The sequence below is a fragment of the Puma concolor genome, chromosome B4, assembly GCF_028749965.1.
Source record: "Puma concolor isolate L17-30 chromosome B4, mPumCon1.1.hap2, whole genome shotgun sequence".
In the NCBI taxonomy this organism is placed as follows: Eukaryota; Metazoa; Chordata; class Mammalia; order Carnivora; family Felidae; genus Puma; species Puma concolor.
The window spans coordinates 7111904-7343007 of record NC_141673.1 but is presented as its reverse complement, the minus strand read 5'-3'; the positions used below and the strand labels follow the sequence as shown (position 1 = coordinate 7343007).

General features: G+C 48.7%; 8 protein-coding genes, 2 long non-coding RNA genes and 1 pseudogene across 17 annotated transcripts; 6 read left to right on the top strand and 5 right to left on the bottom strand.

Annotated features, from left to right (window-relative positions):
• Positions 1–1305: 1305 nt before the first annotated feature.
• SNU13 (small nuclear ribonucleoprotein 13) lies at positions 1306–9959 on the bottom strand. Its single transcript, XM_025926653.2, has 3 exons — positions 9720–9959; positions 3332–3452; positions 1306–2523 (listed from the first exon to the last, which is right to left on the bottom strand). The coding sequence occupies exons 1-3, from the start codon at positions 9720–9722 to the stop codon at positions 2261–2263; spliced, it is 387 nt and encodes a 128-aa protein (XP_025782438.1). The 5' UTR covers positions 9723–9959; the 3' UTR covers positions 1306–2260.
• Positions 9960–14133: 4174 nt separating this feature from the next.
• Positions 14134–21147, top strand: LOC147578864 (uncharacterized). Its single transcript, XM_086712152.1, has 2 exons — positions 14134–14424; positions 16455–21147. The coding sequence occupies exons 1-2, from the start codon at positions 14209–14211 to the stop codon at positions 21054–21056; spliced, it is 4818 nt and encodes a 1605-aa protein (XP_086568278.1). The 5' UTR covers positions 14134–14208; the 3' UTR covers positions 21057–21147.
• A 4294-nt stretch (positions 21148–25441) lies between these two features.
• On the top strand, positions 25442–104854 carry MEI1 (meiotic double-stranded break formation protein 1). 2 transcript variants are annotated; one of them, XM_086712147.1, is made up of 31 exons: positions 25442–25637; positions 28171–28294; positions 29051–29101; positions 31189–31262; positions 32857–32962; positions 33482–33685; positions 35737–35867; positions 42596–42710; positions 43513–43629; positions 44809–44908; positions 45018–45152; positions 51302–51416; positions 52446–52537; positions 53455–53596; positions 55503–55614; positions 59436–59496; positions 60456–60553; positions 63375–63543; positions 68899–69046; positions 77437–77712; positions 83208–83373; positions 84773–84877; positions 86623–86733; positions 87050–87210; positions 90178–90259; positions 90447–90622; positions 101216–101297; positions 101764–101870; positions 103402–103533; positions 103723–103832; positions 104662–104854. In XM_086712147.1, the coding sequence occupies exons 1-31, from the start codon at positions 25467–25469 to the stop codon at positions 104705–104707; spliced, it is 3819 nt and encodes a 1272-aa protein (XP_086568273.1). In that variant the 5' UTR covers positions 25442–25466; the 3' UTR covers positions 104708–104854. The 2 variants fall into 2 exon arrangements, with proteins under 2 accessions (XP_086568273.1, XP_086568274.1); XM_086712148.1 differs by lacking the exons at positions 52446–52537; positions 53455–53596.
• LOC112863573 (chromobox protein homolog 3 pseudogene) lies at positions 72476–74368 on the top strand (annotated as a pseudogene).
• On the bottom strand, positions 102958–105977 carry LOC147578863 (uncharacterized). 2 transcript variants are annotated; one of them, XR_015253269.1, is made up of 3 exons: positions 104854–105977; positions 104504–104748; positions 102958–103343 (listed from the first exon to the last, which is right to left on the bottom strand). It is a non-coding gene; the product is annotated as an uncharacterized LOC147578863 (long non-coding RNA). The 2 variants fall into 2 exon arrangements; XR_015253268.1 differs by having other exon boundaries at positions 104896–105975.
• Positions 105978–106017: 40 nt separating this feature from the next.
• On the top strand, positions 106018–124216 carry CCDC134 (coiled-coil domain containing 134). Of its 2 annotated transcripts, none has more exons than XM_025926999.2 (7): positions 106018–106175; positions 108013–108131; positions 108998–109119; positions 109306–109390; positions 111589–111770; positions 112064–112135; positions 120188–124216. In XM_025926999.2, the coding sequence occupies exons 2-7, from the start codon at positions 108029–108031 to the stop codon at positions 120311–120313; spliced, it is 690 nt and encodes a 229-aa protein (XP_025782784.1). In that variant the 5' UTR covers positions 106018–106175; positions 108013–108028; the 3' UTR covers positions 120314–124216. The 2 variants fall into 2 exon arrangements, with proteins under 2 accessions (XP_025782784.1, XP_086568277.1); XM_086712151.1 differs by lacking the exon at positions 106018–106175 and adding an exon at positions 106215–106489.
• A 1200-nt stretch (positions 124217–125416) lies between these two features.
• On the top strand, positions 125417–183744 carry SREBF2 (sterol regulatory element binding transcription factor 2). Its single transcript, XM_025926788.2, has 19 exons — positions 125417–125669; positions 149764–150195; positions 151223–151404; positions 152076–152222; positions 153607–153828; positions 155113–155227; positions 155414–155595; positions 157092–157284; positions 157872–158053; positions 160668–160944; positions 162655–162824; positions 170714–170882; positions 172415–172532; positions 173370–173479; positions 174641–174773; positions 177239–177407; positions 179783–179968; positions 181458–181569; positions 181985–183744. The coding sequence occupies exons 1-19, from the start codon at positions 125582–125584 to the stop codon at positions 182203–182205; spliced, it is 3408 nt and encodes a 1135-aa protein (XP_025782573.2). The 5' UTR covers positions 125417–125581; the 3' UTR covers positions 182206–183744.
• Positions 126396–131301, top strand: LOC147578862 (uncharacterized). The gene is made up of 2 exons (XR_015253270.1): positions 126396–126745; positions 126993–131301. It is a non-coding gene; the product is annotated as an uncharacterized LOC147578862 (long non-coding RNA).
• Positions 183745–185980: 2236 nt separating the features above from the next.
• On the bottom strand, positions 185981–191960 carry SHISA8 (shisa family member 8). 2 transcript variants are annotated; one of them, XM_086712149.1, is made up of 4 exons: positions 190978–191960; positions 188139–188344; positions 187110–187256; positions 185981–186691 (listed from the first exon to the last, which is right to left on the bottom strand). In XM_086712149.1, the coding sequence occupies exons 1-4, from the start codon at positions 191496–191498 to the stop codon at positions 186297–186299; spliced, it is 1269 nt and encodes a 422-aa protein (XP_086568275.1). In that variant the 5' UTR covers positions 191499–191960; the 3' UTR covers positions 185981–186296. The 2 variants fall into 2 exon arrangements, with proteins under 2 accessions (XP_086568275.1, XP_086568276.1); XM_086712150.1 differs by having other exon boundaries at positions 188214–188344; positions 190978–191954.
• Positions 191961–198512: 6552 nt separating this feature from the next.
• Positions 198513–203434, bottom strand: TNFRSF13C (TNF receptor superfamily member 13C). 2 transcript variants are annotated; one of them, XM_025927031.2, is made up of 4 exons: positions 202496–203434; positions 201964–202391; positions 201361–201612; positions 198513–200967 (listed from the first exon to the last, which is right to left on the bottom strand). In XM_025927031.2, exons 2-4 carry the CDS (start codon positions 202277–202279, stop codon positions 200786–200788), a joined length of 750 nt encoding a protein of 249 aa, XP_025782816.2. In that variant the 5' UTR covers positions 202280–202391; positions 202496–203434; the 3' UTR covers positions 198513–200785. The 2 variants fall into 2 exon arrangements, with proteins under 2 accessions (XP_025782816.2, XP_086568270.1); XM_086712144.1 differs by having other exon boundaries at positions 201361–201609.
• A 2-nt stretch (positions 203435–203436) lies between these two features.
• Positions 203437–221132, bottom strand: CENPM (centromere protein M). 3 transcript variants are annotated; one of them, XM_086712145.1, is made up of 6 exons: positions 220997–221132; positions 220371–220450; positions 218985–219077; positions 216754–216833; positions 215466–215557; positions 203437–204624 (listed from the first exon to the last, which is right to left on the bottom strand). In XM_086712145.1, exons 1-6 carry the CDS (start codon positions 221051–221053, stop codon positions 204574–204576), a joined length of 453 nt encoding a protein of 150 aa, XP_086568271.1. In that variant the 5' UTR covers positions 221054–221132; the 3' UTR covers positions 203437–204573. The 3 variants fall into 3 exon arrangements, with proteins under 3 accessions (XP_086568271.1, XP_025782623.1, XP_086568272.1); XM_025926838.2 differs by lacking the exon at positions 203437–204624 and adding an exon at positions 210534–211368; XM_086712146.1 differs by lacking the exons at positions 203437–204624; positions 220997–221132 and adding exons at positions 210534–211368; positions 220718–220738.
• Positions 221133–231104: the final 9972 nt, after the last annotated feature.

Genomic DNA, 231104 nt, shown 5'->3' with positions numbered 1-231104 from the left:
TAACACTCCAGAGTAAAGTGGGTACTAGGGGTGTAGATCCCAGGAGCCCCTGCCCCACCTCACTTCCTAAAGCTCTAGTGGATAAGGCTGAGTTTCCAACCAAGTGGAGGTTGAACTTGATCTTCCTCCACCCAAATTATTTTGTTCTTTTAAAGTATGATTATAAATGTACATATAGAACAAAACATAGTAAGCAACCTGAACCCCACCACCTACAAATATAAAGCTGCTTGGGTTGGCGGGGTCGGGGTGGGGAGATGGGGGTATCTAAACATTGGAGTCACCTGGAGGAAATGACTAGCCCAGTAGGCACACAACACTTTAGCAGGATAGGGTGGTTTCTGGATTTCCTACATATGCTTCTTACTGAAATGTGCACACTGGCCCAAGCTGGCCAAGACAACACTAAATATAACCTGCACTAATTTGACCATTATGGTATTCAGTTATCTATACCCTGGAAGAAAACTTCTCTTGCTGAGATACAAGGATCTCACAGTGCTTTCCCTCAGGTTAATAAGTGGCTTCAGTCATCACCTCCCCACCACAACCCCTAACTCTCTAGCATGTGGCAAAGGCTACTAGGAGCCCTAATTCTGCAACAGTTCTCAGCTAGGGGTGACTTTGCCACCGGAACACCTGGCAGTGTCTTCGGGGAGGGAGACGATTGCTACTGACATCTAGTGGGTAAAGGCCAGAGATGCTGCTAAACATTCTACAGCATACAGGGCCCCCCTCTCCCATAAAGAATCGGTCAGCCTGCTCCTAGAACTATTACTACACTATATGTAAACTAACTTGGATTTAAAAAATTTTTTTTTTAACGTTTATTTTTGAGACAGAGAGAGACAAAGCATGAACGGGGTGGGGGGGGGGGGGGTCAGAGAGAGGGAGACACAGAATCTGAAACAGGCTCCAGGCTCTGAGCTGTCAGCACAGAGCCCGACACGGGGCTCGAACTCATGGACCGCAAGATCATGACCTGGGCTGAAGTCGGCCGCTTAACCGACTGAGCCACCCAGGCGCCCCTAAATTTTAAAAAGTTAAAAAATAAAAAATCTTCCAGCCCAAAACATCCTTAGTGCTGAGGCGGGGAAACCCTCTGTAGAGTGAGAGCAACACCTCAATGATCATGTCAGTACAAGACACTTTGAGCTGCTAGAAAACCACCAGAGGTAATGGCTTTTTCACAGCCTCTTGGTGGAAAGTTTGAGAAGCTATCACTGTTCTAAGAATGCGAAACAGTTCTTCATTTCAGGTATTAGCTGGATACCTATCAAGAACCACACTTTCTTTAAACTGGAATATGAATATATCTCTTTATTAGAATGCTCACGAGAATGGCACACGAGCACTGTCCTTCTGATGTGATGAAGAATACACCTGCCCCACACTGTGGCAGGGAACAGGGGTCATGGCTTTCAGAGCTGGTACCAACTGTCCACTGAAGACCTTTGTATTCACCAGAGAGGATGTTTCCTGCACTCTAGCATCTCTGCTGTAGCTTCCAGTCAGGCCTCCGGGACTCATGAGACTTCTTCATTTCAGCATCAGTTGATTCTCTTTTCTCTTGCCACTCTGGACTCCTTCAAGACCTAGGTCAACTACCCCATGTCTAACTTGCTCAGGCAGCTTCTGGAATTCTGCAGCACATCTTTGCTATGCTGCTGCCCTGCTGCCCTCAGGGGCATGGTTAGGAGTTGGGGGAGAGGGGGAACAATACCACATTACCGAAGCAAACGGCAGGGGCAGATTAGCACACGACACTTGGACATACACCTAATAACCTCACAGGATACATGCTTTCTCCCCAAATGCTACATAATCTCCATACAGAGCAAACGTTTATGGAATGATTTTGTACACCAGGCACGAGGGATACAAAGTGAATGGTGTTTACATCCATGAGGTCCTGCACACAAGGGGAAGTCAGCGCCTGAAAGCTGGAACGAGATCTCTATCCTGGCTCTTCCCTGCCTTTGAATGGTATCACCATTCTGTCTCTGCCTGTTCTTCGCGTTAGTTCATTTTTCAAAAGGGAGGATAAGATGGCAGAGAAGAATGGGAGACTGGGCTGGGTGGAGGATTAATATATGGATAACACCCCGTAAAACAAAAATAATACAAAAATGCAAAACCCGGATTTAGTACTGTGATATAACAAGAGAACGTGGCCGGAGGTACTACATGCTAACACAGACAATATGATACACAACCCCAAGGGGAGGACTCAGTGAGGAGTGGGGCACAGGCCGCCGGTTTAGACTAAGAGCCTTTCAATGGACTGCTGAATGGACTGGATCTGCTGCTTCAGCTGTGAGCCTTCTTTGATGGTGACAGAACAGGCGATGACAGGCCTGGAGACCCCGCAGGCCCGCCCCAGGGCCTGCTTAGAGCGCACAAACACGTAGGGCACGTTCTTATCCTCACATAGCAGCGGAAGGTGAAGGATGATCTCCAGCGGCTCAGCGTCTGCAGCCATCACGATGAACTCAGAGATGCCTCTGTTGAGGGTTTTGGTGGCTGAAGAGAGAAGGACACGAGGCCCAATAAGTGACTGGGATGGGGGTGGAGCTTGGGCATGGAAGCCACAAAAAAGCAATTTCCAAGGGAAAGAAACAAGTGCTTTCTGAGCAAAAATCCCCAGGCACAAGCAATCCTCTGTCTTACAGTGTGGCCTTGGTGATATGGGATTTAATCACCAATTAGCCACCCTCAATGCCTTTCTCCAACCCTCCATCAAACCATGAGCTCTGTCACAACACATCCTGAAACAGACCGCTTCTTTCTTCTTCTCTGCTACCACACTTGTCCAAGTCACTACCACCTCTTGCCTGGTTGACTGGAACAGCGTTCACACGGGCTTTGCAGTACAGCATTTCTCAAACTCTGTGATCAAGGATCAGGGTTTTACCATCCCAGTCTGTCACAAGCAGTATTTCTGGAAGGCTCACACCACATGCAACTTAGAAGAAAAATCAGCACCCCATATCACTGTTTAAACACTTACTCCTGATGGCTTACATCTCTGTGGCCCAGTGCTAGTCCCCAGACCACACTCTGTTAATGCTGGAGTATGAACAAGAGCACGGACTGTGGAGCCACACTGCCCAAGTTCAAATCCCGACCTCATCCTCCTCACAAGATAGATGTGAATAACTGGGTCTAAAAGAATTCCTACACCGTTAACCTTTAGCAGCTACTGCCAAAATGCTGCTCTTAAGTCCTCCCACTGGTCCCAATCAAGTGTCCAGCCCTCTTTCCAAGTTGGACATCTAAACCAGAGCCAGTGCCTGATCACTCTACCTGAAGCACCCTCTGGCTGCCTTACCTTCATTAGCTCCTTTCCGAAGCTGCTTGTAGTTACATGACTGCTGAACAAGGTCCAGTAGTTTCTTGGTGAGGTGGGCGTCTGCGAGGGGGTAGGCCTTCGGATTTACATCAGCCTCAGTCTATGGGGCGGGAAGTGGGGGAAGTCATCAAACCATCAGTCAAACTGAACCAGAAGTTGTTCCGGACAAATCACAAAATACTTTATAATCAACAACCCAGAGAGATAGTGATCCCTGTTCCTCTGCCCCCAGAAAGACACTTAGTAACTGACACTGGCTGCCTATTCCCAACTCAGAAAAACGGAAATATATTAGAATAAAAGAATTTTAGCAATTACATAGTTCAATGATGTACACTAAAGCCGATATACTTTTATTTGCCTCTCTTGCTTGGTAATATTGTAGCAAATGGATTATTAATAGGTTCTCATGGCTCAGTATCCACTTGAGTCACATGGGGATAGTTTTTAAATTTGGGATTTCCACACTCCACCCCAAATTTACTGAAATAAAAATTAAGGCATTTATAGAAATGTAGCACAGAGTTCTCTCTCCATTTCCCATTCAATATTCAAATCTTCCTCTGTCCTCGGTAAGAATCCATCAAAATATTTTCTCATTCATCTGACCCTACAATACATACAAAATGGTCGGTACCAACAAAATGGTTGGTACCTCTACCAACAAGCTCACCAAGGTCAAAATTTCCTTTTGTTCTTACAATATATCCAACTGAGGCCACCCAGTCAGAGTACGATATTCAAGTTATTCAAATTAATATTTCCCTGTGGTTTATCAGTTTGATATACAATTAGGGTTCCTTTGTATTCAGCTTGTTAAAAAAAATTAAGATTTTACTTTTCAAATATGTAACACATCTACATGGTTCTACAGTCAAAGCTGTTAGTGAACTAAAACTGTTTTGAAAACTGGCAAACAGTAGAGCATTTATCCTGCCTTTCCCATACAGACTGTATCACTACTCCACCTACTAAAGGAATGAGTCAATCAAATCCCACCATCTTGCAACCCATATTCATCAATTAATCCAGACACAGATTAATGGATCCAGACATTAACAGCTACCAATATCATAAAAGATACCATGTGATCACTGCCCCTCTTGAGGAACAAAAACATCTATGACCAAGTATTCTTGGGGAAAAACAAAAGGAAAGTAGAAAAATCTGATCAAGCCTTTGATTCTGATATTAGATACTTGATACTAAGGAATTATTAAATTTTGGGGTATTATAATGGCACTGCAGTTGCTAAAAATCCTGATTTTACAGATACATACTTTATCACCTATGAATAAAATGCTACGTCACTGGCTTTGCTTCAAAATAAACCATTTAGGGAACAAATTGGGAGGGGCCTGCTTAAACCATTCCTTCTTCCTCATCCCTACCTCTCGAGTTCAAGCATTTTCATTAATTTCTCATTTGTTTTCCCTGTGATTCTTTTTACAAATATATGTATTTATACATAAAACTTGGATGCACCCCACGTTACCATCGCGAGCAACGCGTGGTTCGCCCGCTGCGGCCCGCTCTAACCCCGGTTTTGGAGGCTGGACCGCGGCACGCAGCGCGCGGCACCCCAGTCCTAAGTGGTGACCCGTGGGTGACGCCCCGGTGGGAGCACTCACCATCGCGTCTGCCTTGGTGGTCTCCTGCCCAGCACCGCAAGGACACGAAAATGACCCACCCGCAAGGAAGCAGGAAGTGACGCAGTGGTGACGTCAGCGGAAGTGACATCGAGCGTGAGCTTGCACCAAACGCCTGGTCCCTGAAACTGCAGTGGTTCCAGGGTGATGTAAGTGAGGGCTAGAGTTCCCTGAAGAAGTGGGAAAAAGGTCTCCCCATTATTGGTCTGCTCTTCTCCTTACATTCTAGAATCAGCTTTTCAAGGCCCACAAAAATGTGCTGGGATAATCTGATACGTAGATTTACAATCCCAATTTGGGTAAAGGACCTTTAGTATGCAGAATCTGTCAATTTAAACATATATGCTTAACTCGGTACTTCTCAGTAAGGCTTTACAATTTTTACAAAAGGCTTAATATCTTTTAGATTTACTCCTAGATATTTCAGGCTAAGAAATTCACTGTTTCCTACTGTATTAAGAATTTCTTGGGCTCCCGGGTGGCTCAGTCGGTTAGGCATCCGACTCTAGCTCAGGTCATAATCTCATGGTTTGTAAATTTTTCGAGCCCCATGTCAGGCTCTATGCTGACCGGGTGGAGCCTGCTTTGGATTCTGTGTGTGTGTCTCTCTCTGTCCCTCCCCCATGCGTGGTCTGTGTCTCAAAAATAAACAAACATTAAAAAATTTTTTTCTTAAAAATTTTTTTTCTTTAATGCTTATTTTTTTGAGAGAGACAGTGAGAGCCAGGGAGGGGCAGAGAGAAAGACAGAGGGAAACACAGAATGAGAAGCAGGCTCCAGGCTCTGAGCTGTGAGCACAGAGCCTGATGTGGGGCTCAAACTCACAAACCGTGAGATCATGACCTGAGCTGAAGTCGGACACTTAACCGACCGAGACACCCAAGCGCCCCAAAAAAGAATTTCTTCTTAAACAGATTGATGTTGAATTCGATCAGATTTTGTGCTGACTCAGATGAAAAATATTTTCCTTTAATTTTTTACGGTTCTTCTAATGTTAAAACGAAGTTTGCATTCCTGAGATAAAACCAACTAAGTAGGGTTTTAATTTTATATCCATTAGCTAATGGACATAAGGTTTCTTGGGGGGAAGAGATGATAAAAATGTTCTAAAATTCTATAGCAATGGTTGCACAGCTCTGTAAATATATGAAATACCACTGAATTATACACTTCACACAGGTGAACTTCTTATAATACATAAATTATTGCAATAAAGCTATTTTAAAAACTAGGTATAGGGTTTTTTTCAGGTCAAAAAAAATTTTAATGTTTATTTATTTTGAGAGAGAGAAGAGAGTGAGAGAGAGAGCTCGCAGTGAAGGGGAAGAAAGCATCCCAAGCAAGCTCCACACTGCCAGCTCAGGAACTGTGGGGCTCAATCTCATACCATGAGATCATGACTCCAGCCGAAATCAAGAGTTGCACACTTAACAGACTGAGCCATCCATCCACCCCTCCTGTTAAAATTTTTTTTAAATTTCTTTATTCATTTTAAATTCCTACTTAAATTGGTTTTGATACACTTTTTTTCAGGCATTTGTTCACCTCATCTCAGTTTCTGTATTTATAGCTATCAAATTGTTCTAATATCCTTTCTAATATCTGAAGATTATAACTTCTTCATGTTTGTTACTCCTCACTTTCATCTCTTTTGCTTATTTTCCTGATTAATCTCGCTGGAGGGGACTGAAAAGCTTCTGATTCTGTCCATCCTATAAGTCAGATCTGTTTGCTATTTCAGTAATTTCTGCTTTTCTTTGGTGTTTTGTCTTTTCATTCTTTTCCTACCTTTTTATAGCTCCTTTCCCTCCAACATAAGCATTTTAAGATCCAGGTAATACTTTAGCTGTTGTGTGTGGTATTCTCACTACTGTTTAGTTCTGTTTTCAAATTTCCATAATTTTGTTCACTAGATTCACTATGACCAGATCAAATTTATTGATGGTGTTGTTCAAATCCTCTTTCCACACTGATGTTCTGGATTCACCAACTATCATTTATACACTTAAATGCTATATAATTGCATATTTGTACATTTCTTCTTATAATTGTATCATTTTTATTTTATTCATACCTTATTTAAAAATTTGTTTTTAATCTTTATTTTTGAGAGAGAGAGAGAGAGCGTGAACGGGAGAGGGTTAGAGAGAGAAGGAGACACAGACCCTGAAGCAGGCTCCAGGACTCTGAGCTGTCAGCACAGAGCCCTACATGGAGCTCGAACTTACAAACCGTGAGATCATGACCTGAGCTGAAGTCAGACGATTAACCAACTGAGCCACCCAGGCGCCCCTTAAAAAAATTTTTTTTTAATGTTTATTTATTTTTTGAGAGAGAGGGAGACACCGAATCTGAAGCACATACCTTTTTTTAGCCACTATCTTCAGATGCCTTTCACCTTAAAACTTACTTCTTTTTGATGTTTATATATAGGCTACATCACACCTTTTAACTTGGTATACATTTACCATTCTTTCTACTTTAATCTGTTTTAACGGAAGCACTTAGTCTCCTATATTTATTTAAGTACTGATAACATTAAGTTCAAATCTTCCTTCTTCTGTGCCTTCTATTTGTCCTGATATGTTTCATTTTCTTTCTTTCCTTCCTCTGGGTTTATTATTTTTCCACTCTACTATTCCCTCTACTGGCTTGGAATTATGTATCTTTATTCTTTTGGTGGCTACCTCAGAGACCACAACACATGTCCTTGACTTATCAAAATCTAATGCTCATCCACACTGGTGCCCTCCTCCTAAACATAAAAGGGCTCAACAACACTTTAATCCCAATCACTCCTCAAAAGTCTACTTTATTTTTTTTTTTTAATTTTTTAAAATGTTTATTTATTTTAGAGACAGAGAGAGACAGCATGAACGGGGGAGAGTCAGGGAGAGAGGGAGACACAGAATCCGAAACAGGCTCCAGGCTCTGAGCCATCAGCACAGAGCCTGACGCAGGGCTTGAACTCACGAATCGTAAGATCATGACCTGAGCCGAAGTCGGACGCTTAACCGACTGAGCCACCCAGGCGCCCCTCAAAAGTCTACTTTAAATTGCAGCTCCAACAGCAACTCTCTGGAACTTAGGATTCTCAATCTCAACAAAACATTAAATGCACAAAAAGGGAAGACTTCAGGAGCCCAAACAACTAAAGAGGCCTCACCTTATTGTTTCAGTATCAGTCAACAATAAAAAGTTGGCTCAACTTTAAAACAAACTACCTAGCTCAAAAATAGTAACTGAAATTTTGCTTTGTATTTATTCCTTTTAAGTTTTTCAAGGGTTATTTATATGAGTGAACGAATGAAATAATACTGCTAGCTAACTTTGATCCCTAGCTTGATCTATTTGGTCTCCCTGTACACCAGACAAACAAAACCCAGCAAGGTTTGGATTTAACAAGGCGTGCTCATTAACACCGTACCAAGTATTAGGATTAGGTGCTTAACATGCATTCTCATTTAAATCTTTCCAACACTCTCATTCATCTTTTATCCCCATTTTACAGTTGAGGAAAATTTCTCTCTTTTTTAAAAAATTTTAATGTTTATTTTTGAGAGACAGAGACAGAGTGCGAGCCAAGGAGGGGCAGACCGACTGAAGGAGACATAGAATCTGAAGCAGCTCCAGACTCTGAGCTGTCAGCACAGAGCCCAACCTAGAGATCGAACTCAGGAAAGGTGAGATCATGACCTGAGCTGAAGTTGGGTGCCTACCCGACCGAGCCACTCATGGACCCCGAGGAAAATTTCTGTTAAGTTTAACTCGAGACCATCCTATTCCAAAACTTTCCGTAGAATTCCGTAAAATGAGCACTGGTTTAGAAGCTTCAAGTTCAAGGCTCAGCCACATACTAACTTCAAATTAGGGGGTAGGGGGAAGGAAAGGGGAAAGCTGCCCAACGGGATCCACGCTCCGTTGTAAGGATTAAACCTCACTATGTTAGTGGAAGTGCTTTGTAAACTCTTCTTTCCTTACCAAGTACCAAACAAAACTAGCTACCAAGCTACAGGAGTTGATTAAAGGTTGCAGATCACCAACAGCTTAGAGAAGCCGCACGTGGTGCTACCGAGGCCTCTGATTTGAGACTGCCACCTCGCAGCAACCATTCCTGAACCCAAGCCGGGGTTCGGAATCACTCCACATTTACCACAGCCGCCAAAGGCCCTCAAACGCCAAGTCCCCGGCACGTGTAACTCGGGGTTGGGCACTAAGGCTCAGACCCATGGAGATCTAGATCTCCCTCTCCTGAACATCGACAAATGGGCAAGTGGGGTAGGCTGATTTGAGTTCAGGGTTCCCCACCATCCTCTAGCGATTCCCAACAAGAGAAATAAAAAAGACGGAGCCTAGTTTTCTCATCCAACTTTCTACTCTCTCCCACGTGGGTTGGTCTGTTTCCTCCCACGCTGGGCCGGGACTCCTTCACTCCCCGGAGGCTTCCAGCCACGCGCACGGAGTAGCTGCAAAGTACCCACGACAGCCTGTTGGGACCCTGAGGCTTTCCGAGTTCTAACCTCGAGCGGAGCTGTTGGGGCCCCGCGGCGGTCCGAATTCTAACTCGGGGGAGGAGGCTGGGACTCCGCGGCCGCTGGAGCTCTAACCCCGGGCCGGGCGATCGAGACAGCGTACGTTCTAAGCCCCGGCAGCCTAATGAGTGAACCAGTCCCAGAGTCTCGAGCTTCCCAGCCCTTCCACCACGCGCACGCACTCACCATAGTTGCGACTCCGCGGTCTCGCCACCCGTCTGGGAGCGCAGCTGACGTCAGAGCGGGAGCGCGCGCCTCGGCCGGAAGGTCGCGCTGGAGGAGTGGAAATGGCCGCGCGCGGCAGGAAACGGAAGTGACGCCATTGCAGGCGGACGGACCTCGTTTTTCAAGGGCGCCCGCAGGGGAACCAAGTCGTTTCTTGGCGACGGACGGTAATTTGCTGTTTTTGTTATCATCATACCACACATTTCTGGCAGGGAGAATAAATGAAACATTCATACATACACACACGGACAAACACCCAGAACGAAAGGTTTCAATGATGTCATCATTCCATTGCCTATTTATCTTTAAGCATATTCTTGAGCTTTCAAAATCATCTTTTTTTTTTTACCCTACACTGGTGAGGGAACGGTATGGAGATAATGATGGGGAATTCTAAATGTTTTCCTCCATATTTAGATATCCTTGTGAAAATTTGGTGGGAAGTGTGGAGTCCACCAGAAATGGAATCCTTTGAGTAGGGAATTAAGGAAGAAGAACAGGTTTGGGGGTGAGGGTTGAGTTTCTGTCAGGTTGAGTTTGAAGATGTCATAGGACAAGCAGTTTCTTTTGGCCAGCACACTGCTCTTTTCTCTAGGCTGCTCCAAATCTCCATTATTCAAAGCTAGACTCATGCCTCACCACCTCCAAGAAGTCCTTCCTGATTGTTATGGCCCTCACTCTTTTCTCTCCAACATGATACCAGGCACATCTCGGGACCACTGGGATCAGCCCAAACTAGACCATTATATGCTAGTTCCAGTTAACTATTTCGGAAACCTAGTAGAGACCTGGAAGGACCCTTAGGAATCATGCAGCAATCTCTTCATTTTACAGATACTAAGGCCCAGAGAAGGGAAGCTCCTTGCCCAAAGTCACAGAGTGAGGCAGTGGCTGAACCAGAACTGGACCTTGGGATTTTGGCTATTGGCCTGGGTTGCTTCCACTCCATCTGGTTGCTATGCTTGAAACCGGTTGTGGTATGGGGCAACGTGATGGGTTTGAACTGGCTCCAGGATGGAACATTCATTACACCAAAAATTCCTCCATCAAACTTCACCTCATGCAAATCATTTTGTTAAGTTTATTTATTTTGAGAGTGTGTGTGCATGAGCAGGGGAGGGGCAGAGAGAGAGAGAGAGAGAGAGAGGGAGAGAGAATCCTAAGCCGGCTCTGCACTGTCAGTGCAGAGCCCAACGTGGGGCTCAATATCAGGAACCATGAGATCATGCCCTGAGCCGAAATCAAGAGTCATATGCTTAACTGACTGAGCCACCCAGGCACCCCACCTCACGTACGACTTGTTGAAGAACAAAATTTGTCTCCGAATTGAGAAATACCCACAGATGCTTCCTGTTTAAGAGTAGCTCCTGTGACAGGGCACCTGAGTGGTTCAGTTGATAAAGTGTCCGACTCTTGATTTCAGCTCAGGTCGTGATCTCAGGCTCTTGAGATCAAGCCCTGTATCAGCCTCCATGCTGCCTGATTTAAGATTCTCTCCCTCTCCCTCTGCCCCTTCCCCCACCCTCTAAAAAAAAAAAGTAGAACCTGTGGTTTGGATACTGCTGTTCACCTCTCAGATCCTGTTTCATGTTTCCATATTAGTTAGATATATAAGCCACCATTGTTGGGGAATTAAACCTTATTCAATTTACAGTCATAGACATGTCCTTATCATTTGCTTTTTTGATGTCCTTTTTACTTTTTTTATATATTTAAAAATGTTTTTTAATGTTTATTTATTTTTGAGAGAGAGAGTGAGACAGAGCATGAGCAGGGGAGGGCCAGAAAGAGAGGAAGACAAAGAATCTGAAGCAGGCTCCAGGCTCTGAGCTGTCAGCACAGAGCCTAATGTGGGGCTTGAACTCACAGACTGTGAGATCGTGACCCGAGCTGAAGTCAGACACCCAACTGAGTGGGCCACCCAGGTGCCCCTGATGTCCTTTTTAAAAAATGCTTTTTATCACTTATTTTTGAGAGAGAAAGTACTTACTTTGAGAGAGAGGGGTAGAGAGAGAAGGGGAGAGAGAGAATCCCAAGCAAGCTCCACACTGTTAGCACAGAGCCCAACGGGGCTCGATCCCATGAACTGTGAGATCATGACCTGAGCCAAAATCAAGAGTTGGACGCTCAACCAACTGAGCCACCCAGGCATCCTAGCTTTTTTGATGTCCTTTATAACAATTTCCCGTTGTTGTTTGGCCTACCTGGCATATTGGACCATCATATCCCAGGTCTCTTCAGTGAAGACTGATGGGGCTTGATGTTTTTATTTCCATGAGTAAGGAGACAGTACACTTCACCTAATTAATCTGCTTCCCAATTATATAACTCAATTTCCAAATTCTCTTAGAGCTAGCTCCCCCTTTTGTATTTTGTTGTTTCCCTTGCTAGTAAGTTAGTATGTTGACATATGCTCAAGATCAATTTGTCTTAGAAATTTGTTTTTTATACACTTCTGTGCTTAAAACTCTAAATCCTTGCCATGGCTTACTAGGACCCACTCCACCAGTCCTCACCCCCATCTCCATAATACAGCTCTACCCACTTTCTTTTTCTCCCCTGAGCACACCCCAATTTTTCCAACCCCATCTATCACCCTTTCTTGTGTGCACTGTGCTCCACTGTTTTGCTTAGCTAGCTCCTGCTCATCACCTCTTCAGTGAAGCCTCCCTGATCATCCAGACCAGGTAACTGCCCCTGCTGGATAGACCCACAAACCCCCTGTATTTGCCCTTTATGGCACTTGTCAAACTTATTCAGTGTCCACCTTTGAACTACACTGAGAGCTCTATGAGAGCAGGGTTTGTAGATGCCTTGGGTACTTTGGATACCTATCTTCTAGCACTACGACTGGCCCAAAGGAGGTACCTGCTCCACTTACGGATTTTTGCTAGCAAGCAATCAAAATGGAGTTTAGGAAAAAACTCTGTCATGGAGCCCACAGATTCCAGGGGAGCTGGTTGTGAGAGCAGAACCAGTCCCACAGTCTCACTCCACTGTTAGTGCCCTCCAGCCAAGGACTACTGGGAACACACCCAAAGTGTTAATACTTACTGCATCAAGGGAGAATGCACACCATGGGAAATGATAAGTCTTCTCAATAAGAGGGTGTTTGAAAGGATTTACTGTAGGATTGGGGTTCTATTAGGTGATTTGGGGGAGGGTTCAAGGAACCGGGGTCTGCTCTGATTAGATGTCATCAGGAAATGTGAATAGTTCTATGATTGGGCATCTTAATGATCTTATCGACATGGTGGAAGGAATCAAGTGGGGCTAATGCTGTAAGTGGTAAAGAAATAGCAGTCGCTCATTTTAGACAGGATAAGGGGGATTTGGTGATTTTTGTGGTTTCAATAATGTTCATGTTTTTGTCTCTGTTCAAACATAATTAAAGAATGACATTGTTCTTGTCTTGATTATCGCAGAATGGTTTTCTCTGTTGTTGATGTTCTATGAAATCGTTTATGTTGAACAGAAGAATACTGAGGCCCAGCTGTGAGTGTCAGGCCAGCTCCTAGCAACACCGAGTCTTAACTGATAGAACTGGGTCAGTTCCTAGCTGTCATGGGCTCCTTTTCTTTGCCTTTTTCTCACCAGCTTCCTATTCCCACCTTGAATCTCTGTTCTGTGGGAGAGTATCAGGTATAAGCTGGGGTGATTCAGTCAGGATACATCGTGTGGCATATTGGGTTCTTAATATAGAGAAGTACATCACAGCTGGTTGGTAAGTAGGTGATGCCCCTCTCCTGGGGTGCTCAGTAACACTTAAAATGCTGTGATTAAAGGGTCAAGGCCTGGCCCCTCTGATTGACTGATGTCCCTTCCTGTTCCATTATTTAAAATTTTGAGTATAACCTTCGGGTGAAAGGCAATCTTCAGGGTGGCATTTATCCTCCTACCAACACAGATCCTGAGATGGCAAAAGTAATCCCCGACAGAAAACCAAAATACTGTGAGCAAAGAGGAAGGGATGCGTGGTGATCAAACAAGGATACACGTGTTCAATACAGTGTTCGTTAAGTGTCTGGTGTTGGATAGACAGATGGACACGTGGACGAAAGCACTGAATAGGAAGAAAGAAATCACACAGACCGCAGCTACGTCACCCCATCACACATGGGGGGAATATAATGTCTTCGTTCCAGAAGGTGGGATATTTAAAATGAATTCTTCTAAAAAAGAAATAAAAATAAATAAAATGAATTCTTCTACCTCTTCCTTCCTTTTGGGCAGTCCCCCAGTGCTGTCCTTGCCTGCACTGAGGACATGTTAGCCAGCTCTGGTGCCAGGTTCAGGAGCTGGAACTAGCTTAGCTGTGGCTCCTTTGTGAGGTAGCCTCAGTGACAGGGGCACTATGTGGCGGGGATTACCACACCCCAGACTGGCTGGGTCACCCATTGCAGTCCTGCCCTCCATCTCCCTGACACCACCTGCTCACTGAAGCTTTGTCATGTTGCTGCCACTGCTGGGCGCCTGTGCTGTGGTGGGACCGTTCCAGGGCCCTGAGTGGGAGCCAGTGCAGGGCCTACTTTCTGAGGATCGCAGCTGCAGGGACCCTCGGTGCTGTGGCAACCTGCTTGTGCTCTGCCTCTTTCTGATCTGGCAGGTCCAGAGCTGTTGGCACCGGGTCACCAGGACTCACCCCAGCACGAGGAAGGTCACCAAGGTGAGGGCGCCCCCACACACCTCCTTCCCTCGGGCACCACGATTGGCTCATTCACTTGTTATGAGGACCCTGTTCTCTGCCCTGTGTGGGAACGGGGGAACTTAGACTGGTCAGGGGGAGCATCGCCAGGCCCCAAACCCAGCAGTCACTTTAGTCTCTCTCCCTCCCTCCCTCCCTCACTCACTCTGCCTCTACAAGTCCTATGGGCTCTACTTGCTAGCCATACCTCAAATCTGATCACTTCTCGAAACCTCCCCACAGTCCCTTGGGCAAAGGCTCCCTCATGTCTCACCTACACTGTAGCACTGCCTTCTGCCTGGTTCCTGCAGTCTCTCTCAGCCAAGTACAATGTTCTATGCAGCCAACAAAATTATCTTTCTTTCTTTCTTTCTTTCTTTCTTTCTTTCTTTCTTTCTTTCTTTCTCTTTCTTTTTCTTTCTTTCTCTCTCTTTCTTTCTTTCTTTCTTTCTTTCTTTCTTTCTTTCTTTCTTTCTCTCCTTCCTTCCTTCCTTCCTTCCTTCCTTCCTTCCTTCCTTCCTTCTCGTTCTCTTTTAAAAGTTTAATCCAAGGATAATACATGTACATAGATTATAGTGTATAGACCGGTGACTTTTCACAAACTGAATACATCCACGTGTGGCATCCAGATTAAGAATCAGACCATGATTGCAGCCCAGAAGTTTGCAGTCATAACTATGCTGATTCCTAATAACATAGACTAGTTTGAGCATGGTAGGTCTTCTTTTGCACCTGGCTTAGGCCTTACATTATGCTTGTGAGCAAGAACCAATGTTTTTCTTATTATTATGAAATTTATTGTCAAATTGGTTTCCATACAACACCCAGTGCTCATCCCCAACAGGTGCCCCCCTAAATACCAATTTTTTAATTAAAATTTTTGTAATGTTTATTTGAAAGAGAGAGAGAGAGAGAGAGAGAACGAGTTGGGGAGGGGCAGAGAGAGAGGGAGACACAGAATGTCAGCACGGAGCCCGACACGGCTTGAACTCACAGACTATGAGATCATGACCTGAGCAGAAGTCAGATGCTTAACTGACAACCATCCAGGTATCCCAAGAACCAATTTTTAAAAAGGAATCATAGGGGCACCTGGGTGGCTCAGTTGGTTAGGCGACCGACTTTGGCTCAGGTCATGATCTCATGGTTTGTGAGTTCGAGCCCCACATCAGGCTCTGTGCTGACAGCTCGGAGCCTGGAGCCTGCTTCAGATTATGTGTCTCCCCGTCTCTCTGCCCCTCCCCTGCTCATATTCTCTGTCTCTCAATGATAAATAAATGTTAAAAAAATTAAAAAAAAAAAAGAAAAAAAGGGATCATAGAATTTTGCCCCTCGAAGCCCTGAAACAGCTCTTACAGGTACACTCCCTGTCAAACTCAGAATAAAACACCAACTCCTAACCATAAGTCCAAGGCCCCGCATGATTTGTCCTACATTTCTCTCTGACCTCATCTCCCATGGCTCTCTTCATCACTTGTTTCATTCTGGGCATAGGGACTCTTTGATGTTCTTATGCACGTGGCCTTGTTCTGACCTCAGGGCCTTTGCACTAATGTCTCCTCTGCCTTCAGTGCTCTTTCTTCAGATGTCACTTAGTTGCCCATTGTTTCACTCAGGTCTCCAGTCAAATGTCACCTCCTCTGAGAATGAGAGGCCTTCTGTGACCAGCCTTTCTAAAGAGGTTAACCCCATCGCCATTCCACTTTTATTTCCACCCGAACACTTTTCATACCTAACATGTTGTATACTTGGTTATTATGTCTTCCATATCTGGAAGATAGCTCCCAAGAAGGACTTTGTCTTGTTCATGCTGGTAACCCCAGCATCTAGAATAGTGCCTGGCCTGGAGTAAACTCTTTTTTGGTCTTGAATGAATACCCTAAAAGAAATGATTCCCTCTTTTCTAAGCCCCAGAACCCCCATCTGGATAATGGGGATTGTAATTCTAATCTGTGAGAATTAGATGAGACAGTGTGTGGGCAAGGATTTCATTTCTCCATTCTCAGCTACAGATGCCACCGCAGAAGTGGGCGGTGCCCTCCACGAGACATGACACTTGTTTGAGGCTGACCCCTGAATTCTTCTTCAGTCCTGGAGATTTCCATGGCCTGGATGCTCATGTCCAACAACGGGCACAAAAGAAGATGTATGAACACCGGAGGAGCCTCCAGGAATCATGGACCCGATACCTGGTCTCTTGGCAGCACCCGTGTCAGGACCCACCTTGGGATTTCCACACTCCTTCTGATCCCATCTTTTGCACCACCTCTTTTTCAAGCACCTGTATGCTCCCTCAGAACAGTGCTCGGGAAGCATGGCCGGTACCCTGGTGTCTCAGTGAAGAGCAGTCTCACCTGATTTGCAGGCCACCATCCCCTTCCCTGGACATGTACCAAAGGATGGAGCAGCTGTTTGTCCACTCCCAGGAAGAACTGGTGCCACTGGAGCTTGTTGTTAGCATGAGGTCCCACCTCACACCCATGACGTTAGCCACCTCTCTCTCAAACCTCCTTTCATCTCAGAGGGTGCATTTCTGCTCCGGAGAGTTCCTGCCGGGTCCTTCCAACCAAGTGGGAGTGTCCCCCTGGAAGTCCTGGGGCTGCCCACAAGAGGCCTGGGCACTAGGGACAGAAAACCAGGTGCTAGGCAGAGAGGATAGTAGAGAGACCCAGGCTGTAGGGTGGGGGAACTGGACAGAGAGCAGTAGGGAGGATGTTCGGGAGATCCAGGCAATTGGAAGGCAGCTCCCAGTGAACTCTGAGATGGAGGATGATGCAGAGACCAAGGTCCTGGAGTGGAGAAGCCAGAGACTAGTAATAAGTAAGACTGATGGAGATATCCTGACACCAGGGCCAAAGAGCCAGGACCAGATGGGAATTGAGAATAGAGCTAAAATTCAGGAACTAGAGAATAGAAACAAGAGGGAGGCTGAGGGTGAGAATCCTCCTGAAACCCAAGCACATACGGCAGAGAACCAGGAACATTTAAGATGTAAAGCTGATGCAGAGACTCAAACACCAAAGTGGGGGAACCAGGATAAGAATAGAAATGAGGATGCTGTAGAGACCCAGGCATTTGAGAAAAACAAGAAAGAGGCCAGAGGAGAGGATGAAGGAGGGACCCACACCCAAGGATTGGGGAAGCAGGGCCAGACTAGAAGTGAGAATGGTAAAGAGGCCCAGGTTTCAGGGTGGGGAAAGCAAGACAAGATTAAAGATGACACTGGTATAGAAATTCAGGCACAAGAGAGGAGAAACAAGGCCCAGATTGGAGGTGAGAATACTGTGCGAACCCAGGTATCTGGGAGGGAGAACCTGGGAGAAGTAAAAAGAGAGGAGGGTGTGGAGACCCAGGCCCTGGGGTGGAGAAAACAGGAATGCATTGGAAGTGAGAATGTTACAGAGATCCAGACCCTAGGGCGGGAGAAGCAGGATCAAGGTGGAAGTGAGAAAGCTGGGAAGAACCAAGCATGTAGGGGAGAGATTTGGAAACAACTAAAACATGAACTTCTAGTGGGGTGGAGAAACCAAGGCCTGAGAAGGGGGAAGGATGCTGGGGAAACCCAGGTATCTAGAAGGAAGAACCTTAGGGAGATAAAAGTGGAGGATTGGGTCGTGATCCCGGCACCATGGTGGGGAGACCAGAGACAAGCAGTAAGTGAAATTGACAGAGAATGTGAGATGCCATGTTGGGGGGATCAGGACCAGAGTGGAAGTGAAATTGACAGAGAATTTGCCACACCCTGTTGGGGGAATCAGGATCAGATTAGAGGTGAACACAGAGCAGAAACTCAGGCAACAGAGAAGAGAGAGCAGAGAAAAGATGGAGATGAGGACAGTAGAAATACCCTGGCTCCTGAGGCAGAGAACCAGGGACAAGTAAGACATGAAACTCATGTAGACACCCATCCATCAGAGAGGAGGAACCAGGAGAAGTTTGGAGATGAGAATAATATAGGTGTTCATGCACTAGGGATGAGAAATCCGAGAGGGGTTAAAGATGAAGATAGCAAAGAGGCCCTGGAACTTGGGGAAGAAAACCAAGGTCAGTTAAGCAGTAAAATTAATGGCAAGATTCATACACCCAAGTGGAAGAATCAGGAATACATTAGAGGCAAGGATGGTGCCAACACAGAGGCATCTGAGGCTGAAGACAGGGGAGAATTAACTAGTAAAATTAATGGAGAAACCCATTCAGTAGAATGGAAGAAAGAGGAGCAGGTTGGAGATGAGAATGGTGCAGAGATTCAAGCTCCAGAGAAGACAAGTCAGACAGAAGCTGGAGGTGAGGATGATACAGAGACCTGGGAAGCTGGAGAAGAAAACCAGAGCCAGTTAAAAGGTGTTATTGATAGAGAGACCCATTTATCAGAGTGGAAGAACCAGCAGCAGACAGGAGGTGAGAATGGAACCGAACTTCAGGCTCCAGAGAAGAGAAACCAGAGAGAAGCTGAAAGTGAAGATGTTGTAGAGACCCAGAGGCCTGAGAGAGAGAACCAGGGACAGTTAGATAATGAAACTGGAGAGAGCCACTCTGCAGGGAGGAGCAATTGGGAGCGGACTAGAGGAAAGAAGGAGGAAAATCAGACATTGGGGAAGAGAAGCCAGAGACAGGCCGGAAGTGAGGATGGTGGAAAGCCCCAGGGACTTAGGGGAGGGTCCCAGGGACTGATAAATAGCAAAGTTAATGAAAAGAGCTGTTCATCAGAGTGGAAGAACCAGGAGCAGAGGGGACGTGAGCATGGTGCAGACACTCACACACAACAGAAGACAAACCTGAGAGGGACCGCAGGTGATGACGGTACAGACACCCAGTCTCCTGGGGGAGATTGCCAGGGATTGTTAAGAAGTGAAATTGATGGAGAGATCCAGATACAAGGGCAAGGGAACCAGAGCAAGGCTGGAGATGAGGCTGCTGAAATCCAGGCTGTGGGGAGCCTGAGAAAGTGCAGAGCTGAGGAGGCCGGAGGTCCTCACGTTCCAAGAGGAGGAGACAAGGAGCAGGTCAGAGGAAAGGATGCTGCTGAAGGCAGTCTCCCAGCTGACTCTTCTGGGGGCGGGGGGCCCCCAGCCCTCACAGGCTGTGGATACAGGGCCATGGAACAGGAAAAAGCAGTGGCCTCTGCCCCCTGTCAACACTTCCTGTTTGCCAGTGGGGAGGGAGAGCATTTGGTCAGCCAGAGCACGGCCTCTGCCAAGAAACACAGAGAAGAGGTCAGTCTAGCCTCCCAGCAGCCCCCACCTGAAGCCCAGAGAAGCCAACAAAGGGATAAAAAGGAGGATCCAGGAAAGGCTCCTGGCCTGACTCGGCAGCTCCAGACTTTACAGTTTCTGGTTGCTTCCCTCGGCCTTCCCTCAGTCTGCCCCTCCACCTCATGTGGCCAAACCCCCCAAGCTGCCACAGCTCTGGTGGGTGCTCCCATTGTCCTCACTGTCATGCCCAAGTGGCCAGTCCTCAAAAAGAGCCAAAAACTCCTCCTGGAGTCCCTCATGCGACGGAAGATTGCACACCTGAAATGGGGCCTCCCGCAGCGGATCCTGGAGTCCCATTTGCTCTTTAACTTGTTAGGACCTTGCCCACTGCCCCTTGCTGGGGTGAGGCTCCCTGGATTATACACAGCCTGTGAGTTCCAACAACGGCAGGAAAGGCATTGTGAGGCCAAGGGCTTCAGGCCAGACCTTAAGTCAACTGAGAGGTCCCAGAGGGTTCAACCCCCAGAAAGACAAAGCTCAAAACTTCCTACACGGGCCAGAGCTCTGGAGAAATGTGGGCCACACCGGTGCAAGCCCATGGGCATTTCCATCCATTCCAAAAAGCCTGGGAGAGTCAGGCCTCCAGGAGGCGACAGAGAACCACAGGCTGTCCAAGAAGAGGCTCCTCCTAGAGCCAAGCCCACTGCTCATAGGAACCCCAGGCCTGCAGCACAGTCTAGGAGCTGGTGTGGCCAAGAGCCTTCCAGAGAGGCTCACTGTCCCAGTGAGAACAACAGGGACAGGAAAACAGTCAGGCCAGGAGTCTCCCAGATGGCAGAGAGGGCTCCCTGCAGAATGAAGACCTCATACTTCAGGGCAGGCCACGACCACTGGAGAAAGGAGTGCACATCCCGGGAGGTTCCTAAGTCCCCCGGACTTAAATGTCAGCTGCCTCCACATGGGAGGAGAGGGAGGCTGGAGTCTGCAGAGAGTGGAGGGGCTGGGCAGCAGCCTTCCTCCTGTTCCACAAACACCTCCAGCTTCAAAGATAGTCTTCACTCTGCTGCAGCAAGGTGGAGCATGACCCTTTTAAACAAGGTATCCTGGTCTCCACACCTGGCCAAGCCTCAGCACTCAGTCCCCAACCTGAGCCTGAGGGGTCCTGATCCTACCCTGCTTCCCAAAGTGGGTGACCGACATGTGAGGGAGCACAGCCCTGGAGTCCATACTTCTCTGGAGAGGGACCTTCAGCCACCAGGTCACTGCTATGCTGGGGCTGCTCTTCCCAAGGCAGAGCGCTTCCAGGGTCAAGGGGAACCTGAGAACCTAAATGGAGCCCCACATAATCCATCAGCCCCCCAAAAGTTTGGTTTTATGAAGCATTTGAGATGTTTTCTGCTCCAGCATGGTTTTAGAAAGTAGGCCAGAGGCCCAGAGTTCTCAGAACACAGAAGAGAAGGCATGAGAGTGGTCTGCTCACCCTCAAAGTCTCTAATAAAATTGGTTATTTGGGCCTGTGGGGTTCCGACATTTTTGGCATATGTTGTCTGAGTGTCCCCTTTTGGAGGTTGGGATACTTTGTGGGTGGGGTAGAAGCCACTTCTACTCTATGGTACTCAAGATTTGAGGACTGTGGGTCAACCCAATGTCATCTCCTAAACACATTCCTCTTTTCAGTTCCTCACAGTAGGGTTTACTGAGGTTTCTGTTGTGACTCTGTCCTGCCCTAGTCTAAGTTAATTCTGATCGAGGAAGGATGCTCAAACTGAGCCTCAACTGTTTGTGGGGTGGGGTGGTGCTCTGCACCGGACGTTGCATCCACACGACTCCTGAAACAGAATGCTACGGGCACCAGTGACAGTCACAACAAAGTTTATTGCAATGAGAGGCAAGGCAAACTGATTGATCTGGACCGACACTCTTGACCAGAGTGGGTCTCGAACAGCCAGGGTACAGAGTTTTTATAGCCTACCACATCGTCATATTATCACCTGGGAACAGAACAAAGGAATAGTTCCCAGGTGGAAACAGTTCAAACAGGCCCTAGCCCCAATCCAATCAAGCGCTAATCCATCCCTTGATTGATAGGATAAGGCTACAGGTTAGCCCTACCCTTACACCGGACACTATTATTCAAGTCCTTTAGGTCACAAGGAAGGGAGCTGATCACTGGGCATCTGCCCCGCAGGGACTCTGCTGCCCATGAACACACTTCATGGAAAAAACATCCCCAGCTCTTCACTTCTCAAGCACTGCCAACCATAATTACCTGTTGCTTTGCCTGGCCTATCCATGGGACATCTTGGAGCCAATTATTTGTTTAAATTTTACTTGAGAGAGAGAGAGAGAGAGAGAGAGAGAGAGAGAGAGAGAGAGAGAGAGAGAGAGAGGATTCCCAAGCAGGCTCCACACTCAGTGCAGAGCCCAACGTGGGCTCACTTAGTCTTTGAGGAGCTGAATCTTGCCACCAATCATGTGGGTGAGCGTGGATGCAGATCTTTCAGCCCTAGTGAGTCTTGAGAAAACCACAACCTCACGAGAGACTTTCAGCCAGGGTAACTTAGCTAAGCTGTGCCTGGATTCCTGATGCACAGAGACTATGACATAATGTTTCTTTGGGGCATATTCATTTTCTGTGGCTACCATAACAAATGACCACAAGCCTGATGGCTTAAAACAACTTCAGGAGGCCCGAAGTCTGAAATCAAGATGTCAGAAGGCCCTCCGGCTCTAGAGGGCAATCAGTTCCTTGTTCTTTCCAGCCTCTGGTGGTTGCAGGTGTTCGTTGGCTTGTGGCACCGTCCGCACCGTCACTCCAATCGCTGCCTCTTCCTTTACTCTGTGTGTCTCTTCTCAAGACAATTAATTATTGGATTTAGGGCCCACTGTAAACTCCTGGATGATCTCCTCTCAAGATCCTTAGCTTCATCACAACTGCGAAGATCCTCTTCTAAAAAACGTAACATTTACAAATTCTGGGGATTAGGATGTTTTATAAATCTGCTCTGGCTGCTATAACAAAATATTACAGACTGGAAGGCTTGAACAACAGAAATTTATTTTCTCACAGTTCTGGAGGCCAAAAGTCCAAGACCGAGGTTCTGGCTGATTTAGTTTCTGGTAAGAGTTTTCTTCCTGGCTTGTAGATAGTTGCCTTCTCACTATGGCTTTACATGGCCTCTCCTTGGTGCATGTAGATAGAAAGAGAGGTGAGAGATCTTTCTCTCTCCCTCTTTCTTTTATTTGTAAGATTTTTTTTAATTTTTAACTAATCTCTACACCCAATGTGGGGCTTGAACTCACAACCCCGAGATCAAGAGTCTCATGCTCTACTGACTGAGCCAGCCAGACTCCCCTCTCCCTCTTCTTGTAAGGTCACCAATCCTATGGGATTAGAACCCTCCCCCCGCCCCGAACCCGTGACCTCTTTTAACCTTAATTACCTCTTAAAGGCCCTATCTCCAAATAGTCACATTAGGAGTTAGAGCTTCAACGTTTGAATTGGGGGGACACAATTCAGTCCATAGCAGACATGGAGATATATTTTTGAAGGTCACCGTTTCAAACCATCACACGGGGTAAGTTGTTATGCAGCAATAGATAACTAATACGTATATACTCCGTTGTAATAATTTGCTCATCCGTCTCCCTGACTGAACTTGAGGACAAGAAGGTCTTTGCTCACTTTTGAATCCTCTAGGTTCTAGCATGGATTCTGGCTCAAAACTTTGCCAAAATCAATACATTATTTTGTCAACATTTAAAAAATATACAGGATTATATTTAATGACATGGACGATGAGTAACATTTTTCTCTGGGAGAAGCAGTTTACAAACTTTTGCATGTTACTGTTGTAAATATGTATAGACTAAAAGAAAATATACCAGGGGCGCCTGGGTGGCTCGGTCGGTTAAGCGTCCGACTTCTGCCCGGGTCATGATCTCACGGTCTGTGGGTTCGAGCCCCGCGTCGGGCTCTGTGCTGACAGCTCAGAGCCTGGAGCCTGTTTCAGATTCTGTGTCTCCCTCTCTCTGTGACCCTCCCCCTTCATGCTCTGTCTCTCTCTGTCTCAAAAATAAATAAACGTTAAAAAAAAATAAAAAAAAAGAAAATATACCAAAGTATTATCTTTCCTTTGTCTTCACTGAATGTGTATTACTGCTATAATTTGTGTCGAATAAGTGGTTTTTGCTTATTTATTTTACCTACTCGTATATATAATTCTGCATCTTTTGTACACAGTATTTTAATGAGAACTTTTCCATGTTAACACATACTTTTCTCAAACATTACTTCACAATACTACATCGAATAATAAGCCACTATTTTCTAAACTATTTTGACATGGAAGTAATTTTTTGTACTCAGTCACACTTCTTCCGAATGTAGAGAACACCTCCTGAACTTACCTCCTTCACCATTAGCCAGTTGCTGGACACTCTGGTGCTAAATAAATCCTTGTAGATTGATAGATTATTATTGTTAGTAAATATAATGATAAACAATTTCTTCTGCAGGATTTTTTGCACGCTCACAAAGTCTCAAGTGCTGTGCAGATGTCTGTGGGAGGATATATATTTTTTAAATGTTTATTTATTCTTGAGAGAGAGAGAGACAGAGACAGAGCATGAGCAGGGGAGGAGCAGAGAGAGAGAGAGAGAGGAAGACACAGAATCTGAAGCAGGCTCCAGGCTCCGAGCTGTCAGCACAGAGCCAGATGCAGGGCTGGAACCCACCAACCACGAGATCACGACCTGAGACCAAGTCAGATGCTTAACCGACTGAGCCACCCAGGCGCTCCTGTGAGAGGATAGCTTAGAGGAACCATCTTAGGCTCTTCGAGAGGAAAGGGTCACATAAATTTAAAATAATACTAACAGCTTTTAGACCCCTGAGATCATTTAATTTTTTAAAAAATAGATTTTATTGGGGCGCCTGGGTGGCGCAGTCGGTTAAGCGTCCGACTTCAGCCAGGTCACGATCTCGCGGCCCGTGGGTTCGAGCCCCGCATCAGGCTCTGGGCTGATGGCTCAGAGGCTGGAGCCTGTTTCCGATTCTGTGTCTCCCTCTCTCTCTGCCCCTCCCCCGTTCATGCTCTGTCTCTCTCTGTCCCAAAAATAAATAAACGTTGAAAAAAAAAATAGATTTTATTTTTAAGTAATCTCTACACCCAAGGTGGGCCTCGAACTCACAACCCTTATATCAAGAGTCGCATGCTCCACCGACTGAGCCAGTCAAGGGCCCCTATTTAATTTTTTTTTAAGTTCATTTATTTTTGAGAGAAAGCGAGAGAGAGCGAACGAGCACGAGCAGGGGTGGGGCAGAGGAGGGAGCCACAGGATCCCAAGCAGGCTCCAGGCTCTGAGCTGTCAGCACAGAGACCGAAGCAGGGCTCGAACTCACCAGCCGCGAGATCATGACCTGAACCAAAGTCTATCATTTAACCGAGTGCGCCACCCCCAGGCGTTTCCCCCTCTCTCCTATTTCATTTTTTTACTAGTAGGAAGAGATGATTTCCTTTCCTTCCTCAAGGCTAATGACAGCTTCTTTATAAATGCTTTTCAATCCACAGAGTGGTCAAGACGAATTCCTACGGGCTCAAAGAGCAAGTCGCTTTGGTCTCTGTCAGATACCGACTGTCCTCGTGTCCCCCACATGCCCTCAGCGCCCGTCCCTCGACGGAGATCGCGCCTTGGCGTCGCCCTGGGCTTGCGCAGCTGCGTTAGCCCCCACTTCGCCCTCTGGCGTCCGGGGGCGGGGTCTCTTTCAAGTGCGCTTGCGCACAAGCTGCGCGGGACCCCGTGCAGCTGCGGTGAAGTCCAAGCCGAGCGATGGCTGTGAGGGAGGCGGCGGCGGGCCCGCGGGGGCCCGGGAGGGACGAGGAGACGGCGCTGCTCTACGAGAGGGCCCATTCCCGGCATGACCCGTGCTGGCTGCTGCCCGTGCCCCCGCGGCTCTGTCTGGCGTGCGTGCTGGAGCTGCTGCCGGAGCCCTGCGTATCGGTGCGAACTGGGCCCCCGGCATTTCCCTCACCAAGCTGGGCCGCCCCTCGCCAGGCCAACTCCCTTGAACCTGACGCACCTTCCCTGGAACTAAACCGGGCCCACCCTCTTCGTTAAACCTACCCCCTAACCAGGCCTGCGCCCTCGCCAGGCCAGGACGGCCTTCTTTGCTATACTACCTCAGCCTCAGTTTACCCCGCCGGCTGCCCTGCTCCGAGCAGACTATCCCCTTTCCAAACCAGCCCCTGCGCCTGGCCATGCGCCTCAGCTGGGCCTATCCCTGTCCCCACTGAGCCCCCCTCCCCTCCAGGACTCGCTGGCACGCAGGTCCACCTCCCCTTCCCGTCTCAGCAGCTGCCCTGCCGCTTGTTGCCCCCGCCATTCCTCCAGGATCTTAGCCTTGGCTCGGCCCACGGGCCAGGTACACCCGTAGTAGGGGCCCCTCATTCCCTTCGGATTTCTTAGGGCGTCAGTGTGGAGGAGGGGGCTGCCTAGGTCTCTGTGATGGCAGCGAGACGGGAAGAAGTTACAGCCAGGCAGGGTGGGGTGAAGGGGAACCTTTCTAATAGCAGAGCTGGCTGAAAAATGGGCTGCCAGTTCCCTCAATGCCTACGCACCTTTGTAGTGAGTTTTTGGTCCATGGAGCCATCCAAGAAAAGTTTGGGAGATCACTTTTATCTCACATTCATGGGAGGGGAATTCATGCCTTGGGAGGAGGGGCTGGATCAATGGTTCTCAAAATTTTAAATCTCAGAATGCCTTTATACTTTAAAAAAGTGTTGAGGACCCCAAAAAGCTTTTATATGGGTTATATCCACTGATATTTACTGTGTTAGACAAAGAAACCAATTCTTAAATATTAATTAAAAAATGGTAGTAAATCATTACGTGTTAGCATAATTGGTTTTATTGCTGTAAAATATACATGATATAAAGCCTACCATTTTAAGCATGCAGTTCTGTGGCATAAGTAATTTAAATAAAAATGATATTTTCTAAAAGAAAAAAAGATAATGAAAGGAATAGCTTTGTTTTACATTTTTATTTACATCTATTAAACAAGTCTCTTTAATGTCTAGCTTAATAGAAGTCAGCTGGATTCTCAAGTATTTTAGCATTTAATCGGTTTGTATATTACCTGTCATGTAATCTTTGAAAAACTCCACTGTATACTTGTGAGAGAGTAAGAGTGACAGAGACAAATTGCATTTTAGTATCAAAATAATTTTGATCTTTGAACCCTTTCAAAGTTTTGGGTACCCTCAGGGGTTCCCAGGCTACACTCTGAGAACCTCTGGGCTAGCTGATAACATTTGAGCTATCATTGAGGCCAGAAGTTCTGAGGCTGCCATTCTTGGACAGTGAGTCAGAGATACAGAGATAAATACGACAGTAGGGGAGAAAATGAGAATGCTAAAAACTGGGAATTTAGTAGACAGACATATTTGTGGTCAAGTGCTGTTGGGATAAGGAGGGAAATTGGGAAAAGGTTTTGAGAAGAGGATGCATTTGAATTAAGCTTGAGAAGATGGGTGAGCTTTGGACCAGAGGAGAAGTTGGGGGGAGGGTGCTTATACCAGCAGGGCTTATCCCATTAGCAAGAATGAGTTTGGGGAGGTAATCAGAGTGTTTGAAAGGAAATTGAGGGAGGTGAGATTGAAAAGCCAGGTTAAGATAAGTTCCAAGAGTTTGAATCCAGGCTGAAGAGCTTGGATTTAATCTGACAGGTGAAAGAAAGTCATTGAGATTTTTTGAGTAACTCATTTAGATTACTAGCTTAATGTATTATGTAGGAGGAATTGAAGGAAAACATGAGATTTGCAATAACAGGTTAGAGACAATAAGAGATGCAACTTCACTTTTTATTGAATGCACTTTTTTTTTAGCTTAATCTCTCATCAATTGAAAAAGTATAATATAGTCAGTTGTACCCAAGTTCCTGCTCTATCCTCGGTGTATGCTCTCCTTTTTAACCTAACTTTTTCTACTGTCTTGAGCACTTTGCACAGCTACTACCCAGTTCCCTGTACAGGGAGATGAATTGAGTGTGAAGATTTATGTCCGAGTTGAATGGAAGGATGCATTTCTCTACCAGCCTCTTTGAGGCTCATGAAGGGTCTCCAGCATCACTCTCCTGAACTGTTAAGTAGAAAGGACGCTGACCTTAGACAAGACCTGTTTGGAGATAGATTTGAGTCCTTGGGAATGTCTTTGGGCCTCAATTTTCTCATCTGTAAAATGGTGACAATAATTTTTACTTGCTTCACTAAGTTGTTAGACAAAAGAGTGATTTGTGAACACTAAAGTGCTCTGTAAATATAGGGTAGTAGGAACCTTAGCTAATGTATAATCCTCTGTATAAACACATAGATTCCTGTGTGTAAATGTTACTACTTTCAGGGATTATGACCTTACCATAGTTTAGATGAACCTTCCAGTATCATTTTGTAATTGTATTTAGAAATTATAGTTGTTTGGGTTCAGAATGGCTGAGACTTGGTTGCTATTGAATATTTTCTTCATCTGCCCCAAGTTGGTGCGCAAGAAGCATGTGCTCTCCTGTTTCCGAGATGCTCTCTTGAGACATGCCTCCCTGGTCATGCAGCTTGTGGCTCAGGATCAGAGAGTCTGTATCCACTTCATAAGCATGCTTTTCGGTGAGATTAAAAGGGAAATTTGGTATGCATTTTGCATGTATAGCATGTATATTTACTTTGGGGTCTTGGAGAAATGGTCTTGGAAAGATAATTTAGACTTTTTACGATGTAACAGTTTAACTTATTAGCAAATTGTTTTGTCGTAATGATGAAGAAATGGTCCCTTTTCTAAAACACGTGATGCATCGTATGGTAACTAGCTTTACTACAGCCAAAAGTTTAGTAAAAGTGTGAATATGAATATGGGAAATGTGTGATCTTTCAGAGTCCACTCTGGTCTTTGAAGAGGATCAGAGCCAGACTAGAGTCTGTTGACCTGGGTGTGACCCTGATTGAAATACTTTCCCTCTCCTGTGCCTGAGATGAATTAAAAGGTCCCTTCTTTTAATATAGTTATGATGTCCTATGGAAAGAGCCCTTTTCAGGGAGGAGGGGAGCTAACTCATATTGGATATTTTTTCTCTGCTAGTGGCTTTTCAGGCTTTTAACTGCCAAGTCAGTCCTTTAAGGGAGAAAGGATGATTCCCAAGGCTAAGGGAAGTCCTAGCAAAACAACTGGCAGGACAGGAATTTTACCCGAGGTCCGTTACAGACTCCAAAGCACTCAGTTTTTATGCTGTGCCACACTTGGTGTTGAGGATAGCATTTATCTGGGACATTGCTTAAAGCTACTTTTAGTCTAGAATTTTCAATGTGCCTTTGTGAGTTTCTCTTTTAACTACTAACCATTCCCTTCTCTCCTCCCTCTACTCCAAGGGCTGTTATGTAATGTGGAAGATGGAAGTGTAATAGACCTCTGTATTGAAGGTAAGGTGAAACTATGTGTACCTAGCATTTGAAGCTGGGTATATTAGCTGGGTATATTGCAACTCTGGTTATTTGAGACCTTGATGAAATAAATGTTTCATTTTAGAGACAGATCAAGAAAACTCAATTAGCTGTCAGTCATTGATTCTGCGTTTTTTTCTCAGGCACCTCTTCTGTGCCAAGTACTGTATCAGACATTGGGGATACGTAGATGGATAAGACATGGTTCCTGCCCTTTAAGAGTTTACAATTTGGAGGAGGGATTGGATAGTAAATAATGAGAGCTGATAAGTACTGTTACAAAGGCAGCACAAACTGTTTTCATTACTTTCACATTGGTTAGTTGGAAGTTGTCTGCACACAGGTGATTGTTAAGGCTGCAGAAGTGTATCTGTTTACCTATAAAGCACTGAAGGAGTGGGGCACCTGGCTGGCCCAGAAGAGCATGTGACTCTTGATCTTGGGGTGGTGAGTTTGAGCTCTGTGTTGGGTGTAGAGATTACTAAAATAAATAAACTTTAAAAGGCTCAAGGAGAAAGAACACAAGAGCACTGGGATAGGAGGACTCTTGCAGAAAGAGTAAGAATTGTATCAGTGAGGGTGTAGTCAGGCAACAGAAACCACATAAGTTATTTGAACAGGAAAAAACTTTAATATGAAGAATTATTGACTATTTAACTGAAGGCAAAAGAAAACACCGGGTTTTCACAGATGTAGGAATTTCAGAAAGCAGCTTCCACCCACAGGGCTGAGGAAACAAAATGAGGTTGGAATTATTAAAACATAAGTTTTCTCTAAGGAGAGGATGCTGCTTGGCTGCTGCTGGGTCCATGACCATCCAACCACACGCTTAGCAGCTGTGACAGATCATAAGTTAGCATGATTTGTGTATACCTCTGACCATCTCTCAGTCTAGAATGTGGAAAAACAAATGTACCACTTGAAGTTCTGAGCACTGGCAGGAATGGGGAGATTTCCCGTCACCATTATGCCACTCTTGAGTGGGGCTATAATCCTAAGGCTGTCCATTGCTGGTTGGTGCCAGCATAACTTGTAAACCTTCATCAGACCCCAAGAACTTAACTGAGGTGGTGGGCACTAGATAGAGACTGCAGAGCCAGAGAGGGAAGAAGGACTTGCTCCTTCCTCGCTGTTTCCTCTTTGTTGCCTGCCTTCTTCCTGTTTCTGTGACTTTTTCCCAGAATGCTTCTTTACCTTGGAAGTGCCAGAGTCTTCCTGCAGCAGCAGCTGAGTATAGTTTTGTAGCTTTTCCCAGACGTGCAGAGCCAGTCACTTTTTCACTGCTCCTCAAACATACCAGCAGAAGCATCACAAACGATTGTATACAAGGATGAGTTTGGGGTTGAGAGGTAATAGAGGCAATTAAGGCAATTATTGGCACAGGAACTCACCCATAATTCTATTTTCTAGTATATGAAGGAGCAATTGTGAGGCAGGAATAAAGTAGAGATAATATAAAATAATAGTTTTCAACCTTAGCTTCACAATAGACTTACATGGGTAACTTAAAAAACATCCAGATTCTTAGGCTCTTTCTTTAGAGATTATGATTTAATTGATCTAGAGTGGGAGTTGGGCATTAGTATTTTTTTTTTTTTAACTTCCTGGGTGATTCTGATGTGCAGCCAGATTGTGAACTACTGATATAAAACAACGAAGAAGCCAGAAATCCTTTGATTTGGATATGTACACTTAGTTTAATTGGGGAGATAGAAAAGACTATACTGGGGCGCCTGGGTGGCTCAGTAGGTTAAGTGTCCGACTTCAGCTTAGGTCACGATCTCGCGGTCCGTGAGTTCGAGCCCCGCGTCAGGCTCTGGGCTGATGGCTCAGAGCCTGGAGCCTGCTTCCGATTCTGTGTCTCCCTCTCTCTCTGCCCCTCCCCCGTTCATGCTGTGTCTCTCTCTGTCTCAAAAATAAATAAATGTTAAAAAAAAAATTTAAAAAAAAAAAAGAAAAGACTATACTGGTAACGCAAGCAAATGACTTTGAGTAGAAGGGCTATGAAAGGTGAGGTGTGGGCCAGAGGTTGTCTTGTGGTTAGTAACACTACTGTGTCTGCTCAGTCCTTATCCAGCTTACAACTCAGCTGAAGTTAGAGCAGACCGTTCATTGCCTGCTGGATGAGTGCCACAAAGAGGTCAGTAAATAGCTGTGGGTTCTTGAGTACCCCTCAGAATCCTCAGATATCAGAGCTGGGCCCACGCCTTTCTGGATCGGTGGGGAGATTGAAATACAGAGAGGGACAGGGAGCTGCCTGAGGTCACTGAGTCAGTGGCAGAGCCAGAGCCAGAGCTAGGGCCTGCTTGGGTCTTCTGATCCTGCCCCAATACTGTTTGTATCTTCCCTCCTTCCCCTTTCCCCCCCTCTGTGTGGTGAAGTCTCATCTTTCTGACATAATCATCCCATGGCTATTCTCTATATCCCCCTAAGTACAATACAGATTTCCTTGACCAACTTAGCAAGGAAATATATTTACTATGTCTTGGCTTAGTGTTTTTCTTTGGTTTGAATTGTATACAATATTTTATACTGAAGTCATTTGTTTTTGTCAGCATCTAAGGCAAGCACTGAGTGGATATATTTAACCTGCCTTCTTCACAGATAGTCACAGATACCATTCAATAAGCAGCTTTTGCATTGTGTTTAAGATTTAGGAATAATATCAGAATCACTTTTTATTTTATTTTTTTTGCAAAAGGAAGACAAATGGGGGCACCTGGGTGGCTCAGTCAGTTAATAAGTTACTTGATTAACTTGATTCAGTTAATCAAGAGACTCTTGATTTCAGCTCAGGTCATGATCTCAGGTTGAGCCCCCCCATCAGGCTCTGTGCTGACAGCGTGGAGCCTGCTTGGGAATCTGTCTCCCTCTCTCTCTGCCCCTCTCCTGCTAGTGCTCTCTGTCTCTGTCTCTGTCTCTCTCTCTCTCTCTCTCTCTCTCTCTCTCAATAAATAAATAAATAAACATTAAAAAAAAAAGGAAGACAAATGTTCATCTTAACACCAAGAACATTTAATTATGAATTATACTAAATTGTCATATCATTATAATTGCTCTGCATATGATTAATATATCAGATTGAATTTATCATCATATATGTCAATACTTATTAAATGATTCCACTTAACCTTTTTGAGCACTTTCTATATGCTGGGCACTGTGTTAGGTGGTTTATGTGCAGTATCTCACTGAGTCCTCCTAACAACCTTATGAAATTGATACTATTATTATTTCCTACCAGAGGAGTTAAGAGTCTTACTTAAAGTGCTATAGCTGGTCAGTAGAAATGGTGAAATATATACTATTGACTCTACTTGTAAGCCATCAAGCATAGGGTCTGATGAATAGAAGGCTCAGTAATGGCCATGGTAATGATAATAATAGTAATACGTTTTTTTTTTGGCACTAAGCCAGAATTCTGTCTTTATGATGTTTCCAACTTTCACTCTCCCAGTTTCTGGCTCTATAGAAGACACAATATGCTAATGTTAATCCAGTTTAACAGTCATGTACTGAGCTAGGTACTGAGTACTCTGAGAGGAATCTGACTCAGTCCCTTTCCTCAAGGTCTTCCCAGTCCAATAGGGGAGATAGATACTTAGTTAAAGAAGCTGATTACCGGTTGTGGTGAGAGACACATACAGTACAGGCTTTGTGTAGATAGGGCAAGATAAATTTTGTTGGGAGATCTGATCCTAATTCATACAGCGGAGTGTGTTCATTTTCTAAAGCTGTGTAACATGCCCTCCATGCGAGGCAGCCTGGCTACCCTGACCCTTCTCGGCAAGTTGGTGGATGCTATCCCTCCCCTGGCAGACAAGCTTGTAATGGAGCACAGTGAGTAACCTCTGGGGAAGAGATGCTACTACCCTTTTACCAGCTTTGATCACACTTTATATCACCATCTGGGTGGTCCACTCACTATACACACCTGGGAAGTTGTTACTTTCCTATTCTAGGCTTTCAGTTTCCCATCTGCAAAATGTACTCCATGTTGGCCAAGTTGAAAAAATTCTTGACCCTGGTCTTGAGTTATTTCTATTCATTATGTTAATACAAATTAAGTATCTACTTATGGACCTTCCTTTGGATGGAAGGAGGAATTAATTCTGGAATACAGAGTGCTTTTTTCTATCAATAAAATGCAAATAAATATCTCATAGAGGATTTACTCTAGGGTTAATCACTTCTCTAAACCTTGGTTTTCTCTTTTGATTAAGGGTCCAAAAATTGTTTGTTATGGGAGATTATAAAGGATTACCACTATTACTACCCTACGGGGAACAATAGTTTGGAGTTTCATATAGCAGCTGACATTGTGAGGTTTCCCTGGCCCCTTGGTTGTTTTCTGGACAGGTAATCTGATGGAACATCTGTTGAGGGGTTTAGTATACCCCAATGAGGGGGTGCGAGCTTCTGTCTGTTACCTCTATGGGAAGCTGTACTCTTCACCAGTGGCTGCTGAGATGCTTTCAGGCCATTTCCGGGAGAAGCTGTGTCCTCTCTTCCTTTCCACCCTGGATGGCGCCCAGACAAAGGAGCTACAGATCAACTGTTTGGGTAAGATATAGGACTGGAGAGAAAAGAGAGAATGCTTTTGATGTTTTGCTTGAGGACCTGAGATATTGGCTCTCCAGTGGTAGGGAAGTTTGCCTCTTTGAAAAGGGTAGAAGCCATGGGTTTAGGAGAGAAGACGGATAGGCTGGGGGTGCCTGGGTGACTCAGTTGGTTGAGGGTCCAGCTCTTGATTTTGGCTCAGGTCATAATCTCAGGGTCTCAGTGGGATTGAGCCCTGTATTGGGCTCCGTGCTGAGTATGGAGACTGCTCAAGATTTTCTCTCTCTTTCCCTCTGTCCCTTTACCCCTCACTCGTGTGCACGCACGCATTCTCTCTCTCTCTCTCTCTCTCTCAAAAAAAAAAAAAATCTTGAAAAAGAAAAGATGCACAGACTATGATAGATGCCTATCTAAGACCCTTGCCTTTGGGGGCACCTGGGTGACTCAGGATGTTAAGCATTCGACTCTTGATTTCAGCTAAGATCATGATCTCATGGTTCATGGGTTTGAGTGCTGAGTCAGGCTCTTCACTGACAACATGGAGCCTGCTTGGGATTCTCTGTCTCCATTTCTCTCTGCCCCTCCCCCACTTGTGCGTACTCTCTCTTTTAAAAAATTAAAAATAAAAAAATAAACTTGCCTTTGCAAGGAGAAGAAGAAAGTGGGACAACAATTTTTCTGCCTCTGGTTTTTACTGCCTGCCCTGGTGTCTCCTGTTTTTGCTGCCAAGTTAATCTTCACACTGCATAGCTTGCGTTTCCTGTTTCCTATTTGAAAAATCATCTATGGCTCCCTCTGGCCTCCAGGTGATGTGCAGTTTTCCTACTTGTTATTTGAGGCTCCTTATGAGCCCCCGTGTACCCTTTCAGCCTCTTCTTCTGCTGTTTCCTTATGTAGGTACACAAGACCCTTGAAATGCTCCAACTAGAGAGATTTAACATTTTTGAAAAAATTTATTTCATTTATTTTGAGAGAGAGAGAGAGAGAGAGAGAGAGAGAGACTGAGAGAACAGTCAGGGCAGGGGCAGAGAGAGAGGGAGAAAGAGAATACCAAATAAGCTCTGTGCTGTCAGCACAGGGCCCAATGTGGGGCTCGAATCTATACACTGTGAAATTATGACCTGAGCTGAAATCAAGAGTCGGATACTTAACCAACTGAGCCACCCAGGTGCCCCTCACATTTTTTTAAAGTAAACTCCACACCCAGCATGGAGCCCAACATGGGGCTTAAACTCACGACCTGAGATCAAGACCTGAGCTGAGATCAAAACCTGAGCTGAGATCAAGAGTTAGATGCCTAACTGACTGAGCCACCCAGGTGCCCCAGGAGCTTTCACATTTTGAACAGAGGTACTATGATTGGTAACTGGGTGAGGGCCTATTCCAAAGCAGGAGCTACAGGGAGAAGCATTGTCTATGGGTGACAACAGTTTCTTTTCACAGTTTGGGCCAAGAGCTCTGTTATAAACAGTCTGGCCATACATAGTGAGTGTTCATTTTGGGCCAGGACCTGTGTCAGGCTCTGGGGTCATAAAGATGATCAAACCCAAGCTCTATTCTGAGGGAGCTCATAGTCTAGTGTGGAAGAAGGATGTGGACAATTAAAGATTAGTGTGATAAGTGTTGTCCCAGAGGTTGCATACAAGAGCATGGGATTCTATTTAATATAATGTTAGAGGTCCTTGCCATAACAATGAGGCAAGAAAAAGAAATAAAAGACATTAAAATTAGGAAGGAAGAAATAAAATGGTCTCTGCAAATGCTATCATCTTATATATAGAAAACCCTAAAAACTTGACCAAAAAACTGTTAAACCTAACAAATGAATTTAGTAAAGTTGCAGGATATAAAATCAGTTGTTTTTCTATACACTAACAGTGAATTATCTGAAAAATAAAACAATCCCATTTATAATAGCACTAAAAATAACAAAATACTTAGGAATGTCTGTGGTGACATGATGAAATTTCTAGAGGATGTCTGAGGGGCTACCTTAGGCATACTCTGGTGCCTATACTTCTCTCGCCTCACCTCCCAACCCTTTTGTTTTCTAGGTTGGCTGAGACAGCTGCTGAAGTACGATCTCTTTGTGTCCGTAATCATGAATGAGTCTTCACTGGCAGAAAGTACGGAGGGTGTTGAGGGGCCACCAGGAAAGACCTCACTGCCTTTGGTGCTCAAAAAGGTGCTTGTCTCATGATTTCTGGTCTCTAGGTTCAATAACAAGGGAACTGGTATGGCTCCTGGGCCTTGTATCACTCCTATCTAAGATTTCTAAGGTGTTTTCTTACTGGCTCAAACAATATGCTGTTAGAGTACTCAAAGTACAGTTGATCCTTGAACAACATGGGAGCTAGGGGCCCTGATTTCCCCTGCAGTTGAAAATTCACATAGAACTTTTGACTCCCCCCCCCCCCCCAAATTTAACTATTAATAGTCTACTGTTGACCAGAACCCTTACCAATAACATAACCAGTCGATTAACACATATTTTGTATGTTATATGTATTATATTCTGTATTCTTAAAATAAAATAAGCTAGAGAAAGGAAAATGTTACTAAGAAATTCATAAGGAGGTGGCAGACAGCCTCTCCTTTGCTCTCCCTTGTGGTATATTTAATAAACTTCTATCTCCTTTGGAAAAAAAATTCCTAAGGAGGAGAAAATATTTGCAGTACTGTACTGTATTTATCGAAAAAAATCTGCATGTAAGTGGACCTGTGCAGTTCAAACCCACGTTGTTCAAGGTTCAACTGTAGGTTTTATTTCAGTTGTGAATATTTATATACACACCTCCCCCTTAACATCTCGGCTGGCTGATAATGGAGAATACATGCAGCAACAGAAAGTAAGCTATCTCAGGTGTTTTAGTGATAAAACTCAAGCTTCTTAGCTTGGTACCTAGAGTCCTCTTTCTCTGGATCCTCCTTATCCCTTTAGCCTTATTAACCTATCTCTTCCACCCACAATCCAGTGCTCCAGCCATATGTAATTTCTCCCTGGCCCTGCATATGCTAGGACATTCCGTCTTTGTGCCTGTGCATCTGCACTTCTCCTTTACCTTTAAAGCCTTTCCCCTCTCCTTTGTTGGATCCTTCAAGGCCTATAGGGTTCCTTTGTCTTCTTGGCTCCTTTAGGCAGAATGTGCCCTGTGTCATGGCTTCACTATATTGTGGTTGATCTACTGGAAGCTTCTTTAGGGCAGGACCTGAGTCTGGCTGTATCTCTGCAGTGCTCAGCACAGTGCTTGGCAGAGCTACTTGCCCTCATCTGATAGTGGGGATATCATTGATTGACTAGACTGTAGGACTCCTTCTGCAGGAAAGAGGAGGGGCCCTGGTCAGAAGTGGAAAATGGACAGTTGGGGATAGAAAAGGCAGGTATTAAAAAGCCAGGGTAAACTGCTCCTCCTTGTTTCCCTGGGATGCCTCCAGAAAGGTCCATGCAAGGCCTGTGAACTCTGAAGAGCAAGTTCTGTGTCTCTGAATCAGAAAATCTCAGGTTGGGTTCTTTTCTGTGTTCATTTTTTTGCTGCCATCCTGAAGTCCATGGTAACATCTGGTTAGAACATTTGATCCCAGGCGCAGCAGTACACAAGGTCTGTGTCCTCACAGTGCACCAAGGCAGCATAATGGTGGCAGGGACAGAGATTAGACAACACACTTCCCTAGGGGGAGAGATAGGAATCTTCACTTAGGGGCCCTGGCCTCCACTCATATGTGGAGACTGTTCTTCTCTTGGCAACTTTGAATTATCAGTGTGTTATTTTACTACAGCAGCCAGCAAGGTTGGAACTAGGGTGAGATGAGTGAGATATTTGCCTTAGGCGTAAAATAAGGGGGTGCTAAAAACCTCAGCAATCAGGATAGTGTTTTAATGCAATGTGTGTGTGTGTATTTTATTTTTATTTATTTATTAATTAATTTTTTAATTTTTTTAATTTTTTAATTTTTTTATGCGTGTGTGTATTTTCTTTTTTTTTTATTTTTTTATTTTTTTAGAATATCTTTTTTTTTTTTTAAACGTTTATTTATTTTTGAGACAGAGAGAGCCAGAGCATGAATGGGGGAGGGTCAGAGAGAGAGGGAGACACAGAATCTGAAACAGGCTCCAGGCTCCGAGCTGTCAGCACAGAGCCCGACGTGGGGCTCGAACTCATGGACCGAGAGATCATGACCTGAGCCGAAGTCAGCCGCTTAACCGACTGAGCCACCCAGGCGCCCCTATTTTATTTTTTTTAACGTTTATTTATTTTTGAGACAGAGAGAGACAGAGCATGAACAGGGGAGGGGCAGAGAGAGAGGGAGACACAGAATCCGAAGCAGGCTCCAGGCTCTGAGCTGTCAGCACAGAGCCCGATGCGGGGCTCGAACTCATGGACCGTGAGATCATGACCTGAGCTGAAGTCGGATGCTTAACCGACCGAGCCACCCAGGCGCCCCTGTGTGTGTGTATTTTAAATCTGAGAGAGTGTGAGCCCATGAGCCGGGGAGAGGGGCAGAAAAAGAGAAAATCTTAAGCAGGCTCTGTGCTCAGTGCAGAGCCCAATGTGTGGCTTAATCCCATGACCCTGGGATCATGACCTGAGCTGAAATCAGGAGTTGGATGCTCAACCGACTGAGCCACCCAGGCTCAATTTTGTATATATTTATATATTAAAAAAAAAAAAAAAAAAAATATATATATATAGGGTTGCCTGGGTGGCTCAGTCGGTTGAGTGTCCAACTTTGGCTCAGGTCATGATCTCTCGGTTTGTGAGTTTGAGCCCCGCATCAGGCTCTGTGCTGACAGCTCGAAGCCTGGAGCCTGCTTCGGATTCTGTGTCTCGTTCTCTCTCTGCCCCTCCTCTGCTCATGCTCTGTCTCTCTCTGTGTCTCAATAATAAATAAACATTAAAAAATTTTTTTAAATATATATATAATTAAAAATTTTTAATGTTTATTCATTTTTGAGAGGAGACAGAGACAGAGCATTGAGTGGGAGAGAGGCAGACACAGAGAGAGACACAGAACTCAGTGCAGGCTCCAGGCTCCTCGCTGTCAGCACAGAGTCCAAAGTGGGGCTAGAACTCACGAATGGCGAGATCATGAACTGAGCCAAAGTTGGATGCTTAACCTTGACTGAGCCACCCAGGTGCCCTGTATGTATGTATGTGTATATATATATATATATATATATATATTTTTTTTTTTTTTAATGTGTATTTATTTATTTTTTTTGAGAGAGAGAGCATGAGCAGGGGAGGGGCAGAGAGAGAGGGAGAGAGAGGATCCGAAGTGGGCTCTGCACTGAGAGCAACAAGCCTGATATGGGGCTCAAACTCACAAACCATGAGATCATGACCTGAGCTGAAGTCGGACACTCAACTGACTGAGCCACCCAGGTGCCCCTGCAATATTTTTTTTTTTTAATTTTTTTTTTTCCAACGTTTTTATTTATTTTTGGGACAGAGAGAGACAGAGCATGAACGGGGGAGGGACAGAGAGAGAGGGAGACACAGAATCGGAAACAGGCTCCAGGCTCCGAGCCATCAGCCCAGAGCCTGACGCGGGGCTCGAACTCACGGACCGCGAGATCGTGACCTGGCTGAAGTCGGACGCTTAACCGACTGCGCCACCCAGGCGCCCCTGCAATATTTTTTTAAAAATCAAAGTTAATGCAAAAAAAAAAAAAAAAAGTTAATTCATAGTGAACAAAATACCAAAATTTTAAATAAAGATAAGATCAACATATATCCTTTTATCTCTGTTCTGGCATATTTGTCAGAGTCTAATGCTATTCCTTCCTGATTTTGGCTGGTAATCAACTTATTCTCCCTTAATTCAGATCCCTAGGAATATATTGTCAATGTTTGTGTCTCTTCTGTTGCAATGTTGATCCATACATTTAGTCAAATATATACTGAGCACTAATATGAGGTGTTAGTTACTGTGTTAGGCACTGGGAATATCATGGTATGTAAACAGACAAGTTCCTTGCCTTTGCATGGTCTCCTGGGGAAGGCAGGTAATAAACAAGCAAATGAACAAGCAAAGTATTCTAGTTTTGCTATAAAGGAAACAAAGAGGAGATGAGATAGTAGTGAGGAAGGCCAGCTACAGGTTGAGTGGTAGGCAGGGCCTCTCTGAAGGGTTGACACTTGAGCTGATGCTTGAAGATTTAAAGTCAGCCAGTGATCAATTATACCTCAATGAGGCTGAAAATAAGTAAATTAAGTAAGTAAGTAAGCTAGTGATATGAAGAGTGGGCAGAAAAGTATGTCAGGCAGAGGGAACGGCAAATAAAGGCTAGAGGAAGAGAGATGCCTGATGTGTTCTAGGAGCAGATGGAGGCCAATGGGATGGATGGTGGGTGGAATGTGATGTGGCCCAAGATGAATTTACACTTGATATTAGCCAAAAGGCCAAGAAGTGATAGCCTAAGATGAGTCTAGAGATTAAACAGGAAAAATCATGCTAGTCCTGATGGGTCACGGTAAATAACTAGGATCTTTTTAAAGACAGATGTTCATAATTAATTTTGTTTATGATGAAAAATAGGTTTGGAGTGTTTTCTTTCTCAACACAATAAGGAACATGCACTTTAAGCCAAGAATTGTTGTTTTTGCTTAGCAGTTAAATACCATTTTTCTTTTTTTTAAAAATTATTTATTTTTTAATGTTTTTTACCTTTGAGAGAGAGAGAGAGAGAGAGCGAGCGAGAGAGAGAGAGAGAGCATGAATGGGGAAGGGGCAGAGAGACACACACACACACACACACACACACACACACACACACACATAGAATCTGAAGCAGGCTCCAGGCTCTGAGCTGTCAGCTTTGAGATCATGACCTGAGCCGAAGTTGGACGCCTAACTGACTGAACTCCTAATATCATTAGGAACTCCCAGGTGCTCCTAAATATCATTTTTTTTTTTTTTTTTTAATTTTTTTTTTTCAACGTTTATTTATTTTTGGGACAGAGAGAGACAGAGCATGAACGGGGGAGGGGCAGAGAGAGAGGGAGACACAGAATCGGAAACAGGCTCCAGGCTCTGAGCCATCAGCCCAGAGCCTGACGCGGGGCTAGAACTCACGGACGGCGAGATCGTGACCTGGCTGAAGTCGGACGCTTAACCAACTGCGCCACCCAGGCGCCCCTAAATATCATTTTTTTTTAAGATAAGTTTTTTTTTTTTTTTTTTTTTACATTTTAACAGCTCTGAAATTGGGAGACATTTTACCATCAGTGCTGTGTTATAGCTTAATAATAGCTCTTTTACTCTTAGTGGTATATAAAATAATGGTTTACCTTACATCAGTAGCATTTTAAGATACATGTCATTTCCTATATAAAATAGAAGATAAAGGTTAATGCTGTATAGAAACCCTTTTGCATACTAATAGAAAGGCTGATCATGTGTCCATATTCAAGCCTGACATAACTGAGATGGGTTTAAGCTTGCAGTCCTCAGATGCCTCTCTACCAGATATGAATGTGACTTGGTTGTTTTCCTTTGCAACTCTAAAACCAGGCACACCCTCCTTTGTGGCTCATGATATATGTTCTACTCATCATTTTCCCCTAGAATTCCAGTTTCTCCTACACTTAAAATCTGGGAGCACCTGGCTGGCTTAGTCAGAGGAGCATGTGATCTTGATCTCGGGGTCTTGAGTTTGAGCCCCAGGTGGCGTATAGAGACTACTTAATAAATAAAACTTAAAAGAAATATGTAGTTGCAATTAACCCTTTCCTTGATTTCTGAAAGTGCTATAGGACTTCTGATAGCTATGGTGTCCAGTAGGACTTTGGAAATTCATTGAAATGTTTTGAGTAGTGGAATAATCTGATCTAAAATTTGATGGAGGAGGCATCTCTGTTGTAGGAGGATGCCTAAATTTGGATGTGGCTGACATAAGTTTCTGCCTTACCTTTTCCACTTACTAGCTATGTGGCCTGGAATAAGTGACTTAACCTCCATGAGCTTTAATTCCTTCCTCTGTGTGTTGAGAGTCTCCAAGACCACCCCTAGGTTCAATGGTTCACTAGGAGGGCTCACAGGATTCAGTAAATAGTCATACTTATGCCTCTTATTTATTACAGTGAAATAATACAAAGCAAAATTGGCAAAGAGAAAAGCTGTGTGGGGTGAAATCTGGGGGACAACCAGGCACAAGCTTTTAAGAGTCCTCTCTGCGTGGAGTCAGACAAAGATGCACTTTATTCCTTCAGCAATCAACTGTGGCAACACATGTGATATGTTGCCTGGAAGAGAAGCTTATTAGAGTCTCAGTGCCCAAGATTTTTATTGTGGGCAGACTGATCATGTAGGCATCCTCTGCCTAGTACAACCAAAGTTGTACAGACTCCCAGGAGGAAAAGCAGGTATTCAGCATAAACTACATTGTTTGTACAAATAGTTTAGTCACGGAGAGTCAATATTAATGATTCAGGGAGTGGTGGGAGCCCTCCTAAAATCCAACTTCCCAAACCCAGTCAGTGTTCAACCTTATAGACAGGCCTTTCTAAGGATAACAGTCTCAGGCCTGCTATGTTGGTTCCTTTCAGCACACCCTGTAGAGTGAGGCTCATAGTAGAACTTTCCCCTGGTATGTTTCAGGCTTGTTGCAAGCATCAAAACCAGATGAGGGATGTGAAAGTACTTCTGTTAATGAAGGCCCAAACCCTTCCTGGTGACAGTTTTAGTGTTCTTTGAGTGCCATTGTGTTCTTTTGTTCTGTTTCTCACCTACTGTTCTTCAGGCAGACTCCTTTCCATAATCTAGAATTGCTCTCCCTGAGTACCATCCTGATGCCATCTAGTGCAGGAGGGATTCAGAGAGGAATTGGGCTCTTGCCCTGTGGCACTCAGGCTGCTACCCTCTACCTGTCAGTGGTGTGACTGCAGCACTTTTTGCTGCCTGTTTCTCCAGCTTCTCCTCTCTAGAGATGAGACTCTGCAGGTGGCCAGTGCCCACTGTATAACTGCGGTGCTGGTCCACTCTCCAGCGAAGCATGCCCCAGCCTTCATCCATGCCGACATCCCAGGTAGGGAGCTCCATCTAATCTCCTCTGAGGGCCCTGGGGTTCTGACTGGAGACCCTTGAGTCACACAGCGGTAGCTGTGCTACTGGGGTTCTTTGATAATACATTCTGGAGGGATGGGCTGGTGGTAGGCTCAGTTGTACAGGACAGACTCTAGGAAGTAGGCCTCATAAAGTGAATCCTCTTGCTACGCACCTCTTAGATGACCTTGAGCAATTTGTTACTGATCTTTGTCATTTATTTGACCATCTAGGAAAAAGCGCCTAGTGTGAGGTGGTGGAAAGACCTGTGGACAGGAAGGCAAAGGGAACTAATGTTTCTTGAGGGCTTGTCATGACCAGGAAATATGCCCTGAGGTGCACTGTAAGTGCTGCCACGTTCAGGTTCTCATCTTTGCTGTTTTATGGATAAGGAAATTGAGGATCAGAGAAGGGAAATGACTGGTGTAAATTTATAAGGCTAGTCACTGACAGAGAAGGGATCTGAAATCAAGCCTCTCTGGCTTTAAAAACTTTTCTCTGCATCCTGCTATTACCCATCCTGAATTCCAGTCCCACCTCTACCACTAACAGTACCTCCCTCTGGGTCTCAGTTACCTCATCTTTTAAAAAGATGAGGTTAGATCCTAACCCTGAGGTTATTTTCCAGGCTTATCTGTGAATTCATGATCATGTCTCATGGAAAGGGTGTGTAAAGAGATGAAGTAATAGGTGTGAGATGCTGAACGAATCCGTGGCCCTAGCTTTAGTTAATGGATCATGATCACGCAATGGTCATCCATTGTTTTCTCCCCTCTTCCGGCCAGAGTTCCTCTTTGAGCACCTTTCCTCTTCCAGCGAAGTGCTCGTCTGGTTCAGCTATAACTGCTTGATACTTCTGGCGGAAGAGCCCCTCTTCTTTTCCAAGTGCCACACGGTGTATGGTGAGTGATGTGAGTCTTCCACGAGCTCTGGGTAGGGTGGTCAGCACTTTGAAATTGGGTAGTAGTGAAAATGATAGGGGGCTAGCCTATACCTTGGAGGGATGGCTGGGTCTGGTCATCTCTATTAGCCCAAACTCATTACCAGATTCCATATGGAAGCAATGATATCCAGACAGTTCCCCTCACAGATTGACAGAAGTATCTATGTTTGGTGAGAAAAAGGCACTCCTATTAGCTGCCAAATGAATTCCAATTGTACCTTAAGAACAACTTTACTCAGCCTTGGATTCAGTCCTTTTCTGTCCATCTAGTTAATCCCTAAGTTTTGCTGATTCAGCCTTTCAAGTTTTCTTGAAACTGTCCCTTCCTTTTCCTTCTTGGTGATACCTTCTTTGTCAGGGACTTTTTTTTTTTTTTTTTTAATGTGTATTTATTTTTGAGAGACAGAGAGACAGAGAACAAGTTGGGGAGGGGCAGAGAGAGAGAGGGAGAAACAGAATCCGAAGCAGGCTCCAGGCTCTGAGCTGTCAGCACAGAGCCCGACCCGGGACTCGAACCTGTGAAATGTGAAATTATGACCTGAGCGGAAGTTAGACACTTAACCAACTGAGCCACCCAGGCGCCCCTTGTCTGGGACTTTTTATATCCTGTCTGGATTTTTAGGCAGGGCGCATTCAGTCATTCATTTTATATTCTGTGTTCCTGTTCTATTCCAGGCACCAGGCTAGGACCTAGAGATTTAGGGATACATATAATGTGGTCCCTGTCCTCTGGAAGGGGAGAGAGATAAACAAGCTGATTAGGGCTCTGCTAGAGGAAAATACAGGGGACATGGGAGCTCAGTGGAGGCCCACAGCTCTGACTTGACTTTTGAGAAAGAATAGGAGTGTGTCTAGTAGAAAAGGCACAACTTGGTCAGTAGACGTTCACTGAATACCTCGAGTACCAGGGCCTGTGCTATGGCTTGTGCTGGGTTTCAGGGAGACAGAGATGAATCAGATAAGGGCCTGCCCTCAAAGATCTCACAGTCCCATCCCATCAGTTCAACCGTGTCAGGGCCTCTCCATGAGGGGTCACCAGCAAAAATGTGCTACCCAGAACCTCTTACTTCTCCTGGGCAGGCATTGAAGAAACTACCAACTACTGATCCTTGGCCTCTGCCATGTCATTTTGAAATAGGGATTGAGTCAGTGGTGAGGAGCCTACAGGGAAGCCTGCGGATGAACAACACAGAGCTACATAAGGAGGGCCTGCTGCTTTTTGCTGAGATCCTCACTCGGTGAGCAAAGTGATGTGAAATTGACCTGTAGGAGCCAGACTGGAGAAGGAAAGAAGGTGGGGTCAGTGATAGGCATTCACTTACTCATTGCTCATTTATCATTTCTTAGGCAGCCAGAGGAGATCAAACTGTTCACAAGCTCAACCATGTGTAGAGATGCTGGCCATGCCCTCCAAGAGGCAGTAAATAGCCCTGTGCTGGAAGTGGCTGCTGAGGCAGTGAAGGCCATTTCTGCCTTTCTGAGGTGAGAGACCCAGGTGGGCTGAACTTTCTACCTCTGCGTGTCCCGCAGGCCAGGTCAAGTCAGGGAAGCTTCTGGGAGGTACTTGTCCTTTGGGTCAGGGAATCAATCAATCTTCCCTTCCTTCCTTCCTTCCTTCCTTCCTTCCTTCCTTCCTTCCTTCCTTCCTTCCTTCCTTCCTATTTATTTATTTCAATAAAATATATATATATATATATATATATGTTTTTTTTTTTCCAGGAATAGACTTTAGTGATTCATCACTTACATTTAATACCCAGTGCTCTTCCCAACCAATGTCCCCCTTAATGCCCCTGACCCCTTTAGCGCTTCCCCCCACCTAACACCCCACCAGCAACCTTCAGTTTGTTCTCTGTATTTAGGAGTCTGTTATGGTTTGTCTCCCTCTCTGTTTTTATATTATTTTTACTTCCCTTCCTATATATTCATCTATTATGTATCTTAAATCCCACATATGAGTGAAATCATATGATATTTATCTTCTTCTGACTGACTTATTTCACTTAGCATAATACACTCTAGTTCTATCCACGTTGTTGCAAATGGCAAGATTTCATTTTTTTTCATCGCCGAGTAATATTCCATTAAATATATATACCACATCTTTTTTATCCATTCATCAGTTGATGGACATTTGGGCTCTTTCCATACTTTGGCTATTGTTGATAGTGCTGCTATAAACATTGGGGTGCATGTGCCCCTTCGAATCAGCATTTTTGTGTCCTTTGAATAATTATCTAGTAGTGCAGTTGCTGGGTTGTAGGATAGTTCTATTTTTAACTTTTTGAGGAACCTCCATACTTTTTTCCAGTGTGGCTGCACCAGTTTGCATTCCCACAAGCAGTGCAAAAGGGTTCCCCTTTCTCCGCATTCTTGCCAACATCTGTTGTTGCCTGAGTTGTTAATTTTAACCATTCTGACAGGTGTGAGTTGGTATCTCATTGTAGTTTTGATTTGTATTTCCCTGATGATGGATGATGTTGACCATTTTTTCATGTGTCTGTTAGCCTTCTGGATGTCTTCTTTGGAAAAGTATCCATTCATGTCTTTTGCCCATTTCACTAGTTTTTTTTTTTTTTTTTGGGGGGGGGTGTTGAGTTTGATAAGTTCTTTATCTTATATGTCATTTGCAAATATCTTCTCCCATTCCATCGGTTGCCTTTTAGTTTTGCTGATTGTTTCCTTTGCTGTGCAGAAGCTTTTTTTTTTTTTTTTAATTTTTTTTTTTTAATGTTTATTTATTTTTGAGACACAGAGAGACAGAGCATGAACAGGGGAGGGGCAGAGAGAGAGAGGGAGACACAGAATCTGAAACAGGCTCCAGGCTCTGAGCTGTCAGCACAGAGCCCGACGCGGGGCTCGAACTCACGGACCGCGAGATCGTGACCTGGCTGAAGTCGGACGCTTAACCGACTGCACCACCCAGGTGCCCCCAGAAGCTTTTTATCTTGATGAGGTCCCAATAGTTCACTTTTGCTTTTGTTTCCCTTGCCTCCGGAGACATGTCAAGTAAGAAGTTGCTGTGGCCGAGGTCAGAGGTTGTTGCCTGTTCTCTCCTCTAGGATTTTGATGGCTTCCTGTCTTACGTTTAGGTCTTTCATACATCTTGAGTTTATTTTGTGTATGGTGTAAGAAAGTGGTTCCAGGTTCATTCTTTTGCATGTTGCTGTCCAGTTTCCCAGCACCATTTGCTGAAGAGGCTTTTTTCCTTGGATATTCTTTCCTGCTTTGTCAAAGAGTAGTTGGCCATATGTTTGTGGGTCGATTTCTGGGTTCTCTATTCTGTTCCATTGATTTATGTGTCTGTTTTTGTGCCAGTACCATACTGTCTTGATTACAGCTTTGTAGTATAACTTGAAGTCTGGAATTGTGATGCCTCCTGCTTTGGTTTTCTTTTTCAAGATTGCTTTGGCTATTCGGGGTTTTTTCTGGTTCCATACAAATTTTAGGATTGTTTTTTCTAGCTCTGTGAAGAATGCTGGTGTTATTTTGATAGGGATTGCATTGAATATGTAGATTGCTTTGGGTAGTGTTGACATTTTAACAATATTTGTTCTTCCAATCCATGAGCATGGAATGTTTTTCCATTTTTTTGTGTGTCATCTTCAGTTTCTTTAATAAGCTTTCTATAGTTTTTAGTATATATATTTTTCACCTCTTTGGTTAGGTTTATTCCTAGGTATTTTATGGTTTTTGGTGCAAGGGAAATTTTCATGAATTTTTTTCTTTCCAGTACGTTATTTACTCTGTTCTCTCTTTCTGGAACTGCCATTCCAATGTTGGACATTCTGGATGGGTCCTTTAATTTTCTTTGTTTTCTGAAAGCTTTTCTTTTTTTTTTTTTTTTTTCATTATGCACTAGTTTCTGGGAAATTTTATTGACTTTATGTTTCTTGAAATTTTTTTTAATGTTTATTTTTGAAAAAGTGAGAGAAAGCGTGAGCGGGGGAGGAGCAGAGAGAGATGCACACACAGAATCTGAAGCAGGCTCCAGGCTTTAAGCTGTCAGCCCAGAGCCTGATGCAGGGCTCGAACTCACGAGCTGTGAGATCATGACCTGAGCTGAAGTCAGACATTCAACCGACTGAGCCACCCAGGTGCCCCAATTGACTTTATCTTTCAGCCCTTCATTTGTGTGTTTTATTTCTGCTTTCATATTTAATTTGGAAGAGTTCTTTCCAATTCTCTGCATTTTTTTAAATTTTAAAAATGTTTATTTATTTATTTTGAGAGAAAGAGAGCACATGAGTGAGGGAGGGTCAGAGAGAGAGGAAGAGAGAGAGAATCCCAAGCAGACTTCGTGCTGTCAGCACAGAGCCTGATGTGGTGTTTGGACCCACAAACCATGAGGTCATGATCTGAGCTGAAATCAAGATCAGATGCTTAACCAACTGAGCCACCCAGGTACCCCTTAATTTTTTTTTAAGTAAGCTCTATGCCCAATGTGGGGTTTGAACTCATGACCCTGAGATCAAGAATCGCATACTCCACTGAGCCAGCCAGACACCCCATCTGCATGTCTTTACATAGCATTTTATTCTATTTATTTCATGGATGTAATTTTTTAAAACTTTTAGTCAAGATTTTTCTCCTACTTCCTTTCTACTAATTGTTATTTTTGCCTAAAATGTTCTTCCCTAAAATCTTTGCATGAGTGGCTTCTTCCCATTATCATTCAGGTCGCATTCAGAGCATCCTTCCCTAACTAATCCATTAGGCTGTTATATAGCACCTATCAAACACTTGATGTTCTTGTTTATTCTTTTGTTTTGTGTCTCTCCTCATTATAATAATAATCTCCAGAAGATCAGGGACCATGTCAGTTTTTTTTACTACTATAAGCCTCATTTCTGGAAGATAGTATATAAATGAAGGATGTCAAAATAGATGGTAAGACTAAGAGATCTTAGGGTCAGGATGGAAATTATAACTTAGAAAGATGCTGGATATCTTGAAAAAAAAGTAATGGAGGAAACTTGAATAAATTCTGTTTCCATGTTTTCCCTTCTAAAACTCTAACAAAGTAATATATTCAAATAATAAAAAAATAAAATATACAGGTATATAATGGAAAAGAACAGTCTCCTGTCCCCACTTCCTAAAGGAAACTAACTTTAATTCATTTTGGTTTTAATTCTGGTGATTATCTCCCTACATCTAAACAATATGCTTATAATGGTGCTACTTTGTCAATTTAGGACATTATTCATTGAATCACCAGTAAGAAAGACCAAGATTTAGTTCATGTTATTTTGTCTTCTCTACATTTCCTTGGCATTTTTGCCAACATAATATTTTATGTTTTCAAACCTTTAAATAGTATACTTAAAACTTGTATTTCTTGTTCCCTCAACTTGAAGAGCTTTCTCTTGACTCCCCACTTGGTTAGCTGAGTATATTAGCGTACAACTTTTCCTTTCTCCTCTTCTCTCTACCTTCTACTTCTCAATGTCAGCCAGCTATACCTTTAATTTTACATGGTAAAGGTTAATATTTATAGTCTCTTTGTGACTATATTGAAGTCTTTGTGATTTGACTCTAGGTTGGTTCTAAAAATGGAAGCAAAAAATAACATTTATATTACAATGACTTCAGTCTGTCTCTTTTTCCCCTTTGTCCTTTCCTGGATTTGAATCTCTAAATCTGGGGCATGAATCTCAGTGAGGGTGAGATGAGAAACCAACAGAGTAACAAAGGTACAGAATAAGAGCAGTGTCAATTAGAGGTGTTCATGCAGAACTGGAGGTCTCCCAGGAGGCTAGTGTTATAGGGGACTGGTAGCTCCTTTCAGGCAGGAGGTGGATGATGAGAGAGATTTAGATTTGTGGAAGGACCATGTGGGGGGGGAAGTATAGGGATTACTTAGGGTACAGTAGCTAGTCTAGCTAGCAGGTTGTGTGAAGGGAGTAGTGCGTGAAGAAGCTGGGAAAGCTGAGTAGGTCAGAATTGTGGAGAGTGCTAGGTAGGAGGCGGTTATTAATCCTAAGATGATTTTACTTTTCATGTTAGTTTCCTAGAAGGTTTACTGAGGTGTTCCCTCTGAGGGAGAGTGTGGTTCAGTGGGTCTCTGGGAAGCACAACTGGAAGGAGGAATGAGGAGGGAGAATTGCTGAAAAGAATTTAAAGATGGCGGAACTAGGGATTGACAATCAGTGTAGGGTAGAAGCGTAGAGCTCCTAGAAGTGAAGAAAAAAAGGGAAATCAAGCCTTAACTGTATGCAGTGAACTGAGTGCCTGTTAGAAAGCCCAACAGATTACTGTCAGTGTTCAAAAAAGGGCCACGGCTGAAGGTTAACATAGGTTTCTCCTGAGTTACCGTGCTGGTTTGAATAGCACCCCTCTAAAATTCATGCTCACCCATAACCTCTCAATGTGACCTTATTTGGGAATAGGGCCTTTGATTGAATTAAAATGAGGTCACACAGTACGAGCTCCTAAATCCAAAGACTGGTGCCCTTATAAGGAGAGGGAGATTCGGACATATAGTAACAGTCACACACAGAGGGAAGGTACCCATGTGAAGAAGACATAGAAATGTGACTTCGGCTGTGAGCCAAAGGATGACAAAGGTTGCTGGCAACCATCAGCAGCTGAGGGGGCAAGGCAGGATTCTTCCCTGGAGCCCTTAGAGGGAACCGACGCCTTGATTTCGGACTTCTGGTCCCTAGAACTATGAGAGCACAAGTTTCTGTTGTTTTAAGCCATGTAGTTCGTGGCAATTTGTTACAGCATCCCTAGGCAACAAATGCAGCTACCTTATACCCTGTCAAGTAGTCATTCATTCATTTAACATCTTTTTTAAAATTTATCATCAGTTTATAATGCATCTAGCTCTGTTTAGGTAGCTGGACTCTGGCCTCTTAGAGCTTACAATTAGACTAGTCAATGACTCTTGCCTTCCTGAATCTATGGAATATGAAGACTCAAATGGACCCTAAGTGTTACTTTCTATATTTATCACATACTCACAATGATTGAATCTCCCAAAGTAGTTTCTAGTTTTTGCTTATAGTTTCTAAGAATGGGGAGTCACTCCTCCTAGATTTTCCCCTTTACCTCTATAGAGTTTGACTCTTAGAACGTTCTTCCCTATTCTGAAATAAAGTCTGAGTCCTGATAACATTTACCTGTTGATTGTGGTTTTCCTTATCAAGGTAACAGAGCAAATTTGATCTCTCTTCTCCAAAAGAGCTTATCACTAAGTTGAGGACAGTGGCCATATACATCTCTTGATGCACCTTCAGTTCTAGATAATACTTCTTCACCAGGAGGTTCTTCTCTGTGAGAAAACCCTGTCTACTTAATAACAACAATAATAGTCATAGCTGCCATTTATAAGGGCTTACTATCTATTAAGCATCATTCTAAGTGCTTTATCTAATTTGATCCTTAAAATAATTTTATGAGGAAAGTACTATGATCTCTCATTTAATAGATGAGAAAACTGAGGGTTAGGGAGGATGAGGAATTTGCACAAAGTCATGCAGCTAGACAAGTGTTGGAACAAGTATTTTTATCAGATCAAATCCTGGACCCATCACACTGCCCCCCGCCCCCTTGCCTGAGAACCTGAGGGTATCTTGGACTACCTTTACCTTACCCTAAGCCTGCCTTTGTCTCTCTGGCTGCAGGAAGGACCACCAGAGTGCTCTCCCTGTGCAGTATAGGGAACTGCGGGCCTTGCTTGAAGCCATGCTGAACCGGTGTGCAGATTTTTCCCAGACTCCACTGAACAGGAGGCCCCTGGTCAGTACACTGCATGCAGCTTGTTCCTTCTGAAGATCATGCTATAATGTGTTTTAAGAAGATAATTGCCTTACCTTTTTATGACTCTTTGTAGCTTTTTCTCATGCACACATATCTATAATGAGATTTTTTTCCCCTCACTGCAGAGCTTTAAAGCTTAATAACTGCTATCCTCGTTTTTAAAGATTTGGAAACTGAAGCCACAGGATTAAATAATTTTTCTCTAAGGTCCAAAATTAGCAAGTACCTGAATTTAGATAGTAAATCCCAGGGTATTTGTACCCAAACCTACTACACTATACCACTTTGTCTTTTATATCATCCAAGCAGTTATGGTAAACGTGCTCACAAAATTATTTAAGGGTAGATTCACTAGAATCTTAGAAAGAATCTGACTGATATGCAATGTATTACAATTATTGGCTTATATTGGTTCATGGACCGAACATAGCAGAAAGGATACAGTTAATGTGAATGCTGGTTATGTCTTTCAAAATTAACTTTGAAAACTAAGCTTTGCATACGTGATGGGGTGGGAGTTTCATGTGTGTTGGAGCAACTGATATGGGTATTATAGCCAGTTAGACTAATGTCCAACAGCCTGTGACAGCTTATATATATATATAGAATGTGTATATATATATATATATATATTCTATATATATATAAAATATATATATAAATACATATATAATAGAATATATGTATAATAGAATATGTGTGTGTGTGTATGTGTATATATATATATATATATATATATACACATACATACATACATAAAATAGAACAAGAGCCAGTCCTGTGGTTCACAGGGGGACAGATGGTTAATGTTCCCTCTTCTACCATTTTTAAAAGAGCTATTAGGTGACTAGATTTGTGAGGATATAATCAAGATGCCCTGGAAAGTGTTAGGTGTGTGGGAATGCCAGACTCCGGTATGAGAGGAAGAGGTCTATAGTCCTCTAAGCACAGATTGAGACACAGAGTAGGTACTTGACTAACAGTGCCCACCTCTCCTTCTCACCTCAGGGCCATGCCTCCAGTAGAGATTCTAACAAGGCCATTCTGCGAAGGGGAAAGTTCCTCCTGAGCACTCTGGAGGGATTTAGAAATGCCTGCAGGTGAGGGACCCTCTGTGGTCTGAGGCAGTATTATAGAGGGTGGGAGTGGAAAAGAGTCAGATGAAGGATGAAATTCTAGAAGCAACACTTGATTTCTGATGCTTTGCTGCATAGTGAGAGGACTTTGGCTGGGGCAGAGGTTGGAGATGTGTGTATGTGGAGGGGTGTGTAGAGGTGATTTGAGGAAGAGGAGCAGGAGTAGGGGACTTCTAAAGATTCCCTCCTGGTGAAGTTTTTGTTACTATACAATGAGTCTCCTTGTACATGAGACTCATGAATGTGTCTCATTTGGCTTTGTTCTTCTTCCCAAATAACGAAGCCCTATAGGTGTTTGCTGAATGCCGGTTGGACTAATTTAGTTCATATTAACAAAATTTGTCATATCTACTCTATGTCAGGCCTGTGGCTAGACAGTGGGAGTAGAAAGATAAATCAGATTGCCCTCTGCCTACAAGGACCTCACGGTGTCTTGGGGAAGAGGCAGTTTTGCATATATATATATATATATATATATATATATATATATATATATATATATATATATATATATATATATATATATATATATATATATGGAATTCATTAGGTTGTCACAATGTGGGGAAGGCATTCCTGGTAGAGAGAGCAGCATATATAAAGGGAAAGAGATATAAAGCATCAAGTAGCATGGTATGTTCAGGGAAGTACATGTGATAAGGTAGAAGAATCATGTATTATGAGAGAGGGGGTGGGGAGCACAAAACTGGAGAGGCATCCAAGGACCAGGTCCTGCCTCATTGAGTCCTCTTAAATTTTCTCCAGATCTGCTGATGGAGATACTTTCCCTGGACCCTGAGCTCAGGCGTCCCTCTGAGAGGATGCTTCTAACCTTAATGTTGTATAGGTAGTATGGATATGCTCACACATTGATTTCTTAGGTTGGCTATGGAATTCCAGAGCGAGCCTTCGGCCCACGAGAATCCATTCACAGCTCCTGGAGCCGAGAAGGAAGACACTTTGGAGGCCTTCTCAGAATTTCTTCTCAGTGCCTGTGACTCCCTTTGTATCCCCATGGTGATGGTGGGTTCCTCTGGGACACACATAGCATGAAGTTTGTAGAGGAGAATGTGAGGTTGAGCCAAGCCGAGAGACATAAGGCAGCGAGTACTCAACCAGACCTTCGGAGGGTCTCAGTAGTACTGTTCCTCAGCCAGTTTTCCTTTTCTTAAAAAAAAAGAAAACAAAGCGTGGGGCACCTGGCTGTCTCATTTAGTGGAGAGTGTGATTCTTGGTCTTGGGGTTATGGGTTTGAGCCCCCCATTGGGTGTAGTGATTACTTAAAAATTTTTTTTTTAAATCTTAACCGCCCCCCACCAAAAACCCAAGATGTAGTGTTTCATTGTAAACCAACAGATGCCTCTTAAGTAAAAGTATAAAGCAGTAACAATAAAATAAATAGGTAGTGTTTATGGAGTGATAAATGCTTCGTATTCATTACCTAATTTGATCATCCCAATGACTGTGTGAGATGGGTGCTATAATATCCCCAAGTGAAAGATGAGGTTGTCTTGTTACAGAAGTTGCAAAGCAAGTGCACAACAGTGCTGAGATTTGAACCCATGCATTCTTATGATTAGTAAAGAGCAGTGGTGAATGTCTGATTTAGGCCTCACTAAAGAACCCATATGTATTCTGTAAAATGAGATTTGGCCATTCTGAAGAGAGACCTGGTCCTAAAGAGCTTCGTTTTGAGCTGACTTGAGATAGTGGTGGTAGGAAGATCTGGGTCCGGAGCTGCTGACTGCTCTGATGACTTTGGATGAGTCCTCTCCTCTTTGAGGTTTGGTCATCCTGTGAACCTGTGAGAGGTCCCTTTTAGTCAGGGCACCTCCAAATACCTACTGGGAACAGTAGGTGGCAGCAGGGAGGCATCCTCTGGTTCTGGGGACAGAGAACCTCTTTGAAGAAGCCTTTGAGCCAGCATGCCAGGGTCTTCAGGTGGGTAACTGTCAGAAGCCATGGGCTGCGTGCATGCTCTGATTGGTACTCAGGAGCAGTAACACTTGGGCAGTTCACATTGGTTTCCTCATCTGCTCTGCCTTCTTCCTAGACTTAGGAAGCGTCTAGGAAGAGTCAGACCTAGAACTAGAGGATAGAATTATATTATTCTTGCTTTCTACTTTTCCATATTTTACACATTTCTTTAATGAGCATTATTACCTTTCTAATTAAAATTTTTTTTGGTTTAAAAACCAAAGGAAATGAGGCGCCTGAGTGGCTCTGTCAGTTAGGTATCTGACTCTTGATTTCAGCCTAGGTCCTGATCTCATGGTCATAAATTCAAGCCCTGTGTTGGACTCCATGCTGGGCATGAAGCCTACTTAAAAAAAAAAAAATGAAAGATATCTATAAGAATCATGTCTCTGATATCCAAGCTTTTACAGGTAGGGAAATGAGACACCAAGAGGGGAGGGGGTGGCTGACCCACGGGCACACAGCAACTTTGTGTAGAGCTTGGTCTTGAATCCAGGTTTCTCTACTCTTAATCCAGAGCTCTGTCTGCTACATCAGGCTGCCTAATGACTGACTGTTCAAAGATCACATGAAAAATAAATGTGAAGACAGTTTGTAAAGTATATGATTATTACTAAATGGCTATAGTCATAGGAACTTGAGTGTTATTGTGCATTATAGTTTAAAAAGTACTTTTTACACATCAGATCTCATTTGTTTCCAGGAGGTAGGCCATGTTTTATTCTTTTTGGGACAGAGGCCCAGAAAGGTAATATGTCTTACACAACTTATTAAGTGGTGGGTATAACTCTTGGATGCAAGCTTGTGACTTCAGGTTCCCTAGCTCTTCTTGTGCCCTTCAAGTGAAAGGGGTTGGTCTGTTGTTGCTTGATTTGATGCCAGTTTTGCCGATGCTTTCTTCTTCAGAGGCTCAGTCCCGGTGGGCTGTGTTCTCCCTCTTGGTTCTTTGCAGAGGCACTCAGAGCAGGCCACCCAACCAAACTTGATGGAAGTTTTCCTCTCGATTCTACACAGTCTCTTTGTCATCGTTCCCCACATGAAGGAGAAATTCTCCAAGAAGCTCGGTAGGCAAGTATGGAAGTTGGGAGGGAGGCAGGTGCTTATGCTTAAAGAGAGCATAACCTGTGGGCAGGAGGTTTACATAATCACTCAGAATCAATATCTGCACTCTTTCCAGTGTTCAGTGAGAGGGAATACCATTCAGCAATCAAAGGTACTAAAAATTAAGTTTTCAAATTTATTGATACTTCTCTCAGAATATCAAGGAGGTTCCAGTTCAGAGTCCACAACATGCATCTTTCCGCATTGCCCTCATCCTTCACATTCCCTCAGACCTCACAGGATGTTCAGCATCTCTGACTCCTGAGTACTAAATGTCAGAAGTACCCCCAGTTATTGTGACACCTGGAAAACGTCCCCACGTACTTCCACATGCCTTCTGGGGGAGTGGTGGCACTCTGTGAAAGCTGCTGTCTGTGCGCTGAAGTGCCTTCCGGAAACTGAACCCCAGTGGCTATTGACTCCCTTGGCCTTCTCCAGGCCTTCTTGCATCTATTTATTTTCTTCTCTGACTAGCCATTTTGCCTCCTCAAGTGTAAACCTTCCTTTCTCACTTGTCCTGTTGTCACACTATAAATACTTCAACATGTAGAATAAGCCTAGGAGTCAGAGTCAGAGTCTCCTTTATTTTCCTTAGAAAGTAGGAGTGATGGTGAAAATGGGAAGGGGAAAATAGCCAAAAACAGCAAAGGGAGGAGAGAGAAATATAGTAATAACTAATGATAACTAATACTTATGACACTCTTATTATTGTCAGATACTGTTTAAGTGCCTTACATGTATTAATTCATTTAGTTCTCATAAAAACCCTAGGGAGTATGTACTATGATTATCTTCATTCTGTGGAGAAGCATACTGAAGCTCAGAGAGGTTGAATAACTTGCCCAGGGTCACACTGGAAGTGGTGTGCCCAGGATTCAAATTCAGAGAATCTGGCTCTGGAGCCTGATTTCTTTCTGCATCTCGATGGTATGCTTGCCTCTTATCATTGCCATTTAATGTCTTCTTTTATTCCTATCACATAGTAGGCAGTGGAAAATCTACCACAAAGGAGTAGCCAGGACTCAGTCATGCAGGGCTTTGTTGGCCATGTGAGGAATCTGGACTTTATCCTAGGAGTTTTGAGTCTAAAAGAAGGCAAGTGATAGCCTCAGCTTTCTGTTTTAGAAAGATCCTTTTTGGATCAGTGTGGACCATGAGTGAGAGGGAGGCAAGACTACAGACAATAGTTTAACCTCTTGCATTAACTCAGGTTGTGATAGGAACTAAACGAAGTGTTGGGAATGGGTGCAGCAGTTGGATGTGGGGCAGGAGAGAGAGGGAACAGCTCAGGGTAATGCCTTGGGTTTTGGCTGCCATCTAGGTGGATGGTGGTGATTTTTATCAAGAGAAGGCTCACCATAGGAGGATCTGATTTGGAAAGGCAGTAGAGGATGTGATTGGTTTGGGTCAGGATGAGCATGAGATGCCTGTGAGACGTCCCAGCAGAGAGGTTAGGTAGGTGATTGACTGTGTCTGAAGTCAGGGGAAAGATCTGGTCTTTAGATACAGATATGCAAGTATCTAGCCTTTCATTAACTCAACAAATACTGATTGGGCACTTACTTCATGAAAGGCGCCGTCCTGGGGCTGAGGATGCAGCAGTGAACAAAATAGAACCCTGTCCTTGTGGGGCCAATTGTCTAGTGGGAAGCAGCTGAAATCCTTCAAGGGAGTGTGTAAAATGAGATGATTAGAGGGAACCAGGACAGAATCAAGGGCAACATTTTAATGGTCACGAGAAGGAGGAAACACTAAAGGACACTGGTAAGGGACAGTTGGAGAAGTAGGGAGAAAACCAGAAGCGTATGACATTAGAAAAGCCAAGCAAGAGAGTTTTGTAGATTTGGGAGTGGTTGATGTGTCAAGTGCATCCCAGAGGTCAAGGAAGATGAGGACTGAAATATGTTCATTGGATTTGGCATCATGGAGGCTGTTGGTGACCTTGGCCAGAGCAGTTTCTGTGACATAGTTGGGGTGGATGCCAGACTATAGTAAACTGAAGAGTGAGTGCAAGGTGAGGCAGTAGAGACAGGATAGACAGCTCTTTGGGTAAGTTTGGTATGAGAGGAGGTGAGAAATGGGGGTATAATTGGAAGGGAACATGAAATTAGAGGTTTTTTTTACCCTCCAACACTAGAAACACTTATTCTGATTAGTAGCTGATAGAAAGGAGCAATAGAGACCTCCTGCTCCTCAGTAGAGCAAGGTCCTTGGAAAGAAGAAGGGGGCTGGATCCAGAGCTGGGGTGATGAGGGGCATGCCTTTTGCAATTGCCTCACAATTTGATTTGGGATATTGAGGGAGTTTCTGATTAATAGTCTAGGTCATCCTGGGGAGGTCCCTTGTCACAGCTCAGAGGGATCTTTGTTCTGTCCAGGCAAAGAACAGAAGACAGGAAACCCTTAGGAAGCTGAAGCTATTTCTCATAGAAAGTGGAAGTGGGAGCTTCTAGGAGAGAGTGAGAGGCTGTGTGGAAGAGGGGGAAAAAGCAGGACCTCTGTCATTAGCTCTTGTGGGTTGAGATTCTTACCCCCTCCTTTACTTATTTATTGGACAAATTAATTTTTTGTTTCCAGTGTCTTTAGCTAGACATGGTGATAATAGAATTAAATGAGATTATAATATATATATGTCTCCTGAATGATTCTACCTCTTCGTTATTATGACAACTGACCTATACTTCTTTTCTTCCTTCCATCCACTCTTTCTGTCTGCCATACTTCAAGAGCCAAGAAGATCCAGTCTTGGGATGTTGGATGGGTGCAACTTCAGAAGTGTAGATCTCTGGGGGGCAGTGGCAGAGAGGAGGGGGTGTGGAGAATGGTTGTGTACAGGGAGATCTATGCAGATAGAACAGGATTGGGGCCCAACCTGCAAGAGAAAAGAAGGAAGCAGGCAGTGCCAGCCAAGAGGGGGCAGAGGCCCTCAATAGGGGGTGGAGAAACTCTGGGTCCCTGAGATACTGGGCCAAGAGCCCCTTCCAGCAGGAACCCTGTGTGTCCCCTCCCTGGAGGGAGTCATGAGTTGAAGTGTGTCCCAGAAAGTTGCTGTGAAACTCTGAGGGATGAATTTCCTGCCATATGCTTTAGCCCCAGGATAGAACACAGATTGTCCCCAAGTCTGAAGCTGGTGCAGTGGGACCTCTTGATGTTCTTGTCTAGACTCCTGCTTTTATAGGGGCGCAGGATGGGCAGGACAGAAGTCAGATTTGACAGGGAAGCTTGGTGCAGGATGTGGGGAGACTTGGAGGAGGCAGGAAGTGCAGGGGCCTGGGCCAGGGTCATCAACTAACACAGAACCTGTTACCTGACCTCAGGCGTGAGAACCAGTCCTTCCCCATAGGCATTCAGAGATGGGGATAAAGCAGTGACTACCCTTTGTTCTTCCTGAGTCTGAAACTGGGTTATTTTCTACAACGTTGGAAGAAGGGATAGAACAAGCGGATATGTCTTTCCTAGGTCATTGTCAAACGTCCCAGATTATAATGGAAGATGAACATTTATTCAACACCTACTCCACAGTGCAGTGCTAGGCATTTGTTAGATAGTCTATGTACACTTATCTTACTCAGCTTCACAACAACCTGTGAGGTATAGATATTGAAACCGAGTCGCAGAGAAGTTAAATACGTGTTCCAGGATGACCCTAGTAGTATTGTCGGAGCAAATTTTGAACCTAAGTCTACATGACTCCAAAATTAGTACTCTTTGGTACCATTCAACTTTGAGAATTTCTCTAACGAGTCTGGTTTAAATTGCTTTCTGCTTTCTTCCTACTTCTCAAGCTTCCTCATCTTTCATACGATTAACCCTGGAACTGAAGGCCAGGTTCTGCAGCAGCCTAAGGTATGTATGGTTTCAGGCGCCAGTGTCCTTGTCTGGACAAGTGGAAATTTCTGACTGGCGTGGTTTAGTCATAGGACCATGGGGAGGATTGACACCATGTCGGAATTGCTCAGCACCTGGTGGTGTGAGCTGGACATACTCCTGTAGCTTTTATTTCATCTGGTTCTGGTAAGACACTCATTCCATGTGATACTTGGACAGGCACCTGTTACATCAAAACTGGAAGGGCTCTTGGAGATCATTTGTCTAACTCCTCAGTTTACAAATGGGGAGACAGAAGCCCTCAGAGGGTAGTGAAAGCAGTGCCCACAAAGACAGAGCCACGTGCTGGTTGCTGCCAGCCCACCATTTCCAGAGGAAATGTAGAGAGGTTCAAAGTCAAGAGGTGGCTACTTCAGTCTCTGTCTTGTTAAGTTTCTAGAGTAATCTTCTGTTCCTTCCCATTTATGATTTGCCAGCTGTCTCTGCATTTACTTGACAGATTCCACTTGTTATTGCCTACAGCCTGCAAGATGACCACAATATAGTATCTAGCTCTCCTTGCATATCTCTGAGTGGAACGCCCAGCCTTCAGGAAGGAATACCTTGACTACCCATCTTGGGTTCAACAGCTTCCTTTTTTTTTTTTTTTTTCCCCCAGGACTCTCAAGGCCTTTCCTGAACTAGGAGCACCTTTTTTGTTTTATGTTTCATTAAATTGGGGTTTGGTAGCCCTCCCTGATTTATTTTTTCAGTAAAATTTTAGTGAATGCCAGTGTGCCTAAGTTACAGCTGTAGCAGCGGGTTCCATATTTATTATTCACAGCCACCTCCAGAACTCTTCCTCCCGGGCCATGGTTAGAGTTTCACTGGGCTCTGGCACAAGGCAGTGGTGTCCCAGTATATGGCAGGGATAATGCTGTCCCAGCCAAAGTAGCAATGTCTTCTCTCTTGTTCTCTTTTCCTTTCCACCCTCTAAGTCACTCAGATCTAAATCAGGTATGTTCCAGTTTCCTCTACGACATGAGCCTCAACCTCCTGTCAGCTCCAGAGAAGACAGAGCCACCTTCCCAAGAAGGTAAGATGCTGCAGCTTGACCACTTATCAGGCTCATGGTGGTCTCTTACGGTCTGGATGCCTTTGTTGATAGGCTGGGTAGTGAGTCAGAATCATAATTATCTCTTTGCTAGAAGCTGCCCAGAGGAACCATGAAATCATGGAATGATGAGACTATAGGCTGACACCTAGGGAGATAAGATAACCGAATCAGGAAACAATAGAATCCAAGATTCCTGGACCCTTAGACTCTAAGGGTTGAGAAGGACCCCAAAGCTTATCAAGCCCAGGTCCTCACCCTGGCCTTCTCCTCTTAACATCCCTCACACCAGACCTTTCCCTCCCTGCTTGTTACATTCCGAGACTTCTGCTCAAAATACCTTGAATGGTCTGTTCCATTTTTGTTTGTTTGTTTGTTTCTTCGTTCAAGAAATATTTCTTGAACATCTACTGTGTGTCAGACTCTATTTCAGGTTATGGTGACACAGCTCCAATGTCCCGTCCTCATGGAGTGAGAGAGAGAGAGAGAGAGACAATAAACACATATATGCAATGTCATAAATGAGTAGGTGCTATGAAAAAATAAAACTGGGCAGAGGGATAGAGGGTGATGAAGGGAGAAGATAGGTGGTCCAGGAAGGCTTCTGTGAGGAGGTGGCATGTTAGCAGAGGTCTGAATGCAATGAAGGAGGCACATGCAGAATCGAGGCGGGGGAACAGCAGATGGGGGCTGAGAGCTGAAGTCACCCCCCCACCCCCACCCCGGTTGAATATACATAGAGCTTCCCTACATGCCAGGGGAGGCCTGAGTGCTGCTGTGGATACAATGATAATTATGATATGTTCTCTGCCCTAAGGAGTTCCTCTGTCCTAAACCTCTTTTGGTATAACATAAAACAATTTAATCATTGTTCTATTCATTTATTCAACAAATACGACACCTTCTTTGTGGGTAAGACTTGGTACTGGCCATGTTTCTTCTTTTTACATTTACAAAGATGTGTCATCTCCCCCCACTTCCTAAACCTCTCTTCCTTCTTTGTTTTTTCTCCAACGCTGTGCTGAGAGAGACAGAAGCCCAGGCGAGTATTTTCATTCCTTCCCACATGGCTTGGCTCCTAATTCTATGCCAGCCTCTCCTCTCTGCCTGGTACCTGCTCTATGCCTGCCCAGGTGTGGTCTGGCCTGCAGAGAGACTAGCACAACTACTTCTGCCATGATGGTAGCCTAGGACCACGCTGGCAGCCGCTGTACAGCAGCCTCTTGTGCTCACCAGCTCTGGCCCCACTGCTGCTGACAGCTCCCTCTCTTTTGGGGAAAGGAGGAGCCCCACGTATCTGCCTCCCTAGACCCTGAGGCCTTGTCAAGTCTCAGAGTGTTGGGAAGAGCGCGTACATGCAGAGTCCTTCTTTCTTCCATGTATCAGGAGAAAGGGCATGAGGATGCATGGGATATTAGTTTCATTTTTATGATAACGATCATAGCTTAGTGGAAGAGTCACAAAATTTAGAATTAGGAGACGTGCCCTGGCTCTGCTGCCAGACTGCTGTGGGGCATTCTCCATTCTCACCTTCCACTTGGTCCTAAGTCCACTGCACCGGCAGGACAGACTTAACTTGACTTCCAGCATGGCACCCTGCTTTCATTCTTTCATCTTCCAAAGAATCTCTACCCGTTGCTGGAAGGATCTATCTGAAAACCCAAGTCTTATCATCCTAACACCCTTGCCTTCAGCCATAGTCCCCAAACATCAGTCTGTGGGGCACTGTCAGACAGGGATGAAGTTTCCTCTGATCTGTGGTGAAATGTGGAAAATAAGGATAATATAGGGAATTTTCTATAAAGTTTCTATAAAGTCTAAAAGACATCTAAAGCACTGATGTCTTTTCCTCTCATACTCTTTTGGTATTAAAATACTCTTTCTTTTTTTTTTTTTTTAAATGTTTATTTTTTTTTAAGAGCGAGAGAGACAGAGCGTGAGCAGGGGAGGGACAGAGAGAGAGGGAGACACAGAATCTGAAACAGGCTCCAGGCTCCGAGCTGTCAGCACAGAGCCCGGCGTGGGGTTCGAACTCACGGAACATGAGATCGTGACCTGAGCCCAAGTCGGACGCTTAACCGACTGAACCACCCAGGCGCCCCTAAAATACTCTTTCTTTTCTGAAACAGATTTGATAAGAATCTGTCCTCAGGATAAAATTCAAATTCTTTACTCAGCATTCAAGGTTTTTCACACTCTAGCTACTAATTATGTCACACAGTTCTGCAACTCCTGACACTCCACATCTATTCACTGCTGAGTCAGTCAGACTAAACTCATTGCTGCACCTAAAACATGTCCTCTTGTGCCTCTGGGCCTCTGAACACCTTTCTTCCGTGCCCAGGATTCTCTGCTCTCACTTTTCTGCCTGTTTTCTGCTCACCTTCCACAGTTCCCTCCTTTTCAAGCCTGCCCTCCCCACCCCAGGTGGTATGAGTTATACACTCCTCCATACTTGAACATGGTACTTGATCATGTCTCCTATAATTGTCCGTCTCCTTGTCTGTCTTTTCCCAGCTACCAGCTCCTGGAAACAGCCTGTGTGTCACACCTTGGCCTAGAGTAGCCACTCTGAAATTTGTCAATGAATGAAGGAATGTATCCATTCTTTATACATGTTACCTTTAGTTTCTCAGGGCAGGCTGAAAGCTACAGAAAGGAAGAGGAAACTGATTTCCTTTCATCCTGCATGTACCCTGCTACTCTGTGCCCTGTACCCTCTTCATGTAGTAGGTACTCATGTGCTCACTACCTGCTTTCCTGTGTTCTCTGTGTGGTGTTCTCCCGCATGTTCCCTGCCCAGAACTCTCTGCAGTGTCTGCGTTCCTGCAGCATGGGCTGCCCGAGATACGCAGCAGGAGCCCTGAAAGCCTTGCCTTCCTGTCAGATCGCCAGTATGTGGAGGGAATTGCTCGCCAGAGACAGTACTGCATCCTGCTCCTCTTCTACCTGGCCTACATCCATGAGGACAGGTCAGTGTTCGATGCTGGGGGCTGGCAGTGTGTCCTGGGACCCACATCTGCAGCCCAATTCAGTTCAATAAATATTCACAGAGGCATCCACTCCAAGCCTGGCCCTGGGTATTGGGGACACAGATAAGTGAGAAACGGGTTATATTCCTGAGGCGCTCATACACTGGAGAGGGGTTAAGGCAGGAGGGTAGTCACAGTGCTGAGAGCAGAGGCCTAAAATGCGAATGAGAACTTTTTAGTATCCTTAAAAGTATTGTTTGCACACAGAAAAAAATTTTAGTGGTTTACTTTGGTTTTAAGAATTACTTATGCAATTTATTAAAAATTTAAAATCAAAGGAGACTAGTGTAAAAAATAATTAAGTGTAAAAAATAATTTTATTGAGGTTAAATTTACATAACATAAAATTAACCATTAAAATAATTTTTTTAACATTTGTTTATTTTTGAGAGACAGAGTGTGAGTGGGGGAGGGGCAGTGAGAGGGAAGACACAGAATCCAAAGCAGGCTCCAGGCTCTGAGCTGTCAGCACAGAGCCTGACGTGGGGCCCGAACCCATAAACCGTGAGATCATGACCTGAGCCGAAGTCAGACACTCAACTGATTGAGCCAGCCCGGCACCCCTAAAACTAACCATTTTAAAGTGAACAGTTTGATGGCATTTAGTATATTCACAGTATTGTGCAACCACCACCTCTCTCTAGTTCCAAAAGCATTTCCATCACTCCAAAGTAAAATCTCATACCCATTAAGCATTCATTCCCCGTTCCTTCTGCTCAGCTCCTGGCACCAACAATCTGTGTTCTGTCTCTATGGATTTATCTGTTCTGAACATTTCCTATAGATGGATCATTCAATAGATGACCTTTTGTGCCTGGCTTCTTCCACTTAGCATAATGTTTTTGAGATTCATCCAGTTAGCATAATATTTATAGCATGTGTCAGTACTTCATTATTTTTCATGTGGCTTATGCAGATGTTCTAGCATCATGTATTAAAAACACTGTTTTAGGGGTATCTGGGTGGCTCAGTCGGTTGAGCGACCGACTTTGGCTCAGGTCATGATCTCACGGTTTGTGAGTTTGAGCCCCGCATCAGGCTCTGTGCTGACAGCTCAGAGCCTGGAGCCTGCTTCGGATTCTGTGTCTCCCTCTCTTTCAGCCCCTCCCCCACTCATGCTCTATCTCTGTCTCAGAAATAAATAAACATTAAAAAAAAAATTTAAAAAAAAAACGCACTGTTTTTTCCTGTAATGAATTGTCTTGACACCCTCACTGAAAATCACTTGGCCCCTTGTGATTTTTAAAAATTGAGATATAATTGACATGTAGTATATTAATTTCAAATTTTTTTTTAACGTTTATTTATTTTTGAGACAGAGAGAGACAGAGCATGAACCGGGGAGGGCCAGAGAGAGGGAAACACAGAATCTGAAACAGGCTCCAGGCTCTGAGCTGTCAGCACAGAGCCCGACGCGGGGCTCGAACTCACGGACCGTGAGATCATGACCTGAGCCGAAGTCGGCCGCTTAACCAACTGAGCCACCCAGGCACCCCTATAATATATTAATTTCAAATATACAATGTAATGATTGGATATTTATATATATTGCAAAATGATCATCACATTAAGTTTAGTTAATATCCATCACCACATGTAGTTGTAATTTTTTTTCTTATGTTGAGAACTTTTAAGATTTGTTCTCTTAGCAACTTTTATTTATTCATTTTTAATGTTTATTTATTTTTGACAGAGAGAGAGAGTGAGTGAGCGAGCATGAGTGGGGGAGGGGCAGAGAGAGAGGGAGACGCAGAATCCGAAGCAGGCTCCAGGCTCTGAGCTGTCAGCACAGAGCCTGACATGGGCTCGAACTCACAGACCGCAAGATCATGACCTGAGCTGAAGTTGGATGCTCAACCGACTGAGCCACCCAGGCGCCCCTTAGCAACTTTTAAATGTTCAGTGTACTATTAACAACTGTAGTCACCATTCTGTACATTATATCCCCAAGGTCTATTTATTTTGTAACAGGAAGTTTGTACCCTTTGCCCCCCTTTTCCCATTTTGCCCACTCTCAACCCCTCACTTCTGGCAACCACCAATCTGTTCTATGAGTTTGGTTTTTTTGTTTTTGTTTTTTTTTAAGATTCCACATGTAAGTAAAATCATACAGTATTTTTCTTTCTCTATTTGACTTATTTCACTTAACCTAGTGCCTTCAGGGTCAATCCATTTTGTTTGCAAGATTCCTTTCTTTTTTTATGGCTGAACAGTATTCCATTGTGTGTATATACATACCACATTTTCTTTTTTGTATGTTTATTTATTTATTTTGAGAGAGCAAGTGCAGAGGAGGGGCAGAGAGAAGGAGAAAGAGAGAGAGAGAGAGAATCCCAAGCTGTCAGCACAGAGCCTGATGTGGGGCTTGAACCCACAAACCATGAGATCATAACTTGAGCCAAAATCAAGAGTTGGACACTTAACCAACTGAGCCACCCAGGCGCCCCACTTAGGTTTTATCCATGTGTTGACTGTAGTAAATAATGCTGCAGTGAACATGGGAGCGGTACAGATATCTTTTGAGTTTGCATAAATACCCAGAAGTGGAATTGCTGGATCTATTTTTAATATTTTGAGGAAATTCCATTCTCTTTTCCATAGTGGCTGTGGCAATTTACATTCCTACCAATAGTGCACAGATGTTCCCTTTTCTCAACATCCTTGCCAGCACTTGTTTTTTCTTGTCTTTTTGATAATAGCCATTTAACAGGTGTGAGAATGTACCTCATTGTGGTTTTGATTTACATTTCCTTGCTAATCAGTGATGTTGAGCATTTTTTCATGTACCTGTTGGCCATCTGTATGTGTTCTTTGGAAAATGTCTCTTCAGATCCTATGCCCATTTTTAATTGGATTTTTTTTGCTATTGAATTGTGTGAGTTCTTTATTTTGCATATTCATTTTTTTATCAGATATATATATGATTTGCAAAGATTTTTTCCCATTCAGTGGGCTGCCTTTTCATTTTGTTGATGGCTTCCTTTGCTGTACAGAAGCTTTTTAGTTTGAAATAGTCCCATTTGTTTAATTTTACTTTTGGTATAAGATCTAAAAATGTCCTCACCAAGACCGATGTCAAGTAAATTACTGCCTGTGTTTCCTTCTAGAAGTTTTATGGTTTCAGCTGTTAACATTCATGTCTTTAATCCATGTTGAGTCAATTTTTGTGTGTGGTATAAAATAGTGGTCCGCTTTTATTTTTTTGCATGTCACTGTTCAGTTTTCCCAACACCATTTACTGAAACAAACATATGCTGATTTTTTTTCAATATACAGAATGGGATATTATATAAGGTCGTCCACTTGCCTTTTAACCTAACAATATATCTTGGACCTCTTTTCATGTAGTACATGTATTAGTAGATTTACCTCATACTTTTGGTAGCTGTATAGTATTTATATTATGGCTATTATCCATTTTATTTTTATTTTTAATTAAAAATTTTTTCAGTTCATTTTTTGAGAGGGGGGGCGGGGGCAGAGAGAGAGGGAGAGAGAGAATCCCAAGCAGGCTCCACGCTGTCAGCACAGAGCCTGATATAGGGCTTGAACTCAGGAAACTGGGAGATCATGACCTGAGCTGAAACCAAAAGTTGGATGCTTAACTGACTGAGCCACCCGGGTGCCCCTTTTATTTTTTAAATAAAAATTCTATTTTGGAATAATTATAGATTTATAGGAAAGTTGCAAAGAATACAGAGTTTTTCACTAATTTTCTCCTAATGTTAACATAACTATGATAAATTTATCAAACCAAGACACCAACCTTGGTACATTGGTAATTTTTCCATTTTTTTTAATTGTAGTAAAATACACAAACATAAAATTTGCATCTTAACCATTTTTAGTGTACTGTTCATGGGTATTAAGTACATTAATGTTGTTGTACTACCATCACCACCATTCATCTCCAGAACTATTTTCATCTTGCAGAAGCAAAATTCTATACCTCTTGAACAGTAACTCTCCATTTCCCTTTCCCCAGTCCCTGGAAACCACTATTCTACTTTCTGTCCCAGTGATTTAGACTACTCTAAGTACTTCGTCTAAGTGGAATCATGTAGTATGTCTTTTTTGTGACAGGCTTATTTCACTTAACACAATGTCCTTAAGATTCATCCATCCTATAGCATGTCAAAATTTCTTTCCTTTTTTATGCTGAATAATGCTTCATTGTATGTATATACCACATTTTGCTTATGGATTTGTCCGTCAGTGGATACTTGGATTGCTTCCACCTTTTGGCTATTGTGAATAATGCTGCTGTGAACATGGGTGTACAAATATCTCTTTGAGACCCTGTTTTCAATTCTTTTGCGTATATATCTAGATTGTTGGATCATCTGGTAGTTCTGTTTTTAATTTTTTGAGGAAATGCCATTCTCTTTTTCATAGTGGCTATACTATTTTACATTCCCATCAACAGTGCACAAGGGTTCTGATTTTACCTCACAGTTTTGATTTGCGTTTCCCTAATGATTAGTGATGTTGAGCATCCTTCCATCTACTTAATGACCATTTATATATCTTCTTTGGAGAAATGTCTGTTCAAGAAGTCCTTCGCCCATTTTTTATAGCTTTTTCTTTTTAACATTTATTCATTTATTTAGAGAGAGAGAGCATGTGCTCCCATGCAAGGGAGAGCAGGAGGGGCAGAGAGAGAGAAAATCCCAAACAGGCTCTGCTTGGGATTCACAGAGCCTCTGTGTCAGCAGAGAGCCCAACGTGGGGCTTGATCTTATGAACCATGAGATCATGACCCAAGCTGAAATCAAGAGTCAGACGCTTAACTGACTGAGCCACCCAGGCTCCCCTATGCCTTTTATATTTTACAAAAAAAAAGTCAGTCCCCTTCTCATCTCCATCTCCCTTGCATGTACAAACATAGATGTCTCCTTCCCCAGAAAGTAGCCCATTGAACACACAAATGTTCAATGATAAAGAACAGTGGACTGGTTGCCAAAACAGGGACTCCTAAATCCCAGTAGTAGCATCCTTCTCTTTAACAGTACTAGTCCTGGCAGATGCTGCCTAACAGTACTGGCAGATGCTTTGCCTCCTAGGTGTGATTGAGAAGTCTTTGGCCCCTAGACAGCCTTGTACAAAGCATAGAACCATGTGCTGTGCGTATATGACAATGCTTTGTAAGTATATACAGCATGCTCTTTGTGCAAGGTGTCCTGAGGCTGCTAGAGCAGAAGGACAGAAGGCAGAGGGAGAATATGGCAAGACAGGACGTGTCAAGGCAGGACAGCCATTTATTTATTTTTCACTCAGACTCTCCTTGGTTGACAGGTTTGTCTCAGAGGCAGAATTATTTGTGGCCGTGCAAAGCTTCCTCCTGTCTCTGCAGGACCAGGATGAGCGCCCTCCGCTGACGGTCATCAGAGCCTCCATCTATCTGCTTGCAATCTGCCAGGACAAAGACGATGCATTAGATGAGGTATGGACCAAAATGCCTGGGACTCTTCCTCCTCCTGCTGCACCTCTTTACATCATGGCTCCTTGAGACGATGGTGATATATAGAGAGAGAAAGTAGGTGGAAGAGAGAGAGAGAAAGAGGGAGGGAGGGATGGAGGGAGTCTTGGTGGAATGGAACAGGGTAGGGGGTTGACACATTCAGAGCCTATATAATTTAGCTAATTCTCTCAACAGTCCTGAGAGGCAAAGATTATTATTTCCATTTTTTACAGGTAAGAACATCAAGACTTGGGTTAAAGTAACTTTCTCTGAGTCATACAATTAATTGATGGGGATGCCAGGACTCCAATTTAGACTCCCAAGGCTCTTTTATTAGTACCACCTCTGGTTTGAGCAGGACAAGAGAGAGATGTGAGGTATTTCCTTCTGTTAACAGTTTATTAAACAAAGTGGTTTTCTGGGACCCGATCATTGTTAATCAGGCTGACCTTGGATCACTTTGATGGTGGTTGTGTGTATGCAAGTTTTTTCTTTTCAGATTCTTTTTTTTTTTTAATTTTTTTAATTTTTGAAAGAGAAAGAGACAGAGGGTGAGCAGGGGAGGGGCAGAGAGAGAGGAAGACACAGAATCTGAAGCAGTCTTCAGGCTCTGAGCCATCAGCACAGAGCCTGACACGGGGCTTGAGCCCATGAACCACGAGATCATGACCTGAGCCAAGGTTGGATGCTTAACTGACTAAGCCACCCGGGTGCCCCCTGTTTCCAGATTCTTTATAAATTCTTGTGGATCAAGGACTATGTCTAATTGATCGCTAAATCTCTCCCCTCTTTCATTAAACATTGCTTTTACTTGTTAGATATGGACACTTCAGCCTCAACCTAAGGATACCCTTTCTTCACTGACAAGTAATTTTGCCTCTTTTTTGAAGTTTTTTTTTTTTTTTTTAATTTAACTAGTCTCTATATCCAACATGGGGCTCAAACTCATGACCCCAAGATCAAGAGCCACATGTTCCTCTGACAGAGCCAGCCAGATGTTCCATAATTTTGCTTCTTTTTGATTACCTTTGGGATGAACATGATGTAAGAAGACCTGGTTTAATTTGGATAGAAGCAGAAAGTTGTAGTGGAAGTGCATGAGTTTTCAAGTAAGTAGATCTAGAGATACAATATCCCATTGTCTCTTTTATTGTGATATTTGAAGCCATTGGTGATCATTGCCTACAATTAATTCATTAGAGATTGTGAAATAACAATATCCTAATTCTGTCATTCAACCTTTATTTATTTATTTATTTATTTATTTATTTATTTATGTAAAATGTTTATTTATTTTGAGAGAGAGGGAGAGAGTGCGAGTGGGGGAGGGGCAAAGAGAGATGGAGACAGAGTCCCAGGCAGGCTCTGCACTGTGAGCACAGAGTCCAATGAGGTGCTCAATCCCATGAACCATGAGATCATGACTTGAGTCAAAATCAGGAATTGGATGCTTAACTGAGCCACCCAGGCTTCCCTCATCAACTACTCAGTTACTCTGAATAGGAGATTGTATAGGAAGCATAGGTAGAAGGTTTGATTCTTTCCTTTTAATTACAGCTTAAAAAGAGGAATTGGTTGCCTAGTATTCCTCAAAGGTGACCAAAGAGATTTTTTTTAGTGTCATTATGAACTCATGGATTTAAAAATATTTGATGTGTTCAATCCACTGGAGTTATTTATCTTTTGAAGCTCAAATTGTCCTGTCTTTGGTCAGTGGGAGCCTATTCAGGGTAGCTCCTGAGTCCTTTTGATAACCCTAGTAGTCTGTGACAGCATTTGGGTTTTCTACTATGACAAGATGCTTTAGGCTTGTATACACTTCCTGCTCTCCCATATGCTTTTGAACCTGCCCCAGTTAGGTTTTCACCCTTAGCACATCTCTGAAAATGCACTTATCAAAGTCACCAGTAACAGATACATGACTAAAGCCAGTAGTCAGTATTTAGTCATCGCCTTACTTGACCTATCAACAGCATCCTTTCTTTGAACCATTGCCTTTACTTGGCATCTAGAATGCTGTGTACTCCTGATTTTCCTCCTACCTCTCTGGCAGTTCTGTCTCAGTGTCTTTTGCTGATTTTCTCTTTATCTCCCTGATTTCTAAGTGTTGTAGTGCCCCAGGGCTCAGTCTTTGATAGCTTTGCTCTTCTCTCTAAATTTGTTTCTTTGGTGATCTCATATAGTCCCATGGTTTGGTTCATGGCTGAATTAAAAGGGGTGACTCTGGACAATAGACCAAAAGGGTACAAGGTAGAAGTGCAGAAACTAGTTAGGAGGTTACAGCAATAATGTAGACAAGAGATAGTAGAGGAGAAGCAGCAGCTTCTGAATATTTTGAAACAGGAGCCAATAGAATTTCTTGATCGATGGATCAGTGTGAGGTGTAAGAATAAGAGAGAATAAAAGGATGTTTCCTAAGATTTTGTTTCTGATGGGGTTCAAAGAATTGCTATATTGAAGAGGAAGTGAGCTGGAAAGACAGGGGTGGTGGTGGTAAAGTGGGATGCTTGAATTGGGATTATTGAGGAGCGTACAGTTCTTGGTAATGACAAGGCCTAGGGGCATGACTATGGGGATGAATGGTTGAGGCAAATGGAGGAGATTAGAAGGCAGAAAGAGAATTTAGAGGCCATGATTTTGGAACTAGGGAGATGGGAACAAAAATAGCTTCAACTTGAAAGATTGTAGGCAAGGCAGGTTTTTGGATGAGGATCAAAACAACAAGGTGACGGGAATATTCAAGGAAGAGGCACAGGACAAGGAATTTGCTGATAACTGTGAGTTCTAGAGGACACTGTGGAAAGGTTTTGGGAGCTGGGGAAGAGTGAGAGATGGGAACAGAAAAGGGAATGTTTTGAGCCATATAAGATGATCTGGAAATTCTGGGCTTCCTGAGGTGACTAATGTAAACAGGAGAAAAGGACACGATGGGAATAGCCCTGATGGCTTCAAGATTAATACTGGTAGTAATATTAGATTTGTTGGGGGGGGGGGTGGTGTCTCTCTTCACATCTACCAGTGGTGGTGTGGAAACTTAGTAGCTCATGGAACTCCAGGTTTTGCCTCTTAGGTGTGAACCCATAAATGATGTATGACATTGTTTTGCATGTTTAAAAATTTTATATAAATATCTAAATGGCAACATATAATCACAGCTTGGTTTTTAAACTCAATTCTGTTCTTCTATTTTTATGTATTAGGGTTTTTTATTGTGGTAAAATACACAAACAAAATCTATCATCTCAACAATTTTTAGTGTACAGTTCAGTGGCATTAAGTACACTGGCATTGTTGTACAACTACTACCATCAATCATGTCCAGAACTCTTTCATTCTGTAAAGCTGAAACTCCATACTCGTTAAATAATAACTCCCCAATGTGGCTTGACCACTTGATATGTGTCAGGTGCCATGGGGGCTCCTGTCAGGATTGGAGTGAATCAAACGCATCCCTCCTTCAGGAAGCACCAGTTTGGCAGGAGAGACAAAAAGATCCTCTCCAGGTAGGCACTAACAGCAACAAGTGCTCTCCTGGAGCTGGAGGACTGGTCAAGAGCTATAAAAACACACAGAGAAAGAGATTGTATTGGATTATGGCATCAGGAGAGGCTTTATTGAGAGAATTAAGATACAGAAATGGGAAGTTTCCCAGTCTGTCCCTTCAAGGAAGAAAGTCTAGTTTAGCATGCCTTCACTAAGTCATTTAAGAGAGAGTGGAGAGAAGCTGGAAAGGTAGACTCAAGTCTTTAATGACATGCTAAAAAACGAAATTAAGAAAACAATTCCATTTACAATAGCATCAATAAATAAAATACATTGGAATACATTTAGCAAAAGAAGTACACTTCTGGTCACTGAATGTTATAAAGCCTCATTGAAAGAAATTAAAGAAGACCTAAGTAATTAGAAAGACATCCCGTGGGGCACCTGGGTGGCTCAGTTGGTTGAGCGTCTGCCTCTTGATTTCAGCTCAGGTTCTGATCTCATGGTTTGTGAGTTCGAGCCCCACTCTGGGCTCTGTGCTCACAACACGGAGTCGACTTGGGATTCTGTCTCCCTCTTTCTCTGTCCCTGTCCCAGTAGTTCTCTATCTCTCTCTCTCAAAATAAATAAATAAACATAAAAAAAAAAGACATCCCATGTTCATGAATCAGAAGACTTAACAAATAGAAGATAAAAAACTTCTGGGATGTAATGTACAACATACTGACTACAGCTGACAGTTTGTTTTGTATATTTGGAAGTTGCTAGAAGAGTAGAGCTTAAAAATTCTAATCCCAGTGAAAAAGATTTTATAACTATGTGAGGTGACGGAGGTTAGCCAAACTTATGGTGATCATTTCACAATATATACACGTATCTAATCATTATGTCGTATACTGTAAACGTACACAATGTTATGTGGCAGTATATCTCAATAAAACTGGGGAAATAAGAAGACTTAATAGTGTTCAAATGACAGTACTCCCCAAGTTGATCTGTAGTTTCAATACAATCCCAATCAAAATCCCAGTTGCCTCTGCTTCCCTCTCTCCCTCCCTTCTTTCTTGGTGAAATGGACAGGCTAACCCTAAAATTCATATGGAAATTCAAGGGACCCAAAATAACCAAAAACATCTTGAAAAAGACTAAAGGTGGAGGGTTCAGACTTCTGGATTTCAAACTTCCTACAAAACTAGAGCAATCAAAGGAGACGCTGTAGACCCGGGACTGGGTGCAGCTTGGAGGCGATGAATAACAAGTCTTCAGGTCTGCAATAGAAAATGGCCTACGTTGAAAAAAAAAAAAAAGGTAAAGAAACAGAATGGAAAGAGTAAAAAAGTAGAAGAGGCAGAGCCTGAAGAATTTATTGTGGAAAGAGTACAGGAGCAACATGTAGTGAATGGGAAGGTGGAGTATTTCCTGAGGTGGAAGGGGTTCACAGATGTTGACGATACTTGGGAAACTGAAGAAAATTTAGACTCTCCAGAGTTAATTGAAGCAGTTCTTAGTTCTCAAAAGGCTGGTAAAGAAAAAGATGCTACAAAAAGAAAATCTGTATCTGACAGTGGATGTGATGGTAGCAACTCGGAGAAGAAAAGAGATGCTGCGAATAGACCAAGAGGCTTTGCCAGGAGGTCTTGATCCTGAACGAAGAATTGGTGCCACAGACAGCAGTGGAGAATTCATGTTTCTTGTGAAATGGAAAGATAGGCAGACTCGGTGCTGGCAAAACAGGCAAATGTTAAATGTTCTCAAATTGTGATTGCTTTTTATGAAGAGAGAGTAACCTAGAATTCTTGTCCAGAAGCTGAAGCTCAGTAATTGTTTATGTTGCTTTTTGTATATATGTATATAGAATCTAGGCCTTGGTTCTTAGATTTATTAGTGTGAAGAAATAACATTCTAATGAAAATCCAGTCTGGTGTGTTTGTTTTGAAGTAGTATTGGGGGAGTTGTTGGGGTTCTTTGCATGTATAGTACTGGTTACTTTGAACAAATAAAAGCTTTCTGTGGTTACTTCCTTTAGCAGAAAAGTATATTTGAGACCATGGTATATTATTTCCCTGCATTCAAGAATACTTTTTCTAGGGGTTTCTGGGTGGCTCAGTAGGTTAAGCGTCCAGCTTCATCTCAGGTCATGATATCATGGCTTATGGGTTCAAGCCCCACGTTGGGCTCTGTGCTGACAGCTCAGAACCTGGAGCCTGCTTTGGATTCTGTGTCTCCCTCTCTCTCTGCCCCTTCCTCACTCACATTCTGTGTCTCTCTCTCAAAAACAAATAAACTTTAAAATTTTTTGAAGAAATAATACTTTTTCTAAATGTTGGGGGAAATCTTCATGGTGGTTACTCAATTAGAATTTGTGTTTAACTCTCTTATGACTAGGGACAATTCAGAGGTTGTTTTTTTTTTCTTTTTTTTTTTGGTTGGGGTTTTTTGTGTGTATACATAAAAACACATACGTAAATGATTTTCTTCTCTTTCTTTCATTCATTCATTTTTTTTTAACATTTACCAAAACAAAAATAGCATTTCATAACTATGTTTCTGGAATGTCATCATTTTCAGTGAAAGAAATAAGTCACTTAAAGTTAAATTGAAATTTTTCCTGGAGTGCCTGGGTGGCTCAGTAGTTTGGGAGTCAGACTTTGGCTCAGGTCATGATCTCATGGTTCTTGAGTTCAAGCCCCAATTGTGCTGACACCTTGGAGCCTGGAGCCTGCTTCAGATTCTGTGTCTCCCTCTCTCTCTCTCTGCCCCTCCCCTGCTTGTACTCTGTCTCTCTTTCTTTTTCAAAAATAAATACATTTTTTAAAAAATTGAAAATTTCCCTAAAACCTTAACCTTTCAAATTTTGTAATTAATTGGACCGTTTAAATATAATGTAAACAATTTAAATTGGACAATTTAAAAGCAGCCATATCTGGGGTGCCTGGCTGGCTCAGTGGAAGAACACATGACTCTTGATATCAGGGTTGTGAGTTTGAACCCCACATGGGATGTAGAGATTACTTAAAGAAATAAAGCAAAATAAAAAAGTAGCCATATCTATAGTTATATAAATGCAAGTTTATTTGCAAAGTAAAGGAAGGAAAGAAAAGGAAAATTTTATCACTACCAACAACCTCCCCACCCAAATGAGAAAACTAGACAAGTCCTGGTGTGTTTTAATTAGTTAAGCAAAACTTGGTTAAATGGACATTTAAAGGCTCCTTCTAGGGGCACCTGGATGGCTCAGTTGGTTAAACATCTGACTTCAGCCCAGGTCATGATCTCGCGGTTTGTGGGTTCGAGCCTCATGTTGGACTCTGTGCTGACAGTGTGGAGTCTGGAGCCTGCTTCAGATTCTGTATCTCCCTCTCTCTCTAACCCTCCCCCACTCATGCTCTGTCTCTCTCTCTCTATCTCTCAAAAATAAATAAACATTTTGCAAAATTAAAAAAAAAATGCCTCCTTCTAGTGAGCCATTACTTTTCAAGAAGTTGAAATCCTGTGCTGTATTGACAAAAAAGGTCATGGTTCATGGAATGTCTAAGACTTTGTTCATGGAAACTTGATCATAATCAGGTGGTTAGAGATGTTGGCAATTTAGGACCTGCTGAAATAAATGGGTGAACAAACTTCTGTGATCTAAATTCTTGACCTGCATGTTTTTTCTTTCTCCTAACTCATTCCTTACATGTAGGCTCAGTCTTCTCAATATTTGGGTTACTAGATCAGCAGAAGCCAGGAAAAGCAATAACTTTGTAGTAATGAGAATGTTATCCAATTGCATATTGTTTACTTTATTGTAAATACTGGTAAACGGTGGTCAATAAATGGTTTTATATTCCTTTAAAGAAAAAGCTAGAGGGGCGCCTGTGTGGCTCAGTCAGTTAAGCATCCGACTCTTGATCTCAGCTCAAGTCTTGATCCCCGGGTTGTGAGTTCAAGCCCTGCACTGAACCTGCTTTGAAAAAAGAAAAAATAGAAAACTAGAGTAATCAAGACTGTGTTTCTGACGTAAGGATAGGCATGTAATCAATGAAATAGAATTGACAGTCCAAAAATAAACCCATATATTTTTGATAAGGATGCCAAGACAACTCAAAGGGAGAAAGAACAGTCTTTTTAACAAATAGTACTAGGACAACTGAATATCCACATGCAGAAGAATGAAGTTGGACCCTTAGCTCATAGTATACACAAACATTAATTCAAAATAGATGAAAGAGCTAAATGAAACAGCCCACACTATAAACTATAAAACTCTTAGAATAACATATTAAGGATTGAATTTCATTATGTGTGCAATGGGAAGAGAGGTTTTTGAGGGTTAATAAATGATTCAACACACATGCCCCTTGGCCCCTCGGTGCCAGGTCCTATGACAGGTGCACAGATTAATCTGCATCAGTCTGTTTCCCCAAGCAGCTCAAGTTTCGTGTGGGAGGTAGACACGTCTGCTGATAATTACAGCACACCATGGTATCATTATAGAGCTGGGTTTCTCAGCCACAGTACTGTTAACACTTTGCATACCATAATTCTTTTCTGTGGGAGGTTGTCCTGTACATTGTAGGATATTTAGCGGCATCCTTGCTCTCTCCTACTAGATGCCAGTAACACTCCCTAAGTCAAGAAAATAAAAAAAAATGTCTGTACACATTTCCAAAACTGTCCTGGAAAACAAAATCACTCTCAGTTGAGAACCACTGTTACAAAGTAAGCACTGTGGGCTTTCTTCTCGCTGGAGAGCCCTGGTGTGAGCCAATGAAGATGTACTGGAGTACTGAGATGCCAAGTACATTTTTCCCAGTGATGTCTTGGCTATGTTTGTTGGGCTGTATTGAGTCCTCTGCAAGATTTATTTAGTCCCTTTCTTTCATTCTTTCTTTCTTTGTCTCCAGGCTGTGGTCAGTGCCATCAGAAAATTTTTAGAGGGCATCCCGGACCTGCACCTGGTTTATATCCACCATCCCCTCCTGCTCAGGTTTTTCCTGTTGTATCCAGAGCTGATGAGTAGATTTGGGCACCGTGTCCTGGAACTTTGGTTCTCCTGGGAAGAGAGCAGCTATGAGGAGCTGGATGATGTCTCCTCTGCTGGGCAGTCCCCACTTCCTGCCAGCTTAGCAGCCCTGTTCTACATGCTCAGAAGCAGCCCCAGCATCCTGCTCATTTTGCTAGTACGTGACCATTTGCTCCTTTCTGCTTTCAGAGATGGTGGGCCCTTTCTTTCTGGCAGTTGGTTTACTGAAGTCAGGAGGCAGCTGCATGCTTCTACCTGTCTCTGGATTTATGGGTGTTTCCATGGGAGTGGGAGATTCTTTTGCTGGCAGGTGCCTGATTTCTTTAAATCCGTACCCTTTCTAAGTCTGATCAAGGTTTGCTCATTGAGAGACATGTCCCTCTTTACTCTTCAGGGGACAGATCTATGAAATGCTGACTTCAGTCATCATTCCCTCTCACCTCTCTGTCTTCTCTCAAGCAGATTGTGCTAACAAGGACTTAATGTCAAAGGATACCCTTGGGGCATGTAGATGGAGATGTTTGATTATAGAGGGACATGGCCTCTTTTTTGCCATAATTCACAGGATAATGTTACATGTGCAACACACTCCCTCGGGCAAACCCAGAATTGTGAGAAACTCTAGTGCTTTTTCATGAATTAAGACATCCCTATAATTCCTATCAGGTATATCAGATAAGTCAGCTGTCTGTCTTCTGAAGTTTCTAATACACTAGCTTTAGCTCCCTCTATTCTTCTTTCGCTCAAGAAAGCACATTGGAAAATAAATTAATGGGAGTGACATTATTATAGAGGTAACTGCTGTAATTTATTATTTATTTAAAAAAGAAAATCATTTGCACCACTTTGTACTTAGTGAGTGATTTCTAGTGGCAGGTCCAAAACTGACTATAGCACGGCAGCATAGGAGACACTTCATTTAAAACCACTGCCTTCAATTTCAGCTCACCTACTTACCTTTTCCTAGTCCAGGAAGACTGACACAGCCCGTTAGGGAAGAGTGGGGATTCCTTTGATGTTTGTAATCATCAACAAACATGATTTATTGGAGTGTTTTTTATTGGATTGACTTTATTGGGGTGACTGTGGTGGAAATAGCACCTTCATGTTGTACACCTCACTTAGATACGTACATCTGTCCGTATTCACACACGCACGCATGCACACACTCCCCACTCGGAGTTGCACCTTCACCTTCCATCCCTCAGATCTGTCATCTTGTGAGATCACATGTGTTGGCTTGATAGGGGCTGCATTCATGCTTTGGCTGAAATTTTTCCTTGGAAGAAGAAGAAAGGAGAAAGAATGGGTTAAAAATAAAGCATCAGTTCATAGGGGAGGAAAGCAAGAGGCGTTCCAGGGAAAGTAGTAATGGACAGAGCTAAGATACTGGGTTTTCTTTGTGAGATGAAGCATTCAGGGTCGGTTTCTCACATAGACTAGGTATTTATAAATATTTGCTGACCCATTGAATTAAGGGTCTGGACAGATCTAAGTCAGTCTCTCTCTCTCTCTCAAAAAAGCAACTCTTCTGAGAAAGATGTTTATGGTATCTTATTTTTTTTCTTTTTAAATAAATGAAAAAAAGATTTAGAGAGATTTGCCATAGTTCACAAGAGTTGAGATTGAAACCTGGATTTTGACTCCCTATCTGATGTTCTTCGAGTAAACTGAGCAGACTCTCAGAACAAGAGAAAACAACCCTGATCCAGTGTTCCAACTAAAGGGGGAGCTGTTTATCTAAGCAGTGGGGATACAGGGAAGAACCGGACCCAGTGCCTGCTGCACAGGCCAGGGAGAGAATCAGACACAACAGACCACTAATACCTGTTCTAACGCTATGGCAGTAAAGGTCAGGCAGAGTGCTTGGGTTGTAGGGAGGGCAGAAAGGTGTCATAAATGCTGATCTGCAAAGGATTTGACAAGAGAGAGTGCTGAGGGACGACCCTGCCAGGCCAGCCCAGCAGCACGGACGTGCTTACTGTAATTCAGGGCCAGTGGTGAGTGGTCTGGTGTGGTTTCGGAGAATGGACGGTATGTCACAGGAGTTGAGGCTGGAGAAGGATAGGGAGGAGCAGAATTTTAGAGGTCTTGAGTTTAGTTGTTCACTTTTTCTTTTATCATACATTTAAACACATTTCTTTTATCATACATTTTTATCATACATACATTGGTACTTATTAGGCAGTCACGTGCTGGTGAAGGCATTGGGGATACAAAGATAATTCCGATACAGTTGGTCCTTGCCCTTGAGGAAACCACAGATGCTTGTTTCATTCTCTCACCTTACAGGGACTTCCAAAGCATCATTGGAAGGAGAGAATCAAAGAATGGTGAGGCTAGAAAAAATCTCAGATCAGGACAGTGGGCTGTAGGAGTGGTAGGAGAGTCTAAGCCCCTCTAGACTTACTCCTGGTTGCTCTCACTGGTCCCTGCCCTCCCAACCCTTTTCATATTCATGTTTTTCCTTTTACGGCCAACTCCTAGAAGTAGTTTTCTGCTTGCAAAATTGTCACCCTCACTTATTCCTCCGTCTTCTGACTTCTGCCCCCATTGCTACTTGAAACCACTCTTACCAGGATCGTCAACAATATTCTTGTGGCTAATTACAGTGGACTTTTTGGTTCTCCTCTTACATGACCTGTTATTATTTGATGGTTGTCCACTTCCTTTTTATCGACATATGCTTGGTTTTGGAAATACTAGCTCTCTTAATTTTTCTCCTACCTCTCTTGGTGCTTCTCCCAGTCTCTTTTGTTGCTTTCTCTCTGGCTAGTCTTTGAAAATTGATGTTCCTCATGGCTTTGTCCTCAGCTTCCTTTTTACTCAGTGTCATCTTCCTGGGCTGTGCCAATAATTCACATGGCCTCCTACTATATGCTGATGACTCAGATCTCTGCCTCCATCTGTGACCTCTCTCCTGGGCTCCAGACCCATAAAGTTAAGCATCTATTTGACATTTCTGTCTAAAATGGAGCTCATTATCTTCCTCACCCAAGTTTTTTCTCAGTGTGAGTCTTTCTAGGGTGAAGACCCTCCCTAGTTGAAGACTATCCTAGCCCACTAGCTTCAAGAAACATAAGTACTTAAAGGAAGCAAGCTTAAAAGAAAACGAATCTCAAGAGGCCAAATCCTTAGAGAGATGCTGTCTCAGGCAAGCTGGAGCAGGTGCCCCATCCTTTGTTGTTGTGTCTAGTTCTTGTCCTTGAATGTGAACCACCCTCACCACCCCACCTTCCTGGGCAGAGAGGAGCCTTGTGCTTCACCAGGCCTAGAGCTCAACAGGAAAGATCTATCCCTTAGGGCTGGATGATACATACAGATCCAGGAAGGTGAAAGCTTTTCTGAGCTTCAGTTTCCTCATATGTAAAATGGAGATAACATGTGGGGGCACCTGGGGAGCTCAGTTGGTTAAATGTCTGGCTTGGTTTCAGCTCAGGGGATGATCTCACAGTTCTTGAGTTTGAGCCCCACATTAGGCTCTGTGCTGACAGCATGGAGCCTGTTTGGGATTTCTCTCCCTCTCTCTCTGCCCCTCCCCAACTTGCGCTCTCTCTCTCAAAAAATAAATATATATACATAATAAAAAATTTTTTTAATGGAGATAACATGTGGATATATAGGAATAATATGTGGAAAGAATATGTAAAGGCACTCTTGCTATCCTGTACACAGTAGCCTATGATTCCCTGATCATTGACTTACTCTGAATCAGAGAGAGAATGTTAATCTAGAGCAGCTTATTGAATTGCTCAAGGTCATATAACTAGTAAGGGTCATGACTATGGAACCTAAAGTTAATGAGTTTTTCACTAAATTGGATCCTAGAAACATCAGTGGTGAAAAAGAATAGCAAGGAACAACTTTGCTATCTGTTTATATATATAATTCTTACCATTTCTTCCCAGCTTCTAGCCACAGGAGGGAAAAAGAGTCTAAAAATATGTTGTTGGTACCAATTTCTGGTTTTGATATGGGTAATTAGCAGCTGAAAACAAAGCTGCTAATTGCCACTCTTATCAATGGGTGGTCTTTCATGTAGGTTGTTTAAATGTGAAAAACAGTGATATCACAGAAGCTCTGTTTGTTCCCTCCTTGGCCACCTCACCCTGGTTGATCCAGCTCCAGAAAAATCTGGACATCTCTGGGAGGAGAGACTGCAGAGTGGGCCATGTTCCACCCAGAGCCTTCCCACTGACCCCCACAGTGGGGCGCACCCCTTCCCCTGGCATTCTCCACAGCCACTGGAGGCCGAGTAGCCCTCTTCCTTTTGGACTTTAACATTTTAACTCAGGGTTCTGAGAGACCAACTCTCTATTAGGCAGCCACGTGCTGGGGGAGGAGCAGGACCAGGACCAGGATCAGGTTTGGCCTTGGTCCCTGTGACGTTGGGCAAATCACACCCACTCTGGGCTTCAGCCTCATGCCCTGTAAAAATGGGTTGATATAAATGAATTGAGATTCCTTCTTGCCCTCCTATGCTGTGATCCTCTCCTTCCAGAGATGTTTTCTGAGTCCCTACAAGGTGACAAAGATGAAGCCAACCTCATCCCTGTTCTTCATTAACTCAGAGTATAGTAGACTTTATAGAGCCACTGCTGTCTTAATAGGCAAACTATGTAATATGCCTGTTACCTCACTTGAAAAATTAGGTTAACACCTACTTGGAAGAGTTATTATGAAGATACAGATAATATATAAATAAACATACAGCTACAGTTTTAACACATCACAGTACCTGACATTATCAATCCCTAATTGAGCAATTGTTGATTTATAGTTGTTTCTCTGGCAGCTGTGGAAGTTTGTGAAGAGCCAAGCCTAGATGCCCATGTGCCACCCAGTGATTAGCACATCTGGAGTTGTCTGGCTGGGTGCCCTGTAGCCATGTCTCTCTGTGTGTCAGCTGTCCTCCCGAGAAAGAGAGTCTGTGTGTGACCCTGGATTCATAGCACCCAGCATGTTAGCCTGTCCAAAGGAATTGGCTTGTTTGAGCTGGTAGGTGCCAGGAGCTATCAGTAGAGTAGTCTCTGGTGTGGCTTCTGACTGGCTTTGTCTTTATCATATACTCATTAAAATAACTCTGAAAGCAAATAAAAAGCAATGTCCTTTCCCACCTTCTGAACCCAAGGCCTTTATAGCTTGCGGCAGAAATATAGCCAGATGCCATGGCAGAGAAGGGGCCTGACCTGGTCCTCGCTTCCCTTCCTGTATCCTGAATCTGTCCTAACCATATCCTTTCCCTGCCCTGTGACATCTCCATCCCCAACTCTCTTTTCCTCCCTTCACATCCTCTGTACTGAAGTAACCTCTTCTTGACCCTAAAACTTACATGTGTCAGAGACAGGGTTCCTGGAAAGTAGAAAGAGCTTTGGGCTTGGAGGTAGGAGATTAAATCTTAGCTATGCCATTTACTGGCTTATGTGACCTTTGGCACATCCAGTAATTTCTCTGAGTCTCTGTTTCTTCCTATTTAGGATGGACCTATTCAACAGATTGGTACATAATAGGTGCCAAGTAAGTAAATGCTTCCTTCCCCAGGTTTTGTGACACTACCATCCTGGGTCCTTCCTCAGCCCCTGTCTTCTCAACTGTCTGCCTGTCCCCAACTGTGATGTCCTCTGAGCTCTGGATTCCTTCTCTCCTGCCTAGGATCTCATCTATTCCAGCCCAGTGGACACAGCCCGCAAAGTACTGATTGTCCTAAGGACCTTTTTGAGGAGGAATGAGGATGTCCAAGTGGGTGGTCTCATCCGAGGCCACTTCCTGCTGATCCTACAGCATCTACTGGTGGAACATGGGGCCTCTCCCTCAGGAGGTCAGTCTGCAGCTGTGGGGGGCATTTTTTGACCTGAAGCTCAGTTAGGAGTGGGCATCTCTGCCCTGATGAGGTCTGCTCCAGGAGACAGAATCAGAATTTTCTCTGAAAAAGAGAAGTCAGGCCAGTGTGGAATCAAGCTAAACTTTATCTCCTTCCTCTCATCAGAGAGTGAGCGCTCAACATATTTGTTGTGTGTGTGTGTGTGTGTGTGTGTGTGTGTGTGTGTGTGTGTGTGTATGGTGTGAGAGTGTTTATGTTTAATGTTTCTGTGTGTTTAGCATAGGTGGGTGTATATGATGTATGCATGCATGTCCTCACCCTGTGAGTTTGTCATGTGCTCAGAGCTGTTTGTCACAAGAATGGTAGTCCCCAGTTGGGAAGAAGAAAGTGGGAAATATAGGGGAGGCCAGGGAGGCAGTGGGAGCCAGCAGGGGCTGGGAACGGGGTGGATCTCAAATGTGTTAGAAGCTGCCAGTGAAATCCAGGATAGTTTCCAAATCTGGATTAGGACTCCTTGGAGTCAAGGAAGTTCGATGTTTGGTATGCTATGAAGACACTGAAAAGTTGAGATTGGTTTGTCTTTTCCTGTTTTTAAAAAGTTGAATTTTTGGGGCGACTGGGTGGCTCAGTCGGTTGAGCGTCCGACTTCAGCCCAGGTCATGATCTCACGTCCGTGAGTTCAAGCCCCGCGTCGGGCTCTGTGCTGACAGCTCGGAGCCTGGAGCCTGTTTCAGATTCTGTGTCTCCCTCTCTCTCTGACCCTCCCGCATTCATGCTCTGTCTCTCTCTGTCTCAAAAATAAATAAATGTTAAAAAAAAATTTTTTTTTAATAAAGAAAAAAATAAATAAAAAGTTGAATTTTTAAATAAAATTTCCAAGTAAGTAAGAGGAAGTGGGAGGAGAGCTGTGGTTCACTAGATCCAGTGCTGACTGAGGATGGAAGTTTGGAGGTAGATTTAAGGGTATGTGGAAGAACTGAGTCCTTCCTCTTCAGGGAAGGATAAGCCACATCTAACTGATGATAATGCTTAAGAGCCATGAGATTTCATGGAAACATAGTTGAAAAAACGTGGGCACTAAACTCAGGTTTGGGTTCAAGTTCTGACCCTGCCACTAACTGACTGTGGGAGCTTAGAGAAGTTACTCAGCCTCTCTGGCCCTGTTTTTGTAACTGCAAAATAGAAATAACTATCCCTATTTCACAAGGGGGACCAAGTGAAATATTGAATTTCTGGTACCCAACCCAGAGTTGGCACTCAGTATGTCAGTTGCCCCTGTGCCCAAAGAAGGCAGGAAGTAGGGGTGAATCCCAACAAACATTTATAGTAGGGGATGTCTCTCTGACCTTGGGGTGATCTGAGTATCCTGACCAGCCCTCTTCCTTCTTCCTCACAGACTCGGGGAACCTACCGTTGCTACTGAGCCTCCTTTCTTTAGTGCAGCTGAAGAACAAATCAGAGCAAGAACTGGACAGCATGGCCATGAAGCTCCTTCACCAAGGTGCCTGAGGGCCCAGGGCTGGGCCTCCTCCTTCATTCCATCATTCATCTCTTTGAAAGAAGCTAGTGGGTCACTCTGTTCCCGTGGGTTTCTTGCTAGGGGATCTTTTAGATCTTTCTTAGTTACACTCTGGGAGGGTTTAGGAAATGAAACAAAAACAAAACCACAACACTGTGTGAAGGCACAGCCCTGGAGTTGGGAACGCCTGGGTTTGTTCTCAGCCACTAGTTATGCCACCTTAGGTAGTCACCTAGCTTTAGGTTCCTCACAGGTAAAACAGTAGTACTTAGCTGATGTAGGGTTGAGATAAGGGATTGCTACATGTAGAATGCCATGCAATACTTGGCACACAGTAGGCCTCCAGTGGAGACTGTCTGTGGAGATTCACTTTTCCTGGCCCAAGCTCAGTTCTCCACCCCACTCCACAACTGACTCAGGATCGGATGATTCAGTTCACAGTCCTCTAGGCCTCTTCCACCCATACCCAAACTTCATTAGGACTTTTCATTGTTCATTAATGCAGTTGCCACTTCATAAGCACCATCCTTAGAAGGGTTTCTTGTGGAAAGATTGAAATTACTAGGGAAAAAATGGCATTTCTTCAGTACTATGGACTGTCAGGCACTCTGGCCACAGAGGGGTTGATTCTTTCCCTGCCTGGATCCCAGGCCTGATAGACTTAAAAAGGGCCTCTAGGCCCGATCTGATGCTGGTCATCCCAGCCTATCTGTCAGATCAAGGTAACACGCAGTTGGGAGGGAAAACTGCATATGACAAAATCAAACCAGCTGTCAAAGGGCCTTGGGGAGGGGGGGTGAGTAACGACCTGAAACATACATGTGAAATGTAATATACATTTATATATAATCCTTGAGTACTTTAATTTGAGAGCATTGCAGGTAGAGGACAGAGTTGAGGAAGGGGGCTGCTTGTCTGATTGACCATAAGCCAGTTAGAAGTCTGTGTGGCTGTGTGATGTGGATGCCAAAACAGCGAATGGAGACCTAGGTAGGTTTCATATTGAGGCGATAAGGGCAGGGGAGTAGAGTGGTGAATCCTAGGAGGAAAGGGATAATGTTCTATAGATGTCTATTCTACGGTGTAGTAACTGTTCTGATGAGGGCTGGAGGGTCATGAAGAGGCATCTCATCTTGGTTTGAGAAGTTACAGAGGGCTTCATGGAGGAGGTGAACTTTGAGCTGAATCTTGATTGCTGAATAGGTGTTAAGGAGTTAGCCAGATGAGGGCGAAAGAGAGGGTGAAAGAGAATGTGGCAAGTTCAGGGAATTGCATGTTGATGGTGGTGGAGTCCTCTGGGAAAGTGGTGAATGCCCCATTGCTGGAAGATTCCAGAGGCTGGATCTTCTTCCTGCTAGGGGTGGCAAGCTGGCCTAGATGACCTCTGCAGACTCTCATCATGGAGTCTTTGCTGGCATGAATGCTGTTATAGGATGCCTTTTGATCACCTAAATTTGTGCAGTCTGTTCTAACATGCAGCTATGGGCTGCTTGCCTGAATTTTTTTTTCAGATGGAGAGTGTGAACATGCCTTCAGGTTTGTTACTGTGTTTCTTTTCATTGGCTGTTATTACCAGGGACACTTACTTTGTGCTTGGTCCCTAAGACTGACAGACTGACATCTGAAATTAGCCAGTGGAAGGGCATTATCTGTGATAATTGTGAGTGCTGGTGCACATGAAAGCCATGGAGTGCTAGGTGATGGGGTTCCTGGGGACTCTCTTGCAGTGAGCAAGCTATGTGGGAAGTGCAGCCCCGCTGATGTGGATATCCTGCAGCCCTCCTTCAACTTCCTGTATTGGAGCCTTCATCAGACCACACCAAGCAGTCAGAAAAGAGGTACCGGGGCCCAGGCTGAGATAGTGAAGAGGAAGGGTGCTGGGCAGTGTCTGTGGCCATTGCTGCCCTTAGTTTTTTTTTCTCTTATGGAAATATATAGGGGGAGATGTCTGGACCAGATAGCCATAAGATCCTTTCTGGTTCTGATAACCTGTGGTTCTGGAATGAAGTTGAAACCCTTAGAACCTCAAGCTGAGTCTTTTGTTCATTCACCGTGTGTGCATGAGGTCCCCATCATGTGCTAACCATGATGCTGGTGCTGAGCAGGGTCTCCTGTGTAACTCATGTGGCTCTCGCCCTGCCAAACTGTCTATAGCTGCCGCAGTGCTCCTTAGCAGCACGGCTCTGATAGAACTTCTGGAGAAGACTCTGGCTCTCACCTGGACAGAGGTGGACTCTCCCAGGACTGCACTCCTTTGCTCCGCCTGGCTGCTCGCTGCCTCCTTCTCTGCTCAGCAGCACGCTGGCAGTCTGCAGGTTAGTCTCTAAGCCCTGTGGCTTTGGGGCATGGGGCGGCACACAGAGGAGTGACAAAATTCCTGAGTTCTGGTCTCAGCCCTGTGGCTTATTAGCTGAGTGACCTTGCTAAGGTATTTAACTGAGTAACCTTGGCAAGGTATTTAAATCTCTGAGCTTCAGTTTCCTTGCCTGCAAAATGGGGAAAAAACCAGGGTTTTCAGGTTGGTTTACATTAATTTATCACACATGGATCACCTACCTGCCAGGCTGTGTTCTAGGCACAGAGGAATAGGACGTAAATACAGCATGTACCCCACACTTCGGAAACTTATATTGTACTCTTTAAGCAAAGCCTTGAAAAGAAAGTACAACTGTACCAGGCAAAGATAGCGGGGAAAGGCATTCAAGGTAAAGAGAGCAGTATGAGCAAAGACGGGAAGCCGCACAAATTTAGGACATAGTGTACATGTTTGGAGAGTGGTGAGTGACTGTGTGATTAGAATGTAGATGGGGCGCCTGGGTGGCGCAGTCGGTTAAGTGTCCGACTTCAGCCAGGTCACGATCTCGCGGTCCGTGAGTTCGAGCCCCGCGTCAGGCTCTGGGCTGATGGCTCGGAGCCTGGAGCCTGTTTGCGATTCTGTGTCTGCCCCTCCCCTGTTCATGCTCTGTCTCTCTCTATCCCAAAAATAAATAAAAAAATGTTGAAAAAAAACTTTTTTTAAAAAAGAATGTAGAGACTGACTGTCAGATCGGACAGGAAGGCAGAAGCCAGCCTGTGGATGGTAAGCTGTGAAATGCCAGACATGTATAAGCTGTTGTTGTGATTTTTGGAGAAGGTAATGCAGGGAACAGGGGAGCAGTGGACACACCAACAGATCACCTCCCTTCCTCTCAGTCCCTACCTGCCCCCCCATATAGGACCTTGTCATCATAGTGCCCTGAATGAGCTCCTTTGAGGGCTGCTCCACATTCTGGTGTCTCCTCTCTAAGCCTGGCTGCTCCTTATGGGTAGAAACATCTTCTAGCCTTGATGTATCTTCTCACTGTGCCTAGCCCTGTGCCAGTCTAGTGCCAGGCACACACTCATTTGTGAAGCCATTTTTATTTTTATTTTTTTTTAATTTTTTAATGTTTATTTGTTTTGAGAGAGAGACAGAGAGAGAGAGAAAGCAAACAGGGAAAGGACAGAGAGATAGGGAGGCTGAATTCCAAGCAGGCTCTGCACTGTCAGCATGGAGCACCATACAGGGCTTGAACTCATGAACCATGAGATCATGATCTGGGCTGAAATCAAGAGTCAGACGCTTAACTGACTGAGCCACCCAGGAGCCCCTGAAGCCATTTTTAAAGTTTGGCCTCTAAGGTAGCAGCAAGCTCTGATAGATCTATTCTATAACTGGTCTTCTGGTTGTTGTCCATGGCGTTGAGTTAGGACAGGAACCTTTTCTCCCTTTCTTGGGCCCACCCTTACCCCTGCAGTCACTTCCCTGGGTGGTAGCCTACACCGTGTGCCTGACTCTGCCCTGGTCCTCAGCTCACACCCAGCCAATTACCTACTAACCACCGCCTCTCTAAGTCCTTCCCACTGCCTTAGCTCAGGCCTGATGGTTTGTCCTTACCACTAATGTGGCCTCTTCAGTCTCCTGGCCCCTGGCCTGCCCCTCCTCCATATCTTCTGTCCCTGCAGCCAGTCTGTCTGCCCTCCAGAGCCCACACTCCTCCAGCAGCCTTTCTGTTCTCCACATGGCCACTGAGACCTTGCTCACCTGGCCCCTCGGCAGCCTAACTTACTGCCATTCCACCCTCCTTTTCTGTCCTTTGACCAACTGTTGACTCTTCTCCAGATCAGCTCTGCTTTTTCACATCCTCATACCATTGATAGTTTGTTTCTGATTGATTGATTCATTGTTAATAGCCTTTATTTCTAAGAGTTTTAGGTGTACTGAAAAATAGATAGCACAGAGTTCCCAAATAACTCCCACACAGTTTCCTCTATTACATTTTCCATTGGTATGTTATTCCAATACCTTTGTACAAGTTGGTTCTTCTGCCCAGAACCTGCTGATCCAGCAGCCAACAAGCATTTTTGAGGAACTGCTTTGTGTCAAACTGTGATGCATCCAAATAGAGAAGTAATTCCTGCCTCAAAGCAGCATGTGTGATGGGTGAGGAGAGCAGAGCCAGACTCAGCTTTGAACCTACCATTCCAGCTAACCCGTCAGTTTGGACGTTGCTTTAATTTTAAAGAGCACCTTCGGGGCGCCTGGGTGGCGCAGTCGGTTAAGCGTCCGACTTCAGCCAGGTCACGATCTCGCGGTCCGTGAGTTCGAGCCCCGCGTCGGGCTCTGGGCTGATGGCTCAGAGCCTGGAGCCTGTTTCCGATTCTGTGTCTCCCTCTCTCTCTGCCCCTCGCCCGTTCATGCTCTGTCTCTCTCTGTCCCAAAAATAAATAAACGTTGAAAAAAAAATTAAAAAAAAAAAAAGAGCACCTTCACCAATGCTGATCCTCAGCCATTCTTCACAATAGTTCTGGAGGGAGTAAAAGCAAGTGGCATTATTCCCATTTCATACATGAAGAAAGTGAGGCAGGCTGGGAGAGGTGCAGTGACCTCCCTTTGGCCACAGGCTAGCTAGTAGCAGAGCCAGGATTTTGATTCTGGGCTGTCTGACTCTAGATCTAAGTTACTTGGATGGTGGGCTGAAATGGAGACTGAATCACAGATGAGGCCGGGCAGGCTCCCTTATGGAGGAGTTCCTTGACGATGGAGGAGATTTGGGGGAAGAAGTGTTCTCTGTGTACAGGCTTAATTCACCTCCTTACACTCCTGAATCTAGGACTGGTGGGCTCACAAGACTGTGTGGCCTCCTTTGTCCCTCTTGATGCAGTGGGTATGTGTGGGTGCATAGAAGAGATATTGGGACAGGTTATCATCTGCTCAAGCTGCCAGAATGTGGGAGTCACCCCTTCACCCCCTACCCTGCCAGGTTCACCAGACACTGTCCGTGGAACTGGACCAAGTATTGAAGGTCCTCAGCTTTCCGAAGAAAAAGGCTGCACTGCTCTCAGGTATGGCCCCAGGATCCTCGAGTAGGAGAAGATGAGCTTTTCCCTTAGACTGTGAGATGGGACCACCCCTCCCAGACTAGCTGATGGTCACCCCATTATTATCTACATTGGCTCCCCACTGTGACAGAGCTAGGTGGAAGGTAGGGAAAGAGGCGGGAACTGACTGGAAGGAGTTTCTTGCTTTCAGCTGCCATCTTATGCTTCTTGCGGACAGCCCTGCAACAAAGCTTCTCCTCTGCCCTTGTGGCCCTGGTGCCCTCAAGGGCCCAGCCACCACCGGCCCCTGAGGACACTGCCCTCGCTCCACTGGGAACATCACAAGTGTTGTCCCTGGTCATCGGACTGCAGAACCTCTTGGTGCAGGTAAGGCCCTTGCCAAGTGGGACCCTGGCAGTGGAGTCTGCTTCTCCCAGAACAACAGTAGGAAGGAGTAGCTGCCTGTCTAGGACCTGGTGTTTCCTCTAGGGTTGGAGGGTGGATTGATTGGGACTTTTAAAGTTATAGTGACAGAAATGAAACACAAAATGGCTCATAACTAAGAAGGTCAGGGGTCATTACTGGCTTCAGGCACAGTTGGATCCCAGAGGCCCAGATAGTGTCATCAGAGCTCTGTCTCCATGTCTTGGTTCTGCATTTTTCTCTGTCAGCTTTATTCTCATGGGATGGTAGAATGACCAACAGCAGCACCTGGCTTATATCCTTCCAGCAGCAAGAGACTTTCTCTTTCCCAGCAGTCCTCAGAACTGAGTCTCATTAGTCTGGCTTGGGTAATGTGCCAATCACTGTGGCTGGACCATGGGATGCTCTGGCTGATGTGGCTTGAGTCAGTGCCCTCTCCCGGAGTCTGGGGCCATGCGGTCAGCTCTCCATTACCCTTGTAGACAGAATATGAAAGAGGGATAGTTCCACAAAAGAAAACCGTTTGCAGAAAAAGGAGGAGTGAATTTTGTGTAAGCCAAAACAGTAGATGTGTACCCCAGAGGGCTTTGTGTTTCACAGCTTATAGGACTTTTGGAGATCATTGTATTGTATTGTATTGTATTGTATTGTATTATTATTGTATGTATTATTTTAATTTAAATCGAAATTAGTTAGCATATAGTGCAACAATGATTTCAGGAGTAGATTCCTTAATGCCTCTTACCCATTGAGCCCATCCCCCCTCCCACAATCCCTCCAGTAACCCTCTGTTCTCCATATTTAAGAGTCTCTTATGTTTTGTCCCCCTTCCTGTTTTTATATTATTTTTGTTTCCCTTCCTTTATGTTTATCAGTTCTGTGTCTTGAAGTACTCATGAGTGAAGTCGTATGATATTTGTCTTTCTCTAATTTTGCTTAGCATAATACCCTCTAATTTCGCTTAGCATAATACCCTCTAGTTCCATCCACGTAGTTGCAAATGGCAAGATTTCATTCTTTTTGATAGCCGAGTAATACTCCAGTGTGTGTGTGTGTGTGTGTGTGTGTGTGTTTGTGTGTGTGTGTCTATACACACACACACCACATCTTCTTTATCCATTTATCCACTGATGGACATTTGGGCTCTTTCCATACTTTGGCTATTGTTGATAGTGCTGCTATAAACATTGGGGTGCGTGTGTCCCTTCGAAACAGCATCCCTGTATCCCGTGGATAAATGCCTAGTAGTGCAATTGCTAGGTCATAGGGTAGGTCTATTTTTAGTTTTTTGAGGAACCTCCATACTGTTTTCCAGAGTGACTGCACCAGCTTGCGTTCCCACCAGCAATGCAAAAGAAATCCTCTTTCTCCACATCCTCGCCAACATCTGTTGTTGCCTGAGTTGTTCATGTTAGCCATTCTGACAGGTGTAAGGTGGTATCTCACGGTGGTTTTGATTTGTATTTCCCTGATGATGAGTGATGTGGAGCATTTTTTCATGTGCCAGTTGGCCATCTGGATGTCTTCTTTGGAGAAGTGTCTATTCATGTCTTTTGCCCATTTCTTCACTGGATTATTTGTTTTTTGGGTGTTGAGTTTGATAAATTCTTTATAGATTTTGGATACTAACCCTTTATCTGATATATCATTTGCAAATATCTTCTCCCATCCCATCAGTTGCCTTTTAGTTTTGTTGATTGTTTCCTTCACTGTGCAGAAGCTTTTTATTTTGATGAGGTCCCAGTAGTTCATTTTTGCTTTTGTTTCCCTTGCCTCTGGAGACTTGTTGAGTTAGAAATTGCTGCGGCCAAGATCAAAGAGGTTTTTGCCTGCCTTCTCCTTGAGGATTTTGATGGCTTCCTGTCTTACATTTAGGTCTTTAATCCATTTTGAGTTTGTTTTTGTGTATGGTGTAAAAAGGTGGTCCAGGTTCATTCTTCTGCATGTCGCTGTCCAGTTTTCCCAGCACCACTTGCTGAAGAGACTGTCTTTATTCCATTGGCTATTCTTTGCTGCTTTGACAAAGATTAGTTGGCCATACATTTGTGGGTCCATTTCTGGGTTCTTTATTCTGTTCCATTGATCTGAGTGTCTGTTTTTGTGCCATGGAGATCATTGTTTATCCAGCCATCACATACTGTGAAGGGTGGTGGGGCATGGAGGTATGTTAGATGCCTGCCTTTGAGGAGTTAACATTTGGTGGGGAACTGCTATGTAGACAAGAAGTGATAACACAATGTGGTCAGTTCTGGGCTAAAGGGACACACTGCATTGTGGGGTACAGGGTGTAACTGATAGCCTAGTATGGGGTTAATGCAAAGCTGGCTGTCAGAGAAGGTTTCCTGGTAGGGATGCTTGAGCTGAGCTGAAAAGACCAAGTGATTTGTCCTACATCCCTACAGGCAGGGGGGCATCAGAAACAGGATTGATCTTGATGGCAGCACCATTTTGTTCTCTGATATGGACTCATTCCCTGTTCCTGGCCTTGTGGCCTGTTTCCAACCCTTGATTCCCCAGAACTTTCTTTTCTTTTAAGAGGCTTATTGTGTATTATTTTCTTTTCTTTAAAAAAATTTTTTTTAATGTTTATTTATTTTTGAGAGAGAGAGAGACAGAGCATGAGCCAGGGAGGGTAGGAAAGAGGGGGAAATAGAATCCGAAGCAGGCTTCAGGCTCTGAGCTGTCAGCACAGAGCCCAATGCAGGGCTCAAACTCACGAACTGCAAGATCATAACCTGAGCCGAAGTCGGGCACTTAACCGACTGAGCCACCCAGGCACCCCTATTGTGTATTATTTTCAAATATGAGCTGGTCACTGTAGGGTTACGGAAGCCCTGGATGTTTATGCTGTTTTTGTTAGACTTGGATTCTCTCTTCTTGCCCTTTGGAGCTTGTCTAAGAGAGATCCTTATGGTCTGATCTGAGGGCAAGTCGTTCATAAGACAAGAGGAGGGAGGTTGGGGAGGGAGCCAGCAAATGAGTGAGGGGAGTTGCAGAGACTTCCTGGGGTGGGATGTGGGCCTTCATTTGAGCAGACACTACTTGGTGTCCAGATGATGACTGCACATATATGATACGGCTGTTGATTGTGGGAGATCATGTTCAAGGACTGATCCCCACTGAACCTGTGCACAGTATGGGGAAGGTTGAGAAATGTCAGGAGATAGAAGTTGCTGGCTCTGTGGTTGCCGAGATTTGTCCTGCCAGCGAATCTCTGCACAAGGCTCTGTACCTTTAACTGTCTCTGTTGTAACTTCCCATTTTCCTATCAGTCTTCCCAAGACTGTGAGCTCCTCAAAGGTAGGAACTGTGTCTGACTAATCTTTGTGTCTTGTTCCCCTTGTGGGTTCAAAACCAGATGAGAAATCAGGAATCAGATGAGAACCAAAACATCAGCTTTATTTCTGGTAAACACTGTAGTAGAGTGTAGCTGGGACTTCAGGTCATACTGGGCTTATTTTTTTTTTTTTTGTCTCTACTTTTTCATATACAGCAGAGATTAAAGAATTTTACAGTGACCATTCATATACACACCACCTAGATTTTATTAACATTTTACTGTACTTGCTTTATCATATCTATTCAAAAAGAGCTTTTAAACCACCGCCTTTCCCCCAGGCCAGACCAGGAGCCTATATGCAGGGAAATTATGTTTGCATTGTGGACACTTAGCCAGCTGGCCAAGACCTTAAGAGTTTAAGTTCATGAGAGCATGACCTTTAATACCTTGATCCTGTCTTGATGGCATAGTACATGTTAAGCTAGTATCTTACCTATTAGATTAATCTGTCCTTGGGTGAGGAGGAGCCAGTTAAATGTGGGAGGAAGGGCAAATGCTTTCTCTTCAATGTTTCTGAAAGGGCTGAAGTTCCTATTTTAACATTCAGAACATAGGGAAAAAATTATTCCCTTATACTCTATATCCAGCATGAAACCTGGCACTAAATTGGCATCCAGTGTTTGTTGAATGAATGAATGAATGAGGACACAGAAATGAATATGACATTAAGTACTCAGGTTGTAGGAAGCACAATTACAATTAATGCCAAAATGACCTATTATTTGAATCAAGAAAATCTCTACAGAAGAGGTTACATTTGAACCAGGCCTTGAGTGATGGAAACCTTCCTTAAACTAGTGGCTTAACCACTAAGGGATCAGTGACTTCCTTTAGCACCATCACCATTCACTTTCCCTGCCCAGGGCCCAGGGCTGCGACACTCTCCTGTGCCTCTGGTGGTTTTTTTTTTTTTTGGTTTTGTTTTGTTTTTTAAATCATGGTAAAATTAACATCACAAAATTAATCATTTTTAAGTTACAATTCTGTGGCAGTGAGTACATTTACATTGTTGTACAAACACTACCACCTTCCATCTGCAAAACTTTTTCATCTATCTTGTCGAACTAAAACTCTGTCCATAATAAACAGTAATTCTCCATTGTCCCCTCTCCCCAGCCCTTGACAGTCACCATTCTACTTTCTGTCTCTATTCAACTATTTGATTCTTCTAGGTAGCTCATTTAAGTACAATAATATAGTATTTGTCTCTCTGGAAGTTTTGGACTGTCCTCAGCAGTCCCTGGGAAGGGGAACCAACTGAAATAACTCATGAATTCTTCATGAGAGGCTACTGGGCCTGTGCTGGTTGTAGGAAAGTGTGGTGAGGAGCTGCTCAGCCTCACAGTCACTGTCCCTGTTACTGCCTGATGAACAGGGCCAAGGAGCCCCTTTCTCCTTTCTCTCACTGACACACTCCTGAGAAATTCCCTGGCCTCCTGCCTTCAACCATAGTGACCTTTCTGTCACTGCCCTTAATCCAAGGAAGTATATGGAAGAGTCATTTTGTTTCTGTGTCCTTCCCTCAGGGCTGGAGATAAGCCTTCTTCAGACCTTCCATAGTTTTGTCATTTAAAAATGGTTCTTTATTTGTTCAATCATTCATACATTCAGCAAATATCAATCCCACAGCAATCCAAGAATAGAGGAGGTCTCTCTCTCTCTCCTGAGCTCCCAGAGTGGTTTATTCAGTCCTGTAATGAGGATTGTATTTATCATATTTTATTATATGGTCAGTGGTCTGAATTTCTGTCTTCTTCTGTAAAACTATGAATTTCTTTTAGGCAAAAACTTTCGCTGCTTGTGGGGGTTGCAGTCAGAGAAGGCCTCACAGAAAAGGTGACATTTGAATGCAGCCTAGAACAGTGTCTAGGCAGAGGTAGAGGGAAGGGCATTCCAGGCAGGGAGGACAGCATGAGCAAAAGTGCATAATATGGAAGTGCATGGGGGAGGGAGAGGTTGAGGGGCGGCAAGAAGTAGAAGATGACACTGAGGAGCTGGGCAGGGGCCAGACTAGTCAGTACCTTACGTGCCAGGCCAAGAGGTGCTGTGGGGAGCCATGAAGGGCTTCTATCAGACTGAGTTTTTGAAAGGTCACTGGCAACCACAGTAGGAAAGAGGGGTGGGAGGAGAAAGCCTGAAGGCAAGTGGACTGTTGAGCAAGAGATTGTTACAGTTACCCAAGTAAATGACACCGAGGCCCGTGTCACACCCACTGAGATAGCTAAAATGAAAACAACAGATTATATCAAATGTTGGCAAGAATGTGGAGTAAGTGGAGTCCTCATACATTATTGGGGTGGGAATGCAAAATGGTGCAGCTACTTTGGAAAACAGCCTGGAAGTACTTCAAAAAGCTAAACATAGAATTTCTGTATGCCCAGCGGTGCTATTCCCAGGTATATGCCCAAGGAGATTGAAAGTGTGTGTCTACACAAAAACTTAAACACACATGTTCATAGCAGTACTATTCATAATAGTCCCAAGTACAAACAACCCCAATGTTCATACACGTACAATTGAATACTATATGGCCATAAAAAGTAATGAAGCACTCACATGCTACAATGCAGGTGAACCTTGAAAACATGCTCAGTGAAAGAAGCCAGATGTAAAAGACCACATATTATATAATTTCATTTGGATGAAATGTCCAGAATAGGCAAATCCATAGAGACAGAAAGTAGATTAGTGGTTGCCTAGGACTGGGGTTGGGAATCAGGGAATGGGGAGCAACTATTAATGAGTATGGGGTTTCTTTTTGGGATGATGAAAATATTCTGGAATTAAATAGCTGTACAACTCTGTGAATATACTAGAAACTACTGATCTAGGGACGCCTGAGTGGCTCAGTTAAGTGTGTGACTCTTGGTCCTTGCTCAGGTCCTGATCTCACGGTTTGTGAGCAAGCAGAGGAGGTGCAGAGAAAGAGGAAGACACAGAATCCAAAGAGGAAGACACAGAATCCAAAGCAGGCTGCAGGCTCTGAGCTGTCAGCACAGAGCCTGACATGGGTCTTGAACCCACAAACCGCAAAATCATGATCCAAAGTTGGATGCTTAACAGACTGAGCCACCTTGGTACCCTGATCTGTACCTTTAAAAAGATTAATTTTGTGGTTTATGAATTATATCTCATTAAAGCTGTTATTAAAAAAAAAAAAAGCAGTATCAAGAGGGAAAAAATGACAGTAAGAGCTAAGCTAGGGCACTGGGTGCTAGTCCTCTGACGTCTCTGGTCCAAAGCAGCCATGCAACATCAGCACCAACGATTGAGTGCTGGGCAGAGTGTGCAGTCTTCAGCTGTCTGAGCCAAGGTAGCTCAGTGCAGTGCTGTGGAAGGTGCACTGGCCAGAATCATAGAGATCTGCATCATAGTCCCTGCCCCGCTCCTAACTCTGAAGGAGTTTAGCAAGTCAATTCCTCTTACTGATCCTTGATTTCTCTATCTGCAAAATGTAAGGAGTCTTTCAGCATTAAGCAATTTGGGCCTATGAGAATAGCCTCCATTCCCCCAGGAATGGAGCACAGCCCAGAAAAGCGTTGGTTGTAGTGAGGATGGAGGCGGTGTTCAGGGTTCACCATGCTGGGTCACGCGGGGCAAAGAGAGCAGGTTAATAGCAGTGGGGGGGAGGGCTGTGTACTGGAGGACTTGCATGGCATTGGAGTAGGGAGAAGCCAGGGCAAAGTTCCCTTTTTACTTCTCAGAGGAGCCACAGGACTATAAATCTCTGTCTCCAGAGAATACGTACAGTACGTTTGTTTTGGGTTTCTTTGGAGATGGAGACCTTGGCCAGCAGGTGGAGCTGCAGGAAGGCAGGAGGGGGCCCTTTCTTGTGGCCAGGACTAACAATAGAGCAGGCCACCTTGGGAGGAATAAGAGTGTCTTGTGGCTGGGGATCTCCAAGCAGAAACCCAGCAAGAACTCCTGGATTCCAGTCCAATTGCTACATCCCTGGGGAGAGTTGGGGAGAGGTAAGGCTGTGTCTGAGCAGGGAAGAAACAATTATCCTTGTGCTTAGATTTGGCTTTGTGATTAGGGTTGGAGTAGAATGTTGTTACCAGATTGGAAATCAGTGAGCTGGTTAGTTTTACAAGATGTGAGGCTTTGATCTCAGGTATCGTTCCTACAAGAGCAGAGGTATATGTCAGGTTAGGGTTCTAGGAGAGTAGGAGGTGGGGAGGAAGGGGAGAAGACATTTATCAAGTGCCTACTCCGCACAAACACTTGACCTACATTATTTATTTACTTAAAAATTTTTTATGTTTATTTATTTTTGAGGCAGAGAGAGAGAGCGTGAGCAGGGGAGGGGCAGAGAGAGAGAGGGAGACACAGAATCTGAAGCAGGCTCCAGGCTCTGAGCTGTCACCACAGAGCCCAATGTGGGGCTTGAACTCAGAACCATGATATCACGACATGAGCTGAAGTCAGACACTTAACTGACTGAGCCACCTAAGTGCCCTGTCGTATGTTATTTATCCATCACAACTCCTCTGTAAGGTAGAAATTATCATCTCCGTTTTATAGACAAGGAAACAGAATCCCAGAGAGGTTAAGTAACCTGCCTAAGTTCACACACTTTTAGGTCAGGATTTAAACCTAAATCCTTTTCGGGGCTCCTGGGTGGCTCGGTTAAGCGGCCGACTTTGGCTCAGGTCATGATCTCGTGGTCCGTGAGTTCGAGCCCTGCGTCGGGCTCTGTGTTGACAGCTCAGAGCCTGGAGCCTGTTTTGGATTCTGTGTCTGTCTCTCTCTGACCCTCCCCCGTTCATGCTCTGTTTCTCTCTGTCTCAAAAATAAATAAACATTAAAAAAAAAATTTTAAACCTAAGTCCTTTTGTTTACAAAATCCATGTTCTTTCAGTGTCCCAAGAAGTGCATCTTGTGAACAGGGGCCATTGTTACCAGAGTGGTGGTACCTGGCATTCCTAATGCCCAGTGGTCCCAGCTCCTCATCCAGGTGGTGCTTGCTGGGTTTCTCAGGTAATATGGAGACAGAGTCAGAGAGTGGCACTGGGGCCATAGCTCTTTGCCAGGTGGGGAAACCAAGGCATGCTGGCTCATGTGTGTGCCTGGGAAGAGGCTGGAAGTGCCCACTGGTTAAGAGTTAGGTTTAGGTTGGAGAAGGAGAAAGGGCACAAGGCCCAGGGTTTGGTTCTAGATCTGCCACCTACTGATATATGCAGGTGTCCTCAGGTCAAGTATTTTCTCTCTGGGCCTCATTTTCTCAGCTGTAAAATGAGGTAAGTGGATAGCTCAAACACTTCAAGCTGTGTTCCTTACAGGACTTAGGAGTTCTGTGTAGAAAACCCAGGGGTTTTTAAAGGGAGGGCGTATTTCTCCTGTTATGCATTTCATGAGGATGTTCTCACCCTTTATTGAGTGTGTACTCTGTGGCAAGCATTGGCTGAGAACTCTGTATCCATTTCTCCTTCAACCCTCTCAGCAACTCAGGTAATTTTAAAATTCCCATTCAGCAAGAGTAAGTGACTTTAGCCAGGGTCACATAGATGGTAAGTGACTAAGCAAAGATGCAAACCCAAGTCTGTCCTATGTTCTTAACCATCACATTGCTGCCTTTGAAAGAACAGTATGAAAACAGCATAGCTTTGTTTGTTTTGACATTTAAAAAAATCATTTTTTATAACTTACATGCAATAAAATTCATTGATTTTAAGTGTACAATTAAATGAGTTTTGACAAAAATATAGTTTCATAAACACTACCACAATCATGATATAGAACATTTCCATCACCCTAGAAAATTCTCTGGTGCCCCTTGGTAGTTAATCTCTTCTCATCCCTGTCCCTCAGTACATACTGATCAGCTTTCTGTCACTATAGTTTTGCCATTTCTAGAATTCCTAGAAGTGAAATCATACAATATGTGGTCTTGTGTGTCTAGCTTCTGTCACTTAGCTTAATGCTTTTGAACTTCATTCATATTGGTGTGTGTGTCAGTACTTCATTTCTTTTTACTGGTGAGTAGTCATCCATTATATGGCCATACCACAGCTATTTACCTATTAACCTATTGATTTGGGACTTCCAGATTTTTGACTATTATGCATGCAGTTGTTCTTCATATGGAAGTACAAGTCTTTGTGTGGACATATAGTTTTATTTCTCTTATATAGGACTGGAATTGCTGGGTCAAATGAGGTATTTGTTCTCTAATGTGTGTAACAAGTTATCACAAACTTAATGGCTTAACACCACACTGTTTATCACCTCACAGTTTTTTATATCAGAAGTCTGAGTGGGTTTGAGCAAGTTCTTTGCTTAGAGTTCACAAGGCTGAAATCAAGGTGTTGGCCAGACTGGGTGCTTATCTCGGGAATCTGGGAAGAAATCCACTTCTTCTGCAGGGGCCTCTTCTAGCTCTTTGCCCACATTCTTTCTCACTGGGCCCCTCTATCTTCAAAGCAGCAATGCGTGCTGAGTCCTTCTCACATCTCCAGGCTCTCTGGTTCTTCTGCCACCAGCCCAAGAAAATGATTTTTCAAGGCCCCAACAATCTCATTTTGCCCTATAATGTAACATAATCACAGGAATAACATCTGGGAGCAAAGGTCATGGGACCATCTTAAAATTCCGCCTAGCACATATGGTAAGTACATATTTACTTTATAAGAAACCATCAAATTGTTTTCCAAAATGGTTGCATCATTTACTTTCCCACCAGAACTATATGAGAGTTCTAGTTGCTCTACATTCTAACCCACATGGTATCGTCAGTCTTTTTAATTTTAGCTGTTGGTGGGTGTGTAGTGGTAGTTTTCATTTGCATTTCCCTAATGACTGATGACAATGAGATATTTTGGCATGCTTATTAGAGCATAAAATTTTGTTTGATGAAAGGTTCTGCTTTAAAAAAAGGTTGAAACTTACTGGCTTAGATAAACTGTGAGGTTCTTACAGAGTCTGTAATCTATGAATCTCTTAATGGGGCCCAGGGCTTATCTCCTTTTCTGAAACAGCCTCTTGAATGTAGGTAGAACATAGGTGAATCATCAGTATAAGCACTGTGCTCTGCTCTGTGTGTGTGTTAGACATGAAACCAACGAACATTCCTTGATTATCTACAGGGCTACAATCCCATATCTGAAATTCTGAAATCCAAATTATTCTGAAAACCAGATTTTTTTTCTTGATTGACACCAAAACTCATTGGTAGCAAAACCTGACATTAACTTCTGTGGGGTTTTGTTTGTTTGCAGAAGGACCCTCTGTTGTCCTATGCCTGTGTTGCCTGCCTGGAAGCCTTGCTTGATTACCTGCATGCCCGGAGCCCAGACATCGGTAGAAACCCTCCCTATTTTCTGATGTTCTCATAGGGGCAGCCAGCCCCTGCCACCCTCCTGTCCCAGACTTCCAACCTCTGTTCTTTGACTCACACTCATTTTGTTTAATTCTTTTCATAATACTACAAGGGCATTGCCATGCCCATTATACAGATGAGGACATTGTAGTTCAGAGAGATCCAGGAACCTGCCCAACCAAGGTCAAAAGCTCTTAAATGGCAGAACTCTTCCTATGCCTGCTTCCCACAATAGTGGGATATGTGGTTTCCCTGGGCCAGGTAGCATAGGTGGATAGAAGCCCAGGGAAGAAAGAAACTTCCTGCGTTCAGGTCAGTTTGTCCAATGCCCTGCCTCTAGCTGGACAACCCCTGTTTGAGCCAATCCGAGAAAGTCCTCTTCAGCAATGCTCCATGGTCTATGGAAAAGTAGCAGTAACAGCCTAGAGTGACTGGTGTTTCCTGTAGCATTCCATGTGGTCTCCCAGCCCTGGAATCGGTTTTTGCTGTTTACCCTCCTGGATGCTGGAGAGAGTTCCTTCCTCAGACCTGAGATCTTGAGGCTCATGACCCTGGTAAGTACTTAATGGATGGTCTTGTGGTCTGAAGAATGTGATGAGCTGGGTGGTCCTGAGGAGACCAGGTAGAGGGGTAGAAGGTAGAGGGGCTGGGTGGGTCTTCACCCTACAAGAAGCCTGCTCAGAGAATTCCTCTAAACACCCACATCTTCTCACCCCAAAAGACCCAGATACTCCTAATTTATTTGCATATGAATCATGAATCATTGGCTGGGGCCTACCTGCCGTACCCAGATCCTATGCTAGGGACCAAAGGTGTTACTGAGCCAAATGCTCTGCCCTTTAAGGGTCTGTCAGTCTTGAGAAGGAGATAGACAGGAAACTAATAGTTAAAACATGATGTTATTAGTGGCAGAGTAGAAGATATGCTAAGAACCTAGCTTGTGGTAAGTGCCCACTGAATAAACAACAAAGCAGTGAGCCTGTGAATGATAGTAAAGCGGATCAATGAATAAATCAGTGGTTGGTGTGGGAACACAGAGAAGAGTACAGTTGACCCTTGAATAATGTGGGGGTTATGTTGGTCCCTGAGCAGTTGGAAATCCGAATATAACTTTTGACTCCCCCAAAACTACCTACTAATAGCCCACTGTTGACTAGAAGCCTTACTGATAACATAAACAGTCAGTAAACACATATTTTGTATGTTATATGTACTGAATACTGTATTCTTACAATAAGCTAGAAAAAGAAAATGCTATTAAGAAAATCGTAAGTACAGTACAGTATTTATCGAAAATAATCTGTGTAGGGGCGCCTGGGTGGCGCAGTCGGTTAAGCGTCGGACTTCAGCCAGGTCACGATCTCGCGGTCTGTGAGTTCGAGCCCCGCGTCGGGCTCTGGGCTGATGGCTCAGAGCCTGGAGCCTGTTTCCGATTCTGTGTCTCCCTCTCTCTCTGCCCCTCCCCCGTTCATGCTCTCTCTCTGTCCCAAAAATAAACGTTTAAAAAAAAAAAAAGAAAAAAAGAAAATCTGTGTATAAGTGGACCCATGCATTTCACTCTCGTGTGGTGTAAGGGTCCACTGTAACTATTTCTGCCAGAGCTGGGAGGGAGAGGTGAGTAAGAGTGTAGTAAGCACTCAATTAATGCCTGTATTTCTTTAATAAAATGAAAGAACATTCAGCAGGAAGGTAACATTTTAGCTGAGGCTTGAAGGATTATTAGGCAAAGAGGAGGAAAAGTATTCCAAGTAGTGAAGTGAAAATAGCAGGGGTACGAGCACCTGGCAGTGTGTTTGGGTAACCACCATAGTCCATTTTGACCATGAGCGTGAGGTACAAGGCCAAGGGGTGAGGGGAAGGGTACTGAAGAGGTCAGCAGGACCAACTCTCTCAGGGTTTCATACTCTGCCTCATTTATTCCACTTCTCCTGGACCCACCAACTCTGGGCTCCTGAAGGCAGGGTTCTGTGGGCTTCAGATCTGTGCCCCCAGCCCACTGCCAATCACAGCAGGGACACAGGAAATGTCTGTGAATGAAGGAGATACCAAATCACTGTGTGTTTGCGGCTTCTCTCCCTGGCCTAGTTTGTGCGGTTCCAGAGCAGCAGTGTCCTTTCTCGTGAGGAGGTGGGTCATGTTCTGCAAGGCGCAGCTTTGGCTGACCTCTCTACCCTGTCGAATACCACACTCCAGGCTCTGCGTGGCTTCTTCCTGCAGGTGGGTTGGAAGGGGATGCCACGGAGCCTCTGTAAGGCTAGACCCTCCACGCCATCTTCTTTGTGGAGGATGAGCCCTCCGGCCACAGCAGCTAGAGGGAGGTCAGGAGTACAGAGGGTGGAGGGTAGAGAGGATCTGATGGAGTAGGCACTGAGAAGGCCTGTCTCCCCTGCCCTCTTCTTGCTCCAGGTCCAGAGCATGGGCCTCCTGGCTGATGAGAGCACGGCCCAGACCTTGCACGTCTCCTTGGAGGGCCTCTCCCCTAGCACCTCCTCAGCCGAGCCGCCCCTGGACATGCTGTATCCTTTCCTGAATCTGGGAGCTTGGCCTGGGCAAGGTCATCCAGGCTATGGGAGGCTGTGGCATCATGCTTCAGAGGGGTGCACTGTCTACAGCCCTGTACTTTAAAGCATGTGGGTCAGTGAGAATAATTAATAGTGATAGCAACGACAATGACGTACTCTGTTCTAAGTTCCCACCAAGGGCCAGGCACATTACATGTATTGTGTCTAATCCCCACAGAAGCCAGGGATGTTAATATAGCTATAACTTAGACCAGAGAGGTTAAATGACATGCCCAGGATCACACAGTAATAGCATCAGGATTTGACCCCTGTTTATCTCCAAAGCCGTATCGCCAAACTCAGGAAGGAGCTAGTCCTTCCCCAAAAGCTTTGGAGAAAGTTGCCCAAACCCAGATACGGGTGCTTCCCTCAGCCCAACATGGGGGGTGCTGTGTGACTGACATGTCCCCGAGAAAGCCTGGGGCTGTGGGCAGTAACTAGAGGCCCTTTGGGGGTGGTTGTGGTGCTCCAGAGACACTTCAGTCTGTGTGTTGTTTGGTGGTACTTCCTCCCCACCCCCACTGGCTACCTCCTTGGCTTTCTTCTTTCTCCTCCTTTTTCTCTCTCCTCTTTTCTCCTCTTTCCCTTGTGCATGGAATGTTCCCTGTTGAATAGCAACTACCTACCCAGGTGTTTGGGTCCCAGTTTTAGAATCCAGCCCACTATTCTTAAGAGCTCTTCTGTTCTTGTGTGACTGTTTTTGCCCTTTTTGGGCTCTAGAAGTGTGGTTCTCCCACGGTTGGCTCCACCTTTCTGCTGTTCTCCTCTCATGTTTTGCTGCCAGTTGCCTGGGAGGGGTGGCTGTATCCCTGTCCCACATCAGAGACTGATCCTCATGACTCGAAGGCCCAGAAACGGAGAGAACTGTGACCTGGAGAAGAAAAAGTCAGGGCAGAATTGTTGGAGAAATGGATGACAATTGTAGCCGTTCACTCTATTGTTGAAGTGGAATCAGGAAATAAAATGATACACTCACATGTCTCTGTGGGCTCTCCAAAAAACACTTCACTCTGTTTACCTTGGCTCCCTGGAGCTGATAACTCTGCCAGTAGGATAGTGGATTGCTTCGGTAAGGAATGGATGGCCTCCTCAGGGACAGTGGGTGGGATTTGTTCTGCTCACATGTAAGGAGCACCAGCTGGATGCCTCAGCTGTACCCAGAAAATGCCACTCGCAGGTCATCCACGGGGCTAGAAGTGCAGAGAAAGTCCATGTTTGGTACCGGTGTGATCCAAGTGCTCCAAGAGGCAGCCTCACCTCACATGGAGCTGGAGAGAGGTACAATTTTCAGGCAAGGACGCTGAGCAGGTGAAATTCTTCTCTGCCTTGCTAGCTCGGTGGAACTGTTCCAGCTCAGCCCTTCCCTGGCTAAAGGAGGTCCCTTGCTTCTTTCTGTGGGCCCTTCCCAGAGCTTGTATCTTTATCCCCACGTGTGCGGTTCTTTTAATGTCTGCTCTCCACCGTTGTGCCTGCTTCCTGTTCCCAGCTCAGCCCACCGTGCCTCTTGCCTGCCGTCCCCAATCCGGGTGCCCGTAAGTGGACAGCCCATCCTTACTCCTTGGGTTTGGCTGTATGGACCCTGCACAAAACTGATATGAACTCTGCCCTAATGAACTGCACTGTAGGTTTCTTCTTCTTTTTTTTTTTTAATAAAGTTTATTTATTTTAGTAATCTCCACACCCAAAGAGGGGCTTGAACTCACAACCCTGGTATCAGAAGTCCCATGCTCCTCCCCTACTGAGCCAGCCAGGTGCCCCTACAGGCTTAAAAAAACAAAACAAAACAAAACAAAACAAAACACTGTTAGTCCGTGACCCACCAAACTGATCCTGCCAACTATGATTTAAAAAACACTGTCAGCTTATGAAAAGTTTCGGTCAGGGCGCCTGGAAGGTCACGCGGACGGCAGGGGTCAGGGCCTCAGTCCGCTGACGCGCCCTGTAAGTCAGGCACAGACCCCACACAGACTTAACTTCCTTCAATCTGACCGTGACAGAACGCCGAACGATCGCGCCCCGGCACAAGCTTGGCGGGACCGGACTCCAACTAACCGCGCTGAGGACCCGCGCGGGAGCCCAGCGGGGCGGGGCCGGAAGTGAAGTCAACGGAGCGGTTGTCGCGGCCCGCGCTCATTGGCCGGGAGCGGCGCGGTGGGCGGGGCGGCGCGCGGTGATCCTTGAGCGGCTGCTAGCGCCAAGTGTGGGGTTTCGCGTCTTCGGTGTTCACCCCGCGGACCCTGGAGCCGGGCTGCACGCCGACGTCCTATCCGCACTTCCCTTCCCGCACCTCCCGGCCTGGTAGGTGGGGGCAGGGGTCCCGCGCAGGCAGGCTCCAGGTGGCGAGGGCAGGGCGTGGGGTAGGTGGGGACCAAGGGCCCCCAAACCGGTTGCTGGGGAGATTCGCGGCCCCGAATGCGTCTCGTTGGAAGGACTCGTTCTCTCCTCCGGGAGCCCCACAAGGCTCGGGGCAGCAAGCCGGGTCCGCGAGCCCGCGTAGCGGTCTCAAAGCCCGCCACCGCCACGCCATCCTTGCAGAATGTGTTCAGAGTCGCATACCCAACCTGGAAGAGGTCTGGGAATGCACGGTGCGAGGAGCAGGATTGAGAGGCTGGGTAAGTGGGAGTAACAGTGGAAAAAAGCAGGATCCGCCCCCACGCATTCTGCTTTCTCGGTTTTCCTTTCCCACTTCTCTCCGGCTTCAGTCATTACCGGCTGTCTGATACCCTGGCCCCAAGTTCTGCCCTAGCCCGGGTCTGGTTCCCTTGAGTCTAGAGCGTGGCGTTGGAAGGCAGGTCCTGGGTGAAGTTGGACTACTCCTTCCCATTCTTTAGGCTTCAGGTGTCCGGTCTTCGTAGGGTGGGGGCGGTTCTCTGAATGACCTCTGCCAGCTCAATAACTGAGCATCTGTCCCCTGGAGCAGGCATCCTGATAAACCAGTGGCATCTTTGAGGTAGCCTATGCTCATTTAGACTCTTGGTTTAGCCTGGGAATAGCTGAGTGACTTTGGGCAGTCATCTGGCTTTTCTGTGCCTTGGTTTCCACATTGGTAAAACTGATCAACTGTCATCAGAGTGTGAGGCCTCCTCTGACCACTGTGTTTAATATCTCACCCCACCAACTCCCTCATCCTTCTGTGCTTGTTTTACAAGTTTATCGATTTTCTGTTTCCCCTACTAGGGACATAAGTACCATGAAATGCAGTAATTTTTGTGTGCCGTAGGCACTGCTGTATTCCCAGGTCTAACACAGTGCCTCGAACGTCGTACTCAAAAAATAATTAAGGAATGGTGCCTGAATAGAAATAGGTGTTACTTGTGGTGCCTGTGGTTCCAAAGTGAATGAATGGCAGCCTGCTTATCCAAGATTGTGCTGCCTCCATTCCTGCCTGCATCCCTTCTTCTGTTCTTTTTTTTTTTTTTTTTTTTTTTTTAGGTTTTATTTTTAAGTAATCTCTACTCCCAATGTGGGGGGTCAAACGTAAACCTTGAGATCAAGGGTCGCATGCTCCACTGACTGAGCCAACCAGGTTCCCCAGCACCACCACCCCCCCCCCCTTGCCTTCTTTTGTTCTAACGACAGAAGTCAGAGAAGGAGGGGAAACTCAGAAGTTTCACATCCCCCCTGACTGCCTGGACTTCCTTAACCAGATAACCTTCTTGGGGTCCAGGATGAGGGGTGCTGAAAGGGAATGATACTGGCCAGCCCCCACTTTCCCCAGGCGTGATGCCTTACCCAGTCCTTTTTCCCTAGAGCAAGGAGGTGACTTCCTTATCTCTTTTACAGGTGAGAAAGCTGACGTTCCAGAGGCTAAGCTATTTGCCCCAGGGCCCACAGACAGAGGCAGAGCCAGGGCTCCAGCCCAGAGCTCTAGACACCAACCCCTGTGCTCTAAGCATTCCTTTATTGCCAGTATTATCTTTTCTCCTACCTCCTACCATCCCACAGTGTTTATTGTGTGTCTGGTTGGTCACTGGCCCTGGGCTGGGGATGGGGCTCCGGGGCTTCCCAAAGCTGGGTTCTTGGTATTTGGAGGCTATATCAAGTTGGGAAGTTGCTGTTCACCTGCACTCTGCACTCTTTATTTTATATAACCAAGCTCTGGATCTCACCTCCTCTCTCTGGGTTACTTTCCTAGCTCTAGGATCTTGGATATGGACCTTCTTCAGTTCCTGGCCTTCGTCTTTGTCATGCTATTATCTGGGACAGGAGTTACAGGCACCCTGAGGACCTCCCTGGACCCAAGCCTAGAGATCTGTATCCTTTGGGGTTGGAGGTGGGGTTAATGAGCTGTTTCTGAGGGGTCTGTAAATAAAGTCTGTACCCACACCCCCTTGGATTCCAGAGATGGAGCAGACTCAGCCTATGGGAATAGGGGAGAAAAGGTGAGGTGCTCTAATCAAGCCTTGATCAAGTCAATTTTCTTCTGGTCCTCAGTTTTTCCACATGTTAAATGGAGAAGGCAAAACATACTTCTCAGAGCCATCAGGGCTCTGAGGATTGTACATGTGCTTTGCATCTTGTGGGTGAGACCCTGGGTGGAGACCCAGGGTGGAGGCCCTGGCATACAGGGGCTACCTACTCTGGGCCAGACCTTGGGGACACAAGAAGAATCAGGACCAGTCATCCCTGGTTTTGAGGAATTCACAGGCCTCTCACTATACTTTGTGGTTAGCCCTTTAATGAAACATGGTGGGGGAAGAGGGGCAGGGAGAAATACTGCGCTGTGGCTTTTGAACTGGGTCATGAAAGAATAGAAATTCATGGAGAAGAGCGGGGGGGCATCCCAGGCAAAGTGTACAGCGGGAGCAGAGGAGTGGAGGTTCTGGGAATAGTGAATGGTTGCAGTGGATGATGGGAAGATCATGAGGAGGGGAGGTTAGGAGCCAGGTCCTGAGGGTTGTGTTCAGGGCATTGGATGTAGACTCCTCAGTGAAATGGACAAATGATACCTTGCAGGATGCCTCTGCTTCTCAGTTTGTTTCTTCTGTGGGGGTGGGGGCAGGGGGAGTGTCAGCCATGGGCATCTATGGCCCTTGCAGATACTTGCTGTTCGGGAATGGGCCCTCTGGATTGGGACCACTGGATTGTCCAGGCCAGCCCCTTGACTTAATGCCACCCAGACAAGAAGATGTTTGAGGTGAAGCGGCGGGAGCAGCTCTTGGCACTGAAAAACCTGGCACAGCTAAATGATGTCCACCAGCAGTATAAGATCCTTGACGTAATGCTCAAGGGGCTCTTTAAGGTGCGTGTGGGCATGGGACAGCTCACCACCAGGTCTTTGGTCTGGGCACTGACAGATGGGTAGGAGTTCCCTGAGGGGCTGGTATTTAACGAGGGGGAACTACACAGATTTGAAATAGATTTTAAATAAATAGGGCCGTCTGTGAAGGGCTCTGCAGAGCCACTCAGCCTGGGTGGGTTCCCTCAGGTGCTGGAGGACTCGCGGACAGTGCTCATTGCTGCCGATGTGCTCCCGGATGGGCCCTTCCCCCAGGACGAGAAACTGAAGGATGGTATGGTCCTCCCAGTCTTGCTCTTTCCTCCTTCCCACCACCTTGATCTTCTCTCGCTGCTCCTTTCCTCCTTTTCTCCTCACTCTTTTTCCCTCTGGAAGTATCCTCTTATGAAACCTTTCACGTGGTCCCCTTGGGTGTATGGACACTTAATTCATATTTCTCTGGGCATTTCCAGGCTTCAGAGCCAGTTTCTGGGCCCCTGACATGGATATAGTCCTTTGTACTGTACTGTGCTTGGGGCAGGGGAAACGGGGGGGAGCCTCTGCCCACAGCCCCACCTCAGGGGCCCTTGCCTTTTCTATCACCCTGACCATTCTGGTAGAGAAGGCAAGGGTTGTTCCCATTTATAGGAGAAACACAGAACAGACCTATTGAAGGGACTTGCCAGTGGGGGCAGTTAACAGCGCTCTTTTCTACTGTTTTAAAGCCTCAGTCCCCTTAAATCCTTTTTGAGACAAGGTGGGGAAAACAGATAAATAAGAGAGAACGGAATGTTTCTGTGTCCCTTCATCCCCTTTTCTAAGACTTTTTCTCCAGTGGTAATTCCCTTCCCACCCCCTGTTAACTGATTATATTCTAACGATAAAACATTAGATGATACTGTCTGAAAGAGGATGGAAATAGAACTTATATATCAAATGGTGGGCACTTTATAAATATCATCTCAAATCTCCACTATAACTCTGAGGAAGGCACCGTTGCCTTCATTTTCCAGGTAAAAGAGGACAAGTGTTTTGCCCTTGCAAACCTGTAAACCAAGCTAACTCCCGAGTTCTTTGAGGTTCAAGATTGTTCTGAGGTCCAGAGGTCCCTGCTCCACTAGTCTTAGACCCAACTTGGCATGTCTTTGGAGGAGTCTGCTTTTCTCTGTGTGGGCTGGCCAGTGCTGGTGAGGCCTGCCTGGGTCTTATCTGCAGGGGTGGCTCAAACAGGGACTTCTGGCAGGGCTGGGTATATAGTTATTTTTCATGATAGTCTAGGTTGGGGGGACCTGCCGCCATGGTGGACACACTAAGTTAGTCTGAACTGATCTGTTGACCAGAGGAAGGATATTAGTGAGAAAGTTAGTGAAATTCAGATAAGGTCTATTGATTAGTATCAACGTTAATTTCCTTATTTAGATAATTGTACAATGCTTATGTAAGATGATAACATTAGACGAAGCCGAGTGTAGGAGTTTTATGATGCATGATGGAAGTCTAAAGTTATTTTAATATAAGAACCTCAGAAGCATTTAAGATAAAATGGTGGGGGGGGGGGGGGGTTGGCGCCTGGGTGGCTCAGTCAGTTGAGCATCCAGCTCTTGATTTTGGTCACGATCCCAGGGTTGTGGGATTGAGCTCCATGTCAGGCTCTGCACTGAGCATGGAGCCTGCTTAAGATTCTCTCCCTTCCTCCCTCCCTCCCTCCCTCCCTCCCTCTCTCTCTCTCTCTCTCTCACCCTCACCCCTCCTCCCTTCCTCCCTCCCTCTCCCCCTTCTCTCCCTCCCCCCCTCCCTCTCTCCTCCTCTATTTCTCTCTCCCCTTCTCTCTCCCCCTCTCTCCCTGTCTCCCCTTCTCTCTCTCTCCCTCTCACTCCCTCTCTCCCCATCCCCTCTCCCTTCTCTGCCCCTCTCCCCTGCTTGCACATGCTCTCTCTTTCTAAAACAAACAAACAAACAAACAAAAAGATATTTAAAATAAAATTGGAAGGTATTAAGAAAACCAAAACAAACCCTAATGTGTTCCCTGGTCATCCTAACAAACCTGACTCCTCACATACACTGCAGTTCTGTGTTAACACTGGGGCCTGGCTCTGGATGTTTGGAGGCCAAGTTGGGGAGGTCTGACCCAGCCAAGCTTCATGCGATACATGTCTTCATGTGCGAAATGGCACCCACCTCTCTGGTCCTTAAAACAAATGAGTTTTCTAAGCTATGAGGTATAGCCACCTGAGCCTCCGTTTCCCATCTGTAAAATGGGAACAGCAGCCACATCTCCTTCTAAAGGTGGTTTTGAGGATTCAGTGTTCTGGGGGGACATAAAGCCCTTAGCATACACTACACATGTGGTCAGCCCCTATGGATAGTGGGCACAGTTCCCTTCTCTGACTAGTAGGCTTAGTGGGCTTCCATTCTCTGAAGGGTGTCTGGGGCTGGCCAGGTGGGCAGGAGAAGGGCATCTGTCTTGGCCACTCATCAGGATCCTCTTGCCAGCTTTCTCCCAAGTAGTGGAGAACACAGCCTTCTTCGGTGACGTGGTGCTGCGCTTCCCGAGGATTGTGCACCACTACTTTGACCACAATTCCAATTGGAATCTTCTCATCCGCTGGGGCATCAGCTTCTGCAACCAGTCGGGCGTCTTTGACCAAGGGCCCCACTCGCCCATCCTTAGCCTGGTAAGGACTGGGGGCAGAGGAGGTTCAGGAGCCCTCTGCCTGGTGGTGCACCATGAACCTTGCATCTGCCTTCAGTTAGGCCTGAATGTCAGCCCTTGGTTGTGGTTTCTGTGATAAGCCTCAGGGCACCTTGAGATGCAGTCTCAAGGGGTTCTGTGCTGACCTGGGTCCCTAGGGGTCATCACCTGTTTCACGTCTGCCTAAGCCTTGGGCCTGAGTCCCACTGTGGAGGGAGTAGCCGCGGGTAAGGAGTCAGGAGAGGCAGAGGATGACTAACTTTTCCTCATCCGCAGATGGCCCAGGAGCTGGGGATCAGCGAGAAAGACTCTGACTTCCAGAACCCATTTAAAGCAGACCGCCCAGAGGTAAGCTGCTGGGGCCTGTGGCCATGTTTGCTCTGCCTCTGCGGGGTCATGGGAAGCCAGGTCATACTGGGGATGGGACACCTGGGGTGGAGCATGAAAGCCTTTGACTTGGAACCAGACATGGCTTCAGTCTGGATCCACATACCATTATTTGCTCATTGGTGCCTTTGGGCAAGCCACTGCCCCTGTCTTAGCCTCAGGCTCCCTGTCTTATCATGGGGTATGGACCCCGGCTGTGGGGGATAGTCAGAGCCTATGAACACACCCATCCTGATGTACAGTAGGCATCTCACATCAGGTGGCTGCTAGGCAAGGTCAGGCCGTGCTTCTCTACCCTTGAGCCTTTGAGCACTCAGCCAGGCTTCTGTCTCACGTTCCTGCATATGCTTTCAACCTAGGGGACTGAGGTGGGCTCTGAGGGCTGAAGGCTACAGGGTAGGACCACAGATGGGGACATGCAGAGTAGAAGGGAGGAGGGAATCAGGTGTCAGGGCAGTGCATCAGGGGCAGGAAAGCCTGGAGGACTGGACTTGTCAAATCATAGGCTCTCTTCTGGTGTAGGGAGGGGTGTCAGGGTCCGTGAGGGGTCTAGGCCTGCTACTGTTTCATGGATACTGACAGGTCAGAGGCATCAGAGTTCATTATAGCAAAAGCAATATCTGGCCTGTTGGCCTGGCCGTGTGGGTTCCCTATGTTCCTCAAGTCATCCACAGTGACACAGAGGGGCCCAGGCAGATGCTGCACATTCAGTGGCTTTGCATGAAGGTGAGGAATAGCGAGTTTGGGATATTCACAGCCTTTGTAGTGAATAGCGGCAAACCTGCTTTTTGAGGGGCAGTCATCCTGTCACCCTTCCAGGTGGTTCTCTGCAAGCAGTCCTGACAAATAATACCCAGATACAGAGAGGTCAGGGCTTTGCTTTCTTGTTGTACCCAGTGAGAACGTGCAGGATGCTCAGGGCCCTGGTTGATTGCCTCCCCCACAGTTTACCTGTCAACCCTGTGTGTTTTGGCTTAACTTAAATTTCCACGTGAATGTGCTATTCAGTCTGATTGATCAGTAGAGGCCAGGACCAAATGTGTCCTAGACCAAATGTCTCATATTGCCATTTGATTCTGGCTACCATCAACAGGACTCTAAGCAGCAGGACGAGGCCAACCTGCAGTGTTGATCTCAGCCCCCCAGCTTGCAGACTCAGCCAGCTAGGATAAGTCCTGGGTGGGCCAGTAGGCTTTTGTTGTTGTTGTTGAATGTTTATTTTTGAGAGAGAGGGAGAGAGAGAGAGCGTGAGCAGGGGAGGGGCAGAGAGAGAGGGAGAGACAGAATCCGAAGCAGGTTCCAGGCTCTGAGCTGTCAGCACAGAGTCCGACGCGGGGCTCAAACTCACGAACCGCGAGATCATGACCTGAGCCGAAGTTGGACAAGAGTTTAGACTGACCTATTGATCTTTGATGTCATTGTCAACAATTACAGGGAGCAATAGATGGACCCAGAGCAGCCCTCATCCCCAGTGAAGACACATTTCATGGCCCACTGTCTCCCATCTGTCACGACATGGTTTGAGCCACTGTTATATTGTTTATCTGAGCCCTGAGAGCAGTGTCACTATGGGATTGCAGCCTCATTTGCCCTATGTGGCATAACCCAAGGCCACTCAGGCATCAGGAACAGCAGATGGATTTGTATCTGTCAGATTAAAACAGGTTGTATTGGCCTTTGTGCCTGCACAGGGTCACTTAGGGAGCTGCTTTTTATGGCATCAGGCACAGCAGAGTAGTTTACTACTAACCACATCCCGGTGAGTTTTCCTTTCACAGGGCTGAGATGACACACCCAACAGCCAATCACATTATCAGCTGCAACTGCCACTTGGCTTGGACAGATCCTAGGATTGTTTGCCAAGTGGTGGTGCTAGATCGAAGAGACCAAGAGGATTAATTGTTCCCTCCCCAGATGCTAAGATTATTGCTACAAAATCGGTGTGGCACATCCCAAGACCTAGATAGAATTCCACTTTTTCTCCAGTCCTTCTCTACTCTCACCTGGAGCTTTCTTTCATCCAGAAGGGTCAGATGTGAATGGGACAAGGGCATATGTCATTTTCAGAGACCCATCATACCTTCCATCTTGGGCCACTGTAGGGGGACTTGGCAGGGAGCGTACTTAGCCAAATGGTCATTATTCTAATGATTTCACGTCATACCATTTCAACCAGGGACTCTAGGCAGTCAAGCCAGAAATACAGAGTCCTCTGCTTCATGCCCATCCATGGTGGCAAGTACAATGCCACATCTAGTACAATGGTGTATTTAGATGACGAAGCCAGTTAACTGGGCACTATAGGCTTGATCTGCGTTTTGATTCTGGTTGGTGTCATCAGAGAATGGGCCTTATGATGGGCATCTAAACAAGTGACCCGGACTGTTCAGCTGTCAACCATAGTTTGTTTCCATACTTCATGGCCCCAAAGAGGAATGGCTGCCTTTGATCTGCCAGTCTTCTGATATGGACAGCTAGGACGCTGACAACGGTCACTAGAAATAAGACATGCATGGTGTTAGGAATATTATCTAGGCAAGGGTGGTGGCTTTTAATTCAGATCATTGTCTGACTGGCCTTGATGGCATTATCACTGGGGCTGGATGGCTGCCACCGCCAATACACAACAGTGTCTAGGATTCCCAAAAGCACCCCTGGATTTGATGATTCGCTAGGAAGAATCACGGGAATCAGTGTACAGTTGTGCTCATGGCTGTAGTTGATTATAGCAAAAGAATGCAAAGCAAAATCAGGAAAGGGAAAAGGCTCTTGGGGTGAAGTTTGAGGGAAACCAGGCACAAACCTCCAAGAATCCTCTCCCAGTGGAAGCACCCAGGACATACTTAATTTCCACAGCAACAAGATGTGACATGTGAAAAGTTGTCCTGAAAGGAGGCCCGTTAAAGACTCAGTGCCTAGAGTTTGTATTGGGAGCTGGTCACTTAAGCTCCCTCTGCCCAGTGCATTCCATAATTCCAGAGTCCCAGGACGAAAGCAAGGGGTTCAGCATAAACTCTATTGTTTGCACAGTTTAAGCTCAGTGAGTCACTCTTATCACTTGGTGGGAGTCGTCCCAAAATCCAAGTTCCCAGACACTAGCCAAGATACAGCCCTAGAAACAGGCCTTTCAAAGGATAGCAGTCGGGCCAGCTATGTTAACTCTTTTGCACAGTACCATTAGCTCTTAATTTAGGAGAACGATCAATGAGCCAGGCCTGAGTATTTAGGGGAACTTCTGAATCAAGAGCCCCTTTGAACCAGTGGCTTTGCTTTAGGCAGCAGAATGGGAGGTAAGGGTTTCCCTACTAGGGTTGCTGTTACCTCGTCACATAACATCCCTCGAGGTTGCTTGCTATAATCACAACCCTGATAAATGGCCAGTGTAAGAATAGTCCGGGCATACCCAGCAAGAATACGGAAGGACACTCAAGGCCATGGCAAATTGCCTTTCCCCGGGAGGGGCACCCACATGCTTTATTGCTGTGAGGCTGGCTCTCCTGGCCCTGCAGGTCACGAAGGCCTCTGACATGGGAGGAGGGTGAGAGCATAGACCAGAGAGAATGGGTGCTAGGATAGATTGAGTTTGGCTTTGTCACAATGTGCTCTGCTTGGAAGTAACCATACCAGCAACATGCTTTCCTTACTTCTCATTGGCTAGGGATGGTCTCAAGATTTTACTCGCTTTTTAGCATCCAGCATGGACCTGTCCCACCAGCAGCCCAGGCTTGCTCAGCTCCCTTCATGCACTCTCTGTGCTAGTGAGTGTTCTGTACATAAGTACTTCTTATGTACCCATAACTAGAGCCAACTGGTGTCAGGCTGTATGCTGGCCACTGCCCCTGTCCAGAGGGAGCTGGCCCTCTCCCTGCTCACAGTCTGTTGGGGAAGGTGGCAGGGAAACAGTCCCAATCTAGCATGATCACTGCACCAGTGGAGGAGGGAAGTGTGATGAGCTGTGGAACCCTAAGAGGGGACCTGACCCTGCTTCAGCAAGTAGGTGGTGGAAGCTCTGGGATGAGTAAGAGCTGCTGGGTGGACTGGCCTGGAGAAGACCCTCTAGGCCAAGGCACTGGCTTGCACAGAGCCTCGGAGGCATAGCACATGCATTTATTTATCATTTGGTGAGCATCTACCGAATCCCAGCTGCTAGAGAAGCAGAGTAGCCCTGCTCTCCTGGGAGTGCCATTCTAGTTGGAAGATACAGTCAATAAAAAGCATATAATAATGGGAGGTGGTGACAAGGCTATGGAGAAAAAAGCAGGGGAATGTGCTTAAGTAATCAGGGATGAAGTGGGAGTACAACTGCTATTTCGTGTGACTTAGATGCAGAAGGTCTTACTGAAAAGACCTGAACAAGGTGAGAGAGTGAGTCTTGTATCTAGAGGAAGAACATTCCATGCTGAAGGAGCTGCAGTGCACAGGCCTTGAGTTGGAAGCATATTTGGAGGGGGAAGGGGAAACGTGAGAAGAAAAGGTCAGAGTAGGCCAGATCACAAGACCCTTGGGGGTCTTCTCCAGGCCTTTGACATTTACTCTGAGACACGTGGAGAACAGGGTGATAGGCTCTGACTTCCCCCTGTAGAGGATCAACCTGGTTGTTGTGTGGAGAGTAGTCTAGGGGACCAGGGTGGGAACAAAGACACTGATGAGGAGGCGGCTGTGCTGGTCCATTTGGGAGTTAATAGTGGCTTAAACCAAAATCAGGGTGACAACTTTGAGGATGGTGAGATTCTGGTTGTTTAGAAGGTAGAGCCAATAAGATTAGCTAAGGAAGCAGATGTGACATGAGAGGGATGCAGTAAGAAGGACTAGAAGACTTTTGGCTTGCACACATGGAAGAATGGGGCTGCCATTTTGTAAAATGGGCACACTGTGGTGGGACAAGTTTGAGGCTTGGATAGGGGAATCAAGACTTTGTTTCTGGACCTGGTGAGCATCTGAATGAAGATGTCAAGGAGGCGATTGGAAATAGGACTCTAGATTTCAGGTTGAAGCTGGGACTGCCAATGTGAGTCATGCCTATGAAGGAAGGTGTGGAGAGCCGTGGCACAGGTCATGTTCCACCACCCCGGGGCAGGTAGAGTGTCAGGGCAGATAGAGGGCTGCATCCGGGGACGTGCCTACTGGTAGAGGAGGGAGGATCGGAGGAACTAGCAAAGAAGCCCCAGAATGACAGTGTGAGAGTAGAAACCCAGAGAGGATAATTTCTGAGACCCTATGAGAAAAGTGCAGCAAAGGGAGTGAGCGGCTCATAGAATCTGCTGGAAGGCCAAGTAGTGTGAGGCCTGAGAACTGGCCAGTGGGTTTAGCAAGATGGACACTGGCCATCAGAGATCATAATATAAGCTGTTTGAGTGGAGCAGTGGGGACAAAGGTTGGATTTTGAGAATGAGAGGCAAGGAAGTAGACGCAGCAAAAGCAGACTACCTTCAAAGAGCTTTCTTTCCAGAAGGAACAGACCAATGGGAACATAGCTGGAGGGGGTGTGGATTCCAGGGGAAATTTTAGTCAGATGGGAGAGACTAGGCATGTTGGCATGTTGATGGGGAGAGCCCATTAGGGAGGAAGAATTGGTGGTGCAGGGGCAGAAGAGTTGCTGGAGCCCCATCCTGAGGAAGGAAGGCAGGGGAGAAGATCTGGCGCCTGGGGGAAGAGTCCATCTTGTCTGGAAGAACAGGTTGCGCACAGAGGCGGCTGGGTTGGTGGGAGTGGAGGTGGGAGCTTGTGGAATTTTCTTCTGTTCTTGAAATAGCCAGGTCATGGTCTGTGGGGGAGGGGAGGAGGGTTGGGGGGCTAGAGAAGGTGTGCCTAGGAGAGCACTGAGGGAGCAGACCAGGAAGACTGGTCTGGATTGCCAGGCAGCAGGAAGGGCCCGCTGGAGGTTAGCATCAGGAATTTAAAGTAGGCATTAGTTAGGCCTAGTGGGGAAGGGGTCTGAGAAAGGGAGAGTCAGTGTTTCTCTTCTGACCCAGCTAGGTGTGGGCCCTCCTGGTGAGGCTAAGCCAGCTGGGGTTGGAAGGCCCAGATCTTCTGACTTGCTGTAACCCAGCCAGAGCCAGAGGGTATGGGGTCCTCTGTGACCTGGGAGGTCAGCTCCTCATCCCTCCCAAGAGGATGAGAATTAACTCCTAGCAACAGGAGGCAGAGTGTGGTAGGGGGAACACTGGTCGGGGAGGTGGGAGGCCTGGGGGCTCGTCCCAGTTGTGCCTCCCACTTGCTGTGTGACTTAAGTATATCATCTACCCTCCCTGGGTCACACTTCTCTGATTTTACCCCACCTTCCAGACTCTCATAGTTCAGCCTAACATGGCAAGTAGATTTCTGCACAAGGTAGAGCTTCTGGTTTGTTTTTAATGTCTACCTTGATCACACATTTGTCAAATTTGCCCTAAGAACAAATAAAGCAGGCATATTTCACAGCATAGTTAACATGAGTTTGGGGTACTATTATGGTATTTCATATGCTAACATGATTCACTTGTTCATTTAAAAAATACATACTGAGTGCCCTCTATAAGCCAGGCAGGTCTTGTGCTAGGGACTCGTGAACAACACAGGATCCTCCTGTCCTCACGGAGAATGTTTTCCAGTGGGGGCGACAGGCACGAAGCATGTGATCATGAGGGAGAAGCCCTGAGAAGGAAATGGAGGAGCCAGGCGGGATTCAGGGCAGGTCCCCCAGGATGGCGACAGCTGAGCAGGAGCTAATGTGGCAAAGGTGGCAGGGGCTGGAAAGATCATTCTGGGCCTTCACAGCACATGCAGAGGCCTGGGGGTGGAAGGGAACAGGGAAACTGAGAGCCCAAAACAGGGAGTGTGAGGGAGGAACACAGAGGTGGGCAGAGCGGGCCTGCAGATGGAGCATGTGGAATTTTATCCTGAGAATAATGCAGTCATAGAAGGGTTTAAGCAGGAGTGTGACATGGTCAGATTTGCATTTTGGAAAGAACTCACTGCAGTGAGGAGAAGGTCTTGAGAGGCACCACAGTGGGTGTGGAGAGCACTGGGAGGCTCCGAGTCATTGGGAGAGAGGTGGAGGTGGTGATGAGGGTAGCCATAGGGGAGACGGACAGGAGGAGATGAGTTTGAGGGACACTTAGGAGTTAAAACGAGCCAGGCCTTGGCCAAGGAGGGAGAGGGGTGGGGGTGGGGGCCTCACTGTTCACGAGGACGGGGACGTTGCAAGAGGACTGGGTTTTTGCGAAGATGGAGCCATGCCAAGTTTGGGGCACATTTGGGACATCCTAGTGGCATTTAGACATGGAGATGCAGGTATGAGGGGAAACTGACATACATACCTAACAGAAGCCGTGAGTTTAGATGAGCCAGTCTGGAGAGGGCAGAGGGAGAAGAGCAAAGGCCCTGGGAATCGCAGTCGAGAAATGCGTCCACTGAAGTCCTCCTCCTCCACCCTGGCTCATTCTGGGTTCTTGTCACCTCATCAAGCACCACCATCCCCGCACCGTGGAAGCCGTGAGCCTGGGCACCACGATCTCCTCCACCTCTTTTTCAAGGTCTGCCAGTTTGACCTCTGGCCCTCTGCTTCCCATGCACTCCTTTGCCTGGGCTTCTCTGCAGCTTGTTCACAAGCAGCAGGATGCCTGCGGTCTCTTGCTCTCACTGGTTGCCCTCTCCTCCTCAGGGGTATAGCAGCCGGGGCCCTGGAGGGGTCTGCGGTTGTCTTGGGCACTCAGTCCCCTCACCCTGAGAGAAGTCTGCTTATGGTTTCTCAAATGCGCCATGCAGGTTCACACCTTAGCACTTGTCCCTCTTCCTGGAATGTCCTTTTCTTCCCTCATTCTGTCGGCTTGGTGAGCTCCTGGTTGTTTTTCAAGACCCTCTAAGCAGTTTTCCCCAAGCTCACTGAACTATCTCGAAAGAGTCTGCGGGCTCCTTGAGGGCAGGGCCTGTGTCTAGGCGATCTTCCTGCTGCTGCAAGCCCACAGCAGCCTAGCCTCAGACAAACTCTTTGCTCCCCACAGACTAAACCAGACTGTTCTGTTTTTCTTTCAGTTCATTTCCAGCACTGACCCTTTCCAGAAGGCCCTGAGGGAGGAGGAGAAACGCAGGAAGAAAGAGGAGAAGCGGAAAGAGATGCGAAAAGGCCCCCGGATCTCGAGATCCCAGTCTGAGTTATAGCAGGAGTGGCCCAGGGCTCAAGGGGCCAGGAGGAGACCAGTCCGGAGGAAGAGGCAGAGGCATCTACTGGTGGTGAGAGCCAGCTCTGTGAAAGGGGAGGTGGCCTTTGCTCAGCCCCCTGAAGCTGGCTCTGCGCCCTAACTGAAGTGACTGGGCCACAGAGGGCTGGATTTCCTTCCTGGGGCCTTCCTGGAGTGGGTGCCAAGGAGGCCTTCAGAGGATGCCATGCTGCAGATCAAACCATGTTGAGATGCTAGGGGAGGCTGGAAGGATCCTGGACTGGACCCTCCCTTTGAGTTAGGACCACTGACCAGCCAGCTGCCACCCTTCATGAGGAGGCAGCAGAATCAGGCTCTGAGCCACTTGTGGAAGTGCCATGCCTACTGATGGCCCCACTGTGGCACTGAGCTGCTCAGCACGGGTCCCAGCCCCCTGCAGAGACACAGGAGAAGCCAGCAAGCCCTCTGGGCTAACCGAGGCCGATTTGGGCCCCTGGGAGCTGTGAGCCCTTTCAGAGGGTAGGGGCCTGGAGGTGGGGGGGGGGGGGGGGTACCAGAGGTCCTCACAGATGTAGAAACTACCTTAGAGGATGTTCCCACCTCATCAGGAGGAGCCCCAGGCCCTAGCAGGGCAGCGAAGCAGGGGCTTGGCTTAGGCCTTCTCTTCCCCTTCTCAGCACCATCCTTCATGAAGAAGTGTCCCGGGAGGGTGTTTAGCCAAAGACCTTAGAGCAACATGATCTCTGTCCTCTGACATCTGGGACGGTCCATGAGCAGGTGCAGGGTAGAGTCAACTTGTCCTCCAGGCAACTCTAAGAGATCCTTGGCCTGTGGGTAGGGGCTGTTGGGAGACAGGCTGTAGCTCTACAGGAGGCTGTGCTTTGTAAAGGCAGACCTGCTGCAAGCTGGATTGATGAGACTGAGCTCCCCATAGTAGAGACCAGTGGCTGTAGAGCAGGGAAGCTGCAGGGGAATTAGGCCCTGAATGGGCAGCTACCCTGTAATAATGCCCCTCCCAGGCAGAAGAGGGAAAGGCTCTGGTGGGAATTCTACTTTAGTCTCTTTGACCTGGCCAAGCCAGGTCCCCTTAAAAGAGGAGGGACACATGACCATCCCAGAACCCCCTAGTCCCCCACCACTGACAGAGCCCAAGAGAGACCTGAGTCTTGTCTCAGCCCCTCAGACTTGCCGAGTGATCCTGGCCCAGCCTGTCCCTGTCCTGTAGCTTCACTGGCAAAATGAATTTGATAATGTCTGAACCCTCCCCAGCCCTAAACTGCTTCTCTGAGGCTGGGGCCTGGTTTCTCAGTGACAGATGCCCTTCTCTCATGGTTCTTCACCATCCCATAGGTTTGCTGAGCATCCCTGTTTACACAGCCGAAGAGAAGGACCCAGTCTTCCCTATCTTCACCTCTGTCCTATCTGGCACCCCCCATCCTCCTAGGCTCTTCCTTCTACACCTTTCGCCTCTTCATCTTGGTCGATTCCTTCCTCTTCATCCTCAAAGGGGCCCAGGTTTTCCCATCTGACACCTTCAAAGAAACAGGCAGAACCACTCTGCTCTCCCCCTCTCCTTCCCTTTGATGCCGTTGCTGATTGTTGTTACTTGTTCCTGGGATTCCCCCTCAAGTCTTACTGCAGACAGAGCCCTCTCACCTCGAGGCCCAAGGGCATGTGTTTGTCCAGCTTCCTTACAGCTAGGATTCAGTCCCAGGAGAAAGTGCCATCAACCAGATGCACCAGCCTGTGTGGGAGTTGTGCCGGTGAAGGTAGTGGCCACTGGGACCAGAGGTAGGGGGTCAGGGGGTGGGGGGTTCTAGTGGCCAGACCAACACCAAGGGTGCCCAGTGGTGGCAACAGTGATGTCTTCAGTGGTGTTTTCAGCATGGTCTAGGATGTTTTTCCTGTCTGCTGAGCTTCCTAGTTCAATCTCAGGCACCCCTGGAGAGTCTGGGAGCTAGCTCCCCTGTGTCCTCTGAGGCAGGATTTCTCAGCAGTGGCACTATTTACATTTAAGGCCAGATAGTTCTTTGTTGTGTATATGAGGATGGCTGACCTGTGTGTGTAGGATATTTAGCAGCATTCTTAGCCTCTGCCTACCAGATGCTAGTAGCAGTCTCCAGACATTACCACATGACCCCTGGGGACAAAATCTCCTTAGTCCACAGCACTTGTCCCTCCTTATCCAAGCCCTACATCTTCCTCTGCTGTCCCCAGTCACTGCCCTCAGAGAGATGCTGTTGGAAGCTCCTTGAGATGATCCTTCCAGGCTTCTGGGCTGCTATGTTGTCCTGGTTCTCTGCCTTTAGTCTCAATCTGCTTTGTCTCTTCCTGATTCCGCTTTCCTTCCCCACCCCTTAAATGAAGAGTTTTAGCTTAGTCTCTCCTCTCTGCTCTTTTCTGCTTGGCACCTTTATCCTCTGAGACCCCAAAGCTGATGACACCTTCCCTCTTGCCACTGATAATCCTCAGTCCTTAGGTTTCAGCTTATCCAAAACCAAACTTGTAATTTCCCATCCCCAAGCCAGCCTGATCTTTGTGTCAAACCATGGGGTACATGTTCTTGCGTAATGCTGGAGGAAGTGACAAATCCTGAAAGATTGGGGGAGGAGGGAGAAGGTGACAAGGCACTGTGAGCAGAGGCCTAAAAGGGGAGGCATCAAAGGTACTCAGTGAAAAAGCATGTGCAACATTCTCTTCTATGACCTGTAGTAGTTGCCCAGTCTGTGGTAGATCTCTGGATATATGGTTGTCTAGTCCCTCCCTTTCCAGATGAAGAACCCAGGTCCTGAGGAGTGACTTGTCTAAGACTGGTCCACTCTTGAGAGCCAGTCTCTGTTCTCCCAGCCAGGGCAAGGTGCCCGCTGGGAGAGATGTTCAATTAGGTGGGATCCAGGGCCATAGGGACAATGCCAGTGTTTCGCTGGGTGCAGTGCAGCCACATTTTTTCTGCAATTTCTCCTGAGCCTTCATTTGTGCTCCCTCAGGCCACTTTCTTAAGCCCCACCGCTTCTAGGCAGATCCAATAGGGAGTTGTGGGGACATTACAGAGTGGGAGGTACTGTGCCCGACCTGCTGCTTAGGTTGCCCTCTGCAGGGCGAAGCTCGGGCTTTGGGTTGGGAGACCACTGTACCAAACTGAGTTATGGTAGTCCGGAGACAGTCACCCCTCAGTGGGGGGAGCCCTGTGAGAGGTGCAGTCCAAGGTGGCACTGCCCAACTCCATGCCTGATCCAGGGCAGGTTATCAGGGTTTAGTTTTCCTGTTTCAGGGTGAGACTGGTAGGTGTAGTCTGCGTATAAACTCTTCTGCATGTAAACAATGAAGAAACATTCTTGTCCTTTTTTCCCCCAAAAATAAGTCACTTTTTTCTTATGTTATACATGTTCATTATAAGAAGTAATTTAAACAATACTGAAACACCAAGAAGAAAATAAAATTCACCCTAAGTCCAACCACTCCCATAATCATGACTGACAACTCAGCTCTTGGACCTTCCAGCCTTTTGCCCTTCATGTGAGCACATAGATCCCTATTTTTTCAATTGCAGTAGCTGCTTTGTACGGGCACATACTATATGCCAGGCCTTATGCCAAGTGCTGGCTGCTGGCAACTCCTCCTGCCTCAGGGCCTTTGTCCATATCATCTGTTCCCCTGGCTACACTAGACATGATTCCTCAAAATTTTAGGTTTCATCTTAAATGTCAGAGTCCTTTAACTGACAACCTAAGTTAGGTCCTTGGTTAGTTTCATCACCCCCTTTACTCTCTATTGATTACCTGTACCTTACCTGCTTTCTATTTTTGTTTAATGTCTGTTCTCTTCACTAGACTGGAAGCTCTCAGAGGGCAGGAACTGCCTTTTTTTGCCTGTCAGAAATGTTCAATAAATGTTGTCAAGTGAATGTGCACATGATCTCTAATCTTCCAAACTGAGAGGACACTTTTCCCTGCATTTTAGAGATGACAAAATGGGAGGCTTAGAGCAGTTAGGCCAAGGTCACACTGCATAGTGGATCCATATGTCTGCCTCCACACAGGCTACTACGCGCTCTCTTCTTTACCTCAAAAGCGACAGCTCTGTTACCATACTTTTCCTTTTTAACAATATATTGTTAGAGCATTTGTCAATAAGCATTTATGCACATGACCTTTAATGATAGTTCATTCCATTGTGTGGATGTAATTTATTCATTCAGTCCTTTATTGGGCTTCCCAATATTTGCCCCAGTTACGTCTCTGAACTTCTATATTTGCGCACTTTGAGCACTCATAACTTTTATTCCATAGGATAAATTCCTACTGGTCTGCACATTTGTTTACATGGAGACCAGCTGCAAGGTGGGGCAGTGGGAACTTGTGGGCGGGCTGCACGTCAGAATCCCTGCTTCACGGCCAAAACGCTCAAGCCTGGGTCACACCTTAGGAGGCCTGTGGTGGGTCTCGGGCTCTAGCATTGCTTTAAAAGTCTGCAGGAGGTTCGGAGGGACCCAGGGTGAGACCATAGGAGTAAAGCGCTTGGTCGCGGCAGGTGCAAAGGCACAGAGGTTGTAAAATGCACTCTGCACTTGGGACAGTTCACAGCCCACGGCGAACCTCCATTTCCGCCTTTGCAAGGGGCTTGCTAGGAACGCGACTTGAATGATCGAGACTCCTCCGGGCCCCAGTGCTGGGGGCCAGGTTTGATTCTACCCGCTCTCCTAGGCAGGCTGGGCGGGGGAGCAGCTGGGAAGATGACGTAATGTGCTCACAGCGCGCTCCGGGGGCGACCCGCAAGCGGGGGCGGAGGGTGTTAACCCTTCCACCCCCAGCCGGTGGATGGACTAGCTTGCAGAGGCAGATCCAACTGAAAATGGAGCGGCGCCTTTAAACAAGGGGAGTAAGGTTGGGCTGAGGACCCGGAGCCTTCACTTCGCATTTGCTACGAGCCCTCGCGGGGCGGGGCCTCGCTATGCAAATCTGAGCTGCTGATCGATGACGCGCCATCACCCCACGCGCCGCTTCGCGCGCTGATTGGCCACGACGAGCCTGGTCCCATTGACAACAAACAAGGGGGCGCGCGGCCTGGAGGCGGGGCCGCAGAGGGCGCGGGTTGGGGCGGGGGAATCCCGCCCCGCCCCTCCCGCGCGGCGCAAACATGGCGGCGGCTGGCACCGGCCGGTGAGGCGGTACCGGGAGGGGGCTGTTGGGTGTCATGGGCGGTGGCGGCGGCACCGCCCCCGCGTCTCCCTGAGCGGGGAGGTAGGGGGGCCTCCGCGCCGAGCCGGGCGATGGACGAGAGTGGCGAGCTGGGAGGTCTGGAGACCATGGAGACGCTCACAGAGCTGGGCGACGAGCTGACCCTGGGGGACATCGACGGTGAGTGGTAGGTGGGTGGGTGGGAGTGCGGGGGCGCGCGGGGAGGAAGGGGTTACGGCAGCGCGCGGGTGCGCGTGCGCCCACCCCCCGCAGCCCTGGCTCGCGCGGGAAGCATCGGCACGCGCGGTCGGCCCGGCGGAACCCAACCCTTCGGAGTGCTGCGGGTTTGGGTCCCCGCCCGGCCGCTCGGTTCTGCGGTGCCGCGTGTCCGGAAGCGGAGCGGGGGTCGTGGGGCCGGGGGCGCGGAGCTGGGGGCCTCGCGAGCGCCCTGCGGGAGCAGCCCGAGGAGAGCGCGCGGCCGCCGCCTCCCTCGCGCGCCTACACGCGCCGCGCCAGGTCCCGCTCTCCCGTTGCCCGCAGCTCCGCGTCGCACCTGTCACTCCCCGCCCGGCCGCGGGGGCGGCTTTGGGATTACCGAAACAGGGTCCCCAGGCTCCGCGCGCTCCTCTCTGGCCCTCCGGGTGGTGACTTGCGGCCGGGTCACTTGGCGCTCTGGGAAACTTTGGGCAGGGAGCTCCTGCGGAAGCAAGTTGCTGATGAAAGCGAGCGGTGGCGGCAGAGTATGGACGCTTCTCTCCGGGATGGAGACTCGGGCGCTCCTGCTATCGCGCTGCAGAGGGAATTGAGCAGCAAGAATTTTGAGTTGTGGCCCTTCGGGGACAGGCTGGGGAGCGGGTAGCCTTTGTTCCGGCGACCTTAACAGCGGAGTGGAAGAGCTGGTAGGAGCCCAGGGGATTCTCTCTTGCAATGCTCTCATTTTGTGACCATGGAAACCCAAAGTTTGGAGGTCAGTTACTTGCCCAAGGTCTACCAGCTGGTTATAGAGCCCAGTTCCTGAGCCAGTGTCACTATAGCAGGCTTTCATCTGACACTTGGGAGTGAGGAGTCCAATGAATAGATTAATAACCATAATAATAACTCTCAGTAGTTGGGCTCTTCTGATAGTCCCCAAATTCTTTATATTATTTCACTTATGCCTCCCTACAATCCCATGGTAGACAGAGGCCAGATGTTTATTTGTACAAGGTCACTAACCTTAAATTGTCCAGAACCCATGGTCTTAAGCAGTAACTCAAGTGCATTGTGCTCATGAGTTTTTTTGTTTTGTTTTTTTTTAATTTTTTTTTTCAACGTTTATTTATTTGTGGGATAGAGAAGACAGAGCATGAACGGGGGAGGGGCAGAGAGAGAGGGAGACACAGCATCGGAAACAGGCTCCAGGCTCTGAGCCATCAGCCCAGAGCCTGACGCGGGGCTCGAACCCACGGACCGCGAGATCGTGACCTGGCTGAAGTCGGACGCTTAACCGACTGCGCCACCCAGGCGCCCCGTGCTCATGAGTTTTATAAAGTCCTGTCATGTCCAGGATTTCACTACAGTCTTGCCTGCAGAAACGACAGCTACATCCCTGTTGTACAGATGAAGAAACTGAGGCGCAGAGAATTCTCTTCTAGGGGAAGAGATAAGTGACAGCAGTTAATTGAAAAGAATGTTTCCCATTTTGCTTCTGTAACATTTAACTCCTTGGCTTGTCCTTGCCTTCTGTTTCTGGTCATTCTGGCAGTGAGCTAAGACCCTTAATTGAAGCCCCAAGTCTTACCACAGATTTCCCTCCGAAGTGCTCCTAAATACGGAGATGTGTTAACAAATGGAGGAGAGAGGTTCTTGAACTTAAGAAGCACAGCTAACATGTTTTGAGCATGTATGTGCCAGACACTGTGTTAAGCACTCATACACATGAATGTTCTCAATCCTTAACAACAGTTTCATCAGGTAGAGACATCTGTTTTACTACTCTCATCCCCTTTCATAGATCCTGAAACAGAGGCTCAAGGTGGTTCATTAACTTACCCAAGGTTACCCAGCCAGTAAGAAGTATGCCTGAGGCTGCCTACCAGCAAGCTCACCGGAAGAAATTCATGTGCATTTTGCCTTCTCATTCCATAACCAGTTCTTGTTTCTCTTAGTTTGTAATGTGTTCACTTATCTAATGGTCAAGTATTAACCTTTTCCCCGTAGATTTCTGAGTAAAATGTACATTCTGGAAACTAGTGCAGTGGTTCAATGGCTTCACGGGTCCCCATACCAGATTTGGGAAAAAGTGACTCCCTGCCTTCAATTGGTCAACAAGTATTCAAGTGCCAGCTGTGGTTTCTGAGCTGTAGGGAACATGAAAGATAGGAAAGAAGATTTTATGGCCTCATGGAGCCTAAGAGGAATAACAGTAAAACTGTAATGCTCAGCGTAGAATAGCTTACAGTTGCTCACAGGGCAATAAGTGAAAGTCAACATTGAGGGAGCTGGTCAAGGCTGGCATAACAGGAAGACCACTCCAAGGAGGTGGACTTTGACCAGGTTTTGGAGCATAAGAAGGGTTGGGCAGGCTGAAGGCCAGTGGTCTGCAGTTACACAAATATTCCTGAATTCTTATGCATCCGTTCCCCCCCCAGAAGTTCAGCTCCATGAGTGCCAGGTCCTTCTGTTTCCTTCATGCTATATTTCTAGCACTTAGAATAAGTATTTGTGGACTACCTGAATGAATCTAGTGACCTTGGGCTGGGCAGGATTCTAAGTTGTACTAGACACAGCCTTTGGGGTTGGGTTAGATCAGGGGTAACCTGCCCCGTTGTTTCCAGAGCCAGTCAGGTAAGGAAGAAGAGACCATGAGAATGAATAAAGATACTTTATGTGTGTGTTGGGGGGTGGTGTGCAGTTTGCATAGCTTGCAGCCTGGGGATTTCATGTCTGCCTCCTGGAAGACCAGTTGGGCAAGATCCTTCCCTGGGCAACCTCATCTGTGCTGTAATCTATGAGTGCCCTTCAAAGATGTGAGTCCATGGAGGCCACATCCATTCATTTATTCAGCACCTGTCTTGAGTGGCTCCTAAGTACCCCTATGATGGACAGAGTGTTGAGGATAGCTTTGAACAAGACATCCACGTTCTCTTCCCTCTCAGTGAACTTAAATTCTTGAGGCAAGAAACACAAGAGGAACAAATCACTTAAATGAATAGCTCTGGCAGGACACGTGAAGAAAATAACACGGGCTCATGTTATACAGAATGACTAGGGCAGACTAATTTAGGTGAGGGAGGCCTCTTGGCAAAGGGATCTGCCATCTCTTTTTCAAGAGGTACCCAAGTCAGGATTTTTATGTGAAATGTCCACATTTTTAAATGGTGGCTCCAAGTGGTTGGTTGTTTTTTTTAAAGAAACATACTGTAGGCCCAACAAAGCATGATGTGTCAGTTGGTCTCCAGGGCCCCGTTCCACCGCAGGATGATCTGCTGTCCCAGGCCTCCGGTCCTATGATGATAGAGTATCTAGGGCACTTTCTTTTATGGTGGATAGCCGCGTCATGAGAATGCGCCTCACGTGTTGTAATAAACCAGGTCTTCTGCAAAGGTAGAGAGGGGAGATATTTTTCCACCGGGATCAGGAAAGGCACAATGACAGAGGTGTCCTTCCCGTAAGACCCAGAAGGGTGGGTGGCAGAATCATGACCATCACATGGCTGCCTTAGAGATCAAGGATTACTAGTGAGTCCTTGGACCACGTGGTGTGTATAAGGCAACGGTAGAAGATAAGGTCTGAAAGGTGTGTTGGAGCCAAACTGGGGGGTCTTCATACCTGATGCACATGTTTTGTGGAATGTGGAGAGGGACCTGCTGAGGATTTTGAACTAGGGGAATGACGCATCAATCACAGGTTTTAAGAGAATTCAACTGTGGTGATGGGCAAGGAGGAGTGGAGTCAGGGAGCCCAGATTAGGAGGGAATTGCAGCTATTCGGGTGTGAGGTGATAATACTAAGGGGGTGATGGGGTTTGTATAGGAAGTGGCCATTGTGCAAGATGGTGGACATAACAGGCTGGGGCCTCAGTGAAGGCCTTGCCCTGAAGGCAGAGTAGAGGTGGAATTCTATGATCCCATCAGGGCTTTGATCCTCCGGCACTGAGACAGTTCAGAAGCCAGCAGGAAGAGCTGGCTTGGGGGAGATGATAAACATTTGTCTTAAATGTGCAGTGGTTGAGGTGCTGGTGGGCGGGAGGTCATCTACTAGGAAATCAGGCCAGTTAACCAGGAAAAGGTCAAAGCTGGGGATGGAGATTGAAGAGTAGTCACTGTGGAGTTGAGGCTATAGGTGAGAGAAGATAGAACTGGGAAGTCAGGTCAGGGGAGGAAAGTGTGATAGAAAACTGAAGGAAGGTGAACTTTTCAAGGAGTGGTTAGTGGATGCCAGGGATCATGCTGCAGAGGACAGCAGGGATGATGAGGCCACGAAAGGAGTCATGGGATTTGGCAGTTGGGAGGTCGGCCTTTGACAGAGAAGTCAGATGAAGGGGTCCAAGTCTAGATAAGCCAAAAAGAGGTCGGGAGTGAGTGGATGATGGCAAGTAGAGGCAGCTGTTTTCTTTGGAGAAGGGTCAAGAAACTTTTCAGTGAGCTGTTTTACTTTTTGTCCTTGTGGATTGGTCTGTTCTGAACACTTCACAGAAATGGAATATGTGGCCTCCTTCCCTTAGCATGGCTTTACGGTTCATCAGTGTTGCAGCAGAGTGTTCCCTTGTGTGGATACATCATGTTTTATTTGTCCATTCGTCAGTTGACCAACATTTAGGCTGTTTCTACTTTTGAACTGTTATAAATGAAGCTGCTGTGAACATTTGTGGGCAGGAGTTTGTCTGGACATAGCCTTTTGTTTCTCATGTGTAGATCCTCTACTTTTTTTTTTATTTAAAAATTTTTTTTTTTGTTTTTAACATTTATTCACCTTTGAGAGACAGAGAGAGACAGAGCGTGAGCAGGGGAGGGACAGAGAGAGAGGGAGATACAGAATCAGAAGCAGGCTCCAGGCGCTGAGCTGTCAGCACAGAACCTGGCGCGGGGCTTGAACCCATGAACGGCGAGACCATGACCTGAGCCAAAGTCGGACACTTAACCGACTGAGCCACCCAGGCGCCCCAATCCTCTACGTTTTTTGTTGCTGTTTGTATTTTTCCTAGGCCCTGTAATAATACCGGTTATTCCCTTGCTTAACTTTCTGTGTTCTCTCAATGAATTCTGCCCTAGTTCTTGTGACAGCAACTCTCAATATGAAGTTAGCTCCTTTTACCCCCTTGTCGCTCCCTCTTTTTTGCCCCATCTGATGTTTGTCTAGCTCCGGTGTCCCGCACTTATCCTGGGATTACCTTAGTCATCACCCTGGGGAGTGATCATTGAAGCCACTGTTCCCTAGGTGGTATTTTTTCACTCATTTTGATGGAGCACATCCTCCAGCAGCTTCTTCAGAAAGAGTACATTAGAAGTAAATTTAGGGTGGGGGCGGGGGGCCTTGTCTGTCTTACAATATCTTTGTTCTACCCTCATGTCAGTTTGATAGTTTGGATGAGTTTGGAATTTTAGGTTGGACCTAATTTTATATCAGAAGTTTGATGGGGCTCCTAGGTGACTCATCAGTTAAGCGTCTGTCTTCAGCTCGGTTCATGAGTTTGAGCCTCTCATCTGGCTCTCTGCTGTCAGCTCAGAGCCTGGAGGCTGCTTCAGATTCTGTCTCCTTCTCTCTCTGCCCCTCCCCCGCTCGCACTTGGTCAGTCTCTCTCTCCCTGTCTCTCTCTCTCTCTCTCTCTCTCTCTCTCTCAAAAATAAAAACATTAAAAGAAATGAAAAAAGAAAAAGGCATCGCCTGTCTTCTAGCTTCTGCTCATTGAGATCTGATACCAATTGATTCCCGATCCTTCATGTGCCAGCTGTTTTCTCCTCTGGAAGTTTGTAGGGTCTTGTCTTTATCCTGGGTGTTCTGAATTCCATGGCAATACACACTGATGTGACTGAACTGTCAGTCACTGTCTCTACTTTGTGGGCTCTGGTGGGGGTGGGGGTGGGGCTCACTGTGTCAGATACCCGCATTCATGCGGTCCTCCTGCTGGTAGCCCACGCGGTGCCCCAGCCTGCGGAGGAACTTCCTTCCCATTCGAAGCCTTTGGGTGGCACTGCCTTGTCCTCGGCTGTCTTCTCCCTGCGGTCAGCTCCATCTTTGAAAGAGACCCCGACACCAGCTGGCAGCGAAGGGGTACTCTGCAGAGGTGTTGTGTGAGCCCCCGGCCAGGGTGTCCTCGTCTGGTGGGGAGTTTGGAGTGGCCAACCCGGTGAGCCAGGGGTGAGTGTTGGGAGGGTGTGGCCAACACCCCACTGGGAGGTGAGGAGAGGTGTGGAAACCAAACACGATTCTCCCGTGAGTCATACTTGGGGAAACTGCTCAGTGAGGTAAAGCACAGATCTGCTTTTCTACCCCTGTGTATAGCTTTTTCAAGACAAACTTTGTTTTGACACTTGAGTATACATCACTGTGGTTAATGTCTGGGTTGAAAGTACAGCTGTTGCTCACAGCTTATTTATTTTCTACCCGGTTTTAGCTCCTGATCTGCTCTCATCCAGTTCCATTTCCTGGGATATAAAGTTTTCTGGGGTCGCTCGCTCGAGCCACTGAACCAGTCTCCTTGGGTTTCTCCTCCCTCCCGGGTGTGTTTGGCTTTGCCCTTGACAAACACTCTCACTCACACCCTTCGGCCTAATGTTCACTGAACAGTCTTTTCTGTTGTTCTCCTACTCAGCCCATGTATTGGCATTTTTTAAAAATATATTTTTGTATTTGTCTCCACCGGATCTCTTCTGTCCTCCATTTCATAGTTTAAAAAGTTCTTAAAAAACTTTATTCAAAAAAGCGCGTTCTGATGATCAAATCGTCTGTCTGTATCTCCTGGATGCTGTCTGAGCTTGATTAACACCTGCACGAATTGTTACAACATTTTCACTGACAGGTTGCTAGATGTTGAAACAGTTGAGCTTTAATAGACGGATGATCCCGCCTAACCCCCCACCCTTCACCCCCCACCCCCCTGCACTGGCAGGCCCTTGCATATCCATGTCCCTGCAGGACAATAAATACCATTGTCCTGAACACAACGAGCAAGTCACTCTGGAGTCAGTTCATTGGTGTGTATTTCCCAAAGAGCTCCGCGACACAAGGGGTGACAGCTCCTTCACCCTGCCAGCCGTAGCCCTTCTAATGTTTGAAACTCTCCAGTTGCTGTAAATTACTGTGATTAATTACTGTGGTGATTGGGACTTAACCACTTGGAAAATATCTTTATTTTTTTGAAAAGGCAATACATTCGTGTGGCAAAATTAAAAAATGTGAGAAAGGACTGTGAAGAGTCGTGTCCCTGCCCTGCTCCGATTTGCTTAGCACCCACCAGCCCCACCTCCTCACAAGTAATTCATTCTTAAGTTTCTTTACCTTCTTCAAAACTTCCTTAATGCAAATATAAGCAGATAAGCATGGCTTTTAATATTTGCTCCCCTTTTTATCCCTACACAAGGAGCATGCTACAAGCTTTGTTCTGCACCTTGCCTTTGTTGTTGTTGTTGTTGTTGTTGTTGTTGTTGTTTTTCACTTAACTACATATATCAGAGATCTTTCTAGTCTTCAGGGCTGCATGGTTTTCCATTGCATAGATGTACTGCTGTGCTTTCATTCATCCAGTCCTTTTTTTTTTTTTTTTTTAAATTTTTTTTTTTCAACGTTTATTTATTTTTGGGACAGAGAGAGACAGAGCATGAACGGGGGAGGGGCAGAGAGAGAGGGAGACACAGACTCGGAAACAGGCTCCAGGCTCTGAGCCATCAGCCCAGAGCCCGACGCGGGGCTCAAACTCCCGGACCGCGAGATCGTGACCTGGCTGAAGTCGGACGCTTAACCGACTGCGCCACCCAGGCGCCCCCATCCAGTCCTTTTCTGATGGACGTATCAGGGTGCTTCCAGTCCTACTATTAAAGACAATGCTGTGGTGACTAGCTTTGTACACTCGTCATTTTCACACACGTGTGGGTGTAAGCGCGGGAGAAAGGACCAGAAGCGGGATTGCTGGGTCGGAGTGGGGCTGGTGATGATCTCCATCACAGATGCCACAAGAGTCAAATGATGGGGAACATATAAAAGGAAGGGGCAGGAACTAACATTCTATTCTGGCTCCACGCGTTTGTGGTTTTGAGAGACCCCGTGAAACTGCTGTCCACAGAAGATGTGCCAGTGTTTGCCCGCCACGGTGTGTAGGAGAGCGCCTGTGCCCGTCAGCTTCCCGGCGGAGTCTAGACTCTGGTCCCTTTATTCCGCCTGACTTTGCCACACGGGTGCCAGTTTAGAGCTCACACCATCCCTTCTCCCTCCCCCCACAATATACAGACTCCTCCGTCCTGGCCTCCCAGTGCCTCACTTTTCTGTATTCAGGACCACTGGACAGTGAGTAGCGACCAGCTTTCTGAACGATCCCTTCCTCTGCCTCACATGTTCCCTTCGCTTGCCTGGGACGCTCGTGGTTCAGACTGGCTGACACCTCTGCCGCTTCCATCTCGTTTGCTTGCTCTCTCTACTTTTCAAATTGCCCCTTAATGTACAGCAGTTCCTTATTTTCGGCTCTCTGCTTTGGGGGACTTGAAAACTGGTTTCTTGTTTTAGGTGGTTCCATTGGGACTTTCTTCTCTGCCTGCGCTCTCTTTCATGTAGTTTCTTGGCGGCAGCCCTTGCCGCCCCCGAAATTTCAGTGCGTCCTCTCTGAAAAAATTTTGGGGGCTTTCCATCACTATAAGTGATGTTCTGGAAGTTGCTTCCTTTCACCGTAATTCTCTTACGGCTACTTTTCACCCAAGTCGGCGGGCATTTTAGGAAGTACCCTTTGTTAGGAATAGTTGTCTTCATAATACCTTCCTTTGAACCTTAAGTCATTGGTGTTCCCTAGGAGAATGTGATTCATCTTTTTCTTTATTAGTTATTGACTGTCCCTGCAGTCGCCTCTATTTTTCCATCCGTCACCAGGTTTTGAAATCACTGTGTCTGCAGCACCAGCTGTGGGCCCAGCAGCGTCTAGTCAGACCTGCAGTTCAGACCTTTACCTAGGGCCTGTGTTGAGCTGGGCTTTGGATACCGTGCTGGCAGGGTAAGCGAGGACCCTGCCCTCACACAGTGTGTATGTATGGCCCTTTACCTGTGTTGTCTTCTAAAACATTGTTGCTTTAAAAAAATTTTTTTATGTTTATTTTTGAGAGAGACACACAGAGCGTGAGCAGGGGAGGGGCAGAGAGAGAGACACACACACAGAATCTGAAGCAGGCTCCAGGCTCTGAGCTGTCAGCACAGAGTCCAATGTGGGGCTTGAACTCACGAAGTGTGCGATTATGACCTGAGCCAAAGTCGGACACTCAACTGACTGAGCCACCCAAGCACCCCAAAATGTTGTTGTTTTTAATCCTGTCTCCTGATTCTGTGGAATGTACAGATGAGAAACCGAGGCCCAGATCACACAACTTGTAAGTGGTAGAAAGGTGACTTCAGTCCAGACGGGTCTAACTCCAAACCCCATGTACTTTCCTTGTGTCTTGTGCCAGCCACATCTCTGTCTGATGTGGCTTCCAAGTTGCAAACACAAGATGGTGTGTGGTGGGCTAAGGCCAGAGAGACCCGGGATCCTCTGCTCAGGTACACACTTGGTGACATGTGTTTACCAAGAGGGGTCTGCTCTGTGCTAGCGCTTCAAGTGACCTTCCCTGCGTCCTGCAGCACTTCTCTGAGACTTCGTTTCTGCTGTATGGTGGGGACTGGGGACATCTATGTCACAGGTGCTCCAAGAATTAAGGGAGACAGAGCACATAAAGGGAAGAAGGCAGGAACTGACATTCTCCTTGGACTCTATCTGAGAATGAATAAGGAAGTTCACTTTGCAAGTTGACTTTTAGGACCAAAGGGCCTCTTTTTAGAATACGGTATTTTTTCCTTTCGTAAGGGCTTTTGTAGGTGTGGTGGGCGGGACACAAAGGACTAGTCACAGAGTGCAGGGTAAAGTGTTGCACGTCTGGACCACAGTATTCAAGGGTTAAACTTGGTTGACTTGATGGAATTTTTTAAAGAGTAGCTAGATCCCAGAGCCCTTTACCTGTGTTGGGAGCTCCCTGGGGTAAGGCTCCCTGGGGAACGAACCTCTGTTTAGAAACTAATCCTAAACCATTGACTGGTTTGGAAACTGGAAAAGCAGAGCTCTTTCTGAATTCCTTAGGCCTTTGGAATTGCTAATGAATATGTGTCTAAATGTCCCTTATAATCTGGCTGCTGCATCTGGCCTGTGAAACTGGTCTGTTGGGTTCAGAGTCTGGTTTGGACCAGTGATGAAATCTCGACTGCTGAACCAGATGCAGAGCTACCTAAACTGGTGTCTGCTCAGTTCAGGCCCTCTCTATCCCACAGCAAAAGGGAAATCATGCTTCTTGCTAAGTGTGATATTGATGGTGAAGCCTTATACTTTACAAAAGTTCTTCTGATACATTTGTCTTTCTAACAGTGCTGTGAGGTAGATGCTTCCTTTTTCTTCCCATTTTGCAGATGAGACATTGAGACCGATAAAATAATTTGCCCATGATTCCCCATGCTGATGGAGTCGGGAGTTGAATTTGGGCCTTCTAACATGGGATCCCATATACTTTTCTGCCCCATGGGAATGAGGTGGGATGTGTCCTGACTCAGGAAAGCTGTCTAGGAACCCCTTCTGGTCAGAAGTTATTCTTAAAAAATTTAATACAGTTTTTAAAACGTGTTCAAACCAGTTCAGCATGAGTGAGTATCTATTATATTCCCAGAACAGCATTAGACTCTTGGGGTATTGGAGGTGAGTGAAACAGTCCCGACTTTCAGGGAGCTGACATCTAAACAACCAGACAATACAAAGTGAAATGCAACAGAGGCCATAACAGAGAAGCAAACTCCAAGTAGTGTTTTGAGCACTGAGGAAGGGAATTAGCAGTATCTTCACAGGGACTTTGACATTTGAGCTGAGATGTGAGGGAAGAATGAACAGAACTTTACAAGGGAAAAGTGTCATGATGTTCTTTTTGACAGAGTTGGACCAAACTTGGGAGTAATTTGGCATGTTCTGGAACATGTGATTCACTGTGGGATCAAGGTTCTCAAACTGTAACGTGTCTAAGAACCCACCAGGGTGCACCTCCTGAGATCTGAGTGTGGGAAGTCTGGGATGGCGCCCAGGAGGGACACCTAACTAGTGGAAAGGTGGATCAGAGGAATTTTCTTGTGGAGGTACCTTATAAGCTGAGGTCTTCAGGCTAGATAAAGGGGCAGGAGAGAGGAGTCATATTCTAGGCCGAGGGAACAGCCCTTTGGAAAGGCATTTGGGTGTGTGGGTGATTTACAGACTACAGTCTTGATAACTGTGTTTGTTATCTTTCTCAAACACGGTTTTGACCCGGTCCCTCCCTCTTGTGCTTCAGTGTGCTCTGTATCAGTCTGGAGGCTGGGTGGTGAGCCGCAGAAGCTGCGTCTGGCTAGCCTGAACAGAAAAGGAGTTTATTGGAAGGACAGTGGTGCGCGGACTGACCGGAAAGCTGCAGAGCCCGACTTGGAAAATGGGCCCGAACCAAGGGAGGCTCAGGAGCTAAGGATAGCCTTAGGGTAGTGTTAGGAGCTAAGGATAGCCCAGGGGCAACAGGGTTAGGACCCCACCGCGACAGTGATCTCTGACGGGCTGCTGCTCTCCTGGGTCACTCCAGCAAGAGTCATGCTCCTGGTGCGGGTATGCATGAATCAGGGCCGCCTGGTGGGAAGCCTCACCTGCCACCAAGACCACTCACGGGGGTTCTCCGAAAGGAAGAGCAGGGTGCTGATGGGAGGGTTGGGTTGAATGATGGACAAACAACGAAAGTGGCCAGTGTCCACTGCATTTTCTGTGCCTCTCCTTGCCTCCAAAATAAGATCCAATGCCTTATGGTGCCCTTAAGGCCTTTTAGAACACAACTGTAAGCCGCTCCACTTCTCTACTCTGTTGCACATTCTCTGCCCTTCAGCAGCTTGCAGGGCATTTCCTGGTGGTGTGGTGGTTTTCCTCAGCCTGTTCCCTCTGTCTGCCATGACCTTCCTTCTCTCTTAACTCCTAAAACTCTTCATCCACTGCCTGCCATTGTGGATCAGTCCTTCCTCTACTCGCAGACAGCCTTTCCTTTCTTTTTTCTTTTTAAGTCTTTTTTATTGTTTAAGTAGGCTCCATGCCCAACGTGGGACCTGAACTCATGATCCCGAGACCAAGAGTCAGATGCTCCACCAACTGAGCCAGCCAGGCGCCCCCTCTGACAGCCCTCTCTTTGTGAGGCACTTGTCTGTTCTTGCCCTTGTCACAGTGGATGAGAGTTGGTTGGGTTTTCCCTTTGAGATGGGAAGGTGGGGAGGGAACCACACCCCTTTGGAATCCTTGCCCTGGGCTGGGACCCATGCTAGGTGCTCAGCATCCTCCAGCCCCCAGCAACATAGCACACAGTGTCTGTGGGTGCTGGGTGGGTGTTCATAGCACAACTTCATAATCTGCTTTGCGAGTATTTGTTTTGTCCTTAGTCTCAGGGAGGGCAGTGAGTGGAAGGATGGGATGGTGGGTTGTTGGGGTCTTTCACCTTTGCCTGACTGGTTTTAGAAATGAACAAGGTTGAGATCCCCTGCTGTGGAGACTGTGCCCCCAGGAGAGTCGGGAGGGTGGTTCAGCTTGCACCTGACTTTGTTGACACTCGGTTGGTTATCTGGCACCATGAAGTGCAATGCCCTTGTCTTCTAGAACAGGACAATGCAGGGTTGGTTCCTGGGAGTCTTGCTGTCCACATCTTGCTCACCTTTCAGTCTCTTGTTCCAGGAGAGTGAAAGAACAGCGGTGCAGGGCGGGAGCAGGTGAAGACAGGAAATACAGGAAGACCTGAGATGACGCTCCTGCCCTTCCCGGGTGGAGGATGTGGGCTCTCATTCATGAGCGAGGCACCTAATGAGCATCTGCCTGATGCCAGGGTCTGTTTGGTGACATCCATTCAATAATGGAGCCAAAGCATCTGTACAGTGTGGTGCCTGAGACTTGACCTCAAATTACAGCTCCACTACCTGCCAACTGGGTGACGTAGGACAAGTTCCTTAACCTCTCTGTGTCTCATTTTCGTTGTCAGTGCAGTGGAAGCGATAATGGTATCTGCCTCAAAGTGTTGTGAGATTAAATGAGGAAACTATGCAAAGCACTTAACGCAATTGCTGACGCACAGTAAGAGCTTAGTAAATGTTAACAATTACTGTACTATTTTTATTATTGCTACTACTGATTGACTCAAGATTTTTCTTATTCTCAGAGTCTAGTCCTGACCTCTTTCTAAGAGCAGACGTTGCAAAGTCCTAAATGGAAAAAGAGGGACAGCCTTTCAAATGTGGGGTGCCAACAATCTGATGCCTCTAACTTGCCTGAGGATTGGGAGGCCTAGGTTCGCTGGCTGGGACCCAGGGTGGGGCTTTTGCCTGGGTGGTGCGGCTGGCTGGCTTACTGACTGCAGCATTGTGAGGCCTGGGCCGTGAGGCGGGGCATCCACGATGAAGGACTTCCGGAGAGGAAGCCCCAAGGTGTGGTTGTTGGGGCAACTTCTGGTGCAGGGTGCTTGTGAAAGGAGCACAGTCTTTGGAAGAGGAAGAGGAGGAGGTTCCTACCTCACTGCCGCTCGCTTGCCCACCTGCCTAAGACTGTGTGCAAAATCACCCCCTTTTTGGACTTGGACTTGTTTCTTCCTGTGTAACCACCACCATCACTTTTCAAGAACTTATGTGTCAGGCGCTGTTCTAAGTACTTTACACGTATGGACTCTTTTTTAAAAAGAGGACTTGAAACCACCACTTCACAGGGTGATTTGAAGATATATACCACAGTATGTGTGAAAGTGCCAGCCAAGTGTTAAAAGCAAAAACAACTGGGAGACAGTGCTAATGAGGTTCTCTTCTAGTAAAAAACAAAAACAAAACCAAAAAACATATTTAAACTTTGCGTATAAATATATACTCACACACAAACAGGTAAATAGCAGTAAAAATCAACGACAACAAAGGCTTTTTAAGCAACATGCTATCTATACAGGTTCTTCTTGCATTGTGCACCTCTTTATCTTAACACTTGGTGCCTGGCCCTGGCAGATGTTTGCCCAGGGTTTCGCCATCAGAACGTGTGCCTCTTTTGAAGCGTTTAGTTTTGTGTCTGGCGCATGGCAAACTCAGTTAATGTTTCTTGAATGCGTGTTTTAAAGGATGTGTCTTTACTGATTTAAAAAGACTGTTCTAGAAAGAGCATCTTGTCAAGGCAGAAAGTCTCATTTGGAGAATAATTTAATCATTTGGGTAGGAAGGTGTGCTCACAAACAAACAGCCAGGCAAAAATATCTCTCCCCTTTTCCCTCGGTGAGTCAGTTACATGCATGTTTACCCTGAGATTAACCTTCCATTAGCTTTGAACTTAATATTGGAAGTAATGAGATGGATTACATAAGCACCCCCCTCGACACCCCTTCCCCCAAATTCTCCTTACTTTATTGTCACTCCAGGTCTCTCTTGCATCTTTCTCCCAAGTGGTGATGGGCATAACTGTAAAATCTAAGAAATGTTTGTTTTGTAGAGGAAAATAGCATAGAGGAGAAGTTCAGACCTAAATACAATCTCAGTTCAAATCTTGGTTCAGCCACTTTGTAGTTTATGGGGGGGGGGGGGGGAGCTTGGGCAAGTTATTTAATTTATTTGAACCTTATTTTCCACACTTATTAATAATACTGGTCTCAGGGTTTATATAAAGTACTAAGTATCAGTGTGATAGCTATTACTGTGTTGTCCACACAGAATCAATATGAAATGAATTTGATTTTAGTCATAACCACCTCTGTAATTTTAAATAAAATGTAAATGTGATTTCCAGTTAGAAAATAAGTTTATTAGTTTTGTTGCAGAGTTATTTTTGCTTTTAAACATCAATAGCATGACCACTGACTTTTTTTCAGGGGTTAAATTAGAATCTAACCTGGAGATGACACCCTTTAGTGTTTGTTGTGTTAAAAAAAAAACAATAACAACAACAACAACAAAAACAGGTGTCTGGTTGGCTCAGTTGATTAAACGTCCAGCTCTTGATTTTGGTTCAGGTCATGATCTCATGTTGTGGGATCAAGCCCAATGTTGGGCTCTGTGCTGGGTGAGGAGACTGCTTGGAATTCTCTCTCTCTCTCTCTCTCTCTCTCTCTCTCCCTCTCTCCCTCTCTCCCTCTCCACCCCACCCCACCCCCCGTCTCTCTCCCCTCACCCTGTCCTCCCTCTGCCCCTTGTTCACTCGTTCTCTCTCTCTCAAAAAAAAAAAAAAAAATTATTATTATTTAAAAATTTAAAAAACAACACTGAAAGAATCAAATACATTTTTATGTTCTAGGTGTATGAACAGGAGTATATATGGACAGGAAAATAAATGTAAAATGTGTATATATCAGAGTTTGGATTATTCCCACACTTACAAGAAAATTAGCCTCAGGGAGATTTTTTTTCTAAAGGCAGCACAGCAATTACATTCACAGATTCATGGTTCGGTTTTGCTAATAGATAGCCAGGTTTTCTTCAGCCAGTACTCTTTGAACTTCTACTTGGGAATCCCTTTTCGGTTTGGCCTTCCAGTTAGTTCTTGGTTTAGCTTTTTTTTGATATTCTGCTTTTCTCCCTTAATATGATTCTTTGCCACACTTCCTTCACACAGTCTCCAGGAGGTGGCCTGTTTCCCAATGTAGACCACCTTTTAGAACCTCATATATAACCAGACCTTTTCTTTAATCAGTTTTCAGAAGATTCTCTTCATCAGTTGATGAAGTTATCCAAGTTTCTGTTTCAGCTATGCTGATACCCTCTCAAGTCGGAATTCAGCCCTGAGTTTGTGCTCAGAATGATACTTAATGCGTTCACAACGTCAGGGGGTTCTGGGGAAGCCAGCAGCCCCCTTGTACAAACCAGCATGAGCAGCCGCTGAGCCAGAGGGATTTCTCTTCCTAGAACATTGTTGGATGACTCACTGTTCCTTCTTTAATAAAGAGAAGGACCAAGTTCATCACCATGAGCTATAGAATAACCTGTCACGATTTGATCCTGACTCCTGCCCAGCCCGGTGCCCTGGCAGTTGTCCATTCTCTTCAGCAGCCCACTGTGCCAGCTCTGTGCCTCCAAGCCTTGGTTTCTGAAATTCCCTGGGCCTAGAATTCCCTTTGTGTGCCTAGCAGCCTTCAGTCCAGTTCCCACAAGAGGCCGTTCCACCTGCACCTTCCCTGTGTCCTCCTTGCTGCTGTGATTGTGAATTTTTTATCATCTCTCTAGGCCAGCACACAGTGGGTGCTCCACACGGTTTAATCCTTTCGCATTTACATACCCACTTCACCAAAAGTAGAAGCTTTGCAGAAATAGCAGATTTGTCCAGATTTCCCAGGATAACCTGAATTTCAGAAATATCTTGTCCCATTGTGAGGTGACATGTCCCTTCCAGTTTTGGTTCAGAAAGCATAAATGCCATTTTTACAGATTGCATGAAAGTTGCTTTGGGGAGAATTTCAGTGAATTGATGCCAGTGTTTTTAACTGCCAGAATGGTTAGTACTTGGAGAAGTTTAGGGGAGTGGAAGATTTTGTCCATGTGCTTGTGAAGCATAATCTATAAGAAAAGCATTAAAAAATATACGTTCCTGTATGTAATGTGGCAAGAAAATTTTTTGAATATTAAAAACCTGCTCTTAGCTAACATATCAGCACATATCAGAGATTTGTTAACATTATTAATGAGAAAACCATCAGGATGACAAAGCTGGATCAAAAGAGAATGTAAGAAACTGATATTTACATAGTTTTTACAAAAAAAGGATGCAGGAATAAGATTGCAAGTTTAGATGCAGAACTGGTTAACGTCCTACAGGGCAATACAAACAAAGTTTATCTTTTTTACCAGAGAGAAATCATTCGCAATCTAACAATTTTCTACAAGTGAACATCTAACTTTACCTAATCTGTGATAAATAGCAGGTCAAAACAAGTTTGTTTTGGGGTGCCTGGGTGGCTCAGTCGGTTGAGCGACTGACTTCGGCTCAGGTCATGATCTCACGGTTTGAGAGTTCGAGCCCCGCATCGGGCTCTGTGCTGACGGCTCAGAGCCTGGAGCCTGCTTCTGATTCTGTGTCTCCCTCTCTCTCTGCCCCTCCCCCTCATGCTCTGTCTCTCTCTGTCTCAGAAATAAATATTAAATTAAAAAAAAAACAAGTTTGTTTCCACAGAGCATCAGATGACCTTTAGTAGGCACGGTAAGTACTATCACCTGTACTATGACTTTAAAGGGACACAGTATGATACACACACACACACACACACACACACACACACACACTGCTTTGTTTTCAAGTTTTGGATAATTTTTCTTAAATCATGATTGGGTTCAAGAGCTCAAAGATGGCTGGGTCTGAGGTAGAGAAGAGTCCTTGTTGAAAGTCATTTAAGTGGTTTTGAAATGGAATTATGGAATTCAGAAAGGAAGAGGGTGGTAAGGAGCAGAAAAGGTGTGCTATGGCAGTCACATTCAGGAAAGATCTCCTCCCCAACTCCCCTCCCCCCACAAAGGCATGTACGGATAAAAGGAGGGGGTATTTTTCCCCCAGGTGGATGATGAGCAAAGGTGAGTGGGAAGTGAAATTCCTAGGAGTAGGAGGGAGCAATTGGCAGGAAGTTTTGAAACTTGTGTTTAAGAGATTTGATTTGATTTGAAAGACTGTTGGACCAACAAGATACTCACAGAAGACACTTGTCACTGGGTAGGAGGCTGTGGTTGAAATCAAGGCAGAGTATGGAAGTGAAGCAAAGAGATAACCGTGATACCATGAAAAGAGGCTTGCCAGGAGTTCATAGTAAACTTAGGGCAGAGGGAAGAAGAAGAAAGAACAGTTGAAGGGGGTGCTGAAGATCACTCTCCTGGTTGAAACTGAGAGCTGGCTCGGGTCTCCTGCTGTGTTGGACCAGAGAGTTCAGGACTGGCCAGCTGGGACTTTTTGAGGCTGCCCCTAACATCCAGCTGGGCAGATAGGAAGAGAGAGATATAGGGAGAGGAGACCAGAAGACCATTTAAGAATGACTTTGGCTTCCCTTTGTGCTTTTTTTCTCTTAATTTTTAGATGTTTTATTTTATTATGTAATATTTGATATATGCAGTGACACATTTCTGTGTTATGAAACACAGGCATTTGAGAACCCCCACCTCCCTGCCCAATTTTCTTTTGTGGTTTCTTTGCCAGTAAAAAGAGTTTACTCATCCCTCGCTTAAAATATAGGATGCCTGAGTCACTAGTTTGCCATCCTGTGTCATTCAGCCCTCCTCCAGACTCCCTGTCCCCCAGGAAGGTGACCCAGAATCCCCTTGAAGTGCATGATGCTGTCCCTGTGCTCTGAGTGTTTTAGCAAATGTGCCCCCTGGTGTTTGAAGTGATTTTAGGCACCCGGTTGCCTGTGATAAGTGTCCCTATGTTCCTTATATTCTTGCATTTCAGGGTTTCTGCGTTGATGGGTTTAGTCAACAGCCCAGTTCTTGAACTGCTCTCCTGGGTGACCTGAATGGGGGTAACTAATGTTTCAGGTCCCGAGAACGCAGTGGTGATCACAGATAGCAAAATGGAGGAAGGAAAAGTTACCTATTGACCCTCAGGTGTGATACTGGTTTGATTTTTTTTTTGATCCTAGGAGGGAAGATAAGATCTTCAGCTTGAAAGCAGGATACTTGTTTCTTAAGCGCACTTGTTGTGAATTAACTTTTGTGATTACCTCCCTCTCGCTCACTGGTTGTGGTCCATCTGATTCCCATCAGCCTGCAAACATCATACACCATACTTATTTCTGTGTTCTTATGCCTGTTGGCTAGATCCAGTGTGAAAGATTAAATGAACAACACGTGAAGAAAGTTTAGGTGAATATCCTTACAATCTTTGGGATGAGGGACTTTTTAAGTGTAACACAAAAACCATGTCATTTCATTACACAATATTAGCATTTATATACAGTCAGTTCTGCCATAATGCAACATATACCTTCATTAAAAATCATTGCACTAAGCAAAACTGTGTAACACAAACCATAGGGCTTATGGGGAAAATGAGATTCGGGTTACAACGCTCAAAATCTTTAGAGGTGACCAAAAAAAGATAGAGAAAATAAAAAGACTAAGAGCTAGGGAAGGAACCTAATAAAACAGCTCTGTTTTACAAATACGAAGTGGCTAAGAAGTACATAAATACCACAATAAATAGGGCCCCTTACCTTTAGAAAGACCTGAGGTTTGCTTGTGGAACTGGGCGTTAGAAGTCACAGCCTCTGAGTTACTATGAAGTGATGGACGGAAGGCTGTGTGCCATCTGATGTACAGTGCTGTGGGGCTCTCCCAAACCATCACGTTCTATCCATCATGGCTGACACGGAATACTTTTCATATTTTATTAAGTAAAGGGAGGAGGGTACAAAATAACATCTTCAGTGTGACCCCTTTTTTGTAAAACTGCTCACACACACATGCATGCTTGTGTAGAAAGGACACATGGAAACATTGACAGTGGATGTCTCGGAGGTGGAATGGCTGGGTGACTTTTTCATTTAATTATTTTCTGGAATTTTCTATGGTGAATGTTACTTTTACAGTTTTATTCTATTTTTAAATTTTTTACGTTTATTTATTTTGAGAGAGTGTGCACATGCACAAGTGGGGGAGGGGCAGAGAGAAGGAGAGAGAGAATCCCAAGCAGGCTCCACGTCATCAGCACAAAGCCCAATGTGGGGCTTGAACTCACGAGCTTGAAATCATAACTTGAGTCTGGATCAAGGGTCCTACACTAACCTACTGCACCACCCAGGTGCCCCACTTTTACAATTTTAAAAAAGACAGTTACTTTCAAACATTATCTAACACAAGGTGGGTAATAAATACAAAATATAAGAATAAATGACCTACTTTGTAAAATCGTGCTCTCAGCACCTAACTGGGCTAAGTAGCAAATGGCCACTAAAGGATTGTTGGCTGACTGCAGTTTGGAGGCCATGTTACCTCATTTGGGGCTTTAAATTCTTTATTCCTGACCAAAGTTAATCTGCCCAGATTTCAGGTCACCTCACTCTCAGGTAGATCCTGCTAGCTGGGCTGGACAGAGTGCTTTATGTTACCTCCAGGTTGCAAGCTCCATTAAGTGCGTGTGAACTTGGGGTGTCTTTGGATGAGGCTCCAGAGTTGTTGCAATGCACAGGTGATAGCTGCAGCCTCTGATTTTGGTTACCTGCTTTTAAAGGGACCAAAACCCAGGTGTAGTTTCTTGGGGCCCAGGTTACTTTATTAAGCAAACTTATCCCTTTAAGAAGCACCTAAAAAACAGGAGTGTGGGGGCACCTGGGTGGCTCAGTCAGGCGCCTGACTTCTGGCTTCGGCTCAGGTCCTGATCTCACAGTTCATGAATTCAACCTCCGCCTTGGGCTCTGTGCTGGCAGCGCAGGGCCTGTTTGGGATTCCCTCTCCCTCTCTCTCTCTGCCTCTCCCCTGCTGGTGCGTTCTCTCTCGCTCTCAAAAATAAATAAATAAACTGTAAAAAACATGGGGGTTACCTGGGTGGCTCAGTCAGTTAAGTGTCCGACTTCAGCTCAGGTCATGATCTCAAGGTTCATGAGTTTGAGCCCCACATTGGGCTCTCTGCTGTCAGTGTAGAGCCTGCTTCGGATCCTCTGTCCCCCTCTCTCTCTGTCCCTCCCCTGCTCGCTCTCTCTCTCTCTCTCTCTCTCAAAAAATAAACTAAAAACAAAAAACAAAAGAAAAAACCAGGACTGTGGCTTAGTTGGAGAGGGTAACCGCCAGGAGCATCGGTATCAGGTAAGCTACAGTTTGCAGGCCTGGAGCTCCAAGGAGACCCAAGTTGGCTGGCCCTCCACTCACCATGCAGGTTCTGGAACTTCATTTTTCTTCTTTTTCTTTTTTTTTTAACATCCAGTTATTCTTTTTTTTTTTTTTTTTTTTTAACGTTTATTTTTGAGACAGAGAGAGACAGAGCATGAATGGGGGAGGGACAGAGAGAGAGGGAGACACAGCATCGGAAGCAGGCTCCAGGCTCTGAGCCATCAGCCCAGAGCCCGACGTGGGGCTCGAACTCATGGACCCCGAGATCGTGACCTGAGCTGAAGTCGGATGCTTAACCGACTGAGCCACCCAGGCGCCCTTGGAACTTTGTTTTTCAAAGCCCCATAAAACCTGTGCCTTCTCCAGGCTTCCCTTTTCTGGGTTTCATGGCTCTCGGCGGAAATGAGAGCCTGTGTGATTGCAGCACTCCAGTGATCGGAGTGGGGAACATGAGGCATTACGATGCTCCCACAGGGTACAGCCTGGAGCTTTAGCGCAAAACTGCACCCGGGGTGGGCCTCCTGCGCCCTGGTTCTCCAGGCCTCGTTCCGGTTGGCAGGGCCTCCCCGTCTCTGTCACTGCAGACCAGATGGGGTTCCGGGGAGGCCTGGTGTGCCCTGCTGGAGCAGGGGCTCAAAGAGCCTCTTCCCATTACTTCTTCCTTCAAACGCTTGGTCTTAATGGGCCCCTCTGCGCCACTCAACCCAGTGCCTGTCTGCCTGGCTGCAGATAACACCACTGGAGCTTGTCGTGTGGGGGTTGAAAAGAATTTATTTTTTTAATTTAAGCAGTTGCATCCCATCTGCCTACACACTCTTAACCTGCTTTGTGAACAAGCTTTGTGACCTTTGCAGGTTACTTCACTGTGTCAGCCCCTGCCTTTCTCCACGAAAGGCTTTGGAGAGCACTCAACCAGATGGGATCGGGGAGCCAACTGCCCAGGCAGTAGGTGCTCTGGAATTGCCACTAATAGGGACCTTTGTAAGGGTCTGCCCCTTGCCAAGCACTTTGCACAAATTATCTTTGTTAATCCTTACAACAAAGAAACGGAATGAGTATTCTTTTTCTTTTTTAATTTTTTTAATGTTTATTTATTTTTGAGAGAGAGAGTGCGTGCGAGCAAGCGGGGGAGGGGCGGGGGGGGGGGGGAGACACAGAATCTGAAGCAGGCTCCAGCCTCTGAGCTGTCAGCACAGAGTACAACGCAGGGCTCAAACTCACGAACCATGAGATCATGACCTGAGCTGAAGTGGGGCGCTTAACCGACTGAGCCACCCAGGCGCCCCCCGAGTGAGTATTCTTAAGGCAGCCTTTTGTGGTGAGGAAGCCAGGATGTAGAAGGGTGACTTACCCGTCACACACTAGGTGGCCTCCTGAGACCCACCTAGTACCAAAGCCCGTGCCCACCTACCAGACCTCTGGCCTCTCTTGCCTTGTGTCCACCTTAGCTTTCTATGGATGTGATGTTCTTTTGGCTCACAAACCAGGCCTCTGTGTTGATTCCCCAGAGTTGGGATTTTTATGGGAACTCTGGGAAGCTCAGCAGATTACTAGGTTTCTCTTAAGCATTTTCTTAAAAATTTTTTAGAAATCTTGTGTTGTCCTTGGAATGTGTCAGCACTAAATTGTGTTTTGTTTAAATTTTGTGCTGAGTTTCAGGACATTTCTTAGTTTAATTCCTGGACGAGGAATTGGAATTGGTTGGTACCAGTTACAACGTGGCAATGTGCCCATTTCTCCCTCCCACATACAACAGGCTGAGTGTAGAGGGGACGCAGCGGAGTGTTGAGGTGTTGGTAAATAATACCACTACGTGGTCATTTAATCTTACGAGATGCTGTTTTGCCAGCAGGTCGAACTGCTGAGCTTCAGTCCTGTATGGTCACCCTGGAAACCCCAGTAGCTTTCTGCTTGCCTAACATAAGACTCTTTGTAGCCCAGACCCACTACCTCCATATAGAGCGTGTACACACACACTGTTAAAGACCTGGGAGGTTCTTGCTGGTGGACAGTTTGGGGGAGTGAAAAGAAGTAGTGACTTTTTTTGGTTTGGGGAATTTTGGTGACTAAGAGCATCATGCGGCCTTGAATGTTTAGAGAGGAGGGTGTACAGTTCAGGGGCAAGCAGTAGCCACTTAGGGACGTACTGGAAGGGGGAGGAAGTGAAGACAGTGGAAAGAACTGTACGTCTGAAAATACCTGGGACAAAGCCGAGGCCCCAGACTTCTAATGGGGACCAGCCCTAAAAGGAGGAAGGAGTCGTGATATGACTTGTTAGTTGTGGATTAACTTGGGTTTGGGCAAGTTTTGAGGAGGACGAATTAGGGTAAGAGGCCCTGGAGGCAGGCTTGAGGCCCTTTGGGCTGGGAACTTAGGGGTCCCAGGTACTTAGAGCATGATCTAGACAGGGGCCATGGCTTCCAGGTGGACATCCCCTTGGTCTCACAGACTCCTTGCCCAGAGAGAAGGGACACAACCAGGGGAGTATCGGGATGGGCCCCCTAGAGCATAGAGCCCAAGGCTGGGGTTGCTCTGCCCTGACCTGGCAATGCGTGCACCATGGTGCAGTGGAAGAACAGGAAGCTGGGAGGCAGAGAACTGGTTCTAATCCTCGCTGGGCCCTGATGAGCCGTGGGACCTTGGCCAAGTTATTTCACTGTTGTGGACTTCATATATGATCTTTCCATCTACTCCACTCCTAACGATCCATGACTTCATCATCCCTGGGTGTTCCTGAGGGTACCAGCAGTGCCCAGGGATGTACCTTTCTTGGAGAGAAGGCCCAGAGCTTAACCTGTGGTGAGGAGGGAGGGCAGCCTGGGGTGAGAGCCTGACTCCCACATTCTTGCTCTGCCGTGGAGAGCAGTGCCAGAGACTGGAGGTGCTCCAAAGCCTTAAGACAGCCACTACCCACTTCCTGCCCCAGTGTCCCTAACTGTAAGATGAGACCAGCAATAACTTCCAAAAGCAATACTCACCCAGCACAGAGATAGCTCTTGTTTGGCCTGACTGATCAGGAAAGTTGGTAGAAAGGGCCTGGAGGTAGAGTGGGGAGAGAGAACATCCAAGAGATGAAGTCCTGCCCTATTGCCGTGTGGTTTGCCATCTCAGCCCAGGTGGTTCACCTCCTAAGAGGGAGGGGGAGGTTTCCCCGACCCATTTCTGCGAGGGCCATGGGAACACCTTTTGATTTGCAGGCCTCCATTTCTTAAGCAAATTTGAAAGTTGCTAGATGTTTTGGATGGCAATAGAATGACCCCTTTTTATTTATTCACAGAGATGCTGCAGTTTGTCAGCAATCAAGTTGGAGAGTTCCCTGACTTGTTCTCCGAGCAGCTGTGTGGCTCCTTCCCCAGTGGCAGCGGGGGTGGCGGCAGCGGTGGCAGCAGTGGTGGCAGCGGCAATGGCGGGGGCGGAGCCGTGGACCCCTCCCTGCAGCGGTCCTTCAGCCAGGTCCCTCTACCTTCCTTCTCTCCCTCGGCCGCTTCCCCCCAGGCTCCAGCCCTGCAGGTCAAAGTTCCCCCCACTGCAGTTCCCACCCCACCCAGGGCAACTCCCGTTCTTCAGCCCCGCCCCCAGCCCCAGCCCCAGCCTCCAGCTCAGCTGCAGCAGCAGACGGTGATGATCACCCCGACATTCAGCACGGCTCCCCAGACAAGGATCATCCAGCAGCCTCTGATATACCAGAATGCAGCTACCAGCTTTCAAGGTGATTCAGAAGTCAGATACCATAGTGACTGGTTGGTTCAAAAGTTTATGTGCCAGTTTGCAGACCTTCTGAGGCAAATCGCTCTGTCCTTTTGGGGATGACAGAATCCATCGGTTTGGTCCCTGTCTGAAGGAGTTTTTGGCAATGGGCAGTGAGGACAGTGGGTACAGGAACCGTTCACATTCTGCCTCTTCAGATACCTTAATATCTATTGTGCCTGCTTCAAGGATACTTGGTCGAAGAATCTAACAAGCATAGTAGACACAGGGCTGTGCTAGTAACTAGAGCTACAGGCTGGAATACAATGAGTCTAGAAACTGACCCAAGCACCAGCCAGCCCTTGGCACCTATAGATTGAGAACCATTCATTCGGCAAACATCTCCTGAGCACGTACTACAGAGACTATATGACTCCTAGCAGGTGTTAGGTCTCTGTGCAGCAGGCCTCATACTAGGCCTTCCGTGGGCGGGGGGGCCGAGTGAGTGGCTTTCTCTGCTGTGCTTTGCCCAGTGCCTTTGCATCAGATTTCCCTCCGACCCTTTGGGGAGCCCTGGGCGGGATTGGTATTACTCTGAATTTCAAAGGCTCTGACAGTTCTTCTATGTGCTTCAGGGGGGGGGTTAGGGGCTGTGGGGAGGCAGCAAAGCAAAGAGCTGAGACCGTCATCCCAAAGTGCATTTTCCATTCTTTTCATGAGAGGAAGTGAAGCCCCGTGGAGTTGTTGGTTCTCTGTATCTATGAACTCCCTTGCTGGGTGCAGTCATTTGCTGATTAGCTCCCCTCACCTCCACCCTAGCACCCAGAGCAATAAAATAATCTGTTCTGGTTCTCTCAGAAATTGATGCAGCTCTCATGGAATGTTCTTGTTATCTAGATTAGCTTGTAAATGGCCGTGCACATCTTCTTCAGCAGCAGGTGGGGAGTCGGGAGCGTTCTGAGGCACCCTGTCCTCGGTTATTACTGCAGCTACAGTGACAACAGAGTGCATTTCTCGTCCATGTGACTTTTCCCTCCTCTTCTCCCAAGTCCTTCAGCCTCAAGTCCAAAGCCTAGTGACATCCTCCCAGGTGCAGCCAGTCACCATCCAGCAGCAGGTGCAGACGGTGCAGGCCCAGCGGGTGCTGACGCAGACGGCCAATGGCACGCTGCAGACCCTCGCCCCGGCCACGGTACAGACAGTTGCTGCCCCCCAGGTGCAGCAGGTCCCGGTAGGTGGCTGGTGAGGACCCAGGGAGGCACCGGTTGGGGCTGGTCTTTGGTTGAAGGTGTGGTCCACATACTCAGAAGGACCAGCAGAGTGTAAGGGAACAGCATTTGGGGTGCCTGGGCCCTGTGAGGTACCAGTGAGCTCGGAATGGAGACCTGGCTAAGGTCTCATCTTAAGTGTAGACTGGCCCTCACAGCCTCCGTAAATGCAGGTGGATTTTTATATTTAAGCATCCGATGGGTGTAAAACTGGAAAGAGGTGTGCTAAGATATTTGAGTCATGTATCATAGTGGACCATATTTTCTTATTACCAAGGTCATTAATTAATCTTTGGAAAAAAAAAATCCAGGTTCTTCCTTTCTGCTTCTCAGCCATGTTCCTGGCTTTCCTGAGTTTGTTCAAAATCGGACCTCCCTCCCCTCCACCACCCCACACTCTGCCCCTGCCAGGTGCTGGCACTGCCGTCTTCGAAGCCTTTCACCCTTAAAACCCAGGATCCTCTTTAGCTATACTCTTTCTCCATCTCAACCCAGTAATCAAGTTGTGTTCTCAGTTTTAGGAACATGTTATTTTTTCATTCTTTCCCGGAGGGAGTCTCTGTGTAGTAAGAAAGTAAGGCAAAATAGAAAAATAATACTGCCTTCCTTTTCCTTTTCTTCATTCTCCATCCAGGTCCTGGTACAGCCTCAGATCATCAAGACAGATTCCCTTGTTTTGACCACACTAAAGACAGATGGCAGCCCTGTCATGGCCGCAGTCCAGAACCCAGCCCTCACCGCCCTCACCACCCCCATCCAGACAGCTGCCCTTCAAGTACCAGTAAGAGTTGCCTTCCTCCCTGTCCTCCCTTCTCCCCTCTCCTCCTCCTTTCTTGGAGGCATTAGGCCTCAGAGATGTTAACAAAGCCTCTACACAGGGTGGGCAGGTGCAGAAGCTCCATGGAATGTGTCACATTGCAAATATACCCCCTTTTAGTCTTTTTTAACTCCTGGTTCCTGGGCAGCACCTCTATACAGGGCCATCAGTATGGAGGACTCTTAGGTCCTGCTGATGGCGTTTTGGCTTCTGAAGGACCCCCAGGCCCACCAGGCAGGGAGGGGCTCCAAGGTGAGGGACATGGAAGGCACCCATCCTTGGGTTGTAGGGCCACAGCTATTTTCAGCATCTTGCGGCAGGAGAGTCCAATAGAGTCAAAGGTGATCAGAATTTGGAAGTAAGTTTTATTCATAGAAGCCAAGAACTGGAAACAGCCCACACGTCCAGAAAGAGCTATTGATACATACAGCTGCTGAACCTCAGAAACAGTGTGTTGAGCAAAAAGATGCCTGTCACAAAAGAATTCATGCTGATGATTCCATTTATATGAAATTCAAGAAGAGGGAAAACTAAGCTGTGGCGACAGAGGTCAGAGCAGTGACTGCAAGAGGGAGAAGGGACAGGCGAAACTGAAAAGAGGCACAAGAGAACTTTCTAAGGGGGATAGAAATGGTCTGTGTCTTGGTCTGGATTATCTTAGTTACACGTCGTATCCAAACATAAAACTCCGTCACACACTTAAAATGTGTGTTTTTTATTATGTGTGAATTATTTCTTAATGAGTGGTGAAGTTGAGTGGCTTCTTATTTGTTCATTGTCCGTTTGGATATTGAGGTCGTTTAGTGAAGAAGATAAAACTAAAATTAGTAAAAATAGAAACAGAGGAAAGCAGAGCTGAGGGGGAAGGGGGAAGGCCTCTACAGTTGGCCTGCTTATCTAATAGGATGGCCCTGTCAGTTCTGCCCTTGTGCATTTTGATGGCCGAATTATATTAGGAAATGCAGCAAGTGACTGCACTGTCATATGAAAGGAAAAGATGTATCCCACACCAAGAGTAAGTTTTCCTTATATGCGAGCTCAGAGGTGGTTAATGGTTTGCCCGCGAGGCAGAAATCATATGACTTGTTTCAGGTACCCCTAGATCAAAGGTTGAAACCTATTTATCCATGTTAATCCTATTGTGGTGTGGTTTGTTGACAGTGATTCTGAAAGGGGCCTAGTAAGTAAGGTACCATGGCTCCTGCAGCTTCCTGGGGCCAGACTTAATTGAGGAGAGGGGTCAGACCAGACAATGCCACATGGCCAAAGCCAGCAGGTTTGTGCTGTGAAGTTGCTTTACTCAGACTGACCACGGGGTAACTCTGCCCCGTGTCTGTGCTTGTTCTAGACTCTGGTGGGCAGCAATGGGACCATTTTGACCACAATGCCTGTGATGATGGGGCAAGAGAAAGTGCCCATTAAGCAGGTACCGGGGGGAGTCAAGCAGTTGGAGCCCCCCAAAGAAGGAGAAAGGCGGACGACTCACAACATCATTGAGAAGCGGTATCGCTCCTCTATCAATGACAAAATCATCGAGTTGAAAGACCTGGTCATGGGGACGGATGCCAAGGTAGGTGCCAAGCAAAATGGTATTTCATGTCCCACAATTTGCCCTCCACTGGTCTTTACTGTGGGAATTTTGGAAGACCCAGATCCAGGGAGTGAACATCAGGATGGTTTAGAGGTGCTTTCTTATTAATTAAAGCATCTTGGGGTTTTTTCAAGATTATAAAATATTAACCAACATAAGGGAACTGTTGGGGATTGGAAAGGCAGTGACCTGCCTAGACCTTTGAGACTGCTTTGCAGTGATCATGGGTCCCTGTAGCCCAGGCAGAGGACTGCCCCCTGCTCACCAGCAGGCAGATGCAGGACTGTGTGTACCGTGGAGTCGGCTGGTGGCGTTGCCACCATATGTTTAATTGTGTTCAGGGTGGTTAGCAATACCGTACCTTTGAGGGAGGAGACAAAATGGAGATTGGGTCTTTAACAGCAAATAGAGGAAATAGATTTTTCATTATTTCTGGTGTTTCAATGAATGTGTCTTCTGCCGTGTAGGTGTTTTGTTTTGTTTTTTTTTACCTGTTATCTGTTTATCTTCATCTCTATTTTTTAAATTATTTTTCTTGTTATTTTTTTGCTTCCTCATCTCTGTTTTGAAAGAAAATTTTATATTCCTTGTAGCCTATAGATCTGAAATGTACTAATATAACTTTACTTAAGGTAGCTATCCAGCAATGCTCTGGTCTTTGGTCGTTTGTTTTCTTTAACGTCTTTTGGTTCCCGGCGCCTGGGTGGTTCAGTCGGTTAAGCATCCGACTTCGGCAGGTCATCGTCTCACGGTTCGTGAGTTCTGGCCCCTCGTCAGGCTCTATGCTGACAGCTCAGAGCCTAGAGCCTGCTTCAGATTCTGTGACTCCTCCTCTCTCTGCCCCTCCCCTGCTCATACTTTCTCTCTCTCTCTTTAAATTTAATTTTTTAATTTTAAAAAATTAAAGTAATAAAGTTTTGTTTTGGTTCTAAGATTATTATAAGAAGTGGGAGTACTAGCTAATTTTTATTTATCGAGTGTCACTATGCACCAGACCAGGGGCTACTCTCTTTACATGTATTATCTCATTTTACCCTCACTACAAGCCGGTGATTCATATATTATCATTATCCTCATTTTAAGGACGAGGAAAATGAGGTTCACAGATGTTGGGTAACTTGTCCTGGGTTGCACAGCTAACCAGTGAGTGAGGCAGCATCTGAACCTGGAGCCACGCCTTCACCCCATGAGCTCTGGGTCTCTCCCCTCTCGCTCTGCAGCCTGCAGTGATGCCACTGTCTTTTCACCCATCTTCCTTCCCAGATGCACAAGTCTGGCGTCCTGAGGAAGGCCATTGACTACATCAAATACCTGCAGCAGGTTAATCATAAACTGCGCCAGGAGAACATGGTGCTGAAGCTGGCAAATCAGAAAAACAGTGAGTAAGCTCACTTCCGGTTGTAGAAGTCCTGTGCTGGGCACTGGGGAGGACCCACTGATGTGTACAGGGTGCCTTCAGAGGTGAAGCAAGAGCAAGGACCATGTGCCCCTCACCCAGCCCAGCCCTGGCCCAGGCGGGGCTCTGTAGAAACAGACCATTTGCCAGATGTGGTTTTCTTTGCAGAGCTCCTGAAGGGCATCGACCTAGGCAGCCTGGTGGACAATGATGTGGAGCTGAAGATCGATGACTTTAATCAGAATGTCCTTCTGATGTCCCCTCCGGCCTCCGACTCAGGGTCGCAGGCTGGCTTCTCCCCCTATTCCATCGACTCTGAGCCAGGAAGCCCTCTGTTGGATGATGCAAAGGTATGAGCTTCTGAAATCCCCTGATCCTTGGATCTTCCCCATCTCTCCTGAGTTAATTGTGGAAGAAGCTGCCAGCAAGGGCCAGGCCAGGTGTTCAGAGGACCGGGGCTGGAGAAGACTAGGAATTCAATGAAATTAGTCAGGTCCTCCTGTCTCCCCCACCCCCACAGAATCTGCTTAACTGGTTCAGTGTCGTCTGGTCTTAACTGGTCCTTGCTGAAAGAGACCATCTGAGAGGATTAAGGGCCAGATTCAGAACGGGAACACACAGCAGCTGTCACGCCAGCACGAGGAGTTGCCGGAGGCGCCTCATTACATCCTTCGCCCATAATGGGCCTGGCAAGACCACTTTTTGAGGTTGTTCAGTTGGTTTAGGGCAAGGCTGCCTCTGGGTCCTCTTCTGGAAATGATTACAATTTGCAATCTAACAAAAAACATTCCAACCCAGGGCCTTTAATTGTCAAAGAAAGCCCCTGGCAATTGTTTAATGGAATTAGCCAAAAGAGGCTCGAGCCTAATGATCTAGCCTGGGGAACCTGCAGAGACCATTGGCAATTTCTGACTTCGAAAGCACAAACTTCCCTTGTAGCCTAAGTTTTTGATCAAACTGTTGTAGTAACACGTACTTAATTTTACTGACGGAGCTCTAGTTTTGAAATATTTCATAAATGTGATTCTGTTTGATAACAAAAGACCATATGGTAGATACGTTGAATTAGCTAGGTATCTGTCCTCAGAGGACATTTTCAGATGGCTTTCAAATATCGAAAAGGAGTGGTGTAGTATGTGCACTCTGGGATCCAGGGAGATCTGGCTCTAGGCTTCCTCCCTTAGAGGAAGGCTCCCCGGGCAGGCAGGCCTCTGCCTCCAGTTGTCCCTCTGTGAAATGGGGAGGGAAGAAAAGCAACATGATGCTTTTACAACAGGCAGACTCCCGCAAGCAGATCCATACTGAAGTTGGATACCTTTAATCAACTGTGCTGATGTTTAATTTACACACAGTAAAACACACCTGCATGCAGTTTGTTGAGTTTTAACAAGTATAGACGCTTATGTAACTATCACTGTAATCAAGATATTTCCATCACCCACAAAGCCCCTTCATATACCATGGCAGGTAGTTCACACAACCCCCTCCAGCCTCAGACAGCTACTGATCTGCTTTCTGCCACTTCCGATGAGTTTGTCCGTTGTGGAATTCTACAGAAACAAAATCATGCATAATGTTCTCTTCTGTGACAGATAAGTAGGACTCCACTACCTTTGGTCTTCAGAACATGTCCTTGTCTCGGGTGGCAAGAGGGCGAGCGTGCCAGGGTTTGAGAAGCAGTGGGAGAGCTGTGGACTTCTTAGTTGCCTCCTGGCTCTATTCCTGTCTGATTTGGTGGTCTTAAATTTAAATCTCCCAGTCTGACTCCAGTACATATATAAATGTTAGTAAAATGCTGCAAAAACCCATGTGATGTTCATTCCAATCTCTCTCCCCTGTCTTGAAGGTCAAAGATGAGCCGGACTCTCCTCCTGTAGCCCTGGGCATGGTGGACCGCTCTCGAATTCTGCTGTGTGTCCTCACCTTCCTGTGCCTCTCCTTTAACCCCCTGACTGCCCTGCTGCGGTGGAGAGGGGCCCCCAGCTCTGACCAACACCCGTACTCTGGCTCCAGCCGCAGCATACTGTCCCTTGAGTCAGGTAGGTAGAGGGCCCTTCGTGCCACCAAAGCATGGGTGGGCTGCTGTGGCAGGAGATGGGCCCTACGTGTGCCAAATGCTCATTCACGGGGTCCCGAAGGGCTTTTGTCGCAGGCCTGGTAGGGACTGGCATAAGCCACATTTTGGAAGTAGCAGGGCAAGCCCAAGTTCAGTAAGAACAGAACAAATCAGGAACCCACACTGCTGTTGTCATGGGGGCAGGGATAAGGGAAGTGGGGGTATACCTATTTGAAGGAAGATGTGATATTTTTGCCTGAGTCATGAAACCAGTGGTCCGACCCCACCTTGACTAACACAGACTTTTGTGGCACCCAGCTCCATAATGACAAGGGCTACAGGGTTCCTGTTTAGGCTACAGAACTGTCCCAGATTTGCTGATAGTGATCCCTACCTAAAGCATTTAGACATTGTTACTAAATGAAGCAATCTTGTCATCCACACTTCTTCTGAAAGTGAGGTAGAAGGCTCTTACCTGTCAAATGCTGGGGGTCACGAGGTGCCCTGCGGTCCCCTACGGCTGCTCTGGGAGGCCTTTCCTCCTGGCTCAGCTGAGATGTTCCTCTTTAGGCTCTGGGGGCTGGTTTGACTGGATGATGCCAACGATCCTCTTATGGCTGGTGAATGGTGTGATTGTCCTGAGCGTCTTTGTGAAGCTGCTGGTCCACGGGGAGCCAGTGATCCGGCCACATTCACGCTCTTCGGTCACCTTCTGGAGGCACCGAAAGCAGGCAGACCTGGACCTCGCCAGGGTGAGTCCTGCCGTCCACCTCCCCCCTTCCTCCCCCAGGCTCAGCTGATAACTCAGTGACTTACATTGAGTAGCCAGTGTATAAAGTCCTGTCATAGGTGCTTGGGGGTGGCAAGAGCAGGACGGGACCCTGCCCCTGACAGTCACAGGGCAGCAGGTGAGAGGACACCTATGTGTCAGTGATTCCACGGACATGGGAGGATCTGCAGTCTGTGCTGTGACAGAGGAAGAAGAAAGTGCTGCAGGGGTTGGGGCAGGAAGGACAAATTCTGGCTGAAGGAATCTGGGACCTGAGCAGAGAGTGGTCAGGGAGGGAGGACCTTCCAGGTGGAGAAGTCTTGAATAGATGGGATATTTGGTGATCAGCAGGTGGGTCAGTATGTCTGGAGTTATAGGATATGTCTGGGACAGGTGAGGGCTAAGGCTGGAAGTGTATCTAGGGCCCAAATTGGAGAGGTCTTTGACTAGTAACTGATTTGGGGATTTTTTCCTAGGGAGAACCAGGAAGGTTTTTGAGCAGGAAAATTAGCTGAATGTTTTCTTTTGAAATCAATAAAGAGGGGCACCTGGGTGGCTCGGTCAGTTAAGCATCAAACTTCAGCTCAGGTCATGATCTCACAGTTCATTGGTTCAAGCCCCACATCTGGCTCTCTGCTGACTGCCTGGAGCCTGGAGCCTGCTTCAGATTCTGTGTCTCCCTCTCTCTCTGCCCCTCCCCCACTTGAGCTGTTTTTCTTTCTCTCTCTCAAAAGTAAACAAACATTTAAAAAAAAAAATAGGGGCGCCTGGGTGGCTCAGTCGGTTAAACGTCCAACTTCGGCTCAGGTCATGATCTCGCGGTCCGTGAGTTCGAGCCCCGCGTCGGGCTCTGTGCTGACAGCTCAGAGCCTGGAGCCTGTTTCAGATTCTGTGTCTCTCTTCTCTCTGCCCCTCCCCTATTCACGCTCTGTCTCTCTCTGTCTCAAAAATAAATAAACGTTAAAAAAAAATTTTTTTTTTTTAAATAGAAATTTAAAAAAAAAATTAGAAACCCAACAGGGGCGCCTGGGTGGCTCAGTCAGTTAAGCGTCCGACTTCAGCTCAGGTCATGGTCTCATGGTTCACGAGTTCGAGCCCCATGTTGGGCTCTGTGCTGACATCTCAGAGCCTAGAGCCTGCTTTGGATTCTGTGTCTCCCTCTCTCTCTGCACCTCCCCCACTTCCACTCTGTCTTTCTCTCTCAAAATAAGTAAACATTAAAAGAAAAAAAATTTTTTTAAGTAAAAAAAAAAAAATAGAAATCAACAAAGGAAAATTTATGGGGAGGATTCTGGGGCAACACACAGCATCAAAGGAAGAGTTAAACATCACATGTCAGAGGCACCAGAAGCAGAACAGTCCTTGGCTGCAGTACACTACAGGCCACCCTCCCCTCCTGCAGGCTGCAGTGCCCACAAGAGAGAATCTGATTGACCAGCCTGGAGCTGTCAGCCATGCCGAGGGCTGTGGGTACTGGAATGTAGATGTGGTTGTTGGGGGCCTATCCCTTGAAGCGGGACTATTCCCAGAAAAAAAACATTTCAAGATGTGTGTCTTAAAGGCAGGTTCAGGTCTGTGTTTAATGAATGTCATTCTGGCAGCTGTGTGAAGTGTGGGGTTGGGAGGAGGGGGCACCAAATACACAGAAGCAGGGTCGCAGCTCCTGGAATAGACCTGTCGAGAGGTGGTAAGAACCTGGAATGGAAAGGAAAGAGTGACTTGGGAAATATTTGAGCCGTAAAGTGGAATGGAAATGAAGTGGCATTGACTCCAGGATCGGGAGCGCTGGAGCTGTGGGATCTTCTGTCTGAGCGGTGTTACTTGAAGTGCCGTGAGAGGGCCCTGGGGGTGAGAAGGGACCAGGAGGCAGGTGTGTTCTAACACACCAGAGTGGGTTAGAAGCTGTGCATCAGCTGGGAGAGGGTGCTCCCTTTGTCCCGATCCACTTCCCATAATGGTGCAGGGAGGAAATACGGGTGTCATACTCACCGCAGGACACGGGAAAGGAGAGGATGGCTTCGTTCTGTTTCCCATTGATGAGAGAAACAGAGGCAGAAAGAGGTCTTCCAATACAGAGCCATAGATGCTCCATTAGAACCTCTCAGGCTGGCAAAGAGTAGTTCATCCAGATCCTTGGTTACAGTAGTTTTGCCATGTGTTTGTCTAAAGCCGTGGTTCTCAGAGAGAGGCGGTTTCTATAGGTGGGGGAGGGTGGGGCTGGAGGACCAAGAATTTGCATTTCTAACAAGATCCCAGGGGCTGACGCTACTTGTCTCCAGGAAACACACTTTGAGAACGTAAAAGCCTAAAAGATCATCTAAATGCATTTTATCATCTTATGTATAAAACTACTACGGGAATTTGTGAATAGTATTTGATCATAGATAGACCACAGTACAATCCCAATTTAGTAAAAAAAAAAGCCAGGAGAAAACATATGAAAATGTCAGCGATCATTCTTTCTGGAGGATAAGGTTCCTAGTGATTTTTTTACTCTGATAATCTAGGGAGTGAAGGGAGGGTAAAAGTTTTTGGTAAAGCAAAATAAAAAGGCCACAGCAAGGCCAGCGAACATTATACCTCTTGCTGCTTTCTAGGGGGATTTTGCGGCTGCCGCGGCCAATCTACAGACCTGCCTATCAGTGTTGGGCCGGGCGCTGCCCACCTCCCGCCTGGACCTGGCCTGCAGCCTCTCCTGGAATGTGATTCGCTACAGCCTGCAGAAGTTGCGCCTGGTGCGTTGGCTGCTCAAGAAGGTCTTCCAGCGCCGGCGGGCCACCCCAGCCACTGCAGCAGGCTTCGAGGACGAAGCTAAGGCCAGCGCCCGGGACGCAGCCCTGGCCTATCACAGGCTGCACCAGCTGCACATCACAGGTGAGGCGGGGGGTGCGGCTACCACTGCCAGCTGGCCTTAAGGTGCCCCGTGCCATCTCCACCCTGGCTTGGTTTGCCAGTTTTTGGTCCCAGTTGAAGCCCTTTTTACACTACTCTTCTCGAATGGTTAGACAGGCCTTCCACCCACACTCATGGCTGTAAAGATAGCTCGTTACTGCAGCTCATCAGTTTAAGATGCACATTTTTTCACATTAACATCTCTACCCTTGGGTTGTGTCCCTTATTTACACAGTGATATGGAATCACAGAGATATGGAATGGGTGAATTGGCACTGTTTTTTCCTTAGTGGTACCTAAAATTAATAGTAAACTTAAAATTGATGTCATCTTAGATTCAATGGAATATCATTTATTTCTTTCAACAAACTCCTGCTCTAAGGATAGGCAGGCTGGTCAGCAAGTGAATGACAGTTTAGTGTGGTAGTGGTAGCAGAGGATGGGGCTTTAGTCGGGAGGTGGGAGGGAGGGGGTACTTGTTGAGGGTTTCAGGAAGCTTTCTGAAAAGTCTTGGCTTTGCATGACAGGATGCGTAGAGGACGCCAGCTGTGTGGAAGGGGATGTGCCTTCCAGGCAGAAGGACATTCCCAGGGAGGAGCCCCACCTGGGGTCTGGAACTATACCAGCTGGGATAGTTCCCATCACTCATTCCCTCCACATTTGCTGGATGCTCTGTGTACCTGGCTTTATACAAGGCACTGAGAGGACAGGTGACTAAAGTATGGTCCCCACATTGCTTCCATCCTCCCTCCCCTGAAAAGAGAAAGCCAGATTGTGCCTCTTGAGGGAGACCAACACCCGATGCCTGTGCAGAACAAAGTGTAAGGGCTGATAAAAAGACGGGGCAGGCAGGGTGGCCCCGTGGGAAGAACATGGGGCTGATGAGGTCAGGAGGCCTGGCTTGGCCACCGTCTGGACCTTTGACATGGGGCCACCCCTGAAGCTGAGCCTCCCTTAGCAAAACGAGGGGACTGCTCGCCCTAGCCACCTCCCAGCCCTGTAGTGCGGACCAAAGCAAGAAACAGCATGAAAGCCTCGCAGCCTTGATGAGCCCCCGTGCCTATGCAAGGACACTTTGGCCCGTGACTTCAAGGTCACACCGTGTGAGCTGTGCGACCCTCATATGGGAGGTGTAGTAAGCTTTTCCTAGCCTTCCACCTACTAACCCGTGATGTGTCTGGCTGTCCTGGCTGTTTTATGTTACTTCTCCGTCAAAAAGATGCGTGCTTATATACTGTAGATTCTTTTAAAATGAAAATAAATTAACGGCAATTTTGTTTTCTTTGTTTTGTTTTCTAATTTTTATTACCTCCTCCGATATTTGGAGGCATAGGGTGTGTTAGCAGAACATGGTTGTGCTGTTGGCACTGTTTGGAAAATGTTGCAGTGCACATCTCCGAGTCCCATACAACAGCCTGCAGTCATAGTGGCTCCCATTTATACGTCCCATGTGCCATGTGCCGGGTACTTAACATGCATTTTCTCTTGTCCCCAACAGCCTATGAGGTAGAAAGGAACCTATGAGGTAGAAAGGAGCTACTGAGTCGCAGAGCCTAGCATCCCATCCAGGACCATCTGATGACAGAGTCCAAGTACTGTCTTCAGTCCTTCTGCTCTCACTCTGACTGCACTAGAGAAAACCTTGGTTTGGAGGAATGTGTTAACATCAGTGTCTGTGTCTGCCTGCCACAGGGAAGCTTCCTGCAGGATCTGCCTGTTCAGATGTGCACATGGCTTTGTGCGCCGTGAACCTGGCTGAGTGTGCAGAAGAGAAAGTCCCGCCGAGCATGTTGGTTGAGATCCATCTGACTGCTGCCGTGGGGCTCAAGACCCGCTGTGGGGGCAAGCTGGGCTTCCTGGCGGTGAGTACCCTGCAGGTCCCCTTTGCAGACTTGCACCAAGCACCCTTCCCCAGCCAGGAGTTAGATGCAAAAACGGGTGTGGGTCTGCCTTTGGGTGCTGACTATCTAGAGGAGTAGGTATTCATCCACTAGGCTATTTCACAAATATTTATGGCACTGAACAAAACAGACCCCCCCTGCCAAAAAAAAAAAAGAAAAAAAAAACCCCAAACCCTTATGGCTCTTATAAGCAGAAGTGGGACATTTTGGCACCTGAAGTAAGATGGACTCAGTGATACAGAGTGACCTGGATTCAAGGGGTTAAATATATGACTTCTGCTCTTCAAGTGGTCATAAAAAAAAAAATTTTTTTTAAGTTTATTTTTGAGAGAGAAGGCGCAAGAGGGGGGTGGCGTAGAGAGAGAGAATCCCAAGCAGTCTGTGCACTGTCAGTGCACAGCCTAACATGGGGCTCAAACCCACAAACCATGAGATCATGACCTGAGCCAAAGTCAAGAGTCAGATGCTTAACTGACTGAGCCACCCAGGCGCCCCGTTGTGGTCATAAAGATTTTTGAAATTTTCTGGTTGTGTCTTCTGATGTTTTTATTCACAAAGAAAGGTAGTGATTACATACCTTAATCACAGCACTGTGAGTCCAGAAACAGGAAACTGTGCACGTCTTCAAGGAACTCAGGTCAGACCCAGGGCAGGAACTGCTGTTATCAGGCGCCTCCGTTGTGCCCGGCATGGGGCCAGCCTTGGGAATTCACAGTTGGCTAATTCACATTCCTTGTTATCAACTAGCTCACAGCATCTGCTGACCTCAGGCTTTCTTACTCCAGCAGAAACAGGCATGTTTTATTCGGTGCTCTCTTTGAGTAGGCTGCTGAATACATCAGCCGTGTTCGGAACAGAACGATCACATCTCCGTTTGTTGGCATATCTCAGTAATGACACTGATGAGCTGATGAATAGGAATGTGCCCTGTGGTGACACTGATGTTTCCTGAAGTGTGTCACCACAGTCTAGGTGACAGAGAGCATGGGAAAGCCCAGTGTATTTTCTGTGTCTCAATCTTGTCTCAGTGACCCTAGATAACATGTTCGTTCAGCAAACGTTACTGAGTCCCTGCTCTAGGCCAGGCATCCTCTGCAGTGGAAATGCAGCAGTGAGCAAGACATTTGCCCTGTCCTCAGGGAGCACACAGTCTGGCAGGGAATTCAGACAAGGAACAGGCCTTAAGGACAGTAGGTGAGTGCAAGGCTTATTTGGCTGCCCAGAGAACACACTGGGCTCTTAACCCAGTCTTCAGAGAAGTCAAGGTGGCATTTCCGGGCAAGGCCAATCTAGGCTAAGAGCAGTAGGCATCAGCCAGGCTGTTTCCCTATTCCATTTGTTTGTCCTAATGTCTGATAACATAGGCATGTTATCACACTTGTAACTTCGTGTCCCCCCAAAGGTGTTTTGAAGACCTTAATTTTATCAAATACAATGCACATACAGAAAAATGTGCACATTTTAATTTACAGCTTGTAACAACTGCCCAGAGCCAAGAAGTAGGACTTCTGGGGCGCCCAACTGGCTCAGTTGGTGGAACATGTGACTCTTGATCTCAGGGTTGTGAGTTCCATGCTGAGTGTAGAGAGTACTTAAAAATAAAATCTTTGAAAAAATAGAAGAGGGTGCCTGGGTGGCTCAGTCAGTTAAGTGCTGACTCTTGTTTTCAGCTCAGGTCATGATCTCACAGCTTCTGAGATTGAGCCCTGCATCAGACTCTGCACTGACAGCATGGAGCCTGCTTGGGATTCTCTCTCTCCCTCCCTCTGTGCCCCTCCCCCGCTCATGCTTGTGTGATCTCTCTCTCTCTCTCTCTCAAAAAAAAAAAAAAAAAAAAAAAAGAAGTAGGACTTCCCATCATGCCCAGAAGTTTTTGCAGGCTTTCACTCACACTGCCCCCTACAAAGATAACCATTATTCTGAATTCGGTCACCATAGTTTAATCTGCCTCTTCATTTGTTATTTCTATAAACTTTTATTAAAGTTTACTTATTTGTTTTTGAGAGAGAGTGTATGAGCAGGGGAGGGGCAGAGAGGGGGGGGAGAGAGAGAGAGGGAGGGAATCCCAAGCAGGCCCCGCACTGTCAGCACAGAGCCCAGCTTGAGGCTTGATCTCACGAACTGTGAGATCACAGCCTGAGCCAAAATCAAGAGTCGAATGCTTAACCAACTGAGCCACCCAGGTGCCCCTTTATAAACTTTTTGTTAAAGTATAACATGCATGTAGAAAAGTACGTAAATCATAAGTGCACAGTTCAGTGACTGCACAGAGTGAATGCACTCATAAAACCAGCAGACAGATCAAGAACAGAACATGACCAGGACCCCAGAAGTGTCCCTTGGGCCCCCTTGCAGTTAGCAAACTACCCCTACCCCTAAGCTCTCCAGCCAGAGTGATCACCATCCTGATCACTTCGCATGTTTTGCCTCGGAACTTTGCACGAGGGGAGTCCTACAGTATGTGCTTTTGCTCAGTGTCATGTGTGAGATTCATATGTGTTGTTGCATATAGTTATGGATGGTCTATTCTCATTGCTTTATAGTATTCCATTCTATGACTAGACTTATAGATGGACTGCTGAGTTGTTTCCTGTCCTTGGTTATTGGGAATAGTGCCGCGGTGAACATTCATCTTTTGGTGAGCATGAGATTGCATTTCTAGGGCTGGTGTTGCTAGGTCAGCGGTTATGTGGATGTTCAGCTTTGGTAGACGCTGCTTAACGGTTTCCCAAAGCAGACGTACCAGTTGCCACTCGCCAGCAGTGTATGAAAGAAAGTTCCAGCTCCACATCCCCACCGAACAGAGGATAGTGTCATCTCTGGCCCTTTTGGTGGTGCCTGATAGTTTTCACTTGTAACTCCCAGGGGATTAGTGATGTCGAGCACCTTTTCATTGGCCGTTTGGATCTTCTTTTTTGTGAAAACCACAGAAGAGTCCTACCTATTTATTTGGGATGCTGGTCTTTTTATTGATTCAAGGAGTTCTTTGTTCTGGCTCCAAACCTTTGTTGGATGTGTGCTTTGTATGGATCTTTCTCCCTCTGGGGCTTGCCTAGTCTCTCTCTAAATGGCGTCAACTGATGAGCACAAGTTCTGAATATTTGTCAAATCAGATGATTAGTCTTTTCTGTTACATACACTTTGTGTCCTGTTCAGTGAATCTCTGCCCTATCTCACTTGTGAAGACACCTTCCTCTGTTGTCTGCGAGACACTGGACTTTTTTTTTCCACATCCAAGTCCATATCTACCAGGAGTTGATTTTTTGTATGAGATGGAGGTAGGCATGCAAGAGCTACTTTTTTTTTTTCCACTTGAATGTCTCCCTGCCCCAGACTCTTATTAAAATGACTCTCCGTTCTGCTCTGCACCAAGTGGTACTTTTTTCATAAATCAAGTGTCCGTATATAACGAGTCTGCCTCTGGATGCTCTGATCTGTTCATTGCACAACACCACACACCCCTAATGGTCGAGTCTTCTAATATGACCTGATATCTGCATGTATCAGCCCTCTAGCTTTAGTGACTAGTGTTACCTCCCCCTATAAATTTTAGGATCATCCTGTCATCCCAGAAGTCCCTCTGGGGTTTTGATTGTCCTTATTGCCAAGACGCAGCTACCCTTCAGAGGGACTCAGCCCATTTGAGGAAGGTGTATGTGTGGCAGCTGAAGATCAGGAAAGTGTTTCCCTTAAAACTGTCCCTGCCCATGAGGCCCCATCCTCAAAAAGATTTGGTATGCCTGACAAGCAGTGAACAATGTGATGTGTACTTCCTCAGAATTTTCTTCTTGCATGTACTAATATATATGCATTATAATCTACTTGGTGTGATCATACCAGAAACCCTGGTTTACCACTTGCTTTTTTCAACCAAACGGTAAGTCTTGGGCCCCTTTCTTTGTTGCCTCCTTATTCCGCCGGGGGACTTGGTACCTCGGCACGTTTGCTGTCGGGCCCTGGGGTTGTTTCCAGGATTTGCGGTTCTGGTGCTGCAGAGAGAGTCGTCACACACTCTCCTCACCCACTTGTAGAAATGTCTCTTGAGGTTAAATCTCTAGAGATGGTGACACTCACTCAAAGGCCAAAAATATCTGGAACACTTGATGTATTGCCAAATTTGCATTTTCAGTAAGGTGGGCAGAGGAGAGGAACTGATTCCTAGGAAGGTAACTGCCCCTTTCATCTGTTTGCTTCTTTTGGGAGGGGACAGATTAGGAGACCCAGATAGTACTCTCCTAAAGAGGAAGAAGAAGCTTTGAATTCAGCCAAATATATTTAGCTAGCAAATGAGTCAGACTTTGAAGGCAGGTGGAGGGCTGGCCTCTGTGAAAATGATTTAGACCAGAGGTTTGCAATCTTTCTCAGCTCATGGCACCCTTTGTGTCTCAGTAATTTTTTCATGGTTCCGTAGGCTAAAGGAAATCCCTAACGGTTCTGTTTAATTTTTTTAATGTTTATTTATTTTGAGAGAGCGTGCACAAGTTGGGGAGGGGCCGAGAGAGAGGGAGAGAGAATCCCAAACAGGTTCTACACTCAGTGCAGAGCCCGACATGGGGCTCAAACCCATGAACCATGAGATCATGACCTGAGCGGAAATCAAGAGTCTGACACTTAGCCACCTAGGCGCCCCAGAAATACCTAACAGTTCCATTTAATTCATTAGGTACAGACATCTTGATATCTTGATACATATTTATCTCTTAACAATTTAGTAGCCATTAAAAAATATACACAAAATTGAAAGAAGAAATAATTTTTTTTTTAATGTTTTATTTATTTCTGAGACAGAGACAGAGCACGAGTGGGGCAGGGCAGAGAGAGAGGGGGGGACACAGAATCCGAAGCAGGCTCCAGGCCCCGAGCTGTCAGCACAGAGCCCGACGCTGGGCTCAAACTCACAGACTGCGAGATCATGACCTGAGGCGAAGCCGGACGCTCAACCGACTGAGCCACCCAGGCGCCCCAAGGAAATAATATTTTTATTCTTGATAACCATGGTTACTTACTACTGGGGTACATGTGTCTGTTGGGTATCACATACCTTCTCAAACTTTGAAATCAGAGTAACACCACCAATTTTGTCTCCTGTTCCACAGTGATTTTCATGCAGCACTTGCTTTTTATTACAACAGCCTCTAAAAACCCAGCTTCTTAAAGGTGTGATATCATCCAAAGGAAGGTCGTGCAATCTCCCATTGAGACTTCCAACCACCCCCATTTACTAGTTTACCTGGTGTCTGACTTGTGTTGAGCATGGCTGTATTTATTTACCTCAGAAAATATCCCCTGTAAAATATCCGGTGGCGCCCCTCCCAAGTTCAGGGTGTTGCTTTCAGAGTGCTTGGCACACAGTTTGAGAACCATAGGGGAAGCCCGGTGTGGGAGGACTGTGGAATCGGGACTGGCTGGGTGGTACAGGGTGGCTCTTGGGATCTAAGCAGTTCTGAGTCTCCAGCCACAGCTGCTCAGTTTGGCAGTTAGCAGATGACTTAGAGGGGAGGGGGCTCACACCCGCAGCTTGGGTAGATTCTGGTGTCTGTAAAAATTATCATAAGGTGATAATGCCAAGCAAATTGAAGAGCAACGGAAGTTACTTTTTTAGTTTTCCTTCTGGAAATTATGCTGTGGAGACTGTATCCCAGGATTTATATTTCTTATTAATTCAAATCACCAAATTCCAGCTTACACACACACTCACAGTGAAATTTCTTACAACTAAGGCTTTTCTCAAGAATTAAGCTTAGGGACACCTGGGTGGCTCAGTCGGTTAAGCATCCGACTTCGGCTCAGGTCATGATCTCAGTTTGTGAGTTCGGGCCCCACTTCGGGCTCCGTGCTGACAGCTCAGAGCCTGGAGCCTGCTTCTAGTTCTGCGTTTCCCTCTTTCTCTGCCCCTCCCCCCACTCATGCACCTGCTCTCACACATGCGCACTCTCTCGCTCTCAAAAGTAAATAAACATTTTAAGAAATTTTTCAAAAAAGAATCAAACCTAAAAATGTATTTTAACTTAATGATTTTCTAAATGGCTTCTCTGGGTTCCTCTTGCAAAACAACCTGGCCAAGCTTTGTTTCTGCTTCTTTTGCTGACGTTTGGGTCCTTCTCAGGGAACAGTTGTTTTCCGTTTCCCCTGGAGCAGCTCTCGTGCTCCCTTGCTTAGCAGGCAACTGTTAGAAGGTTCTTTGACTTAAGAGGCGCTGGGACTGCTGCCACCCCACCCCCAGCCTCTGTCCCATTCAGGCTCCTCCACTGCAGTTACAAGCTCAGATTCAGCAAGTGCTTTGTTGAGAGTCAGGAGAAGGTCATAGGGGTGCCTCTTCGTGTGTTCTCCAGTATCCTGTCTCAAATATGGCGGCCAGCAAAGAGGAGGAAACGCCAGTAGTGCTGCTGGCTCCGTGACTGGAGACTTCAGTGAATTAAGTGCTGTGATAGTCTTCAAGTATATCTGTGGAGCAGCTTGACCAGGTCATTCTCTCTCAGATTCAGACAGCAATCGCCAGATCCACCCCCCTCCCCCCCAAGAGAGTCTGTCATCTCAGTCTATGTTCCTGAGTGGCACTTTGGTGGTGCTATTTCTGACCCTGGCATTCAAGTCTTCTGAAGCTGTTATATTAGCTGATGGCTACTTAGAGCCCAGTAAAGGTCAGAACCATCAGACTGAACTGGACAAGGAGGCGCTGCTCTCATTGTGGAGGCAAGGGCGGAAGTATGAAGGTTTACATCTGCAAGCCTGTCCCAGCAGCCCCTCGTCCAGGTTCCCTGAGCTCTGGGTCTTATGCTTCTCCCTCCCCCCTATCCTTCTCTGCTCAGCTCCTCATTCAGATTAGCCTGCACTGAGTGGTTTTGTGGGTTGGAAATCATGGGTTTTGGAATAAAAATATCCTCACTCGATAAGTGATAGAACTTCTGAAAACATGGGTAGACAGCCTAATGCCTGCAACTCTGATTCCTGGGGACCTAGAGTGATGCTCCCCTGCGGCAGAGGAGGGGCTGGGGAGACGGGCACTGGCTTCGAATTGCCCAGCAAAGCGGCTTTCAAAGTCTTTCTTCATCCTTCCTCACCAGCTGGTGTTCACATCAAGGGCTCATCTAGGGCTGGGGTGCAGGTCTCTTTAGGGGGCCAGATAAAGCCCTTGACAGGCCAACTCTGGGGGGAGAGGCATCATCCACAGGCATGCATGCCTGCATGGGTCCTGGGACAAGCCTCAGGGCTACTCCTTCACTCTTGTGCTTTCCAGTGTGATGATGGTGTAGCTAACAGTTACTAGTCACTTGCTGTGTGCCTTTACTATATATGCTCTTCATACTCAAAGGTAAAAGAGAAGAAAAATTAGAGCAGAACACGGTTTTGTCTAAAAATACCACAAAAGTAATTAAAATGACCGATCAGAAAAGTCCCAGGATCCAAGGGGCCGCCTGGCTTGGACACAGGTGCTCACAGGGCTGAGAGTGGGCGTGCAGCCGGGAGGCCTCCGCAACCCCTCCTCGATGAAGCACCCCCTCCCCGCCTCTGCAGGTTGAATGCCAGCAGGGCCAGAGGGAGCTTCCAGGAGGATTAGGCAGACCCAGCAGGGCAGGGTGCGGCGGGGGCCCCACAGGAGCCCCGAAGCCCTGTCCAACCCTCCTGCTGGAGGTTGGACCTGGTCACCAAGTCCAGACGGCTCCACCAGAGCCACTTGCCCTAGTTACAGTAGTGGCATTTACCTCCAGGTCTGTGAGCGTCCCAGCCCTCCTGTTGACCTCCTTTCCCCAGCCTGCCTCCACCACGGTGGCGCTTTTTGATGGCCCCATGGTGGCCACAGCCAGCGTTCTGCCACCCCAGTGTTACCCCTGGCCCGTGTCCTTCCACAGAGCTACTTCCTCAGCAGAGCCCAGAGCCTGTGTGGCCCCGAGCGCAGCGCTGTCCCTGACTCACTGCGCTGGCTCTGCCACCCCCTGGGCCAGAAGTTTTTCATGGAGCGGAGCTGGTCGGTGAAGTCGGCTGCCAAGGAGAGTCTGTACTGTGCCCAGAGGAACCCAGGTGAGAACACCTTTGCAGCCACCGGGTATTGGGAGAGCCATGAAACGCACCAGTACTTCAGGGGGACTGTGCTCCATATGCATGGGGGACACAGGTGGTCTCAGTCTTGTTTTCCCCAAAGCTCAGGGAGGTCCCAAGCCTGGTGAGCAGCGCCCCTCTCTGACATTCAGATCCCGTGGTCCTCACATCAGTCATGCCGTTCTCACCCTTGTTCTGGGTGCTTTGGAGACAAAAGATGTGTGGGGCTGCTGCTCACTGGGCCCGGCCTCCTGGTCCCACTGGAAAGCAGACATGGAGCAGTTAGAGAACAATAGGCGACAGGCGGTCAGCAAGTGCTTAGAGTGGTGGCAGGGACAGGGCTCCAGGCATCAGAGGAGAGGCTGGCTTGCCGTCCCTGGTGTTTGACAGTGATTGGAGGCGACTCGCCCAGTGCTCAGACTCGAGTGGTAGGCTTTCTGCTTTCTTTTTTTTTTTTAAATTTTTTTTTTTTTTTCAACTTTTATTTATTTTTTTTGGGACAGAGAGAGACAGAGCATGAACGGGGGAGGGGCAGAGAGAGAGGGAGACACAGAATCAGAAACAGGCTCCAGGCTCTGAGCCATCAGCCCAGAGCCCGACGCGGGGCTCGAACTCACAGACCGCGAGATCGTGACCTGGCTGAAGTCGGACGCTTAACCGACTGCGCCACCCAGGCGCCCCAGGCTTTCTGCTTTCTGTGTGCTTTCCCCTTTCTCGAAAGTGGGGGCCTCGGGAGAGTGCGGCGTGTTCTGCAGGTACGGCGTGTGTGGGAGCTTCTGCTATCCTGTTTTAAAAAACAACTGTGTTGTGTGATGTAAGAAGTTTCGGTGCACGACACCAAAAAGGGAGGATAAAAGTAAAAGCAGTCTTAAGTCTCAACCCCATCCTCATGGTCTGTTTGGTCTATACCACAGACTTCCACTGGCTTTCTCGCCTCGTGCAGACTCTGTTTCTAGGCCCAGAACGTGCTCAGAAGTGTCCTGCCTCCCTGTCCTGGTCGGATGGAGGCCCCCGTGTCTGTACGTGTGAGGGGAGGGAGGGGCTGGTGCCACCCCACTTTGGGCCTGCCAGTGGTGACTTGGCTGTGACAGCCGTGGCGAGCTTTGCAAGGCCACTTGTTTCATCAGCGCAGCCAGACCGTCGCTGGCCGCAGAGGTCTGGAAAACAGGAGCAGGGCTTCTGTGTCATGTCAGGGCAGCGGCCACCACTTTGTTCTCAGCTGGCCGTCCTCCTGCCCACTTTCAGTTTTCTGATAAGGCTTGCAGCCCCAACCTTGAAGGAAAGTACTGAATACTGTGCCAGGAGACCCAGCACCCCTCGCACATGCCTCCCCCCACCTTCCAACTATCTAACAAGGTGGTTGTGGGCTTTGGTTGAGAAGGGGGTTCGATCCCCATTCAGAGCGGATAGCTGTTTCTCGGGGTCCTCTCAGTACCCTCTGTTTTCTCTGCAAAGACAAAGATGGGCTCATGATGAGACTATCTAACCTTTCAGGCCTCTCCCCTCTTCTTCAGCTGACCCCATTGCCCAGGTCCACCAGGCCTTCTGCAAGAACCTGCTGGAACGAGCTGTTGAGTCGTTGGTGAAGCCTCAGGCCAAGAAGAAGGCGGGAGAACAGGAAGAAGAGAGCTGGTAATGTCCCCAGAATGGGCCCCTGCCTCAGGCAACTGCCCAGGAAGCTTGGGGGCAACCGGAGGCCCACGTTCCTGGAAGCAAACAATCCCTAGTGTAGGGTCTGTAGGGAAATCGAATGATTCCAGGGTATTTCTCAAACCTGGCAGCCTCACAAGAGTCCCTTGACCTGACCTCTGTGCCCTTTCCTCCCATACCGGGTATGCCACTTCCCCCCTCTTTCTCCTTGCCCCCATCCCTTCACCAAGCAGAGGCAGTTCACGGAGCAGATCAGAGATGTGATCAGGTTGCTTTGCTTTTGGCAGTGGGGCGGGGGGGTGGCCTGTTGAGGGCATAGGAATGGAAGGTGGAGGGCTGAGCAGAGGGCGGACGTCTGGGGGCCTCAGACCTTTATGCGGCGTGCCAAGCAATTTCTTATTCTTACAGAGCTATTAAGCACAGTCTTTCTTCCTCAGAGTAAGAGCTGAGGGGCAGACAGGTGCCAGAGTCACTCTCCTACAAGGCCCAGGTCCTGACTGGAGTGCACCTTAGCGGGGAAGGGAGGGCAGCTCTGCCGGTGAGATCAGCGAACTTGTAGGAGGAGATGACATTTGAACTAGGCCTTGAGGGGAGGAGCATCTGGAACAGCCCAGACGTGTGAAGAATGAAAGCCTGTGGAGACTGTGAATGGTGTCAGTGGTGGGGACAGGGCTTAGGGTGTGCCTGGTGTGATTGGGGTCAGGGGGAGCAGAGGCCAATATAGCCATTGGATCTTGGAACTGGAGCGCCGAAGCCAGGCATGAGCGTGGTCCTTCTGTACATTCTGATGTACCATGGAACTGTTTCTTTTCTTTCTAGTGAGTTCTCTAATGCTCTGGAGTACCTGAAATTACTTAATTCTTTTGTGGACTCTGTGGGGATTGTGACACCACCCTTCTCCAGCAATTCTGTGCTCAAGTCAGCCCTTGGTAAGCACTTTGCAGGGTGGCTCTTCAGGCCTCGTGTTGCTTAATTCAGTGTCACAGCCCTTTTGCCCCAGCGGGTCCAGGTCAGTTGTGAGTGTTCACTTGAGAATCTTCTCTGGATCTGAGGTGTGTATCTATGGCCCCACGTGGCTCCAACGCACAGTTACCCCCTGCTGGGTGGCATTCTGGGGACAAGAAATGAAGATTCTCCTAGAAGTGGGACGATGAGCAGTGAATATCTTTCCTTGGAACTTTCCCAAACACCCAGACTGGGCAACAAGTGGTCCGGACACCAGGAGCTCACTTGTTGATGTACGGTGGCCCTGAGGCTGCTTTTGGGTCTGACAGTCTCTGCTGAAGAGACATTTCATCCGGGTATCTTTACTGCTCAGCGGCTGCCCATTGGGTGAGCCAGTGCGACCCGCTGACTGACATTCTTTGCTTCTGTCCCTGGATGGCCATCAGGCTGATAGCACAGCAGCTGTTTCTGAGGCTGCTGGGAGAGGGGGGCCTTCAGGCTCTCTTCTGGCCACTCTCGCCAGGGAGGGAAGGATTCCAGAAAAGCAGCCACCCCATCGTGACCCCTGACCCTGCAGCCTGTCTTTAGAAAAGCACAGGCTCTTCCGCCTTTTATCTTACGCTTCCACTTCCTGCCCCGCCACCCCTGGCATCGCGAGATCACTAGCACCGTAATTCTACAGCTGAGAAAGCTGAGCCTCTGAGAAGAAAACACTGAAGATTCTAACCACAGCCTCTTACTGGAAACACTTGAGAAACTCCACTCTTTGTGACTTCATTAGAGATTCATGACGTTTCCAGCACTTACCTTAAAAATTACATGACAGTGAACGTCTTTGCTGTACTTTTTTTCTCTAGGCCATTTTTTTTTTGGTGATAGACTGCCCCAAACGGGATTACTAGAGTTACTAGAGTAATAGGAGTGGGCATCTTTAAGGCTCTTGATACAGATTGCCAGTACTTTCCAAAAGGACGTACTGGCTCGCACTCCCACCAGCATCTCTATGAGAGGGCCACGCAAAGGCCCCTGGCCCACCGCCAGAAGGTAAAGATGGCACGTGCACATGGGAACTAGGTGCAGGCAGCCAGGCTGAGCTCCGTAGGTGTGTGGGTGCTGGAGCGACATTTTGTGCTGTTCCGTTCCAGGTCCAGATGTCATCTGTCGGTGGTGGACGTCTGCCATCACTATGGCCATCGGCTGGCTCCAGGGAGATGACGCAGCTGTGCGCGCTCACTTTACTGAAGCAGAGCGTGTCCCCAAGGCCCTGGAAATGACAGAGTGCGTAAGCCTCCTTGGCCACTCACTGGCTTCTCTCCAGGGGAATCCCAGGTGTGCCAGGCTCACTTCTGTGCGTCAGCAGAGTGGCCATTGGGGTGAAAGGTTGCGCAGCTTGGGGACTACGTAATAGATGGAGAGGTGAAGCCAGAGGGAGGAAGAGGGCAGCACGGAGAAACCGATGGCAAGCAAGCCCATCTGCGTGCGTTGTCCTAGCAGCTGCCAGCGCTACTTCCGGGGCCTCGTCCCCCATTCTCATGGAGCCACAGGCTAATGGGGATGGAGAGCAGTGTGGCTCCCGGCATCTTCAGAAGCTCATGGTGCAGCCAGGCAGCGTGGTGATGGCTCACGGCCAGCACAGGGCTTGTGAGGGCCCGTCTCTCGCGTGCCAGCATTGTACCCCCTTTCCTTTCAGCTTCCTGTCAACACCCACCCCCTCTGCCCCAATCAGCCCTTCACTAAAAGGCTCTAGCACGAGGCATAACCAGAGAGCTTTTGACATTCCTCTTTGGGGACCCAACGCCTGCCTCTGGGGCATTTGGCCCATAGTAACGTGCAACCCCCTGTCTGTTTCTGACTGGATCTGAGTGCCCCTAACATCTTCTGCAACCCCAGAGAAATTGTACAATGCTCCAAGACAGAAAGTTCCCGTCCTCAGACCCAAGCCCGGAACATTTCCTGTCACGCAGACTCTCAACCAGGAGAACAGGAAAGAGCTGAGAAAAGTAGGTCTAGGCAGGTTCCCTAAGGTAGGTCACACACCCCAATTTCATTTAAGTAACCCAGTTTTGAGTACCCTGACCAGTGAGCACCCACCTTACATTCTCCCAGCCAGTGTGCCTGAGGACATGGCAGGTAGATTGTCCAGAGTCCCCTCATTTGTGAGCAGCAGAGCCCTGGAATCAGCTAAGACCCTCAGCTGACAGTCCTTCCCCTGAATTCAGTCACTCTAAGGACCCTTTGCTCTTTGGGAATAATGATGCTGTGGGAACGAACCCTCCCCCACCCCAGCCTCCCCAGTCTCTCCCCGATCTGCTCTATGAAAAGAAGCTACTTTTCTCTGGAGAGCTTAATACCCACCTTCTGGGGGAATGGCCCCTCAGAGAGCAGGCACAAATAATGGAGTCCATACTTTGTGTCATCTCAGGTGGCAGCAAGTAGGATTATGGCCACTTTACAGATGAGGAAACTGAGACACAAATTGTTCGAATGACTGTTTTAGGTGGCTCCTTAGTGGTAATCCTGGTGGTTGAGCTGGGTCTCTGATCCCTGACTCTCGGCCACATGCCCCGTTCCTGGGTCTCCTGCGCCCCTTCCATGATTCCATTGTTTATTTAGTAGATACTTAACTGAGGGCCCCCTTGGTGCCCAGCTGTGTTCTGGGCTCTGAGAGGCAGCAGTAGACAAGAGAGCAAGTTGCTGCCATAAGCAGATAGATAGTGGCCCGACCTGCAGAGGCGCTCTCTCCTGTGGGCAGCTCGTGCCATTGCCTTTGCCAGACCAGTGGTGGCTTCTGTGAAGCAGCCAGTGCAACTCTTCACTGGGAGGGGTTCTGGGCCAGAGGGAGGGAGGCCCATAACCACAGGTTGGTGTTGAGGGGAGCAGAGGTGAGTACAAAGGGCCTGACCCAGTGGGTAGCCTGAGGAGGCTTATAGAGGGCAGGACAGGAGAAGGCAGCCCCGGGAACACAGCAAGTGGAATAAGTCTCAGGAGACAAGTTGGTGAGACAGGACACTCCTGGGCACCCACGTTAGCAGAGGCACAGAAGGGGGAAAGGAAAAAGAGCTGGTCTGCCGATGCCTGCATCCTGGAGCAGAGTCCGAGGTGGATGCGGGATGGGGGGGGGCCATGGCTAGGCTGAGAAGGGCCTTGTTCAGCCGTGAATGGCCTGCAGCTGCCCTCCCTGTGCTGCCCCCTGGTTTCTTCCCTCCAGCCTCTGGCCCCTGGATATTCTCCCACGCATCAGAGACTCCAGGCCTTTGCACATGTTGCACCTCTGTCTGGAACCCTCCCAGAATGCCACACGACTCACTCCCCTATTCCTTCAGATCTCTGCCCAAATGTTACTTTTCCAGCAAGGACATCCTTGACCACCATCCCTTATAAGATGCCACCTTCTTCCTCTGCTTAGCTTCCCTTCATGGCGCTTACTCCGCCTGGCATTACATGTTCAGTGTTCAGTGCATTTATTATCTGACTCCCGCACTCGAAAGTGAGCACCTGCAGGCAGAGACTTGGGTTGCCCACTGCTGCATCGCCAGGCCTGGGGCTCTGTCAACACTCAACAATGAAGGAGGCTGTAGGGCTGGGGAGCCCGCCCTCATTCAGGGCCCCGGCATCTCCGATCTGGAGCCATTGTGGCCGCACGTGAGTGGACAGACCCATGTGTCACCGGCTCAGGCTCTTCCTCATGCCGCCCGAGGGACACTCACTGACCTCTTGCCTCTCACCTCCCTCTCACTGTCCAGGAGCCCCCTGGTGAAGGCCGTCTTCCACACCTGCAGAGCCATGCACACTTCACTCTCCGGGAAGGCGGATGGGCAGCAAAGCTCCTTCTGCCACTGTGAGAGGGCCAGTGGCCACCTGTGGAGCAGCCTCAATGTTAGCGGGGCCACCTGCGACCTCACCCTCAATCATGTGAGTGGGGGCTGATCTGGCCCCTAGGGGGAGGTACTCAGCTGTGGCGGGTAGGAACACCCCTGCCCACCTTGAGCTTGCCCGGCCTGTGGGGCCGTCCCAAAGACAAACCGGGCAAGCGGTGCCTTTCCTCAGACATAGCCTCTTGGCCCAGTTAGGCCCCTTTGGAGTCCTCAGGGCGAGCATGTTTCCACCTGTGCCTTTGCTGGGTTCCCCGAGTCCCGGGTCCTGCTGGTCCTCAGCTCTGCCAGCCCCAGGTGAACCAGAGCCGGTCAGGGCTCTGCATCTGCTCCGGGCAGCTTGCACAAGTCCCGCAGACCACTGCAGGCCAGCCTTAGAAGGGGCCCCAAGCTGCGCGCACACGCACCCCGAGCCGACTGACCGGGCCTGGGCACCTCCGAGGCCAGGTGCCCGCCTCCTAGCGGGCAGCTGTGGTGCATTGTAGTTGCATTGCATGTTCTGGTGGTACCCGTGCAATGTTTCCACAGTGCATCACAGAGGCCTGCCTGGCCCTCGAGAGACTTCCTACTGTGCCTTGGTAGGGGGCGCTGCCGTCACTGTTGGATCCCAAGGCATGGCCGCCCCGGGAGAGAGGAGGGGCAGGGTGTGCACAGCTAAAAGCGAAGCACGGTCTGCACACTCAGCAGGAGTTGGGTTTCCCTCCATGAAGGTAGGGACGAGCTATGGCCCGGAGGGTCAGACTCTGAGCCCCCCACTGGGGTTTGGTCCGAGGTAGCTAGGTTGGCACTTCTGGCTAGAGGTGGTGAGTATCAGTCCCAGATACTAGGGGGAGCCCGGAAGCATGCCAGCCCTACAGAATAAGCACTGTGCCAAAGGGGCCCAAGAGAAAAGGCCCACGGAGGAACCACATAGTTTCAGCTGACTTTGGGAAACAAGAGAGAGGCTGCCGCACTCTTGGGGCTGGGGTTCCTGGACAGCAGTTCTGTGTGGGAGAATGGGCCAAGGAGGAGACCCCGTGGAGCTTGGCATCTGTCAAAGGGCAGAATCCAGCCCCAGGCCGCTCCCACCACCCAAAGGTGCTCCCCCAGCGCTCACCTCTTAGAAATGCCAGGCTTGGAGCGCCTGAGTGGCTCAGTCAGTTAAGCGCCCGACTTCAGCTCAGGTCATGACCTCACGGTTCGTTGAGTTCGAACCCCTCCTCAGGTCTCTGTGCTGACAGCTCAGAGCCTGGAGCCTGCTTCCGATTCTGTGTCTCCCTCTCTCTGCCCCTCCCCCGCGTGACTCTGTCTCTCTCTCTCTCTCTCAAAAAAATAAACATTACAACAAATGTTTTAAAAAAGCCAGGCTTGGTTTGAAGAGGGAGGCCATCACCAGCCAGAAAACAGTGTGGCGAAGGGACAAGACAACGAGCAGGCACGAGGCAGAGTCCAGGGTGGGTCCAGTGCCCTGGTGAAGGGACACGAAGAGGAATCTCCTGGGGGAGTCCATCGGAACCTGTAGGGCCCCATGGGACCCCTCTCACAAGGAAGTCTGTTTTGTCCTCACTCTCACTGCCCCCTGGTACTGATGGGAGCCGTGCAGGTGGCCCAGCCTCATGGGTGCCGTGCGAACAGTGCGTGAGTCCCCCACTCACGCACTGTGTGGCATCCGTGCCTGATGGTGGCTGGCATTGACAGTGCTTCCAAAGGCCGGGTGTACTAGGCACGCACAGTGCTCTCCTGTAACGCGGTAGCCTTGTGGTGCCATTTTGTGGATGAGGAAACGGAGGCTGAGAGAGGGTCAGTTGTGTGCCAGTTGGTGGCCAAACCGCAATTGATTTAGGTCAGTGGGTCTAAACCCAAGTGTTCAGCTGGTCTGTGGTTTCACCTTCTTGGACTCCTGTCTCCCCAACCCCAGAGACAACTGGGGCCGAGCCTTGGCTGCCTTCTGTAGAAGTGAGCCTCCTCCTTCCCTTCCTCCATCTCCTGGCTATGCTGCCACTTCGGGTCCTTTGATCCTACTTGCAGGGCAGGGCTGCGGCCCAGTTGGGGCATGGGCCTGCCGTGAGGCCACCTCCTGTGAGGTGGGAGGAGCCTGTGCCTTCCTGTCAGGCCCACGAAGGTATTATTCCGGTGCCTGCTGCATGTCTCCTACACAAGCTCCTGCCCTCTCTGGGCCTCACTTCTTCACCCACAGAATGGGAGAAACAGATCTTCCACCTGGGGCCATAGAAAGGACTAGATGCTGTGAGCCCGTTTGCCCTTCAGCTCTTCTCTTGCTGTCGGGGGAGCAGTTTTCCAGGCTGCCCCTCTGGGACTCTCCACTTCCTTCCGGAGCTGCCGAGGGTTGGGCTTGGGAGGGCCTGATAACCGCTGGGATCTCTATCCCCACAATAGGTCAGTCACCGGTCTCCTCCCTTGTGGCTCATCCCCCAGGTGGTCCAGCTGCTGACCTGTGACCTACTACTATCGCTGAGGACAGCGCTCTGGCAAAAGCAGGCAGGAGCCAGCCAGGCGCTGGGTGAGACGTACCACGCATCCGGTGCTGAACTGGCCGGCTTCCAGCGGGACCTGGGCAGCCTCCGCAGGCTGGCGCACAGCTTCCGCCCAGCATACCGCAAGGTGAGACCCAGCCGACCGGCAGGGGAGGACAGGTGGGGTTCTAGAAGCACCAGCACGGGGTTGCAGAGTTGGCCCTCGGAGGTCAGCCGGTCACCCTGTGTCAAGCACAGGGGTAGCTGCCATGTATCCCTTTCTTCTGCTTGTGTTAGTTGAGTAGCCGCTGTGTGCCCAGCCCTGCAGTGTGGCAAGCAGGCCGAGGGCCCACAGGCAGGGGCCCGCACCGACTGCACCTCACGTGTCAAGTGCGGGGATGGGAAGGGCTCCTGGCCCTGGGAGGGGTGGGAAGGGCATGGAGAGAGCTCCACTCTTGATTTCCTAACTGTTGTCAGAGTGACGGAATCTCCCTAGCACTTCATTTCATTCTTGTTCTGAGTCGCCGGGGGCTTTGGCTCTGCTGCCTGACTGCACACAATATCCCCGTGGCGATGGCCACAGAATCTGAGAAGTCTCTCAGGGCAGTTGTGTAATTGGGCTGATTGGACCCAAATAATTTCCTTGCTTGTTTTATTGTGACTGCTAATTAGAGTTATGTACTCAACATGTTTTTGCCTGAATTATTTTCTAAAATTTCAAGTGAGAAGGCCATTAGTGTCCATGAGGGGCGAAGGGCTCAGTGAGTCTGCCTTTTCCTTGGTCCCTCCCAGGGTCACATTGTGGCCGCTGTGCACAGTGAACCAGGACAGACAGCAGGCAAAACATACATAATCACCGCTGAACCTGCTCCACTGGGGAAAAGAGGAAGTGTACCCCAAGGTTCAGGGCCCTCTGGTCTGCTCAGGGCACGGCTGGCATCAGAGGCCTCCTCTTGAGACACCGTTTCCAACCTGCCTCTCCCCTGCCGAAACTCTTTAGTGGCTCCCCCGGCCCCACTGCCTTCCCCAGTGGCACTCGAGACCCTCCCCACAGATGGAGATAGGAATGGGTATAAAGGAGCCTTGTGATTTAAGGAATTAGAGATCTAGGCCTTGCCCCCCACCCCCACCCCGTTCCCCAGTGACTCATATTTACAGAAGAGCCGCACTTCCCCTGGACACGTTCTGGCCTCTCTTTCTTTCTGAAGAAACTGAAGGAAACAGGACCGAGCCTCCCTGGTGCCAGTCCAGCTAGCTGTTCCCCTCCTCTTGCCGCCCTCCTCCCAGCCTCACCTCTGCCTGTTTTCAAGCTGGACGCCACCCCCAAGGCCCGAGGCTGGCCGCACCCAGGCCACTTCTCTTCCAGCCCCCGGGGGCACGTCTGGGCTCTTTGTCTCCTGTAGAGGAGAGCGTCCTTGCCTGTTTCCAGCTGGCCTATGCTGTGCTCCCCATTCCTGCCGTTCCTCCAGGTGTCTGGCTTTTTCGGAGCTCAGGGTGAGGACGGAAGTTGCTTCCAAGGGGAGAGCAGGGCAGGGTAGTGCGGAGAGAAGGGCCACTGTTGGGTGGCCGACGAGATGCCTCCTAGAGAGGTATCCACTGGGATACAGACAGGTGCGTCCCCCCTGCACCACCCCCAGGTGTTCCTGCACGAAGCCACTGTGCGCCTGATGGCGGGAGCCAGCCCCACCCGCACGCACCAGCTGCTGGAGCACAGTCTACGCCGCCGGACCGCCCAGAATACCAAGCACGGTGAGTCTATCTGCGCCCCAGCTCCGGGCCTGGTGTGGACCCTGCCTGAGCAGGGGAGGGGAGGGGAGGGGAGGAGGGCCCCAGCCCGCCACTCACCCTGGCAGAACGCCGGTGGCTGTCCTCACCTGCGCTGTCCTCAGAGGTGGCGTGAGAATAGCAGCGGCCCGAGGCTGGTCCTCTGAGTTGCGGGGGAGGATCCATGACCACGCTGTGGGGCTGGGGTTTGGTTGGGTTGTGGCTCCAGCCTCGGGAGTGAGGATGGGAGGCCTGGGGATTCTGGGAGGGCTGGGGATGCTGTCCCGGCCCCAGCACTGCCTCACTGGCTGGCTCTGAGTTTCAATAAACGAGTCCAGGGCGAGCCCTTGGAACAGCTCGGCGAGCGGCTCCTCCACACGTGTCCTCATCGTTCCTGCAGGAGAGGTGGACGCCTGGCCCGGCCAGCGAGAGCGGGCCACCGCCATCCTGCTGGCCTGCCGCCACCTTCCCCTGTCCTTCCTCTCCTCCCCGGGCCAGCGGGCCGTGCTGCTGGCCGAGGCAGCCCGCACCCTGGAGAAGGCGGGCGACCGGCGCTCACGCAACGACTGCCAGCAGATGATTGTCAAGTTGGGGGGCGGCACTGCCATCGCCGCCTCCTGACCCCTGGGTTCTGCCCACCTCAGCCCCTGCCTCCCGCCCCCCTCCTCCCTCTGTCTCTCAGTCTCTCTCCCTCCTCCCTGTCTCTCGATCTCTCTGCTCCCTCTGGGAGTTGTGGGATGAGCCTTGTCTTCTGAGCTGTTGCCTGCGGAGGCTTGTGGACCACCTCAGCCCGGTAGGCCCCTGGGCAGAGCCCCAAAAGCTGCTGTAGACAGATGCACGTGGTCCAGGGCCCCATGGGTCTGAGAGAGGAAAGAGCAGGGCAGGAATTGGGGGGGAGTTTCCTGACTTAAAAGTGGCAGGGGGCTCCCAAGCTGCCTGGTCCCTGCCTCCAGCCCTCAGCCCTCCCCAGCTTTTCTCTCCTCCAGACACCACCCCCCCTTTCCTGCTTTCTTGTTTTTTATCAGGCTTTCCCTGTGGGGGACATAGGTCTCTGGGCACCAAAGCGCCTCACTCTTGGCACTGTGCCCAGCGTGCCTCTTTCCCCCTTTTTATACAGATGTTTTTATATCCGTGTGCTTGGGTTTGCCGTGATGCAGGGCTGAGTTGCTGTGGCATCTTTATTTCTCTCCTTGGGTCTGTGTCCCCTCCCCTGTGCCTGACAAAGCCAGTTCATTGTTTTCTCTTCATTACACAGGACAGCCAGGGTAGGAGGGAAGCCCAGCTCTGGGGAGGCAAGTGGGAGGCAGGGGGCAGGCCTGGGGTTGGATGAAATAATGTCGGCATTATTTTTTAATTTTTTAAAAAATAAACGGTATCTTATTTAATTGTCCTGTTCCTTCCCACTCCCCCGCCCCCTGGGATGCCAGCGCAAGCTCAGGGTAGGCCCAGGGGGCTGGGAGAGATGAAGCCACCCATTGGGACTGGGGACCAGGGGCCTTCCTTCAGTGTGGGTTCTCAATTCCCTCCCACCCCAACTCCTACCTCCACAGTCTATTTTTATCCCGAATTCTTGACCTGAAAATAAGCCAGGGTGGCAGGGACCAACCCCCAGTCTCTCCCCAGTGACAATCCCCTTTTCGGGGTAAACACTAGGAATAAAGGCCCCTGCCTCAATGAGGGTCCTTGGAGGAAAAGTGGTCCCACTTTTCTGGATCCCCGGGCTTGGTGCCCAGCCCCTGAGGCCATTTCTCCCAGGACCTGAGGACTGCCTGAGACCTCAGAACCTTCCGGGAGGCTGAGAGGGGCTGCCTTCCCTCCCTTCCTGCCTGTGTTCCTCACCCCTCAGGCCAGTTGAGGTAGAGAATGGGCGGGGGCTCCCCCCGATGCCGAGGACAGGCTAGAGTGGCTCAGCTTGGACCTTACCCACGTTCTTTCCCTGCTGCCCCTCCCCCCACACACTGTAAGTCGTGGCCCCTGCCCACCAGGCGAGCCAGCCCTTGTGTCATGTGTATATACCGTGCCTTTTCTCATTATTGTTTAGGGGTGGGAGGGGGTAGTTTTTCGCTGAAAGGGGGATACACCTATGGCTTCCTTGATATGGAATCGTTCACTGTGTCCTGGATGTAGGTTATTCAATAAACAGATTGGTACCACCCAGCATGAGGCGTGTGAGGGTCTGTAGTGTGACCGCCGTGGTGATTCAGCCAGGTGGCTGCAAGGCTTGGCCTCTGGTGGGTCCGGGACTGAGGACAGCCCCTCCTTCTCTGCTGAGAGGCTCCTGGAAGGTTTCATTTGGAAGGACCTTCCTCGACCATCCACCCGCTTCCTTACAACGCCGGCTGCTGGTGCGCACTCCTGGGCTGGAACAGAGTCTGGGATAAAAGGGCAGCCAGAGGTGCTGCTTGGGTCAGAGGCCACTGTATCCAGGACACAGCTGGCCACTCACAGCAGCGGCTGTTTCAGATTTGGGGTGCCAAGCCCATGCATGTTCACCCCTCAGAGAGAAATCTGTCCGCTACTGGCTGTATCCCCATCCCCCCCTGAGGGCTCACTGCCCACAAGTCACATCCAGGTCCAGCTCCTATACCCAGCTGGTCGCCTGGGGCAGGACATCACCTCTGTCTGCCTCCTCTTCCACGTGTGCCCCACAGGGATGACAGTCCCTGCCTTTAAGTGCCCATAGACGTGTTGGCCAGTTTCAGTGACATGACACACACAAAGTTCCATGTACAGTTAAGTGCCTTATGAGGCTGGCGAGAGGCAAGACCATGAGGAGCAGCAGTGGGCTGGAAGCGGAGGAGTCCGGAGTGACCTGGGGATGAGCATGGAGCATGGAGAGCAAGGTCAGTGACCTGGCCTGGCTGAGAAATAAGTCTTCTCCGAAGGGCAGTCCTGGGATGGAGATCTAGGGTCCTGGGGACTGCGAATGAGCAAGGGGTTGCACCCACCTCCCAACAAAGCCCCGTCAAGGCCTGTGTCACCAGGGTGGGTGGCTGTGAGTGGCTGATGACCCAGGAACCTGATCTTTCGAGTCTTGGCAGGATCCATGACTCAGCACCCACCCCCCTTCCACCTCCCTCTACGCAGCTGCCAGATAGGCCCCGGGGCACCGTACCCCCAGTTGAGGGTGTGAGGGCTCTCTCCCCTAAAGCCACTGGGCCCTCACTGCAGGCAGGACCGTAGACTCTTGACTCTCTTCTGTCCTGGGGCTTCTGAGCCTTGGTTTCCTCAAAAGCCAGAAGAGCTAGTGAGGTGGGCCCTGTCACAGGTGAGAGCTGGGGGTTGGGGGGCCTCAGGGCGGCCCCGCGCGGCAGGAGGAAGATCTGAGACCATGAGCCTCCGGAGCAGAGCCCCTCCCTGCCAGCACACACGTTCATACCTTTCCTCTTCCCCACAGTGCCCTGCCTGCCGCTCATCAGGTTCACAGCGGCAGAGGACAGGAGTCCTAATCAGCGGGGTGACCTTGGCAAGTTACTTGGGTCTCAAAACCTCAATTTCCTCATCTGTAAAGCCACACACCCATAGGGCTTTTGCAAGGATTAAATAAAAGAAACAGCAATAGATGGTGGCCATTGTTATTAAAACAGCATATATATATATATATATATATATATATATATATATCATGCCCAGGGCACACAGGAGGGAAACAGAGGCCCAACTGGGTGGCTTTTGCTGAGGTCACACAGTGAGGGACATAACCCAGACCTCAACCTCCCAACCATCCCTGGCACAAAGGAACTCGCACCCAGGCTGCTGGCAATGCCCTGAGCCACAGCCAGCTATCCAGAGCCCACCTGGCAGGAAGGGGGAGCTGGCAATGCAAGCCTGTGTGAGCACCCCGGTGGGGTCATTGCCAAGGCTCTGCGTCCAGCATCCCCATCCCCTTTCCCCCCTACAGCAGCTACTGGGAGGAGGCTCCCCCATCCTGAGCACCAGCTGTCCACTTGGCCCACTGCCCACACCCATTAGGGGGGTGGCCCTGGACCAAGCTGGCCAAGTGGCCTGCAAGCCAGGTGCCGGCTCAGGGCCAGACCGTGTCAGTGAGAATCAGCTAGGTTTAACCAACTCAAGATGTAGAGTGACTGGCCGGAAGGGGCTCACCTCCAGTAAGGGGCATGGACCCTCCAGGGGGCCTCAGGCTCCCCACAGCCGTCTCCCCTGTGCTTGGGAGCTTCCAGGTGGCTGGGGCCCAAGCGCTCCCTCCCCCATGGCTCCCACTGGTATGGACATTAAGCTTGGCATTCAGCCCTGACTACCCTCTCCAGCCACCTCTCCCTGGCTCCCAGGACACTTGCCCGCCAGCTCTCAGGAGCAGTCCTTTGCTCTTGCACACGCTGTGCCCTCTGCCCGTACTGCCGTCTGTCCAGTCAATGACCAATGCTTCCACCATCCGTGCCTCTCAGAGCCAAGCTGGGGCTCCTTTATTCTCAGGGATGGGAGCCACAGAAAAGGCTTTATATTTACACGAGGAACCCTGGCCCTAAGGCCCCAAGGACAGAACCACTGGCCTCACCCAGTGGGCCCCTTCTTAGCCCTGCAGGCTCCAAGGCCCCAGTCCAGTTTGGGCAGGCATAAGGGCAGGCTGGCCTTCCACGGCCGGCGCCTCTCCTCCCCCACGGTATGGGCCCCGGGAACCGGCCCACGGCGGCCTCCAGGCAGATGAGGGCGCCCCAGAGATTGCGATGATTCGGGAGAACCAGCGGCTGTCTTCACACGGTGACCTCAGCTTTGCTGTTGGTGCTCAGGTGCCGGGGCCCGCGGCCTGCACTGCCGTAAAGTCCAGGGGGCTGCGGGCCGAAGGCCTCGGGCGGCTTCTCCACGCTGAACTGGCGCCTGGGCGCGTGGCCGGGCCGCCGGGGTGCGGGGGAGGCCTGAGCCGCCAGGTGGCCGCGGGGGGCGGGCCGGGCCAGGCGGCCGGCGATCCAGGCCTTGTAGTGGCCCGAAGGAGCAAGGCCGGCGGGGGGCGCGTAGCCCGGCGGGGCCCAGGGGCAGGCGTCGAGCAGCGCCGGCAAGTCCTCGCGAGGCCGCTGGGGCCGCGCCGGGACGGTCAGCGGGGCAGGTTCGGTTGCGGGGAACCGCTGGTAGAAGTCCGGCGGGGTGGCTTCTGCGGGGATAGTGGGGACGAGCCAGGGGGCGAGGTCAGGGCCAGGGGGCGGGGTCCCAGCGGCCCCGGGGCGGGGCAGGGAGAAGCCACGCCTCAGGGGCGGGGTCTAGCCCTCTCTTGGGTGGGACAGGAAAGTCAGGCCTCGCGGGCGGGACAGGCCCGGGACCCGCCTTGGGAGACGCGGGTTTTCACGCCCCGGGCTCGGTGGGGTACAGCCTGGTGGCCCGGCGAGGGTGCGCGACACAGCCGAGGCGTGGGAGCCGACTGGCTGCGTAGGCCCGATACAATATTTGGCTGGAGCGCTGACCCGCAAGGCTGGCAACTGTGGAACGCGAACCAGGACCCAAGCCTTGTCATCTAGGAGCTTGGATACCCGGGGCGCAGCGCCCGGCGCTCCCGCACAGACCTGGCCACTCACCTGCGGCCTTGAGCGCGGCTGCCTTGAGGGTGGCGTACTTGGCGTAGTCCCGCTGCAGCGTCATGCTGCCGCCGTCCTGCAGCCTGGGGCCACGCAGGGGTCCTGGTGTCGCTGACCCCAGGGGCACGTTGTTGGGGCGTTTCTTGTCTGGAGCGGGGAGGGGGAAGAGGAGAGCCGGCCTGCTGACAGGAGGACATTCTCCACCTGCACAACCACCTCTTCGCGGCCCCCTCCCCAGTGAGAACTTGGGGGATGGTTACTTGGGCGGGACTGAGAGCCAAACCTAACCTGATGGCAGAATCGCCAACGCCTGGAAAAGGGCCTGGCTCAGAATAACGCGATTAATAGCAGCCAGCCCTGGGGCGCCTGGGTGGCTCAGTCGATTGAGCCTCCGACTTCAGCTCAGGTCATGATCTCACAGCTCGTGAGTTCCAGCCCCGCATCGGGCTCTGTGCTGACGGCTGGGAGCCTGGAGCCTGCTTCGGATCCTGTGTCTCCCTCTCTCTCTGCCCCTAACCTGCTCACAGTCTGTCTCTGTCTCTCTCAAAAATAAATAAACATTTAAAAATTTAAAAAAAAATAGCAGCCAGCCCTGAGTGGGTGCTAGCCTGATGGATGACTCCTCAGCATGTTCAGCTTGGGCCAGGCATCGGGTCCCAGGACCTGCTTCTCAGGAGATGGAGTTAACGTCTGAAAATTAGAACCCATACAGGGGAGGGGAGCGGGATTGCTGCCTCACCGGCAAGAGCCCAAGAGGGAGGCTCCAGCCTGGAGGAAAAGGCCCACAGGCGTCCATAGGCTGGTGCGAAGCTGACCCCGGGGCACTGAGCCAAGGCCTAGAACCACAGCCTGATTCCAGATCCCTGAATCTGGAAGCTTCCTCACAGAGTCCCCTTGACCGGAAGCTGCTGGACACCTCAGAGGGTCTCCCTCCACCAAGGGGAGCTGACCGGCTTGCCCAGCCCCGACTCACACGCCTGCAGAGGCAGGCAGCTCGTTCCAATTGTGAAAGAGCTAAGAGCCTCTTACCCCTCAACACACCCCTTCCTCTGCTCCCAGGCCTGTGCTGTGGATCCACATATGCTGGCCCACCAGCTTGCACACCTGTGTTCTTGGGGGAGCCCCTGGGGAGGCCATCCCCCATCTGCACCTGGACACAGCTACCCAGAGGTGGGCCCAGAGGTGGAGGCAGTGGCTCCTGGGGGTCCGGCTGCTTCAGAAGTTCTGTCAGTGTCCTGTGGGGAAAGAGTGATGAGAGGCAGTCCCCCCAACCTCCTGCTTCCCCACTGGCCAGGCCTTGGCCTACCCAAGGCCAGCCCTCCCACCACTGTCACCCTTTCAACCCATCTGGCCCCCCTTCTTCCCTGTGATTGTTCTCACACATCTAGTTTCCACTGTCAGGCATGACCTGTGGCCCCAACACATGGCCACTTCCAGAGCAGGTGAGGAAACTCTAATGGGATCACATGTCACCAGGGCTACCTTGTTTTCCAAAGACTCCCCCGCTCCCAGAGTCCATTCTCCAAGACCCTCCGAGTGGAGCCTCCTCTCCCAATGAAAGCTCTTCAAGTGCATCAGCCTCCTGGACTTTGCTTGCACTGCTCCCTGGGCCAACAATCTTTTCCTCCATCTCGTTCTGCAAAACTCCTACTTATGCTTCAAACCCCACCAGAATCCCTCCTCTTCCAGGAAGCCTTCCTGATCTGCTTAACCTAATTCCCTTCCTGCAGCAGGGGCTTCTGCCGAGTCCCGGGACAAAGCTGTCACACAGGCTCGGAGGGGAGAACAGACGTAAGGGGAGGGAGGAGCCAGGAGAGCCCAGGGTGGAAGCCTAGCACCAAAGACTATGTGACCTTGGGCAGCCACCTGCCCGGTACCAGGACACCCAGCCCCACCCAGCTGTGACAGCGTCTGACTGAGCCTTCCCTGCAGACAGCCAGACACAGCCTTCAGGCCAGCTGCCTTTGGTGCCCAGAATCCATGATTTTCTTCTGGCTCACTCTGACCTTCCCACCTCGGCGGGGCGGGGTGGGGGAGACCGAGGTGCTGAGGACTCAGATGGCTGATTCATGAAGAAGCACACGAGAGGTGCGACACCTAGGGTAGGTACTGTTTGGCTGAAAGCCTCCTAGTCCTGCCCACTCCTCAGCTGCCCACCCGTGTGGCCTCATCTCTGTGCAAGCCCGCACCTGCCAGCTCTCCCAAACACCTGAGTAATTTTCATGCCGCTGGGCCTCTGCACAAGCTTTCTCTAGGGACAGACTCCAATTCCCTTCTAAGCCCTCTGAGCTGGAGGGGTGCTGACCGTCGACCTCAACACGGCAGAATTAAGGGTGAGACTGGGGGAGAGGGCAGGGGTTCAGCACATGCCCACACATGAGCTCAAGTTGGGCTTCAGGTCTCCCCAGAGGAGAAAAAAGAGGGCATATGGGAGCTGAAGCCCAGACAGAGGAAGGGACTGGCCTAGGCCACACAGCACATCGGGAGTGGGCCAGCTCTTCCTAAAGCATCACCAGACCTGCTTCACTGTCCCCTGTGGATGAAGTGGGTTCTAGGTGGACACATCAGCTAGACTGCCCAAGCCACCGCTCTACACCACCATGGCCCTCAGCTCCTGCTGCCCCGTTGTAATCAAGGACATGCCCTGTCTTCTCCTCCTGGCCCTGCATGAGGGACTCCAAACTCAGGGCCTGCCCCCGTAGCATCCAGAAGCCAGGATGAGAGCCTCCACATCGCCAGAGGCAGCACAGTAGCTGAGGCCAGCACCCCCCAGCTCTGCCCTACAGCTGTCTAGTAGGGGGTGGGCTAGGTGGTCTGGGAGACAGAGGTGCTGTGGAGTGCCTAGGAAGCCCTCATCCCCTGCCCCTCAAGTCTATGAGGTGGGAAGCACCCAGGCCTGGGGGGCTTCTATTGTCACCTCTAAATACCAGCCTGTCGCGTATCCAAAAGGAGCCCAGATCTGGGTAGGTGAGGCGGGCACAGGCCCCAAGACATGGGGGTGGCTGGGGGGATGTGAGTGTGTGAGTGTGTGGGTGTCGGTGAGAGTTTCAGGGTGAGGACACAGAATCCCAGAGTCCCCATTCTAGCTGAGAAAGGGAACCCAGGTCCTATAGACCCCGCTTCACACAAAGCTCAGACTCAGCCAGCACCCGTCCTGGCCTCAGCAGCAACAAATCTGTGTCCCCCACGTTTCAGACCTCTTTCTACACAGGGAGAGACCCTGACGCTTGCCTGGGGTGGGGGGGGGGGGTGGGGGGGGGTACTGAGTAGCGCAGATTGGAGAGGCCTTCTCCCCAGGGAAAGAAGGTCAGGCCTGAGTCACAGCTATGGGGGTGGGGATGAGGGTGGGGATGGGAGGGAAGTGGAAGGAGAGGCGAAAAAGTGGAGAAAGAAGCAAGAGGAGGGAGACCCAAGAGAGCTACAGAAAATGCCCCATCCTTCTCTTTCCTACTCTGGGGACCTAGGACGCCCTATGCTATGGCCCCCACCCGGTACTAGTGGGACTCAGGCCCCAGACCCCCTTTCTTGGGTGCGGTTTTTGTGCCCTCTGTCCGGGGCGATCAGTCCAGAGGAGGAGGGAGCCGCGGGAGAGGGCGGCTCCGCACCCAGCTCCCTCCGGAAGGTCAAGGGGAGACGGTATCAGCTGTCTCCCTCCACGAAGTGGGGGGCGGGGGCAGCGGATGGGGGGAGAATAATAGACCTGGCGACTGAGAGCGGAAGTAAAAACCAGGAGGAGGGTGCCGCTGAGAGGACCAGAATTTACAGACGGGCGGGAAGGATGAAGGCTGGCGAGGGGGCGCCCACCCTTCGGGAAGGACCTTCCAGGAGGGGCGGGCGGGGACCCGGGCCCCGGCTGGCGCGCGCTCACCTGGTGACGGTGCGCCGCGCGCGCGGGCTGTGCGCCCTCTCCAGGCCCAGGCGCGCCCCGATGCCGGCCAGCACGAGCAGCGCGGCGACGCCGCACACCGCGTAGACGGCCGTGTGGCTGCGCTCGCGGCCCGGGTCCCGGGGCGCGGCGGCGTCGCGGGCACGCGCGGGTGGCCGGCCCGTCTGCACCCAGGCCGGCGTGTCGTAGTTGGAGCAGCGGCTCTGGTCCAGGCGCCGGGGTCCGTCGTGGCAGCAGAAGCGGTAGCCGCACGTGCCGCAGCAGAAGCTGTAGGCGCCCGAGCTGCAGTTGAAGGGCGGGTCCCACTGGCCCATCACGTCGTAGTAGCCCCGGCAGCGGTCGCCCCCGGCCGGGGCCGCCGTGCCGGGCGCCGCGGGCTCCTGCGCCTCGGGGGCGCCCGCGCGGCCCGACGGCGGCCGCGCCAGCAGCAGCGCCAGCCCGAGCGCGAGCCGGAGTCCCGGCCGGCCGCCGCCGCGCAGCCCCCGCGCCCCGGCCCGCTCCATCGGGCCCGCGCCTTCGGCTACAGCGCCCGGCCCATGGCGGCGCGCCGCGGCTCCCTCCCGCCGGGCCTCCGGGCCAGCTCCTCCGCGCCCTCAGGGACCGCGCTGGCCCCGCCGCCCGGGCGCTGGCTCCGCCGGGCGCCTCCCCGGCCGTCACCTTCCTCCTCGGACCCCGGAGCCGGGCGGGCTGGGCCGGGAGCTCGCCGGGCCGCACCTCCAGTGGGCGCGTCCTCCGCCCACACTCACTTCGGACCCGAGCCGGCAGTCCTCGCCCCGGGCCGCCCCCCGGGCCGGGCAGCGAGTCCTCCCTCGCCCGCGCGCGGTCCCCGGCCTCTCCCCCGCCTGGCGGGTGTGCGTGGCCCGGGCCCGGCGGGGGCGGCGGGCCGCCCGACTCCGCTGCCTTCCCGCCGCCCGCTCCGCGCTGCCCGCGCTCTGGCTGCGGCTCGGGCTCCGCGCGGGCTCGGGCGGGCGGGCGGGGGAGGGAGGGAGCGAGGGAAGGAGGGCGGGAGGGCGGGAGGCAGAGCCGGGGGAGGAGCGCGGCCGCCGCGAGGGGAGGGAGGGGGCGCGGCGGGGCCCCGCACAGCCCGGGCGCCCCGCCGGGGACCCTCCCCGAAGGCGTCCCCGAAACATTCCTCGGAACTAGGAGCCCCAGACCCTTCAGTTTATGACTCTCGGGACTGTTACTTCGGACACAGGCCCGCGTGAACGCGCCTCTGTTTCACAGGTGCGGGGACTTAGGGGACAGAGAGGCCCCCGGAGGGGGTCGTTGCCGCCCCCGCCCCTCTTCCTCCTTCCCATTCTTGCTGTCAGTTCTGACCGAGACTGAAGGGTGACATGTGGCAGGCCCTTGGCCCTCTCTGCGCCTCGATGTTCCCGCCTCTCAAATGGGAAGAAAATCCCGAGCGGAGCCGCTGCAGAAGGACAAGTGCCGCCTACGTGCCGCCTGGAGCACCGCCTTAACCCCGGGGCGCGCCCCCTGGCCCCAGAAGCTCTTGGACCCTGGGTTGGGGTCCTGGGGTGTCCCCGCTTCTATGGCGATGGGCATGGCCTGGTCCGCGTTCTCCCAGGAGCGCTTCGCTACCCCAGGTGTGAGGGAGAGAAGATTGGGCTGGACTTGGACCCAGAAGAGGGGGCGGGACCGGGTCAGGGGGCGGGGCCATCGGCCGGCCCTCCGCCCCGTCCCCCGAAGGATGCTCTAGTCCTCTGGCCAGCGCGGGGGAAGGGGGTGGAAGGAGGTCCGGAGCTTGGATCTATCACGGAGCCGTCCCTTGGCGTTTTCAAGTTGGGTTTAACTGGAAAATGTGACCGAGCGGTGGCGCCTTGCTTCTCTCTGCCTCAGTTTCTCATCTTAACATCAAAACTTTTCCGGAACGGGGGGTGCGGATTCATAATGCGCCTCTTCCAGGAGGCAAGGGTCAATATGGTGCCTCCCACTGTCCAGACGAGATCGTCAGGAGACCGAGGGCTGGGCGTCCAGTTCGCCCCGGTGTTCCCACACAGCACCGTATCTGCTGAATGAATGAATGAAGTGACTTCAGTCTTTAGTTTTTGTAAAATGAAGAATTCGGGCTCCTAGGGTTCTCCTGCTCCTCTTTGCATCATGTCTTAACTCAGCGACTGGGATCAGCTTATAAAAGTGGAGGAAGTGGAGGGAGGAAGAGGGAGAAGGATTTACATTTAAAGGAGGATCAAGTCCTTGTGTTGCCGAGATGAGGGGCTGACAGGCTAATTTCAGGTATTAGTGGCTGAGATGCCGTCCCGCTCAGGGGCATTCCTTGCGCCCTGTCCAAAGACAGCCTGCTCCCTCCCCCTTCAGCCACAACGCACACTCTTCTGATCCAGGTGGGAAGACCCTACCCCCTTAGAAGACTATGTTACAATTTTAGAGACAAAATAGATAAGCAAAGGAATGAAATGCAATTGCCTTAATCCCATCACCAGGGGCACTAAAATATGCCCCATTTTACATACTGTTTTTCAGTGACTGGTCTTTAGTTTACTTTCTGCTGTCAAACTTTCCGTTTGTTATTCAGCTTAGAACTTGTCGCTATATTTTCTGGTGCAGACTTTCCTGCTTCCTCTGGGAGTGGTAGTCCTAGAAATGCACAAACTGTCAGATTTGTATCAGCGCCCGCCCCACACTGCTAAGCTGCCCTCTGGGTCACTGGGGCTTTGGGGTGACTGCTTCTTCCCCCTTCCCCGCCCTGTTTCTGGGCACTATGTTTAAAGAGGTTTGTCTCTGCCCGCCTGGCACTGTGGCCTCTTCCCAGGTAGGATGACCCCACTTGGCCCTGAACTCCTAATGCTCTTCCCTGAGTCATGTCCCCTCCCTGGGCCCCTCTCTTACCCCACTGTCCTGCAACATCAGGTGCTCCACTGACCTTCCGCCCCACGTTGATTGCCATCAGGTCCACCCCACGTTGATTGCCATCTCCATTTGTCCAGTGAAGGAGCTGGATGCTGGATTCCATTTCCCCCACCCCCACCCCAGGACTGATGTCCAACCTCCAGCTCCTCCCCACACCCATGGCTTCTTCTCTATCCAAGTCTGGTTCAGTGGTCAGCCAGCAACCATAGGTGCCTACATCTACTGGACCCATGTCAGGCACTTAATGCCCTCTTCATACGAACATACAGCCTTGGGGGTGGGGAGGGGGAACAGGAGAAGAAGACAAATGCAGAGACAGACCACAGCTGACTGGTTGAGTCCTGGGATCTGGCCATTCATTTGCATGGCACTGCCTCTCAGGTGCCCGGACATTTGCTGGGCGAGGGGATCTAGAAATGGAGCAGCTCAGCTGAAGACTGACCCCTTTGCCCAGGTGGTCCTCCCTGGACGCTGGGGTCTCTCTCCACAGCACAGCACCAGAGCACCTGCCTCTTGTTTCCTCTGCCTGCCCCCCCACCCCCACCAAGCCTGTGTCACCAAAAATCGCCCATTGATCCAGGCTTAAAATAACCCCTGGCATCTGCAGCGAGCCCCACGGGGCGGGCAGAGGAGCCCGTGTGTCTCTGTGCCTGAAGGGCACCCGCCCCGCCCCCAGCTCTGAGTTCTGGCAGCTTGAGTGTGAGGGTGTCTAAATGTGCTCGCGAATGTGAGCCAGAGTGCATGTCTGGTGCGAGCATGATTACGAGGGCCTTCCTTCCACCATGGGCATGTGAGTACACACGTGTGTTAGTGTGGATGCCCCTGTGCACACATGTTCTTCCTACGCTGCTGAGCCCTTGCCTGGTGCCTGGCTCTGGCTGTGCAAGGCTCAAGGTCTTGAGAGGTCACGGACATTAGGGAAAGCCTGGGATGGGCCTCGGTGTCTCCATTTTAGACTGTGGGTCAGTGACCAGTCTGCCCAGTGGTGGGCCAGGGAATTGGAATCTCCTAGAGACAAACCCAAGACCCAGAGAGGGGAAATGATTTGCTGTGACTGGCACACGGCCAGGAAGGGCCAGGGTCTGGCTTGGAACCTTCGCTGTGAGGCCCAAACCTACTGTCTGGCCAGTTTAGTATAAAAAGAGAGAGCAGCTGGAGGACCCCAGCCCAGAGCCCAGGGAAGTGCTCCTACACCCTGATAACACACTCAATGTGCCCTGACTCTTACAGGATCCCCCGGGCCTGCCACACGCTGTTCTCTCTTCCTGGAATGCCTTTTCAGCCCCTCACACAGACAGTGCCTATTTATCCTTCATTTTGGAGCCAGACTAATGTGGGTTGGAATTCCTGCTCTAATATGGCCATTCAACCTTTCTAGGCCTCAGTTTTCTCATCTGCAAGATGGGCTGCTAGCACCTCTTCAGCAGGGCTGCAGGGAGAAGCCAAATGGGCCCCAGATGGAGAAACACCGGGTCCATGCAGTCGGGTGGGGGCTCCCACTGCAGCCATGCTGAGATGACGGTTGCCACTCTGGGTGCCATCCACGAGCCTCAAAGGCACATTCCCAAGCCCGTTTTGTTTTCATTTCTTCCATGAAGGAGGGTTACCTAAAAAGCAGATTCTAGAGAACTAAGGACTTGCTGCTAACACAGATGCCTATGCCAGTGCCGGGAGGGGGTCGGGAGGGGAGGGCTCCTGGCTCCTTTGTCTCCCCGAGAGGCAGCTCGTGACTCAGGCTCCAGCTGCCTGTGGGAGGGAGGGGGCACCCAGGCTGAGGTCGCCAGGGAGCGGCATGAGTGGGGGGACGATGGAAGTGGTGCGGGGAGCTGGGGTGTAGCCTCCCGTCCCGCCGCACCTTCTCCCTGACCCTCCCCTCCCCTGCCTCGGAGTCACGCTCAGGACATCACAGCTGGAATTACCTGAATTACCCGCATTACTCTCCCCCTGCAGGGCCCTCCAAAGGCCCCAGTGAACATGCAAATCTGGAGCTGGCCACTAAGGACAGGGCTCAGCGGAGGCCACACAGCGCGTCCACCCACCTGGAACAGGCCCGCCCTGTCCCGCGCCGGCCTGCCCGGTCCTGGACACGATTCTAAAGTCGGCTCCTGGCCCGAGGTGGGGGAGGCGTTTTGCGCTCCTCCACATAGACATTTCGCCCCAAAGTCGGGGCCATGCCCTGCATCCAAGGCCTCTCCTGGCACGGGACACACGTGAGGACGGGAGCCCCGCGTGAGCGTGGAGGTGCGGGGTTTGGAGAGGGCGCTGTGGGTCTTGGTCCCGCCGTTCACCGGGTCCCGCCCTTTCTCCCCGCCCCTCGGCCTGGAGCCCCCTCCTGCTACTTGCCCTGGCCCCGCCCCTTCCCTACTCCCTTGAGACTCGGGGTCCCTCAGCCCCTCCTCTCTCCCCGACCCCGCCCTCAGCCGCGCCTCTCGTCCTGGTCCCACCCTCTCCGTCCCGCAGCCCAGCTCCCCGAGCCAGGCGGCCGGCGGCGGTCGAGGTGCCACCTGCTGGGCTGACCGCAGGAGTCGCGGAGAGAGACTTTCACCTGCCCTGGAGTCGCTGTCATCTTCCTAGATCCCAGACTCTCTGCAGCTCAAGGGAAGGAGGAGATGTTCAGAGGCCCTCTGGGCCCCGGGACCCCTGTAGCGTCCCCAGGGCAGCTTCCCCCCTACAGAGCCCCGGGAAAGAGCTTGGGCTGGGAACGTGGTCATGTGTCTTCCTGGCTCCTCCCTGACCCTTTTTCTTCGCGTGACCCTGGGCAGTCGTTCCTACCCGGCCCTCACCCTCAGCACCAGGTCAGGACCAGGCAGCTGGGGAGAGGGCACAGCTTGGAGAGAGGTCAGATTTCAGCCCTGAGTGAGGAAGAATGTGGCCTGAGCCACCCACAAAAGAGCAAATGGGAGTGAGTTCCCACCCTGTGCCAGAGGAGTGCCAGAAGGGTCCCGGAGGCTCTCAGAGGGAACGGGACAGGGAATGGTGAGACGCTACATGGTGTGGCTGGAGAAGCACCTGGGTTCCCTGAGGATGGGTGCCCTTATGTGCCAAGAAGATTCTGAGCCTCACCTGGCACTCAGAGGCCATGGTGCCCAACCCTCTAGCTCCCCCCGCCCCTGTGGCCTGCTTCCTGACCCCTTCTGTGCCCTCTCCTCTGTACCTTTTTCCGCAGTCCCTTGGGCCAGGAATGCCCATCCTCTGCTCCATTCCAGTAGGAAAATTGGGCAAGACTCAGGGCATACCTCCCACGGTCCAAAGCATGCTCTAGACGCTGGATTAATGACCTCCCTGCTTGGGGCATTGCCGGGGTCTGGCAGGGATCACCAGCCCTGTCCCTGTGTCTCACTCCATCTCTCCCACTGCACTAGGACCTATTGGTGGGGCCTGAGGCCACCCTCCAGGTATTGCCCAGAATGGCCCTGGCACAGAGCGGGTGTGTTTGGATCTGGTGTGATCAGTGGGACAGTGAATGGATGAGCGGTGGGAGTGGTAACTGCCGAGACTAGAGCTTCAGACCAGCTCTGGGAAACTAGCTTTCCAGGAGAATTTCTGAGGGTTGGGGGCTCCGGACAGGAAGTGTCTGCGTCCCAGGGAAGGATGGGATGGAGGCACTCCAGGATGAGGACCCGACTTGCCACATGACCTCTTTAATCTCGGACAGCTGGTTGGCCCTTGGGCTCCATTTAGAAGACGAGACGGGCTCAGAGAGATGCCACCAGCTTCTAAAGGCAAGGGCTGTGTGGGTCCATCCTTGCTGAGACAGCGGGAGGTAAGGGGTCAAGTCCTTCCTCCCTGGCCTCCCCAGCTGGGCCTCCCCACCCCCACCAGGAGCCCAGAGCCCAGGGCTGCTGGGCAGGAAGTGAAAAGTGCCTGCAGGAAGCCCCAGGAGGAACTGAGACTTGAGCCAACCCCGCCTCCACCTGCCTGGGCCCTGGGGACCCCGGGGAAACCAGACCCTCCTTCAGGAAAAACTGGCCAGAAACACAGGCTTGGGGGAGGGGCAGCTGGTTCCCACCCAACAAGCAGTTTTTCCAAAGTCTATCTTGAGTGCCTCTTACAGCCAAAAGAGACCAGTTGGGAAAGAAATCTTTGAGTAGTGATGAAAACAAGACGTAAAGCCTGGAATCAATCCCTGGAGTCAGCACTCCCAAGGAGGGCACCTGGGCCAATGACCTTCTGGACAGGGACAGGAGCCTGGGTATGGCCCAGCTTCACCACTGCTTAGTGGCAGCTTGGGCCAGATCCCTTCATCTCCCGGGCCTCGTTTTTCCTATCTGCAAAATGGGACATCTATCCCTGTTCATGGACATGAACAGAATTTAGATTTTCAGGAAATCAGATTTTCGGCAGATCAATTCAACCAACAGGGGCCATAAAAAAACTCGGGCAAAGATTTATGTCGAGGAGGTACTCCTGCCTCAGCTACAATAGCAAAAACCAAAATCAACCAAAGGCTCAAGCGGAAAACTTTACAAATATTGAAAATCTTGTTTGCAAAGTATTTGAAGACAAGAGAAAACTCACCAAATATGGCAGCCAAGATATGAATTTATGTAATTACAATTACATAGAGAACCCACCGGTTATGGGTCATTTCTCCATAGACTCCACCCTGGATCACTGTCGAACTTTCCAAAATGTCAACAAATCAGGTCTCGATTTTGTTTTTAGGTTTATTTATTTATTTTGAGAGAGAGACAGAGAGAGTGACTGGGGGAGGGCCAGAGAGAGAGGGAGAGTGAGAATTCCCAAGCATGCCGACAGCATGGAGCCCGATGTGGGGCTTGAACCCATGAACTGTGAGATTGTGACCTGAGCAGAAACCAAGAGTCAGATACTTAACCGACTGAGCCACCCAGGCGTCCCTTTTTTTTCTAAAGAAAAAAACAAAACACAAAAACCTTTTTTAAAGCAAATACCCATGCCCTCCTCCAGGTGCTGTCATTAAGGTCAAATGCAGTAACTTCATGAAGACTCCTTCGAAAGCACTGCCCGGACAGAGAGCCAGGGACTAGAAACCCCTGGGCGGTGGGGTCCCTGACTGGGGCCTGGGGGAGACTGGCCCCCTCTTTGCCCGCCTCTCCCCCCGCCTCTGCTCCCGGTTCTTCTCCCAGGAAACTTGCTTCTTCTGGGCCTCAATTTCTTCATCTATAAAATGGAGGGAGGTGGGGGTAAGGATTCTTTAAGGTTCTTTCCAGTTCTTCTCCTCTAAGGGCCATAAGCCCAGAGGAGCACTTTGCATCCAACCCCCCATTTTTCAGAAACGGAAACCGAGACCAGAGGGGAAGCTGGGGTTTGACTGGGACACAGCGGTGCCAGAGGTTTGCATGTCTGGACCCCAGAGGGGTTTTACCCACTTGTTTTACCTCCAGGGCCCGGTCCCCCACTGCGGTGGAAAAGGTGAGTGGGAGGTAGGAGCGGCCAGGAGGAACAGCTCAGACTCCCCGATCCCGAGTTGAAGGGGACTGGATGTCTGGGCCTGCTTCCCACCCTCCTGCCTCCCGCCAGCCACCTGACCTTACCCCAGCCACCTGGCAGCCTGCGGGTAGGGGCACTTGGGATGCATTCAGGGAGGGAGTGGCTAGGAAGACTTCAGTGTGAAGGTCAGGGTCCTGGAGGCTCCAGACCATCTTCTGGGCTGAGCAGGGGGGTGGGCAGGAAGGGTGAAGGTCTGCCAGGAAGGTCAGGGAGAGGCGGGCGGAAAGCATCTGATGCGTGCAACAGAGCATGGCCAAGGCTCTCCAGTGAGACAAGATGGTACCCAAAACTCCGTCTTCTGACTCCTAGTCCACGCTTCTTGTGAGGGCGCTAAGCGGTGACAAGTCCCAAGGACTGTCCAATCCGGTCAGGAGTTTCTAACCCTGTGTTGGAGGGCCGGTAGGAGAGGCAGCACCTGACCAAGTGTAGCATAGTCCACAACTAGAGGAGATGGTCTCAGCCTCGGGCCGCAGAGCAGGGGGCACTGCTGTCGGAGGAGCAATTCCCCTAGGACAATGGGTGATCCCAGGGGCTGGCATAGAATGGCCAAGTGACCCCAGCACTTGGGGCCTAGCTTGAGGAGGGTGGACCACAGACAGAGGGGAGCTCAAGGGACATCCAGTCCTGCTGGTTCAAGGCCACAGCCCCGCTCTGGCTTCTGAACAAAGGAACCTCTTGCAGGTTCTGGGCCTTTCCCTAGGTACAGCTGAGTGTGCCTTGAAGGCAGCTGGGACCCCAGGTGGGGTCTCTGGGGAGATTTTCGGCAGTGTGCCTTCATCATGAGTTTGCAGTCTAGCCCCAGAGGGGCTGTATGCCTCCTCTCACGGTGCAAGCTGGGGGCTCTGGAAGCTGCTACGAGGGTGAAAAAGGCATCTTAGGTCCTAGAAGACTGGGCCAAGCGCAGGGTTGACCCTGGGGTACAGATACCCGAGAATCAGCGCAATCCAGGCTCTTTGTCAAAATCACCTTCTATTAAACCCTGAAGCAAACCCCTCAGTTGGTTACTCATCGCTGCCATTTGCATCAGCTTTAAAGCAGGACAGCTCCGAGAGCAAGTATTAAAGAAATACAACACCAAGCTACAAATTAAGCATCCTCCTACTCAATCATTTTCCTAGATTCATTCTGGCTTACGGTGGCTTCCCTGCACTTAAAGAAAAACCTCCTACACAGAGTGCTCCAGCCACACAAAGGCACAGGAGCTCAGCCACCACCTTCGACGGCGGCCAGAGATGGTCTGGTTTTAAGCCACACGCTAACATGCCATACAACGCGCTGCAGTCTGAACTCTGCGGTCTGTAGTCTGTGGTTCTGCAGGGTTAGCTGGGGAGCAGCCAGGTTCCCAGAAAAGGGGCAGGTGGGCACTGCAGTCAAGAGCCGAATCCAACCTCCAGGCCCCTGGCTGACAGCTCACGGGGAGGACAGGGGCCGCTTCCTGCCCCCTCCGTCGCTACTGTTGCTCAGGGCCAGCAGTCTTGGTGGTCACCAGCTCAGTGGAGCCCAGCTCTGTGGCTGGCACAGGGACGCTGTGGGCAGGTGGGGTGTTGGCTGGGTCTTCTCTGGGTGGAGGCCAGACGGGAGCTGTGGCATCGAGGGGTTTCGGGGGATGGATGATGACATCGTCCAGGGGCTCTGGTGGGGGGGGGGCAGGGAATACAAGGTCAGGGTTGCATCATAGCCTTCCCCCACCCCCCTCCTGTTCTGGAAGCTCCAATGGAGAGATAAGTCATGAACCACCCCCTGCAGGGGTGGGGAGGGGCGGCACGTGATGGGCCCTCAGGACAGGAAGCGCAGAGGGCGCTGGCAAAGCGGGGAGCGCAGGGGGAAGGGAGAAGTGTGGGAGCCCTGTGTCTCTTGCTCAGAGGGCTCTGGGAGGCTACAGCTGTGTCCCTCCCTCCGACTCAGCCTGAGGTCCTCAGAGCCCGCCCTGGTGCCCCGCGCACCGCCCCCCCCCCCACCTCCCCCTTTCCACACTGCCCCGGGGTCCAGTCTCCCACCCACTGCCCCCACTCCCGCAGAGCTCACCGTGCGGGTGCGGGTCCGGGTCCCCCGGGGGAGCCGCCGCGCGCAGGCGCCGCCGCCGCCGCCGCCGCCACCTCCAGCTCAGCAGGCCCACCAGAACCAGGGCCAGCGCCAGCCCCAGCAGGGCGGGGGCGCCGAAGAGCAGCGCGGGCAGAGGCAGCGCGGCCTCGGCCTCGGTCTCGGCGGCGGCCCCCGCGCCCACCGACTCCTGCGGCTGCAGCGCGGTCCCCGGCGCCAGGCTGCCAGGCCCGGCTGCTGGCGGAGCGGACGGGGAGAGAGAGCAGGGGGCAGGGGGCAGGGACGGCCGGGGAGGGGGGGGGGTCGGGAGGAGGCGAGGCTGGGCCGGGGAGGGGAGGGAGGGCCGGGCGGGGTGGACAGGGGAAGGGAAAGAGAGGGGGCGGTGAGGGCCACGTGGTGACCGCTGGTCCCCATCCAGGTCCCTGCTTACGGCCCCCCATCGACCCAGTCGCCCCCTCCCCACCCATCCTGGGGCAGATGGGGGCTGTCCCTGGGGCTCTGGCAGCGGTGGGACAGCGGTAGCAGGAACCTCCTCCCCCTCCCCAGGGCTGCCTCGCTGACCAGCTGGCAGAGCGGGTCGACTCTTACCCGGTCCGGGTTCTGGCGTCCGGAGGAGCCTGCAGTCCACGCACTTTCGGACCAGAGGGTCAAAGCACTTGTCCACCACACACTTGGTGGGGGCTGACCCCTCCCTGCCCCGCAGGCTCCTGGCACCTCTCCTCTGGCTGCCCATGCTGCCTCGCACACAGCCGGGACTGAGTCTGGCTTCAGCAGCCAGAGGAGGAAACCGGGAGGGGCCCACCCACTGTGCCCCGCCCTCCGGCCTGCTGGGGTGGGACCACTCTCCACCAGGGCCCCGAGGCCCTGCACCCCACACCTTCTCTTCTACCTGTGGTTCCTCCATTCAACCACTCAACCATCACCCCCAGATGCTGGGCGGGCCACCCTCTGCTGGGCGCTGGGACCGTGCTGGGCTCAAGATGGGGGCCTTCTCTTGGACAGCAAAGGATGGGCCCCTGTAGTCAGGACACAGACCTCTGGGTGGCCTCCCCTGTCCTCCTCCCCAAGGCCAGCCCACAGCCCCAGACAATCCCCAACCCCCATGTCCCCCCCACCTCACCTGCCTCCTCTTCTGGGGGAATTTCCTGCTCTTCCAGGGCAGAGCGGGTTCAGTTCTTCGAATGTTAGGGAAAGACAGTGCCTCGCAGCAGCAGACATGGAGAGAGAGGGAGGCTTTGTAGAGGAGGTGATGAGGAGGAGGTGTTCGCCAGATGGAGGGGGGTCTAGGGGAGCATAACAATTGACGGGCCCAGGGAGTTCTGGATTAGAAGGCTGGGCCCTCAACTGAGGGCTAAGGAGCTTTGGCTGAGGGCACTGGGGAACCAACCGTGCAGGACTTTAAGCAGAGAGTGTCATAGTCAGATCTGCGTGATAGTGGGGACCCTCTGGCTGGAGTAGAGAGCACAGTCAGGATAGGGGGAGGGTAGCCGAGGGTTCGAGGACAGACAGCTCCGTCTCCAGATCCTAGGCAGGAGAGAGACTCAGACGGACAGATGAACAGACAGACCAAGACCCCATGGGCAGCCTGCCCATCCCAACTCCTTTCCCCAGGGCTGTGTGTATCCTGGCCTGCTTGCCACTGTGTCTCACGGAGGTCCCCTCTGTCTGTCTCTATTCTCCAGTGTTTGGGTTCCCCCACCTGTCTGTCATCCACGTCTCTCTCAGATTGAGCGTCAGACATACGCACAGGCCCCCTCTGCCTTCCTTGACACCTGCTGCCCCTTCCCTGCGGGCAGGGGCTGGCAGAGAGCCTCAGCACGGATGTGGTGGGCCATACCAGACCCCTAAGCACTCAGGTCTGGGGTGGGGGGGCACAGAGGCAGGAATTACTGTCCAGGGGACAGGGCAAGGGCTTGGGGGCAGGAGTAGATCTTTAGCAGCTGCAAGGGTGTAGGGAAAGCTTCCAGGCAGAGACTGGCAAGGGCAAAGGCAGAGAGAGGTGAGAGGGGACAGCATGGCCGCTGCCTCAGGGGATGCTGCAGAAGGACGGCGGGGGGGGGGGGGGGGGGGGGGGAGGCAGATGGGCCAGGCCTCAGACCTCAGGCTCCTGGGCAGTGAGGAGCCCCAGGAGGTGCTGGAGTGAAAGGAGAGCTTCTCTGAACTCTGCTTTAGAAGGGGCCTTCTCTCTGGCTGCTGCAGAGTTGGAGACAGGACATCATGGACCAGGGAGGGGAACCATCTGGAAGCTGTTTAGGAGCTGGGAGTCTGGTTGGCTCAGTCGGTCGAGCATCCACCTCTTGATTTCGGCTCAGGTCATGATCTCACGGGTTCAGGAGATTAAGCCCCACGGAGCCTGTTTGGGATTCTCTCCCTCTCTCTGTGCCCCTCCCCTGTGCTCTCTCTCTTCTCAAAACAAATTAAACTTTAAACAAATTTTAAAAACAGTAAAACTATAGAAGTTGTTTAGGAGCAAAGAGTGATGCTGTGGAGTGAGGCGAGAAAGGCTGGTCCCCAGGTTTCTGGCTCAGGGGACCCTGAGGACTCACGGACCCCTGAGTCGGCTGACCCCCAGGAGCCCTGGCCCACTGCCTCTCCGTCCCCTGCCCACGGGCGAGCAACTCCATGGCAGGAAGGTGTAGGCGGCAGGGCAGCTGCAAAGGAGAAGTGGGTCTGGGATGGTGGGTGTGGGTGCGAGTGTGGGTGTGCAGTGAGGGGGTGGGGGAGCCAGGGGCCTGGAGGGGAGCGGGGGCAGGGAGGTGGGGGCGGAATCCCCACCCTCATCACGGTGGTGCCGTTACTACCTTTCGCTCTCAGGACCGCAGAGCCCTTACATTGGACCCGGACGCCTCCTTTAAACCTCACGCCTTCGGGCCGAGCGGACGGAGTCTTGTGGGAACCTGGCATGAGGACCCCGTCCCTAGGAGAGGGTGGGCCAGTGGGGCCGGTCTGGGGCCACTTCCGTGAGCCACTTCTGCACGGGCCACGTGGGCCTCTGTCTGTCTCACTGTGGCTGCACCGGCTCCAGTAGAAAGCACGGGAGGTGGTCTTCAGGGGCCCAAGCCGGAGGAGGACAGCGACCGTTCGCTCGGTGCCTCCTGTGTGCCCGGAGCACGTGCCCAGGACAAAGGGGTAACAGCGAGAAGCGTGTGCGATCCAGGTCAGTGGCATGGGCAGGTGCCTGGCCCTGGACAAACCTCTTCACTCGTGGCTCCTGAAAGGGGAGGGGGCGGGAGGCCTTGAATCTCGACTCTGCAGTTAAGAGAAATTTCCCCAACAGACCAATGTGATAAATATTAGGTTAAATCCTCAACGTAGTCCTTATTTTGGTTTACACAGCTCTTCAGTCAAGATTAGGAATTTCTTTATTCAAGTCTTCTACGTCACTTCTTGACGGAGACGTGTCCGAGAGAGGAGTTAGTTTCACAAATCAATGTGGTTTTTGCAAATTTTTGTTCTTTTGATCATTTTTACTCACTTAAGATTTTTATTTAAAATATTTTTCATGTTTACTTATTTTGAGAGAGAAAGAGACAGAGCACAAGCAGGGAGGGGGCAGAGAGAGAGAGAGAGAGACAGAGAGAGAATCCCAAGCAGGCTCCTGTGCTGCCAGTGCAGAGCCCAATGTGGGGCACAATCTCACAAACCATGAGATCATGATCTGAGCCGAAATCAAGAGCCGAGCTGGGCACTTAGCCGACTGAGCCACCCAGGTGCCCCAAGATTTTTATTTATTTTTATTTACTTATTTAATAATCTCTGCACCCAACGTGGGGCTTGAATTCACAACCCCGAGATCAAGCGTCACATGCTCCACTGATTGAGCCAGCCAGGTGCCCTGATGGTTTTTACTTTAAATAATTTGATATCATCACCTCATACGTACTGAATAGAAAATAAGGGACTTTGTAGCTGAAAAAAGCCTACCTAATCGAATGTCTCTTAGTGTTCTCACGTTTTCGTTCCCTGATGAATTGTTTAAAAGAATAGTTAATTTGGGGTCAGGGGAAAAGGAGTCTCCAACGATCTTTGTCCCTCAAATTCCCCCCCGAAACACCCTCCCAATGGCTCTGACACAGGCAGTATTATAATGTCCGTTTTCCAGATGGGGAACAGGGACTCTCGAGGGCAAAGGGATGACCCAGTGCGAACGGGGAGTCTGGACAGGGTCTGTGCCCACCCGGCTGCGAAGCGTGGCCGGTGCCCTTCGTGCCTCGGGGACAGGGTGGGGGAAATGAGGAAACTGCCAGTTGGACCAGCTCAGTGTCAAGCTGGGGCAGTCCCTGGGCGACAGAGACGCCTGGCCCCCTAGATCTAATTGTGAAAGTACGCGGAGACCCAGGATGCGTGCGCTCCTGACGTAAAAGTTGCTTTTGTTGTAATTCTGTAATACCTGAACACGTTCTCATGAAAAAACCCTCAAACCATACAGAAATCTGTGAGTAAGAAAGGGCCTTCCCCTGCTGTCCCCAGAGGGAGCCTGTGGACTTTTTCCTCCTATCCTGCCTTGCGCCTTTAAATTCTCACGTAAGTTCCTGCGGAAGAGCAGGTATTGTGATTCCTATAGGGGTCCGAAGTGTGAGCTGTTCTGTTGGCTTCCCTGCCCTCCTGGGCCCTGTGGGCTCTCCCCTTCGATTTCGTCGCAGGAGCAGGAGCAGCCAGGGTCCCCAGGGTAGAGACTCCCTTTGCCTTTCTCGTGTGTTTAGCTCTGACAAACAGGACACTGCCAGAAAGTCCCTCTCGCTGGGGACAGCGGGAAGAATGTGGCTTTGGGCCTCTGGACACTAGGACAAGGGGTGGGAGAGGCAGGGGATGGATACGAAGTCCTTGTGGGGCTGGAGAGTCCCCGGCCCTTCTCCCCCTGACTCCAAGCTGTGCAAGGGCAGCTACGCCCTTCCATGAAGCAGTTACAAAATCCTTGCCCAGATTTTCACAGGCCCAAGCTGCCTGTCCTCCAGCCCTCATCCCCACCTCCATACATGCACACGTGCACGCACACACGCGCAGTCTAACGCTCCTCGGGGTTGCTGGCCAGGGCAGCCCGTTCTCAGCATGGCCCGGAGAGAGAGGACACGGCCCTCAAAGTGAGGTCAGAACGGAGACCCCAGCTCATTAGCATCACAGCCACAGGGAGTAGAGTCCTCATCTCTGGGCTCCAGGCCAGCAGGTGGAAGGCGGAAGGCTGCTGTAAGGCAGGGGTGGGGAGGTGAGAGAGCAGGGAGCCTCCCCAGCGGCTGCCTTCCCTCAGGCCTCATTCAAGGCACCAGGCGGGGACAAGGGCCCCTGGCTCTGGACCTCCTTCAGGTTTTTGGTCCCGTATGAATGATGCACAGGCCGACTCCGTGAGCAGACACCTCCATTCGTTCACCAAATATTTACTGAGATTCACTATGTACCAGGCACTGTTCTATGTTCTGGGGAGACAACCGGGACAAAACCTAAATGGTGAAACCGTACAGTAGGTAAGGGGCTGGGAAGTGCTGGGGAGACAATTTCAGGAGGGAAGGGTGGCAGGGAGGGCCTGGCGGGGGGGGGGGCCGGGAAGGCTTGCTGAGACCTCGGAACACAGGGATGGAGGGGAGAGTGACTCCCCCAGGATGTCTAGGGAGGAGCAGACGAGGCCCAGGGAACGGCACAGCAACCAGGAAAACGGCAGTGGCCAGTACCGACTAGTCACCTGCCTGGCCCTGTGCCCTGCATGAATCCACAGTGCTTGCCTCAACCCCGTAGGGGAGGTGGCATCGTGAATATCACTTTACAAAGAGGAAAGCAGGGTCAGAAGGATCAGGGGCGAGCCACGCAGCCCCCCGGTCCTGAGCTCTCACCACTGCTACCACGGCACACACATCTGTGGGGTCCTCTCCTGGTCAGCAGGTGGGAGGAGGTCAGGTCCAGCCCTTGAGGAGCCTGTGGCTGAACACGGCAGAGGATGATCAGGTTCTGGGAGCCCTCTGGGCCTGGCTCTGCAGGGCCATTATATCGCCAGACCGGGCATCTGACAAATGTTAGCTCCCGGGGATCCCCAAATGCCTTTGGCATTTCTTCTGATGTAAGAGTGCGGCCTCCAAGGAAGGCTGCCTTCCGTCCAGGTCAGGGGCACTGGGACAACCCACCCTCTCTCCCTTCCAGAGCTGGTCCTCAGCAGCCCTCAGTCCACAGGGTCAAACTCAGGTGGGACTCCGATTTGGGCAGGGCCTGACAACGCATCACGTTGTCCCCACCCTCCACGCCTCTGCCCCTTGAGTCTCCAGGTATCTACGAGAAGTCTTTCCACACTGATTCTCTGCCTGCATCCTTATGGCCCCAGGGGAGGCTGCGGGAAGGAGGTTAAGCCGGCAGGTACCTCGGGCAAAGGGTACCTTTCTGCCCGGGGGCCTGTCAGGTAGGCCTGGCCCAGCACCAGGTACGTGGGGGGAGGGGCAGGCTGTGGCAGGCCTTTATCTCAAGAACTCCCCAGGGCTCCCCTTGCCGCCCACACCCCTGGGCACAACCAGCCTGTGGAGGGCACACACGGGGCAGGTGCAGCTGAGACTTAACACGAACCTCAAGAGGCTGTGGGGATGGGAAGACAGGAAGTGATCCGCCCCAGGTCACACTGCAAGTTGGCCACAGACCCCAAGTCAGTGAGACTCGGAGGCTGGGTCCTTTCCCACTGCATCACTTCCCCTCTGTGACCAGGGTCCCCTGTCTGAGCCCGGCCCTGGGCCGCCCCTGCGTTTGCTCACTGAGGGGTGAAGGAGGCTCAGGTGCCACGTTGCAGAGCCCCCTCCTCGGCAGGGGTGGGAAACACCATCAGATCAGGGCCAGAACATGCAGGCCTGGGCCATCTCCTACGGAGGGTGTGAGCTCCCTGGGGTGGGCCCCAGGAACAAAGAACCTGGGACCCCGAACAGGCCCCGCCCCTCTGAGAGCCTCAGATACCTCATCTATACAGCAGGGGCCCGAACCCCCCTCTTCCCTCCGCATACACGGCATGGATGCGGCAGCTCAAGGTCCGGCACGAAGGCCTCTCCTCCAGGAGCCTCAGGCCGCCCACCCATTCAGACCGCTAGCCCACCCCCTGTAACTGCCTCCAACATGCCCACCTTGAGACCAAGGCCAGCCTGAGAGTTCTGACGTTTGCTTAAAGTCTTGTGTTTAAAATAACGGTTTCTCATGCTCAGTCCTGACACCGGCTGGGGAGAGAGGTGTTAATTAGCCTGATCTCGTTCTACAGATAAGGAACCTGAGGCTCTCGGAGGGTAAGTGACCTGCCCAAGGTCACGAGATCATAAGAAGCCAAGGGCAGCCTCTCCCGTCTCCCTCCACCGTGGTGATCCCACACGGCACCGAGCACCAATTCCAGGCACCACTGGGGTGTAAAGACTGGTTTTCCATCACTTCCCTTGATAGGACTGCCTCCCAGGCCGTATCCCTGGTCTCCAGACAGGGCCGAGCAGCCACACTCCCTGGCCAGGGGCAGCAGGCCTGGGAGGGCTGCTAACTGCTGGTTGGGAACTGATTGCTCAGCTCTGCTGTGGGGCAGAGGCGGCCTCTGGTTCCTGGGCCCCTGCCAAGCCCGCTAGAGCTGGCAGCAGTTGACAGCATCGTGTTCCCCCGGCACTTGGAAAGCTCTCAAGTCCTTGGCTGGAGTGTGATGCCACTTCTCTTGTTAAATGGCACCAGGTGGCAAAGAAAACACGGCACAGAGACTCGATAGAGAGAGAGAGAGAGAGAGAGGGAATGTGCCCCATGCTGGCTGGGGGGAGGTTAAGGGTTATGGGAGGACTTCCCCCTGTCTCCGATAAGGGACATGCTCAACAGAGGCAGGCAGGCTGTATCCACACTGCCTTCCTCCCCTGCTTGGATACATGCTCCATTAGCTCCCAAAGACCTGCCCGCCCTCCACCTGCTCCCCACGCTGCCCTGCAAAACCCCACCCTTTATGGCCCAGGGTACCAAGAAGGCTGGCTTTCCCTGGACCTCTGCCGATCCTGCCCATCTCCTCTGAGATCAACAACCATTTTTATCTCTCACCTTGGCCTCTTCCTTCAACCCTGGATGCGTCCATCTCAGCACAGAAGCTGGCCTGCCTTCCCCGACACTGAGGAGCCCCTCGAGCGGGCCGCGGGCGTGTTGTGAGCCCCGTGCTTGAAGCCGTGACTGTCCTGGCACGGGCAGCGCTCCTGCCCTGCTCCCCGCCCCCTCCTCCAGCAGGTCTGCCCCTGTGCTAATGGCCACCTTGGCACCTCGCAGTCCTGTCCTGAGGTGCGGACCCCGCCCCAAGCGAGTGGCTCCTTAAGAGCCTGCCCTTCCCGGTAGCTGCTTTCTCGGGCATGAGGCCTGTGCGTCCACTTCTGGGCCTGCCCAGAAGTGCCCAAACCTTTGTTCAACCATTAGGCACGTAAGAAAACAACTGGAAGGAAAAAGAAGGTGGGGCCGGAGGTCGGCTGCCCGAATGGCTCTGTGACAAGGACACACCTCTGGTGACAGCAGTGCTTTGTCAGCTGAAGTAGGGAAACATGGTCCACCTCACAGGATCTGCTGGGGGTCACAGGAGCAGTGGCGCGAGGAGACTGGAGCGTGTGGTGCCCTGCTGTGTTGGGGACGCTGGGGACCCTGACCCGAATCTGCGGGGCTGACGTTCTCAGGGGGGCCCACAGGATGGCCTCAAATCAGCCCGGTGTTTGGCCGCCAAAACCTACTGAGCACTAGGGGTGCGGTGCTGGGTCAAGCTCTGGCAGAAGCCCACGGAAAGAAGGGCAGGCCGTGTCCTCACGACGCCCGCCATGAGTTTCAAGTCGGCCCAATCTCGCAAAGAGCACGGGCTGGGGCTGGGGCTGTGGCAGTGCCGGCCCTGCCCGGGGTGCCAGGCTGGGGCACGAGGAGGCCCCAGCACAGACAAGCAGGGTAGGGGTGGGGGGAGCCGGCATGGTCCAAGGGAGCCCAGACCTGGCTCTCCTCCTGAGGTCTCGTCCACCAACCCCCGTTTGCCCCCAAACTCCTGTGTGCCCAGCTGGCCACCGAGGAGCGGCAGGAGCCCCGACCTGGCTGACAGCATTTCTGGATTCCGACCCTGGCACTTTGGCAAATTCTAACTAGACCCAAAGGAGAAGAGGAGCCACGGTCAAGGCACAACCTCTCACTGCCGAGCGGGGAGCCAGCCCATAATTCTCTGCAACTTAGGAGTTCACAAACGGTTTAATTCCTGGCTTTGCACCAGCTTTTGAACCCAGTTCTGTGTGATTTCAAACAATGGTTACTGTTCCCTGAGCAATTGGCTGGCACCTTGATACAACGGATTATGAAATACCTAGAGCACACAACAAGTGGAGGGAGAAATACAACCACAGCCTTGTCCCCTCGGTCACTTCACTCAGTCCTCACAACCCAACAAGGTCAGCAGGACGACCTCCACTCCGCACCCGGGGAAACTGAGGCTCCAAACGGCAACACCAGGTTCCTGAAGAACGGCAAGGCCAGGATGTGGGTCGGATTGGGTCACAGAGTGCAATGCCCCCTCTGCCCGGCCCTCCTCACTGTTCCGAGTCCGTGTCCTCATCTGCAAAATCAAGGTGATGGAGGAGGCCAGCGGTTTTCTGAATCGTTTTGAGCCGTGGACGCTTTGTTCAAATGGAGCCTGAAGTGGCGATGTATCCGGGCAGGTGGGTGAAGACACGGGCTCTGCGGGAGGGAAGGAGCTGCAGGCCCGCCAGCTGGGCTCCCCACTGGAGCGCGGACGAGTTGGGACGAGTTGGGTCGTGCGGGCATCTGACCGCCGAGCCAGGGCCCGCCAAGCCCCGACCCCGTCTTCAGCGACAGCGGAAGTCTACCAGTCACCAGGCGGGGGGGCGGCGGCTCGGGGGCCAGCAGTCCTTACAGGTCCTCTGGGGCCAGGGTCTCAGAGCTCCTCAGCAGGGACAGCAGGTTCAGGGCTGAGACACCGGGCACGTGGCCAGCGCAGATCTGCAGCATGCGTACCAGGCGCTGTGCCATGGTGGCCCGAAAGCCTTCTATCTGCAGGGGGAGAAGAGAGGATGGGGGAGGCGGGTCGGGGGCAACCGGTCCTGCCGCACGGCCCGCCAGAAGGGGCTGGAAGCCGAGATATGGGGCTTAGCAGGCAAGGTTGGCGAAGCTGGGTAAACTGTCTAGTGGCCGCAGAACAGGGATCTGGATCCGGGCTAGTTCCAGACAGCGCCCGGGAGGCAGAGGCCCCGAAGGCTCCTTACCTGGGAGCTGAGGGATGGAAAAGGGGGGCCGACAGGCAGTGGCCCTCAGGGGGACAGGGAGGTGCCATCAACAAAGAGTCCCTGCTTTTGAAGGCAGGGGCCCAGAGGCGCTGTGGGGTGGGGTCACGTAGGGCGGGTGACTCTGTTCCAGGGCCTGGCACCAGGGAATCAGTGCCTGGTGAAGGAAGAACGATGCTGAGCCGCCCTCCCCCGCCAAACGGGGCTGGCGCCGCAGGACCAGCTCGTCCTCCCTCTGCTCCTGCTTTGACCGGGGAAGGGGGCATGAGCGTCCAACCAGTCGCCCAAACTAGGGACTGGGCACCCTCGGCCCTCCTGCTCTTGCTTCCGCCTTTGTCACTTGCGACTCCTCTTTCCAAATCCAGAGGCAGCTGTCCTTCTCCCCGAGTGTCCTCTCAGCAGACCCTGCCGTAGCCGCGCCCCGTCCCTGGGATGCTTTTCTACCTGCCCCCGGGACCCCACACTCCCCTGGCCTCTCCTCTCCTCTGGCCTCACGGGCTGCCCCCTCCTCTGTGCCACATCTAAGGGATCCATTTAAACCCACATCACGTAAGTGGAAAATAAAAATAAGTAAAACCCATGTCGGGCCACACCCCTCCCTGCCCCCACACCCCTCCCTGTGGCTCCAGTTTTACTCAGAGTGAAAGCCACTGCCTTTACTAAGACCCATGAGGCCCTCCGGCTCTGGCCCCGCTGTCACTCTGACGCATCTCCAGGGAGCCCTCCCTGGGGGACCCTGGACCCACCAGGCAAGTCTCCACACTCCTCTGGCCCCATGTGCTCCTCCACCAGGAGTCTCCACGGCTTGCCTCCCTACTGCCTCCACAGATCTCTTTAACAGTCACCCCCGGCCACTGACACTAAACCTTACTGCTTTACCGCCTCTTGACCGTCACATCCTCATTTTCTAACGCGTTTTACTTTTTTTTTTTTTGTCCTTTTTTTAAAGTTTATTTATTTGAGAGAGACAGAGACAGCATGACTGGGGGAGGAGCAGAGAGAGAGGGAGAGAGAAAATCCCAAACAGTCTCCGTGCTCAGTGCAGAGTCCGACGTGGGGCTCAAACTCATGAACCGTGAGATCATGACCTGAGCCGAAACCAAGAGTCGGATGCTTAAATGACTGAGCCACCCAGGTGCCCCACGCATTTTACTTCTTTACATGTTTCCTCTGCTACGACAGAGCTGAGATTTTTTTTTCCCCCTTTTTTACTGTTTTGCTCTATGCATCCCTTGGGCCCAGAACAGTGCTTGGCACACTGTAAGTACCTAAAAATATCTGTTGACTAAATCCTTACTCTGACTTCCGTGGCCTTCGTCTCAGAAAGAGGCCTCCCAGCTGCTGCTGCCGCTCTCACTCAGGCTCCCCGGCTGGCCTCCTGCAGCAGCCTCGACCCCAAGCCTCAGCTCTGGCCAAGCCTCCTCCAATCCACACACGACACTCCAGAGGTGCGGCCCCCAAACCCAAGCCTGACTACATCAGATGGCTCCTGTCACCTACAGGAAGGAACGGCTTCTTCCCATGCCAGGCCACCAGGTCTCTGCACGTCCTTCACGTCTACACCATGACTGCTGGGTCTAGCCGCCGGGGGTGGAAGTCTCTGCCTCACCAGGTTCTGAGACGGCAGGCTCCATGCCTGACTCATTCGTGTGCTCAGGGAGCAGCGCGGGGCCCCACTGGCAGAGCTAGGAGAGCAGAGCTAGGAGAGCAGAGCTAGGAGATAAATTCACTGGGCCAATCCCACAGCTCCGTGAATGTGTTTCTTCACATGTAAAAGGGGGCTGACAATTCCTACCGTGCCAAGACCTTAAAACATGGCGAAGCTCAAACTCAGATATGTGGAGGACTGTGCCCTAAAAAGGACACCACAGGGGGCGCCTGGGTGGCTCAGTCAGTTAAGCATCGGATTTGGGCTCAGGTCATGATCTCACGGTTCATGAGTTCGAACCTCTCCCCCTCCCCGCGGGTGAGCTCGAGCCCTACTTCGGGTGAGCCCCGTTTCTCTCTCTCTGCCCCTCGTGGGATTCTCTCTCTCTCCACCCCTCGCTCACTTGTACCCACCCCTTCTCTCTCTCAAAAAAATTAACTAAATACAAATAAATAAATAAATAAAAAGGACAGCACAGGTATGAGGAGTGAGGGCTGTCCAACCACCGGGCGCTTCATGTGAGGGAATGCCAGGTTTGCGTTGCCAGCAGGCCAGCTGCTACGGCTGGAACTAGACGGGCGGACGCAGGCCTTTTCCTTGAGAGCGGTCAGGCTCCTCATACCTGGTACGGCCTGCCACCTACTGACCACAAAGAGAACTACACCACACGGCGCCAGGCTGGGGGGCCTCTCAGCCAGAACCACCTAAGGTTTAAGGTACCTAAGCTGTGGGGCAAAGATGATGATTCCCCTTTAGAGACAGGAAGACGAAGGCTGCGTGGGGGAAGTGACTTTCAAAGCCACAGTTAGCAGCCTAAGAAGGAAAAGAGACAGCAGCGTGCAAACCTGCTGGCTCTACCGTTTAACTTACTAGCTGTATGACTGAGCGAGTTGCCTCTCCTCTCCAAGTCTTGGGTTTCTGGGGTATGTTGTGGGGAAAGTCTGGAAGGGTGGGCACTTCGCGTGTGCCCCAGGCCTCAGCATCCTGTGAGGTCAGAGTGCTGACTAAAATAGTCGTCAAGCATGAAAAATGAATTTGTGACCAAGGGGTATGCGCATCTTTATGGGTTCATTGAACAAGGAGATCTGCCCCATCCTCTTATGAGATGGAAATATCTGCCCTTTCTGCTGGTAACAGCCCCAGGCAAATACTGCTAAGACTGACATCTCTTGCCTGTATTCACACCGCCAAATTTCACTTAGAGTTTAATGGGAAAAAAAAGTATTTTTTTTTCTCTTATACAAGTTCACCGATCCCCTGAATTCTACCCTCAGGCCAGAGGGGTCCACAGACCCATGAATAAGAATCCCTGGTCTGGGTGGTGGTAAGGGACAGTGTGCTGACTCAGTTCTCTCTGCATTATATCACTTTACCTTTGGGGACAGGTGCAGGACCAAGAACACAGCGGAAATGAACTTCAAAACCAATAAACACACTCTAAAACCAAGCAGGCCTGCGACGTGGGTGGGGTGGCCCAGGTCCCGGGAGCCCTCAGCAAGCCTCCCAGAGGGGACAGCTGCTGAGCACTTTTAGCAAAACGTCAGGATTCATGTTCCAGAAAGCGAGGCTGGAGAGCGAAGTATATCAGCAAAATAGAAATCTGCTCTGAGACGCTTATAATTAGACTCACCTTATGAGAAACACCAACAGAAGTGAGTTGGGACAGAACGGACACCCTATGTGTCCCTCCAACCCTCTACTCCCCCACCCACCCGCCTTCCCTGCTGAATGTCCTGCCCCAGGCTGGGACTAGACAAGGTCTGGGGTCCAAGGGAGTAAGGGGAACAGGGGCATTCTGACTGAGGACGGACATGAGGGGGCACTGGTTAATGAAACAGACAAGACGCCTGGCCTCACGCCCTTACAGCCCAGCGGGAGAGTGAGATATTAACAAGGACCCACATGACATACATAAAACTTAGTTATGGGAGAAAACGAAGCAAAAGAAGAGAAGGCAACAAGTGATTGCACTTGGCATGAAAGAGGCACTCAGGCTGAATGCATACTGTCACCCTACTTTACATCTGTGCGCCCCAACGCTTAGGGTGACAGACCTACCCAAGGTCCAGCCAGTGAGCAGAGAAGCCAAGATCCAAATTAGGATCTTGTGTCTCCACATCAGGACCTCCTCACTCGGCACTTGACTCTCCAAGAGCACTCTCGACACACCTACTGTGCTGACTGCCCTTTCCCTGCACCCCCTCGATTATTGTCCTTACCTCCAGGTCACAGAAGAACAGAGGACTTCGGTAGGTGTGGGCCAGCTTCATGATCGTGTTTCGGTGGACACTGCAGTGACTCTCTCGCCCAGCTGCAAAGAAGCCGTGAGTGCTACAGGCTGTAATCTCTACCTTCGTGGCAGTCATCCAGGAAGCACTGGGCGAAGTCATTCACTACCTCTATCTGGGCCTCAGCTGCTTACTAGTCAGTGAGGGGACAGTCCTGTTCAACCTTCTTTTCGGGGCAGCCAAGACCATTAAATTAGAAAATAAAGCTGAAAGGGCTTTGAGAGAGTGCTCTATAAAAACCTGAGTTTCCTCATCTAGAAGAGAAGGATGGTAACAGCCCCCACTCCACCGAGTTACTATAGAGATTCGGTGAATTAATATATAGAAATGACCCGGCTTTCATTTATTCATCAATGCTCATTGAGCATAATCTGTGCCAGGCCCTCCCCCCAAGGACTTGGCAGTTCAGCTGGGTGGAGGAGGGCAGCTCAGACACGCTATCGGTGTAGGTGGAAGGGTGGGGAGTCTATACGACAGAAGCATGCGTGGGATGGACACCTCGGGGCCCAGACTGCAGGGCTGGTCAGGGAGGTGAATCCGAGGGGACAGGAAATAGGGGTTAGCTAGACAAAGAAGAAAAAAGCATCCAGGAGAAGCTATATGATAGAATCACGAAGGGCATGGGCTCTGGAATAGGACCATCTAGGTATGAATATGGGCTCTACCACTTTTTAGTTGTGGGCCTTGGACAAGCTGGTTCACCTCAAGGCTCCAGTTTCCTCAGCTCTAAAACCAAGATAACAGTATGTACCTCAGAGGGTTGTTTGTAGCGGAGATTATGTGATCCAGAAACGAAGCACTTTTAGAACAGTGTCTGGTGTGCAGTGAGGGCTCAATAAAGGTCAGTTGTTGCTATTTCCGCTGTTAGTGTTACAAAGGCTCTCAGGAACGGCAGGCCTTGCTCAGAGAAGGAGAAGCTGAACCAAAGAAGGGGCCGGGAACAGGAGACGAGACTAGACAGGAAGGTGGAAGGCCAAAGTTGTGCCTTTACAGGACCGACCGTGGCTTTTACTCTGCAAGCCACAGGGAACCGCCAGGCAACTCTTAGCAATTATCTCAGCAGAACGATCTGCTCAGATTCACTTTCAGAGACACCGCCAACAGGTCAGATTCCAAAGCTCACGTTCTTTGGTCCCTTGGGTGGCCTCAGTAAGAAGTCCCCCACCGCAGTGCCGGCCACACAGCGCCCGCGGTGGGGGGTGGGGGAGGATGCACTTACCGCCGGTGGCAAGGAAGGCTGCCTTCCCCAGGAAGAAGGTGGCGTCCACATAGTGCAGGGATTCCTCCACGTTCCGGAGGCTGGCGCGAGAAAACGAACCACAGGACAAACCTTACCACAGAGAAGGTGGAGGGCTGCGTTCCTCAACCCAGAGAGGCCAAAGGAGAGGAGGGTAAGAGGAAACACCCCTAGAGGAATACTTCATCTTTCATTTTGTTGGAGTATTTTTAATTACAAAATGACTCAAGCCTGTACAACAATCCGATAGTGAATATGGAGGTATTCTGTAAAAAGGAAGTCTCCTCTCCGGCACCACCCTTCTGTCTCAACATCCCCGAGGTAACTGCTGCTGACAGTTTGGGGCGTTATTCCTCTTGCATATGAATTTTTCCTTTATATATATTCTCACACATGCAGACAAATGTTTCTGTGGCACCGATGCTAGATGTAGAATGGCTGCGTCACAGCTATGTGTCTTTTTAAAATGTACCTAGGTGGGCGCCAGGTGCCTCAGTCAGTCGAGTGTCCGACTCTTGGTTTCAGCTCAGGTCATGATCTCGCAGTTTATGGGTTCGAGCTTCACATCGGACTCTGTGCTGACAGTGTGGAGCCTGCTTGGGATTCTCTCTCTCTCCCTCTCTCTCTGCCCCTCCCCTGCTCGTGCTCTCTCTCAAAATAAATAAACTTAATAAATAGGTAGGCAAATAAATATGTAAATAAATGTACCTAGGTATTGCCATATTGCTTTCCAATAAGGTTAGAGTATTTACAGTTACATCGAGTATGTGAAAACACTCTTTTCCTCCAGGAAAAGGGCCCTTTAACCTTCTGGGCCAAGGGTTTCATTCACCGGTGTCCGAGGAATGATAAAGAAATCTGTCATCTCCTGGTCAAAAAGCCATCTTAGTCAGGTGACCCAGGCCAAGGTTTCAGCCTGAACAAGCAAGGCCTAAGGCAAACAGTAAGGATGGCTCTCGGCCCCTCAGTGTGACTACAGAGCAGGATCTCCCCAAAGACCCAGTCAGTTTCGGTGGACAGATGGGTCTCACCCAAAGAACAGATCTGCCGAGTCAGGACCTCTGGCAATCATGGCAGATCTCAGCCCTTTCTCTGCCCCACTGTGGGCCCAAGTCACTGCTCGTCTGTTCCAGCTGGCCAGGCAGCGGGTCTGGACTTGATCCTGCTGCTGGCCGTAGCTGGTATCGATCTGTCCCTGGTTCCAGGTGTTTCCACTACAGCCTTCACTTAACACACACCACATGACGAGGCATGTGCCTTGGTTTCTGTGCTGGCTGCTGCGTCCTGCCTCCCCTCAGTCAGCCATCGCCCCCAAAGGGAGAGAGCGAACCTTCTTCTGTACTCCCCAGGTTGGCTGCAGTCTTGTCCCCAGGTTGCCAGCACCACAGGGAGGCCAGGCTGGGCCCCAAGCATCACCACCCGCTCGTGCTTCCCTGGCTACTACATTGGGCTCCTGACCCTGGACCAGACTTAACAGTCCTGTGCACACATTATGCTCCTCTTACCTTTTACATTAACCCTTCACCTGGAACCTTCTGCTCACTCCCAGTTTTACCTCGGTACCTCAACCTGGTCATCTCCAGCAGAAAGTCTACCCTGCCCTATGTCCTGAGAGTCACAGGTCTTGTTGGGGTTCTCATAGCCCAATGCATCCTTCTTTTATAGTACCTATGCTAGCTACTACAGCTCTGTGTTCAAGAGTCTAGCTTCCTCCCCCAGTGGCTGGGAACACCTTGGGGACAGGGGTCTATTTCATTCATGTCTGTGCCTGCCATCAGGGATACAGAGAAGGCTACAGAAAACATTAGCTCAATGACTGATGGCACTGTTGGGGGTTTACCAGTCTTTTTTTTTTTTTTTTTTTTTTTAATGTTTATTTTTAAAATTTATTTTTGAGAGAGACAGAGAGGGAGGGAGAGAGGATCTCAAGCAGGCTCCATGACGTCAGCACAGAGGCCGATACAGGGCTTGAACTCACGAACCACGAGATCATGACCTGAGCTGAAATCAAGAGTCGGACGCTTAACCGACTGAGCCACCCAGGTGCCCCTATCAGTGTCTTTAAAATATCATACACTTGCCACTGGCTCCCCATCCTCATCCTCTGGGCTAACCCCAGGCAGCCTCTCCCTGTGTCTTCTCCTTCCCGCATAGGTGAGGTCACCATCCCAGGTCTACCTGAGCCCTGAAGGTACCCATTCTCTGGTTCTCACCTGTATTTGCTATGAAGGTTGACCACAAACACGATCAAGTCAATTCGGGGCCGATCCACACTGGAGGGCAGAGGGAGGGACCTTGCCAGGTGGCTGAAAAACAAGAAATTGCAAGACTAGGGGCACCTGGGTGGCTCAGCCAGTTAAGCGTCCGACTTGGGCTCAGGTCATGATCTCACGGTCCGTGAGTTTGAGCCCCGCGTTGGGCTCTGTGCTGACAGCTCAGAGCCCGGAGCCTGCCTCAGGTTCTGTGTCTCCCTCTCTCTCTGATCCTCCCCCACTCGTGCTTTCTCTCTGTCTCTCAAAAATAAACAAACGTTTAAAAAAAATTGCAAGACTAAAGATATATGTACCCACATCACAGTGACCATTCACATACTGACCTTCCTAGGGTAAGACGGTGTCAAGGGCTCCTCCCCTATGCCCCTGATGCTTTTGTGGGCAAGACTCCTCAGGCGAGCATAGGGGCACAGCAGAGCCGGTCCTTTCTAGATGACTTCTGTCTGACTCCTTCTGCCTCAAAGTTGGGAACTGCCTTGGCAAGAGGCATTTGGGGCTATAAGATGGCATGGGGTGAGCCAGCTACACTGTGTGCTGGAAGGGAGATGAGACCCAGAAGAGGGCTGTTAGATTGTGAAGACTAGGGGTTAAGACTGAACCCCCTTGGAGGGCAATAGAAGTCGGCTCAAATCTCAGGTCTGCCAATTACCAGCTATGTGACCTTGGGTAAGTCACCTTCATCACTCTCGCCTGAACTTGTTCCCTCATTGGAGATTCTTTAAAGTGCTGTAACGGGGTTTATTCTCCTAGTAAGGGGTGTTTCAAGTTCCCACGGAGGAGCACCCTTTAGAGTGGGGTCATGCTCCTTCCATATGGACCCTTGCAGCTTATCTATGAAGGGCAATGACACCCACAAACATTCAGTCCCTTGCTTCCCACCAGCAGCTGTTTCTACTCTCCATCAGTTAGAAAAAGAAAAACAAAACCTAATTGCTTAGTCATCTTTTCTCCAAATTAGGGGGGTAACTGAACACTACTCTGTGCCAAGTGCTGCTCAAAGCACTGGGGATTCACTAGTGAACAAAAATCAAAGCCCCTGACCTCAAGGAGCTGACCTTGGGTCCACGGGGGTGGCAGGCTGGAAACAAATAAACAGGGGAACAAGGACATTTCTTATGATGACAAGTGCTAGAGGAACACAGAACACATGTGTGAGAGAGTGATGGAGGGTATCTTAGCTGGAGGCAGATCACGCCTTGAGGGGCTGGCCCCACCTGCGCCCTCCTCTCTGGCAGCTCCTCTGCCCGCCTACAAGAGCAGGCTGCAGTTCAGCCACGGCAGAGCGATGGGACCCCCCCCCCCCCCCCCCCAGCCTCAGCTACTTACACCCTCAGCTCCGAGGCGCAGTCCTCCTTGAGCATCGAATCGGCCAGCTGCTGCAAAAGAGCATCTTCCGTGCCCACCAGCTGTCAGGGAGAGAAGGCGGCCTACTGATGCCTGGGCACAGCAGTCCCGCTGGAGGGCCTGGGGATCAGGCCACAGACCCAAGACCGCTCGACTCCCAGGATTCCCGCTCCCACGCGCACGACGCCGTTTACCGAGAGAGGGCTCCGCCAGGCCCCAGTTGAGGGCCCAGAATGCACCCGCTCCAGTACTGTCTGCACAGCACTTCTTAACTGCCCCAGACTCTGCCTCGGATGGCCGGACCCAAGAGACGCTGGGAAAACCATTACCTGTCCGGCGCTGAACACAGCTTCCCGGGTCCCAGCCCGGCCAGCCGCCCCACCAATCAGAAACCGGAAAAGAGCCCTCCGCGCATCTATTGGTGGGGGCGTCCTTCAGACTCAGAGGGCGGCTACTCCGATTGGTTCAGAATGCGGCCCTCCCGCCCACCACACCCCAGCCCGAAAAGCGCGCATCAGAACCTCAGAGAGGCCAGAGGGCCAGACAGACGGTGGAGGCCCCGCCAAAGAGGAAAGGCGGTCAGGGGAAGCGGAGCAGCTGACGCCTACCAAGATGGTGGCCGTGTTCAGGCCAGGCTGCTTATCCAGCGGCCGCAACACCGACATCCCAGTCGGCGGGTGAACCGCAGCTCTGGAAGTGCGCGCGGATCTTTCAAAATGAGGGAGGCCCGCCCTTAAGTGCAAGACCGAGGGTCGCGTGACCATAGTTGGGCGGGGCTTCGCGTGGTAGAGCAACTCTCTTAAAGGAATCCACATCCGCTTTTTTGATGGGGGCGTTCCAGCGCCGGCCCCCAGGCTCTTAAAGTGCTGTCAAGGGGACAGGCCTTGCCTCAGAGAAAGAAGGTGTTCAGTGATTCATTTGTTCGTTTTTGTTCACTAAGGCTCATTCATCATGCTCTTTTTTTTTTTTTTCTCCTTCATGGTTCTTTATTTTGAGAGAGGGGCGCGCGACGGGGGAGGGCCAGAGAGAGAGAGAGAGAGAGAGAGAGAGAGAGAGAGAGAGAAATCCAAGCAGGCTCTGACTCGGGGCTCAATCTCATGTCCCATGAGATCATGACCCGAGCTGAAATCAAGAGTCCGAGGCTTAATGGACTGAGCCACCCAGGCACCCCATTTCATCATACTCTTGATTCCTTCCCAACCTGCCCCTCTCATTTCTTCTTCCCCATCTCATTTGACTCCATCCATGCAGCTGCTCAGAACAAAAACTTGAGGTCATTCTTGGCTCCTCTTCTTCATCCCCCACATCCAACCCATAAGCCAGCCTGCGAGTTCTAGTCTTAAAATGCATCCAGAAGCTGACCACTTCTCACCGCCTCCACTACCACTACTAGGACAAGCCACTGTCATCTCTCACCTGGACTATTGTAACAACCTTCTCACCGGCTCCCTGCTTCCACTCTGGTCCCCAGGGCTACCGGTTCTTCTCCACACAGCAATCTGAGTCATCCCTATAAAACAGAACCTGATCAAAACCCACCAATAGTTCCCATCTCATTCAGCGTACGTTGCAAACGGCTTACATGGACTGTGAGGCTCTATGTGTTCTGGTCCCTGACAATCTCCCTGACCCATCTTCTGCTCTTCTCCCTCTTACACTCCTCTAGCCACATGGGCCACTAGGCTGTTCTTCAAAGTATTCCAAGCATCCTCCCACCTCCTGCCTTGTCCCTGCGGCTCCCTGTGGCTGAAAAGTTCTTCTCCCCCATAGTCACTTGGCTCGTTTCCTCACTTCCTCCATGTTTCTGCTCCAAGGCTACTTTAGCAGAGAGGCCATTCTTAACAACTCTATGTAAAATAGCAAGTCTCAGTGGGGTGCCTGGGTGGTCGGTTAAGCATCCGACTTTGGCTCAGGTCATAATCTCATGGTTTGTGAGTTCGAGCCCCGCGTCAGGCTCTTTGCTGACAGCTTGGAGCCTGGAGCCTGCTTTGGATTCTGTGTCTCCCTCTCTCTCTGCCCCTCCCCTGCTCTTGCTCTGCCTTTCTCTCTCTCTCTCAAAAATAAATGTTTATTTAAAAAAAATTTTTTTTAACATTTATTTATTTTTGAGACAGAGAGAGACAGAGCATGAGCAGGGGAGGGTCAGAGAGAGAGGGAGACACAGAATCCGAAACAGGCTCCAGGCTCTGAGCTGTCAGCCCAGAGCCCGATGCGGGGCTCGAACTCACGGACCACGAGATCATGACCTGAGCCAAAGTCGAACGCCCAACCGACTGAGCCACCCAGGTGCCCCAAAAATAAATAAATATTTTTAAAAAATTAAAAAAAATAGCAAGTCTCGGGGAGCCTGGTTGGCTCAGTTGGTAGAGCATGCCCCTGTTGATCTTGGGGTTGTGAGTTCAGGGGTGTACATAAAAAAATAATAATTACCAAAAAAACTCATTATCTTTATTTCATTTTTATTTGAGAGAGAGGGAGAGAGAAAAACTGTGTTTGAGCAGGGGAGAGGGACAGAGAAAAAGGGAAAGAATCCTAAGCAGGCTCCATGCGCAACACAGAGCCCAATGTGGGGCTCAATCCCACAACCCTGGGATCATGACCTGAGCTGAAATCAACAGTCAGACGCTCAACCAACTGAGCCACCCAGGCGCCCTGAAAAAAACCCCATTATCTTTAAAAAAATAGCAAGTCTCCCCCATATTCCCTGTCTTCCTTTTTTCTGCTCTATTTTCTCAATAGCACTAATCTCCACTTCACATACAGTTAAGAACTGTACAGCCTGTGTGATTTTACAGTATTTACAAACTAATAAACTGTCACTGTTTATTATTGTTCAGTAATAGTCCATTACTGTTTCATGGATGCTGGCAGAAGACATGAAACTCCTGGGTAAGATTTGTCTCTTATGTTTCCCATTACTCATGCTAAACCAGTAGCTAGGGCTTTATGTTTGTGTGTGCCAGTGCCCCATGTCCCCCAAGCCCTGCAAAGGACCCATCATGGAGGCCCATACACCTGGTGGATGGCAGCCCCGAGGAGGAACACGGGGATTAGAGATTCACTGCTTTTATTTTATTTATTTTTTTTTGATGTACTGAATATTTATTTATTTTTTTTTAATTTTTTTTTTTATATATGAAATTTATTGTCAAATTGGTTTCCATACAACACCCAGTGCTCATCCCAAAAGGTGCCCTCCTCAGTACCCATCACCCACCCTCTCCTCCCTCCCACCCCCCATCAACCCTTAGTTTGTTCTCAGTTCTCAACAGTCTCTTATGCTTTGGCTCTCTCCCACTCTAACCTCTTTTTTTTTTTTTTTTTTTTTTGTTCCCCTCCCCCATGGGTTTCTCTTAAGTTTCTCAGGATCCACATAAGAGTGAAACCATATGGTATCTGTCTTTCTCTGTATGGCTTATTTCACTTAGCATCACACTCTCCAGTTCCATCCACGTTGCTACAAAAGGCCATATTTCATTTTTTCTCATTGCCACGTAGTACTCCATTGTGTATATAAACCACAATTTCTTTATCCATTCATCAGTTGATGGACATTTAGGCTCTTTCCATAATTTGGCTATTGTTGAGAGTGCTGCTATGAACATTGGGGTACAAGTGCCCCTATGCATCAGTACTCCTGTGTCCCTTGGATAAATTCCTAGCAGTGCTATTGCTGGGTCATAGGGTAGGTCTATTTTTAATTTTCTGAGGAACCTCCACACTGCTTTCCAGAGCGGCTGCACCAATTTGCATTCCCACCAACAGTGCAAGAGGGTTCCCGTTTCTCCACATCCTCTCCAGCATCTATAGTCTCCTGATTTGTTCATTTTGGCCACTCTGACTGGCGTGAGGTGATATCTGAGTGTGGTTTTGATTTGTATTTCCCTGATAAGGAGCGACGCTGAACATCTTTTCATGTGCCTGTTGGCCATCCGGATGTCTTCTTTAGAGAAGTGTCTATTCATGTTTTCTGCCCATTTCTTCACTGGGTTATTTGCTTTTCGGGTGTGGAGTTTGGTGAGCTCTTTATAGATTTTGGATACTAGCCCTTTGTCCGATATGTCATTTGCAAATATCTTTTCCCATTCCGTTGGTTGCCTTTTAGTTTTGTTGGTTGTTTCCTTTGCTGTGCAGAAGCTTTTTATCTTCATAAGGTCCCAGCAATTCACTTTTGCTTTTAATTCCCTTGCCTTTGGGGATGTGTCGAGTAAGAGATTGCTACGGCTGAGGTCAGAGAGGTCTTTTCCTGCTTTCTCCTCTAAGGTTTTGATGGTTTCCTGTCTCACATTCAGGTCCTTTATCCATTTTGAGTTTATTTTTGTGAATGGTGTGAGAAAGTGGTCTAGTTTCAACCTTCTGCATGTTGCTGTCCAGTTCTCCCAGCACCATTTGTTAAAGAGACTGTCTTTTTTCCATTGGATGTTCTTTCCTGCTTTGTCAAAGATGAGTTGGCCATACGTTTGTGGGTCTAGTTCTGGGGTTTCTATTCTATTCCATTGGTCTATGTGTCTGTTTTTCTGCCAATACCATGCTGTCTTGATGATGACAGCTTTGTAGTAGAGGCTAAAGTCTGGGATTGTGATGCCTCCTGCTTTGGTCTTCTTCTTCAAAATTACTTTGGCTATTCGGGGCCTTTTGTGGTTCCATATGAATTTTAGGATTGCTTGTTCTAGTTTCGAGAAGAATGCTGGTGCAATTTTGATTGGGATTGCATTGAATGTGTAGATAGCTTTGGGTAGTATTGACATTTTGATAATATTTATTCTTCCAATCCATGAGCAGGGAATGTCTTTCCATTTCTTTAAATCTTCTTCAATTACCTTCATAAGCTTTCTATAGTTTTCAGCATACAGATCCTTTACATCTTTGGTTAGATTTATTCCTAGGTATTTTATGCTTCTTGGTGCAATTGTGAATGGGATCAGTTTCTTTATTTGTCTTTCTGTTGCTTCATTGTTAGTGTATAAGAATGCGACTGATTTCTGTACATTGATTTTGTATCCTGCAACTTTGCTGAATTCATGTATCAGTTCTAGCAGACTTTTGGTGGAGTCTATCGGATTTTCCATGTATAATATCATGTCATCTGCAAAGAGCGAAAGCTTGACTTCATCTTTGCCAATTTTGACGCCTTTGATTTCCTTTTGTTGTCTGATTGCTGTTGCTAGAACTTCCAGCACTATGTTAAATAACAGCGGTGAGAGTGGGCATCCCTGTCGTGTTCCTGATCTCAGGGAAAAAGCTCTCAGTTTTTCCCCGTTGAGGATGATGTTAGCTGTGGGCTTTTCATAAATGGCTTTTATGATCTTTAAGTATGTTCCTTCTATCCCGACTTTCTCAAGAGTTTTTATTAAGAAAGGGTGCTGGATTTTGTCGAAGGCCTTTTCTGCATCGATTGACAGGATCATATGGTTTTTCTCCTTTTTTTTGTTAATGTGATGTATCACGTTGATTGATTTGCGAATGTTGAACCAGCCCTGCATCCCAGGAATGAATCCCACTTGATCATGGTGAATAATTCTTTTTATATGCCGTTGAATTCTATTTGCTAGTATCTTATTGAGAATTTTTGCATCCATATTCATCAGGGATATTGGCCTGTAGTTCTCTTTTTTTACTGGGTCTCTGTCTGGTTTAGGAATCAAAGTAATACTGGCTTCATAGAATGAGTCTGGAAGTTTTCCTTCCCTTTCTATTTCTTGGAATAGCTTGAGAAGGATAGGTATTATCTCTGCTTTAAACGTCTGGTAGAACTCCCCTGGGAAGCCATCTGGTCCTGGACTCTTATTTGTTGGGAGATTTTTGATAACCGATTCAATTTCTTCGCTGGTGATGGGTCTGTTCAGCTTTCTATTTCCTCCTGATTGAGTTTTGGAAGAGTGTGGGTGTTCAGGAATTTGTCCATTTCTTCCAGGTTGTCCAATTTGTTGGCATATAATTTTTCATAGTATTCCCTGATAATTGTTTGTATCTCTGAGGGATTGGTTGTAATCATTCCATTTTCATTCATGATTTTATTTATTTGGGTCATCTCCCTTTTCTTTTTGAGAAGCCTGGCTAGAGGTTTGTCAATTTTGTTTATTTTTTCAAAAAACCAACTCTTGGTTTCGTTGATCTGCTCTACAGTTTTTTTAGATTCTATATTGTTTATTTCTGCTCTGATCTTTATTATTTCTCTTCTTCTGCTGGGTTTAGGCTGCCTTTGCTGTTCTGCTTCTATTTCCTTTAGGTGTGCTGTTAGATTTTGTATTTGGGATTTTTCTTGTTTCTTGAGATAGGCCTGGATTGCAATGTATTTTCCTCTCAGGACTGCCTTCGCTGCGTCCCAAAGCGTTTGGATTGTTGTATTTTCATTTTCGTTTGTTTCCATATATTTTTTAATTTCTTCTCTAATTGCCTGGTTGACCCACTCATTCGTTAGTAGGGTGTTCTTTAACCTCCATGCTTTTGGAGGTTTTCCAGACTTTTTTCTGTGGTTGATTTCAAGCTTCATAGCATTGTGGTCTGAAAGTATGCATGGTATGATTTCAATTCTTGTAAACTTATGAAGGGCTGTTTTGTGACCCAGTATATGATCTATCTTGGAGAATGTTCCATGTGCACTCGAGAAGAAAGTATATTCTGTTGCTTTGGGATGCAGAGTTCTAAATATATCTGTCAAGTCCATCTGATCCAATGTCTCATTCAGGGCCCTTGTTTCTTTATTGACCGTGTGTCTAGTTGATCTATCCATTTCTGTAAGTGGGGTGTTAAAGTCCCCTGCAATTACCACATTCTTATCAATAAGGTTGCTTATGTTTATGAGTAATTGTTTTATATATTTGGGCGCTCCGGTATTCGGTGCATAGACATTTATAATTGTTAGCTCTTCCTGATGGATAGACCCTGTCACTATTATATAATGTCCTTCTTCATCTCTTGTTACAGCCTTTAATTTAAAGTCTAGTTTGTCTGATATAAGGATGGCTACTCCAGCTTTCTTTTGGCTTCCAGTAGCATGATAAATAGATCTCCATCCCCTCACTCTCAATCTAAAGGTGTCCTCAGGTCTAAAATGAGTCTCTTGTAGACAGCAAATAGATGGGTCTTGTTTTTTTATCCATTCTGATACCCTAAGTCTTTTGGTTGGTGCATTTAATCCATTTACATTCAGTGTTATTATAGAAAGGTATGGGTTTAGAGTCATTGTGATGTCTGTATGTTTTATGCTTGTAGTGATGTCTCTGGTACTTTGTCTCACAGGGTCCCCCTTAGGATCTCTTGTAGGGCTGGTTTAGTGGTGACAAATTCCTTCAGTTTTTGTTTGTTTGGGAAGACCTTTATCTCTCCTTCGATTCTAAATGACAGACTTGCTGGATAAAGGATTCTCGGCTGCATATTTTTTCTGTCTAGCACACTGAAAATCTCGTGCCAATTCTTTCTGGCCTGCCAAGTTTCAAAAGAGAGATCAGTCACGAGTCTTATAGGTCTCCCTTTATATGTGAGGGCACGTTTACCCCTTGCTTCTTTCAGAATTTTCTCTTTATCCTTGTATTTTGCCAGTTTCACTATGATATGTCGTGCAGAAGATCGATTCAAGTTACGTCTGAAGGGAGTTCTCTGTGCCTCTTGGATCTCAATGCCTTTTTCCTTCCCCAGATCAGGGAAGTTCTCAGCTATGATTTCTTCAAGTACCCCTTCAGCACCTTTCCCTCTCTCTTCCTCCTCTGGGATACCAATAATGCGTATATTATTTCTTTTTAGTGTATCACTTAGTTCTCTAATTTTCCCCTCGTACTCCTGGATTTTTTTATCTCTCTTTTTCTCAGCTTCCTCTTTTTCCATAACTTTATCTTCTAGTTCACCTAGTCTCTCCTCTGCCTCTTCAATCCGAGCTGTGGTGGTTTCCATTTTGTTATGCATTTCGTTTAAAGCGTTTTTCAGCTCCTCGTGACTGTTCCTTAGTCCCTTGATCTCTGTAGCAAGAGATTCTCTGCTGTCCGCTATACTGTTTTCAAGCCCAGCGATTAATTTTATGACTATTATTCTAAATTCACTTTCTGTTATATTATTTAAATCCTTTTTGATCAGCTCATTAGCTGTTGTTATTTCCTGGAGATTCTTCTGAGGGGAATTCTTCCGCTTGGTCATTTTGGATAGTCCCTGGCGTGGTGAGGACCTGCAGGGCACTTCCCCTGTGCTGTGGTGTATAACTGGAGTTCGTGGGCGGAGCCGCAGTCAGACCTGATGTCTGCCCCCAGCCCACCGCTGTGTCCACAGTCAGACTGGTGCGTGCCTTCTCTTCCCCTCTCCTATGGGCGGGATTCACTGTGGGGTGGGGTGGCCTGTCTGGGCTACTTGCAGACTGCCAGGCTTGTGATGCTGGGGATCTGGCGTCTTAGCTGGGGTGGGTAGGCAAGGTGCACAGGGGCAGGAGGGGCAGGCTTAGCTTGCTTCTCCTTAGGTGATCCTCTTCAGGAGGGGCCCTGTGGCAGCAGGAGGGAGTCAGATCCGCTGCCGGAGGTTTGGCTCCGCAGAAGCGCCGAGTTGGGTGTTTGCGCGAGGAGCAAGCAAGTTCCCTGGCAGGAACTGGTTCTCTTTGGGATTTTGGCTGGGGGATGGGCGGGGGAGATGGCGCTGGCGAGCGCCTTTGTTCCCCACCAAACTGAGCTCTGTCGTCCGGGGGCTCAGCAGCTCTCCTTCCCTTTGTCCTCCAGCCTTCCCGCTTTCTGAGCAGAGCTGTTAACTTATGACCTCCCAGACGCTAAGTCGCGCTTGCTGTCGGAACACAGTCCGTCAGGCCCCTCCGCTTTTTGCAAGCCAGACTCGGGGGCTCTGCTTGGCCGGCGAGCCGCCCCTCCGCCCCGGCTCCCTCCCGCCAGTCCGTGGAGCGCGCACCGCCTCGCCGCCCTTCCTACCCTCTTCCGTGGGCCTCTCGTCTGCGCTTGGCTCCGGCGACTCCGTTCTGCTAATCCTCTGGTGGTTTTCTGGGTTATTTAGGCAGGTGTAGGTGGAATCTAAGTGATCAGCAGGACGCGCGGTGAGCCCAGCGTCCTCCTACGCCGCCATCTTCCCTCTCTCCAATCGAGATTCACTGCTTTTATAGTGAGTGGTAGGCATGCCTGTTCTTTGTCGGGGATTGGGGGAGATGTCACCTCATTCTCCAAGGTTGCTGCAAACACAACCCTGAGACAACCCCGGGGAAAGAGCTTTCAGGGCCTTGCCATACCCAGCAAGAACCCGCAGGGATGCTCCAGGGCCCATGGCAGATTGCTTCTCCCAACAGCTATATAATTACTTGCTCACTGTCTGTCTCTCCAGCTAGAGCATAAGACACATGAGAGCAGAGACTTTGTCATTTTGCATGTCCAGCCCTTTAAAAAGTGCCTGGTACATGGTAGTCGCTCAGTAATTATTTGTTGAATGAATGGATTGATTTACATCCATTGATCCTTTCATCATTTCCTAGGGCAGACCCAATGCGCCACCCTGAGAATACAGATGAATCAGACATTATCAACTCTGGGGTGGGGGAGTCAGACCCTGATCACACAGTGTGCTCACTGCTGTGATACCTAGAACAACAGAGGCATATTCCCATCTAACCTAAACCCTCACTGCGGACTAAACTATATTTTGCTTAGAAAGAGCTGGAAATAAATGACTTCATGGAGTCCCTGCCCCAGCACAGATGGGCTTTGATTCCTCCGGCAGAGGGTGTGGAAGAGACTCGCCAAAAGTCTGAGAGTAATGAGTGCTCTGAACATAAAGTAAGGTGGGCTGGAGGACAGGGCAGACAAGAAGAAGCTATGTTAGGTCAGGGGAGGCCTCTGGAAGAAGGTGATGTGTTTTCTTTGTCGTTTTATTAAATTTGTTTTAAAATTTATTTATTTATGTTGAGAGAGAGAGAGGACAGGCAGAGGAGGGACGGAGAAAGAGGGAGAGAGAGGATCCTAAGCAGGCTCCGTGCCACCAGCGCAGAGCCCAATGTGGGGCTTTAAGGCACGAACCGTGAGATCATGACCTGAACCGAAACCAAGAGTTGAATGCTTAACCGACTGAGCCACTCGGGGGGCCCCAAGAAGGTGGTGTTTGAGGGACATCTGGGTGGCTCAGTCGGTTAAGCGTCCAACTCTTGATTTCGGCTCAGGTCATGATCTCACAGTTCGTGAGTTCGAGCCCCACATCATCGGGCTCTGTACCGACAGTGCGGAGCCTGCTTGGGATTCTCTCTTCTTCTCTCTCTGCCCCTCCCCTGCTCTCTCTCTATCTGAAAAAAATAAATTAATTTAAAAAAAAGAGAGAAGGTGATATTTGAGCAGATGCCTGAATTTAGTGAGAGAAGAGCCAGTTCAGTACGTTGAAGAAGAGGCTTTGGGCAGAAAGCAGGTGCTGAGAGCCTGGGGGGTGGGAGGGTGGGGAGCACCCCTGTCACTTCTGAGGAGCAGCAATGAGGCCAGTGGCTGAAGTGGATGGAATGAGGAGAAACTGGGGAGAATGAGGTCTCAGAGGTGACTGAGGTCCTTAGAGTGTCACAAAGAGATCCTGGCTCCTGTCAGCACTTTCTAGGAGGGGCTGAGCTGAGACCCATTCAATCAACACGTGCTGTGTGCCTGCCTCAGGCCAATGCTGGTGCTGGGCACTAGTGACCCAGGCACCAGAGGTGTCACCCCTGCTTCCGTGGTAGAAGGACAGATAGCAACAACCAAAGCAGCACGGTTGGTGAGGGCCGCCCCA

Excerpts from the sequence above, each read along its gene's own strand:
- SNU13 (XM_025926653.2), bottom strand. Across the intron at positions 2,524-3,331 it reads TCGGAAAGGAGCTAATGAAG|CCACCAAAACCCTCAACAGA; the intron begins GTAAGGCAGCCA and ends TTCTCTCTTCAG.
- LOC147578864 (XM_086712152.1), top strand. The coding sequence starts at position 14,209 with ATGTTGCTGCCACTGCTGGGCGCCTGTGCTGTGGTGGGACCGTTCCAG. Across the intron at positions 14,425-16,454 it reads GCACGAGGAAGGTCACCAAG|ATGCCACCGCAGAAGTGGGC; the intron begins GTGAGGGCGCCC and ends TCTCAGCTACAG.
- MEI1 (XM_086712147.1), top strand. The coding sequence starts at position 25,467 with ATGGCTGTGAGGGAGGCGGCGGCGGGCCCGCGGGGGCCCGGGAGGGAC. Across the intron at positions 35,868-42,595 it reads TGCCTTTGGTGCTCAAAAAG|CTTCTCCTCTCTAGAGATGA; the intron begins GTGCTTGTCTCA and ends CTGTTTCTCCAG. Across the intron at positions 83,374-84,772 it reads TGGGGCCTCTCCCTCAGGAG|ACTCGGGGAACCTACCGTTG; the intron begins GTCAGTCTGCAG and ends TCTTCCTCACAG.
- CCDC134 (XM_025926999.2), top strand. The coding sequence starts at position 108,029 with ATGGACCTTCTTCAGTTCCTGGCCTTCGTCTTTGTCATGCTATTATCT. Across the intron at positions 109,120-109,305 it reads TGCTCAAGGGGCTCTTTAAG|GTGCTGGAGGACTCGCGGAC; the intron begins GTGCGTGTGGGC and ends GGGTTCCCTCAG. Across the intron at positions 111,771-112,063 it reads ACTCGCCCATCCTTAGCCTG|ATGGCCCAGGAGCTGGGGAT; the intron begins GTAAGGACTGGG and ends CCTCATCCGCAG.
- SREBF2 (XM_025926788.2), top strand. The coding sequence starts at position 125,582 with ATGGACGAGAGTGGCGAGCTGGGAGGTCTGGAGACCATGGAGACGCTC. Across the intron at positions 160,945-162,654 it reads GCACCAGCTGCACATCACAG|GGAAGCTTCCTGCAGGATCT; the intron begins GTGAGGCGGGGG and ends TGCCTGCCACAG. Across the intron at positions 162,825-170,713 it reads GCAAGCTGGGCTTCCTGGCG|AGCTACTTCCTCAGCAGAGC; the intron begins GTGAGTACCCTG and ends GTCCTTCCACAG.
- SHISA8 (XM_086712149.1), bottom strand. The coding sequence starts at position 191,498 with ATGGAGCGGGCCGGGGCGCGGGGGCTGCGCGGCGGCGGCCGGCCGGGA. Across the intron at positions 188,345-190,977 it reads GCGCGGCGCACCGTCACCAG|GACACTGACAGAACTTCTGA; the intron begins GTGAGCGCGCGC and ends CTTTCCCCACAG. Across the intron at positions 186,692-187,109 it reads AGCCGCGCTCAAGGCCGCAG|AAGCCACCCCGCCGGACTTC; the intron begins GTGAGTGGCCAG and ends CTATCCCCGCAG.
- TNFRSF13C (XM_025927031.2), bottom strand. The coding sequence starts at position 202,279 with ATGGAGGAACCACAGGTAGAAGAGAAGGTGTGGGGTGCAGGGCCTCGG. Across the intron at positions 201,613-201,963 it reads GACGCCAGAACCCGGACCGG|CAGCCGGGCCTGGCAGCCTG; the intron begins GTAAGAGTCGAC and ends CCGCTCCGCCAG. Across the intron at positions 200,968-201,360 it reads CCCGGACCCGCACCCGCACG|AGCCCCTGGACGATGTCATC; the intron begins GTGAGCTCTGCG and ends CCCCCCCACCAG.
- CENPM (XM_025926838.2), bottom strand. The coding sequence starts at position 221,053 with ATGTCGGTGTTGCGGCCGCTGGATAAGCAGCCTGGCCTGAACACGGCC. Across the intron at positions 220,451-220,996 it reads TGAACACGGCCACCATCTTG|CTGGTGGGCACGGAAGATGC; the intron begins GTAGGCGTCAGC and ends TCTCCCTGACAG. Across the intron at positions 211,369-215,465 it reads TGTTCTTCTGTGACCTGGAG|ATAGAAGGCTTTCGGGCCAC; the intron begins GTAAGGACAATA and ends CTCCCCCTGCAG.